Consider the following 288,358-nt stretch of genomic DNA (forward strand, 5'->3'; position numbering starts at 1 on the left):
AACCACGTTGTACTCCTAGTACTGCAGGTGCAGGCCAATATCTGTTGCAATTTTGTAATATGGAATATATTATAAACTTAATCAGTCACTACTGAATGAGTTGGTGTTGGAGAACACGTACCACACGGTCATGATGCTGACCATACTATCTTTGCACACAGTCAGTCAGTTGGATCGGAGATAATTGATGGAATAACTGCATTTCATGGACTGCCTTAAAAGGTAAAGTTTCAACAAGAACCACAGCAGACCTAGGCTACATATACGTGTAGTGGTGTGGACTGAAGTAGAGTGTAGTGGTATGAGGGACAGTGGCGCATTGCCTTAGTCACTTCATTTGGAAAATGCTAGGTTGCTGCAGTGCATATGCCTTTTGTCTGGCTGTCAAAATTTAAGGAAAATGGGGGTAGGGTGCCTGGCCTGTGCCATGGTTGGCCTGTTCTGTGCTGTCTCCTGTCCCGTTGTTGTTGTAGCTTAATGCTGTAGAGTAGACATGATGTATCCAAGCCGCCTCAGTCTGAAAGTGTTCTCTCAAGAGTCTTGTCTTCTCTTCTTGCACTCCACTGTAATTGAGTTTATTTATTTAATTCAGTTATTTTTCAATATCCCTTTGTTTTTCCATCTACACTTACAGGCCGGCCTTTACCCTGTGCTATAGTGGGAGAAACAACTAACACTTACCTTACCAATCCGCATCAGGCAGGCAGTGGTACCCAAGATTGATGTGCGGAGTGTCCATGGAAGGGAAGACCAAGATGAATGACGAGAATGATGCAACTCCACATTTGGACCAGGATAATACAGTAACTTTAGTATCATTCATCATTCGTCTTTAAATTTATTTGATTCCTTTTTTCTCTTCAATCATTACGACTGTGTGTTGTGGTTTGTTTGGCTAATTGATCCCTCCAACTATTTTTTCATTTTCTTTGCTAGCTTGAAAAATAAAAGTAAGCCCGGTACAGCATGTAATTTGGTTCGCTCTGAGGGCAGACAGGCAAGGCAAATTTCATATTAATAATTTCTGCCCTGTACAGTCTAATTGTGTAGTACTAGTTAGTAAGTACAACTCATAAACCATCAAGTTCTCTTCATCCTCAAGCATGCATTTCCTTTTTCTCCCTTTATTGATTTCTTTGATAATGGATCATGGTCTCTTCCAAGATTGTGTTTTACTTTTGTTATGTTTTTTTGTTTAACCACAAAAGAGCTGCTCCTAAAGTGATAACCACTATAAGGTTTGAGTTATATTGTGAGTGAGGGCATCTCACAAAAAGTAACAGACTGGTCTCACACACCACCTGGTGTCATGCTTCATCATTGACCAGTCCTCGCCCTCTAAAACCTTGGTTTGATAGAGGGCGGGCATACACCTGACGCCAGGGATGCACTACTAAACTAAGTGGGGGCCCGTGTATAAGTGAGTGAGATTAAAAATCATTATAGTTATCCTCATTGTGTTTTTTAATGTGAGAGGTAACTATATGATGTTTTAAAAGCAGGTGACGGTATGTGGGGGAATTAGTGTCCCCTAACCGTTGTGTTTAGAGGTCGACATGTTCCTGCCGCCTTGGCCCAGGGCATTCATCAGGACCTAAATATGTAAATGGGGGCTCCGTTCTTACCAAAAGTGGCAAGAGTGTACCACTGCTCCTAGGCGACTGCTCCCGTTCCTCCCCGGTGTATTCCTACACCGGGGAGGAACGGGAGCAGTCGCCTAGGATCCATGCAGGAAACTTTCCATGAGGCAGTTCTGACAAACAGGGGTTTCCCCTCCCCTCCCTCCCATGGGGCGAGTAGCTTTGGTTTTTAGGGCTTGAATCTAGGAGCCATCCAATTGTGGAGTGTGACACAGATCACGCCCACACAGTGGTACACTCTTGCCTCTTTTGGTAAGAACGGAACCCCCATTTACATATTTAGGTCCTGATGAATGCCCTGGACCCTCCTGGGCCAAGACGGCAGAAACATGTCGACCTCTAAACACAACGGTTAGGGGACACTAATTCCCCCACATACCATCACCTGCTTTTAAAACATCATAGTTAATTCTCACATTATAAAACACAATGAGGATAACTATAATGAATTTTAATCTCACTCATTTATACACGGGCCCCCACTTAGTTTAGAAGTGCATCCCTGTCGTCAGGTGTATGCCCGCCCTCTATCAAACCAAGGTTTTAGAGGGCGAGGACTGGTCAATGATGAAGCATGACACCAGGTGGTGTGTGAGACCAGTCCGTTACTTTTTGTGAGATGCCCTCACTCACAATATAACTCAAACCTTATAGTGGTTATCACTTTAGGAGCAGCTCTTTTGTGGTTAAACATTCATAGTTGGAGGCTGCTAGCTCCTAAAACCCCGCTCCTCTTGTTCCCTCCTCCACACAGTGTACAGCTCATGTGTTTTTGATTACTTTTGTTGTGTCCATGCATACTGTCTGTTTTTCTTTGTCAAACCTTTCCCCAAACCCCCTTCCCATCCATTTATCAATCCCTAACTCTCTTCACCCGGGCTGTGCGATTTATATTGAGGTGTGATGTGACTACATTAAATGTACACCAACAATTGATCACACGCTTGCTGGGGCAGATGTAGTGAAAGCAACACTAATTGAATTTCAAGGCAGGGGAAGGATCTTCTTCTGCTTGCCCACCCATGCTGTACTTTACTTTGTTCTACTACTCCTCCCACAGTCTCTCTCAGACAAGTGACTTTCTCTTTCTTTTTTCAAATGCTATTGCCAGGGTCTACTACTACCACCACAATAATGGCCTCTTCTCCATTCATTTGGGAAACCAACCATGCAGCCATCACTGTGCCGAACTTCATCATCATCAATCACAGGTAAGATACGTTTGGTGGGAGGTATAATGGACTAGGAGGAGAGACTGACAGTACTAGTAGGGCAAATAAAATAACTCAGTGAGGGGTACCGCATCTATCAGTTTGTGTGTTACAAAATCGGCAGATCTTTTAAATCAAAACACTGGCTGAGGGCATGCAGCAGCAAAGAAACAAAGTAACAAACCATGTGACATAAATTGAATTCGTAAAACAGTAATCCACCAACAAAACATTAACATCGTATGTTTAAGTAAATAATATATAATTTAATATACCCTAACAAAAATAAACTATCCCACTCTGCCCTGACCCACCCCCCTCCCTAACCCCAACCAATGTCCAAAAGTCAAAGTAACAAAATGTCCGTAAAAAAGTTAAACCCCAATGCCCAAAACCCACCCACCAACAAAAGGAATTAAAAAAGGGGCAAATTGACAAGGTCCTAAATTCGGCGGGATTTCAGGTGTTTGTCAACCAGGATTTTGACACGCTCCTCTAGGTGCTCCTCCAAGCGGGCCATCCGGCAGAGCATCTGGTGATGAAATGCCCTGCAGTTACATACAGGGTGGGGAGCAGCATTGCCAGATATAGAGGTACGGCGGCGGGCGGCTGCCTGACCACGGCACCGTAAAACTGGAGGCAGGGCCTGACTGGGGCCCGGGGCATTGGAGGAGGCTGCAGCTGCAGCCGCCTGCTCCTCCGCCTGAGCCACCGATATTCCTCGCAAATGGCCTCCAGTTTACGGCACCGGGCCCTGGCTGCCAACTCCTTCCTCGTAGGTTTTGGTTGGGAAGGAGTATCTATATCAAGCAAGAAAAGAACATTGTTGTAACCAATACTCTTAGCAAAACAGTAACACAAAAGTCATTCAACACATAGTGGCACAGTATCACTAGCAAGTACAGTACATAACATTTGTGGTAAGTATCTATACTCCTACTTCCTCGGACTCTAACATTTGTGGGAGTTTCCAACATTATACTAGCACTATGTACTCCAGTACACACCAGTCGTCTTGTTCTTATCTCTAGTTTAGCAAAATTACATAACCTTGTTGTAGCCGGCATGCCAGCTCAGTCAGCTAAACTTGCACCCAAGAGAAACAGATACGAGTCACATGATGCAGACTCATGTTACTTTTATTTACTACTACTGTCTGCAGGTGGGGAAGCTCATATTTTTGCATTACGGGTGGCACTGGCCATACTCTGTCTGTTACATATGGGCAATTGCTCAATTTCACTTTCATCCTACCCTGGGTACTACAAAAAGGCAGATTATTTATCAGATCCAATGATCATTGCTTATATTATAGATGGTAATACGACATCAGGTCAGTAGCGGTTAGTGGTGGGAGTGCTGCCGGGCGATGACGTGGGAAGGTGCAGGGTGGAGATAGTAAACTTTGGATTACCGACAATCACAGGTAATTAAACGATACATATAAATAAATAAAACAAATTTCGTTGCACGCACTGCATCGCGTTTGGCGGTGCAGTGCGCACAATGAAAATCGTTTTATTTATTTCTATGTTTACTTACCTGTATTTGGCCGTAATATATAGTTTACTTCCCACCCACCAGCACTCCCACCACCGACCGCTACTGCATAGGGTATTTTGCTTTCATTGATTGTGTAACCAACAGATAGGCCACCCTTTGCAGGCTGGCTGACACAATCGAAAATACATTAACATAGGTAGGGAGTGGTCCTCTGAGTCGGAGGAAGGCGCTTCGGCTTGATTATATATATATATATATATATATATTATCTACTGGCGGTCGCCAGTAGATAGTTATAGTTAGGGCCGTGTTTCCATAGGAAATCCGCAACATTCTATTTGGAATAACTTTGGCGCCGGTTGACGAATCCTCGCGAAATTTTCAAAATAGGTGGGGCGCTCCGCTCCTACCCTGAAAGTCTCGGGGGGATTCGTCAAGCGGGGGCTGAGAAAAAAGGGGGGTCCCAAAACACGTTTTCCCCATGCAATTTTCCATAGGGACCTTTAGTCCAAGGTACAGCCCGAACGGCTGAACAGAATTACTTGAAATTTGGCAAAGAGGTAGTCCTCAGGTCAGGCATGTGCCTTTTGCATATATGGTGTCAATCTGTTCAGTAGTTCCTGAGAAAATCAAATGTAAAATCACATACATATCTGGACGGAGCCTAACCACACATCTCATCGTGAGATCTGATTGGCTGTCAGTACTTCATCCAAGAAGTGTTGGCAGCCATCTTGGAACCAATATACATGATAGCACCTCATTAAAAAGCATTGCAGTTAATAGAAGATTTTAAGACTTTAGTTACATTATAAATCATTTGTTGATGGTACCATACTCATTTTAGGAATTGTGGTGTGTTCTAAGGTGATTTTACCATGTGAAAAAGCCTTCTCCTGTGATATCACGAACCATGTTTGAGAGAAAACTATTTTCTCATACTTTTCCCACAGAGGTTTGGAAGGTGATCTATAAGCTAAACTGAGAGCATATTTTCTGTAAATTCACATTATCTTTCTCAGTCATGTGAGAATGAAGTCTGACATTCTCTGTAAAACATGTACATCCAACAAGGGCAGAGACTGTCAGTTGATTCCTATGTGTTCTACTGCAGCTTCCCAGAGTGCTCTAAAGAACAACTAGAGCGCTAACAGTCTTACTTATGACAAAAGTATGGCACACCTGAAGGCTTCTTGATTGGAATAAAGTGGTAACACTTAAAACATTTAATTTACAAAGGAACAAAATGAGGGGGTTCATTTTGCCATATAAATTATGATTAGTGCTGCAGAAAGAAAAACTAGGGCACATTTTGACTTCTGAAATCCTCTTTTATTTCATAAAAACATTCTGACATGCAGACTGAAACATGCACTTTGAATACCAGCAGCAGACTTGCCTGGTGAGCAGTAGCTTTACTACAGTGATCTAATGAGCAACTAGAGTGCTAACATTCAGAATTTATGGAAAATGTGTGACACATCTGAATGCCTTCTTGATGGAATCAAAGTAAAAAACTGAAAGTATTTCCTACTGAGGAGACTACAGTAAATGAGGAAATTAGGAAACTTCATAACAAATAAATCTCCCAAGATGGCCACCAGAGACAAAAGAGCCCAAATGTAGCCCAAATATCACCCAGATGTAGCCCAAAGACAGAAGTGTGCAAAACACTTATTTTTTGTGTATTTGCAGTTTTATATAGTGCAGACTTGTCAGGTATTGGAGTGCTTTACATGAACATTGGTTACATCATACAAGAGCAAATTCATTTTGGTTGTAGACATGGGGAGATTAAGTGATTGACCAGAATCACAGAATGTTGAGCTGAAGCAGAAACTCCAACCTGGTTCCCCAGTTGCAAAGTCTGCAGCACTGGAAGTAACACCACACCCTCTCCCCTTGGATGCAACATTTAATCAAGTGGTCAACTGGATAAAAAAAACTAAGATTACAAATAATTTAAAAGTTCTTTGTCGCTATTTGAAAACTCAGAAAATATGTCCTCATTTTAGTTTTTTAGAGCACTAACCATAATTTTGATGCAAATAAAACCCTCTCATATATGTAATTTCTAAAAGAAATGCTCTAGGCATTACAGTTTTGATTACATCAAGATGACGTCAGGCATTCCACACTTTTGTAATAAATATAGAATGTTAGCAATCTAGTTGTTCATTGGGATACTGTTGAGAGGCAGAGGCCAGGGGCACAGACTCTGAAAATTGAAGGCAGGTAGGAGAGTGCAGAGGCAACAATTTGACCACACTAGGCAGGCAGGAAGGGCAGTGGCAGCACAACAGACTATGGAGGGCAGTGGAAAGGGGGGCAGGGGCAACAAACCAACAATACAGGACTGGCAAGAGAGGCTGTGGCAATATAATAGACCATTGTGGGCAGAAGGAAGAGGCAGCGGTCATACAACCATACATGCCAACAGACCCGTTTTTAAGCTCAAATGAGCTTTACTTGATCTGGTTCCTGTCTACAATCTTCTCTTTTTCAATGTAACTCAAAGGGGAAAATCAATACCCCAGTTTTATTTCAAAATCTCCCTCTTACCAAGTTCAAAATGTTCGCAAGTATGGTACATTGGATCATGGTAGGCAGGAGGAATTGGGGTAGGGACATGGACTCGGATAACAGAGGACAGGAGGGACATTGAGAGGTGCACCAAACTGACCCTACAGGGCAGGCATCAGGGTTTGCAGCAGCACAATACACCACACAGGGCATGCGGGCCGGGAGTGCAGCACAACAATCCATAGAAAGCAATAGGGAGGGGACAGGACCATGCACAACAGACAACAGAGGGGAAAGAGGCAATGGTAGCTAGCTGACCATAATGGACAGACAGGAGAGAAAGCTGCAGCATAACAGACCATAAAGGGCAGGAGGGACGGATCAGGGGCATTACAATGGAACCGACAAGCCAGGAGGGAGGGAATAGGGGTCTGCACATGGAAACAGAGGGCTGGGGGCAAGGGGGCAGGGCAGGAGCAGCAAGATGACCATGGAGGTCAGGCAGGATGGGCACTAGAAACAAGACACACCATGGAGAGCAACAGTGAGACTATGATGGCATACACACAGACCATGGAGGGAAGGTGGGAGGGGGTCAGAAGCAGCTAGCTGACCACACAGGGAAGGTGGGAAGGGCCATGGCAGCACAGAAGACCATGCATGGCAAGCGGGAGGGTTAGTGGCAGCACAATGGCTATGATGGGCAAGAAGGAGGGTGCAGGGGCATGCACAAAGGACCATGGAGGATAGAAGGGAGGGTCAGGACCTGGGCACAGACAAGAGAGTTCAGGGGAAGGGGCCTCACAACAGACCGTGCGGGGCAGGCAGGAGGAGCAGTTGCAGCACAACAGACCAGGGAAGGCAGAAAGGTGTGGCAGTAAAATGGACCTTGGAGGACAGGAGTAAGGGGATAGGGGCATGGCATGTGGACTGGCAGGGTGGAGGTGGCAGGGGCAGGTTACAGTCATCTGACAATGCTAGGCAGGTGGTAGGGGAGTGGCAGCTCAACAGAACACTCAGAGTAGATAGGAGTGGCAGGTCCATGGAACATGGTGGTCAAAAAGGATGGAGCAGGGGCATGCACAAATACATCAGAGGGCAGGGGGAAGGAGAATAGGGGCAGCAAGCAAAGCACAGAGGCTAAGCAGGAGGTCAATGATGGGCCATAGAATTGGGCAATGGAGGGCAGGATGAGTGGACTGGTACATCATGCTAAATGCAGGGCAGTGGCAGCACATCAGACCATGCATGGCAGGAGGGAGGAGGCTAGTCCATGGATTCAGACAACAGAGGATAGGGAGGAGGTGTATGGGGCAGCAAGCTAACTGTTCATAGAAGGTGGGTATTAGGAACTTTATTGTTTTTAAAATGTGTGTCTGTGCGAACTACTTAAAATATGAACAAGTATGCAGCATAATCTCACTTTTATTCAGGAAGAAGAGGACGTATGGGACTGTGACTCCGGGCTCACTTGGCAGAAACATCCCCTGACCCTCCACCCCCATCGCAAAATGTAATGCCCGTGAAAAGAGGTGGACGCAGTGTTATATAGAACATAGTCCTGAGAGCACGATTGAAAATGAAAACTAGATATAGTATATGGTATAAACTATGCACCAAAAAGTGTGGTATAAGATGAACCGGGGCGTGAAATATAATATTCAATACATTGTGCGCAATGACAGATTCATTGGAGAGCGCGAGATAGCACAGGCACTAGCGCTTGCTATGTGATATGCGCCTTGGAGTGTAATATGCACAGGGCAGTGTTGTGAAACCTAAGTAGTCTCTAAAGTTGTAATATAAAATATGTGCTGGGTAGTGTAACATTGCATATGCACTGTGACAAAGATATGGATCCCAGATTGTAATATGTATGGCATAGCGCTGTGCTTTATAACATAGGCATCGAGGAAGGCACGTTAGATGGGGCAATATAACCCGTGCGAAGGCAAGTGTGGCATGACATATTCACGGGGTGGTGTTACAGTGCACATGGGCTAGAGAGTGTCATAGCATACGCACTAGCTGGTGGAATACAACACAGAGGTGTGTGGCACTCGGCGGGCACTGGTGGGTGTAACACAGCATTGGGCTGAGCCAGGAGCACGCTGTGACTCTCAAGTGAGGTTTGTCTCCTTTCCAGGGAGTAAAATAAAAAGTATTACACATCCGGCGGTGGATGTGTGTTTTATTAACCGTGAGGGGGTTTCTTGCATAGTTTGGTCGAATCCCCTTTGAATGGCTTGGTGTGCATGTGTATTAAATGTGCCCGTCAATAGCTACCCATGTTTGTATAAATAAACGACAAGGGTATCTACTTGGAGAGTACCCACCAGCGGGGGCGCCGGGATTAGGCATGGTAGGGTGTCAGACATGTCAGAGCTTTACTAGCGGTGTGAATACATTCTACGTGGATTCATTGTATGCATAGTCGCCTTTTAATGAATATCACGCAAATCGTCATGGTGATAGGTACATACGGTTTGTCCAGCATGTCCTAGGTGTTTCTATAAATATATATATATTTTTTTAAAATAAAAACAAAGGCCGGCCCCGGGGGATGGGGTCCCCGGGGCCATAAGTGGCCTGAGGAGGGGGGCAACACAGCCCCCCTCCTAACGAATAAAAAAAAAAAAAAAAAGGCCATGACCTGGAGGTTGGGGTCCCCGGGGCCGATTAAGGCCTTGGGAGGGCCAAATTCATTTTTTTCAACAAAAAAAATTAGGGTGCAGGCCCTGGGGGATGGGGTCCCCAGGGTTAATAAATTAGAAAAAGAAAGGGGGCCACACAGCCCTCCTTCTTAAAAATAAATAAATAAAAGACCGGCATCGTGCCGGAGGCCACGCCCCCTCCTTGCAGCACTCTGCAAACGCGCCCCCTGGACAGTTGTAAGTTGAGGAATTAATTTCCCTTCAATACTGAGGGTCCCTGAGGGCCAACTAGCCCAACAGGTATCTCCAGTATGCGCCAGGGAGCTGCGTTGCAGACAGTTGGTGAGGCCACGCCCCTTTTTACACCTCCATGCAACGCAGCTCTGTGGTGCTTACTGGAGGTACCTAGTGGGCTAGTTTGACCCTAGGGACCCTTAGGATTCAAGGGGACTTAATCTCTCAACTCAGAACGCCCACAGGCCCTGTGGCGCGTTTTTAAGTTGGGGAAATAATTCCCTTTCAATCCTGAGGGACCCTGGGGTCCAACTAGCCCACCAGGTGCTTCCAGTAAGCACCACTGCTCTGCGTTGCAGAGAGGTGGTCTAGGCCGTGCCACTTTTTACACCTCTCTGCAACGCAGCTCTGTGGCGCTTACTGGAGGTACCTAGTGGTCTAGTTGGACCCTAGGGACCCTCAGGATTCAAGGGGACTTAATCTCCCAACTTAAAACAGCTACAGGGCGTGTTTACACAGTGGGGAAGGGAGGGGACGGGGCATGAGGTGACGTGTTCAAACACGCCCTGTGGTGCGTTTTAAGAGGTAGTTTTAATCCCCTGCCCTATTATATACTAGGGGCTTACAGAGGAGGTCATGCTAATCACAGGGGGACCCCCAACACATAGTGTGCCCTAGTGTATGTAGGTGTTTTCACTGTATTCTGAGTGTCTTTTAACATAGCACTGGCTCTAGGACTGGTTAGTCAGACTCAGTTACCACCAGTATCCGTCTGAAAAAGTTGAGGGTACAGGATGATTTTGCAACAAGGCTTGTTTCTGCTCTTCTGTTTGTTCTTTCTGCACGTTATACTTCTTCCTGCACTTTTCTTCGTCTTTGAGGACTTCTGTTGCTTCTTTCTGCATTTTTTTTTTCTTTCTGTGTGTTTTTCCTTCTTTCTTCACATGTCCTATCTCTGTAGGCATAGCTAGAAAATCGCATTTAAAAAACCTTTGAAATTCACTGAAAAAAACATAGGTTTCAGGCACGTTATAGCTAGGAATTAGCATTTAAAAAACCTTAGAAATTCACTGAAAAAAACATAGGTTTTAGGGGCGTTATAGTTAGCTGGACTTTTCACTCGTACAAAACCATAGAAATTCCCCCGTTATAGTTAGTTCAGCTAACTATAACTCGCGCGCCCGCAATGCACTGCTGATGACGTCACATATTACATCACTTATGACATGGTCAGTGACATCACTCATGACATCACTGATGACATCATCCTTGTGATAGAGTGGCAGACCTCCTATCCCCATAATATAACCTTTGATACACACATTCAAAAATAGAAATTAAAATTTTCAAAACAATGGACATACCAATACCAGTTACAACAACCTATTCAGTAATTGTAAGATCCACATCCACTCATTCACCAACAGTCCTATACAGTCACTCATACATATACTCACTCATCATATCTACTCATACACCTATACATCCTGTTACACAATGCCACTCATCCATAAAGTTACTCACACACATAGTCACTCATGCTAATAAAGAATCAAACATCCGTTTACCTGCATATACAGTTATACACACACCACCACACTTACTTCTACAGACTAGGTCATGTCTTAAACTAATGCCCTCTCATTTTTGAAAATAGCAAAATGCCCTGCATTGGGTTGAACTGTCGGTTTTCACCTGCCATGAGGAATGCAGTTTAAAAAAAAAAACTGTGCATACTGTTTTTGTCTTCACTGGGTAGATGCAAATATAGGTGCACTACAATGCAAACAGGGACATTATGTTAGATATGTAATTTTGGCCCATACATTTGATATTTCTAGGGGGAATAAGGGTTTGGGCCAATTTGGTCTGCCATCAGGTCACACACCCCACCCCTGGAGCCCAAATAGTCATTATACCACCTAACCTCTAACCTACAACCCAAATACTTCAGTCATCAGTATTTCAAGCGAGAAGAAATTTGAATTCTTTGGGCATAGGTTTTACATATGGGAGAGCTGAGAGAGGGTAAAGGCCCCCATTATGTCTCAAACAGGTGGCAGAAAGCCTATCTGGTGCCCGGGGTAGTCCCTGATCTTAAGGCCCGACCTGCCACACCATTCTTTTTTTGGACATCAATCCATGGTGTCTAGCAGGCTATATCCCCTGTGGGGTAGGAAGCTAGAACATAAATCCTCCATGTCCTTTCCCTAACAGGGCAGAACAACTGTCTAGTGCCCGGGAATGGGGACCGCAATCCTGTGCCAGAATGGGCAAGCCCCACACCCCATTCAATTTTTTCCACTGATGCTGTGGTTGGCTTTCTGACATCCTTTTCACCAGGATGGGAAGAAAGCGGGTAAAAACCCCAGCCTGCATGCCCAAAGGGGCTTAAAGCTCACCAGATTACCATGGAAAAAAATATTAAACTTCTAAGGTGGGTTGCTTGGCCATTTGGCATGGGCCCCATCCCTGGGCACAAGACAATATTTCTGCTTCAGGGTGGATATAGAAAGGGAAGTTTACCCTTTATTCACACTACACCCAAAGAAATCCCAATTTCCTCTGACTCATCATGAGGAATTGCTGCAGTAGTTGGGCTCTGGGTCAGTCAGTATCTAGGGAACCCTACCAACCCTAGAGTATTTCTGAAACTTGGATACCCTGAATAATGTGAACTGCCTGAATCTCAGTACATTTTCTTACCTACAATACCCTGCAAACATCAAAAATATGTCTAAAACACTTAATTTCCTCCCTCTTTCCAAGACGAATGGCAGCAACATTTCAACCGGAAGTCAGCAAGCTCCCAGAGAACCCTACCTACCAGAGGCATTTCTCAAGCACACCAAGGCACCCTTACCAACCCTGGCCATTTCAGAGACTTGGAGACCTAGGGACATCCAAGGTGGTGTGGCTTGAATGGATCCCATCACACTTTCTTACTAAGAACACCCTCCAAATACCAAGGTATGGGTCAAAAACACTATTTACCCCATATTTATGTGAAATAAATCTCTGGAACTTCCAGCTAAATGCCAAAGTCTTTTCACTTGGAGTTCTCACATTTCTCCTGATTAAAAAGCTGCCACCATATGTAGGTGGACCTAACGTATGTCATAGGAATGAACCAAAACAACATGAAAACCACATGAACATGACGCGGTTCAAGTTTTGAAAGGTTTGCGTTTCAGGCAATATTCCCATACTGTTTTTATCAGAAGAGTGGGAACACTGGGTGTTGGGACTTGTATTGACCTCTATAAATTCCAGAACGTTCCCTCTACAAAGTTAAGGAGCTTCTATGACTTTAGCCAAATGCTCACATTGGTAATGCATTTGGAGTAAAAATCAAAACACAAAAAAAAGTAGAATGATCCACACAAGCCACACTACCCTGGACTGCCCAGAGGTATCTAGTTTTCAAACATATCTTGGGTTAGCATGTACCAATCAAACTGGAGTCCAAATATCGCAGCTATCCACAACTCCAAAAAGACTGAATTCAATGGAAAAAGCTTGATGGCTACATGTTGCATTTTGAGGCGTTTCCTGCCGCAGGTTACATGCTCGCCCACACAAGTGCAGTCGTTTTTTATCAGGAGAATTGTGGGAAAACAGAAGAGTACAACATTTTTTATCTATTGCACCTCTCTCCATAGTTTGCTTAAAAATGTATGTCAATATGCAAGAATGAACACCACATTTTGCAAGATCTTCTCTGAATCGTGATTTTATCGGTAACCCCAAACTAAGACTGGTACGAATTAGCACTATTCCTAAAGTCGGATTCTTGGGCAAACGCACAGCATTCCTCCATACCCATTTTATTTTTTATTTTTAAGCTTTTTCCTCAACAATTGATGGATGGTTGGTGAACAATGAAAAATAATTATGAGCTGCATAGTTGTTGGCTCTTGGTCCAGCATGATTTTGGACAACAAAGAAACAGCATATATTCATGCGATTGGGAGAATAAGACCGATTTGACTGTATTTTACTTAAGCAGATGGGCCATTTGGTCGAAAAAACACAAATGAAAACATTGTTCTTAATTTCTACTTTTTCTACTTCCATCAGATTGGTTTCTAATTTAACAATTAGTATCTTTGGGAAAACCATGAGTGATGTACACAAACAATCCTGAGCCAAAGTCTGAATTTTGTCTCCTTTTCAGTAATGTACAGATTTCTAGATTCACTTGGTGGTTTCACATCTATTTCCCCCAAAGTGCAATTGGGAAGAAACTTCAAAATCGTAAATATTGACTACAACTTCGAAAATTTCGAAAACTGTGGTTTCATTAAAAAAAAAAACCTGTAAGTCTGTGTTTGTTTGAATGCTGGGAAGGTGGCTATCTTGGCACAGTAAACTTTTTATTGATTCCATTTAGAGAACAAAAACACCACACACATTCCTGCCAACACTTTTTTTCTTGTTTTCCCTCAAACAATAAATATATTACATGTTGGCTATTTTCTAACCTAAGTCTCTGGAAATCCATTCAACCTGTGGTACCTTTAGAGTCCCCGAAAGTGTGGGAAAAAGGAAAGCTAATTTGGCATGCATCCGTTTGTGTAACAAACTTATGAATGATTAACAACAAACTGCCTCGTTAAAACACACAAAAAAAGGGGGTCAGGAGAGAAAGCCTCAGCACTTGGATCAATGCAGTGTTTCATTATTTCTATTGCATTAGGTTTGCAACAACCAAACGTGAGGAGTTGGGTGGCCTTAGCCCTTTACAGAAAATGATATAAAATGGATTTCTTTCTCAGGTTATTCAGATATCGGAGTTATCCATTACAACACAATCTTCAAGTCATGTCACATTTTGTCCTTCCTTAGGTGATTTCACCACCATGGAATAGAATTACATTTCAGAAAGCCCAAAAGTGAACAACATCTTGTGCATACATATCTGTATTAAAGAAACTGAATCAATCCTTATTAGAGAAACAGCATGAATCACAACACAGACACTTCGGTTTTACTCAATGAAAATATCTATTAAAATTACAAATTAAAGTCTTCAATATGATACAAAACACAACATTAAAAGGCATCCAACACATCTTTTATACATCACAGTGTTAGTGGTACACAATGTAACTTACAATGAAAATACATATACATTTTATTTACACCAGTCAAATACACATGGTTTTGTATGTACGCATGACTGCGTTCGTGCTGCTCACTGTACAAAATTAAAGCATAACCAAGAAGAAATGCCTGAAGGAAATATTAGTATACCAATTCTGTACATGTATTAAATCATTTGGGTTGCATCACTGTCTGCAGAAGGAACAAGTAGTACAAATTAAAGAACAGGCTGTAATAAAAATACAATATCATGCTTTAACACAAGGTTGAAATGCGCAGCAACAAAGACATCATTGAACAGCTGCATTAATGTCAGTGCAGTATAAGCCACCCAAATAAGTATATTGGCACATGTTGGAAGCACACGTTTTTTCAGAGTTTAAGATCTATACAGATCCTTTAGACATGCAGCATATTATACTTGATATGATATTCATGGGACTGAGAGATGCACATATGTCCTGCCACAGCTTCTCTTCATACATGACCACTTGTAAAATAGGACCTAACCAGAACATATCTGCATCAGGTGTCTTGCTCTCAGCATGCTTTTTACTAAGGTTGGCTATTTTGTAGCTATTTTTCAACCAGTATTGGTTTTATCACATAGCTTCCACATAATATAAAACATGAAATATTTTCTGAATATCACAGGCTTGTTACTGTGGTTATTAGCAACTACTGAAAAGTACATTATCTGACACTATGCGCAGGTTGAAAAAGAAGTCCTTGCAATGTGTGCTGGCAGGATGGGGGTGATAACGGCGTAGTATATGTGAAGAAATCTGACCCGGAAGAGTGGTTAAAGCAAATCAAGTGAAGTAATTTAAAATTGCAACAGACCTAGAACCGTTTAAGAAAATCAGTGTGTAAACATTAACCCGATTACACTGCCAAAAATGAAAGATGTCATATTTCAATTAGAGAATTTTTTAAGTTACTAAACTGGCAGGTACAATAAAATGGTGAAATATTTCGGTATGATGTGTTGAAACATTACGTAAAGTTAAAAATATCATCAATTGCACTTTTGGCACGTGTCTCATAAGCATCCAAATACTCTTTTTTGCATTATCATGGGTATGAAAAAAACTGAGGAACATTAAAACTTTTTACATGTTTCATATGCGGTTGCACTGTCTTCAACTGAGAGTTAAGCTAAAGTTCAACGCGCGAGTGATATTTACCACTTGAAGATTGCATTCCTAACCTCTGTACTCCTTTACCTTTTATAACGTGAATTATACTCCTCTGCCTCGATAAAGTTGAGGGTTCTGCAAGATACATAGTTTGCTGGCAACAAAAAATCATTACCTATGTAAAATACTGTACTTCCAGTCAATGGAAGATTAAAGAAGTGATTACGTTTCTCAAAACTGAACCCAGTCGAGAAGGTGCAATTCGTTTTTTTCTCTTTGTGAATCTTTATGCTCTACCTAAATAAATGTGCTCTTACAAATATATCATGTAAAGCAATAACTGTACTGCTTGCGCCTCAGACCCCCAAATCAATTTCTTAACAATACACCATAAGGGGAACTGATTTTAGTGGGTGGGAGCTGTGCAAGCCCACAACACACTGGTAAATAAACCCATTTCTCACTAGAATGCGCTTGTACATTTTTTCGTCCTGTCAAATAAAAAAGGCTGATAATATTATTTTTACCATTTCATTTTATACACTTAGACTTCGCACAATATCTTTAAATGTATACTTTCAAAAGTAGATAAATAAACTAGACACCAGATGAAAATTTGCCCTACAGTTTATGTATAGCCAACATTCCTGTTTAAAAGAGGTTGTAATTAAAATTATGAATACACTAAACCCTTAGGTTTATTAACATTGCCTTTTCAGTAGAACATTTTAGGACCACTCAAATGATATCAACAATGAACAATGCCTAAAATGTATATTGTACAAGAAACGAGAAAAAAAGTACTTTCATTTTAACATTTCCCATTTGATAGAAGAACAATGGATAAAAGTACATTTTAGATGATTCCAGAACTTAGTCATAGGTTGTCCTATATCCAATTATCAAGAGTCCTGTATCCATTTGTAGATCAAATACTGCTTTTAACAATTTTAACCAAAGTTATTTTCACCCAGGACTGCATTTGAACAGGTGTGGTGCACACACACATCCCCTCACCGGTTCCTTATCTCTAGGATCTAATTTGAGGTGGAGGGTAGTTAACATAGCAGTAAGCCTGAGCCTAACATATATAATCAGTGTAAGTTTAATATCACCCTACTCTGTAGTGACATTCTACTATTTACAATCACTGAGATAGTTTATAAATGTGAGGAAGGGAGGAGAAAGGCAGCATCAAGCAGCCAACTACCGAATTAGTGGTTTCCTGTTTACCTCCTGTCATGGCAAATACTGCTTAACGATATGCCAAGTGTATTACGTTAGCACAAACTTCATATATTCTATAGATACGCACAACTGGTACTAGAGGAACAACACTGGTGTCTCTTTACCCCCTCCAGAATAAACACAAATTGATTCTAGAGGTTATATTCCATGTGGGAGATACCAATGTTGAATTCAGAAGATAATCCATCTTGCAAAGGTGCCTCAACTGCTATTTTTCCAATCTCAGATCCAAAACAAAAAATTCTGTGGTTGGGGTTCACAGTCCACAAAGTTTGAAGGTAAATTATGTATCTGATAGCAATTTTCCAGGAGAGGCACCTAGTTCCCATTAGAACATTGACTTCAATCGTTTATGCATCACGCTTGACAGGACTTAAAAAAAATGCCACAAAGTAGTGAACTCAAGAAAGGAAACAAATTAAAAAGGCCTTCAGTTGCCTTGTTTGTCATGAAAAATGATTCAGGAGGTCTACTCTAGCTGGTGATAACTGGAAAAACCTATGTTTTGGACGTCTTGCTTTCATGCGTGTCTTGTAAAACATTAAAAGGAAAATGTTACTTACCCAGTAAGCATCTTTTCTTGGCATGTAGAGCTGTATATTCACATGCTTTGCATACTCCTACCATCTAGTGTTGGGTCCGGATGTTAGCACTTTGTTTTTCTTCGAAGAAGTCTTTCCGGTCACGAGGTAGATGACTCCTCCTTGTTAGTAAGAGTAGAATAGAGATATTCATGCGTGTGTGTATAAAGTAAGAGAGAACTGCAACAAGTATAAGTACTGTTGTAATCTAGTCAGGAATGCTGCTGAACGGAACCATGAGATGTCATGGAATGTTGGGGTGATGAGTGGTCATTACTCTAGGAGCTGAGCTGCAGGCTTGACCGTTGATGCTGGATCTGTACAACTGATAATAAATCTCCACTATCATCAATCTTCTTGAAGGAGTATCTTTATTACACTGGCGACGATGGACGTTTTGGCTTGATTGGGGACAAGCACCTCCAGCATTAACTCCCCAACCTTTTTTTTTTTGGACTTCAATGGTTGAATTTTCGTTCGAACCCACGAAAAAGGAACGCTATCTGGACTGTGTGTCTACCTTGGGAATTGTTCGATTTAAAATTGTGAAGAATCGACATAAGCGCGGTGGAAATCTTGACTTTGTAAGGAAGTTTAACGTCGTGAGTAATCGGCTGCAACTGGAAGCTTATTTATTTATTCAAATTCAAGTTTCATTTTTACGGATTTCCTACGGCTAAAGTCTTTTTTTCAAAGGTTGGATGTTCTCTTTTCTTACCTGTGGGGAACGGTCTTTATTACAAGTACCCAGGGAGGAAGGTGGGCGCATGTGAATCTACAGCTCTACATGCTCAGAACAGATGCTTACTGGGCAAGTAACATTTTCCGTTCTAGGCATGTGAGCTGCAGATCACATGCTTTGCATAGACTATACAGCAGTATGCTCCCAAAGCAGTGGCTAATCTGTAGCCGTTGCAGTTGTCTGAAAGAGTGTTCTAAGTACTGCCTTGTCTACATTAGCTTATTGGCTCGCTAACACATCTACACAATAGTGCTTGATGAATGTGTGCGGTGTAGGCCATGTTGCAGCTTTTCAGATGTCAGCTACGGGGATGTTTCCTAAGAAAGCCATAGTAACCCCTATTTTGCGGGTGGAATGCGCCCTAGGGGGAGTTGGTAAAGTCCTCTTTGCTTTTGCATAACATGTTTGAATACATTTAACTAATGACCAAGGAATACCTCATTCCGAGATTGGATTGCCTTTGTGTGGTGGAGCAAAAGCCACAAAGAGCCGTTTAGTTTTACGAAAAGGTTTTGTTCTTTCAATGTAATACAATAATGCTCGTTTAACATCTAATGTGTGTAGAGCTCGTTCTGCCACTGAATCTGGTTGAGGAAAAAACAAAGTGAACTAAACAGATTGATTGATATGAAAGGCAGATACCACTTTGGGTAGGAATTTGGGATTAGTGCGAAGGACCACTGTTTTGGTGGACTCGAAAAAATGGTTCCTCCATGGTTAGTGACTGAAGCTCACCCACTCTCCTCAGTGATGTAATAACAATGAGGAAAACAACTTTCCAAGTGAGAAATTGCATTTCACATTTGTGCAATGGCTCAAAGGGTGAACCCATTAGACTGGTAAGGACAATGTTAAGATTCCACACTGGAGCAGGTGGAAGTCTAGGTGGAATAATTATTTTGAGTCCTTCATAAAAGCCTTGATACACAGGTACTCTGAAAAGGGACAGATGCTGTCTGTTTTGAAGGGATGAAGCTATTGCAGCGAGATGCAAGCGTATGGATGTGTAAGCCAACCCTGACTGCTGCAAGTGTAGTAAGTAACAAATGCTTCCATTTAGCTGCGTAGCAAGTCCTTGTAGTAGGCCTTCTGGTCTGTTTAATGATATTCATAGAGTCTGGCGGAATGTTCAGGTAGCCAAACTCTATGATTTCGCTAGGTTGAGATCTTTGGGATCTGGATGTCTTATCTCTCCATGGCTCTGCGTGAGGAGACTGGGTGTGAGATGTAGTTTTTGATGAAAAACTACTGAGAGCTCCATCAGGGTAGTGAACCAAAGGTGACAGGCCCGTGTGGTAGCTACTAGGATCAGTGTGAGGGATGTTTGTCTGAGCTTCCGAACCACTGGTGTAATGAGTGGGAGAGGCGGAAAAGCATAGGAAAATATACTTGACCAGTTCATCCATAGTGCATTGCCTTTGGACAATGGGTGTGGATACCTGGAGGCAAAGTTTGGGCATTTTGCATTTTTGTGGGTTGCAAACTGATCTATCTGTGGAAAGCCCCACATTTGAAAGAATGGGAGGAGAACTTGAGGGTGAAGTTCCCACTCGTGAATCTGTTTTCCCTGCCTGCTGAGAAGATCTGTTTACTCCTGGGAAATGTTCTGCTAGGAGATAAATTCTGGGGGTACAACCCCCTGTCTGAGAGGGAGGAGCACAGGGATGTTTTAATGCCTACTCTGCACGGATATTCTAAATCCACCAAATGAGAGAGAAAGCGTAGGTGAGGGAGCAGCGCAAAATAAATTTTTTGTAAACGTGAAGGAAGTGATGTTAAAACTAGCTAGAGAGAGCACAACACAAGCTTTATTTGTATATTCTCGCAGAGTAGGCATTAAAACATCCCTGTGCTCCTCCCTCTCAGAGAGGAGGTTGTAGCCATCAGAGGAACTAGGTCTTCCTCTGAGAGGAGAATCCCAAATGATGAAGCATGCCACCTTTGGTGGGTGAGGGATTTCGTCCTGAAAGTTAGGTCTGTGTGATATTGTCAGTGTCTTCTTCTCTTACCAGACCCAAGGATTTTGCTGTGTGTTTTGATATATTGAATTGGGGATGTAATCCTGTGCAGGTCTTTAAAATGTCCCTAGGACCCTCCCTCTACACCTTTCTTTGTTTAGCATGAAGTTATTGTATGCCAGACGGGAAGGAATTGAGAGAGACGTCCCCCAAAAGGCGTGGAATGATCAGGGGAAGAGGAGGCAAGTCACTATTTGTTGAGGGGGAGGTGCGGGGTGAAGAACCTTTACCTCTTCCCTTGCCATTGCCTCTATACAATTCTCGAAAGTAACCTCTTGAAGAGGGTGACTGACTGTTGCCTGTATTTGATGTTGAGGTGTTGTCTGTAGATATGCTTTTGGAGCCCCCCCTGTAGAAAGACCGACAAAAAGAACCCAGACTGGATAGGGACTGCAGGGCTCCCATTGATTTCGTAACATCAGTGTCCTTCTTCATCTTGTCTAATGAAGTGTCTACCACAGGACCAAAGAGATGCTCTTTATCAAAAGGTAGATTTAAAATAAAAGCCTGGACTTCAGATTTAAACCCTGAAATTCTAAGCCAGGCACGCCTACGTAGCAAGACACTGGTGTTGATTGAACGAGCGGCAGGGTCAGCCGTATCTAAAGCGCATGTAATGGAAGTGTTTGAGATTAGTTTCCCTTCCTGAATCAGGTCATGTGCTTTAGCCTTGTGTTTGTCAGCTAACAAAAAGCGCCCGAGTATTGGCAATACGCCAGTGATTGGCTGCCTGTGCAGCCACTCTTTTCCCTGAGGCATCTATTAATTTAGATTCCTTGTCCGGAGGAGGGGCATCCCCAGAGGTTTGTGAGTTTGCCCATTTACGGGCATTAGAAACCACAAGGGAATCTAATGGTAACTGACCCTTGATATAAGCTGGGTCTGTTGGTGCAGACTTATATTTTTTCATCTACCCTTGGTGTAAGGATTCTTGCGCAAACGGGATCCTTAAAAATGTCATCCGCATGCTTAAGCATACCCTTAAGCATAGGCAGTGTATGAGTGAATCTTCCTCAAGTGACTCCTTATGAAGCTGAACTCCATGATATTCAGCAGCCCTATTTATGAACTCTATGTACCCTACATTATCATCAGGCGGAGAAGGTTTTGCAGTCTGGATCATTATTCGTGTTAGGATCTGTATTATAATCGTCCCATGGATCAGGACTATTGTCGTCTACCGCATCCCCATCCCCGTCATCCTGGTTGTCAGGTGATTGTGGTGGTGGTGAATTTGTGGGTGTTATTAACAAATTTGGGTTAGGTGGGGAATAAGGTGATAGAGGAGGAGGAGAGGTGTTAATCCCAAGATGTTTCCTCTTAAGAGGGATATAGTAAGTGTCCTCTGTTTCTGTTTTGCGTTTCAATGGCAATTTTGCGTGAATGTGTCCAGTTTTGGGATTGATAACCAGTCCTTTTGTTTCGGGTCCGTGCTTGAACGCAGGACGTCGAAACAATGCTCCTTTGACGGAGTCAGAGTGGTTTTTTGTTTCGGTGCTAATATTTTCAGTGCCGGTGTTTTCGGCATTGAAGTGCTCTGATCCACATAAATTTTCGGTTTTGGTAGCAGACAGATTGTCACCGAAACCTGATTTGGTTTCGATGCCGATGGATTCGGCTCGGTGCTCGAATGGGGCTGACTCGGCCCGAGCCGGAAGACTTTAATATCTGTTTTGGTGCTGGGCCCAAAGGCGGGGCGTTGGAAACAGGTTCCCTTCTCAGTGCCGACCTTGTCCTGAATTCAGAGGCGGGAGCGGAGCCTCTTTTTTAGGCAGAGGTAGAGTCTGGGGCAGGGGGGTATTGCTCCTCATGGAACGCTGACCCTGCGGAATGTCTTCATCCATGTCCGATTCGACTTCAGACAGGGAAATGTGCTTGTCATCTTCCACGGCTCCTTGCGCGGTCAGCGTCTTGTTCAGAATCTTCTCGGAAGAGGTCTGGGATGGAGCAGTTATGTTGATGCTGCATTTCGTGACGTCGAGCCAGACAGCCACGGAGCATCTTCTTGGATCGGAAGGACCTACACGCGTCACAGTCTTGTCCGTTGTGCTCCGGGGAGAGACAGAAGTTGTACACTTTGTGCGAGTCGGTGCGCGGGTACTTGGCGTGGCACCGAGGACAGAATTTAAATGGAGTCTATTCCATCGACTGCAAGCTGGCCCGACGCGGCTAGGCCCAAAGGCATCCACAAAGATTCCGATCAAAAGTGTTTTTTGTGTACAATACGATAAGCGGAGAATGGGAAATGTGATTGAATAACAATACCGTTGAGGGTAAGTGGATTGCGCACCAAGGGGAACCCGAGAAACGGTGCCAAACCGGAGCACAGCAATACACATCCAAAGCCGATGGCGGAAAAAACAATCTAACAGTGGAGTCGATGCCCATGTGCACTATCACCGAAAGGAGGAGTCACCTACCTCATGTCTGGAAAGACATCTTCGAAGAAAAACAAAGTGCAAACATACGGACCCAACACCCAAAGCAGGAGTATACAAAGCATGTGATCTACAGCTCACCTGCCTCGAACATATATTTTTTTAAAGACATTACTAAAACAACAGTGCAAGAGAGGATGTTGATATCTATTTTCATTCTTAAAGGCAAACACTAAGGGCATCATTACAATGTCACCGTTACAGTCTCGGGACCGACTGAACTCTGGTCGGCGGTCCCGACACGGCAATTACAATGCGACCGTACATGGTGCGGTCACAAACTCCCATTTCAAAATGGGCGCATCTGTTAATCCCTGCCCAGCGTGGCAGGCTCCTTACAGAGGCCACTGAGGAATGGGGGTCCTGCTAGAGCTCCCAAAGTCGCTTTCCGACAGGCATTTCATGTCAGAAAGCCAGACATGAAAAGCCTGCTGAAAGCAGTCATCATAATCCAGGTGGCGGAAATGCTGCCCATTGGGGATTATGATTATTAAAGGTTTCTGAAAGACCGGCTGGTTTACAGACCGCCTACATCATAATTGGGGGATCGGACTGTAAAACTACCATGTCGGTCGGTAAGCCTCCAACAATTGGTTGGCGGCTTACAGACCAACATCGTAATCGGCCCCTTAGTCACATACATTTATTTACAGCCTATGGAGAATGGTCAAGTAGATGCCATGACAGTCATTTTGTGCAAGTATACAAATTGGGACTCTTGCGGGACCAGGAATAAAAGCTAAGCGAGTGCAGAAAGAGGCATATGGTCATGCCATACACCCAGCAAGTCAAAAGGGGCTTAGAGTGGACAGACAATACTCCAGGAGCAGTTTTGAAAACCAGAATCAGGCAAATTTGAAGCAATATTTAATAGACCTTATATTTTGGGGCCTTCAATGTACTCCTATCATCAGAGTTTATGAGAGAAAACAATTAGCCCATTTAAACAACAAATAATGAAGGCATATCACTCAGAGTCCATCCACAGTGGCCAATTCTTGAAATTTAGCTTTCTAGTTTATCACACACCGGTTAATAGGACAGACCTTTTAAATAAGGAGGCGAAGACTGAGAAATTGCTAGTTCAAATCCTATTTTGGTGTGAATGTGGGAGGAATGGCAAAGTGTCTATCGATTTATACTGTATTTTCACACAATATGAACTGTAATGAGAAACATTTTCTCTGAGAGGGCCCAAGCACCAGCCTACAATTCGGTCAATAAAAATAGGGAGTGTCTCTACTGCTCTGCTTTCTTAAGTAGTATAGGACTGGTATGTCTCCCTTCCCCGATCACAAAAATGAAACATAAAAATCCATAAAGGTGCCTTTTAGCAGGAACATTTTGAATTTGGAATTATGTGTCAGTTTTGTTCTACTCGCCAATGGACAATAGTGTCTAAAAGAGATCTGAAAAAACTGAATTGTTTTGGACAAGGCCAAGGAACATCTGTGAATTACAGAGATTATCACATGGGATATGCATTCTGATGTGTTCTTCTGCCTCTCATTAAACTATCACATAGGTATCTCTAACCAGGTTTTCCTCTTGTGCGAAAAGACGGAAGCTATATCTAGAACACTGGTTTAAATGCATGGCTAGGCCTAACATTAAAATCTTTAGCTCTCCTCTTCAAGTAGGAAACAGGTGCCTGCCAAGTGGTCTGGTTGAAAAGTGTGTGTAGCCTTGAAAAATATGTGATCTTGTGTTAACTTGTAAGAACTCTGAGCTCTGACGGGCACTCTGGATGGCAAACAACAACTGCACAAGCAATATTTTCTTCCAAACTTGCAAAACCCTTTGAGTAGAGAGGGTTGAACAAGGTTTTGATGCTACGCAGAAAGTCTAAGATTAAATCAGGAGCCACTGAAATGAGGTCTGGATTTAGGCAGTAGACCTCCATCCAGTTGGAACCACCCATGAATATATTGCTTAACATAGTATCTGTGAGCTGTTTGACAAATATATGGTACTGCTTGGCTGCCTCAATTGTCAATGTGTTCTTTTTGGACGGACCTTTAAGAGTTCAACATAATACAGTGCAGAGGTAGAGTAACAGAGGGCCAATGTGATGTTAGTGGTGGACAAGTGTAGATCTATTTAGACTAAGTGCTTGAAATAGGTTCTCCCAGCAAGACTGCAGGGCTTCAAATATTTGCACTTATGGTCTATTAATGCCAATTACTGCTGCCTTTTCAAAAGCTTTGAAGACATGGCGTGGCTAATAGAGCATGGGTAACCTGCATCTTTATGTGTATTCACAATAATAACAGCACACCAGGGTCTGGATGTGAAGGGGACATAAGCTATGTGATTTTTTGTTTTGTTTGTATCAGTGCCTACATACTTTCAATGAGGGTGAAGAGAGTCTAAATCTTTCTTCACTCGACTGGTTAGGATCTTCGATGTTTATAATAGTAGATGGACCTGATTGCATATTGCAGAAATTGTTTTACTCAATGATGAGTTCAACCTGACTTTCCAAGTGTTTCTATCAAGTGGAAAAACAACAACCCATCAGCATTTACCAGAAATAATTTAGTCCACAGGTGAGATTGTCCGTTCCTTGAATGCATAAACTGGAACGGAAAAAACATGATTGATGATGAAACCACCACAAACGTCCTTATGTGAAAAAGTCACTCTAAAGTCTCCAAGTCATAAGAGAGAATATTTTGAACAACTACTCTAGTCTGAAATAAAAAAAACCTTATATGCAGACAATTTAAAAACTGTATTACCCGCTGGGGCAAAATTTGTACACTCCGTGAGAAAAAAAAAAAGAACTCTGTAAATAAAAATGTGCAGTATATAAAACTTGACAATACCAATCATGTACTGATCTACTATAGCAGGTGGTCAAAAAACAAAGGGAAATATTGACATGTAATCACCCTTCATATAGGCACAAATAAATATCTCCCATTCAGTCTTGATATTAGTCAGCATAACAGAAACAGGTTATGCGGACGGTTCTGGGTGTTCTGGAGGAGGTGGTTGGTTTAAATACCCCCACCCTGCTGTCCCTATGGCAAAGAAAATTCCTGAAGTGTATTACTCTACAGACTTAGATTTCATCTCTAAACCAGATACCAAGTACATGTGTTTGTCATCTGTGGTTAATTGTGAGTGGAATCAATGATTGCAGCATTAAGTTTCTCAAGCCTGAAAAAAGCAGCACAACCGCCACAAGGTTAACGCCTGCCTAAAAGAATAAAACCATTCAAAGTGCAAGGAATCTCCAATATTTATGTATGCAACAGTAACATTTCTAATAAGTTTGGTGCCTCTTATTCTACCTAGTTAACAAGTAACTTATTTGCACCCATGGCCAGTGACGTAGCTAAATAGATCTCTGCAGCTACATCCTGCACCATCTTAGGTCGTGATCAAATCTCAGTTTCCGTGATGACGAAAGACTGAGTTGGAAGGGCAGTATTATAAAGCTAATTTACAAAAAGGGCCCAGTTAATCTGCCATAAAGCAATAGCCCGCTAGCCCTCCTTGATGCAAACAAATGAACTATTTGAAGTTCGCTATCAGGAAACTGTCTCCAGGATAGAAGGACTCATGCACTGTGGCATCCCCCTGAACATTCTTTCAATAAAAGATAAAATCAATGGTTTTATGGGAGAAAATACCACCTTTACTGTGCATTCCCAGAAAACCGATTATGATATAATTATCAGATCTTGTTTACATGGAAAACAAACAGCCTTTTCCCTGAACAGTAGACCAAGAGCCTGTTTTTAAGTTGGTTGGTAATAGAAAATCCAAGGTGTTCTGTAAGAGGAGGTTGGTTTTAATGCCTCCCCTCTGCTATCCCTATAGTTAAGAACATTTCTGGTGAGTGGTTTCTCCAGATTTAGATTTAATCTCTAAATCAGACATCCCGTCTAACTGCATATGGAATCAATTATTACATCATAAGGTTCTCAAGTCAGAAAAAAACAGCACAAACCCTGCAAGGTTAATGTCTGCCTAAGAGAATAAAACAATGTAAAGTGCAAGGAAGCTTACGAAGTCCACAATGATGGTAGCCAACAGGGAACGGCTAATGGAATGTAGCCAAACTGGGGATGTTGGTGTGCCACTGTGCCAAATGTTTCTTTTATGCACAGTACTTCGCTGAGAACTTATTTGGTTTAACAGCTTGTGGCAGGCTTCACAATCACTGGGCAATTCTTGCACTGGGTGGAAATGCATTACATAGATGTCACAATCGCCTACATTAACAACTGAAGTTAATGAATCAAATATGTTGATCAGTAATTGACAAGAAATGCATGAGCTTAAAAATGCGTAAATTAAAAAGTAGGTGTAAAAAGAGCCCTTAGTGATGTTTACACCAAAATTAAAAAGTAAACTGATGTTTGAAAAAACATCATTTGATCTTATATGATTCAAAGTTTTTATAGGTATCTTGGATGTTAACAGCACATTTTCAAGTTCGTTTCAATAAATGAATTCTTCCTAATCTTTTAACTTCCATCTGGCATGCCACTTCATAACATGCTATGGTGTCTTCCTTGGGTGAAGTTTGAATTTTGAAATTCTTCTGACCTGGGTTTCTGCAGCACTTGTCATAAGAGTTTGCAGAATTACAGCGCAGCTGTGTCACTTTAAAGCCTGATAATGCAAAGTCTGATAGGCACAATGCAAGAATTAGAGTGAAAATATAGGACAGACTATGGAGTGCAAGATGTAGTGAAAACCCCCATTTTATCTTCAACTAAGAGGGCAAGGGGTCGTCGTCTCCTTTACTACATTTGCATTTGCAGCACAGCACAAATGGGGTTGCAAGTAAAAGAAAAGGCGATGCTACTAAAAGCAGTAGACCAAATCCAGCGAAAATTCCCACTACCTAGAATAAAGAAAAAATAAAGAAGAATGATTAACTATAAAGAGAATTAAAACATTCCTTACTAACACAATTTACCAGTAAAGGATAATTCTTGTTTACAGTGGATTAATATTAAATCAACATTTAGAGTGCTGAAGAAATACTATATTCTATCTCCAGCAGGCACCTGTTTATAGATGTATCACATGTCAAAAGATTGCTTTCTCTTGCCTACATTATCCTTAATGGAAAAGGTTGAAAATCCATCAGAAAACAGGGTACAATTCTAACAGTTTTCGACAGCCATCGGAAGCATGTCGACCAACTGAAATCTTTTTAAATTTCTGAATTTGTTTCCACAGAGAGCTATGACCATCTGCAGCCAAGGCTGTGGAGCAGTTCTCCGATTCATCCTGCTCGCACACTCCACTGCAGTGAGAAAAGCCTTCTGACCAATCCGAGTTGGAGTTCTTGAGATGCTTGCTAGAAAAAGAATTGAGATTTATCCAACTGAGCATCCTTTCCATTACAAAGGTAGCCTGGTTTACTTGGCCTAGCCTGGATGGCTATCTGACCATGAGCCCGTCTGAGTACGTTTTCCAGTCGCTGAGGTCCTGCTACAAATTATTTAACTATATTTCCCATAGACATACACGGAGTTCATTCCATAGGAGCAAATGTTAAAGGTTGCTCCTTCTGAAAGCATAAGAATAATTAAAAGCACCTTTTAAGAAAGGAGAGGCCAGGCAGCAAACTGCAGCAGCTAGGTCATCAAAAATAAATAAGTAGCTTGAGTAAAAGGAAGGAGTGAGGGGTAGTCAATGTGGAGGAAAGGGGGAGCCAGCAGCAACAGGGAGCAGGGGAATTGAGGGAGCAATAGCGGGGCATGTGGTGAGAGTTGGGTACGAGGAAAGTCAGAGTTGGAAAAAAAACTGAATGAGATGTATGAGATGCAACCAATAAGCTGGGTGTTTGGGAAGAAGGTAGCTGGACCTGGAGCAGGGATTTGAAGGAAGAAGCACCGCATCAGGAAGAGAGCAAGAAAACACATGCACTCTCATGGAGAAAAAGATGCAGAAAAAGATGAAGGTAGTTTCCTGAATGTGAGAAGTGAAAGCATAGTGAATGTGATCCAATGAAAAGGATGGCAATAGAACTATGCTCCAGCAGAGTGACAAGAACGGGAATGAAAGCCATTGAATAAAAAGCAATCAAAAGACAGTAACAAGAAACCCAATCTGCAGTAAGCAGACTCAAATCCCACTATAAGTATTATTAGAACATTGGAATGTGGAGCTCTCCATTGCAGACAATGGAGTGCTCCGAGCTTCTACGGGCCGGTAAAGGCCCGCAGTGCAACATTCCAATGTTGTTTGAACAAAGGCCTCTCGGAGCCCGCGGAGACTTCAATCCCCTCGGCTCCGAGAGGCCTTTGTTTAATTTGTTAGAACATTCTGCCCTCTAGTGGCAGAATGTTCTAACAGACTTATAGCCCTTCGTAGCTGGGCTATACCGGCTATTAAAGTCCCGCTCCCTTGTTAAAGGCCCGAGCTGAAGCTGGACCGGGCCTTTAATAGCCGGTATAGCCCGCTACGGCGGGCTATAAGGCTATAGTACTGTCAACAACAGACAGTGTAAAGTAGGCAAAACCTAAAAAGTAGCAGTGAAAGGATACAGATCATCCAAGCAAAAGGAGGATAACAAAGGAATGCTCCGTGGCGGCACAAAAAGAATAGGGAGAGAAGCCACTGAATCAGGAGCATGGAACTGTGAGACATTAAAGCCATCCAATCATGAGCAAGGGTTGACCCACATACCCCTTCTATGTATTAACTAGGTGACAATTCTGTATCCGAAACCAAAACAAGCAGGGATATAAATCACTGCATAAAATTACTTTTTAAAAATGTTTTGGTACAGGAGTCACGCACAGGTCTAAAGAGTGGGCTTTGGCACCCTTGCGGTATAGACATTTGATTAATTCCCCTCTGATGGCAAAGGATCCAGGCTAGATGACACCTTTTAGCTGGTGGTGCCATATGTGGCAGATTAGAAATGTCTCATGCAGTACAAGCCATCTTAGGTAACTACAGACAACCACATAAAAACGTCTGCAATTAAGAATGATGTTTACATTCTATAAACGTAATTAAAAAAAATCCCATGATGATACCCTGAAACGAAATACTATAAAAGAAACAAAATCAATTTACAAACCACTCTAAACACTTCCAATCCTTTAGCACTGGTCATTAGCATATTTGGTTTGAGAACACAGACAGAGCTTACCTGCGTCCTGTGCCAGATGACAGAAGCCCGAGAGTGGCCTAATTTATTTCGACATGGACCTTTGTCATAATGTATTAGAAGGAAATCATCCTACAAAACATTTAAAAACATACATACATTAGAAATTCATGAAAAATCGAGTGATCATTTGTCTGCGACGAAAGAAGCTGAAACTACAAAAAAAACAAAACAACAGAATAAACAATACTGCGGGAGCCGCACTCAGTTGCCTAGTCAATAAAAGTCATGCAACATCAGGATGTTTCTGCTCAGAAAGGCATGGCATACTTCTCTATTGTTTATTGTGTTCTTCTAATGCCACGTGTTGTTCGGTTTAATTATGAAGAGAAAAGAATGCTCTTTTGTTCATAAATGCCATGCATGTTACCTGTATATTTTTCTTACTGCTACTCCTTTTTAGGTCTCGCCTAGCGTTGCAGCACATGCGCTGCTCGCTTTGTGAGGCATGCAGTATATGCTATAGCGTGGAAGCTCCGTGTAAGCTCCACCCACTCTCCACCCATCTTTTGTATTGGCTTAGGTCCTAAATACAGCCTTCCCATTGGTTATAGGCTTGTTAGTCCCTCCACTTGATGACCATGTCGTCATTTGTGTCCTTCCATGACTATCGGCCCCTTTACTGTAAACACTATGGGGCAGATTCACAGAACTAATCTGAGACAAAATCCTAAACTTATTACTTTGGGTATTCACAGAAGGCATTTAGTAGTAGTAAAGTTAGGACTCCTAACTTTTCTACTACTAAATGCCTTTTGTGAATACCGAAAGTCATAAAGTTAAGATTTTGACCAAAAGTAGTACGTTTAGGATTGTATCTCAGATTAGTTCTGTGAATCGGCCCCTATTTGGTTTCCATGCCTCCCCCGTCCCCTCCTGCAGTCCATGATTCTGGGGACACCACCACCACCCCGGCACTCCCGTTCGTGCCTCTTTGCCCACCTGTACTCCCTCTTAAAATGCAATAGGACTCGCTTAAATGCGAGTTCTATTGCATTGCAAATGCTTGTTTTTAAAGTAGTGCAAAGTAGTGCGCAGACATTTTGCATGCATGCCAAAAGTCAGGCAGCAGTTGCCTGGTTGTGGGCAGGGCTCAATCTAGAAACAGGACATCAAACAGAAGCCAGGCGTGGCTGCACCTGGTTATAGGTAGGGCACATTTTCGTGAGAAGGATTGACCGGCGGGGGCTCTGCTTCAAGTCCAGCCGCCGGAGGCGTGGTACAGGCCCAGAAACTTCATGGGCACCTTACTCGTATTTAGCATTATAAAAGAAAAAGAGGCATGCTGTTCAGTTGGATATTCCAGGTCATAATAAATTAGATGAGAGCACATTTAAAAATGTCCGTCATATTTGCATTGCTACTCTTAACAATTTAGTCTGTCTTTTGTGGCTTTAACTCTGTGTCTGCCGGTTTCCGGGGAACGTATGGGTAGCCTCTGGACTGCAGAGGGAGGGAAGTTTAGGCTAAAATGTGGAGTATGAGTGGGGCCTGGAGCGGAGTGCAGTCGAATTACCCGGGCTGTACCGCACCCGCTTTGGAAATCAAGAGCAGAAGGAACTACAACACCACCAAAAAGAGGACAGGTAAGAAGACAGAACTGACCACGGTCCTCCTGAACTTTTTTCTCAAAGTGGAATGCAAACTATATTCTAGCAGATCCAGGAACACAACAGCTCTTGCTGTTCGAGAGTAGCACACTGCCTGCTGTTATAGTGGCAGGGAACTATGTCCTGAGCTGTAACAACATCCACAGAGACCTTTGCAGCCCAGAGAACTGGCATTCAGACCTCTGAAATTTCCCAGCAACATGCATCGGGGACAAACGCACAACTTGAACGGACTAAATATCCCTTCCTGTATTTCACAGTGAACAGTACACCCACTGCCCTAGATGCACAGACGTACTGTCCACCGTATGCCTTAGCAATCAGAGTATCGCACTGTGTATTGTATTAAAATTTGATTGCATTTACATAGTTTTCACTTCTCTTGACAAAGCCTTAAAGCGATTTACATCGGATAACACGCTATTTCAGAATCCAAAGCTAGAGGTTAGTCCAGAGGTATTGTGCTTTCAACCATTGCGCTGAATGCAATGAAACCAATAATAGAGAAGAATGCAGAACAGCATGTAATTTGAAGCTTGCTGCACTCACAGTGAGGAGTGCAGACAATGGAGGGTAAGGAGTCAGTCCAGAGAAACAAACAAAGAGGAACAATCAGTAGTAAAGGTCCTTTTTTCATGCAGGGGTTTAAGAACATAGTGGGATGAGACTTTTAAGATAATGTGCAATCTATGGCTGTAAAACTGTTGCAAGAAACATTATTGCATGTGATGTACCGGGTTGTATTGTAACGTGCACAGTGTTTGCCGCCCCATGAGGTTCTCAAACACCTTTCCATGTGTACAGCACGTCACACCAACTTACGCAAAATTATGTAGACACGTCTGTCTGTCAACAAAAACTTACAATATAAACCTGCACAAAGCAGCTACTTGGACATGGAAGGGAAAGAATGAAAACACAATTGTGCTTGGTTCACTCTCAGTCTTCAGTATTTACTCCTCCCACAAATCCTGGGCCTCTCGTTGTAAGATGCGTGGCCACAATAACACTAGTGCTTGTTGCTACTATCTTTTAAAGCACGCTTAGTATATGTCTTTCTTTTAATGCTTTTGATGTATTTATGTGGCTTTTATGTTTTTTTATCTTTTAGGATTATAATACATAATCAAATAAAGATTTATTACTACTTATATGGACTCTTCTATAAACTCTGTCCTTCAGGATTTGTCTGTCAAGTGCACTTAGGGTCAGTTCCAGTGGCCTAATGCTAAATAATGGCTGCCCCCCTGCAGAATATGAAGAGGGACACTTAGTCTCCTGTAATTTACTGATACGACTTGGCCTTGAGCTTAATTGGCCCCCCTAAAGGGTGGAGGTGGCTCCTGAAAATCTGTCCTCCCCCCTCCACCGCAAGGGCTGCAGGGACTTGTTTCACATCCCTCGTCAGCTCATGGTTTCAGTCTTGAGACAGTATAGAGATCTGACTGCACACAGCAGCATTTTTTTAGTCTTAACTAGGTCTGATCTAGGGATACCTCTGCCGTTCAGCGGAAAGGCACCGTGAATGAAATAAAACTTCTAATTTGTAAGCCCAAACCAACCTTTTCTTAACCACACAATTCTTCTGGCTTTGAGCCTATCAATCTGTTCTCCTGCAGGTAGGCATTGAAGTCCTGTCCTGAAGGAGCTATCCTATCCAACTTCCGTAACCTGCACTGTAACACAGTCCGTGGACGCATTTATTCGACCTCTTTAGTCTTGGTGGCCGTTAATAACCAAAACATGCGTTTCATCCCTATAACATTCCAGACTGGGTGTAATAACTTAGGTTACTCTGGTTTTGCCCGTTAGCTGAAATCTGATGTCCATAGTCTGACCTACAAGTGGTAATAAATGTAATTGTATGTTTCTTTGCCGTACAAGGACTAAATTTACTGATCCAACTGGGTATGCTCTCAAACTTTGTTCTGCTGTTGCAGTCTTTGCAAACTCTTGTACTGTTGATTTCTTTCTTCTCCTTCTTAGTACCCAGGAGAATATGCTGCATAGCTAAAAACATAAGTTCCCAAAAGCAAGACCGGTTGCATTGCAAATGCTTGTTTTAACACGCCAGAACTAAGTAGCGCTATATTGAAAACATGCTTTATGATTCTTGCATTTGGTATAGCAGGAGTGCATATACTTTATGTTTGGAGAAATTTTACAAACTGCTGAAAAGTATGTGAAAGCATATAGTCTATGCTTGAACAAACAGAAAGTAGCATTTCTGATTGTGGTATCTGGAACTGAAGAATAAGTTACTTACCTTGGGAAACGCATTATCTGGCAGAGATAGGATCCCGCAGCAGATTCCTTACCTATGAATTCTTTGAATTATCCCAGGCGCCAGACTGAATCTGGATTTTTTTTTTTTGTTTTTATAACAGCAGTACGTGCGTCGATAGAGGGCGTCATGCGACTTCTTACTGACACCGTCCACCAGATGTGACACAACAGAGTCCATATAAGCCCTCCCCTGATGCGCTCACGTCAATTTCTTTTGGGACTATTTTCCATGCAAAAAAACGCATAGTCACTCATGGAAATTGCTTATGGAAACAGTGTGCCCAAAAAGAATCTTCTTTTGATAAAATGTTTTTTAAAAATGTTATTTATTTATTTAAATAAAACCTAATGAAAGGCACAAGAGTGCTCAGAAAGGGATCTGGTAGACAAAAGAATCAACCAGTTCGCAGAGTGGGGAGGATGGATGGGTCGGTAAGGAATCTGCGGCTAGATCCTGTATCTACCATATATAGTGTTACCAAAATTAAGTAACCTATTCGTCTGATAGAGACATCTAGCAACAGATTCATTACCTTTGAATTAGATACCCAAGCAATACCATCTCTGGAGGAGGATGTGCAAACTGATCCCACTAAATATCTCCGAGTAGGACTAGCTGGCCTATTATAAGAGAGAGTGACTGGCTGTCAGGAAGGTAGGTGAGGAAAACCTTACGGAGCCGAAGTCCGAAACTATGGAAAAACATGAAAATACACCATGGCAAAAGAATGAAGAGGTGCTGGAAAGAACACTTCATATAATCATAATACTACAGAGTTCCTCCAATGGTAGCCGGACTATTAGTGGACAGGGCTGAAGGCCAAGGACAATAGCCAATACCAATGAGCCAAAGCTTTGTGCCGTAGAATCATGTGATGTAGAGAGCACCAATCAATGCTTTAAGAAAAGAAGTGGGAACAATAATAACAATATGAGCATAAACCACTTGTGGTTTGACCCCTCTTGGACTATTCAACATAGAACCCACAGAGTAAGAAGGATTAGCAACAGCAAAGCAACAAACAAGTGAAGGTCCCTCCAGGACATGTGGAAAAGCACAGCAACATAAGCAAAAATGCACTCCCTCCTAGAAAGGTAGCATAACATGACTGTTTATAGAGACACCTATACAAAGGATGTATAAAAAAAATATATATAAAAGGCATATATATATACATATATATCCAAAAACAGCCTCAGAGCAAAGGAGCCCTTGACCCTACAGGGCGGCCTCGGAACAACGGGCACGGAGCAGCGCGTCCACTTGACATCCCTCAAGAAAACACATGAGGCCCAATACCGGAATAGGAGTGTTTTAATCACAGGTTTAGCAGCGCAAAGGCATCTCCATTCCCTTACGCGTTTCGGCGTCTTACTGCCTTATTCACAGGTGGAGACAATAATTTGCATATAGCTTACGTGCGCGCTTTAAAGTTTCAAAATCGCGTGACAATCCTTTTAAAATACAGTCCCCATGATGCATTGCACTGATTGTCTTAGTTTACATGGAATCTTAATAGATAATATTTCTCTTTCAAATATCCATTCTTATTCAGTGCATTTTCAATAATAGTGGGTTTCATTACTCACGCCGTCACATTGATATCTCATGGCTTGATGCTATTATTTCAGGTGTGCCTGCGATAATGCCCCAGCACGATCAGAATGAGAGGTATCCCCCCTCTCTCTGAATCCCTTCCTGCAGCCACTGTATTTTCGTTAAAATAACTTCGTTGGCTAGGATTGCAATGGCGAGTGAGTCATGATCCAGATTAGTTATCCAAAAACAGCCTACGAGCAAAGGAGCCCTTGACCCTACAGGGCGGCCTCGGAACAACTGGGCACGGAGCAGCCCGTCCATTTGACATCCATCAAGAAAACACATGAGGCCCAATACCGGAATAGGAGCGTTTTAATCAAAGGTTTAGCAGCGCAAAGGCATCTCCATTCCGTTACGCGTATATATTACCTACTGGCGGTCGCCAGTAGGTAGTTATAGTTAGGACCTATTTTCCGTAGGAAATCTGCAATATTCTATTTGGAATAACTTTGGCACTTGTTGACGAATCTTCAGGAAATTTTCAAAGCTTTTGGCCAGCTCTGGTCCGCTCCCATCCTGAAAGTGATTCGTGTAGCGGGGGATGAGATAAAAAGGGGGTCCCAAAACGTGTTTTCCCCATGCAATTTCCCACAGGACCTTTAGCCGCAGCTACAGCCCGACCTGCTAAACGGAATTACACCAAATTTGGCAGAAAGGTAGACCTTGGTTCAGAGTCGTGCCTTTTGCTTAAATGGTGTAAATCCGTTCAGTAGTTCCTGAGAAAATCAAAATCAAATATATATCTGGGCGGAGCATAACCACACATCTCATCGTGAGATCTGATTGGCTGTCAGCACTTCATCCAAGAAGTATTGGCAGCCATCTTGGGACCAATATACATGATAGCACCTCATTAAAAAGCATTGCAGTTAATAGAAGGTTTTAAGACTTTAGTTACATTATAAATCATTTGTTGATGGTACCATACTCATTTTTAGGTCTCGCCTGACCCAGCGCATGCGCTGGTCTGGCGAGACTTATTGAAAGGGCTCCAAAAAGTGCTACCAGGCCAGACTAGGGCTACAGTGCATGTGCGCGGGCGCGCGCGCCACTTTTACCGCGATTACTTTCACTTTAGCGACCGCACGGCCGCTTTGATGTTTGATCGCGATCACTTTCACTTTTGCGTTTGATCGCGATCACTTTCACGGCCGCTTGGCATAGCCAATAGGTCTCGCTTTTGGGACCTTATAAGTGTTTAGTTATGCAACTGTTACATGGCTAAACACTTATAAGGTCCCAAAGGCGAGACCTATTGGATATGCCAATGCTTGTTGGAATTGTGGTGTGTTCTAAGGTGATTTTACCATGTGAAAAAGCCTTCTGCTGTGATATAATTAATCATGTTTGAGAGAAAATATTTTCTCATGCTTTTCCCACAGAGGTTTGGAAGGTGATCTATAAGCTAAACTGAGAGCATATTTTCTGTAAATTCACATTATCTTTTTCTCAGTCATGTGAGAATGAAGTCTGACATTCTCAGTAAAACATGTACATCCAACAAGGGCAGAGACTGTCAGTTGATTCCTTTGTGTTCTACTGAAGCTTCCCAGAGTGTTATAAAGAACAACTAGAGCGCTAACAGCCCTACTTATGACAAACGTATTGCACACCTGAAGCCATCTTGATTGGAATAAAGTGGTAACTCTTAAAACATTTATTTTAAAAAGGAACAGAATTAGGGGGTTCATTTTGCCATAGAAAGTATGATTAGTGCTGCAGAAAGAAAAATTAGGGCACATGTTGACTTCTCAAATCCTCTTCTATTTCATAAAACAATTCTGACATGCAGAGTGAAACATGCAGTTTGAATACCAGCAGCAGACTTTCCTGGTGAGCAGTAGCTTTACTACAGTGATCTAATGAGCAACTAGAGTGCGAACATTCAGAATTTATGGCAAATGTGTGAATACCTTCTTGATGGAATCAAAGTAAAAAACTGAAAGCATTTCCTACTGAGGAGACTGCAGTAAATGAGGAAATTAGGAAACTTCATAACAAATAAATCTCCCAAGATGGCCACCAGATACAAAAGATCCCAAATGCAGCACAAATATCACCTAGATGTAGCCCACATGTAGCCCAATGACAGAAGTGTGCAAAACACTTATTTCTTGTGTTTTTGCAGTTTTATATAGTGCAGACTTGTCAGGTATTGGAGGGCTTTACATGAGCATTGGTTACATCACACAAGATCAAATTCATTTTGGTTGTAGACATGGGGAGATTAAGTGATTTGACCAGAATCACAGAATGTTGAGCTGAAGCAGAAACTCCAACCTGGTTCCCCAGTTGCAAAGTTTGCAGCTCTGGAAGTAACACCACATCCTCTCTCCTAAGTGCAACATTCAATCAAGTGGTCAACTGGATAAAAAAACAAATATAACAAATATTTAAAAGTGCTTTGTCGCTATTTGAAAACTCAGAAAATATGTCCTCATTTTAGTTATTTAGAGCACTAACCATAATTTTGATGCAAATAAGACCCTCTCATATATGTAATTTCTATAGGTGTGTGCTTTTTTACTTTTGCCAATGTCTGTTATAATGGTGAGAGCCCGGCAGCTCTCACACCAATAAAGTTTTACAAAAACCATGCCAAAACAAGTCACATATTGACAAAACTAAAACGCTGACCACCAATTTCAGACCTACTGGCTATGCCAATGCTTGTTTATTTTGTTTCCAATAATCTTATTGAAACTGGTTACACTGATTTTCCATTATGAATATTTTTGGGGAAATACTAGAATGCATCAACACGTTAATAAATGATGCTGCAAAGAAATGGTACCTGAAATTTTACAGTAGTTTAGTGAAATGTTTTTTTTTTCCTGTTTTCATTTTTTTTAACGAACATTTTATATGGAAAGCAAAGAACCATCAATCTTGCTTTCAAGCTTCTGCAAATATTTGCATCAAATCAGAGAGCATTATACATAGCCTCATATTGCTAAACTTTGAAAACGTGTGTACACATTTTTATACTGGAACCACTGTCAGTAGTGCAGTCAGAGCTTACAACATTTATTTAGAGCGCGTTACCTAATAATAAAGGCTTTCCATTAAGGAGTCATAAATACAAGTTTGAACAGCATTAACATATGTACAAAAATATTACCTTAACTGCACACAGTGCCCAATCTGATCCATAATGTGCACACTGGCTGCCAAAGGGTCTGTGCTGTAGGGGGTTGGGCCTACTTGTCCCAAGGACAAAATACACATGAAAACGTGTTGCCCTTGACCCAAACAATATGTCCTGGGCATTGGGCAATAGGAATTCCACATCTCTATGAATACTACCGGTGCTGAAGAGAGCCAGGAAAAGATGAAGGTAACATTTGAAAACAGCGAGGTAAAAATAGGAACTGAAATAAAGCTCAAACAACATCAGTACCATGCCAAAGCTAGACGGACTCAGCCCCATGCTCTCCCTAACCATGCAAAAGAGCTGGAAAAGAGAAAGTGGAAGTAGAAAGCAGGTTACACAAGGGAACAGCTAAAAAGACATTGGCTCCTTGCCGAAAGTTGACTGACTCGGCCCCATGCTCTCGCCAAACGTGCAAGAGAGCTGTGATATGATGAAAGTGACATTTAAAAGCAATGAGGGTTATCAAAGGGCACAGTGAGATACAATTTGAGCTGCAATAACACTAAAGCTAACTCACAAAGGGTTGTCAGTAATGCAGGACGCACATTGTAAGACAAGCTTATTTTACATTTTTTTTTTTTTTGAGTTTAGCGCTGTGTTTTCGCAGATGTATCACATCATAATAATCTGCTTCGGGTGCAAATGACATTCCCAGACAAACTACACAGAAAAGTAAACAAAAGGCATACATTGAAAAACAAACAATCAGAAAGAATTTGTTTATGTGTCCCGTGAATGCATGTAAACAATCTGTACATCAACACAGTCCATAAAATAATATCATTGGAAACAAGTTATCACAAGAGTGGAGAGGATATGACGCAGCGGCCAGACCTGTTGAATCAGGAGTTGAGGACCCCGGTTCGGAGGCGCAACTTCCTGTGATTCTGGGCAAATCACGATCTCTCGGTGTGATAAATTGCGCTATATAAATCTGCGACAAGACAAAAAAGCAGAAAGAGGCAAATCTTTGTAAGGAATCGTTCCGCCAAAGCGGATGTTAACAGTATTTCGGGCTCAGGAAACTGATAAGAGAAGTAGTCGAGAATCAAGCATTGGTAAATGCAGGAAACATGCTACAGCCAATAGAAATGGAGGAAAAGTGAGCAGCTAGACCAGGAACCAATGAAAAGCGAGGAGGTGGGATCTAAGCCCCTTTTAAGATTTATACTAAAAACATTATATTTCACAAGCACAGCGCACACGTTGTGCAGGTGAAACCTAAAAAGGGACCGGACTGAAGCAGCGTATAAAAGACAGAGTAAATAGTTGTGGAAGTCTAAACGCCACAAGTGGAGGTCCAAGACCAAGGATCACTATAAATAACTAAAACAGCAGATGGAGTGATAGTACATGCAGCATAACAAGTGTGGAAGACCTAAGAAATGTCTCAATAGAAGACAGGACCCATAAAATGGCCAGAAGGTATAATCTAAACACAGCAAAAAACCTTTAGCATACCATGACCATGGTGGAGAAGAACCCTGCCTCTTCCAAGGAGGAGAAGGAAAGGAGAGATAGAGAAAAATCCACAAGCAAAAAGAAATCTTCATCAGATAACCTGTGCACAGCCAACAATTCATTTGACATCATGAGTGAGGATCCTGGAGTCACCCAAGATCGCCATTTTCCATACTCATTAGTTCAAGGGAAAAGAAGAAAACTCTCCAGAAAAGAATCCGAAAGGATCAGCAAACTTTCTTACGAACCAAACCGAAGAGAGGGTGGTCAAGGAACACACATTCAAGAATAAACGCAAGAAGAGAAACCACCAAAAACCCCTAAGAGGGGTAGAAGACAACATCTGAAAAACAACCAGACCAGTAACCAAATGCTGGGGCTGGTATCGTAAGTGTCATGGAAATGTTCCCATGAAAGAACAAAAACATTTCCCAAAAGTGTAAAGCAACAAACAGCTTTGTGCATGGCAGAAGCACATTATAAATGGTCCATGTAGTGGCATAGAAGAGTCTGTAGAGTATTCCACCCATTCTAAGATACGGACAAGGTATGTCCACAAGGAATCTTGAATGTAACAGAAATGGTGGAGTCCTTCTTGCCCGTGTATAGCAAGAACTAGCACAAGGAGTGCTAACGCCTGATAGAGACTAAAGAAGGAACACCGCCTAGGATAGGAATTATACCCTCCTCCCTTGCGTGCACTAGGAAAGAAAGGGTACCAGATAGAGTGTAAGAAAGAAGTTTTGGCTATTGAGGAGAATACACTCAACAAAATTAGGGGGAGGGAGGGGAGAAGCAAGTAGAAACCCCTTGCACCATCTTACTAAATGACACAATTTGAAGTCTCTGATGAGGGGTACCAAAGTGCCAGAAACACAAGTAGGAATGTCTGTTACACACACACAGACGAAATACCATGTAGGACAGGGAACAAGGCCACAGTGCATCCGCACAATACAAGCAATACAAGCAAAATAACCCAATGAGAACCTGGGTAGAAAAGCAAAAGAACATCTTGCATCAACAGGTATCGAAACCCAATAGGGCTATGAAACAATATGTGTCCTAAATAACGGACACCATAACCTGTCACTGACCATTTAAGAAGTAATAAATAAAAAACCTGCAGGAGACAGGAGCACCTCACCGGGTATTACCCGTAGGTGACGTCTGAAAGAAAAAAGTGCACTGCCCTAGAACGGCTCACATACGAAAGAAATCAAGGAGGCCATACCTCGTACAAGCTCAGTACAGGTGGAAAGATAGGGGCATACAGTACAGCAAAGCAGTGTTTAAGAGTCTGCTCCACCCTGACTGTCCCGTAAACAGTGTAAAACAAAATCAGCGTGTGTGCCGAACAGATGTTAACCATCGAAAGGCATGTCCACCAAGGTGGATTGGACAGCCTCCGAAAAACCAGAGGTGCATAGCCATGCAGGCTGATGAAGTGCCACTGAAAGAGCCATGGCTCGCCCGAATCTGTGGTATACATGCTACATCGAATCAGCAATTCACCTGCTTGTCAGCGATCATGAAGTAACTGAGTAAGATCGCTCCGGGTCTCATCCGGAGGAAAGGGGAGAAGGCGCAAGACCAAATCCCACAACACATGATGAAACCAGCTCAGAACAGATCAGAAGTGGTATTGAAGGAATAATTGAGAGGATTTATAAAGCGCGAACGATTGCCCGGAGGAGTCTTGGTGCTATGCAAAACCAGGAACAGTGGGATTCAGTTATTATATTGCTGGCTGAAAAACCTAGTTTTCAAAATTTTTCTTAAGATAGAGAGACAGCTGTTTTAAGTTCATAAGGAAGACCGTTCCAATGTAGTGCTGTGGATCTAAAGAAACTTCTGCCACTCCAGGAGGAGCGTTTGAAGGATGGCACCATCAAGTGTTTAGTGGAACTGGATGACAGTCATACCGGGCATGTACCACCTCAGATTTTTCTGAAAATAAGAAGGGCCCTGCCCATGTAGGTTCTTATAGGCCGTGCATAGAGTCTTGAAGATAACTATGCTAGCCTAACTGGCAGTAGTTTACTGATGGCCGCTTTCGCTGACAGGAACCGAGCAGCAGCATTCTGGAGAGTTTGCAATTTATCTAGAGGACCCTTGGGCAGATCCAAGTAAAAACGGTTACAATATTCCAGTCTTCCCTAGACAGGAGCAATGACCAAGAGATCAAGGGGTTTACATTTCTGTATTTTTATCACTCTGAGAGCGTGGAAGAAGGATGAAGTGACCTTATTCACTTGATATTTATATTTCAGTTATTTGTCTAGTAGCATCCCAATATTTTTTGCCGTCAAAACCGGTGTAGGAAGTGATCAGAGATCAGATGGCCACCGTGCTGGGGACCAAAAAGGCGAGTTATTTACAAAACGGAATAACCTCCATCTTAGATTAATTTAGTTTGAAGCAATTGCAGTCCATCCATTTACTTACTGCACTTATGCAGTTCCCGAATATGTCACTATAGTTGCAATCACAGAGTGAGACTACAATGTGAATGTCATCAGCATGGGATGCTAATGATAAACTCAATTATTTTAAATGTGTAGCCAAAGGTGTTACACATAGGTTGAACATCGTATGGCTCAGTGAAGATCCCCGCAGGACTCCACAAGGAAAAATGAAAGGTTTTTTAGGTGAACTCACCCAGAGGCACTACTTGTTGCCAATCAGAGAGAAATTACTGCAATTGTGCATGTGCTGGGCTATCTATCCCGAGGCTCCACATACGGACAACCAGGAGCCCATGAATTTTTTTTTCTGTCCTCATCTATGTCATGACTGCAAAGGCCAAGCTGTACAAGCAAGGCAACGCGGGCTTATGAGATAGAAGGCAAGCAGACTCAGTGATAAAACTGGTAAGGGATGGCGGCTGATCGAGGAGGGCCCAGCCCTATAGCAATAGCCAATATCATGTACAGCCCGGAGCCAAGTTGTTAAGCCGGCAACTGCCAATGCTGCCAGAACTGACCATTTAGGCAGGTAGAAGCTAGGTAAAGTAGCAAAACTATTGTGTCATGGCGAGATAATCATTGGACTGGGGAAAAAAGAAAAAAAAGAAAATTAAAAAAAAAACAAAAAAAAAACGCTGCTTACACAATCCAATCTAGCAACAACCAAAAAGCTCTTTTCCTAGGATTTCCAGTCCTGGCCAGATCAAGTTTCGAGATTTGAAAGATTGATAAACAACAGTCAGATAAAGTAGGGGGATCAGCTTCTTTCCAACGTTTACAAATTTCCCTACGTGCTGCCAGCATACAGTAAAAAATAAGATTATTGACTGGACTCTGAACCAAGTCAAGAATTCCGAAGACTACTAGCTTGAGATCTATAATGACTGGAAAACCCAAGGAAGATGTAAGATTCTTGCCAATGGCGTCCCAATAGGATGACAGTTGGGGGCATATGGGGGTCAGAAGCAGATACAAAACCGCATCGGGGACAAGACACCTGAGCACCTCTAGAAAACTTGGACAGCCTCTGTGAGGAGTAGTATGCCCTATGTATAGTAAATAAGTGATTTCTTCGAAGACAAGCTGGCTTAACTACGTCCCACATTACTGTGCAGGATTTTATCCAAAAATCATGCAGATTACAGCTAGATATCACAGGGCCCCAGAGTTGTTCAGGTAGATTAAATTCCCCGTCAAGCTCCTCAAGTATTGAGTTATACCACAGGGAGATCTCTTTTAAGACAGGTGGTTTGTCCAATAAAAGAGATACCAGTTGACTACTGCCCCCAACAAGAAAATTCTTACAACGAGGATTTTGACTATGACGAGCCTGTGCCCAGCTTGATATTTGAAGAAATTTAAATCTAGAAAAATTGGGACCTATTTTATTACTCAAGAATTCCCAAGGAAGCAACACCCCTTCAGTAAACAGGTGCCCCCAAACTGATATGCCCGCCTCTTTCAATGGGGCTGATAGTGCATCCTTCGACCAGGCCGGGGGCACCGGTAAATCCCAAATGGGTGCTCTGTCTGAATAGTACCCCAATTTAATCGATGACCTGATGTTAAACCAAGTTTTGGCAAAACTCTGTAACACCTTGAGTTTAACCTTCTTAAAGTACTTCGGATCATCAAACTTAAATACAAAACCAGACTGCCCAATTCCTTCAACCTCCAACATAGTCAAAAACATTGTCCCTACCCCCTGATCAGATGGCATTTTTAAGAGCATGCGGGCATGGGATAACTGGAAAGCCCATGCGTAGATCTGTAGATCAGGTCCTGCCAATCCCCCCTTCTCACGACGCCGCCTGATTTTTTTCCATGCAATCCTGACATTCTTTTTTTTCCAGATAAATGAACTAATGTTGGCCTGTAACTTGGTCAAAGAAAGTTTATCGAAATATAGTGGAATTGTATTAAATAAAAACGTGAATTTTGGCAATATAGACATTTTGACCAGATTTGCACGTCCCAGAACTGACAAGGAGAGGTGTCCCCAAGCATCCATTAGTTTCCGACATTCTTTAGCTACCACAGATAGATTAGTAGACGCAATTAACTTAAGGTCTTTAACGATTCTTAGCCCCAAATATCTCAAGCTTGTGCTAAGTGGTACGGTGAATCCAGTCATATCCGTATTCCAAGCCATAATTTCGGTTTTTGAGGCATTCAACTCGTACCCCGAAACATTCCCAAATTCAAGGGCTAGCTTGATGGCAGTGGGAAAGGCAGTACTGATGTATGATGTTAAGATCATAACGTTGTCCGCATACAGGGCCACCTTCTTCTCCCATGCTTTGAACTTAAAGGGCTTGATGGTATCATTATCCCGTAATACCTGAGCAAAGGGCTCAATATAGAGATCGAAAAGCAAGGGAGATAGAGAGCAGCCCTGCCGCGTTCCTCTTGTGATGTTAAAGGACTCGGATAGGCCCCCATTAACCAGAACAGATGCCGATGGACTCTGATATAGAAGTCGTATGGCTCTGCAGAAACCTTCACCCACGTTGAACTTGGCCAAGGCGCCCGACAGGTACAACCAGTTGACTCTGTCGAATGCCTTGGTGGCGTCCAACGTGAGGATAGCAAATGGTAAAGAGTTAGCAGTAGCAATATCTATAGCTCCCACCAGATCATAGGTTAATTCAAAGAGCTGGCGACCCTTTACAAAACCCTTCTGGTTAAGATGTAGGATATCCGGAGCAACCTTACCCAGTCTCATAGCCAAAAGAGAGGCAAAGATTTTATAGTCGGCATTGAGAATGGAAATTGGACGATATGATCCGCACTCTATGGGGGGCTTGCCAGACTTGAGTATCAAAGTGATAGAGGCGTTATTCCAGGAGCTAGGAGGAAGTGCCCCTTCCTGTAGTATTTGGTTAAAAAGCAAAACAAGAAAAGGAGAAATCTCTTCCACCAGCTTCTTATATATTTCAACTGGTAGGCCATCTGGCCCTGCCGCCTTGCCACTCTTACATCCGCAGATTACGGCTACCACCTCTTCCTCCGTAACTGGCATATCTAGAAAAGCTCTTTGATCTGACGAGAGCGAGGGCAAAGATATATTGTTTAGCCACTCTCTAATGCACTCTGGGGAGATGTCCTTATCCTCTTGATAGATCTCCTGAAATAAATCTTTAAATGCCGTTCTAATTTCTGCATCCGACGTTAAGGACCCAGAGCCAGAATTGATAGAATAAATTGTGTTACGAACCTGGTCAGTTCTGGACTTCCAAGCGAGCAATTTGCCAGCCCCTTCACCAAATTCAAATTGGGCCAGTTTGCTAGCTTCCCATCTGCGAAGCAGGCGTTGCCTTAAAACCGAAGCCAATTGCGTTTTGAGCTCCAGCAATTTCTCTTTTTTAGCCTTTTTTAAGACTAGAATTATTACTACTACTACTGAGATCGAATTCTGCCTGCGCTAATAAAAGATTGGCTTCGATAGAAGCTACTTCCTGGGTATACTGCTTTCTACGAAATATGACCTTGTTTTTAATCGCTCCACGCAGGAAACATTTGAACGCATCCCATACAGTGTTCGTAGATGCTGTAGTGATGTTAAGTTGCATAAATTCACGTGTCTCCAATTTTAGATAAGCAACATCATCCAATGATGAAAGAAAAATGCGATCAAAAGACCATGATCTATTAGGGAGCTGCACAATGCCTGCAAGATCTAACTTTACTGCAGAATGGTCCGACAAATGAGAAGGGAGATAACTAACATTCTTTATGGAGCCTTGCAAATTGCGACTCGTCAAAAAGAAAATCGATCCTAGACTGGTGGTGGTATTTAAAATTCCGAAAGGAAAAAACAGTTTGCTGACCTGCCCTTACCCGCCAGATATCAATGTACCCATATTGCTGCATAAAGTTAAGTAGTAGCGCTCTAGATTTAGAGAGGACTTGTTGTCGACTCGATGGCGTTTTATCCAGAGCGTAATCAAGCACGATGTTAAAATCCCCTGCGATAATAGTAGGTTCAGGGAAGTGCAAAAGCTGTGAAAATAAAGATTCCAATACTGAAGGGTCATCTCTATTAGGCCCATAATATTCTACCAGTGTTATTCGAAGACCCCCTATCTCTACCATAGCAATTGCCCATCTGCCAGCCGGATCTACCAGCTGACTAACCAATCTAGTGGTAATAGCTTTCTTAAAAAAAATGGATACACCTCTCACATTAAGCGACTGGGAGGTGCAAACGGATATGTCTATCCACCTGTTATTTTTAACCAAAGCAAGTATCTCGCTCTCCACCAAGTGGGTCTCCTGGAGAATAATGACCTGAGCATCAGAATCGCGCAGATATTGTAAGATTCTATTTGCCCTAGGCTTGGTGCGCAGGCCATTAACATTCCAGGAGAGAATCTTAAGGTCGCTCATGGCAATAAAATCTATAAGGAAAAAGCTTACAATTCTTAGCCAAGTTATCCAACATTATGAAAAAAGGACATGTCTGCAACCAATACAAAGATGAGGATCTATTTCGCTTATGTGCCCTCCCCCCCCACTCACACCCACACCCAAACCCTGACCCAAGCACCCCCCCCCCACACGCATGAGGAACCCTGATTCTACCTAACCGGATCAAACCCGGTTTGTGGTACTCCCAGCCCTCTACCGAGCCCACACAGGGCGCCGCTAACTAAGTGCTATAGTATAGTTATAAAGCAGCAATCCTCGCAAATTCCTTTATGAAAGAGACCCCATTTTTTTTCCTTCCTCTCCTCCCCTTTCTTTCCCGTTTTCTTTCCGTTTCTTTTCCCCCTTTTCCTTCCCTTTTTCTTTTCTTTACTCTTTTGTTTCCCTTTCCTCCTTTCCTTTTTTCCCATTATTATTTTTTTTTACCCCTTCCTTTTTTTTTAAATTTCCCACTTATAGATTATTTTCCTCCAAGTCTATCCAAGTTAAACTGTACTTGCCCATGAACACGTAAAAACTTGCTAACAAAACAGAAAGAAGTAAATGAAATCTGTTTAAGGACAAGAAAAATAGAGGAAAAAGGTAGAGGGAAATTACATTAATGATTCCAAATGAGATCAAAGACAAAGATAATAAGGTAATGAGAACAAGGTCTCAAGAAGGGCAGGACCGCCCTTAACAACCCCCCCCCCCCCCCCCAAGGACCTCAGAAGATCGCCCGCAGCCTGTACTGTACGAATATTGTGCATTTTGTTATTGATCATAATTTTGAGGGAGGCAGGAAACCCCATCTGAACAGATGCACCAAGCTTTCTAAAAGCCTCCATTCTGCTACCTAACTCCCACTGTCTCTCAAGGGTAACCCTCGACAGGTCGGATCGAATTTGAAAGGTAAAACCCACCCCTGCCAGGGATTTTTGCTTGAGTGCAAGGTTGAGGATGTGTTCTTTCAGTGAGTAGGTATGGAAGTTCAATAGAATCTTTCTTGGTTTTGTCCGTTGTGGGTTCCGCCTAAATGGCTCTCTGTGTACTCGCTGTATCTCAGATGATAATTCCTCCTCAGATTGGTCCAATTTAAGGGAGTGTCTCAAGAGGGTGACAATGTAGCGCTTAATGTCAGATCCTTCACTACCCTCAGGCACATGCAAAATTTGAATGTTACTCCGTCTGGCATTATTTTCAAGGGTCTCCATTCTATCAGCGATAGCAGTGTCAACTCTCTTAAGACTCTCAATTTCCTCATTAGCTTTGTCAAGTTGTACCGACATGCTGCCCACTGTCTCTTCTAGAACTCCTGTTCTCGTGCAGAGTCCGTCGATCTTGGTATCTAGAGATTCGCAGTAGTTTCTTATCTCCCGCTGTTTAGATGCAGACTCTTCAAAGCCCCTCTTGATATCCGCTGAGAGAGTGGTGAACATGTGCTGAAGGGCGGAATCTGAAAAATCTAAAGGAGGAGGGCCTGCAATCAAACCACTCTTGAGGTTGATAGTACTACCTGAGTTAAGATTCAAGTGTAGCACTTCAATGGCAGGCGAGAACTCCTGTTGAACAGCAGGATCAAAAACCTGCCCCAAGTCCTTTCCAGTAGGCATACCCACACCCCCCAAGACTATCCAAGTCAAAATCGCCTGGAACCTTAGTGCTAGAGACTGGAGGGTCATGATGTACTACCCCACTAATTTCACCACCAGAAGATGCCCGTATCTGGATTGCTTTAAGTTTAAGGCCAGAAGCATCAGGTGGAGACGATGAAGGCTCCAGCTCTAGCAGGGGTAAAACAACTGGGGGGGGTTAGACCTAAATTGGTTTGCTTAAGGAGTTCCCCAGGATCAATAGGTGCCTTAGAGAGAACATTCTCAACCAGGACTGGAGCCGACGCTAAAAATAAGTCAGCCGCAGGAGTGCAAGCCCTTACAGATGGAACCGGGGGTGCACCAGACACCAGAGCTACCGATTGAGGAGACAGCTCAGAAGAACCCCCTGCGACTGAAGTAGCCGACATATCAGCCGACATATCAGCAGGTATTAACGAGGAGGCGGAGACAAAGGGAGTCTGAAGCTGAAGTTGAGGTTGAGGTTGAGGTTGAGCCAAATCCAATAGTTGAGGAACAACCTTGAAGTATGATCGTAGTGAAGGAGTAATTCTTGAGGAGGAATCTAAAGGCGGTTTGGCAGATTTATTCACCTCAGCTGTTTTGCCTGACCTCTTCGTATGCTTGGCTTTAACTTCAACGTGCAAATATGAAGAAGTTTTGGAGGGGATCTGGGATTCAGGAGGTTTTATTTTATAGGAAGGTACGATGGACTCACCGCCCCCTTTTATTCCACCCTGGAGATCACTAGCGCAATCCAGCTTTGTAACTGAGTTATAACCAGCCTCAGCAACTAGCCCAACAGAGGGCTTCCTGGACACTCTGCTTAGGCATGCGCGTCTTCTTTCTGCGTTATTTTTAACTTTTCCTCCCAAGGTTTTGGTTATAGATAACCCCTTATTAGTAGGAGACAAGGGTATTTCTATCTTTTGGGAGTAAACCGCGCGTGCGTTGGCTCTAGCAGTGGCTCTCGTAGTGACCCTCGTGGAGTTATTAACCCCCGCCACCCCGGCTCTAAAGCAGAGATTACTTGGCACTTGTAAAGGGGGCCTCTCTGAACTCCCGGCTGCATGGAAAAACTCTTCACAAAAAAATAACTCCCTGTCAGGGATCTTACCCGAAACCTGTTCCACCGAGTTAAAACTAGCAGCTGTACACTCAATATTACTTCCCTCTTGATGTTTAAAAATATCGCTGCTCCGGTGAACGCAGGTTCCAGGTTGAAAGTCACTGCGAGAGCTCCACTGTCTCCTCCCACGACAAAATTCCAGAGCGGCCCGGGACCAGGGCCACAAACTATGCTGATCTTCAGCTGACGGCGGAGCTACTAGGGCCGAGTCCTCGAGAAATGGCTGCACCACGCCTAACCTCGGAGTCATGGAGGTAAAAAGAGGACCACCCAGCACGGCAGCTCGACAGATTCTACTCCCAAAAACAACGAAACAAGAAAATTTTATCAGAAAAACCAAAGCCGGTTCATCAATCTCAAACAGGGGGTCACTGACTATTCAGTGCTGAAAAGTGGTTAGAAGGTCCGAAAATAGCGGCGAGGAAGCTGCATTAGACCGACGCCCTGCAGGATTCTCGGAGCAGAGTGCCGCGGCAGCTAGTCTGCTGCCGCCATGTTCCCCGCCCATGGTTGACCGTATTGAACGCTGTTGACAGATCTAACAAGATGAGGGATGCATTTCCGCCCCCAATTAGTGCTGTTCTCATTTCCTCAGTAGCCACTATTAGCGCAGATACCGTGCTATAGCCTTGCCTAAAGCCAAACTGAGTGTCGTCAAGGAGATATTTCATATCTACGAAGAAGGCGAGCTGTTCATTTATCACCTTCTCCACTACCTTGGCTGGATAGGGAAGCCAAGATATTGGATGACAGTTATTTAAATCAGTCATATTTAACATTAGCTTATTTTCATAAATAGAGAACAGAAGCTAGCTGACTTCCAATGGGAGGGAAGGAAACCTGTCTCAAACATAGCAGAATACATTTTTGTCAAGTATAGTGCTACTGCTTCAGATACTAAATGGACTATTTTAAGGGGGCAAGGATCCTGAGGGGGATCCAAATTTAATGTTCGGAATGGCCTTTACAAGTTGTTCTACTGAAGGGGCCTCAAATTGACTAAAGCTTTGTTTTTGGAAACCACCTCTGGAGACTGGTTATTATCAAAGCTACCCGAGTAATTAGCAGTGAATTTGATAAAGATGCTCACTACTTTGTCCTGAAAGAAGCTAGCTGATTTCAGTAATCTTGACTGTTTGCTTGTGAATTGCTTGCTGTGGGTAGAGTCAGTTTTTTATAGCTTGAAAAAGAGTTGTGTGAAATTTTTTGTCTCGGAGATAGCAGCGCAAGAATATCTGGATAGCTTACAATAATTGTATAGAGGCAGGGCACGGCTGAGTCTGTTTGAGCTATCTAAGTAGTTAACATAATGTGGGGGGGCCGGTGGTCCGTGAAACATTTGTTCAAAATAGCGCAATAGTGCAATATGTGGGCCAACATCCTGTAGGCTCTTTGTAGGAACTTTGTATGACAGGCAAAAATACTACCACTAAGGGGGAGGAAAAAAAAAAAAGAATAATAATTGGGAAGAGGGGACTATAAAAAGTTTTTTTTTTAAAAGGAAAAAAAAAAAAAAAAAAAAAGACGGTTCTGTATTCTCTCACTCGGCTAACCGAGTGGGGACCTGACAGCGTGATGCACCTTCATCACGAATAGACTCTTATGGAGTCTTGCTGCCTTATGTTGGGTGCAGGGGGGGGTGGGGCCAAGAAGGTGGGGGGCGGGCGGGGAAGGGAGCAAAACTAATAAAATGCAGACAACTCCATATAAAAGAATTCAAACTATCATGACAAATCATAAAATATCTTGGTATTATAGGGCAAATTTAGATTTATGTATCAGTATCAGTAAAGGATCAAAATACTTAGTTTTATGGGGAGGATAAGTATCTGTAGCTGGAATATTGCAGGGCTACATGACAGAGGTAAGCGAGGGCGGCTGTCTGAGATAGTAAAGCGAAATTCCCTGGATATTGTATGTTTGCAAGAAACGCATCTACCATGGGCAATGCGAAGCCTACTAAAAATACAGGGTTATAACGTCTTGGCTACCACAAATACTCGGGGGGTGGCGATTTTAGGCAAGAGGTACTTAGGAATGCGCATACGCCAAGCAATGGATCAGTATGGTAGATGGGTAACCGTTGAGCTTGCCGTAGGGCTAACCATTTGTGCTGTATATGGGCCAAACCTAGATGATCCATCTATGTTCGAAAGCTTAGAAGTGGAGCTGGCAGGCTGGTCTGGCCCACTAATCTTGGCCGGCGACTTCAATATCACACTAGATTTAGTTTATGATACTCAAGGCAGGCATAGGTATTATGGTCGAAAACCTAGGGTATTTAAAGCTGTTAACTCACTTCTTATGAGCCATAATCTAGCCGATATCTGGTTGCTCAAACACCAAGGGGACCCGGGGTTTACATTTTTTTCAAATCCACACAATAAATACAGCAGAATCGACTATATATTTTCCACCAGAAGTATCTACAATTCAGCAACGATCGCAAAATATCCTAAATTAATCTCTGATCATAACGCCCTAGTTCTCACCATCAATTTAACAAGTACTGCTAGGAAACCCTCAGTCTGGACGTTTGACAGGAAATTATTGGCTAATAGTGAGTATGTTGATTTTATCAGGAATTGGGCTCAGGGCTATTTTGACATCAACCGCTACAGCGCCCCTAGAAATATAGTTTGGGATTGTTTTAAGGCTGCGCTCAGAGGGGAAACCCTTAGCTATGTAGCTATGATCAAGAAACAGCAGACCACTGAGTTCACTAAGAAATTGGGTGAATTAGCTAGTTTAGAAACCACGCATACCTTATCGCTAGCACAAAAAACAGATGGCTCAGATCTGCTTCGGCAGATTGTGATCTTAAAAAATGACCTAAATAAAGAAATAACAAAGAAGTCTGCGGAATCTTTCAGAACACAGCAAAGAAACCTCTATGAGAATGGAGAAAAAGTTGGTAGACAATTGGCTTTACGGACAAGACAAAGGGCATCTCAAAATACTATCTCCTTAATTAAATCAAACGGTCAAGAGTATACGCAAACAAAAGATATAGTTGATATTTTCCAACACTACTACCAGAGCCTCTATCAGAACAACATTCCCTATAATAAAGAGGAAATCAACACATTTTTGAGTAACTTTGCAACTTGCTCAGATAGTAGGTTGGATAATGTCATTAAGAATAATTTGGAGAAAGAAATATCATTAACTGAGATTGAACTCGCCCTCGCAGAACTAGCTTCGGGGAAAGCAGCAGGCCCCGACAAACTGCCTCTAGAGATATACTGAGTCCTAGGTAAAATAATATTACCACTTCTATTAGATCTATTTCTTGGAATTCAGTGGAATGGAAATACGCCTGCATCTTGGCAGGATACCAACATTATCATTTTTGCCAAGAAAGGTAAACCTACAGATTCTCCATCTTCTTACCGCCCAATCTCACTGATAAACTCAGACTCGAAACTATACTCAAAAATACTCGCCAATCGGCTTAGGGGGGTCATTGCGCATCTGGTCACGCCATGGCAACACGGTTTTAACCCAGGAAAGGGCACTACTGATCACATTCGCAGAGTAATAACACTATTTGACATCACTGCAACTACGGGTGGCCAGATGTCAATGATTCTCCTAGATGCCGAAAAGGCATTTGACAGAGTGTCATTCGAATTTATGTGGGCTATTCTAGAGCGATAGAACTTTGGGCATAGGTTTATCAAATCAATTAAGACTATGTATATCGATCCAAGGGCTAAGCTCCAGGTTATAGGGTGTGAATCTAATACCATTAAAATCTCAAGAGGAACAAGGCAGGGATGCCTGTGCTCCCCGATATTATTTGCCCTTTACATTAATCCTCTGATACTTAAAATCTTAGAAAATAGTAGGATTACACCAGTGGTGACAGGACTGTATGAAACCAAAGTTCTAGCGTACGCAGATGACGTTGCTGTGGTTACACCTGACTCCGAGACAGCCATAACTGAGATTGAGGCAATTACACAGCAGTTTGGTGCCTATTCAGGATACTCCCTGAATAAAAATAAAACCATAATATTATGTACAGAAAATACACAGTTTGTGGATGTGAGACGGACCGGACTGGCAACATATCTAGGGGTCCATATATCCACTACAGTACAAAATATTATTAAAACTAATTATGAACCCCTGATTGATTCAATTAGTCAAGATCTAACAAGAGTAAATAGCTTGCAGCCATCTATTATAGGGAGAGGGAACTTTATCAAAATGACTGTTTTTCCTAAAATATTGTATTTATTTCGTGCTATCCCTTTGCTAGTCGAAGACAAATTTATTAACATTTTGGATTCACAGTTCTCCAAATTTGTTTGGCAAAACGGCATGATTAGAAGATCGCTTAAATATCTGTCTCTTCCACTTGATAGAGGGGGGCTGGCAATCCCACAGCTACTTCTTTATTTTTGGGCTTCCTTTCTGAAACAACTCGCCCCAATGGTTAACCCAGTAGATAACAGGGAAGAGCCTGATATTCCGTCCATATACGAACTAGCCCTTGGACACAATACTAGAGGACTATTGTTAAGACAACTTGAGCCCAGTTATTATAAGAAAGTTAAGTTCAAGACGGTCACTGGGGCATGGAAAGTTTGGCGAAGAATCACAAAATTTATGAATATTCCTAGGCTAAGCCGTTACACTCCACTCTGGCATTCCTGTTTGTTACCGCAAAGCATGAACGATGCGATCTCTGCCAGGTGGGAGAGACAGGGAATTATTTCCCTTTATGATTTTCTGGGTATAGACATGAAGGCTAATTTTACTACTCTCCAAAGTCAATTTAATATACCTGCGACGGATTATTTAAAATGTCTTCAAATTAGATAAAGTATAAACTCTCAGTTGCCTAACATAAGCTGGACTAGAAGCTCTCTTATCGAAGCTACCATTAGCCCTTCTTCTAGAATTGGTACAATTTATACGTTCCTCCACGAGAACTCACCAGATGATATAATACAGACAGAACTATTATAGGTAAATAGGCTCGATAATTCAGATATAGACATTGATAAGGTCTTGCCATGTCATCACATTTATTACTTTCCACTAATCTAAAATCTCAACTGTACAAAACTATTTACAACCTTTATTTCACTCCAGCCAAGTTATTTTTATGGGGTAGAAGAAGCAACGATCAATGTCCAAGGTGCAATTGTGGACCCGCTACGCTAACTCATATGTTTTACTATTGTGATAAGCTGACACTATTAAAAAAAAATTATTTGGGAATTCTGGGAGGAGATCTTTGGGCGTAAATTGCCCGAGTCACCTACTATCTGCTTGCTTGGATACGATGGTACATTAAAATTGAACCCGAATGAGGAAGCTATTCTTTTTATTGGAACTGCGATATATAGAATTATTCTTGCTGCATTATGGAAAAACTGTGATGCCCCTAGTTTTCAAATGTGGCTTTCCAGATTTCTGTCTGTACACAACTATGAGCTTACAATATATGCAACTAGGGGTCCTAAGTCTAAAAGAAGAGGCGATAAGATTTGGTTTCCTGTCACTGCATGGAGCACTGCAGCTGTTTCAAACTAATGCATAAACCCTTGGTAATATGTTTCTTATTTTGCAATAGCTGTCACTGTGTATTTGGACTATATATGAACTCTTATGTTTTCATTTTGATTGTACAGGTATTAACGTATCATCTGCTTTTGATTTTTTCCTTTTTTTTTGTTTTTTTTAATTTGTATCTTCTGCTATTGATGACCTTATTGTTTGTGGTTTCTTTGGAGTTGTCCAATAAAAAAAGAAAAAGTTTTGTAGGAATAACTCACTAATTTTATTTGCTCGGAGTAATATCATGGTTTAGCAGCAAAGACAAGTTTTTTATAGACTGCAAGATGTTTATATTTTTCTCTCTCTTCCAACTCATATTCTTTGCACCATTTACGCTCTTGCCTCTGGCAACCCTGTTTAGAGGCCCAGAGTGTCTCATCAAACCACGGCTGAGGTAGCTTCTTAATGTTAGTGACCATGCCTTTGATAGGGGCAATGTCATTAAGGGTGGCACTTACTCAATTGGAGTGGTCCTCCGCCATCTGATCGAAGTTTCCTGCCAAATCAGGTAGTGAAGCCATGAGTGAGGAATTTAATTCCAATAGCTTCTATTTTATGCCAGGCTCGGCCCAAGGACTACCTTTTACATATTACAAGGTGAAGCTTTTCCTGTAGCATTATCTGCCAGTTCAGCACGCGGTATTGCGACCAGGACAGAGGGAGGGAAAGAGGATTCATAATATTTGGATTGTTTGTGAACATCTTATCAAGCAGATGTTCCACATGATGCATGGGATCATTAACTATCTGCAATAGTCCAAAACATGACAATTTATTTATTTATTAACTGCTTTAAGTTGGGATCTACATTTTTTCCAAATGGAAATTAAAATCACCAATTACTGTGAAATTAGATATCAGAATGGGCGATTCCAGGAGAGGGCTGATCTTGTCAGCAAAAACCACTCTAGGCTCTGGGGGACGGTAAACAAACATGCCAATAAATGTCTAGGTCTTAGACAGTTCAAAATGAAACAGCAGCGCTTCGAGCCCTTCTCCCGAAGAAGGAGTAAAAAGTGCAGGAAGCCTTCTCGCTAAACTATTGCCAGCCTTCCACCCCTTTTATTAGGTCGATCAAGGCGATTTGAACATTTGATACCCGAGTTGTCAGGAAGCCCTTCACTCCTCTTTTCACAGGACAGGTTTTCCAGTCCTTTTTCCTTAATCAGAGGACTGAGATTAATGGCACTGTAGGTCTGGTAAGTCATATGAAATGGCTCACTGATGGACAAGGGATTCAATTGGAAGCAGTCATCGGGCTTAACAAGTGGCTTGAGAGCTAGCAGTGCCTTTCTTAAGTAGGTTAAGTGCTGCTGCTGATCTGAGTTAAAACAGCCAGGGGGCTGGGCGTAGGTGGGCACAGACGGGCTTACCTTATGCGAGCCATCACAGCGCCCACTGCGCAGATGTGTTGTGATTGGACTTAAGCCTGTCATGAAAGGGGCGTGTCAGGGGGTGTCTTAAGCACCACACTTGCAGCGCAATCGGACAAGGATAAACAGGTGAAGGGAAAAGTCAAATAAAGGGAGTAAAACCTAAAGGTACTAAGTGACCGCAAAGCGGAACTGGTGGCAGAAAAATATGCTGACCAAAAGTATTGAGACCCCAAGACTCCCTGTCTGGAGGGACGATAGGAAGGGCGCTGATGTCAGGAGAGGCTGTAGCTGCCTGAACCACAAAGCTGCAGGGGGTAGGCTTACAGAGAAGTCAGGCTGGGTCTCCAGGGGTAGGACGGTGTCCTTGAGCTATTAACTGGTCCACTGGAGCTCCGGAAATGGGTTGATCCCAAGAGCACAGCACAATATCAAATATGTTTTCACTCTAGGGGAGCACAGGTTGAATCAATCAATCAAATCAATCAATCAATCAGGGTTGGTATAGCTCAACTACTCAACAGTGTGGGTCTCAAGGCACGGGGGGCACTCCATTGAGTGCTGGAGTCATCCGAAGAGCCAGGCTTGAGGTCCTTCCTGAACTTGGGCAGTGTGGGGGCTTGCCAGAGGGGGAGGTCGATCCAAGCCTTGGCTGCCAGGAAGGAAAAGGACTACCCTCCGGTTCAGGTCCTGTAGATGCGTGTGACGGTGTTCAGAGAGAGGTCAGCTGATCAGAGGTGTCTTTTGGGTGCGTGGAAGGGGAGGCAGTTGTTCAAGAATGCTGGTGCGGTGTTGTGCAGGGACTTGTATGCGTGGGTGAGGAGTTTGAAGGGGATTCTTCTTTCTACTGTGAGCCAGTGGAGATCATGGCGGTATTGGGTGATCTGGCTGCGATGAGGGGATGTCACAGATCAGTCTGGCTGCGGCGTTTTGGATGGCATGGAGTTTGCAAAGGAGTTTCTTGTTGATCCCGGCATAGAGCTCGTTGCTTTAATCTAGTCTGCTACTGATGACAGCGTGCGTGGCAGTTTTTCAGGATTTGGATGGGATCCATCTGAACGTCTTTCGAAGCATGCGGATGGTGTTGAAGCAGGTGGAGGATACCGAGTTGATCTGGCGGTTCATTGTGAGTGATGAGTTCAATATGATGCCCAGGTTTCATGCGTCAGGGTGGAGGGGATTTCTTGGGGCGGGGGCCACCAGGATTCGTCCCATGCAGAGGGGGTGGAGCCTAGGATGAGGACTTCTGTTTTCTCGAAGTTGAGTTTCAGGCAGCTGTTCTTCATCCAGGTGGCGACAGCTTTCGTTCCTGCTTGGTAGTTGTGTTGGCTGATGTCGGGTTGTTGGTGAGGGAAAGGATAAGCTGGGTGTAGTCGGCGTAAGTGACAAAGTTGAGCCTGTGGTTCCTGACGATGGTTGCGAGGGGGGCCATGTAGCTGTTGAAGAGGGTGGGGCTGAGGGAGGAGCCCTGGGGCACTCCAAAGTTATCTCTGACGGTTCTGAGAGGTAGGTCGGGAGTCTGACTCGCTGAGTTCTGCCGGTGAGGAATGAGAATATTCAAATCGAGGGCCTTGTTGCGGATGCCAGCGTTGTGGAGTCTGGTGGCTAGGGTGCGGTGTGAGACGGTGTCGAAGGCAGCCGAGAGATCCAAGAGGATGAGGGTTGCCGTTTTGCTCAGCCGAGGAGAGAGCGGATATCGTCGGTGGGGCGAGTAGGGCGGTCTCGGTGCTGTGGAATCAGGATTGGGAGATGTCGAGGACGTTCTAAGCTTTGATTACGTTTGCTAGCTGGGTGTTGACGGCCTTTTTGATGACTTTGGTTGCCAATGGAAGCAGGGAGATGGGCCTGAAGAATTTAAGGGCCGTTGGGGTCGCAGATGGGTTTTTCAGGAGGGGGTTGACCTCGGCGTGTTTCCAGTCGTCGTGGAAGGTGGCGGTCTCAAGGGAGCAGTTGACCGTCCAACGTAGTTCTGATGCGATTGCCGAGGCAGCTCTGTGGAAGATGTGGGGTGGGCAGAGGTCTGAGGGTGCCCCGGAGTGGATGCTTTTCATGGTCTTCAAGGTGTCTTGTGCAGTGAGTGGGTCCAATTGAGCAGGGTTTGCCATGTGGTGTCGCTTGGAGGGTCTTCGGTGAGTATGTTCCAGCTTCTACAGGGGAGACCTTGGACGTGCTTGAGTACGGTGGGTTTTTTGAAGGAGAAGTGGATGCAGTGATGATCTGTCCGGAGGAGTTCTGTGGTGTGGCTTTAGGATACCCTGTTTCCTTCGGCGAAGACAGGATCGAGTGTGTGTCCCACTGAGTGCATCGTTGTGGTGACTAGTTGTTTGAGTCCTATGTTGGCGAGGTTCTCTTGGAGGGAAGCAGTGTTTGGGTCGTCGTGGTTGTCCAGGTGGAAGTTTGGGTCACCGAGAAGGATGTAGTCTATGTAGGCGAGGGTGTGGGGTGCGATGAGTTTGGTGATGGCGTCAGTGCAAGGAGAGAAAAAGGGAAGAATAGAGAAAAAACAGGGAAAGGAGAGAAAAGAGTAAAGAGAGAATAGAGGGCACAGAGAAAAAAAGGCAAGAGAGGCAGAACAGCAGAGTGCTCTCCCACTGGACCAACAGGGATGAGGCGCAGGCAGGAGCCTGCGGGTGGAGGAGGGACTTAAACACCCTGCTGCAGAGTGCTCAGGGGGCAGCCCTCAGTAGGGAAGCTGCATGGGGGAGAGCAGGCACACTGACCAGGTCAGTTGTCTTGCTCCGCCTCGTTTTGCCCTGATGAAGCACCCAAAAAAAAGGGGTCAATGACAACCTCCAGCTCCAGAACCAGAGCTACCCTCCTCAGAAGTTCAGCTAAAGCAGATCTAACCTCAGTAGGCAGGCCGGGAGGAGAAAACAAGCCAGAGGAGGAAGAGGACTCAAGGCCACTAGCGTCACTCAGCTCATATATCCAATTAAGAGAAGGCTGAGCAGTGTTAGTCAGGGGTGGAATAAGCCCTAGTTCTTCTCCATCTCCACCAAAAACCTGTTCTCATGAAGGAACAACAGTAGGGAGCTCCTCCAAATAAGGAGGAAAGTAGCCCAAGGGGAACTACTCCACCGACACTGCCCCCAACCAGTGTCGATGTGGCGCCGCTCAGGGGGTTGGAGAGGCGAGACGGCGTAGCGCCAATTCGTGCCGTCGACGTCCGAGAAGGATGAGCAGACACTGGCCTTGCAGGTAGTAACCCCGAAGGGCTGTGCACCAGAGAAGGATTGGATCCCACTACAGATTCAGAGTACCTCACTGGTGTCAAAGGCGACCCTGCTGGAGTAGATTCAGTCAAGGCTCCGCTGGCCTTCTTGAGGCTGAGACTCACACCAGAGGGAGGTGGAGTTCCAAAGATGGCATGAAGGGAGAAATAATAATCCCTCATCAGCTCCAGGGAATAGCTAAAGGTGCAGGGTAGACTCTCCACCCATCTCCTCAGGAAGGGGAAGGGCGTCAGGGACGCTGCGCGTAAGTAGCGAAGTTGGGGAATGCCACGTCCACGACCGCTTATATCACAACTTGCCTTTGGACAGCAAGGTCAAAGGATGCTCGCTGGAAGGACTTCTGGAGCTGACCCTTGAGGGTTCCTTGGAATGTGAAAGTGACCACGAACGCTGTGCAGCCTGAGACAGCTTCCCCGCCTAGAGCTTCATGTGGCGTTCCCGAAACACCTTAGGGCGAAGTTGGTGACAGGAGTCCCACTCCTTTAAGTTATGGTGTTCGCCAAGACAGCACATACAAATATTATGAGGGTCTGTGGCCCACATCTGCCGCCCACAGGAAGCAAAGGGTTTGAACCCTCAGGACATCCAGGAAAAAGCCCTGTCCTGTCCACATAAATGTCAAGATAGGACAAAAAAAAAAAACGGCCAGATGCACTGCTCTCCGGATCCGCGTAGAAAGCACAGAAAGGAAGTAAATGATTTCAGCGGGGGTCTTATGTGGACTCTGTCGATGTCACATCCGGTGGACGATGTCGGTATGCAGTTGCTTGATGCCCTCTACCTGCGCGCAGTGGTGCTGCTGTAAAACAATTTCCGGATCCAGTCTGGGGATAATTCAAAGGTAAGAAATCTGCGGCTAGATGTCCCTAACAGATACAGAAATGATGCGAAGCAAAACAGATCATCAGTCTTTCGATGCGCATATACAAAATAAAGTAAGTATCTAAGGAAGAGTGCAAGATCTAAACCTATAACCTGTAATGCACGGTTGGTCTCGAATCATTTCTACTTATACCTAAAATTAGAAGTATTACTCGTCTGTTTAATCAAGTGTAATACAAAACATTACGACAGCAAGAGCAGAGACACATCTGTAATTGAGAAAGACTTTCTTGCGTGTTCTTTGGCTGTTGAGCATTACAGAATGTTTTTGTGTGGAACTGAATGTATTCTTAGGACGTATCACAAAGCTTTAGTGAATCTATTGTCAGCAAGTACTGGAGAACATTTACAGAAAGACTTACAAGTCCAGTGACTAATATTCAGTATTTCCAGTTCTCCGTTAAGTATGTTCAGGGACTGTACCGCTGTGTCATTTGACACCTCAAGGAGCATGAATGTTCAAATGTTAGGCGGATTATGCATTTGAGAACGTTAAGGAGTGAGATCATTTTCTGACAACACAATTTTGGAACAGTAGTGAAGGAAGGAAATTGAATTAGACACTCCATAGGAGTGTGCTCAAATATTTAAAGGATGGTTGGCCCAATCTCCAAAAGGATCTGAGATCATTCAGTAAAGTTTATGTCAGGTGAATTGGTAATAAATGTTGGGACTATTCATAGTGGAGTGACAAGCTAATAATTCCCCATTTTAAATTGAGAAAGTGCATTGTAGAACCATTACAAGCATCACCTGGGGATCTGTGGGACCAAAAGGAAAATCAAGGAGTATTAATGATGGAATGGGCTGGATCAGGTGATAGATGGGAGCATGACGGCAAGTTACGCATGATGAGCAATTAGCCTGCCAAATCTTGTGTTGTAGATTCACACCTGACTGACTTCTCAGGTGCCTGGCAGAAATTATGGGTGGAATTTGTCAATGCTCTTACCATCTTCCCTGGAAGGAGATCTAAGTTTTTGGTGGCTGCTGATTATTTCTCCAAATAGGCAGAGTTGAGGATAGTTGAGATTAGTACTGATACTGTCACGGAGTTAGAAAGTATTAACATTAAATAATATCAGAACATATGTGGTTACCACACAGAGGTTAATGGACAGGTTGAAGCTTCAACAGAGTCATAAAGGACTCTATCCAGTTAGCTATTAAAGGAGGGTTGTGTTGGAAAAAAGCTTTACAGGCTGCACTACTGTCCTATAAAACAGCTCCTAAGTTAGTCATATTACACCAGTTTTAAGCTGCTGGGAGGCTGAAAATCACACTCCTGTTTCAGTCAATGGGTGCCAAACAACAGGGGTGTTTCTAGTGGAGCTGCATTTACGAGGTTGAAGGTAAGAATCAAAGTTTACAAGAATAAAATGTGTAGATATATGAACAACAGGAAAGGAGTGCCATCTGGCTGGACACAGTCAAAGTTATCTAAATATTAAATAGTGGAAGATAGTACTACGTGTAATCTTTGGCCTGTGTAATGATGATTGCATGCCGTTGAAAAAAGGGAGGCAACCCAGAGTTGGTTCAATGCATGGTGAGAGCATCATGTTTTTGACATTCCAGCAGAACATTTGCCAATCCAGTGAGAAGAGCATCTTAAAATATTGAGAAGGAGAGACTGTGCGATTGAAGAGAGAGTGACGGCATCTGGGCATTTACAGAAGGAAGTATTAAAACATAAATTACAAACGTGAAGGCTACCTTGGAATTTCAAAAGTTTTATTGTGGTCTAATTTTGTGGCGGTTATTGTTTCTTTGGAATTATGTTTGTTTGTAACCGGGAAGGTTGTGTGGTGATGTTTTGATGCATGATTATGTATGCTTACAGAACGTGTCAGTTCCTAAGTTGGGTTGGCATGTGCATGATTTTGATGTGAGAGGTGGAGTGCGGAATGTGTAAAATAGGTTTGATTTGAATGTCATCTGGGCAAGATATTCTTATCTGTCACAGTGTTACCTCACTACTCCTTGTACCTGCATTATATGGAATAAATTCATGCTGATGCACTTTTGAGGTCTCTGTGGATTATTCTTTCTGGCTTTCCAACACCCACCTTTGACTACATGCCTAAATTCACACATGAACCCACTTTCAAGTGAAGTCATGATATCAACATGTAGCTACCTCGGCTCTAGGAATTCTGAAACTGAAGGATTTGCGCCTGCCAACACCTGCACAAAGAATGAAACACTGACAATGGCCAGCAGCAGGACGACAGAGGTTATGCATAAGTAGCAGTTCATATTTCCAATTTCAATTTTACAATTTGCATTCAAAGGTAATTCATGATAGATCTAAACTTCTTTAGCAACCTCTAACATATTAAAAGCAAGTGAAAAATCGTAAAACACTTGCACAGTATACTCACATCTAGTGATTCCAAACAGTACCAGCAAAAGGCATGTTTGCAGTTTTTACACATCATTTGTGCACAACCTTCATCTCGCTCAATGTAAACTTTGCACTTTGGACAGCGTTTGATTGGCACATCATCATCCTCTTCTACTTTAAAAACAGAGCTGTTCAGAAAGAAATCATCTGCATTAAAAAATAATCAGCACCCAATAATAAATATGTTAACAGTGTATTTCTTCACTTTAGAGCTGCCTTATTTATTTATTTTTTTACGTAAAATAGTGTAAACAAGTTGTTCAATGTCTGTGCTAGAGGCCCCTATCCAAGCCACATTTTCAGAATATCCACAAAACATATATTTGAATGCTATACATCTAAATGGAGCATATTTAAATAGGTAGTGGTATTATATTGAGCCATGTCCTGGTGTAACTAAACGCCCCTTTAATCAACAAACAACATTTCTTGTAATATTTTATTTAGGAAAAGATTTTTACAACTTAAGAAAATGCCATAAACCTTTGAGTCACAACAGAAAAAACATAAAACTGCTTGGATAGATGGAGACTTGTTCAAAGTTTCTCGTATTTACTGATTTCATGGACCTATATTACAGTATCGTTGGGGCTATGGACAATAAGAGCATGCTAAACACCTCCCATTGTTTGCGCTTTTACCTGTAAAATGTGGATACTAACTGGCAGGACAGAAATAGCATATTTGGCTTTTAGGTAAGTCTGTGGTAAACTTGTGCTAACATTCTCAGGGTGGTATTAATATGTTCAATGTGTAGGATGCAGTATGGCAACTTCAGGTAAGCTTTAAAACAGACCAAAATGGCCGACAATCATTCATGGAACATTGCAGGTAAGGCTGAAAATTGCACATATCAAAATCAACCCATTTTGACATTCTTAGGTATATCACTGACTTTAAAAAGTTTACCTGTAAAATATGTTCTGTAGCCACAAGACTCAGCTACATATCATTCAAAAGTGAAACATGAAATGTTGTCTAACTTGAATGTTTCCACAGTAACAGGGATACCAAGATGGGATTGCAGTATAGGCCTATGGCACTGTTCCCCTGGCAAAGCATGAACAAGCTTTAAAGGTAATGATAGAGATGTCCTTCTTAAATTGTACTTAAATGGGAAAATCAATTTCAAGGGAAAACATTTTTAGTGCAAATGCCAAAAATAGTATTTTTAGAAAGTTGTTATATTCTGCATTCAATGGAGTGTAGTAAAACCCCATTCAACCATGCCACGTAGTCCTGAAGTGACTTTATTCACATTTGTCCTCTGCCACATTTTTGCCAAGAAAAGTGTGCTATAAATAGGAGTCTCCTCATTAATCCTTGCTAGGAGGAATGATGCAATTAGAGCTCTGCTCAATAGTCCCTACTAGAAGATTACCATTACCACAAACGGAAATACGAGTTAACATAACTTAGAAACACAAATCTATACATGAATGCTTATTGTGCATGGTACGGTGGAACTTTGAGGCATCTTTCCCACATAAAGTCAGACATGGCTTCCTACTATCTTCACTCACATGTTCGAAACAGGACACAGAGGTAAAGGGACTTTGCCACAGACCTACCCAATGACTTATTGGCTCATTACTCTTGGGGAAGAGCACTAGCATGACTAAACTCGGTCTAATTCCCTTTGATGGGGAGAGGGTGGTACCTAAAAAAATAAAAGATAAAAACAAACAAGCTGTGATCACGTTTACGTGCACCCAGGTCCTGCAGGTTAAATATCACAAGTGGCATGATGCACCCATTGTGCTATCTACTATAATGTTAACATCATGCTATAGTTAGTGAATAAGTCTCCCTTTATACAAAGCCTGCAAACTGAGACTGGAAAAAGCATAACAGCTGCGATCACCATTGCTGTTGTCGAATAAATCCCATTTATGAAGAATGGTTGATGCACAACCAAAAAATCTGATGTAGCTATACATTTAATATAAAAAGGGCAAGGAGGGAAGGCAATAAAAATACCAACTATTTATATCAATCTGTCAAAGAGCCAAGAATGTGGACTGAATTACCTATTATGCTCACCTACCACGATGACACCCGATAGAGATCCTACTTTCATGAGATCTAGACCAGGGTGAACCTTTCTACCTAGAAGATGTGGGGGCTCAAATGAAGAAGCCTTCGGAAGTTTCACTGTCCTCTGTATACACAAGTTGTTAAATCAACTCAACTTGGCAGCAATGTGTAGACAAGCCAGAGCAGTTGCAGTCAGCCTTGCTAGTCCCAGATGTTACACTATCTCAAACTTCCCTGCAACAATCCATAAGCTTATAAAAGCCTCCACATCAACAATGACACTGTCAACATCAGCAACATTACAAAGCTAAAAACTCCAACAGGGAGAACAAAACAGCACTGATGACAAGTTGAACCAAAGAAAGGTCAAGGTGTGTCAGCTCCAAAATCTGAGAAGGGCCAAAAGCAATAACAGAGACTAGAAAAACGATATAAACACGATCATGTTCGACCAACCCACCATAATATGTTTGAGTGCACTAAGGAGCAACACCCACCCAGGCCCTAAGCCAGGTCTTACTTAAGGAGATATTTGCACTGCTAACCCTATGGCAAAGCTATGCCTGGCCGACTGGACCAGTCAACTCGATCTGCATTCAGGATTCCAAAATGATGGGGCAGAGTGGAGCAAAAATGATATTGTCTAAAGCAAGAGGCAAGCAAATCAATCCTCTCTAGCAAACAAACAGCCCAGCTAACCCAGCCACCCGCCCCAGTACACTTACAGCTAAAGTACTCAAACTATGCACCGAGTGGGGAGAATCATCAATCTGCAACCTAAATTGAAAGAGCAAATTACTATCAATTGCTAGATTGTCCACTGTGTTCCAAAACTGAGTGATTAGGAGACTTAACTCACAAAAGAAATTAAAGGGTAACAGAATACAGAGAAGTACTTGATGATATATGCTGTACACAAAACATGCTTCATAGGAAACAAATTAATTCCAGTTCTTAATCTGCAACATAAGCGTTTATTAGAACCTTTCTTAAAACCACATTAAAGGAGATAAAAGCCATGAAGAACTTTCAAGCTGATCAGGCCCCTCATAGCAAGAGATTGACTTATACAACCATCAGAGCGGATAATTGCCAGTATACTCTGACAGAATCCAGAAAAGACACTGAGTCTCATATGTCAGCTTTTAATCCGTTGCTCAGGAGAGCCAAAGTAAGAACGAAACTCAGCTGAAAGTCCTGAGACCTAAGTGTAAAGACAGTTCACAACACTGTAATCTATGAACCGTTGGAATACACATGGGTGCCGAAGGAGAGCACCAAACAAGTTTGATCCCATGATTTATCCATTTGTTCAAGGGGGTTATCCTAGCAACAAAAAATCCTGCAGACAGAGGTACAAATGTGTCTTTTGATCTAGCACATTAGATATTATCCACCCCAAGACAGAGACCAGATTATGTGCCATTATTGTTTTCTTTCAAGATTACCTTCTAAAGAAAAAAATCCTAGCACTGGCTAGAGAAAGGTGATTTATTACTACTAAAGGAAGCTATTCATTTCCAATTTAATTTCTATTCCTGTAATGATTGCAGCTGGCTCATTGATTGGGATTAGTTTTTAAGTTTTTTCAGAACTTGAACGGAGACTTTTTCTGTCACACCGAAGAAACATGAGTGCATATTATTCCGTCTGACTGCTCTTTACCTGAAGTGATTGGACAAGGGGCAGAGCTTTCAAGGCCATCCCCATTTTCCAGGGTGCTCAATAACGCACCCACATTGAAACAGAAGGAGAGTGGGGAATGATGCGGCTCACCAGTCGAATGAGACCTTGGGGGGTAGCGGGAGTGGAAGTGACAACGGGAAGATGGTAAGAGAGTGATGGGGAAGGCAGGGGTTTCGACTGAAGAGCAGCGTGGTAGGTAAGGGATGAGACAGAAATGAGGGCAGGGATAGAGGTCACAATGTGATGACACAAATGGGGAATAAAAGACAGCTATAGACAAAGGCTTGACAAATTACTAGGCCCACCAAATGTTGCCTAGCTCTCTTAGAATGGTTACCATAACTGTCAAATGTTTAAATGTACAAACAAAGCAATTAAAGTTCAAGCATTAGCTTGCATACCTAAAACCATGTACTGCTTGTTTCCAAGAGACTACTCATCTATAAAGATGAACATTTTTTTTGTCTACGCATCAAGCCATTCAATGTCACTCCTCCATTTCGTTGCAAAATTAGATTTCTTACATAAATATTTTTTTTAAATAAGGGTAATCAGTATACCGTCACAGGAAATATAAAATGTGTTTATGCTAATGGCATTATCATACAATACAATACATACCTAGCTTCTCCAGGAAGAAATGTAATTGGCAGGTTATCTGAGCAGCTCTGTCCAGGATGCCAGTTGGCTTTACATACAGAACAGAATTCAATTTCACAAGCATTGCACTGTATTAGTTGTGGATTCAGAGGTGCTGCTTCTTGAAGTTGGCAGACTGCCTGGCAGGAAGAAGATGGACACCAGGTTCGACATGGATCCAAAAGAATTTCTAAAAAAGAAAGCCCAAAAAACAATTATAATATCAGCATTCGCTAACAAGGCAACAGGAAACATGGAAGCAGGTGATACTCAGAAAGCATCCCACTTTACCTACTAGCAAGTTTTATTTTCAATTTTTCGTGCTAATTGCCTGTATTTAATAATGCAATATGTGTGGCTGTGCTGCTGTTGAGGCTGGAAATGTTAGTATCTGCCTCTCAAGTCCATTCACTATGTACATAGAATGGCCAATTTAGCAAGGTATTAAAGTTAATAGCACGCACAGAAAACACAACAATGTTTCAAAAGAGAGACAAAGAATTATAGAAACATACAAGTCCAGATTCACACACTGCACTCAAAACATACATACATACCTACCCCTTAAGTGCCCAAGGTGTGCAAAGGGACTTTCCTTCTCCTTCGCAACCCTTGATGTAATGCACTTTACAAAGCCCACTCGCACATCATAATTGTGGAGCTTTTGATGTGAGGAAGGTGAATTGCTTACAATGCAATACAAATTTATGCACTGAAACAGAAATTGTGTGAATTTGCCAGATAGTTTTACTGTCAGCAATTGCTAGGGCACCATGGTTTCTACAGTAGTCACATCTCTGTGACATTGCTAAGATCAATGTGGAAGAATTAAAGTCATCGTCAAACGACCAGCATAGCGATGAACTGTGCTATGCATGTTCTTCCATGGGATTAATAAATATTTGGAATGAAACCTAATGAGCAGAATGTTTACGTGGGGATATCTCACGGGGATGGTGAAAGATATGGTGAGATCTAGCAATATTTGGACACCCCCAATTTGAGTGAGTTTTGGTGGCTGAGGTGATGCAGCATTATACAAGGGATCTGTGCAAATGATTCAGTTACGGTCAAAGTATTTTCTTGTTGACTAAGCCTTGCAGCAATTGGCTGATAATGTGTTTTGCATGCAGAGAAAACAAGGAGAGGTAATGAAGACATATAGGAAGTAGCCTGAGGAACACCATTCATACAAACAGGTTTTGACTGCTGCATAGCTAGCAATTCTTGTGAATATTGCATTAAGCTGTGTGAACCAGCCAGGACCTATTTTCAGCACTGACTAAATGGTACTTCATACACTCGATGAACCTCAAAAGTACTTATGTATTGTTAAGAGTCCTTGTAAGACTGCAGGAGTTTCATAGAACCTAGGTAAAAGGCACCCCACGGTGCACCTGATGTATTAACAGTGGTGAAAAAGATCCACATTGTTAAGGTTTTCCTTTTCAAATCAGTATAGGTCCAAGATTAATTGTAAGAGTTCAAAAGTGTTGGTAGCATTGAAACTTACTAAAGTACAGAGCACTGCCATATATGGTTTTATGACTGATGTCTAGCACTGTAAAGTTTTACTTTAGCCTGGATAGGAAATCAATGAGGTTTCCTGTCACCAATCTGGCAGCTTTGTTTCACATGGCTTCAAGGCGATGCAATAAATCACGGTGCAGTTAGTGCTACTTCTTCTAAAAATGAAAAGTACTTTATTATGCAACCACTACTCTTACGCTCTGCAGCAGCACACCTTGTTTCTAACAGAAGTCATAGTGTTTAGCACTTACACTCCATTTTAACAGAGCTTACAGTGAGTGAGACTCACTATCAGCTAAGAACCACAAACTGTGTAGCAAAATAAATAAATACATGGGTCTCAACCCATTCTCCTACCATTTGTATGACACACCTCTCTGGTTAGGCTACGTAAGTACATTATTGATATTTCTTAACAAAATTGATATGCTAGTACACCAGAACTAACCTGTTTCCCTACGTACTAAAGTTAATGGCGAGTGTACAGATCAGGGTAGAGTTAATATCAAGATCTAGGGCGGATAGCGGTAATCTGCTACCCCTATGAAAAAATGCAGGTCTTGCAATTATGATTAGAAAGCATCATCATTAAAATAGCAGATTTACGTTTATATGGGTACATCTTTAATATTTAATTTATTTATAAAGTTTTATATAGCGCGAACATGACCACCGAGAGTATCAGAGCGCTTTACAGATTATACAGCCAGGAGGGTATAGGTAAACATAGAGAGTCCAAAAAGCGAAAAGTACATTTTAAGAAATGTCCAGCAGTCATGCCAGCATGGCCTCTGGGCTACAAACAGCAGCTATGGATCCAGGTCAAGTGGGGAAGGCGGACTGAGGCAGCTATTTCTTCATCAAGAGTCCTTTAACTTCCATTTTGAAGTGGACAGTGGAATGGGATCACCATGACTTCGGGGGGTGGGGGTTGGGAAGAGTTCTAGATCCTCAGCGCCATGCCTGAGAAGGATCGATTGTAAGTCTTTTTTTTCTTGAATTTTGTGGTTTGAGTAAAAGGGTGCTGGCACTTCTGGAGGCTCTTGTACCACATGAGAGCTCCAGTTTCTGGGCGAGGTACAGTAGTGTCTTGAAGTGGATGACTTTATGTGCCATGCATGCAAATTTCAACTGTATCCGAGCTTCATATGGGAGCCACTTCAGGGCCAGCAGGTCGGGAGAGATGTGGTTGTATTTTTATGTGCCGATTATGAGCCTAGCGGCAGAATTGAGGGCCACCCTAAGCGGAGCCATTTTCCCTCTGGGCAAGCCACACAGTGTTGCGCTGCCATAGTCCAGCTTCACAAATGCTTGCACTGCAACCTTTAGGTCTTGGGCAGAGAGAAAGGGCTTGAGCTTCCTTAAGATGCGGAGTTGGTAATTCGCTCCTTTGGTGAGGGAGCTAATGTGCTTTTGCATTATTAAAATAACATTTCCCGAAAAAGAATCCTATTAGGTTGTGCCCATACAGAACTTCATTAGTGATCGGGCAAATTCCCATCTAGTTTATTCTCTATGAAAAATAATGTAAATCATAGCAATTTTGTTCTAATTAGTCCACATCCTGCGCTGTCCTTAAGGGTGGTAAACACAGATGAGCTTTACATTGTTTGACTGCTGTTACACTTTCTTAACAGTTGGATATTAAAGAGTGCAACACATAACAAGACATCCAAAGGAGTATAGGTTTTAGGTCTTTAGACATTCCAAATTACATTTCCGAAAGTGGATCTTGTCTTTGTTGCAACCTTTGTGACTTTCTGCATCTCTAACCCTGTGCCTGCGAATATCAGTTCCTCAGTGCCTACCAATCCTCCATATTCTCCAGTCCAAGTGTCTGAGTCTACCTTTCATCAACCATTGATATCCTGTTCTATAGCTCTACTGTTGTTGTTTTTCGTGATGTTCTTGCCTCTATGTCTCCCTGCCCCACCTTGCTGTAAGCCACTATAGAAAAGAATGTTGATAAACAATGGAGAGGTTGAATCCCACATCAAAGATGTATTTTTGTCTTTACATACGCTCCTGTTAAGGTTTCCCAGCCAATTGTGTATGTTGGTATTTCTAATTCATTTCCAGTAAGCCAGCCATGGCCCTTTCCGTATACCCTGGCCTTTTTGGCAAACTTTGGATCATCAAGCTTTTATTCACTACCCCTCAGTGCTCTAATGAGCCTACATTAAGTACCTGTTATAAGGGGATACATTTTGCTCCTGCTTGGGCAAGGGTGGTAGGCAGAAAATTCCTCACATGACCACATTCACCCGATGTTGAGGTAGAACATTTGCTACCCAGTGGTTTAAGGAGCGAGGGTAGGAGGTTTAATAGGTCCTTATTCACTTCTGTTCTACACTTGGTAATATTTGGAAACTCATTAGCACTTGGATTTCAAGCTCACAAGAAATTCTCCAATGCTATCATGAATCTGCCTATCTAAGGCTTCACAGTATGCTTGTGGTCTCAAAGAACCTCCAGACATGTCAATTCATGCTGCACCATTGTCCTGGCTCATTTACACAAACGTCTTCGGCATTGGAATTCAGCATCTCCTTTTTGTGGTAAGATTATGCTGGAAGATCTCATTGCATTCAAGGTGTTATGTAGGGCTGCACTCTAACAGACTTTCGCAGTTACTTGACTGAAAAAAAATCCTAGTTCTAACTCGAATGTTCAGCATTTCAAAAAGAATTTCTCCATGGAACATCCAAGATCTGTTCCATATAACAATGCCTATAATTAGCACTCCTTGAGCTTTTTCACTCTAGGATCACGTTGATCAGTAATTGATCACTGAAGAATGCTGATGCGTATTAACACTGGCAAGAAGATTATACTGTTTACTATGATTTTACTGATCACTTTGAATTCCTTGACTGCTGTGCAACCTAAAAAATGATTAAATGCAGATACAATTAAACCAAAAAGTAAACAGTATGTATGCACACAGCTATAAATAAACTTGCCAACATACTCAAAGATTTGACTTTTGTGTGTTGATGAGCGAGTGTTGCTCAAAGACTCCTATAATCCTCTTTTCCTCCCCCAGTTATCAGACAGAGGCATTATACATTCTCAGCCCCACTCTGGTATCTAGATTGGGCCTAGGGCATGTTCTGATGGCTTCGTGTCTACCAAACTTGCCCTGATACGACAGCTTAGATCCCTTTACCAGTGTTTACATATCCTTGTTCCATTGTCAGTTTCTTCATGTCCTACTGCCAGTATTGTCTCAGTGCTGAAATTACCTGTCTCAGTGTCTAAGTCTTCCTGACTTTGTGCCTGTGCCTGCCAGTACCTGTGTCTTTGCCTACATGTTCCAGTGTTCCTGTGCTTTCCAATGTTACTATGTGTACAGGACTCGCAGTGTTTACTAAAGTATATGTCTTCCAATGTCATTTTCACTTTGTGCCTTGCCTTACTGTGTGGGTTTCTCTGATGTGTACTGGCTATGTGCATGTCCGCAAGTGGGCATCGAGTTGCACCAAGCAAGTGTTGAGTGAGGAACTAGACACAATGATGGTGCTGGGAACAGGTGTGGTGCAGAATTTGGACAAGATCATATGGCATGCATAACTAGGTCGAACAGGACTGGCCTAATAATTGGTGCAAAAACATTTGCACTGGGTGATCATCAGTCTTTAGTGATGATTTGATGTTTAGGTTCAAGAAATGTGAATATCAGCTGCATATAGCTTTTGAGTCTAAGATCAATGTCTTATCACACATTACATTTGTAAAAGGTTGGACACCAGAAAAAATAAATATATACTTACCTCTTTCAAACTGTAGTTTCTTATACATCTGCATTATGTCCACTGCAACCATACACTCAATCTATATAAAAAATAAATTATCAAATTAGAAAACAACTTCTGAGATTTATATAGGGGTATAATAGTCTTATGCAATGGCTCACATAATTTATCAGTACATTCTAAATGTGTTACAATTCCTGACCTATTGTAACACAGTGCTTTTAGCCCAGTTGCATCAAGGTGCAAAAAGCAAAGTAAATACCAAGCACTAGTAAAGATAACAGGTCTGGCTGCGACATGTGTTTTTTCTTTTCATTATAAGCATATAAGACAAAGATTTGTTTTCTTTAAAACCCGTCACCTAACATAGGGGCAGTAAGTTTACACTAAAAAAATTTAATAAAAAAAAAATCATTAACTACTGCATATCATTTTAACAGAACAATTTGTATGCTTACTTACACTGTTGTGATTCATATTGGGACAAAGAAAAGTTACTACTAGCTTCGAGTTACGATAATCCGAAGACAGCATAAACACATGAATGGCATAAAATACAAAAAGGATAAAGAATTTAAAGAACATAAACATTTGCAAAGTAAAGTATTGGCCCAACAGCCCTGGCAATGAACAGTATTTCTTTTAAGGTAGGGGTGCATATTTGATCAGGCAAAATACAGTAACTCACAATGCAAGACAATCAATGGCTTAAGTGGCCGAGCCCACTGTTCCATACTGTAGGGGGCAAAGGATGAAAGCAAAATGTTAATTACAGTTTACAATCCAACGGCTGAAGACGGCTGACACACAACACTATGTAGGTATGTAAGCATGCATTTTATTTACAATTTTTATTAAATGGATCTGGCAAGACAGCAAAAGCAGTCTCGAGGTCAGACCTAAAAATGTGACTGCGAGGGCAAATATTAGTAAATTAAGGGGAGCGAAAAAGGATTGCATCTCAGATTCTTGTATTGGTTGCCATATGCTTCAGAATGACATGCTGAGGCGAGGAGATGCGGTGTGTTGGCTGGTGTGGTTTAGAAAGACAGGAAAGCGTGGTCCTGATGACATCAGAGGGGAGTATAGGTAGTGTAGTTTCTAGAATGATGCAGAGCTTTCACATAACCGAAAAAAAGGGTTTGAAGGAGGGGTGTGGTATGAAATGGAACCACATCATACCAGACTATTTATAAACAGACTTTGGTATCAACACAGTCTGAGAAAAAGTAAGGTTTGGGGGAAGAGGTGGGTTAAGGGGGGAGGTAGGAAAGGGGTAAAGGGGCATGAGGAAAAACCAGCAAGCAGAAGCCAACTGGCAATACAACGTTGAGGGCGATCCCGGTCTCTGTTGGTTTTCCAGGCAGTAAGTTGGTAAAAGGTTTTTAAGTCTCACATCATGCAGTTTGTGGGAAAGGAGAAGTAGACTCTAAAACAAGCTGAATGTACACAACGTGGGGGCACCACTTGGGGGTTAGGCCAGCAGCAGGTTCCAGTGAAGGTCCTGGCCAGCTAGGCAGATTTAGGGGAAGGGCCTCTGGAAGCTTGCTTTGTCCCTGTGGTGTCACTTTTATGGTCCTGAGTTCAAGGCAAGCAGATCCAGTCCTTCAGGTTCTTCAGACAGCAGGGCAGTCCTTCTTCGGATTCTTCACAGGTCAAGTAGTGTTCTGAGAAGAGATCTATGGGGTCCACTTTTATGTCCAGTGACACCTCTGCCCAGGATGTGCATTATTTCTGGTCCCAGAGAGCAGAGGCTCTTCACCCAGGGTCCAGAAACATGTCAGTGTCTGGCCGGCTGCCTAAAGCCAGTCAGTGACCACACCAAGGTTGGTAGCGGGCACATCTGAGTGCATGGTTAAATAAATCTCACACTGTCCTCAGTGTGGATTTATTACAAGGAGTTGTTTGGTACCAAACACTCCTGGGTTCAGTGAAGCCATCATGGTGCTGTGGAACTCGAGTGGATGAGTTTCCAGCCTATGTACTCTCTATGGATTCTCTGGCACTTAGAACACTAAGGAATAGACCCTAATTTTATAGGGGCATATCTGCTCATGCAGATGTGCCCACACCTGTGATATAGAGCACCCTGCCTTAGGGCTGGTAAGACCTGCTAGAGGGGACTTAACTATATCTTAGGCGGTGCTAGCTGGAATGGCAAATGCTGCAATGGCAGTCAAAATGGGCTATGTGAGGGGGCCCTAGGGGACCCTCTTCAGTTCCAATGCTCTTTGTACCCAGGTATCTTTTACTAGGGATTTACAGGGGTCTGAATGGTCAACTGTGGGATCGTTTTTAGGGAAGAAGCACTGGCACAGGGAACCGGATTGGCAGGGACCCTGTGCATTGCAATCAAAACCACATCAATGTCCAGGCAAAAAGTGGAGGGCTAACCATGTCAAAAGAAGCACTTTCTCACATGGCTCCCAAACGAAAGAGGATGAAACTAACCTTCCCTTGAAGAGTCTACATCTTTTAAGTGGAAGAACTTGGAAAGGCCATTTCCATTGGCAAGGGCAGTCCCAGGTCTGTGTTCCACTGTAAAGGCCATTCCCTGTAGGGATATGGACCACCTTAGCAGGTTGGGATTCTATCTTGCATCTGTTGTAACCACCTGAGAAGCATGTGGTCTTTCTGAACTAGGAAGTGAGTGCCAAACAGGTATGGCCTCAACTTCTTCGGGACCCAGACCACAGCCAAGACTTACCTCTCAATGGCACTCCAACGCTGCTCTCATGAGAGTAGTCTCCTGCTTATGCAAGCAACAGGAAGGACACGTCCCTCATCATTGGATTGAGCTAGGACTGCACTTATTCTATGCTCAGAGGCATCTGTCTGTACAAGGAACTGCTTGGAGTAATCTGGAGCTTTCAGGACTGGGGCAGAGCACATTACATACTTCTGCCTTTTGAAAGCTCACTGTCCAGTTCACGTTCTTTGGCATCTTCATGGAGGTGAGTTTTGTGAGGGGGGGTCACTATGGACTGGAAATCCTTCATAAACCTCCTGTAATACCCAGTCAGTCCAAGGAAGGCCCTGACTTGGATCTGGGATTTTGCCACTTCCCAGTCCAGAATTCTCTGGATCTTGGGTTGGAGTGGCTGACCTTGGCTCCCACCCACCATGTGAGTTAAGTATACAACCTTTCCCTGCCCTATCTGACATTTGCTTGCCTTGAAAGTGAGGCCTGCACTTCTCAGAGCCTAAAGGACCTTTCCAAGGTAGATCTGGTGATCCTGCCAGGTGGAGCTATAGACAGCAATATCATCTAGATAAGATACACTATAGGATTGCTGCCCAGCAAGGACTTTGTTCACCAACCTCTGAAAGGTGGCAGGGGCATTCCTTCATCCAAAGGGCATCACAGTCAACTGGAAGAACTCACTCAGAGTGGAGAATGCAGAGTTTTCTTTTGCTCCAGGGGTCAGGCCTCTCTGCCAGTACGCTGACGTGAGATAAACGTACTCAGATATGTGGCTGCCCCCAACCTGTCAATTAACTCATCTGCCCTAGGAATTGAATGAGCATCAGTCTTTGTTACAGCATTGAGGCCCCTATAGTCCACAAAAAATGTAATTTCTTTCTTTTTACTCTTGGAGTGAGGGTTGGGTACTAGGGCAACTGGGCTAGCCCAGGGGTTCTCTGAGGATTCAATGACACCCAATCCCAGCATCTTGCTTACTTCAGTTTGGATGCTTTCTCTGACATGATCAGACTGCCTGTAAATTTTGTTTTTGACAGGTATGCTGTCACCAGTGTCCACATCATGGGTATACCAGCTAGTCTGACCAGGGGTCAGAGAGGAGAGCTCAGCATACTGACTTAGGACTTGACTGCAGTCAGCTTGCTATTGGTCAGTGAGGGTGCCAGACAAAGCCACTCCATCCACAGACTCATTGTTGGGATTCCTGGAGAGGAGATCAGGGAAAGGTTTACTCTCAGCTTCCTGTCCCTCATCTGTAAACATAAGCATGGTCACCTCAGTTCCGTCATAATAGGGCTTCAGGCGGTTAACATGAAGCACCCTTTTGGGGTGTTTACAACTACCAAGGTCCTCTAGATAGGTGACCTACCCCTTTCTTCAAGGGCCAGGTAGGGCCCACTCCTCTTATCTTGAAGGACCGTAGGGGCTACTTGATATGCATGTCAGACCTATGCCTAATAGAATTGCCTGTGTTAAACTTTTTTCCAGCTTCTGGCACAACATCAAGAAGGGGATGCAGAAGAACTGGTTCATCTTGAATACAGGACAAATGACTCTGGAAAAGCCACTTCTTTTAGTTCAAACACAGCAGCAACCTTATGAATGTATTAGTCTACACCAGACCATGGGTGGCCTCTACTGTATCACAGTCACCCCTCTAGTCCTTTTCCAAAATCACAGGACATTTACCCTGCAGTAAATGTGGCACCTAAGATCCACAGAACATGATACTCATTGATATCAGTCTCACAACACAATGGGAACTATACTAGCACATCAATTGTAATAGTGAGTGGGTAATTGATCTTTTCACATGCAGGGTTAACTTGGTATTGAGCCATCCAGGAATCGGTCTTCTTCGATTCAGAGAAGAAAGGTGTATGTTGGCCTGTAATTATTTTAAGATAGCAGGAAAAAGAAGGGCGTATTTCAGACTGAGTTATTGGAGCTTCTTTTTGACGATCATGATGCTGGCCCTGTGCTGCTGGACCACAAGTGTGAAATCTCTAAATATAAGGAATAGAGAGGAGCCCACAGTGATCTGGATCCTGGCTCTGAACCTGTGCAGGATGTAGTCTTGATCACAGAAATTTAGGATCCTCACGATAATGTGTCTGGGGAGCCCCAAGTGGGTGATTCCTTGCCGGGAAACGATGTGTCCACTCCACCAAAAGCATTAGCTGTTAGGCCTTGTGAAGAGATCTCCCGTTGAAGATAGGATTCGATGAAGCGAGTTGTGTCCGACCCCTTTCTAATTTAAGTCTTGTTTTCATACAATATTCACCGGTCAAGGAATCAAGAATCGTAAGTAAATTAAGGCCACGTGCAATTCTGATAGCCAGAAGGCTGTTTCAGGACAGAGTCATAGGGTATGCCCTCAAACTAGTACGTTATGAGATCGATGACAGAGGCTCTTGCCAACGTAGGAGTTCCAGCTCAAAGCGCACACCAAAATGAATCCCCCAGAACAGAGGGGAGGGCCAGAAGCTGTGCCCCACGGACACATACAGGACCCAGGGCCCTCAACAATATGCTCCTACATCCACAAGGCTTTAGTGGCGGCTCCCCACAAAACCAGGATGCTGCCGCCACGTACCTAGTGGGGTTTTAGGGAAGCGACTTCATTGCCATCTGGTGAGCAAGAATCCAGGCAAGCTGGTCCACAGTTGAACATCAATCATCTGTGATGCAGGGGGACATTAAGGATCACTGCAACTGATACAGAAAGAGTAAAGTGCCTGCCCTGGAAGCTCATTTAATTTGTCTGCCATCTGAGTTGTTTGGCCAGAAAACACCCCCACACCCCTCTGTTCACCCCCATACAAATCCTCCCTCTACGCTCCCAATTTCCGTTTTTAGAAGGGAATTTGACTAATATAAAACATCCTTAATGTCGGTCATTATTGCTTTAACTAGATCACTAACGAGTTATAGCATTTTTCCTTACCTCATTTTCTTGCAAATGTCCTCTCTTTGCACAGCTAGAGTCTGGACAGCTAATAGCAGTTTCTAAACCTTCTTTGATCAAAATTTCAACATATTGTTTTAAACACTGTTGATGAAACAGACAAAGTTAGCACTAGTACAAAAGTAGATGAATATGTCTTACACATCATAAGTGTTCACTAATTTGAAATCAGTTTTATAGGACAGTTGCTTGGATCTAAAAAGGTAATTATTGTTACAAGCCTTAAATTTAAGGATAGAGCAGGATGAGAGTTATGATCAGAGAATGGTGGGTGCTGACATCAGCACTACCTAAGAATAGGCTTCACTGATAACAACCTAATGAATGGGACAGCTGGTTACAAAAAGATCCCCATAACTGCACTTTAAACCAAACTGGCGCCTCACCAATACTCACTGGCACCATTACAACATCAACCGAATGCTCATTTTTTAGGATGTATCCGGTCAATTAACACCAGTTAGGCACATCCACTTCACCTGTTTTTATTCAGTGCTCTGTTTTTCGCCATTTCAAAATTATTTCTGGATAAAACAACGGCACTTTTTAATTCACTTTTTGCACTCATTACGCTCTTTGAAGGCAACCTGCTCCGCTGTAATCAGGTGTTGTAGCACACCAGAGATGCAGTCCGCATCTCTGGTGGGAATCCTATGATGAAGCATGTCACCAACCAGGTTGGTGAGTGAGGGTTCTTTTACCTAATTATTTTATGAATACACTCTTTTGTTGTTTGATATTGATAAACCATTACAACATCTGCATCCTTTGACAGCTACAATGCACGTTGCAGACATATGGTATAAAAGAGGAGCTGCAGGTTCAGGGAATGTGGCCCATGGCAAAGTAAGACCCTATTGGCCGGTGAACCACTAAACCAGCAGTGCACAGCGTTTGCCCTTGGCCGACCCTGGGGAGCAATGCGTTCATTGCAAACGGTCTTAGCTGCACAGTGGATTTAACTTGCTGTATAAACTTCTTTTCTGTGCTTGTAGAAAGGAAACCAACACTGATTTGTGTATTTTTTTTTAAAAAACATCTTCAGATCTACCAACAAATGAATGAACCTGAATTTGGATCCATGAATCCCACCAGAAAAGAAGTCAAATTCCTGATTTTGTGTGTAGGATGACTGCAGCCAAGATTTTCAGTTAATGCCACTGATTCAGATTGCCAGGATCCTTGTATCCTCAAAGGATCCATGCACCTCAGATCGGACGAGAAAAAGGCCCAGCTTCCAATCAAATTAATTTACCTTCCAAAAATCTTAAGTGAAGATTTGTGCACTGGATACCAAAAGTATGAACATATTGAAGTTTCATTTATATACGTAACCCTTCAAAGCCTCCCCGATACCTTTTTGTAAAGCAAATAAATCAAACTATTTTATTAATTTACACCAAAATAAAAATAGGATCATTGCCTATGTTAAGTCCTAGTTTCAAGGTAATGTGGTGTAATATAGTCCAGCAATTAGTTATAATAAAAAGTTTCCTTTTGCAGTTAACATTGAAAAGACAGCTTTTTAGACCCTTTTTAATCTTCCCTCAGACGGATCTGCACAAAAATCACATGCCAAAACGTTGCCTTTTATGCTGTTTGACTATAAGGTTTTGAGTAGTATTGTCAAATGGCTTATTTGTTATTACAGTGTAACTGACAGTGGCTCTAGTTAAAGGTATTTCACTTTCTCCAAAGGAATGGCACTTTTTAACTCATTAATAACCTCAGTGCTGCTTGATGAAGCCACATTTAACTTTCTGAAACTTTGCTGTACCCATATTGGCTTGAATGTGTTCTGTTGCAACTAAAACAAGCATTGGCAAAGTTAATCGGTCTCGCCTTTGGTGCACCACACATAGGTAAGGCTACAAAATTGTGCACCTGTTTTTTTTTCTTTTTAATTGAAGTTGGGTTGGTAACCAAAAAGGAAAAAAGTGTGAAAGTGTTTTTTTTAAGTGGACAGGAAGCAACATAGTGGCGAGGGTGGAAGCAACAAGGGTAAGCCAGAAGCAACACCAGGGGTGTGCGGGTGAAGTGTGGAAGCAACAGGATGTGCGTTTGGGGGAAGTAACACAGCAGGAGCAGGTGAGGGAAGAATCAAAGGGGCATAGGTGGTATCAAATGGGGGAAAGAGAGCAACATGGAGCTGATCAGGAGAAATGACCTGTATGAGAAGGCAATGTGGGAAAACGGCAGAGAAGCACATAGGTGAGAGAGAACACTGACCATGATGGAAGGGAGGACAAAGAAGCGCACACGGAGGACAGTGGGAAAACACATGCACTATCATAGAAAGCTCAAACCAAAAGAAAAAAGTAGCTCTTGAAAAAGCAAGTAGTGGAAAGACATAGTAATCCATTCCTGCCCCAGGGGTGGGACAAACACAAGAAGAGGAAGGACCAATATGTCGTCTTTTGTTTCACTCCGTGTTACTATGGGGCCCGTTTCAGCCTGAAAGGTCAAATTCTGCAGTTGTGTCACATCAGCAGAGTTCTGCATCAGTACTGTCATCCATATTGGAATGCAAGGTCAGAGACAGGTAGTGACGACAATTTCGAAAATAAGCACTGGCAAAGCCAACAAGTCCCACCTATGCAACAGCTTTTGGCTTTGCCAATGTGTTCTAGCCATGTTGTACACTAGTGAGGCTGCTGTTCAGCATGGCTAAACGTTAGTGGCGTAGAGGAGAGTGGAATGGTGAAGAGTGGAATGGAGTGTTGTGGAGTGGCAGAGTGTGTCGTGTATTGGGGTGGCATAGTGTGGAGTGGCACAAAGTAAAGTGGAAAGGTGCAGAGTGCATTGCCGTAGAGTGTTGCAGAGTATAGTGGCATAGAGTACAATGGCACTGAGTGCAGTTACATTGAATTCAGCAACATACGATACAGCATCGTAGAATGTAGTGGTGAACATTAGAGTGGCGCAGAGTAGAGTGGCGCAGAGTAGAGTGGCGCAGAGTAGAGTGGCGCAGAGTAGAGTGGCGCAGAGTAGAGTGGCGCAGAGTGCAGTGGCGCAGAGTGCAGTGGCGCAGAGTGCAGTGGCGCAGAGTGCAGTGGCGCAGAGTAGAGTAGCTTTGAGTAGAGTAGCTTCGAGTGGTGTAGAGTAGCAGGGAGTAGAGTAGAACAGCATAGAGTGGTGCAGAGTAGAGCATAATGCGGTAAAGTACAGTGGCACAGAGTGCAGTGGCGTAGAGTGGAGCAGGGTACAGTGGAGTAGCGTACAGTGGAGTAGAGTAGAGCGGTGGAGATTGCAGTGTTGCAGAGTAGACTAACAGTGCAGTGGTGTAGAGTGTAGTAGAGTGGTGCAGAGAGCAGAGGCCTACAGAGTTGAATGTTACAGAGGAAAGTGCATTGGCTTAGTGTATTGGCATAGAGTGCAGGGGAATACAGTGCAGTGTTGCAGAGCAGCGTAGAGTACAGTTGTGTAGAGTGGAGTTGTGCAGAGTAGATTGGTGTAGCCTAGACTGGAGCAGTGCAGAGTCCAGTGGTGTAGAGTAGAGTGGTGAAGAGTGTATTGACACAGAGTAGAGTAGTACATGATAGAGTAGTGAGGCGTAGTGTGAAGTGGCATAGAATGCAGTGGTGTAGAGTGGAGTGGTGCAGAGGTGCAAGTGGGTACAGTGGTGTGGAGTGGTGAAAGAGTGGAGTGGCGTAGAGTGGAGTATACATGGAATGGTAGCACACTGCCAATACAGACAACACAACAACACATTTTCAATTGAAATGGCCCAAGCATTTGCACAGACATACAGTTTTACTAATAAAACTATAGTGCACACATGAAAATGTGTGGAAATTGCGTCACCTAGTGTAATGACTTGTTTTGATCATATGAAAGTATTTGTTTCCAACACACTTCAGAAATAACAAAAAATGTGCTTCACTTGTGATCCTAATTCTGATGAAATTCTGAAATACTTACACAGTTCATTTTAATAATTTTGTGTGCTAGAAAACACTTCTGTCCAACCCCCAGTCCCCAGCAAGATGGTCACATAAATCCTCTCACTTTGTCAGAGAAGTCAGAGAAAGTCAGAGAAAGAAAAGTAAACAAGCGCCCTTGGAAGACAGCGCCTGACATTTGACCTCAGTTTTTGAATGTACACTAACTGGTAGAAGAGAAAAATATGATTTAAAGGCCTGTTTACAAAAAGGGACCTTGTGAAAGAATACAGTAACCACGCTTTAGGCAACGGGAATGACGAACTGAACCTGGAGAGTCTAAGATAAATAAAGCCAGCAAATAGGAAGCCAGAAAGTGTGAGTTACAAACTACAAAACCAATGATAATCAAAGGGCGGAATGTATTCCTAGGTCAACTTTCTGCAAGTCCCCAAGATGTCTTTAGCACACAAGACAGCTGTGCCGTGTGGTAGACTGCGGCTTAAGCAGTCAAATGCAGCAAATCTCTCAAGGAAAAATAAAATCACTGCATTACAGTACCCTTCTTTAGCAACAGAGAGCTCAGGAAAAGAAACTAATCTTGGAAAGATTAACCACACCCACTAAACTTCCTTTAGTTTTATGTATACTTTCCTTTAAAAATGATTGCAATGTAAGTTTTAAAATAAAAACTCTAAAAACAGCTATATTTACAGGCTTACAATTATATCGTACAGAGCACAGAAGTGATGTCATTGCTAACAGGACAGAGCAATGATTTCAACAGACACCATAGCAGTAAAATTCCTTCTGAATGTATCAAGAAATATAGCTTACTGTCAGCATGTATCAGGCTTTGGACTAATGACTTTAGCTAATACTTCACATATGCAGTATAATATGCTATATATGTTTAAAGTCCATAAGAATGGGAAGAATTTCGTACTAACCAGAGTACAGAAGATGCATTGGCATTGTGATATTGTTGTCATTTGCTCCCCTGGATATTCCCCAAGGCAAAGCTTGCAAGACACCAAAGGGTCAAGAGCCAAATCCCAGGTTGGCCTGTACCTTGCTGTGGTCATTGCAATGTAGTCTGCAACAATTAAAATGAAGATATGTTAAACAGTAGCATAACAGTTTATTTGAGCAATCGCAATGGGCTTCAACACAATATTTCCAAGACACTACATTAAGAAAGGCATATTCAGTGAAAAAACAGAAAGGTTAAAGGGACGGTATAGTGAGGTAAAAATGCCAGTCATAATATGACATTATAAACCCTAAACATTCTGAAATTCAATTTGCCAGTTATAGTTCAGAGAGCCTACTATAACTTGCGCCCCCACCATGCATTGCTTTTGACCTGATATTAAATCATTCATGACATGTTCACTGATAACGTCATCCAATGAATGTGACCGTTTGTTACACACTTCTAATACTGGAAGGTATTTAAACAAGGCACATTTAGACCTAATTTTCTATAGCCTCTGTCCTGCTAATGGGTGCAAGCTTTTGCAACATGCTTGGCCTTCTAATAGGTGTTAGGTGTGTAAAGGGAGTCAGCTCTCTGTGATTAGTTATTCATAGGCTGAAGACAATGCGCAGGAGAGATTTGGGTCTCTCGCTCCCACAAGAGGAATGCAATCTGAAAAGTTTTGCTACAAGATGAAGGTTGTGCATGGCAGGTGCTTACTCTCCTAAGGAGCCTTGGCTGTCTAGTGGGAGTGGGCTCTGCATGAGAAATGCATAGGAGTGAAAAGTGCTACTTGCCCAACCATGTGTGTTTGATTGCCCACAAGATGTTAGCTATCTGCAAACTTTTCAGTACAGGGTACAGGATATGCATAGCAGAGTTTTCACCACCTAAGTAGCATTGGGTGTCTAGCAGGAGCAGGCTTTTCCACTAAGGGTTTCTGCAAAGAGTGTAGGAAGTTCGCAGATGTTATATACATAGAGAAAATCGTTGTAAAGGGTATTTTAGTGAAGGGAGGGCATTGCAAGAGTACAGCTGTGCCTTTTGTTTGCAGATATAGCACAGTTTGACTCTTTCAGGGTGACGTGTTGTTCCAATTCTAACCAAATCTAGTCCTCTGTACTGTACTAATCTTATAGGTGTGTGCTGCACCTGAGATTCTATAACGAAGAATACCGGTTTGTAGGGTGAATGCATTATAAATAGAAAAACTGTTCTGCTGAGCAAAGGCTGTGCATACTAGTGGCTTGTCCAGCAAAAGAAACTTGGGTGTCTGAAGGGAGTGGGGTATTATTGAAGAGCCGTACAAAGGGCAAACGCTGAGTTTAGCAGGGGCTTGGCCACCCATGGGCATTGGGTTTGTGGAAGGAGTAAGCTCTCCATAAAGAACTGGGCAAAATACAAAGGCTCTGCATAGTTGGGGCTTGGCCATGTAATGGGGCTTGTGTGTGTGGAAGGGCTGCCCTCGCAATAAAGAGCTGTGCAGAGGGCAACAGGAATCAGGTGGGCAAGCCCTTACTACTACAGCCTTCGCCCTCTGCAGTATCTGCCATAATGGTAAGTGACATTAAAGGGGAAGCAGCAGCATTGGCGGTACTTGGAGAGAACAGGACTGCAAGTTAACAAAACTTATTGAGGAAACCTATGCAACAATAGGTAGATAATTGAGGGGCCAGACCCAGTAAACCACAAATTAAGAGTAAGTCTGAAAAGGATAACTCAAAGAAGGCACCAGATTCTTCCTCTAGGAAGAAGTGGGATAATAAGAAACAAAGAAAAAACTACCTTGCAGGGCAGATAACAACAGGCCACCAAAAAGCAACATAATCTGTGGAACCATGATATAACACGGTTGACAGGTATCAGGATACTGATACATGGTCATCTTGCTTCTTTCAAGAGTCATCCTAAAAATCCCGAGAGTGAGGTGGATGATCAGAGCGCTGATTAGAAGAGTAAGTGAAACAAAGAAGGAATACCAATACTAACTACTGGAGAATAACAAGCATTGGCATAGCCAATAGGTCTCTCTTTTGGAACCTTATAAGTATTTAGTTATGCAGTACCATATCTTTGGTGCAACAACATCAACTGTTGCACGTCTACACACTTATAAGGTCCCAAAGGCGAGCCCTATTGGCTATGCCAATGCTTGTTGGCTCAGTTCGCACCATAGAAATACCATATACTTACATCTATACAGAAAGAGGAACAATAGGAAAGGCATACATAACATGGCTTCTCCTCCCTGTCCAAAATGTAAAAGCTTACATTGCCTTCAGCCAACTAACTCCACCACCCTCAGTGCTTTTTGTCCATTCGCTTGTCAAAGTTGTACTCTCTGGTCTCCATCAAAACAGAGAGCCAGTGGTGGACAAACAACCTCTAAGTGAGGCCTGTCAGAGCACTGGAATATCTTTATGGTGCAGCAGTAGTGGGAAACAACTTTTGTTACCCAGTTAGCGGTGAATAATCAAATTGTGAGTAAGTTATTCACGATGAGAGCCATGCATAACATTTGCTTTGACTTACATTGACTTATGCAAGCTGTAGCTTCCAGCTAGAACAGTTCAGGATTGTAATGGTACAGCTGAAGCAATGTTTTAAAAATCTTCCTTGTATGGTTTTGAGGGTACACCACAGCCAGCATATGAAATCTATCTTTAGATCACTGGTACTCTTTTAGGACATATCATATTGGCCTTATTAAGAAGTCATGTACACCAATTAGAATTGACCATTGCTAATATAGGGTAGAAAGTAAGCATTTGGAAGTGTTTAGCTGCCTCAGTAGAATTCCAAGACAAGTATGCCCATTCATCGAGTCATAAAAAAAATGGGCGACCACAGAAAAAGATGGACATTTCAACAGAAGGCATTAAAAAACGAGCTAGTTACTATGAAAATCTACTTTGTTCTACCTTTAATGAAACTATATTTGCAGTGGGGATTTCTTACAGGGTCTTATAATGTACTAGAGTTTCCTCTAAAAGCAATTTCCAACTCGGCCAGAGAGAATTTTCATATTGTTAAATCACTCATCGAGCCCAGACCTGATAGATCTGTACCCGAAAACATGGTAGCACAGTGTAATGATCTAGACAATTTAAAAATATATATAACAGATAACTGTCATTGTGGTGTGGGAGCTAAGAGCCCACATAATGCCAATGGTCAGGGCAGGAATTGCTCTTGTTATCCACAATCACTCAGTGCAATAATTGGCAGGTGTTTTTACCCCATTTTTAAATATATCTATATATTAGTTTACAAACATTTGGAACCTAGCGGTCCATAGGAATGATCTTAGGGGAGCTTACATATTTGAAATGTAGGATGTCAATAGGGAGAGTGTGGCAAGATGATATGACACACACAGAGTGACAGCTGCAGTGTAGAATAACCACCATAACTGGCTCTCATACAGCACTTCCTATTACACTACTGTTGTTTCTATGCAGTAAGCTCAAGGTGTTAATTTTATTACTTCCATTGGTACTCAGATTAACAACATCAGAAGGGAGGGAAAGCTGCGTCAACCTTGCTGGGATTCAAACTCATAACCGGCAGCTCACAGCAGATGTCAGCAGTGAGCATGAACTTACTTAGCCATACTCGTACATATCCAAGTCACTGGACGCATTTGACTGCTGAAGTGGATGAATCAAAAGTCAATAAGGCCTTCATAAAAGGCTAATAATGAGACCAGCCAGTTGCTTGCTTAGCCGTCATTTTGTTGCAGGTTTATACCCGAAGAGCAGTATCCCTAATAAACCAATCGTATGAATTTTGACTGGCCTAGTTGTTTATGAGAAGAGCACCTAACTTATCAAAGCCTCATTGTTACGAAAGCCCTTTTTTTCACTCTGCATGAACAAGTTGTCCCAGTAGATGCGACGGCATCTTTTGCTGAAAAGGCAGTGCGTGTGCTCATGCTTAACAAGCCCGGGAGTGGTGTGCGCGCTCTAAAAGGATTTTTTTTTAAAAGCATGGTGAAGGTGCATGCGTGCACAGCCTGCTCTTTTTCAAAGCACATACTCGAGCTTGTGGTGCACCGCTGCGCACTCCCGCAAGGTGTAGGCAGTCACAAGCACGAATATGTGCTTTGAAAAAGAGCTGCACTACGGCTAAAGGTAACAACTTTCTGCAGGGTTGGATTCCTGCAACTCAAAAGTCTCTCCTGACCCTTCCTTGATTAACAGTTAAAAATGAACTGGTCACGAACACAAGTGTCTACGTGTGACCAAATTTGCAAGTTGTACCTAGCAGGGCTGACACATATTCCTCCACCTTCCCCTCTGGTTGTTTACGCTTGCAGAAAATATGGCGTTCAAGCAAGATGCTAGGCTCATCCGAGAACTGTTTGTGTAGCCTTGTAATAGCCTCCAGATAAACATTCCACTGACCATCTACAGATGGTGCGGGTATAGGCGGTAGGCTGTCAAAAACCTGTTGAGCAGTGCGACCAATGCTTCCAAATAATAAGGCAAATTTGCATGCAGGACTGTAACCATTAGCATCTATGGCAACCAGATGATTTTCAAATAACCTAAACCACTGAATCCATTTCATGAGTGGGCTCTCACGTTGATCTAGAAAAGGAGGTGGCTGTGTAATTTGCTGTGGAGTGGTCATGACATAAATGCACAATTAATAAACTGTACAAATAAACGCTGCAGCTGCCAACAATACTTTAACAAGCAACACAGAACGAATAAATCAATTACACAATAATGCTTCAAATGTACATCAGTGTCTGAGTAAGGACTCCAATCGATAAAATAGGCAGCTACCTGCATTGCAAGGAATTTAAGGTGAGGATCGTGGTATGCCGAAAAGTCGGTGTGTTGATAAAATAAACTACTATGCATCGCCAAATGATATATATATATATATATATATATTATCTACTGGCGGTCGCCAGTAGATAGTTATAGTTAGGACCCTGTTTCCATAGGAAATCCGCAACATTCTATTTGGAATAACTTTGGCGCCGGTTGACGAATCCTCGCGAAATTTTCAAAATAGGTGGGGCGCTACGCTCCACTCCTACCCTGAAAGTCTCGGGGGGATTCGTCAAGCGGGGGCTGAGAAAAAAGGGGGGTCCCAAAACGCGTTTTTCCCATGCATTTTTCCATAGGACCTTTAGACACAGCTACAGCCCGAACGGCCGAACAGAGTTACTTGAAATTTGGCAGAGAGGTAGTCTACAGGTCAAGGAAGTGCCTTTTGCAGGTCTGGTGTAAATCTGTTCAGTATGTCCTGAGAAAATAGCATTTAAAAGCATATATATATGTGGGCGGAGCCTAACCACACATCTCATCCTGAGATCTGATTGGCTGTCAGCACTTCATCCAAGAAGTGTTGGCAGCCATCTTGGGACCAATATACATGATAGCACCTCATTAAAAAGCATTGCAGTTAATAGAAGGTTTTAAGACTTTAGTTACATTATAAATCATTTGTTGATGGTACCATACTCATTTTAGGAATTGTGGTATGTTCTAAGGTGATTTTACCATGTGAAAAAGCCTTCTGCTGGGATATCATGATTGAGAGAAAAATATTTTCTCATGCTTTTACCACAGAGGTTTGGAAGGTGATCTATAAGCTAAACTGAGAGCTTATTTTCTGTAAATTCACATTATCTTTCTCAGTCATGTGAGAATGAAGTCTGACATTCTCAGTAAAACATGTACATCCAACAAGGGCAGAGACTGTCAGTTGATTCCTTTGTGTTCTACTGCAGCTTCCCAGAGTGTTCCAAAGAACTACTAGAGCGCTAACAGTCCTACTTATGATAAACGTATGGCACACCTGAAGCCATCTTGCTTGGATTAAAGTGGTAACTCTTAAAACATTTAATTTAAAAAGGAACAAAATGAGGGGGTTCATTTTTCCATAAAAAGTATGATTAGTGCTGCAGAAAGAAAAATTAGGGCACATTTTGAGTGACTTCTCAAATCCTCTTCTATTTCATTAAAACATTCTGACATGCAGACTGAAACATGCACTTTCAATACCAGCATCAGTTTTCCCCGGTGAGCAGTAGCTTTACTACAGTGATCTAATGAGCAAAAAGAGTGCTAACATTCTGAATTTATGGCAAATGTGTGACACATCTGAATGCCTTCTTGATGGAATCAAAGTAAAAAACTGAAAGTATTTCCTACTGAGGAGACTGCAGTAAATGAGGAAATTAGGAAACTTCATAACAAATAAGTCTCCCAAGATGGCCACCAGAGACAAAAGAGCCCAAATGTAGCCCAAATATCACCCAGATGTAGCCCAAGTATAGCCCAATGACAGAATGTCCCAGAATGTTCTTAAAAACAACTAGAGCGCTTACTGTCTTCATTATGACAAAAGTATGGCATACCTGAAGCCATCTTGATTGGAATAAACTGGTAACACTTAAAACATTTAATTTAAAAAGGAACACAATGAGGGGGTTCATTTTGCCACAGAAATTATGATTGATGCTGAAGAAAGAAAATGAGAGCACATTTTGAGTGACTTCTCAAATCCTCTTCTATTTCATTAAAAAATTCTGACATGCAGACTGAAACATGCACTTTTAATACCAGGAGCAGACTTCCATGGTGAACAGTAGTTTTACTACAGTGATCTAATGAGCAACTAGAGTGCTAACATTAAGAATTTATGGCAAATGTGTGACATATCTGAATACCTTCATGAGGGAATAAAAGTAAAAAACTGAAAGCATTTCCTACTGAGGAGACTGCAGTACATGAGGAAATTAGGAAACTTCATAACAAATAAATCTCCCAAGATGGCCACCGGAGACAAAAGAGCCCAAATGTAGCCCAAAATCACCCAGATGTAGCCCAAATATAGCCCAATGACAGAAGTGTGCAAAACACTTATTATTTTGTGTTTTTGCAGTGTTATATAGTGCAGACTTGTCAGGTATTGGAGTGCTTTACATGAGCATTAGTTACATCACACAAGAACAAATTCATTTTGGTTGTAGACATGGGGAGACTAAGTGATTTGACCAGAATCACAGAATGTCGAGCTGAAGCAGAAACTTCAACCTGGTTCCCCAGTTGCAAAGTCTGCAGTTCTGGAAGTAACACCACATCCTCTCCCCTAAGTGCAACATTTAATCAAGTGTTCAACTGGATAAAAAAACATAAAGATAACAAATAATTTAAAAGTGCTTTGTCGCTATTTGAAAACTCAGAAAATATGTCCTTATTTTAGTCTTTTAGAGCACTAACCATAATTTTGATGCCAATAAGACCCTCTCATATATGTAATTTCTAAAGGAAATGCTCTAGGTATTACAGTTTTGATTACATCAAGATCATGTCAGGCGTTCCACACTTTTGTAATAAATATAGAATGTTAGCAATCTAGTTGTTCATTAGGATACTGTTGAGAGGCAGAGGCCAGGGGCACGGACTCTGAAAATTGAAGGCAGGTAGGAGGGTGCAAAGGCAACAATTTAACCACACTGAGCAGGCAGGAAGGGCCATGGAAGCACAACAGACTATGGAGGGCAGTGGAAAGGGGGGCAGGGGCAACAAACCAACAATACAGGACTTGCAAGAGAGGCTGTTGGAGGGAAGATCTATTACGGGTCAAGGAAGCTAGGGGCGGTCCCCAGAGCCCCGGGAGCCACCACAGAACTGAGCAGGAGAGTGAGTCAGGGACAAAAGGGGCACCTTAATTTGAGCCGGGGTACCTAGGAACGCTTGCTCCAAAAATGAAGAAAACAGACATATGAGACATGGAATTGGAGGCAGAATACAATGGCAGTTTAATGAGAATATGCAACTTCAAAGAAACCGCAGAATAGAGACATAAAGTACAAAATACAGAATCCAGATAATCATACAGCTGTCATGATATTCTCTGTATCTCAATTAATGTACTGACAGAGAGAAAGAGAAAACACATCTATAAATGCATCATGAGAAACAAGTTACACCAAGGAAAATGTTACCTAGGAACACTCACGTTTACTCTTAGAGCAAGCATTCCTGCAATTACAATACAAAATCTTTTAAATGCAAAAGTAAAGAGAACAATGGTTAAACATAACATGACATTTCATATAGGTAAAATAGAATAAGATACTTCAAGCAAAGCAGAGCAAGACATTTTAAGCAAAGGAAGACAAGAGCTCCCAGCTCTTGGGGAAAACCTGCACAGCCTGTTAACCTACATACAGACGGCGAGGTAGTCCGTCGATATCTGTGGGTGCTTCCTTTTTATATCATTTTGTGGGCTCCTTTGCACGCTACATCTACCTACGTATGCTACCCAAAAGCTTTGTCTGCAGATTTTACCAGACATTTCGTCATTTACCCACTTAATGCTGACAATGGACTGGGTGAAAAGGTCAGTCTCTCAGGCCAATCGCTTATCGTAAGTTCCATAGAGCAAGCAGAAAATAATGGGTATTGTACGGGAATTCAATATATTCATGTATAAAATCTCCTCAGTTCTCCTAACTTGACGCTCTGTGGTTGCCACTTCCTTAAAAGCGGGAAACCTGCCCAGGTAGCAAGTACCAGTCCAGGATGCAGCCTACTGTATGTCGACAGCTTCAGGGGGATGTTGAACTTTGATACCGAGCACGGAGCACTCGGGTAGGGTGGGGGCTACTAGTTTGGAGCAGAAGGCCTCGCAGACCTGCCTTCAGACTGCTATACACTAAAATTGCAGAGCTATGGTCAATTTAACAAAGAGGCCTACATATTGAACAGAAGGGCCTACACAGGGGTTTTATGCTGGCTGAGTGGTAAGGATGTCTCAGGATAATTATATAGCAACACAGGACCCGCTGGTCAATTTAATACGGCCTACAAATGCGGCTGGCAGGGCAAGGACAAGGGTCTCATACTTGAGGTGTGGACAGAACGGGCCAGGGGCCCCCTGTGATACAAAATCTACCCTCCTTCAAGGCTTTGGCAATGTAATAGACCATTGTGGGCAGAAGGAAGAGGCAATGGTAGTACAACCATACATGCCAACAGACCCGATTCAGCCAGGAAATGTCCAATGTTTTTAAGCTCAAATGGGCTTTATTTGATCTGTCTCCTGTCTACAATATCCTCTTTTTCAATGTAACTCAAAGGGGAAAATCAATACCCCAGTTTTTTTTCAAAATCTCCCTCTTACCAAGTTCAAAATGTTCGCAAGTATGGTACATTGGATCATGGAAGGAAATGGGATAGGGACATAGACTTGGATAACAGAGGACAGGAGGGACATGGAGAGGTGCACCAAACTGACCCTGCAGGGCAGGCATCAGGGTTTGCAGCAGCACAATACACCACACAGGGCATGCAGGACGGGAGTGCAGCACAAAAATCCATAGAAAGCAAGAGGGAGGGGACAGGACCATGCACATGGACAACAGAGAACAGAGGGGCAAGAGGCAATGGTAGCTAGCTGACCATAATGGACAGAGAGGAGAGAAAGCTGCAGCATAACAGACCATAAAGGGCAGGAGGGACGGATCAGGGGCATTACAATGGAACAGACAAGCCAGGAGGGAGGGAGTAGGGGTCTGCACATGTAAACAGAGGGCTGGGGGCAAGGGGGCAGGGCAGGAGCAGCAAGATAGCCATGAAGGTCAGGCAGGATGGGCACTAGAAGCAAGACACACCATGAAGAGCAACAGTGAGACTGTGATGGCATACACACAGACCGTGGAGGGAAGGTGGGAGGGGGTCAGGGGCAGCTAACTGACCACACAGGGAAGGTGGGAGGGGCCATGGCAGCACAGAAGACCATGCATGGCAAGTGGGAGGGTTAGTGGCAGCACAATGGCTATGATGGGCAAGAAGGAGGGTGCAGGGGCATGCACAAAGGACGATGGAGGATAGAAGGGAGGGTCAGGACCTGTGCACAGACAAGAAAGTTCAGGGGAAGGGACCTCACAACAGACCACACGGGGCAGGCAGGAGGAGCAGTTGCAGCACAACACACCAGGGAGGGCAGAAGGGTGTGGCAGTACAATGGACCATGTAGGACAGGAGGAAGAGGATAGGGGCATGGCTTGTGGACAGGCAGGGTGGAGGTGGCAGGGAAAGGTTACAGTCATCTGACAATGCTAGGCAGGTGGGAGGGGAGTGGCAGCTCAACAGAACACTCAGAGTAGATAGGAGTGGCAGGTCCATGGGACATGGTGGGCAAAAAGGATGGAGCAGGGGCATGCACAACGACATCGGAGGGCAGGGGGAAGGAGAATAGGGGCAGCAAGCTAAGCACAGAGTTTAAGCAGGAGGTCAATGATGGGACATAGAATTGGGCAATGGAGGACAGGAGGAGTGGACTGGTACATCATACTAAATTGAGGGCAGTGGCAGCACATCAGACCATGCATGGCAGGAGGGAGGAGGCTAGTCCATGGATTCACACAACAGAGGATAGGGAGGAGGGGGATGGGGCAGCAAGCTAACTGTTCAGAGAAGGCGGGTATTAGGAACTTTATTGTTTTTAAAACATTGTGTCTGTGCGAACTACTTAAAATATGAACAAGTATGCAGCATAATCTCACTTTTATTCAGGAAGAAGAGGACGTTTGTGACTGTGACTCCGGGCTCACTTGGCAGAAACACCCCCTGACCCTCCACCCCCTATCGCAAAATGTAATGCCCGTGAAAAGGGTAGGTGAACACAGTGTTATATAGAACATAGTCCTGAGAGCAGGATTGAAAATGAAAACTAGATATAGTGTATGGTATAAACTATGCACCAAAATGTGTGATATAAGATGAACCGGGCGTGAAATATAATATGCAATACATTGTGCGCAATGACAGATTCATTGGAGAGCGCGAGATAGCACAGGCACTAGCGCGTGCTATGCGATATGCGCCTTGGAATGTAATATGCACAGGGCAGTGTTGTGTAACTTAACTAGTCTCTAAAGTTGTAATATAAAATATGTGCTGGGGAGTGTAACGTTGCATATGCACTGTGACAAAGATATGGATCCCAGATTGTAATATGTATGGCATAGCACTGTGCGTTATAACATAGGCATCGAGGAAGGCACGTTAGATGGGGCAATATAACCCGTGCGAAGACAAGTGTGGTATGACATATTCACGGGGTGGTGTTACAGTGCACATGGGCTAGAGAGTGTCATAGCATATGCACTAGCTAGTGGAATACAACACAGAGGTGTGTGGCACTCGGCAGGCAATGGTGGGTGTAACACAGCATTGGGCTCTGTCAGGAGCGCGCTGTGACTCTCAAGTGATGTTCGTCCCCTTTCCAGAGAGTAAAATAAAAAGTATTACATATCCAGCAGTGGATGTGTGTTTTATTAACCGTGAGGGGGGTTTCTTGCATAGTTTTGGTCGAATCTTTGTTGAATCCCCTTTGAATGGCTTGGTGTGCATGTGTATTAAATGTGCCCGTCAATAGCTACCCATGTTTGTATAAATAAACGACAAGGGTGTCTGCCGGGATTAGGCACGGTAGGGCATCAGACATGTCAGAGCTTCACTAGTGGTGTAAATACATTCCACGTGGATTCATTGCATGCATAGTCGCCTTTTAATGAATATCACGCAAATCGTCATGGTGATAGGTACGTACGGTTTGTCCAGCATGTCCTAGGTGTGTCTATAAATATATATTTTTTTAAAATAATAAAAAACAGTGGCCGGCCCTGGGGATTGGGGTCAAAAAAATATAATTAGGAGACAGGCCCTGGGGGATGGGGTCATCAGGGCCAATACATTAGAATAAGAAGGGGAACCACACAGCCCCCCTTCTTAAAAAATTAAAATAAATAAAAGGCTGGCATCGTGCCGGAGGCCATGACCCCTCCGTGCAGCTCTCTGCAAACGCGCCCCCAACAGGCATCTCCAGTATGCGCCAGGGAGCTGCGCTGCAGACAGGTGTTCTGAGGCCAAGCCCCTTTTTACACCTCTCTGCAACGCAGCTCTGTGGCGCTTACTGGAGGTACCTAGTGGTCTAGTTTGACCCTAGGGACCCTTAGGATTCAAGGGGACTTAATCTCTCAACTTAGAACAGCCACAGGGCGCGTTTACACAGTGATGAAGGGAGGGGACGGGGCCTGAGGTGACGTGTGCAAACACGCACTATGGCACGTTTTAAATTGGGGATATAATTTCCCTTCAATACTGAGGGCCCCTGGGGGCTAACTAGCCCACCAAGTGCTTCCCGTAAGCGCCACTGAGCTGCATTGCAGAGAGGTGGTCCAGGCCGTGCCACTTTTTACACCTCTCTGCAACGCAGCTCTGTGGCACTTACTGGAGGTACCTAGTGAGCTAGTTGGACCCTAGGGACCCTCAGGATTCAAATGAGCTTAATCTCCCAACTAAAAATGGACACAGGGCGTGTTTACACAGTGGTGAAGGGAGGGGACGGGGCCTGAGTTAACGTGTGCAAAAACGCCCTGTGGCCTGTTTTAAGAGGTAGTTTTAATCCCCATGCCCTATAATATACTAGGGGCTTACAGAGGAGGTCATGCTAATCACAGGGGGACCCCAACGCATAATGTTCCCTAGTGTATGTAGGTGTTTTCACTGTATTCTAAGTGTCTTTTAACATAGCACTGGCTCTAGGACTGGTTAGTCAGACTCAGTTACCACCAGTATCCGTCTGAAAAAGTTGAGGGTACAGGATGATTTTGCAACAAGGCTTCTTTCTGCTCTTCTTTTTGTTCTTTCTGCACGTTATCCTTCTTCCTGCACTTATCTTCGTATTTGAGGACATCTGTTGCTTCTTTCTGCACTTCTTTTGTTTCTTTCTGTGCATTTTTTCTTCTTTCTTCACATGTCCTATCTCTGTAGGCATAGTTAGAAATTAGCATTTAAAAAACCTTTGAAATTCACAGAAAAAAACGTAGGTTTCAGGCACGTTATACTTAGGAATTAGCATTTAAAAAACCTCAGAAATTCTCTGAAAAAACCATAGGTTTCAGGGGTGTTATAGTTAGCTGGACTTTTCACTTGTACAAAACCATTGAAATTCCCCCGTTATAGTTAGTTCAGCTAACTATAACTCGCGCGCCCGCAATGCACTGCTGATGACGTCACATATTACATCACTCATGACATGGTCAGTGACATCACTCATGACATCACTGATGACATCTCAAATGACATCACTGATGACATCATCCTTGTGATAGAGTGGCAGACCTCCTCTCACCCTAATATAACCTTTGATACACACATTCAAAAATAGAGACTAAAATCTTCAAAACAATGGACATACCAATACCAGTTACAACAACCTCTTCAGTAATTCTAAGATCCACATACACATCCACTCATTCACCAACAGTCCTATACAGTCACTCATACATGTATTCACTCATCATATGTACTCATACACCTATACATCCTGTTACACAATGCCACTCATCCATAGAGTTACTCACACACATAGTCACTCATGCTAATAAAGAATCAAACATACATTTACTTGCATATACAGTTATACACACACCACCACACTTACTTCTACGGAAACTTACACATACTTAGTCTTTTAAACAATCACGTATAGAAACACATACTTATTCATACAGGAACTCTTTCAATCTCTCACTCTCACATATACTCACATATATACACCAATAGTCACATATACTAGTTTAAAACATATGTAGTTACTCATAAAGACACTATTGAGACAGTCATTCACTCACTAACACACCCATACACACACTCATCCACCCATACAGTCCTGCACACATGCTGTGTTCAACACATACAAACAGTGAGTCACTCATTCATGCACCTATGCACTACGTAATACCCCCCACCGAACCATGCAGACACTCAGACTGATACTCAAAAAACCAACTAATAACCTATATAGACACCCATGTAGCTACTCACCAACCCATGCAGCCACTTACACACAAAGTGAGAGACTGATACAGATATTTACATATTTAAACATTACTCACTAAGCCATGTATTCACTATGATACACTTAATCAGTCAGTTACACAATCAATTTTTCAAAAACAAATCATCCATTTAGACACTTATATACCCATTTATTCTTCCATCGACCTTGAGATATACATATATAAAACATATTTAATTTTCAGAAAAACACATATTCTTTGGATGATGTAATCAGTGATGTCATCAGTGATGTCATTTGAGATGTCATCAGTGATGTCATGAGTGATGTCACTGACCATGTCATGAGTGATATAATATGTGACGTCATCAGCAGTGCATTGCGGGCGCGCGAGTTATAGTTAGCTGAACTAACTATAACGGGGGAATTTCAATGGTTTTGTACAAGTGAAAAGTCCAGCTAACTATAACACCCCTGAAACCTATGGTTTTTTCAGAGAATTTCTGAGGTTTTTTAAATGCTAATTCCTAAGTATAACGTGCCTGAAACCTACGTTTTTTTCTGTGAATATATATATATATACATACACACACACACACACACCGACGTGACACGTCGTGTCAGTATGGATCCCAACAGCTTCCTAGCTTACTGACCGCTGGCTGGAATTACCACTGATCGTTTGTGCATCGCGTGTGCCAAATCAAATAACAATAATGCATGCGTGCACACACGTGCATAAAATGCATGGAAAAACCTAGAACAATGCATTTACCACAACAGCAGTGTGTACACTTACATGGGTGCAGTAGAGGACTACAGGATTTTACAGTTTTATAATTAATAAGAGCTCTCATTATATGATAATTAACAGTACTGCAATCATATAACAACAGTAAAGGAAAATGGTGTTGCAGGAAAAAAATACAGCCGGAATATATATATATAGGTTTTCTGCAATTTCAGCAGCTAACAACTATTTAAAATGAAACAAGATCACACCAATCGAAATATCAACTAAACGCCCCTGTAGGACAAGCCATTCTGCCTAGCCTTATTTAGGTGTTTAGGGTACACATGATATACTTTCTACCACTTTTGCCAGTACTGGATACTAACAGCAGGTGGAAACCAATGGTATGCCTATGGCCCTTCCCATAAACCATATACATACACTTCGTGGACACTGTGCTAGTATGTACAGAACAATTTAAATGACTGCAGCCCTAGAAAGTATGTAAACAGCTTTGCAAGGGTTTAAAACTCTCAGTAATGTATGGCTGAAGTTAAACGAGGCTCTTTAATGGCCTATCTATCCCTCATTAGTCTAAGTAAAACATTCATTTTAAAAGCATTATTACGGCCCAAGGTCGATCGTTCAGAGGACAGTAGGACAAAAGACTCTGAAAATAGTTCAAATTCTGTGACCAATTTGAACATGTATATATACGGGGAGATACAACTATACTGGAATCTATAGGCGATTTATCAAAATGGTAAGCAGCTAAGTTTTTTTATAAAGTCAGTTACAAAACATTGAAAACGCAAGTGCTGTGTCACACCAAGGACATAAACGGTCAACCCTATCATAGGGGCTGTCCATCTTCCCATGTGAACAGCGCATATGAATGTAATGATGGATCAATAAAAAAAGTATTTGAAAAGAGCAAGAAAATGTGCTAGCGTGGAAACCATGATTTACATGAGAGGCCTTGGCTAGCTGGAAGTACATATCCGAGTTCTCCTATTCATTAGTAGGTTGTAAGAATTCTGTTCCAAAATACTCGCTCGGTTTATCTGGCCTCGAAACAAGGCCATCCATCAATGCAGAAACGCGATTGTATTACCTGCGACATATATCATTTTATGGGCCTCTGGGGTGTCTTTCGGTCGTGCGCCGTGGCACATTCTTACTGGAAGGAGCAACAAACCCCTCCATAAATAAGAATATTCGGGTATCCACTTTTAATACCAAAACAAACGACGGTGCACTTTTTTCAATGTGCAGAATGTAATGTTTGGTGCATTTCGAAGCAGATGTCCTCTAATGTCTCAAACAATACAAATTATGACGTAAGGTTAAACGCATTAAACAATTTGCACATGTACACTATCAAGAGTGTATCTGTAGAGGGCAATGACCATCCAAGCCCTCTCCCTCTTCCCCCCCCCCCCACACAAAAACAGAAAATTCTTATATTTTAGAAATATTTTATGAACCCTTGACATTTAGAAGAGGGTGCTTAATGCTAAAATTTTAAATATGCCGCTAGATCGTAATGCGCAATCCTATCAACTGTTATCAGTCAGAGACTGCTGCCACTGACCATCTAGACACGTGAAACAAAACAATCATTTTAAAGGCTAAAATGCGGAGCCAATTCAACTTAAAGGTCTCTGGTACTGCAACAGACATGAATTCCTGCAGCCCCACTCTGGGCAGTCCACGGCTACAAACATTCATTGCTCGCCTTATCGCCAAGAGCTACGGGTGGCCGCCAATAAATGACACGGCAAAACTGCACAGTTTTACTATGGATTTCGACAGCATTTCTTTCAAGGCTGTAATCTGGGAATCGCTGAATAAAGTGAAAGTCGGACTGTAAAGTTTACTAAAAAACTTACATTGTTTACTTTTTGGGCGAATTAACCGAAGGCTGGCAGAGATCGCCGTGTAGATAGCTGCACACTTGCAAGACACCGAGAAAAGAATGGCAGCGTGTGTATGAAAGAAAGCTGCTGTTTCTCCACCCCTCCCTCGGGCAGTGCAGCAGTTACAGATGGAGAGTTCAGAGTACATCCGGCGCTGCACCTGTACCATAAACAGATCCCTTTAAACATGCCTAAGCTTTGATGTGAAACGCGCCCGACGCAGCCTTCCAACTGTAGTACTAGAGCCTCACCCTGCCTACTGCCAATCCAGCAAGTATACCGATGTGCAAAAGTGTGACTTTATCAGTCGAAACTTATCGGAAGACGACGACGCCGCCTTGAACGGATGGCAGGTCAATTCAAAAGATTCAATTTCAGAAATGTAATATGGAAACATTTTTTTTTTTAAAGTCAACGAGCGAATGTCTATTTGGGGGACATTTAACGCGGACATTTGCAGCAGAAAATAATGAGTTAGACTGGTGGGTATTTTTAGAGGGAATAGCAACTAAATATAAAAAGACCAATTACAATCTCCGATTCTAAACGAAAACAAGCATTGGCCGCGTGACGCGGGAAGCTTTAGTAATGTAAAAAAAACAAAAAAAATCAAACACGCTAGTGATGCACGCATGCGCACGCAGCAGCACGAAAAAGTTAAAGTGATCGCGCTGGAAGGGAGGCAGAAGGCGGCTGCCCGCGTGCACGCTCGCGTGAAAGCAAGGCCCTGGGCCACCAGGCAGCACTTTGAAAACCCCGATACTAAATGTCTCGAAGCAGCGCATGCGCTGGTTCAGAGAGACCTAAAAAAGGAAGATCAACCTACATAGTCTCAATTTAAAAAGAAGAAGGTGGCAGACATTAAAGTAACGTGTGCTACATATATTGAGGACACTGCTTCTGAGCTGGCGTGAGCTCTAACCATGCTGGATCCAAGAAGATGTCACAATAGTTTGCCGGAACCTGATGGATTGTCGAGCGGCAGCAGCGTTGAGTGACTATGTCCAGGTGGAAACACGGGACACGAGAGTGAGTGTCCCGCATCGATTATACGAAATGCAACTCCAACTGGATCAAGACATTCTCTTGGTGGAAATGGATTGGCTCACAGAATTGCTGATGGATTGCACAGAGGGAGAAATAGTAATTTTACCTTCCTTTTTGGACCTCGTCTCATTTGCAGTTAAACATCCAATTACTAGGGAGTGGGATTTAGCGCTAGACTTCTGGTTTTGTCATCATTATTGTTTGTATCCTTTTTTTGCCCAGAGTGTTAAGGGTTGGTTAATGGTTAATTTCAATGGGGATATCCCTTTCCATATGTTCTTTCAATAGTCTCAAGCTTTTCCGTATCTTCTTCTGCCTTCCACCACATGCAAGTAAAACCGTTTTAATTTCAAAGGGGATATCCCTTTCCATATGCTCTTTCAATATTCTCAATCTTCCCCATATCTTCTACTGTCTCCCACCTCATTTAACATTATATGTGTTGTCCCACTTTGCGCCCTCCCATAGCATTGTTTCTCTTCTTACCCTGCCCACACCATACAATTGACTTTCTGCGCTGGTGGGCGTTCCATGGTTGGCATACCACCCAACAATGCTCTCCATATCTCAGCCCCTCACCAACTGTCTGCTGGTGAGGTTATTACCGTGTTTCCGACGGAACATATTTTGTGTCTAAGTCATGCCACACAAAACACTTCTATAGCCTAACAGAACATGAGACAATAAAACAAACAAGAGGCCAGAAAACTGCATGAAGTGAGAAGTGTGGTTAGAGCGAAGAATATAGACAAGAGTAGGACGTGCTTGCAGGGCAAAGTCTCTTACAGCGATTTTAAAGTCTCATACCCAGTGCCAACCTCTCGCCTTAATTTACCAAATAATGTTATCTAATTGTAGTCATAGAATTCCCAGTTAAACCAACAACTGTTTAAAAGGTCTTTTTTTTAGATCACACATTTATGTAAGTACATTGAAAATCTAGCCGAAAGGCACCAAAGAAATGGAGAGCAACATACATCGAATGACATGTCTATTGGTGCCGTTTTATTCAACATAAAACAAAAGGGTTGGAAAGATAAGTAGTTTGAAGTTGGTCATAATATGCCATAACTGAAAAAAATATCCTAGGGTAAATTGCCAATTAAAGAAACAATTAGAGGCTCTTATTCAATAACTGAAACTTTTAGACATCTTAAAGGTTTTTAAATGTTGACAGATGCTCGTAAGATTTATTTCATGTATAAACACATACATTAACACTGCTTAAAATGGTTCACACTATAATATATATATATATATATATACACACACATATACACACACACACACACACACACACATATATATATTACCTACTGGCGGTCGCCAGTAGGTAGTTATAGTTAGGACCCTGTTTCCATAGGAAATCCGCAACATTCTATTTGGAATAACTTTGGCGCCGGTCGACGAATCCTTCCGAAATTTTCAAAACTAATGGGGCGCTACGCTCCGCTCCTACCCTGAAAGTCTCGGGGTGATTCATCAAGCGGGGGCTGAGAAAAAAGGGGGGTCCCAAAACGCGTTTTCCCTATGCATTTTTCCATAGGACCTTTAGACACAGCTACAGCCCGAACGGCTGAACAGAATTACTTGAAATTTGGCAGAGAGGTAGTCCGCAGGTCAAGGAAGTGCCTTTTGTAGGTCTGGTGTAAATCTGTTCAGTAGTTCCTGAGAAAATAGCATTTAAATCAATATATATATCTGTAAGCGCGCTCCGTGCGCTTACCGTAAGCTTACCGTACGCGTACGGTGCCGTGCGCGAGCTCAAATCTGATTGGTTGTCACATGACTGTAAACATTCGAATCGGCCGAAATCAGGAAGTGTCGGCCGCCATTTCGTGTGTTTCACACGAAGAAAAAAAGGGAGATAACGAGAAAAGGGGGCAAGGAAGAGAGTTACAGACCCCCTAACATTTGAAAGGGGGTCAAAGAAGGACACAAAAGTACAAAAAATAAATTTATTAATTTAAAAAAAAAATTGCGGGGTACGCGTACGGTAAGCTTACGGTAAGCTTACCGTACGCGTACGGTAGAAAAAAAAAATAAAAAAAGAAATAAAATTCAGATTTAAGTGTTTAGATATTAGGGGGCTCTAAAAAGAGCCGTTGTGTTTTTGAAGTGATTTTTTAGTGGTACCTACAAGTAAGTACCGACGCAGAGTCTAAGGTTCAAGAGGAAGACTCTGTTCCCTTCATCATTGAAGTGTACACCATCTCCTCTATAAATGTCTTGCATGTCGTAACGCAAGTTGTTGTGGTAAATGGAACCCATACCATAGTCTCGGAGGAAAGCAGAAACAGATTTGTTGACGTGCTTTCTTGCTTTGTCAATCTGCGGACAAAAATGATTGGACCAGTTCCATTTTTGCCTTTGGCATATGTTAGAATACACAAAGGCAGTTTTAGGGAAAAGTGAAAACAGTTGTGCAAAGGTCTCCTTCATAAGCATTTCCAGACCTACCCCAGTCAAAGTGCCTAGGTCATTGCCACCACAGTGCACTATTATGAGGTCAGGGTGTTGGATTTGCATGAAGGATTTCACCAATGGCATCAATTGGTGCCACTTTAACCCTCTCTGACCAATCCATTTAATGTCTACATTTAGCAAAGCAAGGTCTCTCACCATACCTGTTTTCTCTGCATACTTTTCACTCCAGAAGACATAGCTGTGCCCTACAATCCACACTGTGAACATCTTCAAAGGAGATCTGGATGCACTCAGGAGGTGTATTTCAGTAGAATGGGAAAAAGAAATGAAAGACAGTTTGGAAATGGAGGCATACATATTTTTTTAAAATAAAAAGAACTCATTGGCTGTTTCATACCATTCTACACTAAAAACTAGGCTGTACGTGTCAATTTATAGAAGCATGTTTTGTATTGGTACAGAAAAATGTGTTACCAAAGAACATTACTATGGATTTGCTGTTAGGTTTGAAAAGTCAAGCACTCTTGCTCTTTGAAAATGAAACATTGTGTGGTGAACTTCTGACCTGACTTCACAGAGCAGTGTTCCATGAGCTGTTGCTATGGTAGCAGGCAGAAGTCAAGTTGGGGGAAGGGTGCTAGGCAGAAGTCAAGTTGGGGGAAGGGTACTTTTGGAAAAGGGTTGGTTTTCAACCAATAGAAATGTGTGATTACATTTGAAAAAAAGGGGGAAGCACTGAGATTTGAAATTAACATGTATATGTGTGGAAAAAGAGAGGGAAACATTGCCATTATCTGGTTCTGCTGAGAGGAGAGAGGTGTACAGAACAGAGATCCTGGCTCTGATAATCTGCTGTTTGAGTGCCACATTTCTTTCACAACTAACTAATTTTAAAGGTGAGTTTAGAGTTTGAGAGGGGATGTATGTGGTAAATTAAGAAATGAATAATAGAATTGGGATTCCTTTTGTTGAAGTTGTGTTTATCATTTTGTGTTTTGGGAGAAATTTAAATGTAAGGAACATGTAAAATATTATGGACTATGTTTTTACCATAAATTAAGGTGTACTGGTATAAATGAGGAATACTTTTAGGGTTTGAGGTTGCAGTCAGTAATGCAAATACATTCAGCATCACTAAGGCTGGTTGCCCTTGAAAAATGGCAAAAAATTGTTTTTGGAAAATATGTAAATACGTGTACTGTATTATATAATGATTTATTAAATATTAATACATTTTTTTTTTCAGATTGTGAAAGAAAATTTTGAAAAGAAAAATCAATTTTTACAAGTAATTTCAATTAAATTTTAATTAAAAATTAAATTGTTGGGTGGGTCAGGTAAGTCAGAAATTAGATGGTCTCTTTCTTCCACTTCTCCTCAAACAGATTTTCAGTATTTAGTTATTAATCCCTCAAGGACCTTGTAATGTGGTAATTGCGTACGGTAAAAAAAAAAAAAAAAAGTTTTTAAGAAAAAATAAAAAAAAATTGAGAGGTAAGGTTGGCTCTTAAAAGAGCCGTTGTGTTCATGCAGGGACAGAGGAAAGGAAGAATGGGAACATTAGCTGGTAGGACAAATGTGCTGGTCTATTTTGTTGTTAATGAGGGGAAGACTGGTCTCCGTATGAACAATTAGACCATGGCAAAATGAACACCGCATTGTAACCCTCGCAAACCGAGGGTTAGTTTCCACAGGACCAGAAGAAGGTGAATCTGCCCCCACAGATGAAGGGCTCAGCTGAGCTTCCGAAGAAGGACTCGGCTGAGCTGCTGTGGATGTGCTTGGTCGACTTACTGAAGGGTTTCCTCCAGTATATCGAGCATGTGTCCTAGGGTGTACATCCTCAAGGTGTCGTAACATAGTGTGATTCCCAAAGGAATACTTCTTGTTAGGATTACCTCTTGAAAGTACACGCTGGCACAGCTTACAAGTCACCAAAGCAGCATTGACTTTTTTCTCGCCCTCAGGAAAAGTAAAATACTCCCATATAAAAGAGCTCTTCTGTTTCCTCTTTCTCTGCCTGATGGTGGTGCTGCTAGCCTCACTCTCAGCAGAGGAGTGCTGGTCTGCCATTGTATCCCAAAGACAACTCAGCTCCTTCTCCTAAGGGATCACAAGCAGAAATGAGGGGAATGGGTGTGGTGTAGGAGAGTTATAGAACTGAAACTACTTTGAACCAATCAAAAGTTTTGTTTCTTGATCACATGACCCACCGTGCGCGTACGTTATGCTTACGGAGCGCTTACGGTAAAAGTACGCATGCGCGTAAAAAAGACACGCGCTCGCGCGCATGCGCATAACAGCCACGCCCAAACACTTCCGCGTAATGTGCGCGTGTAGCGTACACGCTTACGCGCCGCGTACGCACGGCTACGTAAATTGCGTAACCATACGCAAAAAGAGTAGAAATATTACGAATATTACGCAAACTGTACGCTTACCGTAAGCTTACCGTACGCGTACGTAAAAAAAAAAAGAAAAAAAAAAAATCAGTATGTTATACTAATATATCTTACCTGTTTGGTAAAAAAAAAAAAAATGAGAAAAAATAATATATTGCAGAATTTTTAAAAATTAAGCATAGTTTTTAAGAGAATATAAAGTAAAAAAAAAAAAAAAGTAAAAAAGCTTGCAAATAAACAAAAAATAAAAAAAAAAAACACGTTTAATATAAGAATTTGTATTAAAAAAACCATACAAAATCAATGAAAAAACCATGGGAATCACACATGTTATAGGTAAGAATTAGCATTTAAAAAACCATACAAATTCACTGAAAAAACCATGGGTTTCACACACGTTATAGTTAGGAATTAGCATTTAAAAAACCTTGCAAATTCAGTGAAAAAAACCATAGGTTTCACACACGTTCTAGTTAGCGGACATTTCACTCATAAAAAACCAATGAAATTCCCCCGTTATAGTTAGTTAAGCTAACTATAACTCGCGCACCCGCAATCCACTGCTGATGACGTAACATATTACATCACTCATGACATGGTCAGTGACATCACTCATGACATCACTGATGACATCTCAAATGACATCACTGATGACATCATCCTTGTGACAGAGTGGTAGACCTCCTCTCACCCTAATATAACCTTTGATACAAACATTCAAAAATAGAGACTGAAATTTTCAAAAAAATGGACATACCAATACCAGTTACAACAACCTCTTCAGTAATTCTAAGATCCACATCCACTCATTCACCAACAGTCCTATACAGTCACTCATACATGTACTCACTCATCATATGTACTCATACACCTATACATCCTGTTACACAATGCCACTTATCCATAGTTTCTCACACACATAGTCACTCATGCTAATAAAGAATCAAACATACATTTACTTGCATATACAGTTATACACACACCACCACACTTACTTCTACGGAAACTTACACATACTTACTCTTTTAAATAATCACATATAAAAACACATACTTATTCATACAGGAACTCTTTCAATCTCTCACTCTCACATATACTCACTTATATACACCAATAGTCACATATACTAGTTTAAAACATATGTAGTTACTCATAAAGACACTATTGAGACAGTCATTCACTCACTAACACACCCATACACACACTCATCCAACCATACAGTCATGCACACATGCTGTCTTCAACACATACAACCGGAGAGTCAATCATTCATGCACCTATGCACTACGTAATACCCCCCACCGAACCATGCAGACACTCAGACTGATACTCAAAAAACAACCTAATATCCTATATAAACACCCATGTAGCTACTCACCAACCCATGCAGACACTTATACACAAAGTGAGAGACTGATACAGATAATTACATATTTAAACATTACTCACTAAGCCATGTATTCACTAAGATACACTTAATCAGTCAGTTACACAATCAATTTTTCAAAAACAAATCATCCTTTTAGACACTTATATACCCATTTATTCTTCCATCGACCTTGAGATATACATATATAAAACATATTTAATTTTTAGAAAAACACACATTCACTGGATGATGTCATCAGTGATGTCATCAGTGATGTCATGAGTGATGTCACTGACCATGTCATGAGTGATGTAATATGTTACGTCATCAGCAGTGGATTGCGGGTGCGCGAGTTATAGTTAGCTTAACTAACTAAAACGGGGGAATTTCATTTGTTTTTTATGAGTGAAATGTCCGCTAACTATAACGTGTGTGAAACCTATGGTTTTTTCACTGAATTTGCAAGGTTTTTTAAATGCTAATTCCTAACTATAACGTGTGTGAAACCCATGGTTTTTTCACTGAATTTGCAAGGTTTTTTAAATGCTAATTCCTAACTATAACGTGTGTGAAACCCATGGTTTTTTCCACTGAGATATATATATATATATATATTATGCCCCATGGTTGGTGGTATAAAAGCATGCTCAATTACAATACCACATCACGCAGCATACAATATCAATTCGAATTTGTGAAGCTACAGTTTCTCAAACGAATGTCACATGCAAATGCCACAAAGTCCCATGGAAACTAAAACATAACAGCCAGGGTGCAGGTCAAAGAGTGAAATGGTTCATTCTTTTCCTCCAACGGTACAACCTCCCACTAAACGACAACCATGGTAAAGCATATTAGCAAGTGCACCCCAGCAGCTCTTTAGCTTCAAAAATTATGAAAGACATGTCCTCTTCCTCCTTAATGTGCCCATACATACATTATTCGTCTGCATGCCAACTCATCTGGAATCATTAAGACCGGGTTAATGCGGTATGTGATTACATTCCAAGTACAGCTAAACTAAACATGCTTTCATAAATTCACCTCATTAACATGTAATGTTGCTTGAGGACAAAAGGGCATTATGAAGTGTTTTCTAAATGCTGAAACTGTGTAAAATGACTCGCCTCTTCCCGCCCCGAAGACTTCCTACTGGGCTGTCCCGCTTTGATTAGAAGGGCAGGGGATACACGATCCCAGAAGATACCAAACAATACACATCAGTGGTTAACCGTTTTTTTCTCCTTTTAGCATTAGCATGGCTACAATGCCAGAGGCAAACTGTAAAAATTACACATGCTGAGGCACAGTCTGACACCATTGATCAACATGCATTTGCAATGCATTAGGTCTTGCATTTGCAAAAGTTTGAGCTATTGGTATTGTAAATGACAATGCCTTTTATTTATGTGTTTTGAATACCTGCTAGCAGTGCGTAAATACTTATAGCCATGCTTAAGAGAAGCAAGGCTGGCAGTAAAAGAGGCACAGTTACGGCCAGTCTTGCTTTTCGTAAGCAACGTCTAAGTACAAAGAATGTTGGATACGGGCTGTCCTACATAGAAGATGATGGTTGCGGTGTGCAAGTTTTAAAGACATGCTTCTAGCATGATGTGGGTTACGTTACTATGCACATAAGCATGAAGTGTTGCAAAAAGTGTGAGACAAGATGTTTTTATACACACCTACTTCTGACTTCTTAAGCTTGCAATTTTCATCTTGTGATTATGTGGCTGGAAGAACCTGTTTGAGATTAAATGGGGTAAGGCATTCATTGTGTTTTAAAAAAACACCCTTTCATCTGCTTGATGTTAAATGTTGTGGCGTGCTCTTTTTGTACGCTTCCAACAACATTTACATATATCTTTTAAACTCTTTGCTCATTATTCACATTAATATTTCTCCTTGATATATTTATGTCAAATCAAGAGTACGCCATTCTTTTATGTTTTACATGTATGGTAATGTAGCACACTACCACTTTAAAGGATAGATTATCCTCCTCTGTAATTGAAAGCATATATGAACACACATGCACAACCAACCTTCTCTGCTCCTCATATACCCTGAAACTACATACTGCATGTTATATAAACTGCAACCATTGTATAATTGGTTATGTTTGATGCATTACGCCAAAATGTTCCTCAGTCCCAGTGCCCCAAACAGGCCCAAGTTCTCAAAAGTTTCAGCACCCCCACTCCTCTGTTGGAATGCGGTAAGAGCCAGACATCCCATTAGAGGAAGAGCGTTGTCTTGGTCTGCACACAAGTTGAGAGCAACTAACAAGCACTCAGTATCAAAGTAAGCTACATCAAATAAGCCGGTGAAGTTGGTTGTGTAGTCTGGTTATCGCCACCAGTTTGGTTGCATTAACACCAGTATACTCAATATGATCAAATACAGAGTATGTGATCCATCAAAGTAGCAGAACAGGCCATGAAAACTGCACAAAGAACCAGTGTTTAGAGATGAGATGCTATCCGTTCTCTAAGTTAAAGGTAATACCATATACCATTTCACATTAAGGCTCTGAGGCAACACCAAGGAGCACTATAATAGGAAGCCACCCGTGGACCACTCAGTCCAACCACCTGCTGCAATGCAGGATTGATCACCATGCGTTGGATTCTATTGTAAGAAGATATGCAAGCCTGGAAGATTAACAGTTTTGGTGTTGCAGTTTTCCAATGGTGGAAATCCCTGGAAAGTAGCAGGAGAAACGAATAGTGGACATAATTGGAAACCATATGAGAATGTTGGGAGCTCCTTTGAGGACAATGGAGTGGCTTAGGGCAGCTAACAGCTGCTATAGGGCTTCTCCTCCAACATTACAATCTTTGTGTTTCTGTTTCTCCTTGTTTAATTCTAGAATATTCTACCCTCAGTGGCTCGAATGTTTTAATAGATGGACAGACCTGCCCCGAGCTTTCCAGTTGCTAAAGCCCCTCTGCTTTGTCAAGGCCCTTGCCTACAGCTCAAGCCAATAACTAGAGTTCAGGGGTTTTATGTAAATGTAAATGTTGTAGACTTGTTAAGCGCACAGCTACCCCAGCAACGGGGCGTCCCGGCGCTGTAGACCGCTGGGGAACCCGTCCTGGCTATCCCTGTGAGATGGTCCCTTTCTGGGTATCTCCAAGGTGAAACCAGGCATCCCCGGCGTCTGAGGGGGGCCGTTGTAGAGATGAGGCAAGCTTAATGCCCAGAGTTGCCGAGTGTGTTCCTGGTTAGAGTAGGTACCGAGGTGAGAATTATCGAGTCCGTTTTGACCCTGGTCCACGACCCTGCCGCGTCGGGAATTGAACCCTGGTCCCTGGCCGATTCTCTGCTTACGGGTCTGCCGCCTCTAACTAGTGAGCCACACCTCTCCACTTTTAACAACTGGTACAGCCCTTGGCAACAGCCTGTAGAGCTATATCATAAATGTCATAGACTCGTGTTAACATGAGCTAAATGTGCTCACAATAGGATAAGGAATTCAGCACAGTGACCTTCCTATCTATGGGTGAGAAAAAATATAGTGGAAACTACTGATAAAGAAGCAAATCACATAAGACGCCTTGATACCAAAGTGAAGGCCTTACATTCTTTCACCTTTTTTCCAGCCCGGGCTGGTGGCTAGGTACTGATGTTTGGGTCTCACACCCCAAGACTTGCAGCATATTTAGATTATCTTGTCGAAGTTGGTGATTCAAAGTAATGGATAGATGTAAAATATTTCAGATGCGAGCACACAGCATGACAAAGTGTTGCACAGTTCAGCTGCTGCCTTTAAAAATATTTCCTTTTTCAGCATACCGTGGCCTCTTTGTTGATGCCATCGCAACCTCCTGTGGCCAGTGCTATGATATGCTCAGGGAGGCCCCGGTTCAAAGCCTTCCTTACTCGCAGTCTGGGTCGCAGTATGCCCCCTGGTCCCTCTGATCACTTTCAAAGGGTGCTATTATTAGGGTTAAGTGATCATTTGATGTGTTCGAGGCTCCATGCTCTTCCCACGTATTTTTTGTGATGGTGGGATACTATTGTGCTCATGGGAGGCACCCACTGCCCTTAACCACTCTGAAGTCTGGTCATGGGAGAAAAAAAACACAATGTAGTAGGTCTCACATTTGCTGAAGTTGCGAAATATGCTGCAGAGACATCTACCGGACAATGTTCTCAATCTGCACACAGAGCCGAGGGAGTAAACAATTAAAGCGGGCGCCGTGTTCAAATATAAAGCGCAGCACTTGTGCCATGGTGATCTAAAAAAAAAAAAAAAAAAAAAAAAAAAAAAACACACAACACGAAACCGGAAACAATGAAAATAAAAAAAGCGGGCGCAGTGCTATAATATAAAGCAAGGTGCCCGTACAAATTTACATGCATGGGGACCCGTGAAGCGGGCGCTATGGTGGTAAAAAAAACCAAAAAAAAAAAAAACACAAAACCGGGCGTTACTCTAGGTGCTGTGGTAACACAAAACAAAATAAAAGTAGTCCCAAAACAGAACAAATTATGACTTACAGAGCAACAAAGTTGTAGTTGGTCGGTGCTCCTTGCGATACAACGGAAGTGATGTATCGGGAGCACCAACCAAAAAGAAGTCAGCAAAGAAGACTGACGCGGGAGTCAGCCTTTGGTAAGCAGCAGGCGGGATTACACGCCATATACAGACTCCACGAGGTCTTGCAGACAGCGCATGCGCGATGACGCTCAACCTGAAAAGGATCTGAATATAGTCCTCTAAAACAAACTCTGCATCTTCCCTTTCAAGGTCTCGGAAAATTAAAAAGATCTGAATAATAATCTAACGTCTTTTTACATAAAAGATGTGCAATGGAAGCAGATAGAGCAAGAGTTGATTCCAAGCGTGGGAGAAAGATCACAGCTTTTCAAAGTAGCTCACATGCAAAACATGTTAATGATATTGCAGGAAATGAGTGTTTCACTGAAACAATATGAAGACAGTAAGCCTAAAATACAACCTTCGGAGCCCTACGTTTTCTGAAGAGGGGCCTGCCTGTTCTTAAGAACTGTTAATACACTTTTCTGCCAGAGGCATGTCGATTTACTAGCAAAAAGCCGGAAACAAGGTCAGATGTGGGACAGATAACGGCATAGGAATAAGAAAGCAAAGTTTGCCTAATTGTGAGTAAAAATTTGGGAAGGACCACCATTTTTATGATCGCAACTTGACCAGCCAGCGAGAGAGGGAGCCTTAACCAACATTCCACCTGCTACTCTAGCATCTGTACTATCGGGCCATAGTTAAGCAAAATAATCTGTTCAGTGTCCTTATGGATCTGGATTCCCAAATATCCAGCCGTCTCATCACACCACGACTGGGGGAACTCACAATGCCACTTCACGGCACTGGGTGTCAGGGGAAAAATTTCTAACTTACCCTAGTTTATACCCAGACCAGAGAATCCACCAAATCGGATGATCTCCGATTAGCCGCTCCAAATTCTCCTGAGGATGGCGAACATAAAGAATAATGTCATTGGCATAAAGTGAGATTAGGAGAGGGCCCGTATTGAACTGAAGTTCCCTATGCAGATGCCACTCCTGCAACTGCCGGACCAATGGATCCGGCGCAATGATGAAAAGCAGTGGGGAAAGCGGGCAGCCCTGCATTGTGCCGCGGGTAAGGGCAAACTGAGGGGATATGGTGCCATTCAGTCTGAGCCTAGCGGTGGGTGAAGTATGAAGTAGTGCCCCTTAGGCATTCCCATATTCCTCATAACTGCCAAGAACAAGCATTGGCATAGCCAATAGTCTCACCTATGGGACCTTATGTGTTTAGCCAGAACTTTTGGCTATGTTGTAGAGCATTGTGGCTGCTGTGCATCATGCTGAAAAGTTATAATAAAAAGTGTTAACCATTTTTGTTACTTTTATACAAACCAAGACGACATTATATACAACTGAACCTGATAAAAAAAATATTTATACATAAAAAATGTCTTCTAGTTTTTTTGTACTTCTCATGCTTGTTTGTTATAACTTTATTTGTTACTGGGGAGCGGGACATGAATAACGAGAGGGTGGAGGTTGAAAAACGGTAATTCAATTAGAACACGAGCCCTGGACGGACACTAGGGGAGAATCAACAGATGCCAGATTCCGAGGGCAGACTGACGTGATGCTTAGGTGATGTTTAGGTGATGCTTAGGTGTGGGTAATTATGTGGCACTGAGTGGTAATATGTGGAGTGTATTTATGCTGCATTGAATATAGTAATTGTGACATGTGATTATGTGGTACTGAGTGGTATTATGTGGAGTGTATTTATGTTGGATTGAGTTGAGTGTAATTACGTGGTGTGTAATTATGTGGTACTAAGTGGTATTATATGGAGTGTATTTATATTGCATTGAGTAGATTGTAATTATATGGCAGTGAGTGGTATGATGTGGAGTGTATGTTGCATTTAGTAGAGTATAATTATGTGGCACTGAGTGGTATTATGTGGAGTGTATTTATGTTACATTGAGTAGAGTGTAATTATGTGGTGCCTAATTATGTGGTACTGAGTGGTATGTGGAGTGTATTCATGTTGCATTGAGTAGAGTGTAATTATGTGGTGCCTAATTATGTGGTACTGAGTGGTATGTGGAGTGTATTCATGTTGCATTGAGTAGAGTGTAATTATGTGGTGTGTAACTGTTGCACTGAGTGGTATTTTGTGGAGTGTATTTATGTTGCATTGAGGAGAGTGTAATTATGTGGCACAGTGGTATTATGTGGAGTATATTTGTGTTGCATTGAGTAGAGTAATTATGTGGCGTGTAAGTATGTGGTACTGAGTGGTATTATGTGGAGTGAATTTATGTTGCATTGAGTAGAATGTAATTATGTGGTGTGTAATTATGTGGCACTGAGATGCAGTGGCCATGATGAGTGATGCTGTGGTGGCGCCGAGTGATGCTGTGGTGGCGCCGAGTGATGCTGTGGTGGCGCCGAGTGATGCTGTGGTGGCGCCGAGTGATGCTGTGGTGGCGCCGAGTGATGCTGTGGTGGCGCCGAGTGATGCTGTGGTGACGCCGAGTGATGCTGTGGTGGCGCCGAGTGATGCTGTGGTGGCGCCGAGTGATGCTGTGGTGGCGCCGAGTGATGCTGTGGTGGCGACCCTCAGATTGAACAACTTAAAAAACATTTAGCACACTAGGAATGTTGATAAAATGCCAAGAGGGACAAACAGACAGTGCGGCTTCCAGTTCGGGTGAGAGCACTGGCTCCCAAAGGGTTTAAATATTACGAACCGTTGGGGATGTTACACTCCCGGAAACGACAACGTCATTATCATGGAACAGAAACTACTTGGGATGGAACTGAAACAAGCACGGTCAGGTTAATTAGTAACAAGATACTGGAATGCAGCTAATTGCAAACAGATGGTGCTGTGTGGCAGGCTGCGCGTAACCGCAAGCCCTAGGCCGTGGGCGGCTACAATTCCAGGCAAGGTGGGACAAGCACCCGCCTAGAGCCAATTGCGTGCTGTCTTTCTAGGAAAAACCCATGCAAAGGCCAATAGGGGGAGATTTTCAAAAAACACACGCACAAGTGTGTGTTTGAAATTGAAAAGCCCCAACTAAATGTCTCGCAACGCATACGCGCTGGCTCAGGCGAGACCTAAAAAGGACCACTCCAAGGAGTCACAAGCTTTTTCGGTGTCAAGTAAAACGGCAGCCGCCGGGACCTCCGGTGAGATTCTGTGTATAACCACAAATACCTGTGAGGGGCAAAGCCCGACTGACTAGGGGAGACAATTCGATCTAGTAGCAGGGCTAGTCTCAACGCAATCATCTTTGAAAGAATTTTATAATCAAGATTTAAAAGGGACAATGGCCAGTATGAACAGCATAACGGGTCCTTCCCGGCCTCAGGGAGAAGGATTAGTACCACCTCACGTAGCGTGGGAGGCAGCTCCTTGCAATCAAGAGCTTCGTTATAGACCTCAAGAAGGTATGGCACTCAAAGGTTCTTGTAGGTTTTATAAAAATTGCCAGTGAATCCATCCAGGCCAGGGGCAGTCGAACCGTTCATGGCATCAATAGCACTGATGATTCCTTCAGTGGAGAATGGCTCAGCTAGAAATTGTTGCATAACTTTATCAAGCCACACCAGTACAATTTCTGCTAGGTATTCACTGCGATCTTCGGAGCTATGTTTTACGCGCGTCGAGTACAGATTTGAATAATGATCAAAAGATTCATCCCGTATGTCCCGGATGCCTGTCAGAGTCTGTCCACTTCAGGAGCGGAGACAGGCAATGTATGATTGTCCCGCCAAGGGTCTCAGAAGCCGCGCTAAAGTACGGCCAGGTATTTCTCCCTCTCCATAGGGCCAGGCAATAGCTTATTTACTTAAAAAATGTGTCTCATGCTCAGAAGCTTCCCTAAATTCTGTCACAAGTGTCAAACGGTGGACGTGCTTTGCCAGAATGGACAATCCAGCTTGCTACATGTCCAGCAACTCCAGTTGTTGTTCAATGCGAACAAATGTGCGTCTCAAGTCTCTCAACACCCCAGCATGCTTAGAGATACAGACCCCCCCGCAGATAAGCTTTAAAAGCCTCCTAAAGAGTGGCCCATGATTGCACCAACCCTTTATTTAACTCAAAATATTCCACAATAGCGTCTCGAAGTTCTGAAATGAACACCTCATACATCATCGCCTGACCAGGGAACCTCCACTGTCTCTCACAACCCTCAGGTCTGGGGATCCTAACCGTTAACAGTACAGGGGAGTGATTAGAAAACATGCAAGGTAGATGATGGGATGCCCGATACCAGACTGCCAAATTAGGGGTCACAAGTCAGAAATCGAATTGTGTCCAGGTATCGTACTGCGCGGAGTAGTGGGTATGTGCTGATTCCCCAAGCCAGCAGTGTCGCCACACATCAATAAGACCAAGCGAGTCACACAGTTCCAGCAACGCTCGACGTGCTCGAGGTTTAGTGTCTGGGGAGTCGGGCATAATGTCACACGTGGGTTCTAGCAGGAGGTTAAAGTCCCCACCCATGCAAATGTAGTCCACGTCTAACTGCATTAGCTGCGCGTGGAGGTAGCGAAAGAATTCTGGGCTGTCAACCAGTGTGACCCACTACCATCGTGTAGGGACCCTCATCATCATTACGAACCCTAGAAAACTGGAAGGGTAGGCATCTTTGGATCAGTACGGCTGTACCCCTAAGCATACTTGCTATAATTCGCAAAATAAAGATTTGCCATTAGATGCTGCACTAGGGTAATCGTCAGGCACAGGCAAGTGTACCTTGTCATTGTAGACGCCTTATATATCGCTGACTGCAATATATGTAAGCAGTCCAGTACATTTAGCACATGTTGGAAGTAGCGCACAGCATAGAAATGACATACCACATGTAGTCTGTCCTGGCATGGGGACATACTACTGTGTGCAGTTGTTAATACACCACAACACCTGCCACAGGCCTCTATACTGAATACTCTACGAGATGACAACTGTAATATTGCGCATCAAATTAAAGGAAGAACATTGCAGCAAAATATATTAAAATGACAGAGTCCCGCACAGCTGAACACCTTAGCTTGGATGAAGCCACGAAAAAGCCATAACAATGCTGGGAAAGACATGTTGGCTTGTGTGTTTTCTTTTTTGTATGGATCTAAAATTGTTTTTGAGGAAATTAACTGAGAGGCATATATAATAACATGGAATGTATTCTCTGAACCATTTAAATATAAATGATAATTTGCACTATAATTTTCCCCAACAGGTACAACAATATGCACCTTTCATTATGTGAGATTACCTCTCCTGTTACGTCTACAATCATAAGTAGGGGGGTAGCGATATATATCTCCACGCACAATGTCTTCAGCCGCCACACCAACGAGTATGATACTTTACGAAAATATACTCTTTCATATTCTTCGACTTCTGACATTTTGAGAAATACTGTTCAAGGTTCCATAATGTTCTTACAGCCTTCATCTACCTTAGATTGGTGGCAGCATCAGCTGAGGTCAGCGACTGGCTCAGATTTGATGCATGTGCACTGAAGATGGTGATTTCTATATGTTGACTTAATTGCATATTTAATATGTGCACTCCTTCTAGTCACTGTATAGCAATGTATATGTAGATTGCTTCTGAACACAATTCCCATACTTTAGGGAGCCAGCATTGCTTCACTTGGTTGTTTTTGCTTATAACTTATCTCTACTTGACTGGAATCAAGAAACTATTGGAAGCCAGCTGTTAATTATGACAGTATGGGGTTTGATAAGTGGGGTAGGTTTCCTGAAAGAGCACTTCTGCTACCTCACTTACTTGTTTTGGGGTATATTCTTAGATTGCCTTCTTTTCACCGGCCTCTCATTTGCTGCTCCTATTAAATTCCCATTTTCCGGTCTGGGCTAAGGGCAGCTTTATCTGTCTATCCCTCAGAGCTGATCTACTTAGAAAGACAAGCATTTGCAATTCAATTGGTCTTGCATTTGTGATGTTAGACCAGAGGTCTTCAATCTGTGGGGCGCGACCCCCAGGGGGGGGCCTGGAGTCCTGAGAAGGGGGGGGGGGGGGGTCGCACATTACCCAGCTTCCATTGTGACTGCAATCAAAAACATTTGCTTCCGTTTTGGAAAAGAGACAGCTGTCCTGGGACAGCTAATTTAGATCGTTAATCAGCTGGAGTTTTATCAACGGAGTCTCTAGTGCTGGAAAAGCCTGCATGCCAGAGTACCTACTTGCCTGAATGAAATGCAAATGTGCCTACCAGTTAATCTGCAAGTGTAAAGAGTGTTTGGGAGCCGGTTCTGACCTTAATTGTTCAAATCACTCCATACTTTGTAATGACAAAGATTTGTTTTTTTGAGTAGCAGTGCAAAGAGTTAACAACAGGGCTGTGAAGAGCTTGCTTTTAATTTTAACTGCATTTAAACAGCCCTTAGTACTCCAAAAGAGGTGCTGATGGGATAGTTATGAAAAAAACATTGCATTACTTATGCTCTGGTATTACTAAAATCTACATTTTGGAAGCACTACTTTATTGTAAAACTATTTGCAGCACTCTATTTTACACTGTATGTAATGCAAGCATAAAATAATGACTTACATATTCACAGCGGCTGTGACCTCATAGCAGTAAAAATACACGTCACTATTCTCCACTGCACCAATCAAGATTTGATTCTGTGGGTCTCTGGTTACACATAGAGCTCTGCAGTGCATTAACTAATAAAGGTTTGATAATGTCCTTCAGTGCATTTCCCACTAAGTCCCAACTTTTTACATTTATTTTACATTACGCTGCCCATTATTGATGGTGAAAGACCTAAAAAACGTATAGAATATTTTGGGGCTTATTTATGAGAGTGTTGCATCACCAGAGGAAGCATCTCAACCACACCCTGCATAGCTTTACATGGCCTCACAGATATCGAGTGAGACATAGCAGCGCACGTCATTGCATTACCTTACTCTGCATCAAGGTGGTGTTCCATGGGCTTTGCGTGGGCTTCCCACGCAACACCTATGTTATTTTGATGATGCCCCATATTTAGAAAATGAAGTAAACCTGGGGCAGCTCCAAAAACAGACGCCTCCCCAGCGGAGGCGTAACAGGAAGAAATTCTTTCATTTCTCCTCATTCTTTCCATGTGTGCCGCATTATGCAGCTCAAATAGTAAGAAGAAAACACCTCTTGGGATTGTTTTTGTGAAGGAAGGTGCCCCTTCCTATACAAAAACAATCATGCCTATGTTGGTGCTATGCAGCAATTTGTGCGCCAACGCAAGGGAAAAGGACAGGAATGCACTGTATTTCATAAATACAGTGCATTCCATCCCTTTCACATTGGCATAGGGCAGCACAGGAAGAAGACTTGCAGCGCTGCCCTACGCCAATTCCTCATAAATGAGGCCCTTTGTATTTAACTACACCTTTGACTACTGCTGGAGTGGGGTTTTCTTTAAAAATTGTATACCCTCTTCATTTTGCATGTTTAGATTAATAAGAATAATTAATTAATAGTAATTGTACTAATTGTTTGCTGTGTGAATTTACCAACATTATTAATATGAGAAATACACGTGGGAATTGCATTTGCATGGCCTAATTAATAACGTAAACTAATTTCGTATGCATATTAATAATAGACAATTAGCAATTGCATGATTATATGTTGCTTTCGTGATGTACTCGTGATTTGTGCATTATTAATGTGAATATAACCTGCATTAAGTGTTGCTTCCGCTAGATAAATACACACACATATGGGTATTAGTAAGGGGATAACATTTTATTAGTCATTTCCATGTATTAATTACATTTTTGTGTTTCTTTGCTTATGTTGACCATTTGCTGGCCACAAAATGGCCGACATCCCTATTTGACGAACACAACTCCATTATCAAGGTTTCTGGGTGAAGTGCGCATGCGTCACCATCAGCTGCAGTGGCCTTTGGACGACCCTAACTCAACTGTGCCACCCAAGGACACACCGGGCTACTAGCCAGCTGCTCTGAAAGAAAAAATGAAAAGATACTATTTCGAGGAGAAAATAAGAACTATATCTAAAGACACATTATCCGTATGGGAAAGCTGTTGAACCATTTTAAACGGACCAATTAGAAACGTTCAAAATATCATTCGTTACTCTTTGGAATGTAATTTTACTATAAAAATGGTAGAGTAGAGAGGTTGTAAAGCGAGACCCTTCAGAAGATTTTCGATTTCCTGATGTTACGCTGACGGAGAGGACGGTGACACTGCAGGACAGCTGTTTCCTAAGACTGTGACAGTATGAACTGATGACCAAGATTTGACTTAGAGGACGACTTTATTCAGAATAGGTAAATATGATGGTTTACTGCTTGATTAAGTCAAAGACTCGATTTCCAATAGAACTGTGTTGGGTCGTTATTATGAGAAAAATGTATTTATGTAAATAATGTTATAGATTTTGTTATCACTCCAACTTGCAGCTAGCTGATCCATGGCCTATTCATGGGAGGAGTACTAAAAGGTGAAGTTTAGGCCTTTATATGTAGGGATATATGAGTATTTCCTTCCATTACAGCGAGTGGAACAATCGCCTCCTTGGAAATAGGTTATTGGAAGGATGAATGTTGGTGTTATGGGCCCCACCAGCGAATGTAGTGATTGTGTGTGATCTATGATCTGTGACGAAGGGAGGGATTTTGCATTCCGCGCTGCATCACTACACCCCCACGTTCACTGACCTTCGGTTTGCTAAACACTGTTAAATATTATTTCCCCACTGTAAAAATTATTTGCTGTGGGAATTTGGGGCGTTTATGATTGTAGATAGTCATCAATGATGAGGAGTACAAGGTTCTAGAAAGTTTTATCAAAAAGGGGCCCTTACGCCTAAATTCAATTGACAAGGGGGTCTAGGCATCAAAACACTTGAAGACCTCTGTGTTAGACCTATTGGCACTGTAAAAGACAATGTTTTTTTTATTTTTTGTTTACAGTGAAGTGATCATATTTGCATTGCACTGTTGCCAGTTGTATGACCTTGCGGCGCTGGAGGACCAGAAAATGGTAAATAGGTTACGAGGGAGGGGACCTGCTATAAAATTCTACTCCTAATATGTGCAGAGGAATGCTTATGCAAGAATGAATCTTACAAAGTTCCAAAACACACATACATTGTACAGCTGTAACTCAGACAGGCGTGTTTAAAATTGTGTGTGCATTTGTCAGAATAACCACATTTTAAATTAACACAATGGTGCGTTTTGGCCTTTTGTGAACTTGCTTTCCAAGACACAGTGGGCACTAAACAAAGGAGAATGCAACAGTAGGATGATGTTAACATATTATTTAGGAACAAACAAAACACTGCCAAGAGTGTGGTGTGTTTTGGAAATGTTCAGTTTTAAAAACAAGTTGATTAGGATCTAAAAGACCTACATACAATGCAGTGGAAGCGAAAAGAGCAATGATACCCAAGACCGGAACGACAGAACTTTCTTTTCCGCAGGGATACGACAGTCAAAATGTTTTAAAATGTAATATATTCTTTAATGACAACTCGCTGTTTCTTTTCTGGTGCATGGAGTGGTTACACTGGTCGTCTCAATCTTTGGGAGTTCGATGGAAATACCTGCTCCGTCCATATCAACACCCCGTATTTAAAATTAATAACGGACAAAATGGTGTGCCCGAAGCCCGAGTGTGTGAATCCCAAGTTTCCTCTTCCTTTGCCCTGCAAGCTACCTTCAGAAATTAAGAGCTGTGTCTTACCAACTAAAGGAACCATAGTTTGTTATGACCTTACCTTTAAGCAGACTTTGGCTGAGATTCTCGTAACTTGTTTGACTGTTAAAAATATACATTGTTAGTGCGCTGTACATCCACTGCACAGCGCCTTTAGACTGCTAAGAGACCCGATGTGTTCAGCTGTGGGTTCATGTGCATTCTCTGCCAGTTTCCTGATAATGTCAGGCATCAAGTAGGTGTGTCCGCTGCATTCTGACGATTTGTACTTGATCATTGGGAGTACTGTTTGTAAAACAGACATAAATATATTGATGGAGTGCATGGGCAGGGGAGAAACGTCTCACCAAGCGATGGTTTAAGTGCAGATGCCCGCAAGCCTGTGAACATTAGGAGGGGCAGATGTTACACCTTCCAGTGTTTATCTAGATTCCTTTCCCCTCCCTAGTCTTGTTATTACCGAAGTAGCCAGTTACCAGAAAAAAATACTTTGGCATTTCTCCTTAAGTAAATCTTTAAGCAGCACAGTATAAGCGATGGAACCCTTTGTGAATTTTGGCTCTGCCTCCATCATGGCATTACTGGAAGCCTTTTTAATAGGGAATATTAGCTGCAGCTTAAAGGGTCTGAAATATCAAATCAATTTAACTTTGTGGTCTTGCATGTGTTCCAGGGACACCTACATTAATTTAAGGGTTAATAAATGCAGACATCGAATTTGCAGCAGACTGTACACCATCATAAGGAGAGCTTCACCCATAAGTGGCAGCAGTCACCCCTCCACCCTCCTCACCCAGCCCCCACTTTTTCACCAAAGAGAAGCAATGTGTAACCAGATCTGCGCCCCATGCAGCCTGCAATGTTGTCACGATCATGGAACCAGTGAAAGTTATGAGAAAAGAAAGCTGTAATTATGCACTGCTACAATAAAGAAATTTGTAGTGAACGTCTTAATTATAGCAGTGCATAATTAGTTTTCTTTTCTCATAACTTTCACTGGTTCCATGATCGTTGTGACAACATTGCCCGTCAATTTTGAATCTGTCCCTGTCTCTTTGCATGTTTTGCGATTCGAAAAAAAAGTCCAGTTTGCGTGACATGTTCTCCAACATAGCGTCTTTAAAAGTAGGCATCCATTTTTGGATAAATCACCTGACATTTTAGGCAAATAAAAAGTCTGAATGTAAGTTCCATTCATATAGCATGCATGGCGCATCTCCAACCCCTTGCCTTATTAAATAAATAAATTAGATTGCAGTCACCATGCCTGTGAACTTGGACATATTAATACAGAGCTCTCCAGTTAAAGCTAATGATTCTGTAAACATGTAGCGCTGCTGGGCACTTTAAATACAATAAATAATTGCATGCGTCCTGCTTGGTGGAGGGTGAGAGTGAGAAGAAAGGGTCGGGGAGCAAGATGAGGCAGCGATGGGTATACTGGGAGACTTAAGCAGCAGCGGGAGGTGGTGGTGGGGGGGAGGGCAGCACAAGACACAACATCAGCTTCTAGAGCATGAAAGGACAGCAGAGGAAAAAGAGTACTCCTAAACAACACATAAAGCCTTAACGCATAAGGAAACTGTACTTGTCTGGTGCTCCTCAGCCTTCAACGGAAGGCACGTGTCAGCTGCGTCAACCACTAAGGAGGCAGCATGGTGCCAGCAATACAAGAGTGACAGTGGACTTAACCTATCGTAAGCAGCAGGCAGGACAAAAGTCGGTTTGTTCTTACAACAGGTCTTGCAGACAGCGCATGCCTATGCTCAATCTTAAAAAAAAAAACAAAAAAAAAAAAATACAAAAAAAAAAAAAAAAAAAAAAAAGGAGTTAAGAGAATTGTCCTCCTCAACCACTTGTTGTGGTCAACCCATATTCAGGAGCTGCTGGTTGATTTTACTTTTCTTCATTCAGGTTCTCCCAACTCAGTAACTCCACTCCACTCACCCACATAATCACATCACCCGAAAGTAACAAAACCAAATGCTCAAAACATTCATTCGCCATCACTCTTATACACACACACCCCTCTCATTTGTAATGCTACTCTCGCACCCCACAATATAACTCATCCACTCCAACAACACACAGTCACTAACATGCTTACATATCCACTCACACTGAGATAGACATGTGCATCTTGTGCTGCCTAAAGTTTGACTCTGCTATGTGGGGCGTAAACATGTTAGTTTGAGGGTCCATGGGAGCAACTCCGTTATCTGGGATTTGACACCTGAAAGGTCTATATATTTGTGTTGGAGGTTTAAACCTGTAAGCAAGTAGGTACCTTTGCTGTCAGGGCCAATGCCTCTTGTCAGACTCTCAGATCTGAGTTACTTATGTTAAATCATCCACGTGTCTGCATGTTTGGACGTGTTTTCTCCCAGCATGTATGCTTTTATAGGTGTTATCTATATATGTATTTTGCTCTATATATATTGTCTGAGCTTTTATGAGAACCTGTATGTTTGCTATTTGATTATTGACACACACAACTCACAATGTACAGCCATTATACCATAGAAGGCAGAGGCGCAACTAGAGCCAAATTTCGGGGGGGGCTAAGAAAAAATTTCGGGGGGGGGCTGAATCTTTTAAGCCATAGTCAGAGTGGAACTGCAGGGGCTCTTAGAAGGAGTGAAACAACAGCTGAGGTTCTTTAATTTTGACTCCATCTTACATGCACCGCCATTTTTGTATTGCCTTTACTCAGGCTGCTTGATTCACGAAGTGTCTCTGCCCCTTGGACTGCAACGTGTCAAAAACCCCCTCCGTCCTTGTCTTGAAACCCATCTCAGACACCAGCCGGCCTAAATTAATCCTTGTCTGGACTACTTAATCTCTATATCAACTATCTGTTAGCCTTTAGTATTCTTCTCGTGCCGTATCTTATCTTTTGGCCTTCGCTATTCTCTCCCTGTGTTTTCCTATTCCACAACCTTTCCTTTGAAGCACACAAACATGTTCTGCCATTGCTGATTGACCTATGGGTGCGGTCATTGATTGACTTATGGGATTGGGCAAAAACACGACTCAAGGGGGACGTTCTGGTTACATGATGCCTGGTTTTGAATGTTTTCCTATTGGCTAATATTTGGCAATTTTTGTATATCCATATTGGCATTTTGCATGCTTGCATGAGCCAGGACTGCCCCTTTCTTTTATGCTGAGTTTGTAACCCTCACATATATAAGACCCCAGTGTACTGTACTCAGGAGACTGCCTCATTCAGTTGCTAAGGCTTCTGTGTGACGTAGTCTCACTCATTTGAGTTTAATAAAGATGTATTTTCATATTTCAGCTTCTTTGCCAAGTTCTTTGTTATATTACCCTGAGAATGAAGATTTCAGTTTCTTCACAGCAAGGCCTCATTAACATGCAAATGGTCTTTTAAAGACCTGTGAAGTGCTCGGGTGCGGCTGTGTGCGCGCCGGGAAGCTGTCTCATCCCGGGCTGCCACACACGATGGGGGGGCTGAAGCCCTTCGAGTCCAATTGGTGTTGCGCGCCTGATAGAAGCCATTCACCTAAAAGTAAGGTCCTACTGATTTTGCCAATGCTGTTTTGGTAGGATTACACGTTTTTGCCACCACACAGTGCAGGAAATGAGGGAAATCCAGTTACATATGGGATACCGCTGTTATTATTTAGCCAGATCGGATATCCGGTCCTGCCCCTATAAAATATGCAGAATTCGTCCCAGTGCACATTGTTGACACAGGACACATTCAGGCGTACCCACACATTGTTTGCTTCCCGTTCATAGAACCAACCTGCAGGGTCAGAGGGTGATTTCTAGTTTCTGATTTCCAACACGAAATCCAGTCACCTCCACCAGCACCAGTAACATGTGCAGAATTTGTTTTGGTGTAATTTGCCAACACCGGGATACATTCAGCAGTACCTGCACGGTGTTTGGCTTCCGCTCATAGAAGCAACCTGCAGAGAGTGAGGGTGGCTTCTGGTTTCTTATTTTCGACACATCAGCATTTTCGACACGTCAGCCTCACTTAAAGGACAGTCTCCCCTTCTTTTGTTGGCGTTTCATCCTGGATGGGAATTACATCGAGCCTAACATCTAGCTGCCAATGCAATGGAGGGAAACGGGGGCACTCAGCTAGCTATCACTTCACAAGTGGTTAAGAAATCCCATGGTTTGGAGAAAGGTTTTTCACTGTGTTCAACCTCTGTATACAAGAGATATGCACGCACTTTAAGAATGCCAGATTTATATCACTCATACTGGCAGGTCTTACATGTTAAGAGTGCTATGGCTGGAGAAACACAAAGTCAATATTTAAATGGAACGCAGTGGTTGGGGTTGTCTGTACAAATAAGATTGTATAATTACCCAAAGGAACCCTAGAAACAACTTTAAAATAAATAAAGATTGAAATAGCCAATAAGGTTCTAAACCCAAGCCTTCCAGGTTCACAGCAAAATGTGCTCTATTAGAAGGATTTTAACGTATGAACTACAAGTGTCTGTGATCAAAACAGTAACTTACTAAGCTATCAACATAAAAAAGAAATCTGTGATCTCCATGTTACCTATTCTACTTTGCAGCAGGCACAATAATCCTCTAGCTACATAAGGATGAATTAAAACTTTGACTAGACAAAGCACTAAAATGTCCTACAAGTGCATTAACCACCAGAATTATCTTAATGTTATTATCCCTGAACATTGATGGCCACACAAAGATCTAGGCAGCAGGTAAATTTAACTCTGTAAGATATTTTAAAATGCACGTCTGTGAACAATTAGGTAAGCCAGAACAGATGTACTGTCACACATTTGTATTAGTAGTCAGTTTCTTAGTGGAAGAGTTTAAAAACAAAAGTATAAGTAGACAGCCAGACTGGCCCCTTGTGACTCCACCCCCTCTCTGCCCTAATTTTTTGGATACCAGAGTATTTATTTCCACTCCCATGAACTGCCATCCACTAGTGGATGAGGCAACATTGGAGGGCTTTGGAGTGGGTTGAGGTAGCACAGGTGTGTGTGGGGGGGGGGGCAACACAGGTGGGGGGCTGAGGCAACACAGGTGGGAGCGCTGAGGCAACACAGGTGGGGGCGCTGAGGCAACACAGGTGGGGGCGCTGAGGCAACACAGGTGGGGCGCTGAGGCAACACAGGTGGGGGCGCTGAGGCAACACAGGTGGGGGCGCTGAGGCAACACAGGTGGGGGCGCTGAGGCAACACAGGTGGGGGCGCTGAGGCAACACAGGTGGGGGCGCTGAGGCAACACAGGTGGGGGGGCTGAGGCAACACAGGTGGGGGGGCTGAGGCAACACAGGTGGGGGACAGATGACATAAAAACTCTAAATGATGCACTCCTAAGAACTCAACAATGGCTATCTCATAAGGGCATAATTGTTTAAGCGGGGTATACCTGATAAGTGCCCGTAGTCTCCATTTCCAAATAACATCCGAGGGTTTTTTTTGAAGAAATTACTTTACTAATTTTATCCAGTTGCTCCTGCCCTCATCTTAGTTCTTTGTAGAACAATGTTTTGTAATCTGAGTGACATATTACACTACTCCACTCTAATGAGATGCTCTATGTGTTTGCAGCATAATTGAGCGCACCGACCGGGATCCCCGGAACCAGCATGACCGCTGGATTATCTATGAATGGTTATCAGGTATAGTATTTAAACTGATTCATTCGGGGATGATACATTGATGATCTGTTGACCTATAACATTTTTTATTCTTATTCTCTTTTTTCATTCAATGACTGCATTTTTTCAGCCAATTTTGGCTTTACCCTCTACAATAATAGATTCTGATTAATTCTCGAGAAATTCTCTGACATACCGGCAGGTATGTGGTTCTGTAGTATGATGTCCTACATACAGTAAATCTAATACGGGCGATTTAATGATTGCCTTTGATAATTCTCCTTTCTATTTGACATCTCAACAGATTATTCCTTGTGCATTGAATTTATGAATGCACCCGTGCTCAATAAACATCTCATGTTCATATGTGCTTCAATACGACTGAGGTGATTATCATTTATCATTTTCGATTCTCTTTAATAATTTCTGTTTCGCCTTTTCTTTCCTTTCCATTTCTTATTAAATAACTCTTTTCTCTCTGTTACTAAGCATCACATTTCTTTCAGGTGTCTTTTATACTTTCCCATCATTTTCTTTGGGCTTCATCAGAAGGTTCCTTTTGATCGAGATCACAATTCTGATTGGCTGGGTCAAATTTAAATTAATTGTTGTCTGATACCATTGTACATTTATTCCCTTTTAGACGTTTTTACTGAAATACAGTGGACGCTCCTACACTTGACGTTTTGTCCTGATGATGACCCTCCACTTATCTATGGATCGAAACGCCGTCAATGCCAAAAGTGTGGCTCTAACTAATGAGGACACAAATTATTTTGGGTGTAGTTCTGTTTTGATACCTGCTTTTGTATTTCTTCCTCAGCCACAACTTGTCTGTTTTCACCTGTCATTCTTCACATTTGTAACACTGTTTGTGTAACTGTATGAGCGCCATCGTTATTGTATATGTGTCTTTGGTACGCTTTTTTTGATAATATTAAAAATAATTTTTTGAAAACTAAGAAAAATGATCTGTATATGGGTATGGTTGTTTTATTAGTTGGGTAGCACTTTTCTTCTTCTCTTATTTGGGGAAGTCTTTCCCAAAATTTGTTTCGTTAAAAAAATGTCCTTATTCCTAGTGGTGTACTTGAACCATTGTTTGGACTATAGTATTTAGAATATGAGCTTTAAGGTCCGCCCACCTTCCGCCCATGTTTTTAATTGGCTCCTTTTACTGTCTTTTGGCAATGCTTCTTTTTCTTTGGTTAATTCCTTTAGTAGTCCCTCTTTTTCTACTATTGGAACCTCCCATGAGGACTTCTCGTTACATGTGACCTTACTTTGTATGTTTTATTAGCAGTTTCTGAGCACTCCATTGTTAATGTTTTCGTCGTTGCTGGTGTTGCAGGCACGACAGCTACGCAATTCCAACACATTGTTTGCATAATGTGAGTCGTATTTTTATTGCTTTGATTGCTTAGCCAAAGCTACTCAGCAAGAGTGATGCAAGCCAACATTCTACGTTTTATTTTTGCAACGCAGCACACCCCTTTTCATTTTTTAATTATTTTTTTTTAACATGGCCGCTGAACACATTTCTTTTCTTCTGGGCGGCTTGCCCAACTCTACTTTTAAAACCCTCCGACCAACCAGTCCGTGCTTGTTTCAACTCCTCCCCAACCCTGCTCATTCATGTCGATGTGCAGGCGAATGTTGCCAGCTAGCTTGTTAGCAGCATTCGTATAGCCACTTCTAAAACACCTGGCTTTATCTCGCTCCCCCACCCTCCCCGGTGCTACTTCATCTCACTCCCAAGAAACCAATCCGCAGCCTTTACTAGTATTTTGTGCGCAAGCGATCTTCAGGATCAGGAAACCCATCACTGGTCCCCGAGTGGGACGCTGTAGCAGCTCCCCAGAAAAGAGCCGCACATAAACATGGCTGCGAACTGTGCATTTGAAAGACCTGCTTTGCCAAGCATCGCGTAATTCTGCCCAATAGAATGTAATCAGGGCTCGACAAATCCACTCGCAATTGCAAGGTAGAATTGATGAGGACGAGCTATTTTTAGGTCCTACTCGCCCTTTCTGGCGAGTAGGAAGACAAACTAACTTTTGTCCTCTGTCTTTGAAAACGGAGCAAAAGTGACAAGAGAACAAGATTTAAAGGCATTTTTATTGCTCACAAAGGGAATGAGCAATAAAGATGCCTTTAAATCTTGTTATCTTGTCACTTTTGCTCCGTTTTCAGAGACGGAGGTCAAGTAGGTTGCAGTGAGGTCGAGGGGATTTTCCAAGGGACTAGACCTGCAGGACTAGTACAATTCTTCGGATTTTTCGAGCCCTGAATGTAGTCATAAAAAGTGGTTTAGCAAACATCCCCTTTTTTTTTTTATTTGGAAATAGAGCTTTCCAGTCACGGTTGGTCCTGCTGCGTTCGCTTTCCCATCTTTCTCATTTTGCAGGAAGCTTTAATTGTACTTTCTCTTTCTGGTTGAACAGAGTGAGCCAGGTGCGCCCCTGCAACTGACCTTAAATAGCCGACACCCCAGAAAGGCTTTTACAGATCAAAAGAAATTGCGCATGTGGCGGAGATGCTGGGATGCACCGGTGACATATCTTTATTTTCCCCGAACAGCTCTCTGAAGATTCTCTCCTGCACTCTGAAATCCTATCCTGCGCTGCAGTTTAATTAGATGGTTAAAAATTCAGAGTCAGAACCTGAGTTTTTGACTGCCTAGTATGGATAGTTTCTGTGCACAGCGAAGCGTTTCAGCTGAGCTCAAGTAAACAATGTTGGACTTCTAATTAAGGGACATGCTCAGATTTGCTAAGATTCATTATTTTTATATAGCCACATCTGATGCAGTGACAGGTAAGACTGCAATGTGCAGAGCTTCGTGCAGTCAGATTTCATTTTCAAGAGTATAGCTGCAGTCCAGCCTTCACTTAAAGCAATGAAGCTAAAGTAGACATTTTTAATAGATGACATCTGCTGGTAAGTCTCTCTCTCACAGCAGCTTTACAAAGGTTTAAAAAGAAGTCTGCCATTGCAGAAGAAATACAACTGTGGCATTGGTATCTATTACTGCACGTTGCTGAAAAGGCAGCATCAGTATGTTTTCATAACTGATTTTACGCACTCACTTGTCCTTTCTTTCTTAGGGGTACAGATGGTTGTTATATATATTTCAAGACGCAAGTGCGATAACGTGCTTCATCGCTAAATATGCCAAGGGTCCCAAAGGCGAGACCAATGGCATTGCAAATGCTTGTTTTTAAATGAGAACGTGAAAGCAGATGGGCGTGCGTGTGCATATTTTGCAGGTATTGAGCTGAATAGCCCCCGAATTCAGACAGGTATGGTGAATATTCATGACGGTTCCATATTTATATGCTAATATATATCAACAATGGTCCAGCGTGAAACCAGCAGGAGGCAGCACATTGTTTCTGCTGAAACACACATGGACAACAACGTATTGACCTGTCCTTGTCCCATCATTATTTCAGAAGCTCGCACGAGCAGTCCTGTGAACATATTTGCGTTCCCAGGATTGCAATCCTACCACATTTAAACTGTCACACTAAATTCCGAGTATACTATTTTAGCCACAATATCCGGGACGCCGCTTTGTTCCAAAATGTATTACGAAACTATTGGTTTCATCACACACGTTGCTATGTGACCGAGTCTCGGGCTGCATGCATACAACTGATGAAACAGTATTGTGCTTGCTCTCAAAATCAGCATTTGCAAATGTTAAAGTGGGGGGGATTAAAAGGCACCCTCCAGTTTCGCTTCGCAAATTACGCCTTTAAAAGACAAGAGTAATTGAGGACACAAAACAAGGAGATCTTTCTTACCAGATGGACGATAATAACAGGCGCAGACTGCCAACAAGTAGATTCAGCACTGCAAGCTACAGTACAAGGCGCAGTCTCAGTGTCTGTGATCCAGAAACGCAGATTCCTCGCGACCCTGTGATTGGCTACGTTAGCCAATGTGTAATATGACCGCGGTTAACAGGGTATGTGATTCCCAAAAGCAGATTCTGCTATTGAAAATCTGGGTGCACGTTCCGGCGTTAACACCAGCAAGCGCACTTCTAGAAACGAAACATGCAAATTAACTAAATCGATCTGAAATTTACATTATTCATAAGAAAGCGTTAAACACAATGGTAAGTTGGTGTAATGGGAATTTCAAGGAACGGCTGCATGTTAGTGTTTTTAAATGCAATGTATTTGTAAATGAATATGTAAATATCAGTGGCGCAACTAGGCACGAACTTTGGGGGCGGCGGGCTAAGAATTTGAATGTGGGGTTGGAGCCATCATCAAAGTTGGAATCACGATTACACTTAGGGACTGGCTTAAGTAATAAATGTTCGATTGCAACACTCCATGGTATGTAGAACATCATGCTTCCGTTTCTGGGACAATTTGTAAAGACTCAAAAGAAGCAGCTAGCTTTGAAGAAGGAACGTCTTTATTGAAGTAAACGCCCTGACACCCATACAGCGTTGCGTTACAGGAAGAATAGCGCAAGGCATACAGCAAAACTCAACACATCTCCTTTTTTGCAAACAATTAAGTACAAAGTACAATTTTGTCCATGGGAAATGTGGGGAGCAATGCACTGGAATTTAACAGGAAAACAATGTGTGGCTGTAAAGGGAAAGGGTAGAAAATGGAGGGGGGAGCGGGATGTATGTAAGTGAGAATAAAAACTAGAACAATCCAAGTACAAGATAAATAGGTACCTGTAGATTAATACAACAATTTCTTATGAGGAGGTGGGTCAAGGGATGGGTGGAGTTTATTCTCACAAAAGTCCTGCAATTTGGCGGGTATTTTGACCTCCCTTCCTCGTCTGCTTACGTGGGATTCCTCCCTGGTTCCTCTCTCCTTATGAGAGTCATTGTGTAAGAACAATCCTGTTCAACAGTCTCATCACCCCTGCTTTCCATATCTTTCTCCCTACCCACAACTGGATCATTCAATACTTCATCCTCAGTACCATCACTGACACCATCATTCATGTTACCACTCTGCACAGCGTTTCCATTCTGCACCACCATTCCACTCGAAGATCCACCAACAGCACCTTCAAGGTTACCATCCTCCTTAGTCTCATCAGCCAAAAACCAATCAATATTGAGGTTGCCAGAAGGCCTGTGGCACGCAGAACCAGTGTGCTGTTACACCACCTTTTCTTCCCCTTTACACAACGACAAAGACAAAAAATGCCAAATCTTACCTTCACTCAAAAGAGCTGAATTGCTGAATATTTTCTCAACCACCATGGCCTGTGAAAAAGGACTGTCCTTTTATAACAAATCCACTCTTTTTAACCCTGACTTTGTCACCTATACGAATGCTGACAGATTTCCATCCATACTTGGAATTGTAATATTGTAAGTGTAGAAGTTTCTCCTTAACCTCCTCTGAGGACCAAACAGCTTTATTGGGTGCTAATAACCACCCCACATTATCCTTGGTGATGGGGGTTCTAACCTACCCCTCATTAAGACGAAAGGGCTTAAACCAATAAAGTTTCAAGGTGTAATATGGAAAGCCAACAGATTGTGTGTCAATTCTTTCCTGCAACATAGATCATTGTGATTAGCTAGCTGGAAAATACCTTTAATGACTTGATTGAATCTCTCAACAGCACCATTACCAGCTGGGTGGTACATAGAGGTAGCCTTGTGAATGATACCATTATCCTTCATACATTTCTTGAAGTCATCAGATACAAATTGAGGATCATTGTCGCTCGCTGTGCATTTAGGTAAACCTCTCAAAAATAACTTCTGCAAAAAACTAATAATTGTCTTGGTATCAGTTTTCTGTACAATTCTACTTCTGGCCATTTGGAAAAGTGGTAAACCAAAACTATGTGGTACACTTGCTCTCCTCTCTTCCAAATGGGGCCAGAAATGTCAATCCTTAACCTTGTCCAGGCATACTGGTTCTGGGAAGGGCTTGCAATGGTGTTCTAAAAGTATGTTGGAACTTGTCAGAATTTTCACAAGCTGGACAATCCCTTACTTTTCTTTCAATTTCGAGGTCCAACCCTGGCCACCAGTACGAGTTTTTTACTCTACTTTTTGTTTTGTCAATGCCTAAATGTCCCTCATGAAAATATCCAGAATTTTTGACTGCAAGCAAACGGGGGCGTATTACTTTTGAACTTCTCAAAATTAGACCACCTTCACAAGACCATTCATATCTCAATTCCCAAAAAGTACGCATATGGGTAGGGATTTTTTTTTTTTTTGTAGGCCAACCATCCTTGACGTACTTACTCACCTCACACAAGACTGCATCAGCATCCTGGGCCAACAACCATTCAGATAGTGAAATGCAGGGAATTTCTTTCAGAATGTTAGCCACACAAAATGACTCCAAATCCGTAACAGATTCACTCACATCAGGTAAAGGCAAACAACTCAAAAAGTCTGCTACAATATTTTTTTACACCTGGAACATATTGTACCACATAATTGAAACCCATAATTCTGACAGACATGCGTGCTAAGCGGGGTGAGGCACTTTGCAGTCCTTTAGTGGTAAGAACGTTTACAAGAGCTTTGTGATCACTTCTAAGAGAGATCATGTACCCCCATATGTATTGTCTGAAATGCTCCAAGCCCCACACACATGCAAGAGCCTCCCATTCTATGACGGAGCACCTCTCTTCAGTAGGTGTAATAGACCGGGAGGCAAATGTAATGGTCCTTTCATTGCCTTTCACATCAGTTTGACTCAACACTGCACCAAGACCTCTACCACTGGCATCCATAGTCACGATACAATGTAAAGAGACATGAAAGCCTTGTAAGGGCGGTGCTTCACAGATCTCATTCTTAATTTTAGTAAATGCTTCCTCACAAGCATCTGTCCATTCAAATTTGTTTTTCTGTTTCATGAGCTGTCTTAATATAAAAGCCTTGGAGGAGAAATCCTGCACAAATTTGGCATAAAACTCTGAGAGACTTAAGAAGGCTCTAACGTCATCCATATTCTTGGGGGATGAACCTTCTTTGATAGCTGACAATACCTCTTTCTTGGGTTTAATGCCAGCTCCAGAAATCTCATCCCCCAAATCTGCTGTGAGAGCCTTATCTTCAAGGATTTCCAAAACTTTGGCCAGCCTGGCATCATGTTCATCTATGTTAATACTCATGACCGTAATGTTGTCTTGGAAATTTAATAAATTAGGTTAATCCTTGAAGATAATCTGCATTAATCTCTGGAACATTGCTGCTGCAGAGGCCAACCCAAAAGGTAATATCTTGAATCTAAAACATCCAAAAGGTGTCACAAAGGTGGTGAGATACCTGCTGTCAGGGTGGAGTGCTACCTGATGATATGCAGCTGTAAGATCAATTGTGGAGAACCATTTGATGCCACTGGTACATGAGAGCATCTCACTAATTTTCGGTAGGGGAAACTGATCAATAAGAATATTTTTTATTAAGATCACAGAGGTCCACACAAATATGGAGTTTCCCATTAGCCTTTTTAGCAACAACTAAGGGTGCGACCCATTCTGCAGACTCAACAGGTTAAATTATACCAGCCCTTTGTCATTTGTGCAGCTCTCCTTCCACCTCACCCTTAATGGAGAAGGGAATGTTCCTGGACTTGTGTATACACGGAACAGCATTTTTAAAAAGTTGTATTCTGTGTTGGAAACCTTTTAATTTTCCAATATTATTTGAAAAAACTCTAGGATACCTCTTAGCAATAATGGTCTGATACTCTTCTTCAGATTGTAGGTACAGCACAGGATCTGGACTATTAGGATCCAAACTTATGGCCAATTTACGCTGATCCATCGAGCCAGGCACAGAAGGGCCAACAGCTAATACATATAGTTTTCCCAACATTTCTCTGCCTTTGAATTGAAAACACAGTTTCCTAAAGCGCAATAAATCAATAGGTTCGCCAGTGAATGTTTTGGAAGAGATGTCAGGGATCACTAAATGTGTTTCAATAACAGGTACACATTTTTCCAACTATACTTTCTTGTTAATTATGGTATATGGTGAACCAGAGTCTGCCACAATGGAGACTTCAACACCACCAATGGTTAAATCGCACATGGATTTCCTACTTTTACCCTGCCCATTGAGAATGTGATCATCAACATGTAAGACACAAAGATTTGTATTTTCATCATCAGAGGAATAAGATTCATCAAGATTTATAGATTCCGCAAATTTCAAATTGATGTTGCTCTTCAAATAGCTTTGACACATTTTGAAAAAATGGCCAATAATTCCACATTTAGAACACTTTTGTTTGAGTGCAGGGCATTCCTTGTCATTCGCTAAGTGAAACTTGCTCCCACACCTAAAACGTTTTCTGTCCCCACCCAATTTGGTTTTGGAAGTAAAATCTTTCTTAGTAGAACTAACCTCAATTGGGGGTTTATGAGAAATGTTTCTTGTGTTCCTGACTCTAGCATTCGTAGCATGCTCATCAACACCAGATTTGTTTTTTCCTCTGACAAGACAGCTTTAGCACATCTCTGGTCAATTCAGCACTTTTCACAATGTCAATAACCTCTTGGAGAGAAGAATCCCCCTTAGACCACAGTTTTTCTTGTATATTGCAATTTGCACCTCTCATCACAATTTGATCACTGTTAGACCTGGCACCATTGGTGTGGGTCTCCCCTGCATTTTTTGCTTTTTCCTCATGTGTTTTTGCTGTGCGTTGGACTCTGTTTTGCTGGTCTAGCTGCTTTGGGCACTTTGCCACTGCTGTTTAGTGCCAAAGTGCAAGTGCTCCCTTTGTAAATTGTTGTTATGGATTGGTGTTTCCATGATTGGCTGCTTTGTCAGTCCCTAGTACAGTGCACTGTGTGTGCCCACGGCCTGTAAATCAAATACTACTAGTAGGCTTGCTGCACTGATTATGCCTCCCACATAAGCAGCCTGTAAATGTAACTCTGGCCTGCCACCCACATAATCAGCCTGTAAATGTAACTCTAACCTGCCATTGCCATTGCATTGCAGTCTAGTACTGCCATGTCGACTTGGCAAGTGTACCCACTTGCCAGGCCCTAACCATCCCTTTTCATACATGTTAGTTACCCCTAAGGTAGGCCCAAGGTACCCCTCTGCGCAGGGTGCAGTGTATGTAAAAGGTAGGACATGGCCTGGTGTGTGTGGCATGTCCTGATAATGAATTACTGCCAATTTTGTTGTTCACTATTGCAAGGCTACCTGTTTCCATAGGATAGAATGAGGGATTTGTTTATAACATGTTGTAAACATAACTACCCCTGGGAACAAGGTAGGAAAATAAAGTTTAGTTTGCCTGAACTCAGAATGTTAAAATGCATCTTTTAGTGAGGGTGATTTTTACATTCTGTGTTTGAAAATACCATTTTTAGAAAGTGGATATTTTCTTGATTAGCCATCCAGTGTGCCTCTGCTAGGGGTGTGTATTGTATGTCTGGCTTTTGGATGACAGAGGCTGAGGAAGAGCAGTGGCTCCAGAGAGCCTGAGGAGTCAGGGCTGGGCTGAATAGACCTTGGCTGCATTTAGAGCAGGGCAATGAAATTTTCTTTCACCTGAATGGGCCTGGTCTGCCAAGGACAATGCTGTCTCTACTTCCAGCCAGGAAGCTGCACCAGAGAGGACAGAACCGGTTTTGACCATGCACAGGGCTTCTCTGCCACCAGAGAACAAAGGATTTTGTAGTATAAATATTGTGGCCCAGACCCCAGAACGTTAGATCATTTCTGGCAATCAAGAGGAACCTTTGCCTAGGAGAAGAGCCGGAGAAGCTGAGGAGGAATACTGCCCCTGTACTGTTTGCAGTCTGGGGTTGGCCTGCAGTTTCTAATTGCTGCCAAGGAAAGGAGAAAAGGACTTTGCAGTTTGCCGTGTCCCCTGCTTGAAGAAGATCTCCAAGGGCTTGAAACTGAGCTTACCTCCTGTTCCGAAGTCTCATGACACAAAGACTTCACCACCCCTGAACTGCCTTGCTGGGAGGTCTGACCTGCAAAGAGGTGCCTGCTGTTGTTTTGGACCTCTAGAGACGGTTTTCCGCTGGGAGCTGTAAAATAAACGCAACATTGAGAAGCATGACGCATCCGTACCTGTTTCCAATGCATTGCCGAAGAAACAATCACAGCGCCTTAAGAAATCGCCGCATTGAGTGTAAAATCACCACACTGATTCCGACGCAAGCCTTGCTGTGTGGCTGCAAGAATCGACGCATCGTCCTGGATCGTCGCATGGGATCGAGGCCCCAAGTCTGTTGCATCTTTGGGGGATGCAGTAGGAAACCAACGCATCACCTCCCCACGCAGTAAGTAACCGACGTATCACCTCCTCTCCATTAAGGAACCAACGCATCACCTCCCCTGCGCAGCAGGAAGGAACCGACGCATCACCTCCCCCGGAGCAAGGAACCGACGCATCACCTTCTGAGTGTAAGGAACCAACACATCACCTTCCCTGCAGCCCATTTTGTTTGCGTGATGCACCAAAGATACTTTGTGTGAACAGTGCCGTATCTGCAATTTGCTTTGAACTGAACTATTTCTACCATCTGAAAGTCATATTTTTATTACAATATTGTGGATTTTTGTTATTTGATTTTGTTTTGGTTTAGATAAAGATTACATATCTTTCTAAACTGATGTGGTGTCCATTTGTGGTGTATTCACTTTATTACTGTATGTGTTCCCAAATTCTTTACACACTGCCTCTGAGATAAGCCTGTCTGCTTGTGCCAAGCTACCAAGGGGGTGAGCAGGGGTTATTTTAGAAGTGTATCCCCCTTACTGTGGCTAGAAGCAAGAGTCCCTATTTGGACAAAGGTATCTACCTCTGCCAACTAGAGACCCCCATTTCTAACAATCACGGATAAATTCATTGTGTAATGTGCCAAAACGACAAGATAATGCCAAGTTTGTGAGCGCAGTTACAAAATCTTCCACAGATTCCTCCACCCCTTGTTTACGGTGAAAACATTTAAATCTGTCTACTGCAACGCAAACAGTGGGTTTGAAGTAATTAGAAAAAGATTCTCTAAAGCATTTATATAAACATCGCCCTCATCAGCTAATCTTGGTTTCTTGTTGATGCTATTATAAATTTTTATTCCTTGAGCACCCCAGTGTAATACATTTTTTTTCTTCCTATCTGGAGTGAGATCGTCGTCATCGTCAAAAGTGGAAATGTAATTTTCAAAATACTCACGCCATTCCTCCCACTTGCGTGAAGGATCACTAGTAGTAGGTATAAAAGGTTGCAGTGGAGAAATATTCCACATTTTTCCAGAAGCCATTCTCAAAGGAGGTGAAAAGGAGGGAAAAGTGAAAGAAAAACAAAGAAAAACAAAGTACAAGCAAACAAAAAATCAGGAAGAAAAACACAATGCAATGTACTGTTACGTATATTGTAAACTACTACTTAAAACTTGAGCAGAAAATTGAGTGAGCGCATCACTGAAGAAATGTGGTGTAAGTCATCAATGACAATACGGGAGCATGGACATTCCACCGGCAAATGGGCACAAAAGTGAGCGCATCACTGTAGTGAGGAGCACGAAAACATGCAGGTATGAGACATCTCTACTGAGGCGAAGACCTTGTACACAGAACGAGCGTGATTACATCTGAATTAAAGTAGATGCACATGTGACGGGAGACCTCGCTGGAGCACAGAAGAGCTGGGAAAGGCGGCAAAAAGGGTCTCACCGCAATCAGGGTGATGGTAGCAGATGGCAAAGAGGTAACACCCTCAACAGTAGAAAACGCAACCGGAACAGGTGCACCTCAGTGGAGCAGAAGAGCAGGAAGGGCAGTGCTAGGCTTCACTGCAATAAAGAAGAAGAGCAGATGGCCTCCCACAGCAGGAATGGAACGAGGCAGAAGATGAAGTTGTGGGTCCTGGGCGGTGTTAGGGCGAACCACTCGTCGCCAAAATTGTAAAGACTCAAAGGAAGCAGCTTGCTTTGAAGAAGGTAAGTCTTTATTAAAGTAAATGCCCTGACACCAATACAGCATGTCGTCTGTTCAAGAACTCTGCCTCAGCTGTCTCCCCGACTGCTGCCTATGCCCAGGGTTCTACTCCAGAATGTATGGTCGTTATAGAACCTTGAGCATATGCACGCGGCAAGTTAGAGTAGCGCGAGGCATATGGTAAAACACAACACAATTATTAGCAAACTGTGCTTTGTGAACTCATGGTGGGTACTTGAATAGGTCTTAAAAAATCTTTTCAAGATATTTGAGATAAATCCTCCCTCCGCTACCCTTCCGAGATGTTTTTGAAAATTAGTGGCTGGTGGTGCAGTTTATGTATATAAAACTGCAAGAAACATAAATTGCCTTGCTGTTGTGGGCAAGGCACATCATTGTAAAGCTGTGGGCCCTAGGCACCCCTACATAGATGGTAACAACACAGACTCATGTAGTTAGTGGGTAGAACTGGCCCAGGGCAAGTGCACCTGGCCCCTATTATTACCAGGGTCATATGTCCTGTGATGCCTGTGTTGGATTGGTGTGGTGTGGGGCGAGGTGTAAGCTAGCCCTCGGGGAGTGACTGGTACAACTGCAAGACTAGAACAGTAACCAGCAGGTCACTACATCTCTCCCGAACTTTATTCAAACTGGAACAACAAAGTGTGGGAGGGAAAAAAACAATAGCAGAAACTTCCACTGAGTCTGCTCAGCTGCTTGCAGAAACAAGACGATGGTACAGCTGCAGTTAGGATCACCAGTTCTGCTTGGCACAATTCAGCGTGGCCCTGCGGGTCCAGTCCTCCTCGGACTCAAGGTGTGGAACTTGACACCAAAGACTTTATATGTACAGTTCTCAGTGGTGGTGCAGGTGGCGTGATAGTGAATCTGGTAGATGTCACGTTTTCATCAATCAGTCCCCGTTGTTACATCTTCTCAAAGACAGCATTGCTTCTAGCTACAGAATGGTGGAGTAATTACAAACAGCCCTCTCTCACCAGAATGCCCCTCTCCCGGGTACTCCCCTCTCACGGGAAGTCCCAGAGGCCCTCTGGATTGGGTGTGCTTCACCGTGTCACTCCACGCCACCCTCTAGGTTCGTGGAGGAAGCGCTACGAGTCCCACCTTCAAGTCCCTCTCTCCCCTGGACGGTAGTTGTTTCTTGCTAGGATTACTCCTGGCACTTAGACTCTGGTGCACCGGCATTAATAGGATGGTCTTTGGAAGAACCAGCTTACAACATGAAATCTTCGTCTTTCTGGGACCTGCGGAGGAGTTGCTGTAGACTCATCTGTTGTGGTGGGACCCACTGTCACTGACCGTCCCTGAGGCCTTTGCCCCTGGGTCGCCACGGTCTGTGTGGAGTGTTCGGATCCTCTTCTAGAATCCACATCTGAGGTCACTCAGGACGTCCAAGTAGTCTCACCATCCAGTCTCCCGTGCAACCCCAAAAGTGGGTGTCACAAATGGTCCAGCTTGCTCACCTCTGCCGTCACCAGGTTTTCTTGGCGTTATGAAGACTCCTGGACAGCTAGCTTCTCATGGTGCCATCGATGTTACCAAGGTATTGTGTTCCATTCCAGATGTTCATTGACTCAGTCATCCTCTATCTTGCGGTGTGCAAGCTGTCTGATCACACACTCCTCTCTTCTTTTCTCTTCTGCAGTGACTTCATGCCACGCAATTTCCTCTTCCTTGTTCTTTCACTTCACGACACGGTCTAGTCCCATCTTGTCTTGCTCTTTTTCTTTGACCAGGCCTCTCCATGTGACGTGCACTTCACATGGGTCTCCCTGGCCCTGTCCTACCCCTAGGACCATGCATTCTCTTCGTTCGGTAGCCCGACATGTCGTCGCGACCTTCTATCTCATGTAGGCTATCATACTTTGACTTCCCGTCAATCTTGGCAGACCTCTCCTCAGTCATATTCACTGACCTCTCCTTGGTCCTATTCATTTACCTCTCCTTGGTCCTATTCACTGACCTCTACTTGCTCATCTTCACTGACCTCTCCTCTGTTCTCTTCATGGACCTCTCCTCAGTCATCTTCTTTGACCTCTCCTCAGTCATCTTCACTGACCTCTCCTTGGCCCTCTTCACTGAGCACTCGCAGGTCATCTTTGTTGACCTGTCACAGGTCGCCTTCACTGACCTCTCGCCAGTCATCTTCGCTGACCTCTCAAGTCAATTCTTCTCTGACCTCTGGCAGGTCATCTTCTCCCTGACCTCTGGCAGATCATCTTCTCTCTGACCTCTGGCAGGTCATCTTCTCTCTGACCTCTAGCAGGTCATCTTCTCCCTGAGCTCTGGCAGGTCATCCTCACTACCATCTCGCTTTCGGGCTCCAACCCGTAACATCAGTGTCTTCGGTGCGCTCCTAACCTTGCACTATCCTTTCTTCATCTGCTGGTACTTATGCGTCGGGCGGCTTGCGCACTCACTTCTTCCACTTGCGGTGGCGTCCTTTCGCCACTGGGCACGCATGCTGCACACTTTCTTCAGTCCTTCTGGGACTTGCTGCCTGGGGCTATTGACTGTTCCACACCTGCTGTCCAAGTGCAGTACACACTGGTGTCCTTACTGCTGCAGTGACCACCTGTTGCCACTAGGTGTCACTGCATTCCGTCTCCCAAGCCTTTCCAGCCTTTGTCCTCAAGGTTCCCTTCGTTCCAACGTCCTCACTTTACATCGGGGTCACAGCAGCTGTTCCTGTGCCTCAGTCCCATTCCCTCTCTTGACCAGCAATGTACAATGTTTAAAGGGTAGAGTCCCCATGAAGGCAGTGGGTGTCGAACCCAGTTCAGTGCAGTACTCTATTCACAGGCTGCCCATTCATATCATCTTGGCACACTCTCACCTTCCTTCACATTCATTTCAAATTGCCTTTATTGCAGTCTTCTATTCATTGCACCAATGTTTATCTATACTCGTTGTACCAGTGCTTCTCTATTCATCTTTCCTTTTTTTTCTGGAGAGGCATGGATTTCGCTGCCTCTCTCCTTGCGCTGATCGTAGGCCACAGCAGTCAGTCATCTCTATCCTGCAGGCCTGTCCTTGATAACCATTGCCTTTATTCAAATCATGGTACCGCAAAATGGCCACTAGGTGGGGCAGAGGAAGGGAATGTTCTCCATCATCAGTTGCTGCTGCCTTCCCCACCGGTTTCCCATGCAGGGCTGAAGCCAGTGACAGCCGTGCCTTCCTCTAACCTGCCATCACCATCACTGGTTGAGTGCCGGTTCACTCTGCCTCAGACCTCCCACAGGACGGCAGCCATACCTCCTTTGTCCGGTAAGATCTTTTTTTTCCCTGTCCTTGTGCAAGGGCACACCAGGCCTTGGCGTGGGGGAGGGTAATGCTCTTACCGCCTGGCCTTACATACGCTGCAGTGCTGTGTGGCCGAGCGGCACTAGACAAGCGAAGGGACGCTTCTCGTCGGCCTACACCACTTCAGCATGCACAGCAGGGGTGGCACTCGTCTCACCCACGGGCATCCTCATCTCCTCGCTCTGGCGGGCCTCTCACCTGGGCCGGGTGAGTAATGACCAGCAATGCACCTATTCTCAAGGGGGAGTGCAGCTGCTCCGCTTTTCTTTCTGCGCTGCAGCAGTCATTCGCTACCTGCGGGCCGCAGTGGCACCGGTACTTCTCCGGTCAGGCTTGCTACCTGAGCTATGGGCCGCTGCAGCTTTCCTAATGCCTGATTGCCACTTTTCTTGCCCTGCAGGGACTTCTTACATACTGCGGCCTCCTGACGTTCTTCCAGGGGCACACCTCATGTCCGATGACTGAGCGGTCACTCCACCCTTTATTTCTCCGGGGGACCACCTTCTATCAGTCGCAGCCCGATGCACAGTGCTATACAACACTGTTTTCACTCACCTCCTGCTGGCTTCCCCACCAGGGCGGGCCCATTAATCTCTTTCACCTCCAATGCAGTGTGTAGGCAGGAGTGCCTACTCGGATCACACTCTCCTTTGGTGCAGCATGTAGGCAGGTTAGCTGCCTGCACCAGCTACACATCACCCCCTCGCCAATCCACTGGGTTTCTGCACACGTGGGCTGACCCACTCGTCGCCAGTGTAATGCTGCAGGGCCCTAGGTCACCATACATAGATGGGAACAACACAGACTCATGTAGTTAGTGGGTAGAACTGGCCCAGGGCACGTGCGCCAGGCCCCTTTTATTACCAGGGTCCCATGTCCTGTGACGCCTGTGTTGGATTGGTTTTGGGTGGAGTGTAAGCCAGCCCTCGGGGAGTGGCTGGTACAACTGCAAGACTAGAAAAGTAACTAGCAGGTCACTACAATCATGTCAAGGCTCTCAAACACACAGAATGCAGAAAGTGTGCTACCTTGTAGTACATGATAACCCTAAGTTGCAGTTGTCATCAAATATGTTTGATTTTGATATGCTTAAGAATCCAAAAACCTTAAAATCAGCCCTTGTTTGGAAACATAGTGAATGTAAATCAATACCCAATGAGTGAGTATACATGGTTCACCCAGAGTAAAGAATAGATACCCACGCTTACAACATATACATGAATACTGGCAGGTGCAGAATATAAGTAGTAGCTGTGAAAATATCTGCTACGGAGTAACTCATTTACTATTTAACCCTTTTGTTAACGTATGTTTTATGGATGTCATATTGAGTATATTTCAGTAGGCTCATGGACTAGTAGAAAATGTGTACCCTGCGCTGTAGGAGGGCCCTCATTTAGAGTGGTCCAGCTTCAGGTTGGTATCAAAGTAAGTAGTGGCTTCCCTCTAATTTGACCAACCTTGACGATCTTTCTGAGCATTACATTAACACCTTTTCCAACATTCTTGACTTGGTTGCTCCGAAACAGCTCAAAAGGATCCCAGTCAAACTTTCCAAACCATGGTTTAATGGTGCCCTAAATAACGAACGGTGTGATATAAGATTCTCCAAGAGACTCTGGAGAAACTCGCCTTCCACCACAAAACTCTCTCAACTGAGAAAAATGAGAAGAGTTTACAATAAACACATACGCCTGGCGAAAACTTCAGACTTCAACTGGATGGAGCCAAAAATAGACCAAAAAACTCTTTGAAATCATTAAGGAACAATCTAACCAATCTTCTAACCAAAGCTCTACTCCAATATCCCTGCTCCCTAGTGGTGATGATTTTACAGCTCACTTCGCTGAATAAACAATGAAAATAGAGCTGGAACCATTACCCACCACCCCAACTCTGCTATTGAAGATTCAGCCTGCAGGATTAGGGGAGGCGTCAGAATCCACGACAATGCACTCACCTCTGGGACTTAAAAACAATGCCTCTTGGAGCAGTTTTCTCCTACCAGACTGCACTGAGATACTTAGCAACATGCCATCCATCAAACCCTCCAACCACTTTGGTGATCCTCTACCTGCCAAGCTATATGAAGATTTAATCTCAGCCGTTCTACCTCTCTGGTCCAGGATCATTCATGAATCCCTCTCACAGGGAAAGATTCCGGACTGCCTAAAAGTTGGGCAAGTTACTCCCATTCCTAAGAATCCCAATGCGGACCTATCAGATCCAAACAACTTCCGACCTATTACCAGCAGCATGACTCTTGCGAAATTGCTTGAAAAATGCGTTCACTCGCAGCTCTGTAAACATATTGAAAAATATCAACTCCTGGATCCTCATCAGTCAGGATTCAGAGCAGGGCACAGCACTGAAAGTGCACTAACTCACATTGTGGATGACGCCGTGAGAGCCCTCGACCAAAATGTCCCTTGTCTCCTGATCATTTTAGACCTGTCCTCAGCCTTCGATACCATCAAACACGAAAACTTGATTGATCTCCTACAACATAGGATGGGATTGTCTTAACCAGTCCTAAATTGGTTAGCCTCCTTCCTTCACAACCGCATGCAAAAGTTCAAAGTTAATCATACCCTGGGGTCCAGCACCCCTGTCCTGATTGGAGTCCCCCAAGGTTCTGTGCTCTCGCCCACCCTCTTCAACCTATTCATGGAGCCTCTTGCGGTCATTCTGAACAGAGCCAACATCCAATACCACATATGCGGATGACCCTCAATTGTACTTGATGATCTCGCAAGAGCAGAAAAACCTTAAATGCTGCACTAGCCCAAATTCAACAAAGGCTAGCTCAGAACCATCTCCTACTAAATACTCTCAAAACTAAATTTCTTTTAATCACCCCACCTAATCACTCAGCTCCTACCCTCGACTGGATTAAACACCTAACTGCTCTGAACTGCTCATGTTGTAGACTCTGCTAAATCTTTAGGTATCACCCCGGATAAACACCTAACCATGCAGGCACACATCAGTGCTACTATTAGGGGAGCCAATTTCCAACTCAACACACTGAAGAAAATCAAAACATTCCTTCCCCCCGAAGATCTCAGGCTGGCGGTTCAACCCCTGAATATCCCAAGATTGGAATAGGGTTGGTGACCCTCGCAGGACTTCCCAAAGCCAGCCTAGCCCCACTCAGAGCTACCCTGAATGCATCGGCCAGGCTTTTAACGGGTTCTAGAAAATTTGATCACATTTCCCCGGACCTTGTACAGTTAAACTGGTTATCTATTAAAGCTAGAATCCGACTCAAGATAGCTTGTCTGACTCATAAAGCCATACACCACAATACCCCACACTATCTAGCAAACAAATTTGAGCTATCGGGCTCCTGCCGAAATCTCAGAAGAACGTCCACCTTTCTCTTGAAACCTCCAAGATTCAAAAACAAAAGATCGTACAACCGTGTGTTCACCGGTCTTGCTCCTAGAATCTGGAACTCCTTCCCAATCGAGATCAGATCAAATCCTTCCACTACCTCCTTTAAAAAACTGGTTAAAAGACTACTAATAAAAGAACACTAATGCGCTGATCATACTTGTATGTTCTGTTAATAACCTAAAACGTGAAATATTTTCACTGATGTTGTATATGTTCTCACCCTCTTTTTGTTCTAGTCCTTTATAGCTCCTTTAACTGCATCAACTGCTGATTTTTGTTATTCTGGGATGTCCATCGCACTCTGATACCCCTTTGGGGTCTTGTTTGTGCTCTATAAAACTTTTCAAATAAATAAAATAAATAAACTCTAATCCTCTATTAAATTGTTTCCCCTGATGACTCCCTCCACCCCTGCAGTGCTCCAAGCTCTTAGTCTGTGTGCGACAGGAAAGATCACAGAACTGTTTAAACTCTTCTATCTGGTATGGTTCATGCCTAATGGAAGCAAGATGCATTTACCGCGCTACTAAACAAAATGTAATCTGGATGCATCTGACGTTATAAAAAAATCTCTGGGTAGCACTTCTATAAGCCTCAGGAAAAAGTTTAGAAAAACTGGTAGCTAAACAACTGCATTGTCCTTGAAGAAGGCAAACTGTTGGATGACTGGCAGATGTGTTTTTTCCAACAGAGGAATGCAGAGCTTGTGCTTGTCTCTATGCTAGATGACACCAGCTTCATACTAGATCTAGATGATACAGGTAGAATTATCCTGTTGGATCTCTCTACAGACTCTGATTTGGTACATCAAAAAGTGCTGGTGAGAAGACTTGCAAACTTTGGATTCAAAGGTGTGCTGTGCAATTGTTTTCGATCCTTCTTGATGGGGATCTTTCAATTACTGACTTATTTATATGCTGATATCGGCTATTTTCCTCAATGGCCTTGTTGAGGGTAGCTCCATCTCAGTTACACTCTTAGGGACATCACCACATAGCCAGATATAGTGTTTTTTCCCACCCACAGGATGACAAATTATGCTTTGCGAAGGCCGGTAACACTTACCTGGCTTCCCTGCCCTTATGGCTATCCATGAACACTGGCATAGTTTTTCCTACTACTGCCATGGAGCCTTTGGCCACCCGTTCATTCTCAGCATCTTGAGGAATGCAGAATTAGCTAGTAATGAATTAGTAGTTTTTATCTATCCAATGCTAATTTAACAAACCATTTTCTGTATCTTATAATTACTGACTTATTTATTTGCTGGTATTGGCTCTTTTGTTCAATGTTCTTGTGGGTAACTCCCCATCAGCAACACTCTTGGGCACATCAACACATAGTCAGACATGCTGTTTTTAGTCTCTCGCAGGATGACAGTTTATGCGTTGTCAAGGCCGCTAACACTTACCTGGCTTCCCTTGCCTCATGGCTAGTCAGGAACACTGACATAGTTTTTAGCACTACCGCTCTGAAGCCTTGGGTCCACACGTTCATCCTCAGCTGCTTGTGGACTGTAGATCCTGCCAGCTCCAGTGTGTAGAAGACAGTTGCAAAAGTGAGGGACAGGGAGCAAATGTCTATTCCCCTAAAAGGGTAATTTATTCACCAGCAGTCACAAGAGAGTTAGGGCTGGCATTCAGTCCAGACAGAGTAGTGCCGCTTTAACAGTGGCAACAGGAAGAAGTGGAAGGGACCAGTCTTTGAAGAAGGAAGTGTGGTGTTCTGTATCTAGGTTATGATGCAGAGACTTGTTTTACTGGGATCTCGTACACATGGAATCCTGTTAATGTCATACCGCTCGCGCAAGACACTGCAGTTGCAGTGAGAGGAGTTAATGGTGCCTGACGTTCGTAAGGTTGTTCATGCCAATAAACGTTTTGAGGAAACTCACCAGTCCGGTTTCATCGTCATTTTTCCTTACATTTGGCAACACGAGGATGGGATCGCGGTAGTCAGGCACCCGTTGCTCTTTTAGCATGTTTTGGCTGAACAACCTGCAGCAGCTGCCAAATGCATAGGTCAGTTCTTGGCCTGCTGTGCCGTGAGCAGAAACTGTCCAGTCTTGTTTGGCGCATCGGCGTCCTGGTGCAAAGGAGATACTGCGTCCTACTCCCTTCCCCGATGTGACGTGTGGCAGCACTGACCCTCTCCTTCCTGTCTCTTGAGTGCTGGCCGGAACAGTTGTGTCCTGCGGAGCGATGTCCTCATTATAGTTCCTGCGAGGATGGTAAGCACTTCACTTTACAACCCACAAAGCAATGGTCAGGTCGAGAGACTCAACGGGTTGGTCAAAGGCACCATGGAATTAGCTGTTAGGGCTGGGATTGACATGCAGAAACCGATCAGACATGTTGTGGGCATACCACATCACAGTAAATTCTGGGTGTGGAAGACGCCTTTTGAGCTCATAACAGACAGGAGACCTGGTACCAAGTTAGTTCCATTGTGGATGCCTTGGTGTGATACCTACCAAGGTTATGGAAATCTTATGACCTCTGGTAAAGCTCAGGGTCTGATCAACGTTGATGATTGGGTAAAAGTCAAACCCGGTGGAGTTAGTGGTGGTTTATCCAAATTTCGTAGTCCATACAGGGTAAAGGAGATTGGTGGCAGTTGGGTCAGATTGGAGAATGAACAGACTTTGAATCTTAGAAGAGAAGCTTAGTTTAAAAAAAAGGGGCCAAGGCTGGTTATCCCATCATCTGAGGAGGAGGAGAGTAGTCCTGGTTGGTCGTTGATGGATGCCAATGAGTTTGTTATATCTCAAGACCTTGGTGTCAAGGAGGCCGTGGATGTAATAGTGAGTGGTGAAGACCATGGTCCGCGGAGGTTCAGATGAGCAGGCCTCCAGTCTGGTGGGACAATTATGTTTTTAGTTAGCTTTCTCCTTCTGTATCTAAGTTGTCCTAGTGTCCCTGGGACATTTTGGATCATGGCCATCCCTTTCTATGGCCTTGTTATCAGTGTGTTGTGTGTGTTCTTGTGTACATGTTATATGTTCTGTCTTTATCAGCAGGGGTTTTGTTCCTTTGGATACTTGTATTGCTGCCTGTGTGTAGTGTACATGTGTGGTTTTTGGGTGGAAGAGAAGGAGATATGTTGTACTGGGATCTCGTGCGCATGGAATCCTGTTGATGTCATGCCGCTCGCGCATGACATCGATAGGATTTCACGGCAGTTGCAGTGAGAGGAGTTAATGGTGCCTGACGTTGGTCAGGTTGTTCATGCCAATAAACCTATTGAGGAAACTCACCAGTCTGGTGTCATCATCATTTTTCCTCACATCAAGACTGTATCTAGGTTATGATGTAGAGACATGGAATGTGGGATGGTTGCTAATGTGGAATGTATTGGGTGGATTTTGAGTTCGTTGCTGTGGCACTTTGATGTGGAAGGGGTCTCTGCTGACGCTGTACATAATAAACTGGATTTTTATCCCCAGGATCCTGCTTGGCTCTTTTATGGACTTCACAGGGAGTCCTGGCATGTCTGTTACCAAGACTACCAACAAGAAGACCCCCCCCACCCGATTTATGAATGAATCAGTCATAAGAAGAGTTTAAACACACCCATTAGCACTCCTCCCCCAGGTCCACCAAAGGTAGGGAAGGGAAATAGGCAGTGATAAGACATGGAATGGTGACCGATGCCTTCTATTTTCTGTTAGATTTGGGGGTCTCGAGTTGGCACAGGTATGCACTTGTGACAAATAGGGACCCTTGCCTCTAGTCAGGGTAAGGGGGTACACTCCTAAAATAACCCCTACTCACCCCCTTAGTAGCTTGGCACGAGCAGACAGGCTTATCTCAGAGGCAGTGTGTAAAGCATTTGTGAACACATACAGTAATCAAGTGACAATACTACAGATGGACACCACACAGGTTTTATATCAAAAATAAGTATTCTTTATATAGATTTAACACAAGGCCATAAACAACAAAAAATCCACAATACTGTTACTTACAAATGGTAGTTTTAGCTTAGTTCTCTCTTAGGGCCCGATTCACAGAACTAACTTCAGACAAAATCCTAAACTTACTACCATTTTCGTATTCACAGAAGGCACTTACTCATTTTGGTATTCACAGAAGACACTTACTCACTCCAGTATTCACAGAAGTTAGGAGTCCTAACTTTAGGACTCCTAAATGCCTTCTGTGAATACCGAAAGTCTTAAAATTAGGATTTTTCTCAGTTTCGGAGTCCTAAAGTTAGGACTCCTAACTTTACTACTACTAAACTGAGAAAAATCCTAATTTTAAGGCTTTCGGTATTTACAGAAGGCATTTAGGATTCCTAAAGTTAGGAGTCCTAACTATACTACTACTAAACTGAGAAAAATCCTAATTGTAAGGCTTTTGGTATTCACAGAAGGCATTTAGGAGTCCTAAAGTTAGGACTCCTAACTTTACTACTACTAAATTAAGAAAAATCCTAATTTTAAGACTTTCGGTATTCACAGAAGGTATTTAGGAGTCCTAAAGTTAGGAGTCCTAACTATACTACTACTAAACTGAGAAAAATCCTAATTTTAAGACTTTCGGTATTCACAGAAGGCATTTAGGAGTCCTAAAGTTAGGACTCCTAACTTCTCTGAATACCAAAATGAGTAAGTGCCTTCTGTGAATACCAAAATGAGTAAGTGCCTTCTGTGAATACCAAAATGGTAGTAAGTTTAGGATTTTGTCTTTAGTTAGTTCTGTGAATCGGGCCCTTAGATCTTAAATGCGACACTTTGAGTCAATGTACCTTTAGATGTGACACGCAGGGCAACGAAAGTGTTGCAACGATGGTGATGTGATGAAAGTTTGGTGCAAAGAAATAAAGACGTGAAGATCTTCCTGATGCGGCACGCTTCTCCGATGTTGCGAGAAGACTCGACTCGATGCGTCAGCTACAGCGGCGACACCCTTCTTCCGTGATGCGACGACAGCGACCTTGGCGGCGACACTCTTCTCCGACGTTGCGAGACGCTTCCGCTCGATGCGACAACTGCAGCGGCGACACCCTTGTTCTGTGATGCGACGGCAGCAGCTCCGACGGTGGCATGCTTTTCCGTGGATGCGAGGCGCTTTTCTGGATGTGGTGCAATGCGACAGCCACAGCGGCAACTTCCAAGATGTGACGGCAGCAGCTGCGACGGCAACACGCTTCTTCCTCGATGCGAGACACTTCTCTCGATGCGGTGCAATGCTTCAGCTACAGCGGCTGCAACGGCGACACGCTTCTTCGGTGTTGCGGGACGCTTCTCGTGGTGTGGTGCAATGCGTCAGCTACAGCGGCGTCACCCTTGTTCCGAGATGCGACGGCAGCAGCTGCGACAGCGACACGCTTCTTCTCCATGAGTCAGACTTCCAGCTCCTTGTGACACGCAGTCCCTCAGAAGGCCCAAAACAGCAGCAGGCACTTCGAAAGAACTCTGGGGAGCTGGGGGTTGAAGTCTGTTGTCCCTGAGACTTCAGCAGGAGGCAAGCTCTTTTCCAAGCCCTTGGAGATCCTTACACAAGTTGAATGAAAATGCACGCAAAGTCCTTTCTCCTTTCTTTGGCAGTCAGGCAACCACTGCAGGCCAATCCCCCAAGCAGCACTTCAGCTTAGGGATAGTCTCTCCTCAGTTTCTTCTGGTTCCACTCCTCAGCAAAGGTTTCTTCTTGTTTCCCAAAGTGCTCTAAAATTCTTTGGTTGGGGTCCCAATATTTATACAAAGTTTTCCTTTGTTCTCTGAAGGCAGAGGGGCCTTTACCTAGTCCAAACCAGTACTGGTCAGTCCTGGAGCACTTTGTTTACATGACTCCTTCTTTCCTTTCAGAGTGCAGGGTAGAGACATCAGATGCACCACAGGAGGTGGAGCCAGCATTGTGTCGGGAAGGCACATCCCTATCCAGGTCCCAGGTGCAACTCCTCCCTCCCATCTAGATGCAGATCTCTCTATTTACCACTGGGCTGCCTCACACTGTCTCCTGGAATTCCCCAGCCCTGTCACTCAAACTCCAGACAAGGAATACACAGCCTAGCAGAGGCAGTTTTGAATGGTTAGACAAGAAAATACCTACTTTCTTAAAGTGGTATTTTCACACACAGAATGTTAAAACCAACTTCACTAAAAGATGTATCATTCTGAGTTCAGGCATACTAAATTCGAATTTCTACCATGTTCCCTGAGTCAGTTAGGATTATAAGATGTAATAATCAAACTGCCCATTCTGGCCTATGGAGAACAGGTAGCCTTGCAATAGTAAAAAACGAAAATGGCTGTAATTCACTATTAAAACATGCCACTATAAGGTTCTACCTTATACTTACAATGCACCCTGCCCCTGGGCCTACCATAGGGGTGTCTGATATGAAGAAAAGGGAAGGTTTAGGGACTGGCAAGTGGGTGCACTTGCCCAGTCAGCATGACAGTACCAGACTGCGCGCAGTCTCTGCAATGGCAGGCCTTAGACACCCTTTTACAGGCTGCTTCTGTGGGTGGCACAACCAGTGCTGCAAGCCCACCAGCAGTATTTGGATTACCAGCCCTGGGCACTCCTTATGCACTGTACTAGGATCTGACAGGTAAACCAAACCAACCAATCATGGAATCACAAATTCATACATCAATTTTCAATATGGAGCACTTGCACTGGACAGCAGTGGCACAGTGCCCAAAGCATCTAACACCAGCAAAAACACATGAGTCAACAGCAAAAAATGGAAGGGAGACCCACGCCAAGGTGCCAGGTCTAACATTTTCCTAGACAAGTGGTAAATTCTTTAAAGATATTCCATATTAAGGTGTGATCACTGGAAGGGAATGGGTGTGGAACTAGGAAGGCAAAAGCTTTTGAGTTCCACAAAGAATGGTCACAAATGCCTACTCTCTTCCCAGAGTGCACAGAGCTACCAGATTACATAGGGATGTCTCGCCTCAACTGAACTCTTTATATTAAAAGCACTTCCTATGCAGACGTCTGTGAAATACACCGGAGGAGGTTAATTGCATCCACAATTGTCAATGTGAAGATATGGAGTACTATCCCAGGCACTGTTATTATTAAGAACGTAAAATAAAAAGTCTACAAATATCCAAAAGTAGTTCATTATGTACCCTATACAGGTACATCTATGAATTTCATAAAAAGCAAGAACTAACGGCGGACTCCAAATGCCGCACCTCTTTACTGTGTTCCCATAGAGTATGGTTAATAATATAATTGTGGTTGGTGTGCACGGACTGCTCCTGCATCCGCCGTTAAAGGACGCAAACTGCCAAGCAGATAAACAAAGTTTGAGAATAATCGAAGCAGTGCACTACCAGATTGTTCTATTAAGGTCACACCAAGTGGTCAGTTTTCTTTCAATAGAGATAGTGTTTATTGTGATTATCCAACAGAAATGTGGAGACAGTCTCAGCCAACGCGTTTCGTTCAGAAATTGAACTTCGTCAGGGCATGCGTGAGAATAAATATAAACTGACCAAACATTCGGTGGCGGTTTGAGGAGGGAGCACGAACCTCTGACGGCTCCAGAATCTACTATTGTGCCCTTATCAAGGAGGCATTTGCGTTTACCTCAGACATGCCAATTCAAATGAAATGATATGGAAATGCTACGTTAGCGTTATTGGCTCTTCTTGAGACTGACTCTCAACAATACAGACAGTTGCCCCACTGTGGAGTTTATATTTATTCTCACGCATGCCCTGACGAAGTTCAATTTCTGAACGAAACGCATTGGCTGAGACTGTCTTCATATTTCTGTTGGATAATCACAATAAAGACTATTTCTATTGAAAGAAAACTGACCACTTGGTGTGACCTTAATGGAACAATCTGGTAGTGCACTGCTCCGATTATTCTCAAACATCTATGAATTTCAATTGAGCTGTAAATGTGTTAACCTTTTCTTTAATGTTGAGCATTATTAACTGCACAAGATTTTCAGTGATGTAGATCTCTTTTATGCCTTATAAACGTAATATAATAGGGATGTAGCTTGCCCCCAGAGGTTAATGTTTCTGCGCTAACTTTGAAAGTCCGCATTGGCATGGTGGATTGCAGATTCACTCTTCCCATATTGTATACAAGATCTGTCTTTTACTTGTCTTGTACCTAGAACAACGGTGGAGTTTTAACTTTTTTCCACAAAATAGATGGCAATTGCTTTAGCAAGCTTATGTTCCATTATGAATATGATTCTCATTTGTTTACTTTTAGAAAATGTTGTTTTCCTTGTTTGTGGGTGATATGTTGACTTTGTACTCCAGGTTCTCTTATTGTATGATGAAATACACTATTTGTATGACTCCTACTGTCATAATGTAACAGTTACACTACTACTGTTTCATGTTGAAATTTGCTGGCAGTGCTCATCTCCACCCATGACATAAAAAACCTGCATTGCTTGTTGTTAGAAATAAGGGTCTCTAGTTAGCAATGGTTTGCACCCTTGTCGAAGTAGGGACCCTTCTTTCTAGTCAGGATAAGGGGTTTACACTACTGAAATAACCCCTGCTCACCCCCTCGGTAGTTGGGCACGAGCAGTTAGGCATATGTCAGAAGCAGTGTGTAAAGCATTTGCACATAACCAACAGTAATACAGTGAAAACACTACAAAAGGACACCACACCAGTTTAGAAAAATATCCAATATTTTTATATAGTTAAAACAAAAACAAAACGATACAACTCCAACATACAGTACTTAAAAATATGCACTTTGCAAGGATACCTTAAAAATACAGTTCCTTGAAGTCGGTAGCTCTGTCCGGTGCTACAGGGCACTGAAAAGACCAGAATCCAACAGTTCCGTTTGACCACATCAGTCGGGGTTATCGGCAGACTTGTAAACAGTACCTTTTGTGTTGCGGCCAATCACCTTGGGGCGGGCCGGTCGTGGCAACCGTCGCAGTTGCAGTGTGAATCGGAGCAGTGCAGCGTGCTGTGCCCTCAAGTCCCGGTACAGGCAGCGGCTCGGTGCCGGTTGTCCACGGGGTCGGTGAAACCAGGGCTGCGTTGTGGAGTGAAGGCAGTGCTCGTTGTGGTGCAGGCGACAGAGCCGGTTGTGGGGAGCTGGTGTCGGTAGGTTCGAATTGCGATGTGTGATGGGGTGGTGCGTCGTGAGACTTACAAGCGGTGCTCCCAGGCCACCATTCGGTCACAGAATTCAAGGTGTGTCTACAGCGATGACGTTGGTGAGACCAGGGCGGCGAAGTGAAGCGAGGCGGTGTGGCAGCAGCGGTGGTCATCATCGTTAGTGAGACTGATGTAGCAAGGTTTCGCATAAAGATAAACTTGCTCATATGCAATCCTCTCGAATAACCTGTAATACTATAACCAATCTGTCCGTGAATACTAATATTACACCACATTTTACGTAATTGTATGTAGGGGAAGCTTTTCTATGTGCTGTCCTAATAAGTAACCAGAGTGTCCTAAAATGGCCACCAAAAACGCGGAAATTCTTCTGCGCATGCGTCTACTACATCTACGTAGTATGACATTTTCTGTCGCTTGGGGGAAAACTTGCAGCTGCGCAATAGCTTTTAACACAGCTCCTCGAAACCCTCGCACTAGCGTGCATGCTGAGCTGAAACTAACACATGCAAGTTCTACTAAGCTGTTAATACAAAAGATTTATTAAGTAAATGGGGTTAGAGTAGAAGTAAGTGGTATACAGTGAATTAATTTAAGTTTGTATTCTAACGTGTTCATCTTTGACTTTATTAATAGTTCCCATTTGGGCCTTGGAAGGAGACCATGTCTCTGTTTCCATATGACTTCTACACTTGCGCAGAATACCTACTTGCTCTGAAACAAGTGGACTGAAATTGCATGACTGCCAAACTCAAGCCCAGCAAGGACATGGGAACCCAACTTTTGACCCTACAAGAGGAAAGAGATGCAACAATGTAAATTAGACTACCGATCCATATATGAAATATCTGTTGGAATAAAGCTTGTGGGTATTAAAATGAACGGATGGAGAATTAGACAATAGACTAAAGAAAGGTATTGCACTTGGTATGGTGTGATGTCCTCACCCCACTGCTTGGCCCAATCAAAATTGTGGGTGAACATGGAACTGAAACATTTTGGGGTGGATCATACGTTTGAATTGGTATAACAGAGGTAAATTCTAGATAGTTAGACGCACTTGATGCTGAGATGCTGATGCTATGCTGAGATGCTGCCCAAATTTGCTGCAATCTTTCTGAAGAATCCAACACTACGGAGAAATACGCGGAACAACCGAGGAGGCACATCTAGGAAGGGGTCCGGACGTGCCAGAGCCAGACAGAGTAGCACCAGAGAGGGGTGTAATGCTGGCATTGCACTAGAAGAGGTCACCTTTCCTTGTCCCGAACCTGTTATGAATCCTTGACTCTCTGATGTCAGGGTCCTCACACCATTCTAGGTCAATATATCTGTAGGGTTAATGCTCCGTACTTGTTCTCTGTCCTTTCTCTCCTCAGGTGCTGTTGTTGCAAGAATTTATTAATGCAAACTGATTATAAGCTAACTGTACTATATTCATGATGGAGATTTCTGGTATATTCATGTGTATCTTGATTTGACTCACAAAATTATTAATTCAGATACACTTTTAAAACTTCTCTGAGTCTGTGGTTCTTTACATAAAGTTAAATGCATTTTTGTCTTTCCTCCCTATTCTAATCTACTACTAGATCTTATCGAACGTCCATTTACTCAGGAGACAGGAATGGTAAGAATACTGGTGTAAAAGTTTCCTAGGGTAAAGTAAAATTGATGACCAGTGAATATTTGCCAGCTCAATGTGTGTATGAATGTATATGGGCCCAAATGAGTGATGTGTGTATGAATGTGTAGAGCTGGTAAACTCCGCTCCCTGACTCAGATGCCATTTCGAGGCAACGGCGGATAGAGCGGGGCCTCCTAGTCCTGAGTAAGGTTCCAGGCGAGGTGAGGTCCATTCCTCGATCAATATGGATGCCTACTGCATCCTTTGAGGCGGAGGATCACATTAAGGTTGTATTAAGTCCAACCTAATAGTAGTGAGATAAGCACATTTTATCATTATTTTCTTTTGACACACTAATGCAGTAGCATAAATTTGACAACTGGGGTCCTGAAGAAAGCCGTAGGGAGAAATAGTTCCCATATTGCTGAAACATGTCGACCTTCCTATACAGCAGTCATTTGTTGAACACTGTTTGTTGCACTGTTGTTTTTATTTAGAGTGTGAGATCCTTTCTTCATATTAAACTAGTAGCGTTTTCTCATAACTCTATTTTAACACACCACATGATTCTTTTCAATGCACTGCACCAATCTTTCAATTGATCTATAACTAAAAATATATATGGTCTCCTTGCTCCGATCCTTTGATGTTCTTGGACCTGATTGAGTGGGCTCACTCCCTATAAGATAATCTCTACGATCAAGAGATATATCTTTCTTTGGATTGGATGACCAGATGATAGGATTGATCACAAAGACAATTGATGGGTATCCAAGCTCTGCTCTAGGGTCCTCTTTTGCTTTCTCTTTGTCTTTTTTTCTCCTTTTGCTACTCCTTGTTCGCAATCTTGGCTTTGTCATCGTTTGACATACACAGCTGTACATATCACCATATACACCTGTTTTTTGTTAGACCCCCGGTTCCATTAGTTTTGAGAATGCTAAAGGTGGCATCTGGTTTAATAGAATTTAGCGATGACATAAAATGCCATCAGAGAGGGGATTGATGGAGCAAGGTTTTGCATAAAGAGAAACTTGCTTGTATGCAATCCTCTCGAATAACCTGTAATACTATAACCAATCTGTCCGTGAAAACTAATATTGCACCATGTTGGACTTGGCCCTTCTGGCAGGTTCACCCCTGAACTTTTTTTGCTTTTTACTGGTGACTTGGTGTGGTAATTTTTTGGTCTCTGCGCACTTTCCCTGTGTCCCAGGGTAAAGTGCGTGTGTGCTCTGAGTGCATGTGGTGAGATAGGCCTGCCCTCCCATAGGAATGCATGGGGAATGTATGTGTCCCTAGTAGTTCCTGATGCGTGGGGTGTGCAGGCCCGAGTTTGGTATGTGCGGACTCGTGGGAGTGAATGCTGCGCGATGATGTGTGCGGCGTGCATGTACCTAGTGTGGAAGTGCCACTTCTAGAGGTGGGCACTTCTGTGTGCAGTGTGTCTGTCGCGTGATTGGCTGGTCATGTCATGTGACGGGCTAGGGATTCCCCAGAGTCAGGATGAGTCACCCAGTGGTGAATGGGGAGATCAGCAGCTAGATGGGTGGGAGGAGTACACCTGGGTCCTGAATAGGACAGGGTTTTCCACACACAATGCTGGCTCCGCCCCCTGTGGTGCGACTGACGACCCTAGCCCTGCCAGTGAATAGCGTGAGGGGCTGAGCACATCAAGGGTGCTCCCCAACCAGCTGCGACTGGTTTTCCCCCTCACCCTGAACCCAGAACAAAGGGGTTTGCTGTATAAAAATGGGTCTGTGTCCCCACAGAAACTGTTCTCTGCCAGGATCTTACCTGAGGGGGGCTGCTGCTGGACCAGAGGACCGCCACCTGGATTACCTCCCTGCCTGGAGGCCCAGTGAGCTGGCTCTGGGTCCAGCCTTGCCCCCCCCCACCCCTGCCTTGCTGCCTGCAAGGGAGAACTGTCCTGGACTTTGCTGTTATCCGCTTTAAAGCGCTGGGAGCGCTTTATTTGCACCCCTAAGCGCCTGGAAGCGCTTTTCTTTCCCCTGCGCGCCTGAAAGCGCTCTGGGTTTCACCTCTAGCGCCGGGAGCGCTTTATTTGTGGCCAAGCAGCGCGGCGCTGCAATGATCGGCGAGGGAACCCCGATGTAGGGATTCCCTGCTATTTCCGTCCTCTTCAAAGCGGGTGCCCACCCCGCATTGTGGTGCTTGCGGGAGCCTACCCCGCTTATTGGTAAATTAATATCCCTAGCGGGTGCCCACCCCGCCAGGGACCTTGCCGTAGTGAATTTCACCCCCCTCGCGGGTGCCCACCCCGCGTCACCACGATCGCAACTCACCGCCGCAGCCCAGGAAGTCAGGCAACGCTGACTGGGACGTGAGCGGGACCTGGAAGCAGGAAGCGACGAGAGCTCACCTCGCGCTCCTGCACTGGCCGGAGGAGAGAGGAATCCGGAAGCTCGGAGCCCGGCAGGCTCCGCTCCCCAAGTCCCGGGTCCCAGGAGGGGGCCCGGGCGAAAGGAAGAGCAGCGCTGCCGAGACCGGAGCAGCTGTCCCGGTGAGTGGGGGCCGAGTGGGGAAAGCGCCAACGCTCTAAGTGCGGGACGCCTCGTTACGGGGGCAGCAGTGTGAAAGAGTCCCCCGTGTGGGACTCTAACGGCAGTGGGGGCATTTCTGTCGTGCCTGCCCCAGGCACCAGGGCAGTGCGAGTGTCGGGCGGCCCCGGAAGGCAGCGGGCCGCCCCAACGTGTTCCCGAGCCCCGAGGCTCTAACGAGAGGGGCAATCTTTGTGGAGAGAGCCTGCGAGGCTCGAGGGGGCATTTTCTTTGGTTAAAGAGCCGTGAAGGCTCCAACGTGGGCATGACTGGTCTCGAGTGCGAGTAGCACTACAACACGACGGCTCATTGTTTGTATAGAGCCTGCGAGGCTCAGGGGCATTGCTTGTGTTTGAGCCCAGCGAGGCTCCAAGGGGCCAGTCCTTTGTGTAGAGCCCAGAGGGGCTCAGGGGAAAGTCCGTGGACAGAGCCTGCCAGGCTCCAGTGTTGGCCCCATCCTTGTCCTACAGCTGCCCAGCACTTAGTGGGCAGCTGCAACGTTTAGGTTGTGGCCTCTGTGTGTTGGCTGGCGCAGCTTGCGCAGCCTTGCCCTAACATTTGGACACAGGGCGCCCTTGCCCCTTCACGGCCAGTTGGCCTAGGGACTGCCACAGGTGGTGGCTAATGTGAGTTCTTGCGCAATTGTATTTTCCCTTGTGTTTCACCTCTGAATGTTATGCATCATGTGTTTATGTGCTTAGACCCCTACAGGTATTGTGATACTTAGGTGGTTGTTTTCTCCCTAGTACAGGTGGTGCTAGTGAGGTCCTGATTCCCTGCGCAATATTGTCCTAAGGTGGTTAGGGTTGCGTAGGTGGTGCTTACCTGACACCAGTAGTTACTGGTTGTGTGCTACATTTGCTATTTTGTACTACAGTATTATTCCTATTTCTAAAAAGTGCTAATTCCTGACAGTGGTCCATGTGGCCCTGTCCCCTGTACATATAATCCCTTGTAAATTCTGCCCGTGCCTGTTGGCACATTGTAGAGTGTGTGTTTTTATCTGATGTGTTGTGTATAATACAAAGGCTATTTTTATAGAATACCTTGTGTGGAGTTTCCTTTGTGGTGGGCCTTGGGTGTTGTTGCTGGGTGCGCGCGCAAACGCTTTACACATCGCCTCAGGGATAAGCCTGTCTGCTCGTGCCAAGCTACCAAGGGGGTGAGCAGGGGTGATCTTTGGCGTGTAACTCCCCAGCCCTGACTAGAGTGGTGTTTTCTGTCTGGCTTTGGCGCAAGCCCTAGCCAACCAGAAACCGCCATTTCTAACACACCACATTTTACATAATCGTATCTAAGGGAAGCTTTTCTATGTGCTGTCCTAATAAGTAACCCGAGTGTCCTAAAATGGCCGCCGAAAACACGGGAATTCTTCTGCGCATGCGTCTAATACATCTACGTAGTATGACGTTTTCTGTCGCTTGGGGGAAAACTTGCAGCTGCGCAATGGCTTTTAACATGGCTGCTCGAAACCCTCACACTAACACGCATGCTGATCTGAAACTAACGCATGCAAGTTCTACTAAGCTATTAATGGAAAAGATTTATTAAGTAAATGGGGTTAGAGTAGAACTAAGTGGTATACAGTGAGTTCATTTAAGTGTGTATTCTAACGTGTTCTTCTTTGACTTTATTAATAGTGCCCATTTGGGCCTTGGAATGGGGCCGCGTCTCTGTTTCCATGTGACTTCTACACATGCGCTGAATACCTACTTGCTCTGAAACAAGTGGACTGAAATTGAATGACTCCCAAACTCAATTCCAACAATTCCCACCCAACTTTTGACCCTACAAGAGCAAAGAGATGCAACAATGTAAATTAGACTACCGATCCATATATGACATATCTGTGGGAATAAAGCTTGTGGGTATTAAAATTAAGGGGTGGAGAATTAGACAATAGACTAAAGAAAAGTATTGTACTTGGTATGGTGTGATGTCCTCACCATACCAAGGTATGGCTTGGGCCAATCAAAATTGTGTGTCAACATGGAATTGAAACATTTGGGGGTGGATCATACATTCGAATTGGTATAACAAAGGTGAGTTCTAGATAGTTAGACACACTTGATGCTGAGATGCTGATGCTATGCTGAGATCCTGCCCGAATTTGCTGCAATCTGACTGAAGAATCCAACACTAGGGGAAAAAATTTGCGGAACAACCGAGGAGGCACATCTATGAAGGGGTCCGGACGTGCCCGAGCCGGAGAGAGTAGCACCAGAGACGGGTCTAACGCTGGCGTTGCACCAGAAGAGGTCACCTTTCCTTGTCCCGAACCTGTTCTGAATCCTTGACTCTCTGATGTCGGGGTCCTCACACCATTCTAGGTAAATATATCTGTAGGGTTAATGCTCCGTACTTGCTCTCTGTTCTTTCTCTCTTCAGGTGCTGTTACTGCAAGAATTTATTCATGCAAACTGATTATAAGCTAACTGTACTATATTCCTGATGGAGATTTCTGGTATATTCATGTGTATCTTGATTTGACTCACAAAATTATTAATTCAGATAAACTTTTAAAACTTCTCTGAGTCTGTGGTTCTTTACATAAAGTTTAATGCATTTTTGTCTTTCCTCCCTATTCTAATCTACTACTAGATCTTATCGAACGTCCATTTACTCAGGAGACAGGAATGGTAAGAATACTGGTGTAAAAGTTTCCTAGGGTAAAATAAAATTGATGACCAGTGAATATTTGCCAGCTCATTGTGTGTATGAATGTATATGAGCCCAAATGAGTGATGTGTGTATGAATGTGTAGAGCTGGTAAACTCCGCTCCCTGACTCAGATGCCATTTCGAGGCAACGACGGATAGAGCGGGGCCTCCTAGTCCTGAGTAAGGTTCCAGGCGAGGTGAAGTCCATTCCTCGATCAATATGGATGCCTACTGCATCCTTTGAGGCGGAGGATCACATTAAGGTTGTATTAAGTCCAACCTAATAGTAGTGAGATAAGCACATTTTATCATTATTTTCTTTTGACACACTAATGCAGTAGCATACATTTGACAACTGGGGTCCTAAAGAAAGCCTTAGGGAGAAATAGTTCCCATATGGCTGAAACATGTCGACCTTCCTATACAGCAGTCATTTGTTGAACACTATTTGTTGCACTGTTGTTTTTATTTAGAGTGTGAGATCCTTTCTTCATATTAAACTAGTAGCGTTTTCTCATAACTCTATTTTAACACACCACATGATTCTTTTCAATGCACTGCACCAATCTTTCAATTGATCTATTACTAAAAATATATATGGTCTCCTTGCTCCAATTCTTTGATGTTCTTGGACCTGATTGAGTGGGCTCACTCCCTATAAAATAATCTCTATGATCAAGAGATATATCTTTCTTTGGATTGGATGACCAGATGATAGGATTGATCACATAGACAATTGATGGGTATCCAAGCTCTGCTCTAGGGTCCTCTTTTGCTTTCTTTTTGTCTTTTATCTCCTTTTGCTATTCCTTGTTCGCAATCTTGGCTTTGAAATCTTTTGACATGCACAGCTGTACATATCACCATATACACCTGTTTTTTGTTAGACCCCCGGTTCCATTAGTTTTGAGAATGCTAAAGGTGGCATCTGGTTTAATAGAATTTAGCGATGGCATAAAATGCCATCAGAGAGGGGATTGACGGAGCAAGGTTTTGCATAAAGAGAAACTTGCTTGTATGCAATCCTCTCGAATAACCTGTAATACTATAACCAATCTGTCCGTGAAAACTAATATTGCACCACATTTTACATAATCGTATCTAAGGGAAGCTTTTCTATGTGCTGTCCTAATAAGTAACCCGAGTGTCCTAAAATGGCCGCCGAAAACACGGGAATTCTTCTGCGCATGCGTCTAATACATCTACGTAGTATGACGTTTTCTGTCGCTTGGGGGAAAACTTGCAGCTGCGCAATAGCTTTTAACATGGCTGCTCGAAACCCTCACACTAACACGCATGCTGATCTGAAACTAACACATGCAAGTTCTACAAGCTATTAATGGAAAAGATGTATTAAGTAAATGGGGTTAGAGTAGAACTAAGTGGTATACAGTGAATTCATTTAAGTGTGTATTCTAACGTGTTCTTCTTTGACTTTATTAATAGTGCCCATTTGGGCCTTGGAAGGGGACCGCGTCTCTGTTTCCATGTGACTTCTACACATGCGCTGAATACCTACTTGCTCTGAAACAAGTGGACTGAAATTGAATGACTGCCAAACTCAATTCTAGCAAGGGCATGGGAACCCAACTTTTGACCCTACAAGAGCAAAGAGATGCAACAATGTAAATTAGACTACTGATCCATATATGACATATCTGTGGGAATAAAGCTTGTGGGTATTAAAATTAAGGGGTGGAGAATTAGACAATAGACTAAAGAAAAGTATTGCACTTGGTATGGTGTGATGTCCTCACCATACCAAGGTATGGCTTGGTGTCAGGGCTCCTAGGGGCGCTTGGACAATAGCGGGCACAGTGTTGGGCAGAAGTTATGGGTCAGGAAGAAGAATGCGGGCCAGAGGCAATGGCTGGACCAGGCTGAATCAGAAATGGAACCGAAGAAAGGCCGCCGCTTTCTAATCATCGCAGCGGTCTAGTTTATTTATTCCCCACAGGTGTTCAGAGGCAGCTTGAGGCGCGCGCGCTGGAACCAACGCGCACTTCACTGAGGAAGTTTCAGAGCACGCAGGTTAATTCTTAGGCTCCTCAGATTTAGTCAGAGAGCAACCTCGTCGGGTTTCCCCCGGTTTCTCGTCCGCTACCTCCGTCGGAAGTAGTCAGAAGCAGTCTAAGTTCGCAGCAAGGTTGAGAAGGAGAAGTTTGCTTAGGTAACAGTTTGTGGCGCCTCTTCCCAATTTTTCGGCTTCAGCTGGTGAAAGCAACTCGTCGATGGATACCTAGCGCTACCAGAACCTGAAGGGAGAAAGAAGTCATAAGCTAAGTCACAAAGAAAATAATAGAATTACTCAGAATAAAATTTAAAATTAAATGTTGTATATAGTTAGAGACTAGACAGTACTTACCAGAAAAAACTAGATTAACTGCAATATCCTGCTAAGAAGGAAAAGGTCGTCAAAAAGGAATTCCAGAACAGTTAAGAAAAGTCGTTAGAAAATAGATACTATTAAGAAGAGTCCCTACAGAGATAAGGCATACACACTCAAGTAAGTGAATTAGATTACCTAAAGAGCAAGAGAGTTCAAGGGGTAAATAGGAAATAAATACATTAAGTGATATCTTGTTGACAGGTAAATTCCAGAGGTGCCTTTTCAAGAAAAAGAAAGAACAGAAAGAGAGATAGTAACAAGAATAATAGAAGAGAGGCACAGTGCTTGGAGCTAAGGGTAGGTAAAGAACAAGGGAGCGGAATAGAATATAGAATTCAGTTAAGTGTAAGAGATTATAACTTAATGCTTGGTTTTTAGATTCTCTTTTTTTTTTTTTTTTTTTAATTTTTTTATTGAACAGGCTGGTGAGTAAAACATACAATGATACATATGTTTGTTCACAAAGGGGGAGGAAAAAGAAGGTGTAAGAAAGTATAAAAAAATAAAAAAGTCCAGACAAATAAGCAAGATTAAACTCAGAGAAAGAGCAACACTATTCCATGAATTCACCCCATTTCTTTTCAAATTTCATCAAGGAGCGGGACCCCCTAAGATTAGCTAATGAAGCCTCCATTGAGTAGATCTCGATTACTAATGTCCACCAATCCCACACCGATGGTGGATCAGGGCAGATCCAGGCTCTGGCAAGAGTTAGTTTAGCACAAGACATAAGGATTGAAGCCAGAGCATCCTGAGAAAGAGGGGTGGGATTGATATCTAATAAGACAAAGGAGGCAGAAAGTAAGGGGAGCTGGATTGACCTAATTTCAAGAACTTTACGGATGTCTGACCAGTAATCCTTAAGAGTGGGACAAGAGAACAGCATATGTGCCAAATCAACTGCGTGGGCCGAACATTTAGGGCATTTGGTATGGTCGTTCGTAGCGTTGTTGGGGGACCACCTGGAGATGATTTCTGGTGTATAATATAGCATGCAAGTCGTTCTAAATTGCTGTAGCCTCAGGCTGGAAGAGTGAACACTGCTGTTAATATTAGATAGGGAGCGTTCTATATCTTTCGAAGTGACATTTGTATCTAAGACCCTGCTCCATTTGGCGGCTAATTTAGAACAATCATTTTGTTTGAAGTTGGTTAGAAAGCTATAAGTATTACTTATTGCTGATTTGATTGTTGAGGAGTAGAAGTGGGTCCAGGTATCAGAGTTTGTAGTCTCGGATATTCGTTTTTTGTTCACTAGGTAGTCGTGTATCTGTCTGTGCTTATATCTCATAGATTCCGAGAGGCCATAAAGCAGTTTAAGTGTATTAAAGTCCAGAAAGCCTTGCGTGCCATATAGGTCCCCTAAGAGCCTAATGCCTCGTCTTGGCCAGCTTTGAGCACTATGTTCATTGAAAATTTCCGGAAGACCCGGGTTCCCCCACAACAGTAGTTTTGAGTGGTAAAAAGTAGTTTTACAAAAAATAAGTATGTTAGCCCATATCTTTGCAATGTCTCTTGCGGTCTTGAATTTTACTCTTTTAAAGTAGTTGGGGTCGTTCACTCGTAATAAGAACAGGTTAGCGTCTTGCTTTAGCATAAAGGAGTGAAAAAAAGATGTTCCACCTTGGTTTAATAACGAACGAAAGCGGAAAACAAAAGCAGACCAAAAATATAATTTAAAATCGGGAAAATTAAGCCCCCCTACGTTTATGTTGTTTTTCAAAGAATTCAGTGACCTCCTCGCTTTTTTATAGCCCCATATAAAGCTACTGAATGCGCCGTCTAGTTGTTTAAAAAACAGGTTGTTTAGGGCCAACGGAATAGAGCGAAATAAGTACATGAATTTGGGTAATACCTTCATCTTGATTAAGTTGATTCTGCCGATGATATTCAGTTGTAGTCTGTGCCATTTTTTTAATAATGAAATGGTAGATTTAACTAGTTCGTTGTAATTAATGTTGTTAATTTCTTGGATTTTGGCCGTTAACTTAACACCTAAGTAAGTGGCATTTTTACAGATCTCCGGAACTGGGACAGCGGGAGTATAGTTGGTTATGATTTGGGTCTTCTGTAAGTTGAGCCTATAGCCGGAAACAATCCCAAATTTTTCGGCCTCAGTAACTATGCCTTGGAGTGCTGCCACAATGTCCTGTGAGTAGACCGCGATATCGTCGGCATATGCAGTTATTTTTAGTGTTTGGTTGCCAGACCTGAAAGGAACGATTTGGGTTTGTAACTGGAGAGCGTGCAGGAATGGTTCCAGTGAAAGGGCAAATAGAAGAGGCGAGAGAGGGCAGCCCTGGCGAGTGCCTCGTAGAATTGGAAACTCTTTGGATGACAGACCCCCATAAGATGTATAGGCTGTTGGGTTGTCATACAAAGCCTGTATAGCACGTAAGAATTGCCCCCCGAAGCCCAGCTTAGATAGGACACACCAGAGGTAGTCCCAGCCCACTCGGTCAAAAGCCTTCTCGGCATCTAATAAGATCATGCTGAGAGGGGTGGATTCTGTCTCTGCTACATCAAATGCCGTGATAGCCATATTTACGTGTGCTGTTGTGTCCCTCCCTATTATAAACCCGTGTTGTTGGGGGTTAACGATTAAGGGCAGGAAGGGAGACAGTCTTATAGCTAGTATTTTAGTGAATATTTTAGCATCGGTATTGATCAATGATATAGGTCGATATGACCCTCTCTCCTCTTTTGGTTTGTTCTTCTTTGGAAAAAATATTATTTTTGCCCTATTCCATGATTTTGGTGCCTTTCCATTGCGCCCAACTGCTTGTATAACCTCCAGTAGCAAAGGCCCCAATTCAGCTATGCAAATTTTGTAAATCTCCAAAGGGATTGTATCCTCCCCTGCAGTCTTCCCTGCTGGTAGTAGTTCTATTGCCTGATGTAATTCGGCTCCTGTGATAATATCTGACATCGATTCTTGCATAGTGTTAGACTCTGGATTGGTTAGAAATTTATCAACATAATCCTGGATTGCTTCCAATTTGGGAGTGCTTTCTGGAGTATATAGTGTGCTATAGTAGTCCGCAAATTGTTCTACTATTTCTCTCTGTTGGTTGAAAATTTTACCATTACTGCCCCGGATACTTGTGATCCGTGTATGGGTTCTATCCTCAGCAACCTTGTAGGCGAGAATTTTGCCAATCTTGTCTCCGCTTTCATATTGTGAGATCTTGTATTTATGAATGTTTGCGCTGCTCTTTTGGATGAATTTCTTTTTAGCCTCATTCTTAAGTGAGCAGAGTTTGAGGCTGATCTCTGTAATCCCAGGTAGATTTAATCGGAGTGCAGAAGCCAAGGTTGCTTCTTGGGATGCGATTTCGGAAATAATCTGTGCCTTATGCTCTCTGTGTTCAGTGTTTTTCCTGATTACATGAGCTTGGGTGAAGCCCCTAATAGCCGCTTTGCATGCGTCCCAGACTATGAAACAAGAGGTAGTCTCAATGTTAATATGGAGAAATTCGGTCAGATGTAATTTAAGCTGTGACACATATTGTGCGTCTGAGAGTAAGTGCCTGGGAAAGGAAAAAGGTCTAGGAGGAACCCTGATGTGTGATATTGTAATTGCTAGGATTATTGCGTTGTGGTCTGAAGAAATTCAAGGGCATAGGATCATCGTGCTTTGTTTTAGTAGATTGTCGCTAATTAGTGCCATGTCCAGCCTAGAGCAAGATCTATGTGGTGCCGAATAGTAAGTGTATCCTGGTGTATTCGGATTTAAATATCGCCAAGCATCCTTGATGTTGTGGATGCGACAGATATCGTGTATGGATGACCTAGTTTTGTGCATCCTGTGAAAGCTTCCTGAATAGGTTGTGTCTATTTTATAATTCATTATGCAATTAAAATCCCCCATAATAATGGGTTCTCCGTCCCAACCCAGGAGTTTTATGTTCAATAAATCAAAGATGCTTGGATCATCCGTATTAGAGCCATATACTACACAAAGAACATACGTATAGTTATCGAAGCGGAGTTGGACCATCGCCAGTCTTCCGTCTTGGCTGTGAAAGGTCTGCGGTGTTTCAGATTTGAATCTTTTGTCGGTGAGAATAGCCACACCTCTTGTAGAGAGCCCAAAGGTGGAACAGACCAGAATTTGGTAGCCCAGTTGTTTAAGCAGTTTTTTGTCTTTGCCGGCAATGTGTGTTTCTGAGAGTAAGACAAAATGAGGGTTGTGTAGCTTAAGTTCTTCTGAAATTAGCATTCTCTTGTTCTTACTGTTGAGCCCTGCTACGTTCCAAGCCATTATCTTTATTTCATACATTGGTAAATAATTGATTTTTTCAGCCTAAAAACGGGTATCGTTAAGTATGCGTTATTGCTCATATATGAGGTCATATATAAAGACCGAAAGGACGGCACTGATTTATCCTCAAAGCATTTTTCCTCAACAGCCTGAAACATATTTTTATTAGTTTTAATCCACCCAAACCCCCCCACCACCACCCACCCCACCCTGATTCTCACCCCCAAGGGGGAAGAACCGCCCTTGAGTAACAGCTGCCGCTGGTGGGGCAGCGCACAGAGCAGAACAACCAAGAGTGCCCCCCCCCCACAATCCCTCTCCCCCAATGCTCGCCATAAAGCCTAACGAGTCCCTACAGAAAAACGGTCCTACAAAAAAAAAAAAAAAAAAAGAAAAAAAGGAGAAGAAGGATTTTTGCTGAGAAGTTGCTCAGACATTGTAAGATCTAGATCGTGCCAAAACTAGAGATGTATGCTTCCACTTCTTTGGCGTCATTGAAAAATTGAGTACGACCATTTTTAATGACCTTAAGACGGGCCGGCTCCTGCAGGAAAGCCTGGCCCCCGCCAGATTTAATGGGGTCTATTAGTTTGCGTAACGACCATCGCCTGTCCATAGTTTCCTTACACAGGTCTGATCGGACAAAAAAAGATATCTCCCCTACAGTTACTGGGGCGTTGGGACGAGCTCTCTGCCAGACAGCTTGGCGTAAAAGAAAGTTGCCAAAGAAAATTATAAAAGGCCGTGGGAGCTGATTCTCACTCTTTCTGTTTCTCATAGCTAAGGGAAGAGGTTTTTAGATTCTCTCAGTTGACATGCAGTCTGCAGATAGAACGAAGAAGTAGACGAAAGAGAGAAGACAAGCTTCAGGACCAGTCTCTTCTTGTTTATTATTTTATCCACTCCCCCTTCCCTCTTGGGGGTAGATTTGTGGGTCTAGAAATTAAACTGGACTGCAGAAATATCCTTGAAGGGGAGTTGGGAATCAGCGTCTCTGTTCCTGTGCAAGATTACTGAAAGAATACTCTTGAACCCTTGACAGAGTGAAGTGCCCACGTTTAAAAACTTGCACCTGAGCAGAGATGGCTGAAGGAATAAATTTGCAAACCTTAGGAACAGTTTTAGAGACAATACAGAAGGAGTTGGTGGCAGTAAGGGAGGAAAATCAGAGTCTTAGACAGGAGGTGGTCAACTCTAGGAAGGAGACAGCAGAATTAGCTCAGAGGTTAAGACAGCCATTTAGTACAGGACGAGAAACCGGAGACCCTCCTATTGAAGGTCCAAGTAGAATAGCAACACAAGTAATTCATTCTCTGTCCCCAGTCATACCGTTAGCTTCCCCAGAGCGATTTAGCGGAGACCCACAAAAAGCGCAGATATTCATCACTCAGTGCTCACTACACTTCATGTGCCGCCCTTCGATTTTCCCAGATGCACAGTCAAGAGTAGCCTTCGTGTTGTCATACTTAAGCGGAGATGCGGCGTCCTGGTCAATGCCCTTGGTTTCCCGTGATGACCCCCTACTGCATAATTACGAAGCATTCAAACAAGAATTTCTTCGGATCTTTGACAGACGGAGTATCTCTCAAGCGGTAGATAACGAATTACTTGACTTAAGACAAGGAAACCGAGATCTCGTGGCATATTTGGCACAATTTAACAAACTAGTGGTGGAGACTGACTGGCCTGAGAGTAAAAGAGCAGCAGTCTTCTATAGAGGGCTAAAAGACGAACTCAAAGATGTGTTGGCGCAAATTCCAAATCGACCCACCCAAATTTCTGAGCTGGTAGATCTGGTCTTAGAAATAGACTTCCGCCAAGGAGAGAGAAAAGGAGAAAAGAGAAGAGATTTTAAACCAATAGTTCCAAGATTTGACAGGGCTCGGTCAGAAGGAGTCAAGTTTGCGGATGGACAAGTGGTGTCAGAACCGATGCAAATAGGAACTATAAGGGGTCCTTTGACCAAGGAGGAAAAAGAAAAGAGAAGGACAGGCAATTTATGCATGTACTGCGGCTCCAGTGGACATTTCGTTAGGGGGTGTCCAAAGAAACCAAAGACTTCTTTCAAGCCGAAGGAAAACTTGCAGCACCACCAGTAGCGGGAGTTGGACCGGTGGATGCTAATCAAAAATCAACTCCAACTGAACATCAAGTAGCGAATACCCTGCAGTCATCGGCCCCACACTTGATTTTGTCAATGGTAATTAAGTTTCGGCAAGTAACATTGACCGAGGTTTCAGTAATGATAGATTCCGGAGCTACTGGAAACTTTTGCGACTTAAAATTTGCAACCAAGGTAGGGTTACGAGCAATATTGAAATCTAGGAGCGAACCCGTCCGGGCGGTGGACGGAACGAATCTTTCCTCCGGACCCATAGTGAGCCATACAGAGCAAGTACAGCTAATTTCCAGTGACTGACACCAAGAAGTGATCCAATTCAATTTAATTGACGCACCCCAGTTTCAACTCATCTTAGGCCTACCCTGGCTTACAGAACACAACCCAACAATCAATTGGAGCTCCAGGACAATAGTAATGGATTCGGAGTATTGTAAGAAGAATTGTTTTGAAGCAAAAGAAAAAAACAATGGGTGTAATCCAGCTCATTCTTTGTGTATGACTGCAGTATCTGTTTGCGTCATCAATTCTCAAGAAATTCCACAAGAGTATCGAGATTTTGAGGATGTGTTCAATGAAACGGAAGCAGAACAATTGCCACCACATCGGGTGTATGATTGTAAGATAGACCTGGAACCGGGCTCAAATCTGCCTTGCAGTCGAGTTTATGCCTTAACAGAAAAAGAACATCGTCATTTAAAAGAATACTTAGACAAATATCTGGCAAATGGTTTCATCAGGCCATCGCAATCTCCAGTGTCTTCGCCTCTATTCTTCGTGCCGAAGAAGGAAGGTGATTTGAGAACTTGTATCGATTATCGCGCAATTAACAGAATCACCAAGAAAAATCGGTTCCCGCTTCCACTTATTTCCGTCCTTTTGGATCAGGTGAAAGGAGCACAGATATATACAAAACTCGACCTTAGAGGGGCTTACCATCTTGTCCGAATGCGAGAAGGAGATGAATGGAAGACAGCTTTCAGGACAAGATTTGGGCTATTTGAATACCAAGTTATGCCGTATGGTCTCTGCAACGCTCCGGCTGCTTTCCAACATTTTATTAATGACATCCTCCATGAATACATTGATTAGTGTGCAATAGTCTACATTGACGATATTCTGATTTATTCATCCAACAAGAATAAGCATCGAGGAGAAGTGAGAGGAGTTTTACAGAAGCTCTGAGAAAATAAGCTGTTTGTGAAACTAGAAAAATGTGTGTTCAACGTTTCCCAGGTGGAGTTTTTGGGCTTTGTCCTTTCACCAACCGGAATAAACATGGACGAACGGAAAATCAAGGCAGTGGTCGACTGGAAGTCCCCCGAAAGTGTTAAGGAGGTTCAGAGCTTTATAGGGTTCGCAAATTTCTACAGAAGGTTCATAAGTGAATTCTCACGGAAAATACTTCCTCTAACAAAACTACTCAGGAAGGGAGTTCGCTTTGATTGGACAGAAGAAACCGAAGAAGCTTTTAAATCTCTGAAGAAAGACTTTACCACTGCTCCAATACTTTTACATGCAGATCCCTCGGAACCATTTTATGTTGAGACTGATGCCTCCGATTTAGCAGTTGGGGGAGTGCTATCTCAACGACACAAGGAAACAGGTCAGCTGCATCCAGTAGCTTACAGATCGAGAAAACTAACGCCAGCTGAAGTAAATTACACTATAACGGAAAAAGAGTTATTGGCCATTAAAGACGCCTTTAAAGAGTGGCGACACTACCTCATGGGAGCTCAGCATATCGTGACAGTTTTCACAGATCATCGAAATTTAAAATTTCTAAAATCAGCTAAGACACTAACACCAAGACAACTTAGATGGTCATTGTACTTTGCCGATTATGACTTTGTAATCACCTACAGACCTGGGGCACAGAATGGGAAGGCAGATGCCTTGTCCAGACTAGGAACCAATAACCAAAAAAGTAACACGGAAAATCAAGCCATAATTCCAAGTACCAGAATCATTGGCGCCACCACCTCAACTGACCTGAAGAAACAAATAATCGAAATCATGAGTCCAGAAGAAATGCAAGGTTGGGCCGAAGAGGGCGCTGGAAGAGAAATCCAACATCAGTTGCCATATTTTAAAGGAGCCTTGTATTTGCCTACCAAAGAGTTACAAGATCAAGCGCTGTACGAGTGCCATGATGCTCTTTTAGCTGGGCACAAAGGAGAAGCTAAAACCGAAGAATTAATTAAAAGACTTTATTGGTGGCCTCAAATGACCAGGGACGTGGAGCAGTATGTCAAGACCTGTGAAATCTGTGCTCAGGGAAAATCAGAATGGCAGGCTCCTAAGGGGTTGTTACAACCTTTGCCTACACCACCCTTTCCATGGCATACAGTTATGTTAGACCTCATTGTAGATTTACCCCTTAGTCAAGGTTACAACACCATCCTAGTGGTGGTGGATACATTTTCTAAAATGGCACATTTTAGGGCTCTAAAAGGGGTTCCCACAGCTAAGCAACTTGCCAGACACATCAGTACACAAATTGTGAAGATTCACGGAATTCCGAAGATTGTCATTTCAGATAGGGGTACACAGTTCGTATCCCATTTTTGGAAGGCTTTTCTGGAAGGTCTGGGAATCGAAGCCAGGTATTTAACAAGTTATCACCCAGAGACAGATGGGCAAACAGAGAGGGTGAACCAAGAATTAGAGCAGTACCTAAGGTTGTATCTTTTGAAACAAGATGGAGAGTGGGCAGATTATTTATGGGCAGCTGAGTTTGCACACAACAATGCCAGGAATGTTTCTACAGCCTATTCCCCATTTTACTTGAACTATGGCTGACACCCAAATTTCACCATAGGGCAGACTGATGTTCTAGTCCCAGCAGTGAAAGACCTAGTATCTCATTTGAAACAAGTCCATCAGACGGTCATACAAAACTTAGAACAGGCTACGAAAAAATACAAGACCTATGCAGATAAAAAAAGACGAGAGGGTCCTCCCTTAGAGGCAGGAGATTGTGTTTGGTTAAGTACAAAGAACCTAAGGTTAAAAGGTAACAGGAAATTTCAACCAAGATTTATAGGGCTCTATCGTATAGAAGAAAAGATGTCTCCGGTTACCTATCGGTTAAAACTACCCACCAAATTGAAGGTTCATCCAGTGTTTCACGTATCATTGTTGAAAAAGGCACCACTAGAACTGCGAAAAAACTTGCCTCCGAAACCCATTCCATTAGAATCTGGAACAGAATTTGAAGTCAAGGAGATTTTAGACTCGAAGGAGGTAAAGGGCAAATTGTACTACTTAGTGGACTGGAAGGGCTATGGGCCAGAGGAGCGATCTTGGGAATTGGAGTCAGATGTGCATGCTCCGAGATTAGTAAAATCTTTTCATCAAAGATTTCCTACAAAGCCACGATTAAGAGGACCTCCTTTGTTGGGGGGTACTGTCAGGGCTCCTAGGGGCGCTTGGACAATAGCGGGCACAGTGTTGGGCAGAAGTTATGGGTCAGGAAGAAGAATGCGTGCCAGAGGCAATGGCTGGACCAGGCTGAATCAGAAATGGAACCGAAGAAAGGCCGCCGCTTTCTAATCATCGCAGCGGTCTAGTTTATTTATTCCCCACAGGTGTTCAGAGGCAGCTTGAGGCGCGCGCGCTGGAACCAACGCGCACTTCACTGAGGAAGTTTCAGAGCACGCAGGTTAATTCTTAGGCTCCTCAGATTTAGTCAGAGAGCAACCTCGTCGGGTTTCGCCCAGTTTCTCGTCCGCTACCTCCGTCGGAAGTAGTCAGAAGCAGTCTAAGTTCGTAGCAAGGTTGAGAAGGAGAAGTTTGCTGAGGTAATAGTTTGTGGCGCCTCTTCCCAATTTTTCGGCTTCAGCTGGTGAAAGCAACTCGTCGATGGATACCTAGCGCTACCAGAACCTGAAGGGAGAAAGAAGTCATAAGCTAAGTCACAAAGAAAATAATAGAATTACTCAGAATAAAATGTAAAATAAAATGTTGTATATAGTTAGAGACTAGACAGTACTTACCAGAAAAAACTAGATTAACGGCAATATCCTGCTAAGAAGGAAAAGGTCGTCAAAAAGGAATTCCAGAACAGTTAAGAAAAGTCGTTAGAAAATAGATACTATTAAGAAGAGTCCCTACAGAGATAAGGCATACACACTCAAGTAAGTGAATTAGATTACCTAAAGAGCAAGAGAGTTCAAGGGGTAAATAGGAAATAAATACATTAAGTGATATCTTGTTGACAGGTAAATTCCAGAGGTGCCTTTTCAAGAAAAAGAAAGAACAGAAAGAGAGATAGTAACAAGAATAATAGAAGAGAGGCACAGTGCTTGGAGCTAAGGGTAGGTAAAGAACAAGGGAGCGGAATAGAATATAGAATTCAGTTAAGTGTAAGAGATTATAACTTAATGCTTGGTTTTTAGATTCTCTCAGTTGACACGCAGTCTGCAGATAGAACGAAGAAGTAGACGAAAGAGAGAAGACAAGCTTCAGGACCAGTCTCTTCTTGTTTATTATTTTATCCACTCCCCCTTCCCCCTTGGGGGTAGATTTGTGGGTCTATGAATTAAACTGGACCGCAGAAATATCCTTGAAGGGGAGTTGGGAATCAGCGTCTCTGTTCCTGTGCAAGATTACTGAAAGAATACTCTTGAACCCTTGACACTTGGGCCAATCAAAATTGTGTGTCAACATGGAATTGAAACATTTGGGGGTGGATCATACATTCAAATTGGTATAACAAAGGTAAGTTCTAGATAGTTAGACACACTTGATGCTGAGATGCTGATGCTATGCTGAGATCCTGCCCGAATTTGCTGCAATCTGACTGAAGAATCCAACACTAGGGGGAAAAATTTGCGGAACAACCGACGAGGCACATCTATGAAGGGGCCCGGACGTGCCCGAGCCGGAGAGAGTAGCGCCAGAGAGGGGTGTAACGCTGGCGTTGCACTAGAAGAGGTCACCTTTCCTTGTCCCGAACCTGTTCTGAATCCTTGACTCTGATGTCGGGGTCCTCACACCATTCTAGGTAAATATATCTGTAGGGTTAATGCTCCGTACTTGCTCTATGTCCTTTCTCTCCTCAGGTGCTGTCACTGCAAGAATTTATTCATGCAAACTGATTATAAGCTAACTGTACTATATTCCTGATGGAGATTTCTGGTATATTCATGTGTATCTTGATTTGACTCACAAAATTATTAATTCAGATAAACTTTTAAAACTCCTCTGAGTCTGTGGTTCTTTACATAAAGTTAAATGCATTATTGTCTTTCCTCCCTATTCTAATCTACTACTAGATCTTATCGAACGTCCATTTACTCAGGAGACAGGAATGGTAAGAATACAGGTGTAAAGGTTGCCTAGGGTAAAATAAAATTGATGACCAGTGGATATTTGCCAGCTCGTGTGTATGAATGAATATGGGCCAAAATGAGTGATGTGTGTATGAATGTGTAGAGCTGTTAAACTTCGCTGCATCAAGACCAGGGTTGCGGTGCACGATACAGATATTGCCTTCAGGACACGGAGCTGACGACGGCCTCGCTGATCGAGCCGGCGGCTTTCCCCCCTCTGTGACAACAGAAACCGCGGATCAAGAAGTGGTACCCAGAGCTCGGTGAAGTGTTTGCGGTCCCTGAGACTTCAGAACAGAAGGCAAGCTCGGTTTTAACCCCTTGGAGATACTCAGCACAAGTAAAGAAAGTTCAGCCCAGTCCTTTCACTGCCCAAGGCAGAAACAGCAACTGCAGGACAACCCAGTAAAGCAACAACACAGCAAAAGGGCAGTACCCCTCCTAGCAGTATTTCCATTTCTTCTCCTTGGCAGGTTCCTTGAATCCAGCGAGTTCTAAGGTTCTGGGGTTTGGGCCCCAATATTTATACTAAGTTTCTCTTTGTTCTCTCAGACAGAGAGGCTCTGTGCTCAGTCCAAACCAGTTCTGTCCTGTCTGGCCCAGCTTCCCAGCAGGAGGGGAGACAGCATTGTGTAAGGCAGACCAGGCCCAACCAGGTGCAAGGAAATCTACTCCCACTACTCTAAATGCAGCCCAGGTCTATCCCAGCCCAGCCCTGACTCATCCAGGAAAGGCAGGACACACGTATACCCACCAGTGGTGTCTACAGTGAATGCACATCCCCAGCCTCTGTCACTCCAAAGCCAGACAGGCAATCCGCAACCCAGCCGAGGGACACAGGATGGCTAAGCAAGAAAATACCTACTTTCTAAAAGTGGTATTTTCAGACACACAATATAAAAGTCATCTTTACTAAAAGATGCATTTTTATATTCTGAGTTTAGGATTACTAAACTCCATTTTTCTATCTTGTCCCATTGGGAAGTTATACTTGTAAGATGTTACAAAGTATTTCCCCAGATATCCTTTCCATAGTGATAAACAAAATACACTGTAATTCTCTACCATGACATGTCACACACCCCAGTACATGTTCTACCTTTCACATACACTGCACCTTGCCCACAGTGGTACCTTGAGCCTACCTTAGGGATGACTTACATGTAAGAAAAGGGGCGATTAGGGCCTAGCAAGTCGACATGGCAGTTACAACCTGTGTGCAGTCACTGCAGTGGCAGGTCTGAGAACCCTTTACAGGGCTACTTGTGTGGGTGGCACAACCAGGCATTTTATTTATTGGCCCTGGCACCCTTGGGGCATCTTACTAGGGACTTACTAGTAAATCGAATATGCTAATCATGGAAACACCCATCCATAACACAACTTACAACACGAGCACTTACACTTTAACACTGAACAGCAGTGAGAAAGTGCACAGAGACACTAAACCAGAAAAAACAGAGTCAAAACCTGTAGGTCAGAAAGCAGAACGACAGGAGGGACATGCCAGAAGATGCCAGGTCTAACACATGTCCCCTCCAGCTGAAAATATTGAGAACTACCCGATTACCTGGGAGTTCCCTTCACTAAGGTGGAAGAACATGGACAGACCATCAGCGTTGGCGTGTTCTGTGCTAGGGTGATGTTCCACCATAAAGTCCATTCCCTGCAGGAAGATGGACCACCTCAACAGTTTTGGGTTCTCACCCCTCGTTTGCATCAACCATCTGAGGGGCTTGTGGTCTGCCTGAACTCGGAAGTGAGTCCCAAACAGGTAAGGTCTTAGTTTCTTCAGTGCCCAGACCACAGCAAAAGCTTCTCTTTCTATGGCACTCCACCTCTGTTCCCTAGGGAGTAGTCTCCTTTTAAGGAAGACTACAGGCTGGTCTAGGCCCTCTTCGTTCAGTTGTGAGAGCACCGCTTCCACACCATACTCTGAAGCATCAGTCTGCACTACGAATTCCTTGGAAAAGTCGGGGGCCTTGAGCATAGGTGCCATGCTCATGGCTGCCTTCAGGGCATCAAAGGTTTTTTGGCAGGCATCGGTCCAGATCACCTTTCTGGGTTGCTTCCTGGAAGTCCGCTCTGTTAAGGGGACAACAATGGTGGCATAGCCCTTAACAAATGTCCTATAGTACCTGGTGAGACCTAAAAAGGCTTTCACCTCTGTCTGGGTCTTGGGAGGCTCCCAAGTCAAAATGATGTAAATCTTACGTGGTAGGGGCGCCACCTGGCCGCTTCCTATCTGGTGACCTAAGTACACCACAGAGCCCTGCCCGATCGATCTGGCACTTACTTTCCTTGATCGTGAGGCCTGCCTTCTTCAGAGCCATCAACACTTCCCAGAGGTGTTGCAAGTGATCCTCCCAGCTGGAGCTGAACACTGCAATGTCGTCCAGGTAGGCGGCACTGAAATGCTCCAGTCCAGCCAACACTTGGGTGACCAACCTCTGAAAGGTTTCAGGGACATTCTTCAATCCAAAGGGTATCACCCGGGATTGGTAATGCCCCTCTGGGGTTGAGAATGCTGACCTCTCCTTGGCCCCATCGGTTAAGGCAATCTGCCAGTTCCCAGATGTCAAATCAAACGTGCTGAGGAACTTAGCAGCTCCCAACCGATCAATGAGCTCATCAGCTCTGGGGATGGGGTGTGCATCAGTCCTGGTAACAGTGTTGCGCCCACTTTAGTCCATGCAGAATCGCAGTTCAGGAGTGGCACTGGGTGCAGCAGCCTCTGGGACCAAAACCACTGGGATGGCCCAAGGACTGTTAGAGGGTTCTATCACCCTAATGCCAACATCTTTGAGACCTACCCGGTCAGTCAACTGTGAATGTTTTGTTTTACAGGAGGGCTGTCACCAGTGTCCATGTCATGGGTGCGCCAGTGAGTAGAATGGTTAGAATGCAAATAGCAAAGAGAGTGGGGAGTGAGAGGGCGCTGGAGACAGCGATAGCTTGGGAATCATTGGTGTTGTTACTTCGAGCCCCGTAGGATAGAGATGCTGAGGACTCGATAGAGGAGGCCCCTGCTGCAGAGGTGTGGACTCTATACCCCAGACCAACGCTACAAGCTGCAGAGCTAGTTGGAAGTTATGACATGACGCTGTACTACTTGAAAGTGGGTCCCCGGAGTACCGATGCAAGCGCCTAGAAAAAGCATCTTGAAAAAGCCACGGTCTGCATATTAGCTCTTTGACGATCAGTGACACGCCTGGTGGGAGGGTAGGGAGGGGGGTAGTTGTGAAGAGGGGATATAGTTCTGGATTTACAAGACTGACTGGAAGCACACGCAGAGCATGCAGAATTGTAAAATGATGTTGTGCTGTGAGGGGAGGCGGGAGGGGTTTGATCTACCTACTTGTTCCTCCTACTGAATTAACAACGTAAGCGGACTTGTTAACTAAAAATTTCCTGATCGATGACAACTGTGATGTGTAGTTGGTGCATCCACCCATTGTAAAACTCAATAAAGTTTGTTTACAAAGAAGAAAAATGGGTGTACCAGTGAGGAACACCTGGGGTCAGAGAACAGTGTGGTGAACTGTCCTAACAACTGGTGACAGTCACTCTGCTGCTCTGGAGTCAGTCTGAGGGAGAGGATCACACCTTCCACTAGCCCATCGTGCTCCTTGATTGACAGGAGGTCAGGGAAAGGTTCACTCTCCTTTTCCAACCGATCATCTGTCGCCAAGAGCATTCTCACTTCGGACCTCTCAGAGTGGGGTTTGAGGCGGTTCACATGGAGGACCCGCAGAGGGTTTTGGGGAGTCTACAAATTCACCAGGGTGGTGACGTTAATTTTGCGCTCCACCACCTCAAAAGGCACAAGGTTCATCTGGGGCGATGACCCACACTTTCTGGCCGGTTGAAGCTCCATCTGAGTGGCATTCTGGTCATACCAGCGTTTCATCTCCTACTGGCTTGCTTCCAGGTTCGCCTGAGTGAAACTGGCAGCAAGCCAGATAGTCCCCTGAAGGCCAGCATGTGGCTAAATACATTCTGGGGAGTTTTCCTGGGAGCTGCCTCCCAGCCTTCCTTGATCCAACTAAGAGGTCCTTTCACAGAGTTGCCATACAGAAGCTCAAAGGGACTGAACCTTTGAGACTACTGTGGTACCTCTCTGTATGCATAGAGAAGGCATGGCAAGAGGACGTCCCACTTACGCCTCATGGGTTCTGTTAGACCCTTCATCATGCCCTTCAAGTTTTGGTTGAATCTCTCCACCAAACTGTTACCTTGTGGGTGGTAAGGAGTGGTGAATTTGTAGGTTACACCGCATTCCTTCCACAAGGATGTCATATACTTAGATATGAAATTGGTCCCATGGTCAGAAACCTCCTCTCGGGGGAAACCCACATGGGAAAAGACCCCCATTAATGCCCGGTCCACCACTGGTGCCGGCGTTGTGCTTAGAGGGATTGCCTCCGGGTACCGGGTGGCATGGTCCACCAAAACCAGGATGTACCTGTTGCCCATGGCTGTCTTGGGATCCAGTGGCTCCACAATGTCCATCCCTAACCTTTCATAATGTGTTCCAACAACTGGGAAGCGTTGGAGAGGAGCCTTACACTTTCTCTCACTCTTACCACTTGCGTGGCATGTTTGGCAAGACCTGCAATGTCCATCTGACTGCCTTCGCATTTGGGGCCAAAAAAGTGAGTGACAAGCCTGTCAAAGATTTGTCCTGCCCAAAATGTCCTACCAAAGGCACGTGATGAGCGAGCCCCAGTAGGAAGGTCCTGCAGCGCAGGGGTACCACCAACACAGGGGCTGATACAGGCTCAGCAATCTTGCATTAGCTATATAGGAGACAGTAGATCCAGTGTGATCCACACTGATCACCAGCTGCCTGGTTTGCAGCCTGTTGCCGCAAACCTTCTAGAGAAGGGCATTCTTTCTGCTCCCTGCAGAATTCTTCCCTGGTGGGACCATCTTCTTGCTGCCAATTGGTCAGCTCAGATAAGTACCCCAGTTCAGCTACCTGCTCCCCTGTAAGTACCGGGGCGTTCCCCTTGAGGTCAGCCTCCTCCTGGACCGTGGCAACCTCAGGGGTGGGTTTCCCTCGCCCCTGCCCTTTCCCTTGGCAGGAACATGGGCCCCTGTTTCAGGTCACAGGTCCTTCTGAGCTCTGTTTCCGGCAACCATTGAATGAAAGGTCACGCATGCCCATTCTGGCAACCCAAGCATCTCCAAGTGAGACCTGAGCTCAACATCCTTCCACAGGACTGCTCCAGGTCATTCCCTAGCAGACAATCTACAGGCATGGTAGGGCTCACAACCACCCTCAAGGGACCTGAGACCCCCCCCATTGAAGGGGAACCTGCGCCACCATACACTGGCACTCTGAGTTGTCCACAGTAACTACTTGGTGGAATGCCCCGGGGACTACTTGCGCCTCAGAGACAAGGTGACATCGGACTGAGGTCACACTAGCTCCAGTATCTCTAAGAGCCTCTCCCCTTCTCCCATTGATGGTCACCAAAGCGCTGTATTTCTTTGTGTTAGCAGGCACTTGGTTTTCTGGGACCATTTCACTGTCCCCTAGTGAGACGAGGGTCATTTCTGCGGGACCCCACCAGCAAAAACAGAGTGAAAGCCGGGAGGTCAGAAAGCAAAAAAACAGGGTAGACTCGCCACACGATGCCAGGTCAAACACTTGTCCTTTCTGAAATGAAATTTCATGTTACCCGTTCCCAGCATAGTAGGGTTCTACATTTAGCATGTGTTAGGGAAAGCATGAAGCACAATGGACTGCCCATAAGAAACTGTGCAGTACTCTATATAGGGCATACAAATCTGGCTAAATGATTCAAGCACTGAACTACAGTAAGACCCTTAAATCCACCCCAGTCCCATAGTTTCCCATCCTCACAGCAGGGTTGTACCCTTACAACTAAATAATAAAAGAATCAACGACTAGTCCACATTCCAAGATACAGTGACATTGACTGACTCTGAGTCTGGTGTATAGTAATAATTGTTAACACTTTAACAAAAGATATATAATACCCTAGATGGCAATCCTAGGCCCACCTGTAGTGCTGCCGAAAAGTTATGCAGAACAGAACCATTGGTCTGTACCTCTGGAGGGTGCATGCCCATTGTAATTCTCATGGAAAGGAATGGAGTTTTAAATTAGATTTTGCAAATTACATGTAATTCACAAGATCAAAACTGTTGGCAGGTCTAAGGTCTCCTCGACTGTACTGCTGAGCATAATATAACCAATTAAGCTAAAAGATTAACTTGTGCAGATGGGGCATGTCTCTTTCAATGCTAAAACACCAAGGGCCTTATTAAAACTGACACATTGCTGTGACAAGGCAGCGATGCGTCAGACAAAGTGCACTGCACTATGACAGAAAATAGTGACATGGATGCACCATATTTATGGTATGGTGTACCATGTCACAAGCTCCCAAGGTGAGTCGGAAATTCTGATGCATCTGTGGGAAGAATGGGGCAGCACATCTGCCCCAAAGTGACGCACGGCTGAATTTGGACATATGACAGGCTCAACTTCAGCAATGCGCCACGCAGCAGATGCGATGCGTGGGCCCAGATTTATACAAATGGCCTAATGGGTAGAGGTTAATGTACAAGTCTAAGAATTGGAGGACACACTTCGAATGGGCTTGGAGGAATAGCAGACAAGGCTACAGTATGCCTTTGTGTGACTTTACATTGGCCATAGTCTGCTTATGTGGAACAGTATAACTAAGTAGGTGTGACATATTGAGTGACACATCATTGTGAGTGGATACAAGTAGGTGATGCAATTTAATGGTACATATCCTATATCATCTACCTTATGTGTACCTACCTTTTGTGGTTGATAGTAGACTTGGGGAGCCATTCCTATGTTTATTGAAGAAAGATTGGCCTGTCCATTACATGCTAAATACAGCATCACATTGCAATGCTGCAGTGGTTGAAAAATAAATAAGGTCCATGGTCCAATGTTGCTCGAGGGGTCCTAATAGTATATTGCTACATATGTAGGGTATGTTATTTAAATACAATTACAATTGATTTTGTGTTCGTAAATCCTGTGATTCTCAAAATCACATGGTTTGCGCCAGAGAAATCCAAAGTTGCAAAGTATCAGTATTAAGTACAAATATTATCTGTGTCACAATGTGTGTCCTCCTTTCCTAACGATTAAAAATCAAATATATTTATGGTTTGGAACCATAATTGCAGTCACAAACCATTGATTGGAACCTGACATATGAAAGAAGGGGGTAAAAATTGAAGCCTTAGGTCACAAACGAGTTGATTGCAAACACAGAGATTGCTTTGACCATCTTCTTTTGAACATCAGGCCCGAAGTCTCAACTAAGGACCTGGAGTAAGGGTTGTCACGCTGCATAAAGATAATATCTTATAAACGATGCTCAAACCTGATCCTAGATTATGAAAAATTCATTGGAACTTCACTCCCAACAATGCCAGATGCAATTTTAACAAAACGGTGTTTTGCATTACCCTGAAAGGCTATAAGAATAGCACTGTTTATAGGACAGAAGAGAGCGTATATCATCCTCCATATTTTGGACACAGATTATGGTGACATCATATATAGGTGGGCAATACAGAAGTAGATAAGCAAGTGGGTTTATAAAGCACAGTCCAAACCATGTTGCAGGAGCATTGCTTCAATAAATAACTTCTGTATACAACAGTAATACACATCGCCATAAGCATTTTGACAGTAGCACAATCCAACCTCTAGTCAGTTAGCTCAACTGACTGGTGGTATACACATGCATGACATGAACACCATTCCACATACATTGCACACTCCAATCTTACAGCCAGCCACAGACAGGACATTAAAGGAGAGAGGACATACCCATATTGGCTGTTCCCCACATAAGCACCATACACAAACAGAAATATACAGCCTATTCTGCTGTATATAAACATGTATTTGTACTATAGATATGTACACATATATGTGTGTATAGCTTTGTATAAAAATGTAGAAGAATTAAATTTTGTTTTTTTAGTACAACAACACTTGAAAATTGAAGTTTATCTAATGCATCTTTAATCTAGATATACTTTCTTCCTTTATGCATCTATATACCTTCCATGTACTTGGATCTATATATTTATTACTTTTATACTAAAAAAGCATATTCAATGCACTAACCTATTTCTCATCCTATACCTCTATCAATATCTTTAATCTACGTATACTTACTTCATTTATGCATCCATATACTTTCTATGTACTTATGGATCTATATGTTTATTAATTTCTACTAATTCAGCATATCCAATGCACTACCCTATTTCTCACCCTATACCTCTATCAATATATCCTCTACAATTGCGAGTGAGATTTTATCAGGTCGAGGGATTTTTAGCATTTACTGGAACTTGCTGGCAGTAAACTTAAGCTGGAAGAAACAGGTGTTTTGTTCATTCAGAAAGTGAATGAGCAATGAAGATGCCTTTAAAGTTTTTATCTTGACATATTTGCTGACTGCTCATGGACAGAGGGCAAATGTCAGGTTGACATTTTACTTATTGTTGCCTATCTGTTCCTGGAAAATGGTTTTAACTTTTCTTTCACTTATCACAGTTAATGGTTTTTGTCAAGTGAGCTGACAAGAATTGTGAAACAAAAGGATGTAAAATGCCAGTTTTCTTTCTCTAACAACATTTAAACTGCTTGTAAATGAATAATACAAGTATTTCAAAATATAACTGGAATTATGAAATAACCTTTTTTTTTGTAATTCAGAAGTGTGATGCAAACAAATATTGTAATAGGAGCAAAGTAAATCAGAATACTTTACTTGGTGATGTGGAAATGACAAATATTTGCAGACACTTTATTTCCAAACATTGTACACTATATAGTTTTAAAACCACATGTCATTGACAAATTCTGTGGCCATTTCATTGTAAAATCTGCTGACTGCAAATGACAGTTTACTGCTACTTTATTACCTTAGTTAAATATTTATTAAAAGTGATAGTTTTTGTCCATGATTTGAGAAACATTCCTGCCCCCGCCCTGATGACAATGCAGTTAATGAACTGAGAGACAAGTCAGCGGTCATGTGTATCCTTTATGTGGCTAGATTTGTATTGTATATGGAGTTAATGTTTAGTTTATGAAATCAAACAAAATTGTTTTCTGTACAGCAGACTCGCTGAACTTGTGTATTTAAAAGTAGTCTCATATGTGAAAAGGAAGAAAATGGCGTCTCAGTGAATTAAAATACTTGCCCAGGATCACATAATTTGAAACCAGTTTATGGGTCAGGAGCATTATAATTAGGTCGAGTAAATTATTTAACTCACTAAACCTGCAGGTCTAGGAAAACTTTTAGGATTTTTCGAGGCCTGCTCTATATCCACTCTCTCATTCATCCCAAACCCCATACCACAGCTATGATCCCCAAAGTAACCCTTTCTAGACTCTCCCCCGTTCTACCCCTCCTTGCATCATCTGACACCTCTTTTACTATACCGATCCCCCAAAACAAGCCTTTCTAAACTCTTTCCTCTGACTCTTCCCCTCCACATCCCTTTTTACTCATCCGAAGCCTCCTCCGACTGCTATGACCTCCAAAACAAACAAAATAAAAGTCTAAATCCTTCACTCTTCTATCCCTCCACTAACCTTTTCAATCAAAATAACAGGCTTACATGTCCACTTCTCAAATTTTATATTTCACTATACTAAGTCACCACTAATCCTTTATGGGTTTCAGAGTAGCGTAATACTCACAGAAAAAGCGCTTCAACACCTCACCAGGGGTAGCAAGCACTATATAAATGCAAACCTTTTTCCCTCTTGTATCTCTCCACTACTCTTCTCCATCCAAGTAACTGAATAGCATATCCACCACTCAAATTACTTTCATATTTAACTATACTAATTCAACACTAACCCTTTATGGGTTCTGGAGTAGCGAGCTACTCGCCAAAAAAGTGCTGCAACACCCCCATCAGGGTCATCAAGCGCTATATAAATGCAAACCTTTTTCCCTCTTCTTTCCCTCTGCTATCCTTCTCTATCCAAATAACTGACTAATATCCACCACTGAAATTACTTTCATATTTCACTATACTAATCCGCCACTAATCCTTTATGGGTCACAGAGTAGCGTGCTATTCGCAAAAAAGCAATTCAACTCCCCATCAAGGGTAACAGCCACTATATAATGCAAACCTTTTTTCCCTCTTCTATCCTTCCACTATCCTCTGAATCCAAATAACTGACTAACCTATCCGCCACTCAAATTACTTTCATATTTCACTACACTAATCCTTCATGGGTTCCGGAGTAGCATGCTACTCGCCGAAAAAGCACTTTAACGCCTCATCAGGGGTAGTAAGCACTATATAAATGCATTTACAATACAATACAATACAATATTTTGACTTGAAATCTGAAGCACGTTGAAAATACCAAGTGGAAGTAGATTTCCCACCCAAGACAATGAATATCTGAGAGGATAGTACACAAAGGGGCATATTTAGCTGCACTAATGCTGTTGTGGGACCGCTTTGGTAGAATATCTTGGCTGATAGAAAACTAGGGCAAATCCCTCCTATTTCCTATGATACCTCTGTCTCCTGAACAGAGGACGGCTCTACCAAGTACTCCGCTCCCCTGGTCCTGTGAAATCTTTAAATACCTAGGTGTGCAAGTCTATCACTCGGCACCAGACCTAATAGAGGGTAATCTGGGCAGAGGATTATCAGGCGCCCGACCCTTCCTATCGTTTTGAACGGAACTCCCGCTCTCCCCAATGGGCCGTGTAGCTGTATCCAAAATGATATTACTACCCAGGCTCCTTCATTTTTTCGTAGCCCTCCCCTTCTCACTACCCCAAAAGCTGTTCTGTGACCTTAGATCCTTATTGCTCTCTCTTATATGGGGCCAACACCAAGCATTTGTATCACTTACTAAGTGCTATCCCCTATTTCAGAAGAAGGACTTGGAACCCCCAACTATGAACAATACTATGCAGCTTTACAACTGCAATGGCTGATGCGTTGGCTAACTGGCTGCAATTCAACGGAACTGGGACAATAAGTGACAAGACACCGCAACTCACCATATTATAGGGGCTACTGGGATCCGCAACCATATTCCCGAATAGATCAGGGAACATCTTAATGACCACGGCCCAATCCTGCTGCTCCCACTATGTGACCAAAAAAATCTCCCCCAGCCCCATGCCCCGACCTACCCCTTTGGCTAACCCCAGGCCACACCACACACACACTGAGGCCTGTAACAGCAGCCTGGGCTAGGGGGTATCTGGTTTCAGACTCGATCCTCTGTACGTTCGAGAACTTGATGGATTATTACGGGATAACCCCAGGCTCCTTTTTAGGTCGAGCCTACAGCGCTTGCGCTGTCTGCAAGACCTGGGGTAATCACTCTACTGAGTGTAATCCCGCCTCCTGTTTAGCATTGGTTCACTCAGGCATCTCTCTTCTTTGGTGGCTCCTCATTAGTTGGTGCCCCGATTCATCACTTCTGTTTTTGGGGCAGGAGCACCGGCCAATTACAGTTTTCCTATACTGTAGTTGTGTATATGCTCCTTTGTGTACTACTTAATTTTGTTTTTGCTCGTTCTTAGATGTGGCTGTTTCTTCCTACCAATCGGCATTTATAATACCGTTTCGATGCGCCATTGTGTATTTCATTTTTGCCATTCTAATTTACATTTTTTGTTGGCAAGCCATTGTTTATTTAATTTTATTAGTTCTGAGTGTTATTTTTTTTGTAGCCAAGGGAGAGCCAATGCCGAGACTCAAACCCTGTTCTGAGTCCCAAAGTCGGCAGCTCTGTAGGTTACTCCACGCCCTCTCATGTTGTTATCGGAGCAGTGGAATACCATTCTCTGGGCTGTGTGGTGCCCATATCGATATCGTGCTCCAACGTGCTGTTTAGGAGTGATATGCTCTGTCTCCTCGTGTGCAGTGGTTGTACAGGTCAACAGTGCTGTGTGGCACCACCAGGAAGTGAGTAGTGTGCACTTTTCAGGCTAAAACACATATTTTTGGGCTGCTTAGCTCGCCCTGGTCTAAAACAGTGTGCCAAGTGGTGACCCATGCCGTGCTCCCTGTGGTGTGTTTCGCACTCGTCGGGTGAGGAGTCCTAAATGCATTACTGATTGTTATGAAGCGGATCCTGGGTGGGCAGGGGGGAGCCAACTATTCTGTGCGTGGTATGTTTACATTAGGCAATAACAGGAATTGTATTGTTTTCTATTGCATTTCTACTGGTGTGGTTTAGCCCTAGCAAGAGCTAAAGTGCTTCCTTCGTGTGGTGTCTCTAATAAGCCCACCAAAGAGGAAAAAACAGAGAAGAATATATCCACAGTATAATTTTTTTTATTGTTGTTGCTTCCCCTGTAGTCACTTCTCACCCCCTTTCGCCCCTCACCCAGCATTGCTTGTTGGTTCTGGGTTTTTTTTCTCTCTGCAAGCGCTGGATCGCGTGCTGACCAAACTGGCCACCATGTGCGTCACTGATCAGGACTTTGTCACCGCCTTTTTTATGCAAAACAACAGCAGTAGCGCTTCTGGACGAGGTATGCAGGATGTAGGCATACTGCGAGGAACACGGTCCTTGCAAACATTTTCCCAAGGCCTGGTATAATCTGATTTGAAGAACAGGCAACAATTAAAAGCATGTGCACAGTCTCAGCTCTTTAATAAATTTCTATAGCACCAGTCTTTGAATACTTCGTACTGCAAGAGACACCACAGATGGGATTACAGTAGAAAGAACATCAGTTTTTCTGCCTTTAGGTAAGAAGGCTGATGTTTTAATATAGTACAGACTTTTTTAAACGTGAATTTAAATATTAGTGTATCATGAACTTTTCCCTGCAACAGCATCGTAGTTAGTGAAACGCTATCAGATTTCACACTGCTTGGAAGACTTTAGGGGGTCAAGTGTGTGTTCCTTGAGACAGTGGTGTCGTAATGCAGGCTTCTGGGCCTTAGCATGTACCAGTCTCCCATCTGTGCGGTTGGACTGTTTACATAGGTGGATCGTAGGGGCCTTTTTGCAGATTAGTGCCTCATAGATTTAACATTCGCTTCGCGGCATCTATGCATTAGGCAGAACAGTTAGAAGGCCGCACTCCAAGTGAGATGGAGCCAGACTGAGGTTTAGAAAACCCAGTTTGGTACATCTCTTCTTTTAAAGCGCATCATAAGCAATCTTTTTTTCAAAATTACTACAAAACATGGCCCCTCGCACTCCTTTCACATCCCACTCATTTTTGCTGTTAGCTATTTTAATTGCACATACCAGCACCCTTATTGCTTTCTAAGAATACAAAAGACACTTGGGGCAAGGTTTAGAAACTCATTTAGACTTTGCGGTTTGCAAGTGGCAGTTAATATTATCCCTTTTCTCTGCATACTGTCTATATGCTTCACCCTTTCTTTTGTGCCTCTTCCCATGGCGATCTACCCATTGACTTTATTGCCAATATAATGCAATGTATAGGTGCAATTTAAATGTTTATACATACGTATGATGGCTTCTGGAAGTGTGTAATTGCATGTGTAGCTGTGCGACTACATGCACATATAGCTTAGTGATAAAACACACAAATCTAGTCGTCCACAAATGCCTTCTGAAAGCGTTAGTAGTTTAACGGCAGATAGTTTGCCTTCAGTAATGCATGTTACAAATGTCACTTAGCCATTTGACAGTTTATGGTTTATAAATTGCAGTAAATCGGTGTGTTAAGAGTTACACTGTTTACAAATATGAGACATATTATGTGCAACTACTGATTACAAATTATGCAGCCCTCCTTATGCCACCATTCCACATAATTCCATTACACAAATCCCCCTACACAATTCCATTCCCACACAAATCTGCAGCTAACAATTCCAAACCAACCTACATCATTCGAATGCACTCCACATACATCCCCTCCAAACCAAAACACATGCCTAAAAGGCATTATCATTTGCAACATCAATAGCTCTAACTCTTGCAAATGTGAGACATATTGCATTGCAAATGCTTGTTATTATATGTATCGCTCTTGTGCCCGCTACACAAGCTATAACAAATAACACACAAGCCAGCGACATCCAGAACACTCCAAACCTGGGCTATCACTATGCTATATACCTCCCTACGACTGGACAACACTACACCTTTGTCGGGACTGAAGAACTACTGGGACTCTGTGCTCACCACAACTTTGACTGACAAACAATGGGAGCAATGTTTGGGGGCCCTGAAGCTTACTTCTACAAATGCCAGACTCAAGGACATGCAGTTCAACTATCTCCATCACACATACCTCACCTCTCACAGACTGGCACGGATGTACCAGGATACTCCAGACATCTGTCCTAGATGCCATCACACAAACGCCAAATTTTATCACATGGTGTGGGAATGCTCACAATTACAATCATACTGGCTGTCAGTAGAGGATGCACTCACGGACACCACAGACATAAGAATTACACTGCAGGACCTACATTTCTTACTGGGTGTCATACGACACACTGCTGAATGGAAAGACCTCAAACATTCATAGATTTAGCGTTGATTTAAGCCAAGTGGCGACTAGCTATGTCCTGGAAATCTCACTTAGCCCCTTTGATTCAGCTGTGGCTTGCTGATCTCATCAGAGCCCTGGTGGCTGAAACCGAAATATCTTGCTGCACAGTATGGGGCCATCCTGCTGCCCCTAACTCCGCAAACTGGCAGACACACCTTGCGGTGAGCGAGCTAAAGCTATCCCATGCCCTGCAATAATCAGGCTACACTCACAGGACATTATGCAATCACCATGTACCCCCCACACGTCACACTGTTTCTTGACTCTTATTCCCCCTCATCACAAATAAAAGCACCTAAAACAGGAGTTGCATCGCATCCCCCGTACTTTCAGGTTAAAATGTTACAAATATGTTCTGCACGTACTCAACCGACTGTTGGTCAAACACTATAGAACTGGATATCAAAGCAAAATGACTATCACTGCTTTTTAGAGATGTTATCACTTTTTCCTCTTCTCGTGTACATTCTTATTACTCCAGTACAGTTGTGTATGATATTGTACCCCCAACATGTTGAACAAACATGTATTTCTTGAAAATCAATAAAGATATATTTAAAAAAAATAAAAAACAAGACCTGAAATGCAGAACTGCTAAGAAGGGGTAGAGAGATGGATGCAGTCCAATGGTTGAGAACTATCATAGCAAGCAGAAGACTTGTCAAAGTCGGCAGATGGTGCTGTGAACAGAACTAAATCCATCTTTTGCACTTCTAGGGAGCCTCTTTAACTCAGCCCCATTCATTAGGGAGCTGTAACAAAAGCATAGAGGACCCATCACTGAACCTGAAAATCTAGCCCTCCTGTTGTCCCCCAGTTCCATCTACTGGAAGTTGGCTCAACGAGGGATGAGGAGACACTCACGGAAGTACAGAAGAGGACTGATATATTACTTGAAACTTTGGGTTAAAACACCCCCCTCTCTTTTGGAGGCTTAGGGTTGTGCAAGCCTGTTTTGTGAACTCTAGCAGTCAGAACTAAGCTGTCACACTTCAATTCTCAGGTAAAGAAAGAAGAAGGTGGGATGTGGCCTTATACAATACTACCATTTACAGAAGTTGGCAGGAAGACACCACCAGAGGGTCCTAGACAATATCCTCTCTCTGCCCTCTTCTTCCCCTCCTACCACCACAAATGCCCAAATGCACGGTGACACGCCAACTTCTCATCACTGAAGTGGTGGCTGGATGGCAACACCTTTGCCAAGAAGAATTATGCTGAATTCACACTCAAAACCATGATGAGAGAACTTACTACCGTTAAAACAACTACGGGCTCGGTCTGCAAAGACACTGAACAACAGGCAGCCAACTAAAATCTCTATGAGCATATCAAGATTGGATTAAATGGAAAGTAAAGTGGCAGGTTATGAAAATCAGATACCTGTTGTGTAAGGATGCTTGAAACTAATAGACATAGAGGACCAGAGCAGGAGGAATAATGTTCGCTTTATGGGTGTTCCATAGAGGTGAGAGACCAGATGATATGAACAGTTTCTTAGCATCCTTCCTCCCTGAACTCACAGGCATCATGTTTACACCAGTGCTAGAGTTCTAACAAGCCCACTAAATACTCTCCCAAAGAGACAGAGACAGGTTGATACCCCAGCCAATTACTACCTGCCTTCTGAGGTTTCAGCAGGGCAGACAGCTCATTGTGGCTTCAAAATAGCACAATGGCCCTTTTATCAGCAAAGATGTTAGAATATCCAAAGCATCAGATTTTCCCCAGGAAACAAAGATTCAGAGCAAAAGATTTATGGAAATGTGACCTCTGCTCTGAAAGCTAGACATCTGTAATGGGTTGTTAATACCCTCCACTATACTGATCACTGTCAACGTGACACGCCGGCAATTTGAAGACCCGGCAGACTAGGATTTGTTTTTAGAATCATTAGAACATAAAGAGATCGATACCTCACAGCCTACAGGCGCTCCAGCTTCTACAACTGACCTAGGAGCCAATTGGACTTCAGATAGCACAACTGACAGCGATGACCCCTGTTCGGGAACAGCAGAGACTAGAAAATGTTACAAAATATTGGGAAGGAAGAGACAAACGAGATTCCTTCAAAGAAAACCTGAGAGACAGAGATAAACTGCGCTCCCCCTTGAAGGCTTAACTGGCCATGCAAAGAAAAAGGGAGCCAATAGATTAGGGGCAGACCCACCCACCACAGGATGCCGGGTAAGATCTGTTAAAATATGAATACTGACATTGGAATGCAATCAGGACTTGAATTGTGACCACCCTCGTCAGATGCAAGGGACTTAGCAATGGTCAGAAATGATGTCACGTACTGTTGGGCTAGAATTCTGTCTATTGGTTTTAATGCTAATGTGCAGAATAGAAATGAATCCCAGAGACTTTGATGTACTACGAGTGCTGGGAGAGCTGAGTGAAAGGAGTAGAGCTTGTTTGTATAAAGTAAGTTACAAGGTAAGAAAGTTTTATAGTTTTGCAAACAGCAACTTAAGCAATATCCAGAAAAAGTGCCTGATACTAGCTAGTTTTATGGGTTGTATCCATTACTCCCTATTGCTTCACATTTCCGTGGTTTACCCACATTTATCACAAACAGAACTCACTTTAGACTAACCTTCCTGGGTACACAACACCCTAGAAATCAAGGCGTACTGTGCTCTTACAGGGCAAGGACCTACACACCTCCAGTTCTAGCATCCTTTGTACTGTACTATCTATCATATAGTTGCCTAGCTGCTTGATACCAGAAGGCCTGACCACACCATGACTACACACTCCCAATCAAAGAATCTCCACATACTATCACTCAATTTACATGGTATGACCCATTACATTAAAAGGAATAAGGTCTCATGTGCATAGCCACTAAACTCCCATACTCTTATGTCGCTGTCTTGATGGCTCACACTCCAGATGTCTTGCGTATTTTGGTTGAATCCTTCATTAGATTCATGGGAAGCCTGGATCTGACAACTAATTATGGGAAGTCTCACATATTGACTTGTGGCCCAGGGGAGGAGGAAAATGCGGCCCCTGCAGGTTTTATATCAACACTTGAGCTTCCAAAATGTTACTTACCTGGGTGTCATTTTTGATTCCACAGGCTCTTGTCCGTCCCAGGTCAATGCTGCTCATGTTAGGTTAAATAGGGCTGCTAGCTCCCTATTTAACCTTACTCATAAGGAAGGAGAGATCTCCTCAGTGACTTATGGGGCAGGGGTATGGGGGTTCCATAATGCTTCCCCTTTGCAAGTGGAGGAATTCAGCTATGTAGGCAACTACTAAACCTCCCCCCAACTAGCTCCAACTTTATTCTACATTCTGAGCTTAACCAACGTTATATTGCTGACGCAGTTAAGCTGATGCCTCTTTTACTGGGGGTTAAAGTATGGAACAACCCGGAACAAAGCTTTACCAGGGAGGGTGTTTTGGATTGTCTCAGTCTAGATAAGGGTCTGTCTATACCCCGGCTGAAATACTTTAATAAGATGTTTACAGATATGGGACTCCATTAAATGTTTACCGCCCGACAAATTTTAAAAAGTTTGACAGGCGGTTAGTTAAGTCCCATCACATAGAGTTCTGTAGCTTACAAAGAATGGAGAGATTTTTTAATAAGTGGCATACACGTGATTATTATATCCTTTTAGCTTCAGGGAAGCATCTGGCACCTATTGTGCTTCCCTGGTGATTTGAATCCCTGGGGGAACTGATTGTCAGCCTGCTCCTGTGATGGGATGGCAGAGCAGTCTTTGGTGCATTACATGTTTTTTTTGCAAATTCTATATATGGAAGAGTTAGTGAAGTCCTTCTGATGTATCTACGTCTAGATCCGCCCCCGAAAAATGTTTATTTGGCATTCTATTTTAAATCACTGCAGTTCACAGTAAAGAAGGTGTGGACCAACCTGTTGGGCCAATATGTCTTTGCAAAGATTATAACTATGTGGACATGATGATGGTAGTCAAATCCATATGTGCGCCTAACAATAACATTGTAACTCTCCTATCATCACTCTCTATACTCCAGACCGAATTTGGCCAAATGCAAATAATAGTGGGTGGGGTCTGGAACCTAGTCTTAGAACCCTACATAGATAGGACCATCTCTTATGGCAAGTCTAATGCTAAAGACAAAGCAGTATTGACAGACATTATGAGGGAAAACAATTGGACTGATCCGCACCTCCTGACACACTTGGGAGAAAAAGAAAACACCTTACTCTTGTGTGTACATGGGATGTGCTCCAGGAATGATTACTTTTTCCTGAACCACCCAATACTAACCATAGTGAGAGACTGCAGACTAGTGAAGAGGGGTATTTCAGACCACACCCAGTGATACTAAAACTGGAACTTGGTCACATCTTGCCTTCCACTAACCGCTGGAGATTAAATATGTCTCACTATAAATTGCTGACAAATAACAGAAGCTCACTGTAGACTTACACAAGTACCTGGTGGAAAGCGAGGTTTCGGTCTTGTCAACTCAAGTACTGCGCCACAGGAAAATCGGTTACATGTGGGGAGTTGATGGGGGACTCCACCTAGCTCTAACTAGGAAGACACAGGAACAGCAAAGACAAATAGAACTAGACATAAGCACACTGACTAAACAATATTCTGACTAAGCCTGGGCAGATCTCAGAATTTCACTCCGCGGAATTCCGCCAAGTTACCGGAAAACCTCTATGAAGTTCCATGGAGTTCCAGAAGCGGACGGAGATTCATGCAAATCCCCTTTATCTCTGTTGCCAGATGCTGCTCGTTATAGTACCATGGTGAGTTCTGGACTGCTGCCTTCATACAGAGAGCAACACAAGTCAAGAGACACGCAATTAGTGTGCTAGATACTCCAATTAAAAAGAACCTACACAATGGAGTGAGAGATAGTGCCCTGGGCAACACACAGACAGGATTCTTTTAAGAGTAGGCTTCCAGTAATGACCACGCTGAGGCTTGAACATTTGTGAGCGCGATAACAGAACAGCTACGTGCTGACGGTGATGATAACTCAGTACCCTACCAGAGGACCAAGGTCCCTGTGCTATCATCTGCATATTTTATCTGTAAAACACTGATATGTAATCTGTCGTGGATTGAAGTGCCATATCTGCTTTGTTATTGTAAGGTGTGGTTTCTATGCGCACAGCAGTAGCAAATCGAAAGCGGCTGTTTCCAAATAGTGTAGTTTTCTGTTTTTCACACCTTTAGGGTCATTCAGTTTTGACAGTATTTTTGTCACGTCAATATTCTGAGAAACTGAAGGTGATTTATCAATATACAATATCAGGACTTAATGGAAGATATGGGAACATGAGCATCGCCCTACTACTGCATTTAAAGTTCAGCTTTCACCAGCCTAGAACATACTTCAAAGGGACTTAGGAAGTATGCTAGAGAAGGAGTGTGTTCCAATAGCACAGGCACTGGGGAGACATGAGAACAGGGAAGGTATGGCAATTCAGGCGGGCACTACAGTACAGGAAGAATTCGATGCATCATCATCAGGTAGTTCCGTGAAGGGGAAACAAAGGTCCTTGGTCAAGTAGGAAAAGAGAAGTGTTTTGACAGTACAGGCACTGGGTAGGTGTGAGAACTGTATTTTTCTGTGTCCGTATGGTTTGCAGTGAAGGAAAGAGAGGCACTGTGTTCTGGGACTACATGCAGTGCGTCTGCATGAACGGACAGTGAGGGTGTTGGTTGTTGCTGTACATACTGGGGTAAGGAGAGAAGGAAGGGCATAGCCTCTGGCCCTGTAGGCTCCTGGTGTGAAAGGAGAGCTCAAGAGGATTGTCTCATGGTACCTGTAGTGAGCCAACTGGCCACTACCACACTTTGTACCTTCATACATCCGAGGGGCCAGGCTCGGCTCCTCGGCTATAAATAAATGGTGCAGGGTCGCTCATGACTCATGCATGGACAGCACTCCTCAGACTCATTACTGTGTCCGTGATGTTTAGGTGCTAGACCTCCCATCCCCTGATAGGGCCCCCTACCCTGACACCACATTGGCGACAAAGGGTTCGGCTGTCGACAGCGGCTGTGAAAGTGCGGCATTGCGAAGACAGGAGCAACGTTCATTGCCGCATCCCCGTGAGGCGGCCGTACACAGTGGCGGCTTGTGACCCGGTGGTTTTGAGATCATCCTGTGGCGAGCACGGTGATGGGGGGGCAAGAGGTCTCTCGACCGGGTGCCGGTGCAGAGTGGAGCGCGATTTTGTGGCATCCCTCAGGTGAGGAGGCTGTGGTGATGCCTGAAGGAGCAGTAAGCGGCTGTGGTGATGCCTGAAGGAGTGAGCTGCTGCAAGACACCTGCAGCCGAATGAGGGCTCCTGGGGGTGGCAATCACAGATTGTCCACCCCCGGGTAGCTTCGGGCGCATATTACAGCCCATGACAGGGTGGCAGTACTGATTGGCTGTCAGTCAGCGCGAGGGACAGAGGGCGCAAATTAACAGTCACGCATAATTTCAAAGGAGGTGCGTGAGGTAGGGAACAAAATTTGGTTACATAGCGTCGCGTTTAAACATTTAAAGTATATTTCGGCGCGCTTGAGTATGGAAGCGGCAGCTTCAGTTAGAGAGGCTTTGCATGTCCTTTGTGAGGCAGGCAGGGTTGATTTAATAGTCCCTAGTGTGCACTCTGATGCGTGGTGGGCTTGGAAAAACAGGCGAGGAAGGCAGCAAGCGGCATGTCAGCTGCTGTCAATGCTTGTAAATCAAGTGAAGGCTCTTCGGTCTCTTCACTTGACAGAAATAAAGGCACAAGAAAGTTTAAAAGGAGCGGGAGCACGAGGGGAAAGACTGCACATACCTTGGCTGCGAGGGGGGTTCTGAATGCCTCTAAGAGAGGGAGGTTCAGGCCACACACACGTGCTGAAACAAGCTCTTCTATGTATAAGAAGAGAAGTTTCAAAGGAGACATGCCCCCATTACAGCATATAGGAGAACTGCAAATTAGCTCAACTTCCCCACCTGGTGGACATTGTGAGCAATTGAAATTAAAAGTGAGCCAAAATGAGAAGTCTTTCAAAGACAAAAAGGAGATATTTATATTTGGAAAAAGACAATTTAAAGCAATGTATGAACAAGAAGAGCCAAAGGCCGAAAGGTGTTTATCACCAATAGTGTCAAGTGAGTCTGGTGACAGAATATTAAAAAATAAAAACACACTATTACAGAACAAAGTGGCTGTAAATATGTGCAAACAAAAAGTGGATGTGAATGCAATTAAGTCAAGTTGAGTTGAATTAGAGAATGAGGGAGAATTAGAGATTAATGCACTCAGCTCTAAAAATACAAGTATAGGAAATGATATTAACAATTTAGAAACAGAGGGTCAATGGGTATGGATTCCTAGGGAAATACATAACGATAGTAGATTACTTAATTTAAAAACAGAGATTACAAAGTCTAGCGCTTTGCAACCCCACGAGGGAGAGATGCTGCCAAACACAATAAAGGGCTGTAAAGAAGTGGTGAACAGGTCTTTGGCGGCTTGCAGCCCACGAAGGCAAGACGGGCAAAATTTTCAAGCGAAATTTCCCGCTCCGATGGATCAAAAAAGAGGCGGATATTATGCTAAAGCTATTAATTGGAATGTTTATGATGGGGGAATAGGTGATGGGGAGCTTCCGAGTGGTAGCAAGAGAGTAGGAAGAGAACAAGGTACAGGGGTGGTAGGCAGCAGTTGGGACAAAGAAGGGTATGAATCTTTGGAGGAAGGGGTAATAGATGAGGCAGGGGAGCAGTTTAAACAGGCGAGCGGGTGGGTTTCTAACTCTGTCTCCAGAACGTATTTTTCAATGGAAAAAGAAAACACAGGCGTTTCTGGCGGATGACGTTTGAAACCTCAAAAGGCGATGAAGAAAAGAACGGCCCTCGAAACAGACAGTGTTGAAAACATAGGTGAGGCTCATAAAGATTTTTCGAATAAACATTTACGTATTGACAAAAATGTAGTAACCGAGCCAGAGCATTCCATGGTAAAAGTACAGGATGTGGATGTGCAGGTGATCAAAGAAGGTGAGAATGGTATTGACAGTGTCAAAGGTACAGTTAATAGTGACAAGATTGACAAAGTTGAGAGTGACAGAGCATCTACAATGAGTTTAAAACGTTTACCTTATATGGGATTGCCCATGCCCTTAGGTGCTCATTTAAATAAGGCCACCAAAGAAAAGATTTGGAGGAGAGAGCTCATAGATGTTTTCAAACTTCTGCATAGAGAAATACAGTCTATAGATGGTTCAAAACAGGAAGCATGGGAGTTAGCAAGACGGCCCAGAGTACCAATGAATATAGATACATGGACTTCAGCCTTCCCTATTTTCGCGAGCGTGTAATGCGAAAAATTCCCCGATAGATCAGTGGCAATATTTAAATACTTAGACACCATACGGAAAGCTTCTATAGAGTTTGGTGGCTACGCATGGCTGCATTATGATGAGGAGTTTAGGGCGAGATTAGTTTTAATCCCAGATAAACCATGGGGGAGGTAGATAATGAACTTTGGGTTCAATGGATGTACCCTCAACGGCCTCCCCCTCCCATGCATACAGCAAGCGGCCTAGTGGTGCCCAATCAGCCTTTTCAGAACAGACCCACCCTGGGAGGGGTGGGTAGTTGGAATAGATCGCAAACATTTAGCTCCGGCGCATGCTAGAACTTTAATAAAGGATATTGTCCAAGAAACCCGTGCAAATACAAACACAAGTGTTCCAGGTGCAGTGGGAAACATGCCATCTTACAATGCTTTGGAGAACAGACCAATTGGGGGGGGTTTACACAAAACAGAGGAAGAGGGTACCCATTTCCACCTGGGAACAAGGGTTTCTACACCAATTAAAGTAAATATCTTATGCCATTGGTTAAAATTTTACCCTGACAAGCACGAAGCAACATCATTGAAATGGGGATTCAGAGAAGGGTTTAGGCTCGGCTATCAAGGGCCCAGGTGCCGCAGATTTGCAAAAAATGTAAAATCTGTTAGTTTATTCCCTCATATAGTGAGAAAGAAGCTGAGGACGGAGGTAAGAGAAGGTAGGATGGCGGGTCCTTTTGATGCATGGCCTTTACAAAACCTCATTGTGTAACCGTAAGGGGTCATTCCCAAGAAAACTGATGAGGAATTCAGAATGATTCAACATTTATCATGGCCTCAAGGTTCCTCGATCAATGATTTTATTGCTAAGGAAGATTCCATGGTGCAATTTTCGTCTGTAGATAAGGCTTTAAGCTTAATAAGACCCTTGGGAATTGACACAGAATTGGCAAAATGTGATATAAAGTCAGCTTTCTGGCTATTACCAGTTCACCCGTCTGATTTTTCACTGCTGGGCATCTACTTTGAGGGACAATTGTTCGTGGACAAAGCTCTACCAATGGGATGTGCAATCTCTTGCAGGCTATTCGAATCTTTCAGCACTTTTTTACAGTGGTGTTTCTCTTTCCAAACTGGACATTCAGAAGTAACACATTATTTAGATGACTATTTAATTATGGGAGCTGCAGGCTCGCAGCAGTGTGAAAAGGCATTGAGAGATTTTGAAGCAGTGGCAAGAGAATTGGGGTACCATTAGCACTGGAAAAAAACAAAGGTCCTACATGTTGCTTAACATATTTGGGCATTGAGATAGACACACACAACATGGAAGCTAGGCTCCCAAAAAATAAATTTGTGGAGTTGACATAACTATTAGAACACGAACAAAAAGCTAAAAAAATTAACATTGTCAGAGGCTCAGTGTTTATTAGGCCATTTGAATTTCCCATGTAGAGTGGTAAGAGCAGGCCGATCTTTTTGCAGGAGGCTGGGTTTCTCCATGGCGGGAGTGCAACTACCCCATCACAGGATTAGGATATCTGCCAGCATGAGAGCCGATTTTGAAGTGTGGTTGAGGTTCCTCAGAGAATTCAATGGTGTAACAATGTGATCTTTAGAGGAGGATTTTGTTTGGCAGATGCGACTCTTCTCAGATGCGTCCGGTGCACATGGCTTTGGTTTATTTTGGGAAGGCAAAATGGTGCGCAGAAAGATGGCCAGCACATTGGATCTCTGAAAAGAAAAGCATTGCATTCCTGGAATTTTTTCCACTGATAGTTGCTTTAGCTGTTTGGGGAAAAAAGTTAGCAAACAGATCAGTTTTGTTTCATGTAGATAATAAAAAGGTAGTAGATTTAGTAAACAGTCGAAGTGCTAAGGATACACAGTTACTGAAGTTGTTACAAAGATTCATGTTAGGCTGCTTAGCAATGAACATAGTTTTCAAAGTCAGACATATATCAGGAGTGGTTAATAACATTGCAGATGCACTATCTCGTTTTTAGTGGCAGAGATTCTGTGGTTTGGCGCCCGGAGCGGATCTGCAGAAGACTCAAGTGCCCAACGAGGTATGGGATCTAGCCAAATAAATGCTCATCAACTTATTGAGAATTCTTTGGCACAAAGTAGCAAATTAGCATATAGAAGGGCATGGATAGATTTCTTAGATTCAGGTGTTGCATCTAGAATTCCTAGCAAAGAAGGGTTAAAGCAACGTAGAGACGATATCATTAGGTTCATCATGAATAACATAGATAAGAACATCTCGTCTACAACAATAGCAGGGAAATTAGCTGAAGAATCCTTCTATGGGAAATTCTTTTGGGGATATGAACCATCTGCTGGGGAAATGGGCAAGAGGATTCTTCAAGGATGGGCAAAAACAAAAAGAGACGGCAATTCAAACGAGAGCCAATTTCTCTGAAGCTGTTATGTAATATTTTGAAATGTCTGCAAAAGATCTGTTTCTCTAATTTTGAATATCATCTAATTAAACTATGTATGATTTGGCTCTTTTTTGGTGCGTTTCGAATCTCAGAATTGTTAGGCACCACACACAATGATGCCTAAAAAGTTAAAAATGTTGCAAATGTTAAAAATGCTATTTCTATTTTTCTTGAACGTTCAAAAACAGATCAAGTAGGTAAGTGTTCAAAAATAATTTTACAAAGCATTGACGGTTTATTATGCCCCAAAAATGCTTGGCTAGAATTTCAGAAAGTAGGGAGAGCTACTTCACAATTCGTTTTCATGCATCAAAACGTTTCTCTCCTCAAAGCTTCTCAATTGTTGGTTATATTGAGAAAGTCACTCAACAGTTTAGGTGAAAATCCTTGCAATTTCGGTACCCACTCCTTTCACATAGGGGCAGCTTCTGAAGCGGCCAGGTTGGGGTTTTCCATGAAGGATGTAAAGAAATTGGGACGTTGGTCTTCGGACTGCTGCTTACGTTATATTAGAGATTTAAGTTGTGAAGTGATTGAGCAAACATATTAATTGTTTTTTCCTTGCAGGTTTGGTGGCGGATTTATCATTATCACACAATTAAGTTTGGATAGATGGACATTCATTTGTTAAGTGGGCCGCCAAACAAGCAGAAAAAAAGACATTTTGGCAAAAATGTGGCTTTTAATTCAGACGAGGTTTCAGTAGTTTGGTTGGGAAAAAGCAGCATGAGGTGGGGGCAGCTAATGCCGTTGATGAGTGAGCTGTCTTGCAAAGTTAAAACAGATGTTCTATTGATTCACCTAGGGGAAAATGATATAGTGCAGCTATCAGGTTTGGGTTTACTTATAGAAATGAAGGCTGATTTGGAGATATTATCAAAAAATGTGAACAAAGCCAAAATAGTTTTGACAGCTTTGATGCCGCGCAGAGTCTGGAGGGGTGCGGAGAGATTCACTGCAGTGGAAAGAGCAAGGAGGAAAGTGAACAGAGATCTACATCGTTTTTGTTCAATAAACGGATTTTATTGGTTGACGCATGGTGAAATCACAAAAGAGGACTACCAATTCTTTCGGCATGATGGGGTGCATTTGTCATTTATTGGCAACAAAATTTATATTTTGAATATCAAAGAAATGATTGAGAAAATCTTGAAAGTGAAAGCATGGTGTTGATAATGAGCTGTTTAAGCGACAGCTGTAGGCATGGTATAGTCCAACAATTTAGAGTTATCCATCCTCCTGTATTTATTCTTTCCCAATCCCCTTTTCCCTACCTCTCTGCCATAGTATCCTCTATTCCTCCCACCCTAACCCCACCTTTTGCTAGAGTAGATATAACAAAGTTATATAGCAAGAGCTTTTTCATTATGCAAGTTTTTTGGGTTGTTGCTACCTACATGGTTTATTCATGATTGTTGCAAAATGTTTGGATAAAATTAAAGAATTCATGTTCACCTGTTTGGCGACAGGTGTGGTTTTTTTTTTTGCAATTGAAAAATAAAGTCATGAAATAATTAAAAACGTATTCACCTGTTTAGCGACAGTGCTTATTGGGGGTTTCTTCACAATGGGAGACAATGCAATTGAAAAAATAATTTTGTGCATGCATAGGTGGGGGGGGGGGGGGACAGGAAAAACTCCAGAGTCAGGGTTTTTCCTGGTGACAAATTTGGATGAGATCAAGACAGGCAGGAAGGGTTGGGGGCATTAGGAATAGCTGCGGACAGGGGGAAACGGGAGTGAGGTTGGAGGCAAGAGGTAGGCAGGAGATGTAGATAGGTGTTTTGGGAAAGGATGCATGACGCTGATTTTCTTCATATGATATGGTCCTGTCGGGTGCTGCGGGGGTTTTGGTCAGCGGTCGTCCGGGGGTTGGAGGCGTTGACAGAGCGTGCGCCGTGGGACACTATCGAGGCCTGCCTTTTGGGATTATTCCCCCTCCCTAAGAAGGCTAAATTGCTACGCAGATTTGAAGAGTTGGGTCTGATGTTGGCAAAACGTATGATAACACAACGCTGGAAGTCTACTCTAGCCCCGCGAGTTGGCGATTGGCGCGAAGAAGTGGGCAGATGGGCCGTTGCAGAAACGGAGGCTTTACACCGTGAGGAATACAGGGGACTGCGAAAGCGACCGCTTTTGCTGGTCTGGGCGCACCTAGTGGAACAATTCAAGGCTATGGAAGATGCTGAGGCTTCAGGTTCGCAACACAGTAGTCGGGACAGTGGTGCAGTATCATAGGAGCTGGTGGATTACTGCTTGCCCACGCTCTACCTGGGGGCCTCCCTCCTGCTTCCTTATCCCCGGCCCTGTTCCTTTGTCCCTGTCCCCTTGGTTCTCCCCTTCTCCTTGCTCCTCTCCATGTTTCTCTCCCCTCTCCTTCTTTTGCCCCCGTCCCCCTCCCCTCCTCGGTACATGCCCCTTCCCGGGGTTCTCAGACCGGATGCGCACTGGACACAGGAACAACAGCGCAGTGTGTAGTCTGTGTAGCGGCACTTACGCTAATTGTTTGTTGGGATATTGTTTGGGGAAGGTTAGTTTGGGAGGGGGATGTTATGGGTACTGCACGATATGCCACTTATTAGTATTGTACTTACCTGTCTGGATATATGGTTTATACATTTATACTGCAAGTCATGCTGTATTTTCTGTAAGATGCATGTATGCCTTATCTTGGCATGCGGCCAGGATCCGGGCCGCCTTGTTAATATGCAAGGCCTTCAAATACTTATGATTCACCGTATACACCTGTGTATTATTAGCAGTGCTCAATAAAAAATATTTAAAAAAAAATAGGGGTTTTGGGAGGAGGATTAGACAGATCAACATTGGGGAAGTTGTGATGTGGGAAATTCTTACGGGTGGGGGTTGATAGTTTGGATTATGTATTAGTGAGGCCTGTATTTTGTACTTGGAAATGTTTTGATGAAACTGCTTACCTGTCCAATAAAGCGGCCTTTTACCCCACTTTTGGCCAAGGTTGTACTTATTGCCTGATGAGGGCTCCTGAGGGTGGCAATCACAGATTGTCCATCCCCGGGTAGCTTCGGGCGGATAGTACAGCCCAGGACAGGGGGGCAGTCCTGATTGGCTTTCAGTCAGCGCGAGGTGCAGAGGGCGCACATTAACCATCACTCATAATTTGAGGTGCGTGAGGTAGGGAACAAAATTTGGTCCCGCCCACCCACCCACTTTTTCTTTTTCAAATAGTTTTTAGTTGGTCAGGTATTTTTTGTCAATAGGCACTCACAAATTGAGTAGTTGTCGCTTGGACAGATGGCAAAGTTGGATGAGATCAAGACAGGCAGGAAGGGTTGGGGGCATTAGGAATAGCTGCGGGCTGAGGAAAACAGGGGAGTGAGGTTGGAGGCAAGAGGTAGGCAGGAGATATAAATAGGGGTTTTGGGAGGGTTTTGGGAGGAGGATTAGGCAGATCAACATTAGGGAAGTTGTGTTGTGGGAAATTCTTATGGGTGGGGGTGATAGTTTGGATTAGTGAGGCCGGTGTTTTGTACTTGGAAATGTTTTGAGGAAACTGCTTACCTGTCCAATAAAGCGGCCTTATACCCCACTTTTGGCCGAGGTTGTACTTATTGCCCGAGAGGTAGTGACTGGAAGCAACCGGAGACTGTAGGGAAGCAGCAGCACAGAGCGAGGAAGCTGGGTGGGCAAGGCACTCACTGCGGAGGAGGTGTGGCCTCTCGACACTGGGTACGGGCGTATGTGTGGGAGGACCGACCAGTTCGCAAGAGTATGCTGGAGTGAAGGCAAAGCAAAGAAAGCTGGAAAAGTGAGAGTCATGTCAGAAAAGGAGGAAAATCAAACCGAGCCAGCGAGGGTCAACAGGCAGATGATGCAGCTAGAGGAGGAGAAAGACGATGAAGGGGACATGTTCACCATATCTTTTGCCGGCAGACAGATCCAGAAGAAGAGGCCTCCGCCCATCTGTACTGTCGAGAAGAATGGGGCCAGAATGACGTCACTTATTGACACTGGTGCGTCAGTGAATGTGCTTGATGGCGAACGGTATTTGCAACTCAAGCCGTGTCCACCGCTAGCAAAGACCAAAAGCAAGATAATCAACTATGGAGGAGACCGTCCACTTCAAGGTGTCATCGCGGTGGATATTCGAAATAGGCCCACCTAAGTACGCACCAAGTTCTATGTCACAAAAGAGAGCGCAGGTACGCTGCTAGGGTGTCACACTACAGAGGATTTGGGTTTGGTGTTCTTTGTGAACCAGGTACATCGGTTACACGGCGACGACATCATGAGGGATTTTCCACATCTATTCAAAGGGTGCCTAAGAGGAGTTAAAGTCAAGCTACACATTGACAAAATGGTGCATCCAGTGATGCTGAGGCACCGACGAGTGTCATTTCACCTGCTGCCTCATGTGGAGGCGGAAATAGATCGCTTAGAGAGAAGGGGTTATTCAGAAAGTATATGGACCACTCCATGGGTGTCGCCTCTCGTCATAGACCCTAAACCCAAGAAGCCGAGGGCTATCAGGCTGTGTGTAGCTGTGCAATTGACTAACAAAGCAATAAAGAGGGAGAGACACATCACCCCAACAATCGATGAGATTGTAACAGACATCAATGGAGCCAAGTGTTTTTCAAAGGTGGATCTAAACTCCAGCTATCATCCGCTCCTATTAGATGAAGGAAGTTGATATATCACCACATTCTCCACCTATGTGGGGCTACGGCGGTTCAAAAGACTGAGCTTAAGAGTTTCATCGGCTGTTGAAGTTTTCCAGAATGCCATTAGGGAAACGCTTTCTGGATTAGTCGGCGTCATCAATGTAGGCGACGACGTCCTGATATTCTCAGGAACCCTCGAGGAGCATCATGCCAGACTAAGGGCCACACTACAAAAATTGGAGGAACAGGGGCTGATACTTCACAAGAACAAGTGCTCATTTCACACAAACGAGGTGGAGTTCTTTTGGTATCGCTTCTCGAAGGATAGTCTGTAGGTGGATCCAGCAAAGGTGGAGTCGATCCGGGCAGCAACCATCCCCCACAAATGTGGAGATTTCTGGGGATGGTCAACTACTGCGAACACTTCATTCCACAGTTGGCGACCTTAACAGAGACTCTACGCAAGTTAGCCAATAAAGACATGAAGTGGGCATTGACAGAGGAAACAGCACACGCATTCTATGAAGTGAAAGAGCCTTGCTTCGAGGGGCAACTGTGGCATACTTCAGGCCGGGAGGAAAGACGGAACTCATTGTGGATGCCAGCCTGGTAGGGTTAGGAGCCGTCCTCCTACAGCAGAAAGAAGGCGAAGAGTGGCTGCCAATTGCGTATGCCAGTCGGGCTCTGACAGCTGTAGAAACTCGGTACAGGCAGATTGAGAGGGAAGTCGTGGGCATGCCAACATCTCCATATCTATCTGTGTGGACACAAATTCAAAGTCATCACAGATCATAAGCAACTGGTTCCAATTTAAGGGATCAGCAAGAAACGGACCGCCACACATCGAAAGGTGGGCGGTAGAGCTTCAACAGTATGACTTTGAGGTGGCCTATTGTCCAGGAGCCAGCATGCGGGCAGGCTATCTTTCGATACATCTTATGGCAGATGGCGCCACCCGAAACAGATGGCGGGGTGGAAGACTTTGTTAAGTTTGTGACTGAGAATGCATGCCCGAGAGCCGTGCACATTGAAGAGTTGGCTGACACCACGGCACTGGACAGTGGATTACAGAATGTCAAGGCAGCCTTAAGAGCGCACCAGTGGAAGGATTTTCTGCAAGGAACAAAGGATCTTGTTGATGAAGAGCGAGAAATGCTCATCAGCCTGTAGAAGTGCTGCAATGAGTTGAGTGAGAGGGCTGGAGGTCTCGTACTAAGCGGCCAACAAATAGTGGTTCCGAGAAGCCTGTGGAAATGCACAGTTGAGTTGGCTCATCAGGGACATCAAGGCATTGCGAAAAAAAAAAGGCCCAGCTGCGATCGAAAATGTGGTTTGTGGCTGCCGACAGGTTGGTGGAAGAAATGGTGAGGGGATGCCATTCAGATCTCATAACAGGAGCGGAAGGAGCAGTCCCTCCTGTCATCACAGGTGCACCGAGCAAAAAGCCATGGTCGATGGTCAATCTAGACTTTGGCAGTTTTTTAGATGGGAGGCTCTCTCTGGTGGTGATTGACAGTCATTCAAAATTCCCTGCCGTGGAGTTGGTACGATCGACTGCCTTCGAATATGTCAAACCAGCTCTGGAGAAGATATTCGCAATGCTCGGGGGTCCGTCTTCCAGGGGACGGAATTTAAAGATTACCCGCACAGCCTCAATGAGCGACACCAAAAGATTATGCCTCAATGGCAGCAGGCAAATGGAGAGCTGGAACATTTTATGAGGACTCTAAACAAGGCTTTGCGCATAGGAGTAAACCAAGGTGAGAATCCAGAAGTGTGTCTACACCTGTTTCTAAGGGCTTACGGACAGACACTGCAATCCACGATAGAATGTGCCCCCAGTGACGTGCTCATAAGGAGACCAGTAAGGGACCTCGTCCCTGTCTACTTGGAGTGGGCACCAGCTAACCTTGACATAGAAGTGACCCAGGAGAGAAGAAAAGTCACCAATGACCAAGCCAATAGGACCAGGAAAGCTCAGGAGCCTGACTTCAGCATAGGTGATTCACTGGTAGTTAAAGATCGCCATCCAGGGTGGAATTACCAGACTCCATTTGAGACTGAGAAGTGGGAAGAGATCGGAATCAAGGGAACGATGATCACGGCGACAAGAGGGAATGTCGTAGTGTCAAGAAACAGTTCTTCATTCAAGAAAGTGCTGAGACAAGAAGGACGGAGTCCCCCAACCAGTGTAAAACTCAGAGCTGAGTGTCCCAGTACGATAGTCACCCATCGAGACAATTATGAAGGAGAGGAAGATGAACTGGGCGATTTTGAGTCACCTGAACTGGCGCAGTCCACACACAGTACTCCGGAAGGGGTAAGTCGTGCTGAGGTAATGCCAGAGCAAGCACAAGGGCATCTGTATCATTTGAGACCCAATCCTCGATCGAATCAACTGTTAAAAGACTTTGTATGTTAAAAGCAAGAGGTCTACCCTGTAATGTGACACCTGTGAATTTACTTGTTGTTTTGTTTCAAACCTCAAGGTTAGGAGGGATGTAGTGAGCCATCCGGCCACTACCATACTTTGTATCTTCATACACCCGAGAGGCCGGGCTTGGCTCCTCAGCTATAAAGAAATGGTGCAGGGTCGCTTGTGACTCATGCATGGGCAGCACTCCTCAGACTCTTTATTGTGTCTGTGACGTTTAGGTGCTAGGCCTTCCATCCCCCAATAGGGCCGCCATACCCCGACACCACAGTACCTAAGGTACTGTGGTGCCAGGAGGATAATATGACTGATGATGTGTTCAGACAAGTACACAAATGAAGGGGCAGGGTCAAAGGTTGAGCATTGGAGACATTCTAAACAGGAAATAAAGAGTAGTTTTCCTAGTGTTCATTAAGGTATCATGTTTGTAAAATGTATCCCTAGACGTGTAAGCACAGCGCTGCAGCCCCTCTCCTTCGACACTTTTATAGTTCACCCAAACACTGCAGAATGCTTTGCTAGGACAATTCTCCACTCTGCTCCTATCACTTTTTAGAAAGAAGCAGCGCCCAAAATGTACACTCACTCTGCTTCTGCCATTTTTTCTCTCTCGCTCCCAGGTGCCTCCGTCACAGTAGAGCTGCGTAGCACAGTCTTCCTACTACAGTTGCAATCAACACGTGACGTTGGCTGAACAATAAACAACGAAAAACAGCTAGAGACCTACTGGACAGGCTTCCTTAGAAAGAAGCCATATTGGAACAGCAATAATTTTGTTTTGGAAAATAGTGGGTGGTAAACTTCTCCAAGCGGATGGGTTTTTTCCGAACTCAGTTGCAAAACTCTTCAAACTCTGCTGGCGGAGCGGAGTTAACCGTCCCCCCTAATATTGACCACCCAATCCCACAAACAACTCCTACTACAAAATGAAAAAGTAAAGTTTTAACTAAACTCTTACTTTACCTTGAAAGCGGAATATGTCCTAACTATTTGATGCCAGCAGCCTGTACTGATTTACATGACAGAGTGTGGTTGACTGTTGGAATTTGTATATTCCTCCTAGACAGCCACACAATGGAGGGACTAGGTTTGTTTGGATAGGCCATCACTGGCAGGATGGGGATGGAGCAGGGCACAGCCCCACTTGAAAATCAAGAAGCTGTGCCCTGCCTTCACACAAAGAACTTCACACTAGTCCATTGTGCCTGCAGCCAGTCTGCAGCCAGGGTAGGGGAGGCAGGAAATTCCAAGAACTTCAGAGTGAATCTCTAGAAACATCTCCCAAAGCAGGCAACAGGTAGGGGTGGGTGGCAAACTCCACTCAGCCAGCCAGGTTCTCAGAGTTTTGCTACTCCGCACTTCGTTTGGAGTTCGACACAGAATCCGCAACTGCTGGTGGAGCCAAGCTTGCTGGCACGCTCACCTTAATTTGGCATTAACATCAGTACTTCTGGGTCGCTTGACAGCCTATTCCATGGCTGAACGTATTCTGAAGTCATGTGGGAACTGGCGGTCCTTCTGCACCTTGCACCCCACCATTCTGGACGGGAAATAAGACTGAAGAAGAGGCGAGATAGCATGGCAGTGTTTGGAGGAGGGTTGCGCCCTTGTTACTGCGAGTCACAGGGCACGAATGGCGGCATATTGAATACAATAGAGCCGTGCTAAGAAGGGTCTGTGTAATAATAGCAGGCCAATGGTAAGAAGCACCACAACATTTATTTACTCTGCTAAGAGTCGTGTTGCATTGCAGCTCATTTAGTAAGGGACTCCTTTGGACTTGCAGCACCTTCTGCTAAGGGTGGTGCAGCCTGTGGGTTTCTTCTTGGTGACTAAGGTGGCATTCTTGAAAACAAAGGCAAACACCTTCATACTTGCATAACTGTTGCTACATGCAGCCTGTGTACCTCGAGCTGGGGCTGAGTGCGGCGCTCTCACCACTCTCCTGAGGGATGGCTCTCAAAAGAGGCAGCTCTGATTCAAGCCTCTTAGAAATAAGGGTGAGCATTGTGAACATTAACTTGAGTGATCAGATATTGCCCTTTCTAATGCTTGTATAATAAGCAATGGCAATACTAGTAATAGTAAGTGGAGGGTGGCGAAATAAGGGTGAAGATTCAAAACATTAACTTGACTGATCAGATATTGCCCTTTCCAATGCTTGTATAATAAGCAATAGTAACATTTAACAGTAGCCGCTTTCGTTTAGGATAAATAAATCTGTTTCTCAGCATGATATGTGTTTGGGTCCAGTTCTGAGCAATAACAACTGATAACTTTTGGGAAAAACAAAAACAGCGAGGCATGGCAAACCTTGATCCACCTAATCGGTATTGTCATTACTTTAGCTGCATCTGTGACTCTTTAACCCCTGAGGGCTCAGCTTGCAGCTTTCGCTGTGTCTTCTGCACATTCCTGTGATGTAGAACTTGTTTTAGAGTGTTTGAGAGAGAGAGAGGGAGAGAGAGAGGGCAACAAAGGAGGGGAATGACGGGGAAGTAGAGCGTGAACTTGTTTCTCCAGAAATTGCCTCTGGCAGGTAAAAAGAAGTAAATTAGAGTCAAGGATAAGTATTATCAGTGGAATTGTACTGCTGCTGCTGCAGGTGCTTACTGCGTACCCAAGTTTAGGCCGGCACTTTCGGTTTCTATGTCAAATACTCTAAGTCAGCATGACATGACTTTGTATGTTTCTTCTCTAATGCAATTTCATTACTAGAAATATAAAACAAAATTCTTGTGCAAGCTATCCACATGGTCACTGCATGCTGAGTGGGAATCCAAGCAGAGAAGGTTTTCAAGGTCAGTGCTAACTGTCACATCACTGCAAACTGTCTCCCGTGTGGAAGGGTGGGGCAGGAGACAGGGGCCCATCTCTGCTCCTTCTCTCTATTAGCCATTGCTCTGAAGTCTCTGCCCTGTGGTAAATGAGGGCCGTCTTTCTCACAAACCCAAGTTTTCCATGCTTTGCCTGCTTCCCAAATTTTTGCGGAACCATTCACTCAGTAGCAGTGACAAGCACTGGAGCACACCAAGACTACCAGTGTGACTCAGTGGTGCTTGGGGACAGCGCGTGTAAGAGGAGGAGTACTCAAGCTGTGCCAGTAGCAATGGTCACCGAGTGGGCCTACTCTGCCCACTCACGGAACTCTGCAGAATTTTGTGGAGTTTTTCAGCAACTCCATGAGCTCTGGGCAGCCTAGCAACAGGTACAAAAATAGGGTCCTATGACACACTCTTCAGTTCACTTTGTGGACCTGTGGAAAGTCTCTCAGTGGAGTACCTGCTGCTGTGGCCTGCTGTGTACTTCAGAAGACTGCTTTGCTCCACCTGGAAGGGCTGCGCTACTGTATGGAGCCTGCTTTTAACCCTCAGAGGCCTGCCCTGCTTCTTGAGCTCTGTTCCACTGCTTGTACCAAGGACTGCCAAAGTGACTCCAAGGGCTAGTTCGCTGGCCTCCTGATCAGATCCTCAGGGACAGAAAAGGCTTCATATTGAACCTAACCCTGGACCCAACCTGAGTGACTCCTAACTCTCCCTGTGGTGCCCCTCCAAACTAGGACCCTTGAAAGTGGTGGTAAAGGTGCCCAGATAGCCAAATCCAAAATTTGGGACTTACAGAATTTTCGGCTAAAAGGTGGTCTGAGAACCGAGAGGACACCGGGACCTACCTGATCGTCCATCCACTCAAGGTGCATTGCCGGTGGTCCTGCTATGTTCCTCTCTGCCCCAACAAATCCTGTTCAGCTGTCATTCTCAAAAGGGGTATTTATTCTTGTGGAGCCATCGTCAGCTACAGCTTGCAGCTACATCCAGCTGGCGTTTTTAGATTCCCAAAAAAGAGACTAAGTCCACACGTGGAAATCTTCAATGCAACTTTCTCCAGCAGCTCCCCAACGACGATGCCTCCTCCTCAGACACCGCCTGCAGCTTCTCCCCACTGAACTTTACTTTCTTTTATTTTTCCACAAAATGTCTTTTAAGGTCAAAGGTAAGTGCTGGCCTGGCCCAATCCACTTCTTGTATCTGACACGCTCTCCATTGCAGTTGGCCATATTTATCTCCTTTGACCCAGTCTCCCACAACTAGATTGGTGCTTTTATTTTGGGTAATATTTTTTACCCTAATGTTTAAAAATGATTAACTTTTGTTCTACTGATTTTTGTATATTGATGTCAAATAATTTATTAAAATGTACTCAATTTTTCTAAATTGGTCTGGGATTTTTCTTATGTTGTGTCATAAATTCTTTACATATTGCCTCTAAGTTAAGCCTGACTGCTTTTGTTCCAAGCCACCAGAGGTTTGAGCACACGCTCATTTAATGACTTTAATGGTTCACTCTGACAGGGATTGTGGCTGTTGCTTGAGCAGGGTTTCCTTCCCACTCAACCAACAACCAATTTCTCACAGCAGGGTTCTACAACCACCTGTTAAAGAGGGGGCCATGTGTCTGCTTAAAAACCAGGGGAAAGGATCTTAACATATCGTGGTACTAGAGCCTGGGTGTCAGTAATATATATATATCATTTCAGAACACCTCAGAAGGACATTACCTGGAAATACATGGATAGTTGGACCAAAGCAATACAAAAAGAGAGGTGGGAAATCTTATGGAGTGACATATAAAAAAAGACTGTGTGCACCGACTTAGGGAATTGGCTGTAAAATTCAAAACAGGCTTGTACCTAACCCCAGAAAAACTCCACAAAATATTCCTTAGAATTGCAGATATGTGCTAGAAGATGTGTGGATAGGAGGGAATGCCTCTACACATACGGTTGTCTTGTCCCAGAATAAACACATATTGGAAAGAAATCTTAGCATGTTTTATGAAAATAGTAGGTGCCCTAATACCAGAGTGCCCAGATGTTACAATACAAGTATTATGATGCCCATAGTGGCAAGAGATCCCACATGGGAATTAAAAACGAATTTACCAACTGTTACATATAGCTAGAATAAAACTAGCCAGATATCGAAAACAAAAAACTAGGCCAACTTGGCACAAAGGATGCTGGATGATTTGGGAATATTTTCAGGGAAAAGGCTGGCAGCGCATTTCACTAAAGAACGGGGTAACTTTTTAAGAATCTGGTAATCCGTACTGACTGATCTACATTGAGAGGTGACATGCCCTCCCTAACTAAGAGTCCTGAGAAATGTTGATCACGGCTAGAGAATCATTAACACACATGAAATTATCAGAGGGAAGTAAGTGTGACTATTACTGCATTATTATCACAGAATTTGGTACACAGAAATATAATATATCTGTAAAGGCGTATACATATAAGTAATACTGTGCCAGGGGTGGATGGGGGTGGTAGGGTATACTTTAGTTGTTATGATAATATGAATGATGCAGGGGCATATGTATCAAAAAAGCGATTTACGATTCTCAAAATGCCATTTTTTGCAAATCGCATTTTGAGAATCGCAAACCACGATATAAATAAAAAGTCGCAAATAATTTGCGATTCTTAAAAATTCTCAGAATACACTGCAAATCCTGTATTAGCGATTCCTTATTTGCGAAATTCACAAATAAAGAATCGCAAAAATAGGGAATCTGCAAATCAGGTGCAGCTTGATGACATCACACCCAGGAAGTGGGAGTGCCATGCTGCACCTGTGAGGAGAGGCAGAGAAGTGAGCACAGCATTTCCAAACACCAACAATGGATCCCCAGGAGGAAGAGCAGGACAAGGCGGGGGCAGTGAGAAAGAGAAACCATATGTGAGGGAGCAGGAGGTGCTGATAGAGGAGATGGTAGTCAGCCATGAACTACTATTTGGCAAAAAGGCACTGCGTGTCCCAGAGTCCAGAAAGGGGAAAATCCAGCTGGATATTCAGGCGAAGGTAAATGCTGTTGGGGTGACCCAGCGCGCTGTCGAGGTGCTGAGGAAGAGATGGTATGACATGCGCCAAAGGTCCAAGGAGAAGGTGGCAACCAGGCTGGCGGATGCCAAGAAGACTGGTGGGGGAACACCAACTGCAACCGAGTCAACACCCCACGAGGAGTTGGTGGAGTCCACGCTCCTGCCTGAGCATCAGTGGTGTGGCTGACATAGACAGCTCCGACCCTGCAAACACCAGCCAAGGTAAGATGCATGTCAAATGCAGCCACACACATTACCATCCCATTCACACAAACACAAACTACTCATGCCACTCTGGTCCACTTTTTCCAGCACACACAGCAATGCATCATGGGAGATGTAGTCAAATACATCACACAGTGGGGCAATGAGACAACAGCAATGTTGAAGCAGTATGGGAAATCCTTTAAAGGGAAAAAGCGATAGAAGCTAGCTAATACAAATTGAGAACACTTTATTGAATGAGAAATGCAGACCATGTCACAAAATAAAAATTTCCCTTTTCATCCACAGCACAACCTAGGACACAGGATGACAATGCAGGGGCTGAGGAGGTGGACCATATGGATGAGCAGGCAGGGCAGGGGAACCCCGACGATACCACAGAGACCACACCTGTCCCACCGAGAAAGCACACCATTGTGGCACCACTGCTACTTCTTGAGGCAGAAACACAGAACACAGGGGAGGATGATGCTCAGACTGAGTCAGGGCAGCTTGCGACACAGGTGCCGGGACAGCACACATTGCAACATAGAGAGCAAGGATCTGTGAGACGCAGGCCAAGGGCGAGCACCAGCGTTGCCGCAGATGATGAAGCCACAGTGTTTGCTAGACTGGAGGGCAGCATGCTGATGATACAGTGCCTGCAACAAAAATTGCATTCCATTAACCGGCAGCTGTTCTCAGTGAACAACAGCCTTCGTTACATGGGGGAGGGCATCATGGACATGGCAGATGCTATCCGTGAACTGTGTGCCACATTGAAGAAGGACCAGGCAGCCTGGCGCAGGGTGAGCCAACTTTCGGACAGCCGTCTGAACACCTACAACAAGACGGTGAATTGCATATGCACTGCCACGAGCCAGCTGTCACGTCGCACCGTGAGCATGCAAGTGGAGATGTCCCACTTCTGCCAGCATGTGGCGAAAGGCCTGGTGCAGGTCCCCACCGCTGTGGAACAACTGCAAACAGCCAACACAGGTGGCACAACACTCCTGGGCTCAGGGGAGAGCAAGGAGTTGTCCAGCAGGAGCAGCATAGCCCCACCAGTGCCCAAAACAAGACGGCGCAGTGGGAGACAGGATGCAACACCTGAGGAGTCAAGGGAGGGCAGTAAGCACCCAGAGCGGGCAGTAGCAGGCCGTCCCAGGAGTAGATGAACTGCCATCACTGAGTCAAGCAAATGGGTGAAGCAACCCATTCAAACCGGACTCCTGACTTGCATACATACATGCACTGTGGCCATAACATGTGCTACGTTTAGTGACACTCATGGAGTTTGTAAGGCTGTGTGACGAAAATGTATCCTACAGCTAAGGGTTTGAATAAACACAGACCTGCAACAAAATATCTTTTGCATCATGTCATTATTACTCACCTAGAAATAGTTCTGTGTGATCTCATCCCGTCTCTGTCGTCCGGCAGCTGCCCCAACTCCAATTGAAACTGCTGGTCTGCCAGGAGGACCTGGGCCATTATCGTCAGAAGTATCACTATCAGTTAGTTATACTGGGATGCCTTTTCTCACAGCTATGTTGTGGAGCATTGCACAGGTAGCCACAATCTTGCAGCAGTCTCAGGGCTGTATTGGAGGGCTCTTCTGCTTTTATGCAGGCTGGTGAACCAGCTCTTCAGGATACCAAATTTCCGCTCTATTACGCAGCGCGTAGATTTGCGTGTGCGGTTGAATCTCCTCTCCTTTGCATTGTCTGGATTTAGGTATGGTGTCAGGATGAAGTCCTGCACTGCATATGCACTGTCACCTGCAGGAATGGAAATGAGAGGTGAGTCAATGGCCCCCACCCCAGTGATGTACTGTATGTTGGAATGTTTGACATGCATTTACCTAGCAGGTAGCCCTCATCAAACTCACCAGAATTGAGACGTCTGTATATCCCACTATGTGTAAAGATAAAAGAGTCATGGGTACTGCCTGGGTATTTCGCTATAATATCATTGATGATATGTTTGGCATTGCAGATGACCTGTATGTTTAGCGAATGATATGATTTGCAGTTTCTGAATACATATTCATTGTTTGATGGGGGTGTGAGGGCCACATGGGTCCCATCTATGCAGCCAATTACGTGGGATAGTTGTGCAATCTGGTAGAAGTCCAGTTTTGTTTGCTGTAATGCCTGTTGTGTGCTGGGGAATTGTATGTGATGTTGTAGCCACTGTACCATTGAATCTAGGAATGCATGGAAGAAGTGCGACAGGCAACTCTAGGAGACCCCACCTGCCACTGCTATCACCCCTTGAAAACTCCCTGAGGCCAGTAAGTGCAGTGAGCACAGGACCTGCACATGGGTTGGAATGGTTTGGGTCCTGCGTGTTGTGTGTTCCAGATGGGGTTTCAGCTCCTCTATCAGGTCTAAAATGGTATTTGAGTCCAGCCTGTACTTCTCATGGATCTCCTCCTCAGTCTGCTGAAACAGAGTGATGCGCACTCTGAAGATCCTTTCCTGTCGCATCCTCCTCTGTGCTGCTGCCTGAATTCGCAGCCTCCTGGCTTTAACATATAGTGCTGCCATTGTGGAAGTCCGTGTTGCATTGTGGGCTTGTTTATATAGCTTGCACCTGGTGACCACCTGCATTGAATTGGTAGTAAATTTGCCAATCCCGACCACACGTACGACCTAGATTCCGGCTGGTAGTTCTCATTTATAAAGAATTCGGCACTCCGAATTGCTGGTCGTACGAACGGGCACAATACAGCCATGGGAACTTTTTTCCTTCTTAAGACTCCAGAATATTGCCTGGAGACCTAACCACACTCAATGGCTCTACTTTTTTGATCTCAGATACTTGAAATCTTGCAGAGAAACGTGCAAATTGTACAGATTGCCGTAGTCTCTCAAGTGGGGAGCATAACAGTAACAACTGAACCCTTATATAGACTCCGATTTGGTGCAGGGATTTATATATATTCATCTCTGAGCTTGTGGCATTTACTCTTGGGATTCTTTATAAATGAGAACTACCTGCCGGAATCTAGGTCGTACGTGTGGTCGGGGATTGATCCAGATATTTTTACTGGGACAGATTTTGAGCAGAGCTCAGGAATCCTTATCAGATTTGTGAACCTTATACATTACCAGGCCTTGCACTGGTCGGCAAAATTTCATAGGAGCCTTGATGAAGTTCTCCCATGGAGAACGAAACGCGTTGGTTGGAACTTAAAACGTTTTGATATTGATTGAAAAAAAAAGAAACTGAAGTAAAAACTTATCTCTACAATCTGGACTTTGTTATTCCGTGCACGCCCATTAAATCGTAAAATTGTAATAATAGTATCTTTACAAAAAAGGGCAATTTGATCATTTGTTGTGACAAAATGTGGTCAGTCACGTCATTTCCATTTTCTTCCGTTTCTGGTGGAAGCAGCATCGATCAACTACTGGTAACTTGCGCTGCAGGGCGGCATCTTTTAATGTAGGCACTACTTTGTTTTTTTTTCCCATGGCGCCTGGTTCGCGCCCCTCGCTCCTTGTTGTTCTCTGAAAGGAGGCAGGTGTAAGCTAGAGAAGATGCTGTTTATGTGCGTGCACTGTGACATGAGAGGTGCAGCGCCTTCTCTGGTGACGCTTTTCATCAGAACCACACGTTGTGTCAGAGGTTACAAACGAGGTGCTGGAATCCTCTTCAAGCACGTATGTGTTCGGACACATTCTTTTGGGGGTGTTACGTAACATTTTGTTATGGATAATTCTATGATAACCTTTTATATGGTGATTCAACCGCACTGTTGGGGTTTCTAAGCCCTCTAAAATGTGTCCCTCGATGTAATGGTAGTTTAGCCACAGCGGGTGGGGGATGGACTGTGTGATTTCCAGATCACACCCCACGCCAGCAGCGAGCGCTTAACGAGATTAAGAGCCTTCTTGCCAATTAACTATTACGATGTGTTCTACTGGAGCAGGGAAGGAAAAGGTCTCTGTCTCTTGCTTCCTGCCCAGACGAGACAAGGAAGGTGTCCGCTTCTGCTCTGCCGCTGGCAGCTGCCCCCTCCACCCCAACTCTTTTTTACTCTTATTCCCTCTCTGTCTGTCTAACTCCTCCTCACTTACCAAAAACTGTGACTCCAGAAATGGTTCTCACCCTCTCTTTCTTCCTGTCATTCATTTGTTCCCCAGTGAAATGGATGCAAAAAAGAAAACAACTTTTGCTGGAAATAACGTTTTTGACATTTTTCTATTCCAAAGTGCAGCCTCGGAAATAAAAGGTTCATAATATGAAAAAACAATAATTACATAAAGCAAGACGGAGTGTTCTTAAAGTGGCCAGATTGGTTTTATTCAAACACCAAAAACATTAGCGTCACTTTACCGAGTTTGCCAGTGAAGCGCTGTCCCCCAACCTCCCCCCGCGGGGAAGTGCGCCAAACCTGGAGGTACTGCAATACCTGGTTGATGGGTGGATTGGAAAACAAAATGTGTACGGCGGCTTTGTGTTCACGAATGTTGTCTTTTTAAACCATACTGCTTGCATTTTGTAAGCATATAAGCAGTGGACATTGAAATGAGTCCTTTCTGGGCCCTGTAGTTTTCAGGCAAAAATACTTGTTGATTTCTGCATAAATGTAAAAGCGTTAAGTCCACCATGTTGTTTCTGCTTACATTTCACATGCTTTATTTAATCTTTCATTCCCTATGAGTGTTTGGTTTTTCCAGGATGTTGTTACTTTTTTCTTTAGGCAGCAAATTGCTCTTGCCTAGTGCGTAATTTGAATTGAGTCGCATCCAGTTGTTTATAGCAGGTCAAATTGGATTGTATTTGAAGGCAGTGTGAATTTCTCTCAGTGGGGCAGTATGGTGTTCAGTGAGGGAGCGGATGTAGCACTGGGGGCAGAGCTGCCAAATTTAGAACTAGGGAACCAGGTTCAGCCTTCATGAACAGTCCCCCAGACCACTCTCCTGAGGGAGCACATTCCCATGCTAGACCTTAGAAGGCCCTGCAAAACCAGAAAAGCCCTGGTGTCTTAGCACCAGCAGGTGAACCCTTGCAGTGGCAAGTGTGGCTTCACCTTGAAGGCTTGCCCACCACAATCCATACTGAAGTTCGCCTCCAGTCTTGTGGGCAGGCCTACGAAGTAGCAGACCGTAGAGCAACAGTGACTCTGTCACTGAGGTCACAGGACCCCAGAGAAGAGCTGTCTCTAGGGCGGTGCGACTGGTGTGACTGCAACGGGTGCTGACGGATTGGGGGCATTGTAAATTATGGTTTTAAATGCACTTGCTGCCTCCTTCCTGGTCTACAGCAATTTTCGTCAATAATAAAAATGTCATGATAACTCCAGTGAATAAACTTCCTAGAGCGAGATCGGAGTTTTCTCTAGTGGAAGTTTTGACTCATGGAAAGAGAGTGCAGAGGGTTAATGTGCCTGCTGCAAAGCAAATGCACCATGCCCATCACAAAGTGCACATATTTAAAATAGGTCAGTGGGTTACTGCTTTTGTCAGTAAGAACCTTTTGCTACTTGCAGTTTATAAGGTAAAATCCTAACAAAGAACAGTGAGCTATTAACTTTCATCTAAGAGCTGCATACAAACTGCAAGGTATAAACTAGAGCTTTATGGTTTTTTCCCTAAGCCTTTGATTATCCTAATGTTGCAAAAACTGTTCATTTGGATAGAAATCAATAATGATTATTAAAGAGCACCCCCAATCATGGTATTAAGTTGTAAATTCTGAGTTTGTGTTTCTCCTGATCAATCAATATTAAACTATACTGCCTACTAATATGGTTGTCATGTGACTCCTACACCTTGTAGTCCTTTGTCTTATGTAACATTCCCTATACAGTGATTTATACACGTAAAATTGATTGTCTCTGTGTATATTGCTGACAACAGAAACTCCATGGCTTGGAAACAAATGGCTTGTGCTTCCACTTTTAAGCATATTTGGGACATTCTGTGATTAGAAACATACCCCACTGTGTGAATTTATTTTAATGTCAAATAACTCATATTAATCGTTAAATCATGTGTATTCATTGGCTATATTACATAACAAGCTGTAACTGGTCAGTGAAATGCCAAACAAATACTAAAGATTGGAATGTTTTGCCAATCCTGGCCACACCTCTAACTCCGCCCACTGATCCAATCCTCAGGTTATTCCCGCCCTCTGATTCTCCGCCCACAGTTGTCCTACTTTTTTTTCCCCACTTCGACCACTGGTTCTACACCGTTAGGTACCTTGGACACCACGACCCCCGCGGCACAACCAGTGCGTGGAAAGACGATGACCCTGTTCGCGCCATAGCAATTTCACCAACACGGGCTTCAGCTTCCCTCCCTCTCCAAACATCCACCCACCCCCTCTAAATTCCTTGAATTCCTGCATTCTCCTCTCTGTTTTGTTTCTCTGCGGTTTGTACCCTCTTTTTGTCTGCCAAAATCACAGGCAGATGCCTAAACATTCATAGCTTGTCCGTACCTCAGAAACATTCACACACATAGTCCAACACTATACACACACACACACCTCCACATTCCATCTAGACCCACATGCCTCTTTCACACATACAGTCACATAAGAATGAACACATTTCACACAGACATCTTTTCCACATATCACACACATCCTACGGCAAAACGCCCTCATATGCACAGGCCACAAATTCTTCACAAATAGATCTTTCCCACATACACCCATAACCTTCACACAGACTTTCCCACCTGCCCCACAATTTTTCCGTCAGCCATCACACACCAGATTGGGTTTCCTGAAGACACGGCGAAGGCCCAAAAATATGTTGCTATATGAGTATACTGGCAAATAAATAATACAGTGTCACAACTAAGGGGCATGATTCCATATTACAATGTCCATACGTCCAGTGATCTCATAATAGGGCAAAAAATACAAGCAGACATCATCAAACAAAGGAGCATTTTACAATGCTTTTTGCTACTGATTGCTTGTGATGCAAAACGGGACAAATAGAACTGTTCTTTTTGCTTCCTTGGATGTATGTGTTTATGTGCTGGTAGTTGTATAGCGCAAACCTAGCTCAAGAGCAATAGAACAGTGACCGAGGGCATGCCCCGCCCTGGGAATGCAATAATTGGGAGAAGGTCAAATGTGTGCACTGTCAGGTCAGCAGAGGTGCTCTATGAAGATGTGTGTCTTCATCTTTTTTTTAAATGTAGCAGAGTTGGTACTGATAGGATATCAACAAGCATTTACAATGCAATAGGTCTCCCATTTATGCGAGTTTAAGCTATTGCCATTGTAAACGACAAAGCCTTTTATTTATGTTTTGAATTCGAAAAGAAAAATAAAAGACATTGTCATTTGCAATGTCAATGCTCAAAGTAGCGTCAATTTTCAAAACCAACACAAGGATAAAAGGTTTGTCATTTACAATGCCAATAGCTCAAAAATTTGCAAATGCAAGACCTATTGCATTGCAAATACTTGTTTTAACACGCAGGCAGCACTAAGTCGTAGTCCAAAGGAGATCACAAATCCACGGAGTGTTAAAACGCATCAACAATCAGTGGACTTGACAAAGAGCTGTAAAACCAAGTGTGGAACGTCCTTAACTTGTAATTAAGTGCTGCAAGTCCATGTCCTTAGCTTCCTATATGTCGCACAAAGGGACATGCAAAACAATAAATGCAATTGTCCCATGATTTTTTATGAGTGTATGCATTTGTGTGGGGCATAAATTTGCATAAATGTTTTCAACCCTCATGCTTCTCAATTGTAGTCACTGCTTTGTATTCACTAAGCACAATCACTCTATGGGTGACTTTTTTTCCAACTTTCTTTGATACCTATATTGCCGATTAAGACAAGAAAGGTTTGATGGATGACTTATCTGGTTTGTAATGCATTAATAAACTAATCAAATGTACGCAAAATTCTGTGCTAATATATCTTTATCAACATATGTATGGTGCATTACCTGTTGGGCGTATTACTAGGGGTGGGCGGAATTTGCGAAAGGGACTTTCGCAAATTATCGCGAAAATGTTAAAAATCTCCGCAAACACGCGGAAATATCGCAAAGATGCGGAAGTTTTTTTCCCGCCCATTTGCGGTATTTTCTGCGTGGTCGCGGCTCGTCAGCTTACCCATGCGGTGCTCGTGGGCGCGGCCATCTTGTTTTCACTCTTCTCGCGGTGCATGATCGCGAGAAGAAAGACGTGATCGTGCGAGACAGCGCAAATGGCTACCAACAATCCAACATCTCGTGGAGAACGTGACCGGATCGGGAAAACTTGTCGGCGAACGCGGGGATTCAGGTAAGGCGATCGCGCACGCGCGAGAATGTATTATTTTACAGCGCAAGCAAGAAACAAATTATCGCTAAACTGCGGAATGCGGAAATTTTGACATTTTCGCGCTCTCCGCGGAACGTGAAAATGTCAAATTATCGCAATTTCCGCGAGCGGAACGGAAATTTAGCCCAGGCCTAGGTATTACATATGCTACCATGACAAAGTCCAGATCAGCATCTGTCTTGGCAACATTGAGGAACATAACAATATAATCCCTTTTTTAATAGATATGCATCACTGGATTAAGTACTATCAATGGCTGAAAAGCATTATGACCTAAGTGCTTAGAATAGACATCAGTCTGACATTTTTCAACCCGTACAAGATGCAAGGCATGCAGCTACTATAGTAAAGTACACAGAAGTATGTTCAACATGACTCTTTCTTTTCATCTTCAAATATCCTTGATGGTTAAAACACCATTTTCTACATCATGGTACTGATACGGATCCTTAGGCTACTGGTGCAGCGCAATTTAGCGTTTTAAGCATATATGCATCATATTTACATGTTATACATTATCAATGTTAATTTGTATGCACCGTATTATTAAAAAAACCATAGGTGGCTTCATTTACCCGCAGCGAGAGCCACATGTATAACCAATTATTATCAATGCATTTACTTATGCTAAACTGTACTCAGTTGGCTGCCATCTTTTTGTCCTGCATTTGACATGACTTGTGCATAGGCCTCAGTCACTCTAATTATTTCTTTATTAAACGCATTGCATGTTTTTCTTTCCTCTGCAGGTGCGTTATCGAGGACTGCTCGTTAGTTAGAATAAGGTCTTTGTTTATTGTAGAGAACTGTTAGATAAAGCTCAACTAATTGAAATTTGGCTGTGAACTTGTAGGGGCAGATTCATCATACTGTCACTCAACACAACACAGCAAGACAACTTGCTATGCTGCGTGAAAGTGAGAGGACAGTATTGCGCCATATTTATCAATACATGGCTCATGCCTACTCTCTGCCTGTAGTGGTGTACAATGTGATAATGTGTGCCAAAGCAGGCACCTTCCTGCACAAAAACAATCCTTAGAGGTATTTTCCTCTTTCTTCGGCAGCACAGTTGTAAAGAGGCAACAACTAGGAAAAATAAAACTGTGATGCATCCCAGGTCTACCAGTGTTGATAAATTTGGGAATGCGTCAGGATGTATGGGAACACCCATGCTCTGCCCATGTAACGACCCCATCACGCAGTTTAACACAAAGTAACAACGTGCGCTGCCTTGCATTACACAAGATTTACAAAGCCGCGCAGGATAATGCTTGTTAATCGAAAACTGCGTTTTTTGTTGCCCTGTGTCTCCAAGAGCGACGCAAAACAATGCTAAATCTGGCCTATAGTATGTAGGAATCGGAAAGAGCTTCCTGTATTGGGCAGATCGAACTGTTGCTAACTTCATGGCCTTACAGCTGTAGATTCCTTATTGACGCTGGGAACCTGGGAAGTCTATCTGCTCCAAGAGAACCTTGTCTTCTGATTGCATCATTCAGAGGGAGTTGGTGGATACAGCTTTCGAGACCTTCTACCAGTGGCAGGTGCCACCTGGTATCACGGGTGGGGCGGAATAGGAAAATAAATTTAAAAAATGACTTACCTTGCTCTTCGACCGCGGCCTCATCTCACACCGTCCTTTCCTGTTCCTGCTTGAAGCAGGAAGCACAAGCAGGCTCCCCCAACCAATCAAAACACTGCAATGTAGCGTTGTGATTGGTCTGAGTACCGTGGTTCGGCACTCAGACAGGCAGTAGAAACCTGTGCATGTTACTCACCAAGCTGTGCATTACAGCCTAGTGAGGTATATGCAAAGTGCACAGGACTGTTTGGCCGGGCCAAGACAGCTGGCCAAGCAGTCATGCCCACCTAAGTGCCCACCACTCCTCCCCCTTGCTGGTTGTGACACAACGAAGCTCCTCCCACCCAATAAACTGCAAAAATAAAATGATAATAACCTAGTGTTATTATCATTTTATTTTGATTTTATCCACTGCTCAAAATGCTGTGGGGCGATGCTCATCTGCCTTAGCGGAGGAGCTGCAGCTGCCTTTTACAGTGTCTTCTACAGTGTATTCTTTGTGCTTTTTTCAGAATAGTTAGCAGATCCTGTCCTGACTTCGCTGAGAGAAGGCCTTGCTCAAATTCTGCTGATGTTGCCTGCTCAGGGTTTTGAGATGTATGCTTCAATGCTCTTTCTTTCCCCAGAACCTTAATTTGGTTCTTCTGAGGCTGACACGTTTGTTTTTTCCCTTCTCACTTTCCAAGCTTTGTATCGATTAGGGAATTTCCTTCATGTTCACTGTTGTGTCTTAATATGTAGCCAGGCAACATGTCAACATTCCTTCCATAGCAACCAGAATGCTTTGTTCTGAGCTGACTGGAAGAGGAGAGCTGGCAGTTGCAGAGAGAGGACCTGTCTGTCTAGGGGTTGTACATATGAACTTGCAAATAAAGCACTTCTTACAAATATATGTCTGTGCCTCCTAAAGGTGGGATGAACTTTCCCTTGAGAGCAGATGAAATTTAAGCATCGAGTCATCAACCCCTAAACGAGTGATAATCATCAGATTATTAAGCAACGTATTCATTGAAATGTTGTAACGCCCTGAACGTCTCAGGATCGTTTAACAGACACGACAATGAGGACGCAACCACTTGTGAAGCGTTAGTTCTTTTAATGAAGGCAAATAAAATACAAAGAACAAACAAAAGTTATAGTCACTGGAATCCTCCAGGCTAAGTACGTTACCAGCCCACAGCACGGATGGTCCTAACCGTCCTCTGCATATACGCCGATCCCGGCGTATGCCAACAGAGGGCAGAAATGAAATGGCCGACAATGCCAATCGGTAGGCTGTGAGGGGCACGAAGAGTGTTGGGGAGAATCGAGGAGTCAGGGAAACACCCAGCCGGGGTCTCTACCTGAAGGGAGCAGCCGCTCAACCTCTTCCTCAGACTGCACCGGGACGCGGAGTCACCTCCTGGTGATGCGTCACCGATACCCCAATCACAAGCAAGAAGACTGAACCGAGAGCAGCCGCTCGATCGATCCTGTGGACTTCCGAGTCTGTAACGCGGCAAACACCTCCTGGTGTGCGTTACAGCTGGCAGTCCCTGTGTCTCTGGTCGGGCTGGGAGTTACGACTCCAACCAGCAAAAGCGCCACTGCGCTTGGACTCAGCCGAGTCAAAAAGCGAAGCTCAATGGTTGACCGGTAGAGCTTCCGGGTCCTTCACAGGTGACGATGGGGCAAGACACGGCCCAGGGAGTAACGACTCGACCTACCTCCGTTCTTGCCTTACTGGAGCACCACTCCGGAACACTGCTCTTCACGAAGCAGGTACGTCGGTGTAAACACAATATCCGACAGCCTTGTACCTCCCGGTTCCTCCCTTTATAGGGCGTGTTTTCCTTGAGTTATGTAACAGCTCTCCTGTTTACATAAGGGCGTGTTTCCCTTGAGTTATGTAACAGCTCTCCTGTTTACATAAGGGCGTGTTTCCCTTGAGTTATGTAACAGCTCTCCTGTTTACATAAGGGCGTGTTTCCCTTGAGTTATGTAACAGCTCTCCTGTTTACATAAGGGCGTGTTTCCCTTGTATGACAGGAATTCTTGACAGTACATCCTCCCTCTCAGCGGCTCCCCACGGGTCCAGCGCTGGCAGGAAAACGCCGATGGAACAAGGAGACCAAGCGCGGAGCATGAACCCCTTCAGCCGGTTCCCATGAATGCTCCTCCGGGCCATAGCCTTTCCACGCAACCAGGTACCACAGCTTCCCCCTGCGCCATTTGGACGCCCGTATGCCCGACACTTCATACTCCACCTCCGACTCCACGCATACCGGCCTAGGTGTCCCAGACGGCTTGGAGGGTGCTGGTTTGAGCAATGATACATGAAAGACAGGGTGTATCCGCAATGACTGGGGCAAGCACACCTTCACGTTCACGGGACCCATACACTTGGTAATTCGATAGGGGCCCATGTACTTGGGATGGAACACACTGTTCTTTCGAAACCTCATGTTTCTTGTGGATATCCAGACGTAGTCTCCAGTGCGGTACAGTGGCCCGGGCCTTCTCTTCCTATCTGCCGCAGCCTTGTATCTTCTCTTGGCCTCTATTAGGACAGCCCTTGAGCGCATCAACGTGTCTTTTATGTGTGCCACCCTGTCCGCTGTGGCGGGAATCCTGTCCTCTCTGAACGGATGTAGAAATGGCAAGAACCTGGGATGTTGGCCATAGTTGCTATAGAACGGAGATGACTGTGTGGAGCTGTGAGTGGCGTTGTTATAGGCTATCTCTGCAACCCATAGCAAGTCGACCCATTCTTCCCTGCCCTGGTCCACAAAACATCGCAGATACTGTTTGAGCGTTTGGTTCAGGCGCTCGGTTTGGCCGTCCGTTTGAGGGTGGTAGCTGGTGGACAGGGCGGTCTTAACATGCAGCGCAGTGCACCAAGTCTTCTAGAATTGCGCAGTAAACTGCGACCCCCGGTCCGACACGATCACCCCAGGTAATCCATGCAGTCGTACCACATTCTTTAGGAGTAGTGACGCCAATTCCCCGGCCGTAGGGACTCTCTTGCAGGGGATGAAGTGCCCCATTTTCGTCAAGTAATCCACCACCACCAGTATTGCCGTCATCCCCTGGTCTACCGGTAGGCCCACCACGAAGTCCAGTGATATGCTATCCCATGGTCTATCCGGGGTCGGAAGTGGATGTAAGAGCCCTTGGGTTCGGCCATGGTCGGCCTTCATGGTAGCACACGTAGGACACTCCTGTCCCCACCTCCTGACATCCACTCTCATGGTTGGCCACCAGAAATGCCGTCCCATGCTAGCCACCGTTTTTTCAAAGCCCAAATGACCTGCGCATGGAGAGTCATGGCACCAGATGAATGCTTGTTTCCTTAGCCTAGGCGTGGGTATCAATAGGCACCTGCCCTTCAGGGGTATCCCGTCCTTCAGCTGCCATTCTCTGTGACTGAGGAGCCACCTCCGCCATGCGAATGACCTGATCCCTCTCTTTATTCCCCTCAGGAAAGTATCCGGTTGGATAACCCCCAATACCATCCTCGGGGAAATGATGGAACGCTCGGTTGCAGGCAATGGTTCCTTAACTGCAGATTGACGGGACAGGGCGTCCGCCTTCCGGTTTTCCGTCCCCGGCCGATATGTGATGCGGAAGTTGAACCCCGCAAAGAAGATCATCCACCGCAGCTGCCTGGGAGAAAGGTGTCTAGTGGCCGTCATGAACTGTAGGTTCCGATGGTCCGTGTACACCGATACCACATGTCTTGCCCCCATCAACCAATGCCTCCATTCGGTGAAGGCGTCCTTGATTGCGAGAAGCTCCTTCTCCGCAATATGGTAGTTGCGTTCGGCGTCGTTGAGTTTGCGGGACATGTACGCAACGGGATGAAGCACCCCTGTGTCGTGGTTGCGTTGGGACAAGATAGCCCCCAGCGCCACATCCGACGCGTCCGCTTCCACCACGTAGGGGAGATCCGGATCGGGGTGAGCCAACACCGGCGCCTTACCAAAGGCGCTTTTCAGGGCCTCAAAGGCTTTGTTCGCTTCAGGGGACCAGACAAACTCCTTGGACTTCCTCAGTAGCTGTGTGATTGGGGCCACCACTCCTGAAAATCCATCTATAAACCGCCTGTAAAAGTTGGCGAAGCCAATGAAACTTTGGACGTCCTTCACGCTTTGGGGCACCGGCCATTCTTTCACCGCCTTGATCTTTCGTTCTGCCATCTCCTGTCCCTCTGGACTCAGCATCACTCCGAGGAATTCCACGGATGTGACGTGGAAGTCACACTTGCTGAGTTTACAAAACAGCATGTTTTCCCTCAGCTTTTGGAGCACAGCTTTGACGTGGTGTACGTGCTCCTCCACACTGGACGAATAGATGAGGATGTCGTCGATATATACGACCACGTAGATATCCAACTCCTCTCTGAATACCTCATTCAAAAAGTACTGAAAGGCTGCCGGGGCGTTGCACAGACCGAACGGCATGACGAGGTACTCAAAAAGGCCGAACCTGGTCTTAAAGGCGGTCTTCCACTCGTCTCCGTCCCTCATGCGCACCAGATGGTATGCCCCTTTCAAATCCAACTTGGTGTAGATACGAGCTTTCTTGACCTGTTCCAGAAGTACACTGATGAGAGGCAAGGGGTACCGATTTTTTATGGTTATCGCATTCAATGCCCTAAAGTCCACACAGGCTCTCAGCTCCCCATTAGCCTTCGGGATGAAGAAGAGTGGCGAGGCGGCCGGAGACTTGGACGGGCGGATGAATCCTAGCTTGAGGAGTTTATCCAGGTACCCCCGGAGATGCACGTTTTCAGGCTCCGTCAGGGCATTCAGCCTGCCGCTGGGAACGCTGGCCCCTGGCACCAGGTCGATCTGGCAGTCAAACTGTCTATGTGGTGGTAGCACTTCCGCCTTCACCTCATCAAATACATCCTCAAAACTGTGATAAGCCTGGGGGAGAGCCACATATTTTTCTGCCGCTGTAGCCACCGTCTGACTCCCGCTCTCATCTGCGTCAAGGGATTCCGTTCTTATTCCACAATGCAGGATGCAATACGGTGACGTCATTTCGATGCGATGTGTTGGCCAATCCACAAAGGGGTTGTGTTTCTGTAGCCACGCCAATCCCAATATGACGCCATATTGGGGCGCTCGGATGATGTTAAAATCGATTTGTTCCAAATGGTTCCTCCCATATCTCATCGGAAGGACCCCCGTGTGCTGTCCCATGGGCCCCGTCACCAATCGCCTTCCGTCTACCGCATAGACGTCTTCGGGTACTGCTTTGGGAAGAAGCACTAGCCCTAGCCTGCATGCCTCGTTGTGGTCCATAAACATGCCAGTGGCCCCTGAATCCACCATGGCCACAACGGGTATCCACTGGTCATGCACTCCCACGTGCACCGTGATAAACAGGTGTCGTTGTCCCTTAGTGACCGAGTTGGAAAGTGAAGGGATGGATGAGTGACTCCGAGATGCCCCTTCTCTGGTCTTGGAGTCCTCTAGTTTTCCGCCGGTATGTCCACCACGGCTGTTACCGACCGGTTGGCCCGATAACGTGACGTCTTCGGTTTGGCAGGGCATTCACGTACGTAGTGGCCTTTTTTGCCACAATATAGGCACAATCCTTGTTTACGGCGTGACTCTTTCTCCGTGGCTGTGAGGCTCGCTCGTATTGCGCTGATGTCCATGGGTTCTCCCTTGGATGCGGTGGAAGTTTCAGGACTTCCCACCGTCACATAGGATGGAAGGGATTTTCCTTTTCTCCCATGATCCCCCTTTCTTTCACTTAGCCTATGTTCCAGCCGTAATACCAGGTTGATAAGGCCCTCAGATGTCTTGGGTTGAGGGTCAATATGAGCCACGGCGTCCTTGAGCTCATCGCACAGCCCTTGATGGAAGAGCGCCGTCTGTTTAGCAACAGGCCACTTGGTTTCCGCAACCAGCCTTCGGAACGCGTTGAGATACTGCACCAGGTCGTTGGATCCCTGTCTCAACTCAAGCATTTCACGGTCCGCCGTGTACGAGTCAGCCCTTCTGTCGAATACCTTCAGGAATTCCTCGCGAAAAGCACCCCAATCACATAAGAGGGGGTCGTCCCTGCTCACCAGAGGTACGGCCCATTGTGCCGCGTTTCCAGCCAAATAGGATATAAGGAAAGCCACACGAGCCTGACTCGTGGGGAACGCCTTTGGTTTGCACGATAAATGTAGCGCCACTTGTGTGAGGAATACCTGCACTGTGTTAGGATCCCCACTGTACCTCTCTGGTGTTGCCAAGGAGATGGCTACCGGCATTTCCACTACTACCGCAGGGGTCTGGTTCGTGAGGGAGGTGCTGGGCGTGAGCGGGTCCATTTGGATAGCATCCAGTCTGGCTTTTACATCGGCTGTTTCTTGCCTAGAGGCAGCCACTTCAACTTGCATGGCCGCTAAAGCAGCCAGCACATCATCAAGTGTTGCCATGTCTGTTATCGACCGGGAGACAGTTAGTGTTATTAAGGTCGGATATTTTGTAACGCCCTGAACGTCTCAGGATCGTTTAACAGACACGACAATGAGGACGCAACCACTTGTGAAGGGTTAGTTCTTTTAATGAAGGCAAATAAAATACAAAGAACAAACAAAAGTTATAGTCACTGGAATCCTCCAGGCTAAGTACGTTACCAGCCCACAGCACGGATGGTCCTAACCGTCCTCTGCATATACGCCGATCCCGGCGTATGCCAACAGAGGGCAGAAATGAAATGGCCGACAATGCCAATCGGTAGGCTGTGAGGGGCACGAAGAGTGTTGGGGAGAATCGAGGAGTCAGGGAAACACCCAGCCGGGGTCTCTACCTGAAGGGAGCAGCCGCTCAACCTCTTCCTCAGACTGCACCGGGACGCGGAGTCACCTCCTGGTGATGCGTCACCGATACCCCAATCACAAGCAAGAAGACTGAACCGAGAGCAGTCGCTCGATCGATCCTGTGGACTTCCGAGTCTGTAACGCGGCAAACACCTCCTGGTGTGCGTTACAGCTGGCAGTCCCTGTGTCTCTGGTCGGGCTGGGAGTTACGACTCCAACCAGCAAAAGCGCCACTGCGCTTGGACTCAGCCGAGTCAAAAAGCGAAGCTCAATGGTTGACCGGTAGAGCTTCCGGGTCCTTAACAGGTGACGATGGGGCAAGACACGGCCCAGGGAGTAACGACCTACCTCCGTTCTTGCCTTACTGGAGCACCACTCCGGAACACTGCTCTTCACGAAGCAGGTACGTCGGTGTAAACACAATATCCGACAGCCTTGTACCTCCCGGTTCCTCCCTTTATAGGGCGTGTTTTCCTTGAGTTATGTAACAGCTCTCCTGTTTACATAAGGGCGTGTTTCCCTTGAGTTATGTAACAGCTCTCCTGTTTACATAAGGGCGTGTTTCCCTTGAGTTATGTAACAGCTCTCCTGTTTACATAAGGGCGTGTTTCCCTTGAGTTATGTAACAGCTCTCCTGTTTACATAAGGGCGTGTTTCCCTTGTATGACAGGAATTCTTGACAAATGTCCTTACTAAGAAAATGTACCTGTTGAGAAGAATGGACTGCCTGAATACAGCACAAGGTCAGTGAAATCCAATCAAAATTAATGAGACCAGTGGAAATGGACTGCCTGAATACAGCACAAGGTCAGTGAAACCCAATCAAACTTATTCAGACCAGCGTTATACTTGTAATTAACATTATAAGTTGTATAAGTGACTGATGACTGCTGGTGTTACAAATGTGAAGAAGACAAATGGAGCAATGTTCTAAGCTCTGAAACTGACTGATGACTGCTGATGTTACAAGTATTAAGAAGACAAGTGGAAGCATACTTAAAAGAAAAAATATAATACAAAAACCTGCCTTAATTGTGTGACATTCATGTTGAAATACTAAGACTGAATAACATTATTGCTGAAATATTCAATAAGTGAAGATTTAAAAGTGCGGATTGCCAGAATCAAATCGTTGGTGTGTGTAACTCCCTATGGATGGACTGAGATCTTTCGCCTCGTGTGATTCTTAAAACAGAGAAAGATGCGGATCGCGAAGTGAAATGAGACTCAACTTAGATAAAGAAAGGCTTGACAACGTGTGTAATTTTTCTGGGTTTAATGTGAATGAAGGCTGAGCTTCCTTGCTGTGCGCGTGGTGTTAATCAAAAATAAACACAGCGTGTGTTTATATCTCGTGCACCCGTGCACGTAAGGAAGCCGGTAATTGAAAAATAAACACACGGAAGTCAAGCGTGTGTTTCCATCGCGTGCACCCGAGCGCGTAGAGAAGCCGTCGAGAAGCCGACAATTGAAAATAAACACACGGAAGTCGAGCGTGTGTTTACTTACGTAAAGAGAGGCTGATAATGGAAGCGCGAAAGAAATTCTGGCAGCGATTGGAAATAATCACGAGCAGCACACGCATTTAGTCAAGCAGAAAACTTTATATTACTGTCTAAACACTCAGATACATTCAAGCCTGAACGCGCTTAACAAATCCTGAAATCTTTTAACAGTCAAGTGAAAGTAAATACTACAACATTCAGATCTACAGCACACACCTGATATCAAAACAAAGAAAGACTAATCCTCACAAGCTGTATCTCCACAAAGAAAACAAGATACACTGATCTTTTATTTTAGACACAATAAATAACGAGAAATAAATATTAAATTGTCATTGTATACAAACTAAGAGCTACAATACTGACTAGACCATGGTGACTACGTTTATTTTGTTAGTTTATTATTTTACCAATTAATCTAATTTTCTTTTTAGGGTACTTGGTAACAATTTGACAACGTTGACCACTTTTATTGTCTTAGTTTATTGTTTTAATGAATATTGAATACTGTTGTTTAACATACATGTATTTTCATTCCTTGTCCTTCTACTAGTGTATAAATTGTAAAAGGCTCCAAATGGATATGTCATCCATAACTGCTCCACCCACATTTTTGCAAAACCCAGGAGAGCCTCCCTTACCATGGGAAGATTGGATAGAATCATTTGACACATATTTAGAGGCTATCGGTGGGGAGGATTTTGTAGCTTCGCGCAAAGTGGCCATATTTAAACACAATCTAGGCATTAAGGGCAGAAAAGTATTAAAAACACTATTAACACAGAAAAGAAACACATAATAACTAGTGATAAAACCAACGACAGTGAAGATGAAGAAGTGGTAGAATTTCAGCAGGACATAATAGATAGCACCGATGAATACATTGAAATAATAAAAGCATTTGAAGAAAATTACGGCAAAAAAGTTAGTATTGTAGTAGAGAGACATACGTTTTTTTCTCTGTCAGAGTTGCCAGGAGAATCTGTAGAACAATATATTTCTGTATTAAGAACATTAGCCGTTACTTGTAAATTTAGAGATCTCCATGAGGAGATCATAAGAGATCAGTTCATCAATAGAACAAATAACATTAAAATACAGGAAAGATTACTAGACATGAAGGATCCCTGTTTGTCAAAAACCATTCAAGTGGCAAGGTGCATCGAAAACACTTCCAAATATGTCAAGGAATTGAGTGCAGAGAAACCTCTATCGAACAAAGTGTGTGTGGTAGAAAAAGATTCAGTCAAGAAAAAGGAAAACAAGAGTAAAAATTGTTTATTTACGAAAAACAATAAAGTATTTTATAGATGTGGTAGTATAAGACATACAGCTGATTTGGATAGATGTTTTTCTGTCAAGAAAAAATGTCACAAATGTAAAAAGATTGACCATTTAGCATGCATGTGTCAAGCAGGGTTCTTACCTAATGCAAAATGGAAACCACCTGTAAATACCATAAGACAAAATATTGAGGAAGATTACTCTGACAATGATGGAGAAGTTGAAGTAATGGTGATTTGTGACAATTCCATAAATAAAATATCAGAAGGTTATAATCCTCCCAAATGTGATGTAGGGATTAATGGCACAAAGATAACAGTATGGGCTGATTCATGTTCGCCTTGTACTATTATAGATAAAAACGTTTGGGAAAGAATAGGAAGTCACAAGTTGAGCACACCTGATGTAGAACCAGTGGGGTACTGTGGGGTAAAACTTCCCATTTTAGTTTTTTTTGTATGCATAAAGGACATGTGGCCACCAGCAAAGTATATGTAGTGGAAAAAGGAAGAGCACTACTTGGATGGTGTGAACAAAGAATGCTAGGCATCAAACTAGACCCCAATCATCCTCAACAAGTGTTAGTGACTGAAGATGCAGAAATAGCTAAATGGAGCACTAAATTTCCCAAACTATTTGATGAGAAATTAGGTTGCTTAGAAAAGTTTGAACACCGCATTGTGCTCAAACACAATAATATACCATTTGTGCACAAAGCACCTTTTACTCTCAGAGAGAAATTGAAAGCTGAACTACAAAGATTATGTGATGCTCAAGTCATAGAACCCATTGAGTCATCTGAATGGCTCAGTCTGATAGTTTGGGCACAAAAGCCGGACGGAAATTTACGCATGTGTATTGATCTGAGAGATCTCAATCGTAACATTCTTGTTGATAGGTATCCTGACCTTTACCTCACATAAATGAATGGGTATCTTCTGTAAATAATGCAGAGTACTTCTCATTAATTGATCTCTCAAATGCATACCACCAAATCAAACTACATGCATCCTCCAGACATCTCACTTCCTTTATTACTCTGGAAGGAGCTTTCCAATTTATCAGAATGCCATTTGGCCTGGCATCCGCCTCAACGGTTTTCCAAAGAGTTGTGAGTAGAATATTGACGAATCTACACAATGTGCTAGTTTTCCAAGACAACATATTGGTATGGGGGTCTAGTCGTGTTGAGCACGACTCCAGATTAATGGAAGCATTAGAGAAACTACAGAATGCGGGACTAACAGTGGGAATTAAAAAATGCAAATTTGGTGTAAAACAAATTGATTATTTAGGACATACATTGTCTAAAGATGGTGTAAAACCATAGAAAAACTTACTTGATGCAATCACAAATGCCTCATCACCAAAAGATAAAGAATAATTGCGCTCGTTTCTAAGTCTTGCGGAATACTATTCCAAATTTGTACAGCACTTTGCTGACAAAGTCCACAAACTCAGAATTTTGATGAAAAAAGGGGTAAAATTTGAGTGGACTGAAGAATGTCAAAAGGATTTCGTCTCCATCAAGGAACAAATTGTTAAAGCTGTTTCTCTTAAACCATTTAATCCTTCTCATCAGAGTATAATAGTAGTGGATGCCAGTGCTTATGGACTAGGAGCAGTGTTGATGCAAAAGAATTTGGGATATGAACGGGTGGTAGCATTTACATCCCGTGCCCTCAAAGGTGCGGAAGCTACATACTCGGTCATAGAATAAGAAGCACTGGCATGATGGTGGGGTGTGTCCTATTTCAAGCATTACATATGGGGCACACGCTTTGAGGTGAGATCTAACCACAGACCTCTTATAGAATTATTTACAACCTAGGGAGCGGCAAAGGCGACTCCCAGAATTGCCAAATGGTTATTCAGTCTCCAAGGTTTTGACTTCTCTTTACAATATGTTCCAGGCATTCGAAATGTCAATGCTGATTGCTTGTCACGGTTACCATTGGAATGCAATGAGGATGAAGTTGACATCAATGATGATTGTGTGGTAGTGAAAATAACTGAAGTGTGTAAAGGTGCCATATCATGTGATGAGTGGAAAGAGGCTGTAACAAATGACTCTATCTTCAAGGATTTAATAAGTGAGTTATCTAATCCATCTGCATCCAACATCATACTCAAAAAGACATTTGGGTAATTTTGGACTGTATATTCTGAATTATCACTGTTAGATGGTGTATTACGGAAGAACGACAGATTAGTAGTTCCAGATAGCTTGAAAGAGAGATTACTCAAACTATTACACGAAGGACATGGTGGCATTTCAGCCATGACGAGGAAAGACAGAGAAACATTTTGGTGGCCAGAAATTGACAGAAATATAGAAGAACATGTACGTGGATGCATAGATTGCATGTGTTGTGACAAATCTCATAGAGTAGAGGAATCACCCATATCATCAACTAGTTTTCCTAGCAGATCATGGGAAAAAGTATCAATGGACATTTGTGGTCCATTCTTAGCCAAGATAATTGTCAACAAGTACGCATTAGTGTTAATGGATAACCATTCCAAATGGCCGGATGTAGCATTCCCGGGAGACATCAAAGCACGTAATGGCATAGATTTTTGTGGCCAAATCTTCATCAGGGAAGGTTGTCCTAGCACTTTAATCATGGACAATGGTCCACAGTTCATTTCCAGTGAATTTAAAACTTATCTAGCCCACATGGGTATCACTCACCATACCACAGCCGTTTATAATCCTAGGGAAAATGGTCTTGTGGAGAGATGTATTAGAGCCTTAAAGGAATGTGCACAGTTATCTGAACAATCTGGTGAAGATTGTAAAGAGGCAGTAAAGGAAATGTTGTGGAGTTATCGCACCACACCCCATTCAGTCACTAAGGAGTCCCCATTCATACTTCTCAAAGGTAGGCAACCAGGCACTACGGCTACTCCAGTGTGGATGTTCAAGGACCTTTCACGCCCAATTTGTAAGAAGGGGCTAGAAAGTAGGGTAAAGCAATATCAAGACAAGTATGTGCACAGACACAATGATAGATTGAAAAGGAACAATCGCAAATTCACGGTTGGAGACTGGGTAAGGACATATAGTGTGGGTGTACAAAAAAGTGGTTTATCAAAATTGTCTGTTCCAAAATGCATAAAGAAGGTTAGCGGTAACAATTTTTGGCTGAGTGATGGTAAAGTGTGGAACACACAATGTGTGACACTGCAACAAATTTGAAGTTGACACCTGGTTGGATGGGGATGGCAACAATCAACTAAACAAAGATTGTGACACTGTAAATAGTGACAAACGTGTCAGGGAAATTCCCAAATGGCATAATGATTATGTGACTTATTAATCATCCAGATGTTGTATTTTATTCTATGTATAAAAATGTATAAAATGAATTTCACATATTGTTAAGTTAACTTTATAATTTTGTTATTCCTTTACATTGTAATATATACTTTCTTTTTGTTCTTTAAGGAGGAAAGATGTGTTGTGTCTTAATATGCAGTCAGGCAACATGTCAACATTCCTTCCATAGCAACCAGGATGCTTTGTTCTGAGTTGACTGGAAGAGGAGAGCTGGCAGTTGCAGAGAGAGGACCTGTCTGTCTAGGGGTTGTACATATGAACTTGCAAATAAAGTTCTTCTTACAAATATATGTATGCGCCTCCTAAAATTCACTATGTATTCTTTGCTTTGTACCTTATTATATTTTGCATCTTCTTTTTAATGATATACAAATTCAGATTGCTTAATTATATTGATATGGATTGCTTTTGAATACATCGATTTTACTGAATGATGGTTCCTGTAATCTTTACAAAATTTTGCTAATGAACCTTCATGGTTTGGACACCATCCTCTCTGTCATTATTGTAAAGCCAAATTGGAGGATTCTGTATGACAACAACACTAAAATATTTAGGCACAAGAAAATCTGCCCCATTAAGTGGTAGCAGAACAAGGATGGTTTGCCACTGAGGTGTAGGGAGCGAGTACGTTCCATAAAAGATCCAGATCTTGCCCAAGTCCAGCCTACGTCCCTAAAGTCTGTGACCCTGAGTATCAGCAACGTTTTAGCAGTTCTGAAGGTGGTCGTGGTGTTCAAGGAGTTAGTATAAGGAGGGTTGCACGTCGCAAATTGTGTATGTCAAGATTGCGGTAATGTGCTAATATTGTGTATTTCGCTGTGTGGTGTCCATTATAAGTCTAAGAAGGCTGCAAAGCCAAATGGCAGAATTAGTTTGTTTTTTGTGTATATTGTTGCTAATGTAAAGGAATAATTGCTTTTTGAAGAGTTGGAATTGTTATCCGGCTCGTCGCAGTCCATGATCCCGGGATAGATAAGAAGTATATTGTGGTCGAACTTGTCTGCTAAGGCTTATAGTGTTGGTCTGTGTGGTGCCATTAGCCACACATTTGAGATAGGGAACTGTAACTGACTGTTGTGAATGTACTAATAGTGATTGGTGTTGGTAGATCCTGTTGCGCAGAGGAGAAGCTGCATTAGTCAGGGTGATGTTCTGCTGGTCAAGATTTCACTTGTGTGTGTGATGTCATTGGAACGCATTATCCCCTTTTATTCCCTGGAGTAAGTGATAACTTTCATTTTCTTTAGTGAAATAGACAAGAGTCATTTGAACTTCTTGTAGTGTCTTTCTAAAAGCTTTGCTCGCATTAAGGAATTGTAAAGGAGCGAGAGCCGCAAAGTAATGTAACATATGTCATCAGGCGCTGCGTGGGTATTGGTCGGTTAGTTTGGATGCAGCGCTTCGATTGGTTGCTGGGTCATCAAGTGCCGCGCTGTAAAAAGCTTGCATACAAGGTGCCACGCTGAGATTGAACATTGATATTCTTACGAACTAAATTGTGATTGGTCAAGAACGATCAGTTGTTTGAAATAAGTTTGTTCCTTTCCAATTGTCAAGAAATTGCTGCTAAAATGAAATGTTTTAGGATATTTTAGAGATTCTGTGAGCAGTGATGTGAGCGTTCCTGTCTGAGAGGGCATAGAAGCTACTCCAAAAGGAACACCAGGATATTACATGGCTATCAATTTTGAGCTCCATACGTGCATTTGGCTTAAACAATGGAAAAAGATCACTGAGAAACTAGGTGTTTTGCAGTTTCCACAATATTGTACCTTTAATCTAAATGTAATTGAGAACCTGAGACAAATGTTATATGACATGAAACCTACACCTAGAACAGCACAGTATTTGAATGCTTGGGAACAGGCTGCACATGCATAAAATAAAGAAAAATATCGGAATAAAGTTAAGAGAACCGTTCGTATTTAGGTTAATGCCAAGTGGAATGCTAACAGCAGGTGTGGAGAAGACACATGATTGAGGGAGCTAAATTGTACCCAATATTGATGAATAACAGGCCCAAGAAAAGAAAAACACAGGGAGAGAGGAACACTGATGCCCTGAATAAGTCTAGCACTGATAGCGATTCTAGTGATGATTTCTTGGAGGACTTGCTGTCCTTCTGAACATCTCCCTACAATACAGTTCAGCCCAATAATGGTAATTTCCAAAATATTGGCAATTGTGCAGCTGCACCTGTTGGCCGTTTGAACTCATACCGGAGGATCTGCCCCGACGTTCCAGGTTGTGACTTCCTAGCTCAGACAAAGCTCATTGTGACAGTTTCTAGTACTGCCCCAGTCGTGCAGATTCCAGTTGTGACTACCTCTTTTTTCACACCCCAGACTGTAAATGTTCGTATGGTGACCAACCTGCCTGCCACTGCCTCGATCCCTGTGATCTCAGGTGCAGTTACAGGAGGGCCTGTTACTGCTACTGTTCCTACAACACAGAACTCGTAAGTAGTTATATGTAATCCTAAGCTGCTTAAAGGAGCATTAGCTTCTGAACCAACTTTTGTGTTTACGACATTGATTGCTCAGGGTGCTACTGGGATTCTTTGGTTTAGGAGCACAGGCCCTAAGTGGGGGGTATTCCAGGGAAATGGGGAGACAGAAGTAGTGGATCACGGTCCTTTGCCTCAAATGATTTTAAGAACTTTTGAAGTTCCTAGACTGGTTGTGGAGCTGAATGAACTCCTTAAGTGAAATTTGTATACAACATATCTGGACAGGTATCAGAAAATTAGCTCCCATTTTGAAGTAAACAAATAACTCAACGTGCTGCAAAGGCACACAAGAAATTTTAGGGGTTAGCAAAAGAGTGTGATATTGATATATCAAGAGTCCTTCTTTGCAAATGAGCTTTAAAGTACGTTGATGAAGAGATGATCACTACTATGAAGACTTCTGGAATGAAGATCTCCATTAATAGTTGGTAGTAAGCATACAGAAATGGAGCAACTTGGACAAGATACGAGACAGATAGATTAGAAAGGAACAGAAAAGGAAAAGGAAGGAGGTCACGGTGGGCACAAAAAATAACCCCACGGAAGGACACAATATAGATGATTTCCATTTAAGGAAAGTACACAGAGGGCGATATGTGCATGTGCCCCTGAGTCAAGGTGATCTTGCTACTTTTACAAAACAATTCCCAAAATTTATAGAAAATCTCCACTTATGATATACTCAGGTTAATTGATTGGTGAAGGTTTCAAATGTTTTGTGGGAGGATTTGAATGCTTTTTTTGGCATTGTGGTTCCCAGTGACTTGTGGGCTGAATATAAAGTGTAAGTACAGTGGCCAAATGCTGAGCCTCAGAGAGTAGCTCAGACTGAATAACTGTCTCCTATAGTGTTACAGAAATATGATCAGCTGATTACTTTCGTGAAGGGAAAGGTCCCACAGAAGGAGATTGACTGGTTGAAAATAAATCAGACCATGCAGGAAGCTAATGTGTCAGTGCATACTTACAATGAACCTTGTTGCCATGTTCAGGCAGCATAGCAGTGTCGACAACCCTGAAAAGGGTGTTATGAGCAATTTTTTATCACAGTTCATTCTTGGTTTACATCCAGAGATTAACATGAACATTCAGCTGAACTTGATTTGTTCGCAAAGTAAGCTCATTGATGTGATTTTTCGCTATGGTACATATTGCAGCAATGAGCGGATAATGAAACAAAACAGGCATAAGGAGACGTTTATGCAGTCACAGACCATGCTTGCACAGAAAGGGTTCCAGATTGCTCGTATATGGGAAAGTGTTGGTGGCGGAATGCAGGGAGTTAGATTTCAAGGTGAAAGAAAGATGATGCAGGGTGGAAATGGAATTCCACAAAGTAGAGGTTGTGGTGTTCCAATAGATCAGGAATAGATATTGTGATGTTGAAGCAATAAAATCCCTGTCATTATTGTAATAAGTTGGGCCACTGGAAGAGGGAGAGTAGGTTCGATGCAAATGCCTGGTGATGGTCAAATCAAAATTCAATGCAGATTCAAAATGTACAGACGCAGAGACCTCAGAATCCCAATATATTTTAAGTCCCAATGATGTAGCCCTGTTGGTCCCACAAATAAGGGCAACCCAAGGTTCAATGCAAGCCAAGTTCCAAGAGCTAATCTGAATCCCCTTATGATGCAAGCCAAATTTCAACAGATCCTGGTCTTCGATACTTATGGAAACTATGGGTCATATTAATCACAATGTGGATGCCAGAGTGGGGAGGAAGATTCCATACTTCTTGCAGTCTTGAAGTTAGACCAAAGTGGCCCATTAGTAGAAGGGGAGGTGAATGGCCACCAAATGCGCTTTTTGATTGATACTGGTGCTACCCCCTTCCAATATTAGAACAGTAGAAGTCCTAAACCTGCCCCTCTCAGAAAACAGATCCAAATTGGAGGTGTTGCACATAAACAGATCGTAACCCCGGTATCAGAAAAGGTCCCAGTTAAGATAGTGTCCTTCGAAGAAGACCATATGTTGGTCGTCTATATCTCTAGTCTAGTGAGCCTATAGGGCTGTGATTTTTTGTGCAAGTTAAATTGCACCATTTACTTACACCAGAGGGTGATGAGTTCAAAATGCATTTTTAAAATTGCTGAACAAGGATTGGCCTTTGAGCTGTTTGCTCTGATAAATGTAGAGGATGTGCACCCTGATCTGAAACACACTGTAAATCCCAAAGTCTGGGATTTCTTAGGCAAGGGCATTGGACTTATCCATGGTGTTGAACCTGTTTGGATTACTGTCAAACCAAATAATGAGTATCCCCAATCACCCCAATACAATCTTTCACCAGAAACAATTGCTGGATTTGCCCCAGTAATTGAGTCCATGATACAGCAAGAGATCTTAAAGGAGATTTGGGTGAGGCCGTGTAATTCCCTTATGATGGGCCTGCAGAAGCCTAATGGCAAGTACCTCATAGTGCAGAAGATTAACATCATTGTTGTCCCATGTTCTCCTGTGGTACAGAATCCTGCTGTAATATTGTTTCAGAATGCCTGTGAAGCCGAGTGGTTAACAATCGTTGATTTGTGCCAAGCTCTCTTTTCCATTCCACTGCAGGAATCAAGTCAATTTCTCTTTGTGTTCCGGTTCACAAACAGAATTTTGGCATGGTGCGAAGTCCCACAAGGGTAAATAGAGAGACCTTTAATTTTCAATCAGGTTTTGAAAAACAATTTAGAGACTCTAAAGTTGCTGTGTAAGTCAGTCTTGGTTCAATACATTGATGACCTGCTTTTAGTGTCAATGACCTGCTCGAGGTGTGCTTACAAGATACTATCCCCCTGTTGAACCATCTGGCCAAAAATGGAGATAAGGTGGCCCAGAGAAAGTAGTCCTGTACCTGGGACATCACATGGAGAAAGGACAAAGAAATGTGTCACAAGAGGGAATCTCCTCCATTCTGGAAATTAACGTTCCCAATAGGCAGAGAGAAGTGAGGATGTTTTTGGAAATGGTAGGCTACTGTCAACAGTGGGTACCCAGCTTTTCCCTAGTGACAAAGCCTCTACAGAGCCTGACACATAAGGATGTGTCTGATCAGATACCATGGGACAACAAAAGCATTAATGCTCTACTAGGGTTGAGAGTTGACCTCCGGCCTTAAGAATTCCAGATATCAGCAAATAATTTATACTATTTTACAGTGAGAGAGAGAAGACTGCACTCTTTCAGTGCTTACCCAGAAACATGGTGATTCCTGAAAGCCTGTTGCATAGTTCTCAGTCACACTTCTATGTAGCTACAGGGCTGTCCGACTGCCTTAAAGCGGTAGCAGCGGTGGGTATCAGCATCGAGCAAAGTAAGAATATGATTATGGGCTTTAGTTTTATAGAAATACTTCTCACTTGCACTGAGCCTCAACTCCTGACCAGTAGGAGATTGAGAAAATATAAAAAGTGTTTATTGGAGGCTGACAACATCACACTGAGGTGTTGCTGCACTCCATATCCTGCCATGTTGTCGCTATTGCCTGAGACTGAAGCTGATGTGAGAAAGGCTGATCACAACTGTCTCATTGTCACTAATCTGTGCACCAAGCCAAGACCAAACACTAAAGATGAACCCCTTAATTATGTATTGTTGTGGAAAGCTCATGTTAAAAACATGAAGGAGGACATTTAACAGCTGAATATGCTGTTTGCACCTTAGAAGGTATAGCGGAAGGCTCCTGGCTCCAGGATGTAACAGCTGCCTGAGTGGCCAAATTGGTCGCTCTTACTAAAGCTTGCTGTGTTTTGGACCAATTTGGACTTTGATAGTCAATGTGGCTTTAGGGTTGTTCATGACTTTGGACAGTTGTAGTTACAAAGAGTGTGCATGACATCTTCTGTGTCACCCATCCGTAATGGCAGTTATGTAATGAGACTGTTGGAGGCATTGCATATGCCTCGTGAAATTGCTACAGTTAAATGTGACACTAAATCTAGGGGGTGGCCCAAATAACCCTGTAGAGTTATAGGCTAATTATGTAGAAAAGGGACAAGAGTAACTCTAGCCAGATACATTTAAACTCTTTGATCAACAATAACACATGAATTGTTATTGTACAACACCATTATTTTTACAATGCATTGATTACATTAAAAATGTTCATCCAGCCACCTCCTTCATTGTTACTGTTCATCAACAATTTATTGTATAAAGAATTCTTGTGAGTGAGATTACCAAAATCTTCAAAACCACAGTAACACTGTCCTCATATATGTATAAATAGATGGCCCAATACATATTGTCAAACCGGGTCCATCAAGATATAGTCCACTTTCACTGCAGCCATCACCTAATGTTATTATGAAGAACATCCCATGTGATTAGGCTGGCAGTTCATAACTCAATCATTCTTTTCAATGGTCAGCGTGGACTTCTCTGAATATATAGTTAACGCTTTTTGACCAATCTGTTTATGGCCCCTTCAAGACTTTACAAGGGAGTGTGAACTCGCTTTTAAAATAACACAATTCAACAAACTTCTGGTAAGTAAAAATAGTATTGAAGGCATCTTGAGAAATACACTTGCATATATATGTATACTGTTACGTGTGCATGCCTAAATATCTATAGCTCAAAAAAATATAAAAATTGCAAGGGTGCTGCGTGTATGTCAAAGCTATTAGGAAGCATGCAACCCTACGGTGATCAAAAGAGACGGAAAGACTAAGTGAAAAACTGCAAAGATAAGTAATTCAAAACAAAACAAGAGCAGTTGTATGAGTCAATGTATCTGGTCCTGCTCATGTATATTATTTTAAGGAACCCTCTCACAGAGAATGGGAAGTGCTCTCAAAATGTATTCATGGAGTAGAATTGCTCTGCAAGTGCCTGAAGGAAAGACTGTGCCCTTTTGTAGAGGTTAACAATGATACAGGAGTGTGGTGCCTGCTCAATAGCGGCAAACCGGCTTGTAGACTATAGTCCATAAAGGCATGCCACTACAGTCTCGCCCACCTCACCAATATTGCAGTATGAGGAATCCCATCTATGTTTTGAGCTTAACTGTTCAAATAATTGTATATATTGAGTCCTTTCAAATATATATTTCACTACACCACATGAAAGCAATCAGTTTGACAAACCTTCTCGCGTAACAATAGGATTTCTAAGATTTTGACACTGCTCTAATATGGTGGTGCCATTGCATGAATGTATAACCAAATAGACAGGAACTAAGTTCTCTTTCGGGAAGCTCGGAGAGAGTATATATGTGCAGGGATCCAGCAGGCGAATTGCTTGAAGAGACATGCTGCCACAAGGCAACCTCTGTGCATACTAGTTCAAATTCACTCCAGTCCATACATGGGAATAAATGGGAGGCTGCACAAGTCAAACACAAGATATATATAGGTTCTCCTATAGCATTTCTTTTTCAAAGCAGTTTGACAATGAAAGTTCTATTGTGGCCTACTTAGTCAGGGAAGTATTGTTCGTCCTTAAGCTCAGGGGGCTCGCCCAGACGTTCATCAGCTAACACACTGGAGTCCAACCAATTGCTCTCATCCTCTTTTTGTGCAATTTCAGGGACAGTGTAATCTTGTGGTGTGACGTGTTATTTTATTTTAAATCATGGTCAATCTCTTCATGTTTTGAAGCAAGAGACTGGTCCTTCTGACTGTGACTACTGTGCCAGTTGCACTGAAAACACGCTCAGAAGACATACTGGCTTCCGGACAAGCCAGATACTTTATTGCCGGCCTGCTGAACTTTGAGCTTTTGCATATCTTCCCATGCCAATTGATTTGGATGCAGGTGGACCTCTTTTGGGTCATCCAGATCGTCCTGGACCATCCTCTGAATGGTCATTGGTGATGCCACTTGCTTGACTTCTTTTGCGTACACCTCTGCAATTTACTTTAGCTCAGCTACCTGAAACCAAGCAATTGCAGAGGTTGGGTCTGATTCTTCTGTTGCTAGTGTTGCTGCTGGTGTTAACTGTGTTGGGTGCTGTGAGACAACAGCACTGCCCTCTCTGGAGGTTGAAGCCTACATATCAGAACTTTTGCCTGGGACTCTAACTTCCAGCCATTCTTCTTCCAGGTCTCCCATTTTCTCTGTAATCCAAGTCTTGTATTGTGAAACATCCCATTCTGAAAACGGAATGAAAGTGGACAGTATTTGTTTGTACAATGGATCAAGTATTGTGGCACAGAAGTACTCTTTGGAGGACACAGTCTCTCGGCAGCCCTGGAAGCGAAAGATTAAGCTTTCAACTAACTCATATGCCACTTCGTTCTGACCGCAAACCTTTGCAACACCTTTTTTAACTGGTCCTGCAGCAGATGCAACAATGAGATTGCTTGACTCATTGTATTGTCCTCCTTGATGACGTTCCATGTGAAAACATCAAAGCGAAGTATAATTTATGTCAGGCATTTGGCCATCTCCATGTACATGGCCATACTTTTCCCATTTTTAACCCCCTCCTCTTTGGAGAACATAGTTGGTGATCAGTCTGCACTGCTCAAACAGATGCTGCAACATGTAGTAGGTCGAGCTCCATCGTGTTGGCACCTCCTGTATGAAGTCTTCAGCTGGTCTCTGTCAGCACACTGAATGATCCTCACCTGCTTCCAGACTTTAAAAGAATGACTGAAATGAGTGCAGATTCTCCTGTGGGTGGCCAATATGTTGCTGACGTCTTTTTTTGGCATTGTCCGTGGCAACAAATCAAATTCTGAGACCTCTGTGTCGAACCTATTCAAACACCTTGCTGTTAGTCTTCCAAGATATTTGCAGCTCTATGGGATTTCTCCATGGCAAACATCGCTACTGTTGCATGCTGCTGAACGCCCTTAAACTTTCTTCAATGCTGAGACCTACAGATAACTGTTGCCTAACCTCCAAAAAAGAGGTCCAGAGTGCCGTGATACACATATAATCAGGTGCTCAAAAACTGGTCCACATGTCTGTCGTCAGGTGGATAGTGTGAACAGGGCTCTGCGGTATAGCTTTGCCCACCAATTGCAGCACATCATAATGGAGCACTGGAACAGCAACTCTGACAAAACAGGTCCGGCTGGGAACCTTTAATTTCTGGCCGATGGCCATCACAAATTCTAAAAATCCAGCTCTTTCCACAAAAGAAAAAGGGAGGGAGGTGGTCTTGCGCTAACATGTTAGCCAGCTTCCCATTGTACAAACTTTCCTTTGGGTGGTTGCATTCCCGTAATAGTAGCTTGGATTTTTTTCTTTTGTGGTGCCACTGACACAGATGACTTACGGAGAGAATCAGGAGGTGGTAGACACAATATGCATATTGGGAGAATCACTGTATTCGGTGGTGTCTGCATCTGAGTCTTGTGTCATTTGGAGGTTGCTGATGTGGGTGATGTTGGCATACTGCAGCGGACAGAGCTGTTTTGTGTAAAGCTATTATCCTCTTCTTCCTCATCACCTCCTTCTATCACCATGACTGGAGCTATTTAACCTCTCTCATCACCAGCTACCTTTTTAAAGTGCTCCTCCGAGAGGAATGCATTGTGTTTTTCATATGGGACGGTTGGCCTCCAGTACCATAGTGCGAACCTGGCTTACCTCGATGAACACTTGTGTGGGTAATGGAGCATATTACAATGTTATCCTCCTGCTAGCTAATCATAAAGAAAGCCCAAACTAGGTAGGAGAACTTTTTTACTGTGCCTCTGCTAATACCTGAAGAACAGGAGGTAGGTGGGTATGTCGTTTGCCTCTCTGCAGTGTGTACTTTGACTGAGGTAGTGGTGGATGCAGGTCTTAGCGGGGGCCTTACAAATATGGAAGCTACTGGTGGTAGTGGTGGCGGAACCAGCGCCACATCCTTCCGAGCAGGTTGAATAGGAGGAGTCATCTTGGTGTCCTCTGGCTCATCCCCATCACTGTCACTTGCCATAATTGTAAGGCTTTCGGGAACTTCCCTTTTCCCTTGAATCTCAAGGCGGGTCTTTGACTCGCCGGGGTCTAATCCATGTCCAGATCATCAGAAGCGGGCTTGGAGAAGATGGTGGAGTAACCTTTCTTTTTCTTGCTGGAGATCATGAAGCCAATGGTTCAAGAGCTATATCTTGCTCAGCAGGTAGCTCAACTGCTGTTCTACTCCTATTTCAGGAAGAGCTGTTGCTGACTGCAGCTTCTATTGTTCACTTTGCTCAGTTTCCTGCGACGAGCGGGTAATTTGAGGCTGAGACAAATCTAATTCAGACTCACTACTCATCGTCATGACTGCAGTGGCTGCCTGGTTGAGACAAATGGGGTTGTTCTTAGGTTGGGGTGGTGGCGTTGAAGTAGAAGTGCTGTTCCTAGCTTGCTGCTCAGAGACAGTGCAGCAGGCACACCATGTTTCCTGAAAAAGTTGGAGGGCATCACACCAGTGGTGGCAATCTTCTTCTCCTCCTCACTGGCCACATTCTTGGCAGGAATACCTTTGTTTGTGGCCATTTTCGAGCTCTGTTAGTTAGCACACAGCTGCACAAGTGGATAGAGAGGAGGACTCAGGGGGAGTGGTGTCACCTTGTGCCAGCTTTCTGTCTGGCAGTACTGTGGGTGATGTCTCTTGTGCACCTAAAAGAAAACAAACAAGAAAGAAATTCAGTGAAACATTGCATTTTTGCAATTTGAATTATTCATACTGACAATATAATTTAGTGACATTTTCTTTAAGGGTGGGCGGAAATTGCGTAATCTCGTTATGCAAATCTTTGCCAAAACGCAAATAATTATCACGAACGCGCGGAAATATCGCAAAGACGCGGAAGTTTTTGTCCCGCCCGTTTGCAATGTTTTTTACGCGATCGCGTTATAAATGTGTCGCCAACTTGCCCATGCGGTCGCTAATGAGCACAGCCATCTTGTTTTCACTTGTCCCGCCCGCTCGCGATGCTATTTCCTGTTCCGGGTCGCGCAATGCATGCTCGCGCTTGTTCGCGTTAGGTATTTCCTGTTCGGGAACGCGTATTGCGTGTTCGCGATGCTTTTTGCGTGCTCGGGGGGAAAATATCTCGCAAACTTGCCCATGCGGTCGCAATGGACGTGGCCTTCTTGTTTTTCACTCTATGCTATGGTTCTGGAGCCTGCTTTTCCATCATCCCTATATCTTTTCAATCCTTTGCTTCTGAAAACTTTTTTTTGATCTTTTTTAATTAATATCTCTCTCTCTATTTTCCTGACTCTATATTTTTTGTTTTTGTCTACTTCTTTTTTGATTTTTAACTACTTTTTCACTTTTTTTCTATTACCTGCTTCTTTCATTTCTTTTACTTACTTTTTTAATTTTTACCTTTTCTTTACTGCCCCCCCGCCTACCCCAGAACCATGGCAAAGGGCCACAGGCATCACAGTCTGAGCCGCGACCGCCTTCCTTGCGGAAGGCGGCGCCCACAAGGGGAGCAGGCACGGGCCTTATTTGGGGAGGTGGAGTTTGCTGCACTGTTTTTTTTGTGCAGCGCCACCTCCCCTTAACCTTGGCAGCAGGCGGCAGGCCTGGGTCTGGGTACGGGCTCCGGGAGCATCGGCAGCGGTGAGGGAAGGTGCCCGGGCAGTGTTTCGCTGCTCGGGTGTCCGGCGCAGCTAGAACCAGCTGACGCACCGGTGGTCCAATATCCTGGACCGGGAGCAGGACCTGCTGGACCTGCTAGGAGTGGAGGTCCCGGGGCTTGGTGAGTAGCTTTTTAATTATTACTACTTTGTGTCTGTTCTTCTGCTGTGTTATATATTGCAAATATAGTTTTTTTCCGACCAGCTAGAATGCTGCTGCTTACATACATTACTGGTAATTTCCCTTTAAAAGTCTTCTGTGATTGTTATGACACTGGTGCTCTGCGCTACTAATCTTGTTATTTGCAACTTTGCGTTTGGGCTTGTTTTGCGTGATTATGTAAGAGTTTGTTTTAGAAAACTTAAGTTAGGTAATGCTAGATTGACTCTAGTCCTTCCTTTGTCCTGTCACTAAGAGATAGGGGTGGATTGATACTTAGGTTTAGTTACTTATTATAAGTTTGTAATTTTTTAGTGGTCTGTGACACCCCCTCTATTACGTCACGTGCTGCTGAGTGCTGCTACTGCTTACCCCAGTCCTTAGTAGAACCTTTTGTAGATTTTCAGTGAGTGCTAATAGGCTTAGCACTAGCAGAACATCTGCATCAATGAACCAACAATTTTGTGTATGCAAAAATACAGGCATATGTCCTCCATTTATGCATTTTTGAAGATTAAAAGAAGTGGAAATGCTTACTTAATGTACAATTGGCACGCCTGGAATAGGTGGGATCGGTCAGGTGGTACGTACTACTTAGGCTTAGTTAGTATTCTGTAATCCCAATGGAACACTGGATTAGTGTAGATAAATAATACCTAGTCGGTCCGCGAATCCTGAGATATTACTTGTCGACCAGATTAGATAGGTCAATTTTATTGCAATTGTTGTTTACGCAAATGTTTTTTTGACAGTCTTATACAAATATTTTATGTGTTTCACACCAATCATTAATGTTTGTCTCTTCCTTTCTTATATCTTTCATGATCAGCACCCAGGGGCAAGAAGACGGGGCAGAGTCGGCGGGAGCAGTTCCAGTCCAGGAGGACCAGAACGAGGGCTCTTCTGCTGGCCCCAGTAAGTCTTCCTGTTTATAATATTAATTCTCATTCACTAACTTTTACTGCACCGTATTTTTTTTCCCGAACTATTGTTTCCGTTTCCTAATACTATTTTTTACCAACAATTACCCTTCGAATCGATCTAGTCTGTTTCTAGATTCTTGTTATCCCTGCCTCTAACTGCCTCTGCTATGACTCTCTGTACTACTTCTATTAGTCTGTCTGTAGCTAAGCATTCCCAGTTGGCCACTCTTTATTTAAAAGGTTTTAAATAAAACTCAGATTCACCAGTAGCTCTAGCCATTGATGAGTCCAGTCCTTTGGATTGTCCTCTTGTACTCCTTCTATTCTTCTTAATCTTTGAGGCTTTATTAATCTTGATGTTTTTCGACAATTACCACCAACAAAATGCCCAACCAGATTTGACTATTTTGATAGGATAGGACATACTACTACTGTTGTAGGGATTTTTCACATACAGAAAATTGCAGTTGCACAAGAAAATAGGATGTTGGTGATGGGAGGTTGGACCTTCCTCACACTCACACCTCAGTCAGAACAGAACCCACCACAATCCCCTGCCCGACTAGTTATAATAGTGTTTTATTACTATTAGCTCTCCGAACCCTCCCAATACCCAATGAGTAGACAACCCAGAACATAACACTCCCGACCTCTCAGTCGTGGAAGCAATGCACAAGCACAGTTTGCACACCCTTCCTTTCGCTCGCTCACTCGTGTAAGTCCATCCACACCAAATACCACTGAGTCTATGTAAGTTCAAAAATTATTTTATTTGCAACTGAGAAGCTATGTACGTTGTTCTATAATCAACAGCAAAATCCATAAGATGAAAACTATAAACATTGTTGCACTTAGTTTCACTTACAACAAGTACAAGTCCATAGAACGAAGAAAAAAAAGTGAAATTAGGATTAAGAAATAAGTGAACAGTTGTAGGAATAGGAATATAGTTTATATAAAATTATAAATGGAGATCTGAGCGAATTATGTGGACTCCTCACCTTAGAAGAAGCTAGTACTGGTTACATCATAAGCTCTGCAAAACTCTGGTTCTTAGAATGGAATCTTCCGTCTGTTAGGAGAAAAATGGTGCGTGTTAATATAGTGCAAGCATTTCTCAGTCGTGGCAAAAACTGTAGCATTTTGGATAAGCAATATGGACTAACACCAGAACTCCATAACAAAGTGGCTTGTTTTGATTGACCTTGTACGCAGCGCTTAGACAGTAGCAGTATGAGCTTATGTGGGCTCAAAGGCGTCACTCTTTATACAACAAGCTGCGAGGTAACGACGCGTGTGCTAAAATAAAAGACACAAAGGTAAAATGGTAGCATGGCTCGGGCTAACTAAGCAAAGACTAGAATGACTCTAGGGACCATATAACTACTAGTGTCTACTCTACTACTACCTGATTTGTACTAGTGATGTATGTTGTATATGTATGTATTAATATTAACTCATTTTTCAATCTTGCTAGTGAAAAATAGGGGGAGGTGGATAATGACACCTAAAAAATGTGTAATGTTTTTTCAAAGCGCACTACCAACCACCAGTGCTGGGGCCAGCGGCGACGCGGCTGCTGACGGAGGAGAGGAGGAGGCGGCAGTTGCAGGAGGAGCTGCAGGGGGTGAGCCAGCAGCAGTGGCGGGCGGTGGTGAGTTAGATACCTAATCCTTACTTATTGACACTCACTGCAAGGTTGTACTGTATGATACTAGTGTACAGTTGACTTACTAAGTAAGAGGTTGTTGTGAAAGGTTGAAGACACCCTTTACTTAGCATTAGTAAAAGCATTAGTGGCGGGAGTGTTGTTGAGTAACCAGTGGCCTCTTCTATCTGATGATTTCAACTCAGCTGTGAAAGTTTTATGGAGAAGACTAAAAGTCAGATCAGATGACCTTGATAGATGGGTTGAACGAAAAGGGAAAGAGTGGAAGGAAGAAGGACGAGATTTAAGATTTATAACTGGCAGAGAAGGATTCGTGGGATGCATGCAGCATGCATACTGGTGGCTGATAGGAATCAGATGCATGGTTGGTTGAATGCCTGAAACTCCCACAATTGTCAAAGTCCAAGAAAGTTGGAGGATAGTACATACATACCACAAATTTTATGTGCTTGCTAGTGCTACCGTGACACTATGTGTAGAAATATTTGTCTTACTGCTTTGCTAAGAGTATATTTTACAATAGTCTTGTTTTTTCTTCTTCATATATAGCTACTCCTTCCAAGGGGAAACCTGACCGAAAAGAGTTGGCAGCCAAGGCACGGCGTGGGAAACTGGAGGCAATCCAGAATGAATATCGACGGCTGGTGATCCTGGAAGAGGAGGAGGAGGAGGCAGCAGCAGCTGCAGCCACTTCCAATGCGTCGGGCCCCAGCCACCGCCCTCCAGTTGTACGGTGCCACCGTCTGGCAGCCGCCCGCCACCGCCCCTCCATCAGTGCTGCCCCCCGTGTATGCAACTGCCGCGCATTGAAGTGCTGTGTTGCCCGCCTGGAGGAGCAAGTTTGTGTCCTCCTGAAAAAAGCCTGCTGAACTTAGACCCCATTCTTATTGCCCCTTTTTTAATTATTCTTGGGGTGGGTGGGATCCGGGCGTTGGGTTTCCTCTTTTGGAGAATGACATTTTCTTTATGGACATTGGTTGGGGTTAGGGAGAGGGGTGGGTCAGGTGTGTTTTTTTTTACATAGTTTATTTTTGTTAGGTACTATTAAATAATATAATTCTACTTAAGTTTACATATGAAGTTAATGTTTTCTGGGTGGGGTTACTGTTTTACATCACACTTCTATCCTTCTTTCCTTGCTGGTGCAGAGCCACACACAGCCAGTGTTTGATTTTAATAATGGGATGACTTTGTAAGATAGAAACAGATAGATGCGGCACCCCTCACTGATTGACTTTTCCTACTACTAGTACTGTCAGTCTCTTCTACTCTAGGCACTCTGTAGCTTGACTCAAAGGGGTGTGTGAAATTGAATTAATGAAAACATGTCCATTATTAATTATGCCTCCCCCAAACTTCTCTTACCTTTGCTTGATGTTGAACTTAGGCACATTGATGGCTGCATGGTGATGATGGTTTTCTTTCCTAACATGCCATGGTTGTGGTGGTGGTAGTAGTAGACACTGGCAGCAGCATTTGCCAAAATAGAAAATGAGACAGTCAGTAGCCTGAAAGAGAGTCTTTGAGGAGTAGTAGAATGAAGTACAGTACAGAACAGAACTTACTGCCAAACAATAATATGACCAAATACAACAAAACATAATGGTGGTGGAGATAGCCAAGTAGTAGTACACAGCAACTCTAGTTGTGTCGAGTCATTTGACTAGGCCTACAGCACACTGACACAAGTGTAACTTTTAGTGCTGTGTAGGAGGATGACAACGAATGAAATCCATTAATCCAATCAATGCCGTGAATTAATGCTGATGTACTATTAGCCGGTTCCTTTGGTAAAAAAATTACCTCACAAATATACAGCTCAGGTGGGCAAGCAGAAGAAGATCCACATCCGCCCCAGCAAGCGTGTGATAAATTATTGATGTACATTTAATGTAGTCATACCCAAATAAGTCACACAGCCCGGGGGAAGAGGGTTAGGGTTTGTTGAATGGTTGGGAAGGGGGTTTGGGGAAAGGTTTGAGAAAGAAAAACAGTATGCATGGACAAACATCAAACAACAGAATCTTTGTAGACTACCGTATCCATATCAATATGTTAAGGGAGAAAAAGGAAATAAGGCATGCATGATGATTGATGATAAGGAGAGACCCGGATTACAGACAGTTTGTGTTCAGTGTTACCGGGCTTACTTTTACAGACAGCAAAGAAAATTTTAAAATATCTGTAGGGATGAATTAAAGACAGAGAGCAAACCTAATAATAACATTAACTAATAACAACAAGAACACACTGTTGTAATGATTGTAGACAAAAAAATGAATCAAATTATTTAAAAGATGAAAATTGATACTGTTACTGTGTTATCCGGGTCAAATGGTGAGTTGAATCTCAGCATTCCTCTTGGTCCTCCCTTCCATGGATCTGTGTACTGAGTGACTATGTGAAGAATACTATGTCACTGAGGTCATCATGATGGTGTTGTTCAACTCAGTCTGGGTGTACCAAGTGAGTCCCCTTCCTATATTCAAAATGCAATGTATCGGCCTGCAGTAGAAGTACACATTTGGTATTAAAAAACAAGAAGGGAAAAGGGACTTGAGTTACTTTTAGTGTGTGGATTATTACATAAAGTACACAATGAACTAACTTCATGCACAACAAACAACAACAAAATCACTCAGTCAGCATCCAATGCATGGCATCATTCAGTACCTGTTCCTTCTCATCTTCAGTTAATGGGCAGTCTCTCTCGGATCACAAAGGAGGATAGCTATAGTAGTCCTCATCAAACATGTTTCACTTATTTTGGAGGGACTTGGAAATATGTTTTTTTTTTCTTCTATTTTGCATCATCCAATCATCATCATCTGACTTCTTGAGGGCAATGGATTTAGGGAGATTCAGGAGGATGGAGGAGCAGGATTTTGAGGATTGTACTGTGATATGCAGCGCAGCCAGCCAAAACTTGTATATGGCAATAAAACAATTCGAAGACAGTGGTGATAGATTGGTTGTGATTCAAAGTTTCTAACCAGAAAGACAGATACACCAATAAAAGAAAATAAGTGAGGGAAGGGAGACAGTAAGAACTGGAAGTGCAAGCCTAATTGTCAGGGAAGTATAGCTCGTCCTCAAACTCTGGGGGTTCAACCAGAAGTAGGTAATCATCATCTAACACACCAGTTCAGTCACCTGAGCCACTGTCCTCATCTTCCTCCCTTGATTCATGTATTGTGTAATTCGGTGGTATAAAGTGCTGATTCATTTTGATCATTGTTAACCTCTCCACGTTTTTGGGTGAGAGACTGGTCCTTCTCACTGTTACAATGGAACCAGCAGCACTGAAACCACGTTCTGAAGAGACACTTGCGACAGGGCAAGCCAGATAGTTTATCACCAGCCTGCTGAGCACTGGCCATTGGGCCCTTTTCCCATACCAATACCTCAATGGGTTTTGATCAATGTACACCTCTGTTGGGTCGTCCAGATAGGCCTGAACCATCCGCTCAATGTTCAGGGGTGCAAAACTTTTTTCGGGCTCTTTTCTTGTTGCATCAGCACTGGACTTACCAATGCCTTGCTGTAAATACCAACCCTGTAACGATTTTACTGGGCCTGAAGATACAGCTCTTGCTGTTGTAGATAGTGTTGGTGAGTGTTCTGAGCCAAACGCACTGCGCTCAGGCTCCCAAGTTGAACTTGACGCCGGATGCCCTGCTGCAGTACTTGTTGTGGGTTTATCTAGCAGGTTTTTAATTAGCAGCCGTTCATTTTCCAACTTACTCGCTGACTCAGCTATCCACGTTTTGTACCGGGCAACATCCATTTCTGAAAAAGGAATTAATGTCTTCAGTGCCAATTTTGTCCGTGGATCCAGAATTGTGGCACAAATGTAATGTTTTTGTTGCAAAATCTTATTTTGCACCCTTGTATTGTCAGCTAAGCGACAAGCTAAGCTCTCCACCAACTCATAGGCTTCTTTTTTTTCCTCTACATCTTTGTATGCTTCTGACACCTCCTTCAGCTGATGCTCTAGCATTTGCAACAATGGGATAGCTTGGCCCATAGTACAGTCCTCCTTGCTGACTTCACGTGTGAAGACCTCGAAAGGAAGAAGCCAGGCATTTAACTAGGCACCATTGGTCCATCTGAAGGCTCATGCCTCTCACAGTAGCATCCCCTCTTCGCATGAAATATTCACTGATTGGCCTGTACTGCTCATACAGATGGTCAAGCATGTAATAAGTTGAGTTCCAACGTGTTGCCACCTCCTGGACGAGTGCTTTTACTGGCATTCTATAGTCACGTTGAATGATCCTCAGCTGCTTCCGAGCTTTAAAAGAATGGCTGAAATGAGTGCATATTCTTCTGCAGATGGTCAATAAGTTGCTGACTATGGCTTCTTTTTTCAGAAAGTCTTGAACAATAATGTTAATGCAGTGCGCCAAACACGGAACCCTGAAATAGGAACCAAGCTCCATGGCCTTAAGTACATTACTGCCATTATCCGTGGAAACAAAACCAATCTTAAGACCTCTTGGGCGCAGCCATTCAAAAACCTTGCTCTGAAACTCTTCCAATATGTTTACAGCAGTATGAGATTTCTCCATGGCGAACATGGATACAGTTGCATGTTTCCGAGTAGCTTTAAAAATCTCAGCTGCGTCAACAGCACCTTCAGATAGCTTATCTCTAACCTCCACAAATGAGACCCAGTGTGCAGTGATGCACATGTAATCAGTGGCTGGGAACCTTCCATTTAGGGCAGATGGTTGACACAAATTCAAGGAAACCCACCCCTTCCACAAATGAAAAAGGGAGAAGGTCCAGCGCTACCATTTTAACCAGCTTCGCATTGTACAACCGTGCCATTGGGTGGTTGCGTTGATACTGCCCCTCCAACCGAAGCATGCTGTCAATGGTAGTCTGGATTATTTTCCTTTGTGGTGCAGTTTTCTTCAACCCAGTTAGGCTCAACGACGCACTTTGTTTCATAATCATTGCAGTACTACTTGGTCGCCTTGGTGTCTCAGCCTGACTCAGAATCTTACTGCGGTGCCACTGAGATGTTGCTTAGGAGGATGTGGGCGGTACTACTACACTACTGGGGACAGGGTTAGAATTGTCTCCCTCTTGTTCACCTTCCACCACGATAATATCGTTCCCTAATTCTTCATGCCCAACAACAATGGGTTGAGTTTTGATTTGTTCTAAGCGAAGTAGGTGAGCCTCCCACACGATAGTGTGGTGTACTTTGAGATGACTTGTTTGGCCTCCGGTACCATAGTTTGTACCAAGCTTACCCCGCCTAACAGCATGGCGACAAATTGAGCATATATCAATGTTCTCCTCCTTACTGCTAACCAAAAAGAAGTCCCAAACTGGGGAGGAGAACCTTCTGGTGCTGTTGGATGTGCCACTTTCAATACCAGATGAACTGGAGGGTGGGCTTGGAATGTGACTCTGAGCAGCTACACTGCAACTTCTACCACTACCTACTGAGGTGGTGGTTGAGCTGGATGTAGGTCCCTGCCTTTCCTTTGCAAATGAAAATATGGAAGCTGGAGGTCGTGGTGGTGTTACCTGTGCTTATGGTATCCGTGCTACACCCCTTACAGCCATTTTGGATAGGGTAATAATGTTGGTCTCCATATCCTTTGGGCCGGGAGTGATGTCCGTGATGATTGGCTCGTCATCATCATCATCATCTCCCTCTTGCACATCTACCTCCATAACTCTAAGGCTTTCTGGAACCTTCCTTTTCACTAGCCTTGTCTTGTGGCGTGCATCACGCTCAGACTGAGCTGGTGGCGTCCAAGTGGCATCAAGATCATCAGAAGCGGGGCTTGAAGAAGGAGATGATGGAATAACCCTCCTTTTCTTTGCTGGGGGTCTAGAAGACAATGGATCTTCTGAAACAGTGGCTTGACCCTCTTTGTCTGCAGGAAGCTCGATTTCCTGAAATGCCCCTACTTCAGGAGGAACAACTACTATTGTGGGCTGTTGTTGAGGCGGTTCTTGCAGCGGCTGCGTTTCTTGCGGCTGCTGCGGTTCTTGCGGCTGCTGTGGTTCTTGCGGCTGCGCGGGCTGCTGCGGTTCTTGCGGCTGCGCCGGCTGCTGCGGTTCTTGCAGCTGTGCCTGCTGCTGCAGACTTATCTGCTGAGTTGCCGCATGCGTTGATTGTGTACTACTTTGCGATGCTGACTTTTCAACATCGCTGCTCATTAGTAGACTGGCTACCTCTGCGACACTCATGGGATTGGGCGTAGGTTGGTGGGGTTGGCCCGCTGGTGCGGATGTGCTGCTCCAAGCTTGGTTCCCGCCGGACAACGATGCTGCAGGTGTGTGTTTTCTGGTCCCAAAAAACACATTTGCCGGCACACCAGTCGTGGTTAGTGCCTCTTGCTTTTTCTGTTCCTTCTTCTCACCGGCAACTTTCTTGGTACTGGAGGACCTGGTACCTTTCTTTGGGCCCATTTTCTTCAGAGGTCAGACAGGACACTGGTGCACAAGTTGCAGAGATGTCTGTAGTCAAAGTTGGACGTGATGTGGCCCGCAGCAGGACTTCTGTCTGGCAGTACAATGGATGATGTTGATAGTTACCTCCTTCTGTGTCTTTTTGTGCACCTAAAAGCAAATAAGCCAGGAGAAGAACATCCGTGCAATGTTGCATTTGTTGTTGTGGTTCAATTCCTACTAGTACAAACAAAAAAATAGAAGATATAGTGTAGCCATCTGTGAGACTTTGGCAACAAGGGCTATGGTATACTACATACTGTGTACAGTATACACACACACACACACTACACTCTCAGGAAGGATAGGAAAGAATAAGAACAACCACAAAAATACAAATGGAATGGAAGGGAGCTGCTGCTGGCAAAGGGGATGGATGGAAGCAGTAAGCCAATAGATAAACCATGCAGGCCCATATTAAGTCCCACCAGAAAAGGCCACAAGCCACATGGACACTCACAAGCAACAAGCTGGAGGACTGGCAATCAATGAACTGCCAAAAGGCCTATAAAGAAGTCAGGCAAAAGATACATGCTAAACCACACTGCTGTGCCTTTTTAATGCAATAAAATGCAAAACATCCACAGGGCAAAACAAGGTCTGCAGGATGCACACCAACACACCAGGCACACACACAACAAAGGCATTTCTTTAACACAGCCCCAAAAACAGAAATCCCCCCAAAAAACACATTTTCCAACTCAATCCAATGCCATCCATGGCCTACATGATGTTTAAATTTAACAGGACACACAGATAAACACTTGTTTAATGCACTACTGGCTACCTGTTCTGAGCCTACTGGATGAAGGCAGGTCCGTGGGCAGACAAGGTCACACAAGCTTGCAGGCCTTAGCTTCAAAATGGCCGCCAGCCACATGGCCAGGCCCAGCCAACTACAAAAAAGAGAAGACAGACAATGCAGGCCTTTTGCAAAAAACACACTGCCTGCCTTCAAAATGGCCGCCAGCCTCATGGCCAGGCCCACAACAAGCAGCCTAGGCCACAAAGGAATATCATGCAGGCCTATATATATATGGCAAAAGCTGCACACTAATAACTCCTACCAGAAAAGGCCCACAGCCACATGCACACTCGCAAATCACAAGCAACAAGCTGGAGGCCTGGCAATCAATGAACTGCCAAAAGGCCTATAAAGAAGCCAGGCAAAAGATGCATGCCAAACCACAATGCTGTGCCTTTTTAATGCAATAAAATGCAAAAACGAAAATCCACAGGGCAAAACAAGGTCTGCAGGGTGCACACCAGGCACACACACAACAAAGGCATTTCTTTAACACACCCCCAAAACAGAAATCCCCCCCAAAAAACAAATTTTCCAACTCAATTTAATGCCATCCATGCCCTAAATGATGTTTGAAAAACATTCAACACACACCAAAGGAACAGTTGCTTCATCATGCACCCACCCATGACTAGCTCTGGGCCTACTGGCTACCCCCAACAATTTAAAAAAAAGAATGATAAGTACCAAAATTGTAGTTGCAGCAACTGTAATGCCCCGATCAAACAGACACAACACCAACTTACTTGTAAAATATCAAATTCAAAAGTCCTCAAATCCAATGATAATGATGCAGCAGACACAAAGAGTGATCCTTCCAGCTGAAATCCAAAGGCAGAATGAACATGAGATGGACAAAGCACTGGGAGGAGCCTGATGGACAGGAACAGGAAGTTGGAGACTCTGTGGCACTTCCTCCCTCTCCCCCCCAAAGTTTTTTTTTTAAAAAGGACTCCATGCACAAAAAAGGACAGCCAAATGTCAATCAGAGGAGTTTTTCCATCCAAATCATCCTTTCGAGAAGGTTTTATGCAGATAGAGTTAATATTCTTCTCCAAATCGAAAATTTGGCGTGTTCGTGATCGCGACCTTCACCACACTTCCGCCGGATGTCGATGGCGCGTCCAAAATGACGTGTTCGTGATCTCATGGTCTTTGTCTCGGTAGAGATTGATGTGTTTGCGACCTCACGCTCTCTCTCGCGCTGGAAAATGACTTGTTCGCGACCCCAGTTTCTCGCGGTGTCTGATGGCGAGGACAATGACGTGATCGCGATCGCAAACTCTCACGGGATAGTGCGACGGGCTATCAACATCTCGTGGCGCACGCGAACGTATTGGAAAACTCGTCGGCGAACGCAGGGATCCCGGTAAGGCGATCGCGCGTGCGAGAAGGCATCTTTAAAGCGTGAGCAAGAAAAATACTTCTGTTTCGCAGCAGATTGCGAAAGTTTTGGCATTTTCGTGCTCTCCGCGGAACGCGAAAATGTCAAAATATCGCAATTCCGTGAGCGGAACAGAATTTGACGCCCACCCTTAATTTTCTTCAATAATTAACAATAGTGTATCCATCCCATTCCAAACCATAACATAATATTCCAATAACAACATACAGATTTAAAAGTTTACTTTCTGTGCCTCTAAGGCCTATGAGACACATGTGGCAGGCAGAGGGTGCAGGGGAAAATGGAATAATCTTTAAAAAAAATAATGCTGGTGTGCGCCTATGGCCTAAGAGACCTATGGCAGGAAGGGGGTGCTGGGAAAAAGTGTATAATCCTTAAAAATGCTGGTGTGCACCTATGACCTAAAAGACCTGTTGCAGACAGGGCATCCAGGGTAATAATGGAATAATCATTAAAAAAGGTATAATGGAATAATCCCTAAATAAAATATTTATTGCTGGTGTGTGCCTATGGCAGTGTCGTGTAGTCCCTATAAACCTACGTAGGATCTGGGCATTTAGACAACATACACTGAGGGCTTCGTGTCCAAACTTATTCCGGACACCCCCACCGAGTATGTTAGCCTGTATACCAGCTAACTCACAGTGCCACTAGATACCCCTCTTACAAGGAGAGAATAGTTCTTGGAACTATCGAACATGACAACCCTGATCCCTTAGAATTGTGGAAACAACGCTACTAGTAGCTCAGTCATTCGTGCTCACTTTGTCTCTGAGAGAGATACACAGAAAAACGATGGGGACGTTTTCCAATGAGTATTTATTGAACCAGCGTCATTCTAGTGTAAAATAGATATACTGACACAATCATTAGACAGTTACAGAAATAGATGATTATAAGCACTAACAAAGTAAAAGGATGGTAGAGTTCTACCATAGTGCTAAAACAATAAATACAGGCAAGTATAAGAACTTGACAGTAATAAAAGCGTACTCCTACGATGCAACCCTAACTAGATGTACCTAAGTGTACCTAGCATGTATGTAGGTATGGAAGCTGTGGTAAATAAAATCTTCTTTACCGGACTGAATTTCATACGGAATCTTAAAATAAAGTAAAATAGCTCAAAATAACAAGAGGCAGAATCCGTGGTATAGGAGGTTTTCTAAATGGGCTTTATTCCATCCAAAATGGCCGACTCGAGTCGCGGCCTTCAGGTTCCGTCACCACGAGGGTTCAGGAAGTGAAGTACAATACTTTATTGACAGACATGCATTTTTATAATAAGTACATTACAATGAAACGAATGTAGAAGGCGTAACATTTGATAAGAAAAGTGACATGACAGGTACGTAATCGAAACTAGGCGTAATAAGGAATTAAGGAAACATGATTGGTTAGGATTATCAGACATAGGTGGATCTATAAGATAATACTTGGCATAGATGCGCGCGCAGCAGCATGACGTGTAATTGACGTGCAACTAGGGGGTGAAGGGGACTTGACATTTAGCTCTACATGTGGAGACGAGAAGTCTGGGGGGTCAAGTCAACCTAATCCCAAATCATATCTACCATCCTATGTTTAGAGAACTATGTTATCCACAAGGAAGGACTCTCGGACATAATCTATTCTATACTAACTGTGTGTGCGTGTACAAGCGTCTAAGTGTCTATATGAGATGCGAGGGGCAGAAAACTTTCCATGGCAGCAGGGCTATGAATCACTTGCAGGAGGACGGAAAGGCTGAGTCCTTTGCTTGTGAGCTAAAGGAAATGTTTACCTAAATCACTAGACAGGAATGCATCGGCTGAAGAGCAAAATAGATAATTCGAAGGTGAAATACAGCTTCTTGGCAGGCAGGCGAAAACTGGCCGAGGCAGGCACCGTTAGCTGCACAGGGAGTAGGACAAAGTTCATGGATACAGATGCGAGCTCAAGCTGAAGCTGTCAGAGACAGAGAGCAGGGAAAGGCTTTGAGGACAGAATCGGGCCTACTTGCCTGAACTGTAAAAATGTAGTAACTTAGCCATATAAAGTCGGTGGCCTTTCATACCTAGGAATCGAATATCCAGCCCATCGATGGCGGATCTGACAGAGAACATGTCGACGGTAGACACACATATGTTTGCGTCTTAGAAACTGGAACTGGAGGGAACATACATGTACTTGTAACATGCATATAGAACCGTTGGGGTCCAAGATAGGGGACATAACTGATCAGGAAAATCCACATTTCCACATTCCCTCCTTGTCCCCTACTTGCCCTTCAAGAGATATCAATCTTCATCATTCCATCGATTTGCTCATGGAGCATCATTTCTTCTTCCTTCTTCTTCCGGCATTTTGAACGAGAACTTTGATATGGAATGCATGATGTGGCATACAGACCACAAATCGCGGGTCCACATTGCAGGCATAAACAACAACTGAAGAGCATAAGAAGGCCAATACCTAGGAAGGATAGAACTCTCCATCCCCAGGCTGATATCACACTCCAAAACCACCCGGACCACGTCCAAGTGCCTGGATTCTCGTGTATCTGGCTTACAATCTTATGAAGGCGTGTTATAGCTTTATATACAGATGGCGAATTTTCTGGTATGAATATGCAGCAGCTGGATCCGATGACCCTGCAAGCTCCGCCCCTATCGGCCAGGATGACGTCAAGGACAAGACGATTCTGGAGAACAACAATTCTCATCACTGATTGTTCCTCTGTCAGATTGCCTAGGGCTGCTATAGTCTCGTTTACTACAGCTTCAAGAGTCTTGGTGAGTCTGCGTATCAGCTTACTATTTGATATTGTACCTATATAGGGAAAGATACCTTTATTGAAATCTACATACTTGTCCCATGCCGTCTCAGTATAATCGACAACTGGGAGATCTCTACGCTCTCTTTTGTGTACTAAATGAACATTTCGATAATAATCAGGGGGAGCTAGGAAAACAGGTGGCAAAAGGAATGCTATGTAACAGGTACCATCCCAATCTAGAGGCAGACGTATATATGCCGTCTGACCACATATAAAGTAAGAATGGCGAGAAGCTCTAAATGAAGATTTACCTTGATCGCTATATTCTACTGTAGTAACGCATTGGCTATGGCCCATATGTATGGAACCAACTTTTCTTACACATAATTCACCCTTAACTGGAAATACTGACATAGTGGGCAGAATTAGTTCAACTTCGGATTTGACATTCAAAATCATAAGATTAGGCGTAAAATTACCTAATTTATACACTTCATTCTCTAAATCAGTTCCTGTTCTACTGGGGTGACCCTCCTTATTGGGGTGACAGACTTTGAATAAAACTAGATTCAGATTTCCCCATATCCAATGTTGTTGATAAACTGCTGTGTCTGGGTCTATGGAATTTAATAAACTAAACCATGCTCCACAAGAGCCATTGTGTGTGAACGGATGTGGAAAGAAAGGCAGAACTCCTTTGGTATTCTGATAGGGAGGGAGTCGGCCACACACCCAACAATTGGTGGCATTACTAGTCTGATGGGAATGATGTAACATACTAATGAATGTGTTATTGCGCAGCGCAAGTCTATAGGACAACTCATGTGGGGGTAGGTCACTAAAAGAATGTTCATCAGTTATATTGAAAGCACGTTTAGAAACAGGATAATACATATGCAACAATATACTTGCAGTAACTATTAAAAAACTCAAGGAAAACAAAATTAATAAAGTCACAATACAGTGGCTACGCAGTAATTTACAATAAGCATGTCGTTTCATTATGATTCTGGACTCTACATCATTCAGACCTAAGGGATACATGTCGGGACAGATTCAACCGCTTCACCTTGGAGAGGACTTAAACAATCAAATCGTCCGACAATTTGGATCTGGACCTGAGTTTCTGCTTATAGAATTCGGTGCTACTGGCCTCAGCCAAGGGTAGCTTTGAGTCAATGGGGGAAGACACACGGGGAGTACTGTTTGTGTCAGGAGGAAGTCCATGAAATTTCTTGATATGGCTGGAATGCACCCAGCCTTTTCTCCCTTCGATCTTCACAGCTGTTCTGGTCGTCAGCAGGACCAACTTAGGAAGCCTCCACCTTGGCTCCAGTTGGGTTTTCCGATCGAAATTCCTGACGAGAACATAATCGCCGGGAATTACATCATGAGGTTTCACCTCGGTGTTGTCGGGAAAAGCTGCGACTACCTGTGAACGACAAGATTGTAGTGCAGACATCAAGGAAGCCAGGTAATCTGTCAGCATATTACAGTCAACATCAGTTATTTTACGAGGTATAGGCGTCCCCCACATATTCGGTGGTCTACCAAAGATCACCTCATAAGGGGATAGCCCTGTTCGAGAGTGTGCTACCATCCTCATGTAAAATAGCGTAACTGGTAAGGCTACTATCCAGTCCACACCTTTTTCCTGACATATTTTAGACAATCTGATTTTTAAAAGTTGATTATGTCGTTCCACGAGACCTGCTGCCTCGGGGTGTCGGACACAGTGGAATTTCCACTGATATCCCAACAAAAGTGAGACATGTTTCATTAATTCGGATGAGAAAGGCTGGCCGTTATCTGAATATACAACACGTGGTAAACCGTACCGTGGGAAGAATTCTCGAACTAGCTGCTTGGCAGTAGTCGGGGCAGTGTAATCTGATACGGGATACGCCTCTGTCCAACGGGAGAGAGCGCAGACAACTACGAGAACATATTTGAATCCTCGACAACGTTCCATCTGAATATAATCCATCTGGAGGACTTCAAAAGGATGGTCAGGAGGCTGAAATCCACCCTGCTCTACGGGAACACTCTTTCCTGGATTAAACTGACAACATATCATACAGGTACGAACTTTTTGTTTAGCTGCTGCTCGTAAATGTTTGTTGAACCAAATGTGCTGAATGCTGTCTAGCATAGCCTTCTCTCCTAAATGTGCTGGACTGTGAACTGTAGCTATAATGGCTTGAACCATGGAATCAGGGAGAAACCATACAGATTTCTCCTTCGTCATCCATCCTTGATCTGTCTGGATCCCTCCTAGTTCAGTCCACTTCTTTATTTCTTCTGCTGTGGCATGTGTCTGTATGTCAATTACGTCAAGTGCGGGATCCTTAATTGTCATACACTGTGTTGGTGTCTGAACTATTGGCTTTGTCATGTCTAATGTGCGATTCTGAGCAGTCTGTTTAGCTGTTCTGTCAGCTAAATCATTGCCTTGAGAAATGGTATCAGTAACCTTCGTGTGTGCTTTACATTTCATAATCGATATAGCAGTGGGTAGATGTATTGCGTCTAACAAAGCATGAATGAGGGGTCCGTGCTGAATGTGGGCACCATGGGAGGTTAAATAACCTCTCTCTCGCCACAGCACGCCGAAGTCGTGTACAACTCCGAATGCATAACGTGAGTCAGTGTATACATTAACTTTCTTATTTGTGGCTTGAATACAGGCTTGGGTTAGAGCAATAAGTTCTGCTGCTTGGGCTGACAAAGTATCTATACAATTTGTCTCAATAACTTTACTGTCTGTTGTGACTGCATACGCGGCCACTAAATCTCCTGTACTTGTTCTCATGCACGATCCGTCTACATACAACGTCAGGTCTGGATCTAACAATGGAACGTCTGTCAAGTCTTGTCTAGGTTTCGTCTTTATTTCAATGATTTCAACACAATCATGAGCTAGTGGGTCTGTTCCAATTACAGGTAATAGTGTAGCAGGATTCAATGTATTACACCGTCGGATCTCTATGTGTGGTTGAAACAATGTCAGTTCATAACCGGTAAGTCTTGCTATGGTCAAGTGTTGTGTTTGTGTTCGGTTCACAAGAACCTCTACTGCATGTGGTACTTGTACTGTCAATGGGTGTCCTAATACTATGGCATCGCTTTGTCTGATTGCTAAAGCTGTCGCTGCCACTGATTTCAGGCATGCAGGCAAAGCCTGAGCTACGGGATCTAATGTACTGGAAAAATAAGCACATGGCTTGCGTGATCCTGCTTGATCCTGAGTGAGTACTGACAAGGCAGTACCTTCGCGTTCTGTAACAAAGAGTGTAAAATGTTTGCTATAACATGGTGTTGCTAAAACAGGTGCTTGACATAAAGCTTCCTTTAGGCTTTCAAAAGCTTGTGTATGTTCCTGAGTCCAAGGGAGAACAGTCGATGTGGCTGCCTCCTGTGTGGTTAACTGAATGAGTGGTTTTGCTAGAAATGCGTACTGAGGGATCCACTGCCTACAATATGAAGTGAGGCCTATGAAAGCCCGCACCTCCTTTTGTGTCTGGGGTATTGACATGTTAGCAATTAACTGGATGCGATCTGGTGTAAGCTGCCTTCCCTCCTTGGACAGCGAGTGACCAAGATAAATAACTCGCTGGACACAGAATTGCAGCTTAGAAGGGGACACCTTGTGCCCCTTGTCGGCGAGGAAATGTAAAACTGTCAGAGAAGCTTTTTCACATTCTGGCTCGCTTCTCGCTGTGATCAGCAGATCATCGACATATTGAAGCAGTGCAGTATTGACTGGCATGTGGATACTGTCAAGTTCTCGTTTCAGTGCTTGGCTGTAGATGCTGGGGCTTTCTGTGAATCCTTGGGGAGCGCGTGAGAATTTAAAGCTGCGCCCATTTAAACTGAATCCGAACAAATATTGGCTTTCCGGATCTATTGGGACGCTGAAAAAGGCATTCTTGAGATCGATTACAGTAAAGAATGTTGCTTCGGAATCAATTGCTGTCAACAATGATGATATATCAGGGACCACAGGGAATTGTGGTACAATACACTTGTTTAGTTCACGCAAATCAATAACCAATCGGTACACTGGTGGGGCAGTAGGATCAGTTCGTTTAAGAATCGGAATTATCGGTGAATTACATACATTGGAGTCTGTTTCTACAACTACTCCCTGGGCAATCAGCTCATCAATGATTTTCAGCAAAGCCACTACAGCATCATGCGGTAACTTGTATTGTCGCATTCGTGGTAGTACCACTCCTGCTTTCAATGTGACTCGATAGGGTGTAATGTTCATGCAGCCAACATCCGTAGGGCCTTGTGCCCATAGATGTACTGGTAAAGTCTGTAGTCGGGGATCCATGTCTCTAGACACATAGTGACCTTTAAAATCACGCAAAAACAACCTTACTCCTTCCGGAGAACAACATATTATGGCTCCTAGTGCTTTCAGAGTTTTAATTCCTAACAGATTTTCTGGGCATGATTTAGTAAGCAATAAATCTGTAGTTCGTGTCAAAGGTCCTATCGTAAGTGGTAGAGGCTGTGATACTTCATTAACAATAGGTTTTCCCGAAAAACCAAGGGAAACATTTTGAGAGCCTGAGAGGGGTGCCCCTGGAACTTCACTTCGTTTTATAGTTGTTCGACTTGCCCCTGTATCGAGTAAGAATTTTCTATCTTGACCTAATAATTCACTATGTACATAAGGTCCTTCTTGATCTACAGGAATCTCGATAAGCGGTAAGTCAACTTCCCTCTCTAGGCTGGTTCATGCGTAGCGCTGATATTCAGGGTATTCATACTGTGCAGTCTGATACATTTGTCGTGTTGTGGTTTGTGTGGCAGTAGCAGGCAACGGTGGTGCAGCTGGCACAAACTGTATGGGTTGCTGTGAGGCTGGCATGGACTGTTGCTGAACTGGCATGGACTGTCCATGCTGCATAGCTCCTTGTTCATTCTGATCTTGTCTAACTAATCGTGGTCTCTCCTTTGCAATACCTGTAGCTATATTACGTTTCAGGACTGGACAATCGTGTACATAATGGCCTAGTTGTTTACAGTAATTGCAGGTTCCTTTTACAGGAACTGCGGAATCACCAGAATGTGTCACACCCTTTTTGTGACCATCTGCTGGTACTGTCTGAGAAACTAGCATTTTCATTTTTGTATCCTTCATGCGTCTATGCTCATGTTCTTGTTCATCCCTAATTCTATTGTGATGATATTGTAACATTTGTAGCATTTGCGACGGAGTGTTACTTTGCCAGGTACTCTCGAATTTCAATATTCTATTCTTTACTGGAGGCAATGCATTTTCCACTAATTTTGTCACAAATAAATGTGGATATGAGTCACTACTTGCTTTTATACCACTATTTATACCAAAACATTTTTCAAATCGAGCATAATAATCGCTTGTGTCTTCATCTTGCTTTTGTTTGCAGGCTGTGATTGCACCCCAATCTTCCTTTTTTGTAGTTAATAAACGTGGCAGTACCTGTACTAGTAAACCTGGTAACAGTTTAACTTTATCCCCGAGCCCTGAACCTGCAGTTCGGCCCCTTTCTTCCTCTGCTAATGCTGTCCAGTCTATCTTTTGGTCTCCCACTTCCCACTCTTTTTCTTTCAGTTTTTCATAAATGCCAGCAGGCAAAAGCACCTTTAATATCGTCATAATATCAGGAAAGGTGTACTCTCCCATCAGTAACATGTCTTTAATTTCTCGGTGGAAACCCGCTGGGTCTTTGTCATGACTAGGTACTACTTTCTTCATTTCTAATAATTCCATTTTTGATATGGGTGTGTAAACAAATACACGGTGAAACTCATTGTCTTCGCCTTTTATTGGGTGCACTTCTCGTAAGGGATTTTGTCTATCCATATAGTACGGCGCTCTTTCTCTGCGGGGCAGCGAGAGAGAATCCGGACTTACAAAAAGGACATACTGCTTACGTGACACTAATATCTCTTTAATTAGCTTGTTACTAGAACCTCTCCATCTGTTTGTGAGTAGTTCCGTTAATATATCAGGTAAAGGACCAGGGTCAGCATGTTGGCTCTTATATAATATGAGGAGTTGCTGAATCATATAGATTCCAGCTAAACGTTGTTCATCTGTACTGAGATTAAAAAACGTGTGTGCTACGGTCTCATCACCGTATTTTTCAGGACTGTCAATCCAGTGAACGGCTGATCTGGCTAATTCTTGCTCATCCATGGAATCGAGGAGGTGGTAACCCCTTCGTTCTCGTAGTATTTTATCTGCGGCTTGAAACGAATGTTCAGGAGACTTCAGATTTATTACAGGCGTCGGATACGTTCTGCTATTATTTGGGCATACAGAGTGTATGGGATCAGAAAAACATCTAGCATTATCACAGGATCTTCCTCTGCCTACATAGGCTATGGTCTCTGACTGTCTTGCGGAATTCCCTGATTCGGACACTTCATCTTGCTCAAACTCGTCTGTTCCCAATCTTTCTTCATGAATACGCTCTATTTCTTTACGGATTTTTCGGCACATGGCTATTATACAATTTTGCTTATCGTGTCTCCCTTCTGATATATTCTGACTCCATCTTGTAAGAATAAGCATTGCATTCGGGTCTACCCCCGGGCGGTCTTGATTTCTGATCACACAGTTTATGAGGAAACGTAACAGTTCCCCCTGTATTTCTACTTTCTGGAATTCCATAGCTCTGTTAATACATCCTGGATCTCGTCCTGTTTGAACAAAATGATATAAGTTATCTAGATGCGTAGTCATTCCTGGTAACCTTGCTAAATACTCTGCGGCTCGCCTGATACGTAATGATGCCAGGACCATTTCGTCCTCTTTACCAACCACCGGGTCATATCTACAATTAACAAGGAGTTCCTTAAGCGTACGTTCACTTACAAATTTTGGTGTACGTGAATGTGCTGACTCTTGAAAGACAAGTTTATTTATTCTAGGTGGTGTAAAGGTACTGCTAGCACCTCCCGTGGCCCCATCTGGGGCGTCGGGTGTGAATGGGTTCGTTGAACGTGACACAGCAACTATGGGTGTCGATACCTCTGTAGAGTCGACTGCGGAGACAGATGCGGAAACAGATGTGCTTGCCGAAGCTTGTGTCGGGACTTGCTGTTGCACGGGGACAGATACCTGATCCTGACGTTGAACCCCTCCGCCAGACGGTCTATGTGGTGCGGCGTTAGCATACTCGGGAGCTGCGTCGTCTAGATATGAGGAAAGAAAGACATCTTCTGCGGTTCTGGGATGCCCTTTTGGATGTACCTTAATTGGAAATAATGGGGGTGGCAAGTCTTTTGGTATCTCTGGAGCAGCCTTAGGTAGTCCTTCGGCTAGAAGGGGATACATACCATTCATAAGAGCATTTCTTTGTCTATTTACTTGTTCTGATTTCACTCGGATACCTTCCTCAATTAATAGATTTTCTTGAACTTTATTTGAACTTTCTTTACTTCTCTCTTCTTGTCTACGTGCTTTTTCTGTTCGTCTATGAGATTCTTTACGCCATAACTCAACAGCGTCTTTCTGTGATTGTCTGACCTTTCTTTTCCATAACTCTTCCTCCACTTTCATGATGCACTCTGCATCCCAGGTTCCCGCTACGGGCCACCTTTGACTTTCCGGCAATCCCTTGGTATAATCTACCCATAGATCAAGAAACAATATGGCATCTAAGCCATGCTTATGGTACATAAAATGCCCTGGAGTGTCCCTAGGAGGGATAGGAACTGCTTCTTCAAGCACCCCTTTTCTGGTAGTAATCTGTCTTAACTTCGAGAAGAGCGGCATATTGACAACTGATCTGATACTTACTCTTGAACTCACTTAATACGAAAAAACCACAATAATGAACAGTGAACAATGAACAATCATTCATACCACAATATGCAAGACATTTCTGAATACTTTAAACATTAAACATTAAACATTTAACAATGGCCGACAATGATGACAGTCTGCCTAACTAATCACCACGCTGAATTCTTGACAATAACTGAATACTTCGGAATACTTGATATACTGCTAAACAGTACATATACACTGCTAAACAGTGCAGACCGGATTTGTGTACCCAAATCCGTCTTGACCGGCACAACCTATGTGCGCGTCAACACGCCTCCCCGGCGATGGTACTCACCGAGTAGCTCCTTGAAACGGAAGGCCTCAGAGAATGGACAGGACTCGATGACTGCGGACAGCGGACCCTCTGGACATCGGGATTTCGAAAAACCTGGTGGGCCTCGGTATACCTCGGATCTTGCTCTCTCAGCTAGGCTCTGGTCGGGATACTTCGCACTTCTCACCGCCTCGTCTGGGTTGATCGCAGCCTCAGTCGCCCCCGCTTGACCGGAGGGAGCTTACAGGAAATCCTGCTGGTACGCGTTTATGATCCGTCCAGCTGTGGCAGGAGACCGGGCCTGCAACGCACCGCCGGCGCGTGAGATGAGAAAGTGTCCCTATTCGGGCGCCATTATGTGGTAAATAAAATCTTCTTTACCGGACTGAATTTCATACGGAATCTTAAAATAAAGTAAAATAGCTCAAAATAACAAGAGGCAGAATCCGTGGTATAGGAGGTTTTCTAAATGGGCTTTATTCCATCCAAAATGGCCGACTCGAGTCGCGGCCTTCAGGTTCCGTCACCACGAGGGTTCAGGAAGTGAAGTACAATACTTTATTGACAGACATGCATTTTTATAATAAGTACATTACAATGAAACGAATGTAGAAGGCGTAACATTTGATAAGAAAAGTGACATGACAGGTACGTAATCGAAACTAGGCGTAATAAGGAATTAAGGAAACATGATTGGTTAGGATTATCAGACATAGGTGGATCTATAAGATAATACTTGGCATAGATGCGCGCGCAGCAGCATGACGTGTAATTGACGTGCAACTAGGGGGTGAAGGGGACTTGACATTTAGCTCTACATGTGGAGACGAGAAGTCTGGGGGGTCAAGTCAACCTAATCCCAAATCATATCTACCATCCTATGTTTAGAGAACTATGTTATCCACAAGGAAGGACTCTCGGACAGAATCTATTCTATACTAACTGTGTGTGCGTGTACAAGCGTCTAAGTGTCTATATGAGATGCGAGGGGCAGAAAACTTTCCATGGCAGCAGGGCTATGAATCACTTGCAGGAGGACGGAAAGGCTGAGTCCTTTGCTTGTGAGCTAAAGGAAATGTTTACCTAAATCACTAGACAGGAATGCATCGGCTGAAGAGCAAAATAGATAATTCGAAGGTGAAATACAGCTTCTTGGCAGGCAGGCGAAAACTGGCCGAGGCAGGCACCGTTAGCTGCACAGGGAGTAGGACAAAGTTCATGGATACAGATGCGAGCTCAAGCTGAAGCTGTCAGAGACAGAGAGCAGGGAAAGGCTTTGAGGACAGAATCGGGCCTACTTGCCTGAACTGTAAAAATGTAGTAACTTAGCCATATAAAGTCGGTGGCCTTTCATACCTAGGAATCGAATATCCAGCCCATCGATGGCGGATCTGACAGAGAACATGTCGACGGTAGACACACATATGTTTGCGTCTTAGAAACTGGAACTGGAGGGAACATACATGTACTTGTAACATGCATATAGAACCGTTGGGGTCCAAGATAGGGGACATAACTGATCAGGAAAATCCACATTTCCACAGTCAACCCCCTTACATAAAGTGAGAGACTGTGGGACCCCATTCTGGTCTCGAGGTGGACACCCCACAAGGGATTTCAGACCACTGCGAGCAAGAGATGGTGTATATATACCCAAAGTAATACCCCCTGGGGATATACCTCGCTGTGTCATGTCGATCTAGGATGACGGAAGGAATCACCCTTGTACATACTTTTTATTCAGGAGATGTTCGGTCTGCTGTCCAGCTGTGATTTCAAGAATCCTTATGCATAACGAATGAGGCTTTGGCCTTTCAGAGAAAACCCCAGGTCCTCTAGTCATTACCTCAACTAGGTAAAAGGTCAGTCATAAGAACCGTTATGCAGTGCACTATGAGGGCAATGTAGGTGAAAGGTGCAAATAGTACCTGAGCCGATACTGGGGTACCTATATGGAACATAACACCCACTCCTCATCCGACTGGACGACATACCAAAAGTTCTAACGTACGGCTAAATATAGTACGTAAAATAAGTCTATAAAAAATAGTTCTTAAAAATGTTTAAAAAAAGCCTAAGGAATAAAAAAAAACATGTGTAGTAGGCAATGGAAATCTAGAATATGTTTGTGGATATAGTTTGAACATAGAGTGAAATGGTTGTTAACGTACAAGAGAGTGTGGATGAAGGCGCAGTCTGTAAAGTTAAGAATAAAATAATAATTCCTGGTAAGTTACAACAGAGTGAAAGGAAGCTTAAGTGTTTCAGATGTGGTAGCAGTATTCATTTACCAAATAATTTACAATGTCCTGCGAAAAATGTAACATGTAAGAAATGTAATAGAAGAGGTCCTTTTGCTACAGTTTGTAGAGAGTGAGAATTTAACAGCACGGAGATTGCTGAGAAAAAAGGTGAACAAATCAAGGAGGTTAGCTGGGCAACTCAAAATTAAAAGAAATATGTTTGCCAAGTAAAGGACAGAGTAGGCAACGTAAATTTGATTTATCCCAAATGTGAAGTGTTTCTCAACAGGAATTCAGTTACCATGTATGCAGATTCCTGTTTGCCATTCACATTGCTGTGTCATTCAGATTTTTCTAAAATGAATGTAGGACAAAATGTAATGCTAATAAAAACAGACATCTCTCCTACAGATTATACTAAGGAACCCATACAACGTGTGGGTATGAAGGAAATGCTAATTGAATTCTGTTATGCCTTGTGGGTAGGTTTAGAGTGTTAGCCTGCGTGGCAGGGTTTAGGAATGTTCATGGGGGTTGCTGGGTGATGGAGTCAGAGGATTCCAGGCTTTTCAAATGTTTGCAGAGACGTTTTATTGTTGAAGGTGGATGTCTTATGTTGCCTCTGCTGTGATGACCAGTAATAAACCTTCTAAAAGGACCTGACTCCTGAGGTGATTACTACAATTTGATTGGCGACGATTTCCGGTCTTCACAGCTGTTCCTTTGAACCTACGCGAGTGTTTCAGCCTCGTCAAGACAAACTAAAGAAAGACAACCAATTCGAGCTGGGTGCGAGCCGTTTCTACGCCTCGAGACAACCAGGATTCACCGCTTCTCAAAAAACAAACACCCTTACGTGGCTGCAAGGTAAGGGTGTCTAATTTCGTTTTAAATACAGACTGGCAACCGTTTTTCGTGAAAACACGAACTTACCCGACCAGAGGAAGATCGATCTACTTTCCGCTGTTGTTGTACCGCGGTGTATCTTCGTTTTGACTCTGTATCTGTTCCGGACGTTTTGGAGATTATTTCTCGTTTTTCCAGTTTTGCCGCGCATGCGCGAAGGTAGTTCTGATCTATTCTTACTACGCAAGTGCGAACCGGCAACACGTCCAAGCTATCTGCCAGTCCTGCTGTTCTCGTTACCTAGCAACAATCACCACACGAGTGATTAACCTTCTACACGCTGCACTCGAGTGTACAGTGTTACAGCTAATGAATATCTTTTCTTCAGTGGATTGCTTCTGTGATCCACACACACATACATATATTCATTGATTCTGTGATGTTGTCTACGAAATCAGCAGATTCCTCCTGTGATCTGCACACAGTCATTTTTTTTTAGTTTCAAATAAAAAGAAGCAGATTCTTCCTGTGATCTGCACACAGACATTTTTTTTTTTAAATTGTTTTTTTTTCTCCCAGACTCTCTTTCCTTTTTTGTCATACACATTGTGCTGTTCCTTGAAGCAGTTTTTTCCAGTTATCTTCATACAAACCCAGATTTGACGTAATTTAATTTCGTATTTTGGGTGTTACTTTTCTGTTTCTGCTCTTTTCATTTTTTTATCAAAACTGTTTGATCATCTTTCTGTGTTCATCATTTGTCATTCACTACTAATATGCAATCAGTCACTCCGCCTCCTGCTTTTCTGGAATCAGCGGGGGATCCACCAGTTAGGTGGGAACTGTGGTTTGATGCTTTTCAAACTTATTTGGGTGCCATTGGAGCATCCAGATTCGGCGATGAACGTAAAAGATTTTTACTTCTTCATTCTCTTGGTTTTGAGGGGAGGTCCATTTTCAAACATCTTCCTGAGATCGTTCATACTCCAGGAGAAGACATAGATGTATTTCAAGATGCAGTGACGAAACTTAGGACAAGGTTTCACAAACAACCCAGCCTGATGGTTCTGCGACATAAATTTTTCAAGAGGCAACAAAAAGATGGAGAAGATGTTGACATGTATGTTTCTGCGCTAAGAAAACTTGCTTCTGAATGTCAGTTTGAGACATTTTTAGAGCAACTGATCAGAAATCAGTTTGTCTGTCACTGCAGTGACAAACAAATAAGACAAAAACTTCTTTCTCTCTCGAATCCTGATTTAGATGAAACTATAAAGATAGCTAAAAGTATTGAAACTTCTCAAATATCTTTAAAAGAATTGGAAGACAAGCTTCCAGACCCGGTGAATGTGATCTCGTCAAGTTCAAAATTCAAGCGTATTGACTCCAAACCAGAGGTCAAAGATAATGAGTCTAAGAGATCCACTTCAAAGAAAAATATGTATCCCTCACATGACTCCAAAAATATGTGCAACAGATGTGGTAACAAACAACATCAGAAGGGGACTAGATGCCCAGGGATGAATGTTATATGCAGTTATTGCAAAAAAACAGGACATTTTGCCAAAGTTTGTTTTAAGAAGAAATTCAATGAGCAAAAAAGGTCCGTTGCATGTGTGCTAGAGTCAGACTGTGAGTCAGATTCAGAAACAATTGGTGTTGTTCTAGATAGTCCTGATCATGTTTTAAAGATTTCTGATGAGACAGACTGTATCGATCCAATTGTTGAGATTCTGGTGGGGGACAAAGTACTAAATTTACTTGTAGACTCTGGGGCTAGGATAACAATGATAACCAAGGAACTGTTTGAAGAAACTTGGGGAAATAGGAGTTTGCTACCCCCCGATCGCTCACCAGTATCTTATGAGGGTCGTAAGATAGAACTGTTGGGGTATTTCGAGGATGAACTTCAATTTGATGGTAGGGTGATCAAGGGCAAGATTTATGTTGCTGTCAAAGGACTAAATATCTTAGGATGGTTTCACCAGGGGTTATTTGGAATGATCCTAAAGCCAGGTTGTAGAGTGCAAGTTTTAACAGTTTCTGATGGTGGTTTTGATGGCAATGTCAAATGGGAACAACTTTTTCCTACTGTTTTTTCAAAGGAGTTAGGAACTATCCGGGGGTTCAAGCACCGAATCATTGTCAAAGAAGGATCTCTACCGGTTAAACACAAATTAAGGGGTGTCCCGTTCAGTGTTAGGGAAGACCTTGAAGTAGAGATAAAGCGCTTGTGCCAGGAGGACATCATAGAACCAACAGAGTCTTCTCTATGGCTTTCTCCTCTTGTCGTAGCACGCAAGAGGTGTGGTAAGTTGCGTGTCTGTGTGGACCTTAGGTCCCTGAATAAGGAGATCTGGGTGGATTCCCATCCACTGCCAAAAATTGATGATCTGTTTGCATGCGTCAGGGGTTCAAGATATTTTTCTAAATTAGACTTGGCAAATGCTTACCACCAGATCGAATTGGAGGAGGAGTCTCGTCATTTTACATCATTTATTTCACCTCTGGGTACTTTTCGCTATAAACGGATGCCATTTGGTTTGGCTTCTGCCGCGTCGGTTTTCCAACGTGTGATGCAGAGTATGTTGGGTGAAATCAAAGGGGTGCTGGTATTCCAAGATGATGTGCTGGTTCATTCCCGAGACATTAGTTCGCACAATGTCTTGTTGAGAAAGGTTTTTGAAACGTTCAGAGAATATGGCGTAGTAGTAAAGCCTGAAAAGTGTAAATTTTTATGTGATGAGGTTGAGTATTTGGGACATCACATTTCTGGCGAAGGTATTCGACCAAGGCAAGGTTTGTTGGATGCCATTATCAATGCGCCTATTCCCAAGGATAAAACGGGGGTTAAGTCTCTGTTGGGTTTATTGGAATATTATTCTAAATTTATTCCAAACTATGCCTCTGTGGTTAGGCCAATCAGCTATTTATTGAGGAAGGGTGTTATGTTCGGTTGGTCAAACGAGTGCACTGCAGCTTTGGAGACTGTGAAAGTTCTACTTAAGAACAGTGAGGCACTTAAGCCTTATGATCCTTCCCTTTCTACTTGCATCACGGTGGATGCAAGTCAGGTGGGTTTGGGATGTGTGGTTACGCAAGATACTCGAGGTGGTGAAAATACTATTGCGTTTGCATCCAGAGTCTTAAGGGATGCGGAAACGCAATATTCAGTAATTGAGAAAGAGTTGTTGTCTTGTCTCTGGGCTGTGAGTAAGTTTCGTACATATGTCTGGGGAAGACGTTTCACTTTGAGGACCGATCATAAACCTTTGGTGAATATTCTTAGCGCTGGTACTAGCAAGTGTTGTTCACCGAGGATTGTAAGAATGGTTTCTAGACTTATGCAGTATCAATTCGATGTGGTCCATGTTTCTGGTGGAAAGAATACAAGAGCGGATTTCTTGTCTAGATTTCCTGTTGGTTTAAACCAAGGGGTCTGTTCAGATGAATACCGAGAGGACGAAGACGATTCGGATGATTGTTTCATAGCTGCAGTTGATATTGCTGTTGGAGACGAAGGAAGTTGGTTAGAAGCTATTGCTCAAGACGAGGTTCTTCAGCAAGTGAACCATTATGTGATGAATGGTTGGCCTAGAGAAAGCACTTTGGTGCATTATTTACAACCTTACTGGAAAGTACAGGCTGAGATTTCCATTGAAGGGGGGGTGTTGGTTCGAGGAGAACGACTTATCCCTCCTCTTGGTGTAAGAAAAGACATTATTCTCAGAGCTCATGAGGGTCATCTAGGTTCGACTCTCACCAAACGTAGAGTTCGAGATGGTTTCTGGTGGCCATCAATGGATGCGGATGTTACAGAAGTTGTTGACAGGTGTGTCATATGCAGTAAAGCGGACAAAGGGTTGAAAGTAAAGACTCCACCACTTCTGCCTGTTGATTGTCCACCAGCTCCCTGGAGCAAGTTGGGGTTGGACATCATGGGGCCGATAGAAGGTTTGCAGAATGGTGGACGTTTTGTGCTGGTTTTGATTGATTATGTTTCTAAATGGCCAGAGGTTAAGGTTGTTAAGGATATTTCTTCCTCTACGGTGATTATGTTTTTGAGAGAGGTGTTTATTCGAGAGGGGTTCCCTGAGACATTGGTGACAGACAATGGCACTCAATTTGTTAGTGCAGAATTTGAGTCATTTCTAAAGTCTTCCAACATTAAACATACGAAAAGTTCTCTGTATCACCCACAGTCTAATGGTCAAGTGGAGCGCATGAACAGAGTGGTGGGTGATTGTATCAGATGGGCTAAGAGTGAGAGAGTGAATATACGGGGTTCCTTAGATAGCATGCTTTGGTTCTATAGGACTACTCCTCATTCTACCACTAGAATTTCTCCTTTTGAGCTATTGAGAGGACGTAAAGCTAATACATGTTTCCGACCAGGTTGGATGAATAAGTGGATCAAGTCGTTGCATGATGTGAACAGTCTAATGGAGATTGTGAAAAGGAATGTTGGTTGTGCTCAAGTTAAGCAAAAGCGGTGGTTTGATAAGAAAAATTCCGCAAAGCTCGTTGAAGTGCATGTGGGGGATCTTGTTAGGATTAAATCCTCCATACACGTCAAGAAAGGGGAGAGTAAGTTTGGACTACCCATCCGTGTTATAGAATTAGGTAGGAATGCTGTAAAGGTTGAAGGGGGAAGTTGGTGGAATGTAGGTAAGATTGTTAAAGCTAGGGAAACGAGTGGGACAGGACAGGAGGTTAGCTATGGTGAGCCTTACTCTTCTGATGCTAGTCGTAGAACTTGTGATGTTCGTTCTACGGTGAGGAGGAGCAGTAGGATGCGCAGAATTCCCATGCGTTTTCGTGAGTGAATCGATGTCATAGTGTTGATGTGGAAGTTGGGGTTGTTTTATTTTTGTGTGTAATGTTTATTTTCGTTTTTTTAAAAAAATGAGAAAGGGGGATATGTTATGCCTTGTGGGTAGGTTTAGAGTGTTAGCCTGCGTGGCAGGGTTTAGGAATGTTCATGGGGGTTGCTGGGTGATGGAGTCAGAGGATTCCAGGCTTTTCAAATGTTTGCGGAGACGTTTTATTGTTGAAGGTGGATGTCTTATGTTGCCTCTGCTGTGATGACCAGTAATAAACCTTCTAAAAGGACCTGACTCCTGAGGAGATTACTACAAATTCAAAGGCAGATCTACTGTGGGAAAAAACGACATTGTGGAATCTGGTTCAAATTTGTTGGATGGCAACATCAAAAAGAGTTAGGTATAATTATCAATCCCAATTATCAGGTACAAGTTCTCTTAATGGAAAAAGACAATGCTGGTGGGAGAATTTGTGAGGAGTTTCCAAAATTGTTTTCAGAAAAACCGGGATTACTTCGTGAATTCCAGCATAAGATGGAACCCGGCCTGTGGTGCATAAGTCGAGGTCTGTGCCTCATTTATTGAAGGAACCCTTGGAGAAAGAATTGAACAGATTGTGTGGTATGGGTATCATTCAGCTGATTGATTCTTCAGAGTGGTTGGCTCCCATTGTCATCGCATCAAAGGCTAAGGGAGAAGGCGTTCATTTGTGCGTGGATTTCTGTAGTCTTAACGAGAACATCTGGGTTGAAAGATACCCGCTTCATCATATAAACGAGATGCTTAGTACAATGGCACAAGCTAAATACTTCAGTGTTATTGACCTCTCCATGGCCTACCACCAAGTTGACCTTCATCCGGATTCTAGACCCCTGACAGCATTCATTATACCTCATGGAGCATACATTTTTCTGAGAATGCCGTTTGGCCTGGCATTGGCTGCAGCAGTATTCCAGAAAATAATGCACCAAATCTTGAAATGTGTAAGTGACACTCTTTGTTTCCAGGACAATATCTAGGTGAATGGACCTACAGTAGAATCCCATGACCAAACCCTTAGATGCGTTTTTAAGAAATTGAGGGATGCAGGGTTATCAAAGTAAGTGTCAGATCAGAGTTACGTCTGTACATCATGTAGGACACATTATATCAGGAGATGGTTTTAGACCTAAACGCAGCTTAATGCATGCAGTGAGGGAAGCCCCTTATCCACAAAGTAAAGATGAGCTCAAATTCTTCGTAGGGTTGTTTATATGGCAAAATACATTAAGAATTTTTCAAGCAAGAGTGAACGGTTAAGTGATCTTTTAAAAAACAGTAAGGAATTCCTGTGGCAGGATGAACAAAAAAGTGTAGTTGATTCCATGAAAGACGAAATAGTAAATTCACCTGCTTTAGGTACTTTCGACCCCAGGAAAAAGACCATCCTCACAACTAATGCTTCTAACAAAGGCCTAGCTGCCACACATTTGTAGAAAGATGGTAAGGAAGAGGGAATTAATGCTTTTGCATCCAGGTGCCTTACTAAAGCAAAGGGTAATTACTTTGTTATTGAGAAAGAGGCCCTGACATGTTTTTGTGAAGTTAAAAATGTTAAGTTCTTCATCTGGGGCTTAAATTTTACTATTCGTACAGATCACAAGCCCCTTACGTTTATGTTTACAGTTAATGGAATGGAACACAGCACTCCCCGTATATGCAAATGGATACTGGGTTTGGAACATTTCTGCTTCAAGGTTGAGTATGAGCCAGGTGGTGAGAACAAATTTGCAGATATTTCTCTAGGGCACCTTTACATGTAGAATCAACAGAAGAAACGTTAGACAGTCAAATTTTGTCAATAGGTGGCCAAACAAGTTCAGTGAAGCCAAAGAGGAGATCATGGACTTCTGGGAAGTAAGATTTGAACTGTGTATCTTGGGAGGTAAAGTTTGTCGTAACAACAAGATAGTACCTCCAGAGGATTTAAGAAAGAGAATTGTGGAATTGACACACAATGGTCACCTAGGCCGAAGCATGACTAAGAATAGAGGTAGAAAAAATTCTGGTTCCCTAGAACAGATTCATTAGTGGAACTAATTGTGAAGGATTGCTACAGCTGTGTTAAAAGTGACACATCTAAATGCACACGCAAGTCCCCTTTATCCCCAGTTGCTGTACCTCAAAAACCATGGAGTAAACTTGCCATGGATATAATTTCACATCTCAATGGATGCATTTTTGCAATATCTCAATATCAAAAATGGAAGAACTGCGTTGTATTGCCCCAAGGTAAATGGACTAGTCGAGAAGGGCAATAGGTTAATTAAAGAACATATTCAACTAGCTGTCGTAAATGGTCAATATGTAGAAACATCACTCTTAGATTGTCTTTGGGCATACCATACTTCACCCAATCTCGTCACAGGCGTTTCACCATTTATTTCCCTCAGAGGAAACGAACCCTGTACTAAGAAGAACTGCATATGGTTGGGTGGAGGTATAGGGGTTTGCTCTGATAAAGCTAAAATCAGTGATTGGGTACAGATTAGAAGGAATACTAAGAATCATCAAAGTCAAAGCAAGTTCTACCCTCCATGCCGAGTGACCAAAGCCTACAACAATGTGGTTTTGTTTGAGAATAGTCAGTTATTGAGTTCTGATAGAATTGTCAAATGCAGTAATGTTTGATTGTTTTCTCATTGTATATGAGGGAGGTGGGTTGTAATCCTCCTCTCAATTGGTGCCTTTGTTTTCCCTTTTGGTATGCCCCTTTTCCCACCCCTGTAACGTTCCCCAGTTGTACGTTCCAAGGGAGCTTGCCATGGAATGTTGGAACCGGAGTTGACAGACAAGTTGGAGAGTGGGTGGCTGAATAAAAAAGGCTCTACACTTACTTGGTTTAGTCTCCTTTCTACTTTACAACAAGAGGGAGTGAGAATAGATGGTGCGTAGTGATTTCATAGAGTCCCAACATCACACCAAGTATGCAGCCCTAAGTTCAAATGTAGGGCACCATGGGGAGGTCACTAGGGTCCAGGGTCAGGCCCCCCAGGCAGCACCGGAGGCAGTACTTCAACTGGAAGTGCCACCGCACCTGTTGAGGCAAGAGGCCGAACTCCTAACTCAGTTGTCCTTACGACTTGGGGTCTCCATCCTCCAAGACGTGATCCAAGCTGTAGATGCCTGGCACACGACTCCATTCCCAGTGAAGGGCCTCCCCACTGACACAAAAACAGTCTTTGCTCCACAATGGTGCGTGTAGGTGCAGGTGGGGGTCCACACTAAAGAGGTGATGTACCCGGTATCAGACCTTTTGCATATCCTGTGTCTTTGGATTGGCTGGGCGAGGCTGAAAGGTGCTACCCCTGTACAGAGGCCGAGTCCGTGATGACTGGAAAGTAGTGATCATTCCATAGCAACCCCTTGTGGTGGGTCCGGCATCTTAGGGAGCATTTATGCCAATTGCGAGAGGTTGAGAGACAGGGCGTAGTTTTGTACTGATGGGAAGCCTAGGTCTCTACAGGAGCATCGTGACAGGAGCTTTGCGGATGCCAAGTGAGGACAGGAAAAGCCGCACACAATGGCACGGATCCCCACATCCAGAAGACGTAAGGTTGCTAAGGGCACCAGGAGAGGGGGCATACTTAACATGTAATTAAACCGCGGAACCGGGACCATCCTTAGCTTCAGCACTCCACCCCACACAGAGAGCCCACGGTGTAATAACTGACTTCTGACAGAGCATGGCTGAAGGAGAACTTAGTTACTAACTATGGATATACAAGGGTAACTTTTTTCACTTTTTCCAATCTTATAACACTGTAGAAATGTATGTTATTATTACACAAATACACAAACCTGTCCCTCCTATATGACTGTTATCAATGAGGTGACTTATCTCAGTGTTAATTCACATATACATCACAGACATAGATAACAAGATATAACAGGTATATGAACTACTTCTAACATAACAGAAATGCCAGAGTGTTCTTTGCTGTACTTTTCTCAGTTTGTGTACAAAATGCAACTGGCAAAAAACAGTCTTACAAGAACCAAAAGTAGAGTTTGTCCTACCCTTGCTGATCACTATGCTGAGCAACGCTGAAACAGGAACTGGAGCTTACGCCGCTCCTTGAACTCCTACCTGTCACGTCTGCTTGTCCGGAACTCAGAAAATAAAAGACACCTGAAAAGGGACTGACGGCTTAAATAGCCTGCAGAGTAAAGATGGCTGCAGAGAGTGATGCTACCACCAGATGTTCCAATACTCGTGAAAGTGTATCCATGATGGCCATTGTGGATTGAGAAGGATCAATGAGAGCAACATGGCAGCCATCATACGATGGGTGATTGCCCACAGTGCCACCACATCTAGACGGCATGAGCCTCCCCACACTGCTGTGGCCCCTCTGAGCACATCGGTGATCATGCAGTTGTCTGAGCCACCAAGGGCACACGATGGGGCCACAAACCATGAGCCATGACAGAACTAATCCGTAAGAATGAATGCTGCTGTGTGCCTATGGTCTAAGAGCCCTATGGCAGGCAGGTGGCTCAGGGACACATTGAATAATCCTTAAAAAATGAATGCTGATGTGTGTTTATGGCCTAAGAGACCTATGGCAGGCTGGGGATAATGGAATATTCCTTAAAACAATAATGCTGGTGTGTACCTATGGCAGGCAGGTGGTGCAGGGGAAAATGAAATAATCCTTAAAAATTAATACTGGTGTGTGCCTATGACCTAAACACACCTATGGCATGCAAAGAGTGCAGAGAACAATAACATAATACTTAAAAAATGAATGCTGGTGTGCACCTATGTCCCAGGACAGAGACCTTTGGGAGGCAAGGAGGTGCAGGGGAAAATGGAAAAATGCGTATGTTATATAGATACTACATACATTCTACAATCATCTACAAGCACATGAAACTGACAGGATAGTGGAGAAGTGTGGCTCAATGGTTAGAGCGGCAGACCCTGATGCAGAGATCTGGCCCGGGACCAGGGTTCAATGCCTGCCTCGGCGGGTCTTGGGCTCAATTTCCTCGGTGCCTATTCTAATCATGGGTCCCACTCTGCAACTCTGGGCAATAGCTTGCTTAATCTCCACAATGGCCCCAACAGCGCTGGGATGCCTGGCTTCACCTTGGGGGTGCCCAGGAGTGGACATTTCACAGGGAAAAGCTAGGAAGGGTTCCACAGCGGTATGAGTACAGCGCCAGGATACCCTAGGGTAACAGTGCGCTATACAAGTACAACACATTTACATTTACATTTACATCAGGGAAAAAAGTGAAAAAATTAACAAAAAACATGAAGGCATAGCTTTCTTCTATCAATGTCCCTAGAAAATGGCTTTAAAACTAGAAAAAAGATTTAATACACTGGCTGGCTACACAAAATGGCTGCCGGCCATATGTTCAAACAACAAGCAAAAAGGCATGGGCAACAAAGAAGACATGCATGACTATGGCAAAAGCACACTGGCTGGTACACAAAATGGCCGCCAGACTCATGTTCAGACAACAACAAGCAAAAAGGCATGAACAACAAAGAACACATGCAGGACTGAAGCAAAAGCATACTGGCTGGCTAAATGAAATGGCCGCTAGTTACTTGTTTAAACACAACAAGCAAGAAGGCGTGGACAACAAATAATGCATACAGTCCTCTGTAAAAGCACAATGGCTGCCTACACAAAATGGCCGCTGGCCACATGTTTAAACAACAAGAAGAAAGAAGGCATGAACAATAAAGAAAACATGCAGGCCTATGACAAAAGCACACTGATTGGCTGCACAAAATGGCCACCAGCCACATGTTCAAACAACAGCAAGCAAAAAGGCATGTACAACAAAGAACACAGGCAATGGACACTGACTACACAAAATGGCCGCCGGCCACATGGCATTGAAAACAAAGACAAAATAGTACTCTATGGGAAACACATACAGATGCTGACCAGACCAAAAAATGACCACTAGGCCAGTAAACAAAGGAGGCATGGTAAACAAAGAAGAATACACTACCATTAATTTAGCAATGCTAAAAATGATAATTAAGTTAGCTTTAAAACTTTTCCAACAACACATCCTCCCAAGCCATCAAAATATCACCCAACCAAAATAATTTTTTACAGGAAAAAAATGTCAAATAAAAATAAACACATTTTGCATTTAATCCGATGCCATCCCTAAATCATACATGTTTTTTTAAAACAACATATACCACAGAAACAGTTGTTTCATTATACCGAATGCCAAGTGGTGTCTAGATGGGCAATGGACAGACTAGGCCACATGGTAAAATTAGGCCCTGGTGGTAAACTCTGCTCTGCTCATGGAGTTTGGAGAATGCGGGCACTCTGCAGAAGAGCTCAGAGTATCTTAATTCTGCTTTCCGGGCGAGAAGCAGAGTTTTGTTTTCCATTAGCATGCTCAATATTTGTTTTGCTGCTCACTCATGAGTGCCACAATACTCTCGGGCTGCTAGTGAGTGTGCACAAAACTTCATGCTCCCTCACACTGCGAGCGAGCTCTTGCGAGAATTTGCACTTATTCGCACTGTTTCCAATGTTGTGCTGATTGCTGTCATGAACACATCCATCTCAGGTAGCTTTTGTGCTTGAGAAGCTGCTAAAGAGGCTTTTTAAGTGAGTTGGGAGTTGTTTTGTTGTGCAAGGAGCCTGTTTTTTATTACTTTTCTTTCCACACAGTTTTTGTGGTGGGCGGCCTGCATTTTTTCAGTGATGGCCTAGTTATATTTTTTCATAAATTTTTTCTTCTTTTCTAAAGGAACAGTGTTGCATAGTTCAGAACATTTTCACCGTGTTTGTTCAATTTGAAATATTTATTTATTTTACTATGTAGCCTGGTCTGCCAGCGGCCATCCAGTAGGCCCAGGCATGTGCTTGTCATGGGGTTTCTGTGGTATGTGTTATGTATGTGGTATGCCGAAGATAAGACCTGGAACCATCACAGCAACAGCCCCACTCTCCAACACCAGAGGCATCTACGATCCCCTAAGTATCCACCCCTAAGATGGAGAACAGTACCTAACCACAATTCCAATACCCGACCGTGCCGCAGGATAAATACTCTAACTGCTAATGATATACACTCCCTACTCCTTTCTTACGATCCTTCCAAACCCAGCCAATCCACTGCTGACCCGTTCAATCAGATTAAACCGTTCAATCTGATTAAACCCTCCCAAATTGAAACCATGCATCACACGACACATAGAGGCCCTACTCACAACAACAGAGGGATAACCCTGGAGAATCTGCTGCAAGTTCCATTAACACTGGATCCTCCTTCCACCACAAAGCCGCGTCTCAAATGCATTCTACTAAACTGCAGATCAGCCTCAAAACACGCAGCTGACATAGCGGACCTAATACTCACTCATGATCCCGACCTCCTATTCCTAACTGAAACATGGCTAAATGAGTCTTCCACGCCGATCCTAGACATTCTGGTTCCCCACGATCATGACATCACCAGACTAGATAGACCCGATAGACCAGGAGGCGGCATTGCCTGCATTCACTAGAACACAGTGAACAGCTCACCCTCACCGGATCTATCCTCCTGTGAAAACCTCTGCTTAGAGGTCTCAAGTAATAACAAACCAATCTGCTCTTTGCACATATTTTACCACCCGCCAGGCGATAACATCACCTTCATTGAGCAATTTATGGATATCGTGACCACTCACACTGGTCAACACAACACCCAAATATACCATGGCGATTTCAATCTGCATTGGAATGACCCTAATGACCCGGCAATAAATAGCCTCAAAACATTCCTTTCCGCCCTTGACCTCACCCAAATCTGCAATAGCCCCACACATGTCAAGGGCTCAACCCTTGACCTGGTTATGGCCAAACCAGAAGCTATACAGCTCAGCACAATCCTCCCATGTGATTGGTCCGATCACCATGCCATCACCTTCTTCATCAAGGAATCAGTCAAATTACGCCCAGTACAACCTGCGAGACCTAAAATATGGATGAGGATTCTGAAAAAAGCCCCATATAGACCTTTCCACATCCGCCAGCATCAACATCCTGCTCCCCCCGGAAGGCCTAACGGATGTTCAAGCATTGACAAAAAACTACCTTAACTCCATATCCTCAATCTTAGATACAACCGCAACTCTACAACTGAAAAGGATGTCCACAAAAGACTCCAAACCCTGGTAAGACTCAATGAGGACAGACGAACCCTGAGATTAGCCGAAAGGCGCTGGAGGTCTTCGCCCTCCACGGCTCATCTCAATCTGCTCCGCTCCACCAGAAACTCGTACTATAGAAAGATCAGACTCTCAAAAGCAAATTTTTTCAAAAATCAGCTAGATCAAGCCAAGAACCGACCCAAAAGACTATTTGAACTAGTCAAATCTCAATCCAGCGGCTTAGCTCGCCCTCATCAAGTTGGTCAAGGCTCGCCACCCAGCTCGGAAGAATTTCCCTCCTTCTTCACGAAAAGAACTGAACTCCTGAAAACGGATCTCCTTAAGGCCTCCTTGGCTCACTCTACCACTCCGAAGGATCTATCATCCCATATTCCAGCAACCCCACTCATTGGCTCATCTAAGCTCGCCCTCAAAAATAACGCATCCTGGGTCACCTTCACAACCTATAGCGAAGAAGCTATTCTAAATACACTCCTTGAACCCCTCCAACCACTTCTCAGAACCTCTTCCTGCAAACTACTTCAAAGATCTCATACCGGCGCTACTGCCACTTTGGACAAAGATTATTAATGCCTCCTTAGTACAAGGAACCATTCCTGAAATTCTCAAAGCGGGACAAGTCTCCCCCATCCTAAAAAAAATGACAGCTGACCCCACGGACTTAAATAACTACCGACCAATTTCCAACATCCCAACTCTGGATAAATTCCTAGAAAAATGTGTTCTTAGCCAGTT

General features: G+C 43.5%; 1 protein-coding gene across 2 annotated transcripts; it reads right to left on the reverse strand.

The window, feature by feature from the left end:
• Window positions 1-21,994: 21,994 nt before the first annotated feature.
• On the reverse strand, window positions 21,995-131,076 carry RNF144A (ring finger protein 144A). 2 transcript variants are annotated; one of them, XM_085610747.1, is made up of 8 exons: window positions 130,953-131,076; window positions 83,535-83,680; window positions 78,683-78,787; window positions 73,050-73,110; window positions 67,729-67,936; window positions 63,362-63,512; window positions 30,170-30,259; window positions 21,995-27,901 (listed from the first exon to the last, which is right to left on the reverse strand). In XM_085610747.1, the coding sequence occupies exons 2-8, from the start codon at window positions 83,667-83,669 to the stop codon at window positions 27,770-27,772; spliced, it is 882 nt and encodes a 293-aa protein (XP_085466873.1). In that variant the 5' UTR covers window positions 83,670-83,680; window positions 130,953-131,076; the 3' UTR covers window positions 21,995-27,769. The 2 variants fall into 2 exon arrangements, with proteins under 2 accessions (XP_085466873.1, XP_085466875.1); XM_085610749.1 differs by lacking the exon at window positions 78,683-78,787 and having other exon boundaries at window positions 26,269-27,901.
• Between the last annotated feature and the right edge of the window lie 157,282 nt (window positions 131,077-288,358).

Source organism: Triturus cristatus, chromosome 6 (assembly GCF_964204655.1).
Source record: "Triturus cristatus chromosome 6, aTriCri1.1, whole genome shotgun sequence".
Lineage (NCBI taxonomy): Eukaryota > Metazoa > Chordata > Amphibia > Caudata > Salamandridae > Triturus > Triturus cristatus.

Bases quoted from the DNA above. Each gene is read 5' to 3' on its own strand.
- RNF144A (XM_085610747.1), bottom strand. From the start codon at position 83,669: ATGACCACAGCAAGGTACAGGCCAACCTGGGATTTGGCTCTTGACCCT. The intron at 73,111-78,682 runs GTAAGGAAAAAT...TTTTTTATATAG, and splicing joins GACATTTGCAAGAAAATGAG to ATTGAGTGTATGGTTGCAGT. The intron at 63,513-67,728 runs GTATGTATTGTA...CTTTCTGAACAG, and splicing joins TTTCTTCCTGGAGAAGCTAG to CTCTGTTTTTAAAGTAGAAG.